General features: G+C 38.9%; 1 protein-coding gene across 3 annotated transcripts; it reads right to left on the bottom strand.

The window, feature by feature from the left end:
* Positions 1–1947: 1947 nt before the first annotated feature.
* Positions 1948–128166, bottom strand: LOC136866601 (GTP-binding protein 10 homolog). 3 transcript variants are annotated; one of them, XR_010859567.2, is made up of 8 exons: positions 127893–128166; positions 115052–115187; positions 85127–85291; positions 74342–74560; positions 36743–36981; positions 25919–26042; positions 3503–4087; positions 1948–3446 (listed from the first exon to the last, which is right to left on the bottom strand). XR_010859567.2 is itself a non-coding variant. In XM_067143713.2 (7 exons), exons 1-7 carry the CDS (start codon positions 127935–127937, stop codon positions 3861–3863), a joined length of 1155 nt encoding a protein of 384 aa, XP_066999814.2. In that variant the 5' UTR covers positions 127938–128166; the 3' UTR covers positions 1948–3860. The 3 variants fall into 3 exon arrangements, 2 of the variants coding, with proteins under 2 accessions (XP_066999814.2, XP_066999815.2); XM_067143713.2 differs by having other exon boundaries at positions 1948–4087; XM_067143714.2 differs by lacking the exon at positions 85127–85291 and having other exon boundaries at positions 1948–4087.
* Between the last annotated feature and the right edge of the window lie 160192 nt (positions 128167–288358).

Consider the following 288358-nt stretch of genomic DNA (forward strand, 5'->3'; position numbering starts at 1 on the left):
AGAACAATTTTATAAAATGACTTGTGATCACAATATTTTGGTGATAAAACCAACACACATACTAAAATGTAGTTTTTTGCCTATTTTTTTTTTTTTTACAATTTGCCTTATGTTGTACTGACACAGAGGGGGGTCTTATGGAGATGGGATAGGAAAGGGCAAGTAGTGAGAAGTAAGTGGCCATGGCCTTAATTAAGGTAGAGCCCCAGGATTTGCCTGGCATGAAAATGGGAAACCACAGAAAACTATCTTCAGGGTTGCGAACAGTGGAGTTAGAACCCCTAACCTCACAGCTAACTTGCATGGTGAATGTAGAGTTTCTACTAGAAAGGAGAAACTAGAGGATATGAATAAACTGCTTAGTAAACATTTTGAAAGTGTCTGTAAACAAAACAGGGCCTTGATTTTCTGCAATATAATGGTAAATAATCACACACTATACTAGTAGATATACCCCTACAAGAAGATTACTGTTAACCTCATGACAACACCGTATAACAATGGTAAACGATCACACATTGTACCAGTACATATAACCCTACAAGAGATTACTGTAAACCTCATGAGGACACTGTATAACAATGGTAAACAATCACACAGTATACCAGTAGATATACCCCTCCAAGAGGATTACTGTAAACCTCATGCGGACACTGTACAACAATGGTAAAGAATCAAACAGTATACCAATAGATGTACCTCTCCGAGAGGATTATTGTAAACCTCATGAGGACACTGTATAACAATGGTAAACAATCACACAGTATACCAATAGATATACCTCTCCAAGAGGATTACTGTAAACCTCATGAGGACACTAACAACGGTAAATAATCAAACAGTACACTGGTAGATATACCCCTCCAAGAGGATTACTGTAAACCTCATGACAACACCGTATAACAATGGTAAACGATCACACATTGTACCAGTACATATAACCCTTCAAGAGATCACTGTAAACCTCATGAGGACACTGTATAACAATGGTAAACAATCACACAGTATACCAGTAGATGCCACCCTCCAAGAGGATTACTGTAAACCTCATGAGGACACTGTATAACAATGGTAAACAATCACACAGTATACCAACAGGTACACCTCTCCAAGAGGATTACTGTAAACCTCATGAGAACTCTGAATAACAATGGTAAACAATCACACAATATTCCAATAGATATATCCCTCCCAGAAGATTACTGTATACCTCATGAGGATACAATGGTAAACAATCACACAGTATACCAATAGATATACCCCTCCGAGAGGATTACTGTAAACCTCATGAGGAGACTGTATAACAAACGTAAACAATCACACAGTATACCAGTAGATGCCGCCCTCCAAGAGGATTACTGTAAACCTCATGAGGACACTGTACAACAATGGTAAACAATCACACATTATACCAATAGATATACCCCTACAAGAAGAATACTGTAAATCTCATGAGGGTACTGTATAACAAAAATAAACAATCTCACAGTATACCAGTAGATATACCCCTCCGAGAGGATGCAACCCTCCAGGAAGGTTACTGTAAACCTCATAAGGACACTGTATATCAATGGTAAACAATCACACACTATACCAATAGATACTCCCCTACAAGAAGAATACTGTAAACCTCATGAGGGCACTGTATAAAAATGTATTGGCTAACTACTTTTTTTATGGTTACGGAGACGCCAAGATGCCAGAATTCAGTCCTGCAATAGTTCTTTTATGTGCCAGTATATCTACCAACATGAGGCCTACGCATCTGAGCTCCTTCAAATACCACAGGATTGAGCCAGGATCAAACCTGCCAAGTTGGAGTCAGAAGGCTAGCGCCTCAAACATCATCATTATCATTATTATAAGCCCAGCTGAGGACATTGTGATTTACACAACTGGTGAGGAAATAACCCACATACTTTACAATGAATGTATGAACTCAGCTAAAAAACCAACAAAGCTTTATTATCTTTACATAAAACAAAATGAAACACACAAAAAATATTTCAAATATTTACAACTAAACACAATTAATTGCTTTTTTTGTGCAGGAAGTTTCAAAGCGACACTTTTCCAACAAGTTTTCTCGGCTTCTGTTTAAACAAAATTCACAATCTGTATAAATTTCACTTAATATACTTAAGTAAATCTAATACAGTAGATTCTCAACTATCCGCTGTGTGAAAAGAATCTTTTTGCAAGTTGCTTTACGTCGCACCGACCCAGGTAGGTTTTATGGCGATGATGGGACAGGAAATTGGTAGGAGTGGGAAGGAAGCGGTCATGGCCTTAATTAAGGTACAGTCCCGGCATTTGCCTGGTGTGAAAATGGGAAACCACGCAAAACCATCTTCAGGGCTGCCGACAGTGGGGTTCGAACCCATTATCTCCCGAATACTGGATACTGGCCGCAATTAAGCGACTGCAGCTATCGAGCTCGGTGTGAAAAGAATTAAGACAAGCTCCAAGTACTGTAATCTTTACTGCTTGACTGTACATCACAGCCTCTCACCTCACAAACAGTTGATGTCAGAGTTCAGCTCAGTTTAATAAGCGAGTGCACAGTTCTATCATTAGTTTCTGTTACAGTAGTGCTGAGGCATATCTGAAAAAACATAAATGTGTAGTGTTAATGGTACAGCAAAAGCTGGAAAGAGTATGTAAACTTGAAGAAGGCAGTTCTACACAGCATGTCTGTGACTTACCGTGTAGGTGAAACGATAATCCAGGATTAAAAAACCACCCAAAGGAAAATAAGTTTTATGACAAACTCATCCAAGGGCTTGTCAAGCAGAGGAGAATGAAAATGTCTACTTACTCCAAAATAGACAAAGCCACGTTGAAATGTTTTCAAGAGAAATCTGCAGAAGGCATGCAAGTATTTGACGTAATATGCACCAAATCTTGGGGACTGACGACACATTTTATAAACAACTATTAGATACTGTATATTGAAGTAGTGATGTAAATATATCTTAAACTTGAGGGTCATCCAAAAATTTGTGTCATAATAGCGTCATGTAACAAAATGTGCGGCAGAAGTGTGACCTAACAAAAAATCCAAAAATTCGTGTCATAATAGCGTCATGTAACAAAATGTGTGGCAGAAGTGTGACCTAACAACCGTGCAGGCAGTGATGTTTTTTTTTTTTTTTTTTTGCTAGCTGCTTTACGTCGCATCGACACAGATAGGTCTTACGGTGACGATGGGATAGGAAAGGCTTAGGAGTGGGAAGGAAGCGGCCGTGGCCTTAATTAAGGTACAGCCCCAGCATTTGCCTGGTGTGAAAATGGGAAACCACAGAAAACCATTTTCAGGGCTGCCGATAGTGGGGTTCGAACCTACTATCTCCCGAATACTGGATACTGGCCGCACTTAAACGACTGCAGCTATCGAGCTCGGTGGCAGTGATGTAAGGTATGGTTGGATGACCAGACAATGTAACCTAGCAACCGTGCAGACTGTGATGTAACGTATGGTTGGATGACCAGACAATGTAACCTAACAATCATGCAGGCTGTGATGTAAGACATGGATGGATGACCAGACAATGTTACCTAGCAACCGTGTAGGCTATGTCTTATGGTGGGTATTACTCCATAGGGAAATTTGTCATCGTTCTTTAATGTAGCAAATTGCTTTGTCAATACCTATTTCAACTTCCTTAGGATTTATCTTCGGTTTCCCTAACCCCAATTAGTGCAGATAATTGAGAGTCTACTGTAATGCTAAAACCCAATGTTTAAAAACGCTCATGTAATAAGTAATTGTATTTACTTATTTTTCTGACAATGACCTAGAAGAAAAAGTCGCATTTTGAAACTAGATCCCGCAATTTGAGGTTATATAGTCTTAGAAATCAAACTACGTCAGGTCCTTTCTGAGCTATTTTTGAATTAATTTGATGGAGAAGTTGAAGCTCTTTATCATCCTTGGACTGTTCAGCTACTATATCTAAAATATGTCGTAATTCACACCTAAGTTTCAAAACACTACTAGGATCATTTTTAGCAGATATGCAAAAAATGTCCCAAAACTCTAATGTTCGAGATGGGCGCAATTCTTCTGAAAAATCATTCACTGCATCTAAAAAGAAAAAGAACCATTACAAACATGCTTTGAACAGCATTAACAAAAAATTCAGTCAAGTTGACAATAAAGCAATTTATTGATTCTAACTGTAACCTTTACTACGGTGGTTACACAAAACAAGTAATAAACACAACAAAGGAGGGAAGTAAGAGCAAATACACACTATCAGAAAACACTGTACACTCAGAGAAACATCACCTGCCTACGCGGATCTCAGCCAACAAAAACATAATACGAAATATCAGTAGGGCCAAATAGTGGATAATAAACCAGGAAAGTGGAAACAGGCAGGACCTACCGAGGGCATGGACATGGCTTAGATTGCAGATTCCGAAATGAATCCATGTGATCCTTAAATTTGAAAAATATTATTTACAAGTGAAATTTTACAAATACATTCCGAACAAAATCCACCAAATTACAACTTACGAACTATAAGCTCCGTGATACACATATCTTAGAAGTTCTTTGATAATGGGCTTCACTACGAGTTTCAAACTTCAAACCAACTATCCAACTAGTTACAAATCCAGTAGTACAATGCAAGTTAGTAGGTTAAAAGCAATTACAATTTACAGTGAAGTGAACGTATTCTCCTAAACTCGTACATCAAGTGGCACTGAACTACCAGAGGCAAACCCCAAGGTAAATGTATTAAATTACAATCTACATATTTAGTGAAATAAGAAATGGGAATGCCTCGAAAACAAACTGGGAACCCCAGCAGAAAAGCTAAGGCGTCGTAAATAATTAATTTGGCGAATCTAGGTTAGGCTAGGGCAGACTCCTATACGAAATAGCAACCGAACATTACGGAAATTTTAACCGGAATGGAAAGTAAGAGTGCTTACCCGAAGGTGCGCCATTCCGGAAACGAGGCGTCGCACACGACGTAGACCAACACAGACTAAAGGCAGATCAGGCCAAGACAAGACCGAATTATCGCGAACACTGCCTCGCTCACTATATATAGGAAAACTCTGGCCTTGGAGTAGCCAATCAGAATGCACGAGTCCGCCCATCCTCTCCTAGGTTCACCAATCACAATTCCTACTCCCGTCGCAAACTTTAACTAACATTCTCGAATACACACGTTCGCGAATCTTCCATTTCCAGAATAGTTAGAAAATTCCTTCTAGAAAACATAACCCACAAAAGGCACACACCCTGTTCAACAATTTTCTAGATACTTCAAAATCAAAATCAAATCAAAATCTCTTTATTTGCAAATGAGGTGTCTACCTCGGTGGCAAATGGTACACTAAAATACATTATTGTCAAGCACTAAATATTAAATTAACAAGAGAAGAAAATTTTCCTATAATACAATATTATACAATTTACGTTAACAATGTTTTCTATTAAACACACAGCTCATCCTTAATAAATTTATATTGTTTACAAAATTCTACTTATAATATCTCCTGTACTACTTACAAATATAGTCAACTGATATACAGTATGTGGAATTACTTAAAATGATACTATACAACTGGTATAAGATTAATATTTACATTGCATTTATTTACTTATTTACTTTTTTTTTTTTACCCGTTCTGGAACCTAAGTAGCATAACGACCTGCTGCGTCTTAACCAGAGCCCCTTTTACCACCACTTTTCAGAGTTCCTGAAGGGCCTTCACAGCTACCGTAGCGGTCCCAGGGCCCTCGAAGTCCCCACTGTACTTCACCCCTACAGGCATTCCCCTACTTTGGCTGTCCAAACTCCTTAGACCAGGGGATGGAATTAATTTATTCACACACATTTTTTAATTTACAATAACCTGCACTGGTCGAATGCCCTCTAACACTTCATTTATTTTCTCTGTTGCTGTTTATTCTCTTCTTGAATATCTGTACAGATTACTTCCAGTAAGTACAGAATTGAAATCTACTATTTACAAATACCTGTGTTACAAATATTACACAGTACAGGTTAGGTCATTACAAATAAAACATTATATCATACTTCACAAATAAAGTCTTCAAAAACACTTTCCACTTCACCTATATTGTTCACCTGTGACACTAACAGCATGCTTAACCCTCAAGCAAGCGTTGTGACACTTGTGGAACATAACTGGTGTTGAGAGGTCTGGGAGACCGCACATGTTTAATGCTGAACAAGGTTTATAATTTCTGAAAAAACATCATTAGATTAACCATTGTGTGTTTAGTTATTATTAATTCTAATCATCTGTCCTAACTTCACAAAGAAATAACTCTATATGGAACTTGATGAACAAAATTTCTGAAACAAGCAAGAGATATGGTAAGGACATCAACACTAATAAAATGAAATTTATGATCATCAGTAAGAACAACATCCGAGGCGTGAATCTGTTCCTCAATGGAGCAAGTATAGAGAGAGTTTCACAGTATCTGTACCTAGGTACCATCATTAGCGAAGCATGGGACAATTCACAAGAGATAAAGTGTCACAATGGAAAAGCGAAGAGTGTTTTCAACTCAATGAGCTCAACCTTCAAGAATCACGACCTTACCATGGATGTGATACAAATTCTTATAATTTTGTTAATTAGCACCTATTCAATACAATAAAAACGTAATAAAAACTTACATATTTATTAAGTTGTTGATATGGTACATGTTTTGCTCCTTTTTCGTGAGCATCATCAGCCAATTATTATTTACTTAAGGTTAAATAAGATCATGAATCTATTCTATTGGATTAAGATTATGCTTGTAAACCTGATTGACAAATCTCATAATATTTTACAAGTCATATAACAAAAAAATTATTTCTTTAAGTTAAAACATACTTGTCTAAAATCTATCTAAGTCTAACATTTTATTGACGAAACTCATCTGGCGAACATCCTTTAAAATTATTTTAGAAAACCTTTTGAGATCTGGCTAATTGTATTGATTCAATATTGCTTGACTTATAGTTCTCAAGAGGCTAGGAGTAACACTAGACAATTACGCAGCAGAAAGAAAAATATAACAACAAGCTCAATTTGGAACATACAAGAACAATTCAAATTCTACATCACATTAGAAAGTGTTTATTCACCAACAAGTTTGTTCATGAATAATATTCTCGTAATGACAACATAAAATTAATGCCAATACATTTTGTATAAATGTTACTCCAGCAACATCGAGAACAAGTTAAATGTTCACAACATAGGCAATTATCAACTGTAGAAAATTGTTAATATAGTTAAAGTCAAGCAATATTGAATCAATACAATTAGCCAAATCTCAAAATGTTTTCTAAAATAATTTTAAAGGATGTTCACCAGATGAGTTTCGTCAATAAAATGTTAGACTTAGGTAGATTTTAGACAAATATGTTTTAACTTAAAGACATAATTTTATTGTTATATGACTTGTAAAATATTATGAGATTTGTCAATCAGGTTTACAAGCATAATCTTAATCCAACAGAATAGATTCATGATCTTATATAACCTTAAGTAAATAATAATTGGCTGATGATGCTCACGAAAAAGGAGCGAAACATGTACCATATCAACAACTTAATAAATATATAAGTTTTTATTACGTTTTTATTGTATTGAATAGGTGGTAATTAACAAAATTATAAGAATTTGTATCACAAGTAGATCTTCAAAAAATGAAATTTATAACCTGCTTACCATGGATGCCAAAATGCGGCTCCTTAAGTGCTATGGGTTTTAAGTTCTCTTTTATGGTGTGAAAACATGGACCCTTACAAAAGCCACCACTGCTAGACTGGAAGCATTTGAACTCTGGCTATACAGAAGAATTTTGAGAATAACATGGACTCAGAAAGTTACAAACGCTGAGGTTCTACAGTGGGCTAACAAGAGACCAGAAGTGTCATAAACTACAATATTTTGGGCACATCATGAGGAATCAGAAAAGATATGTATGAACTGCTTCAACTTATCCCACAAGGAAAAATAGAAGGAAAAAGATCTCCTGGGTGAAGAAAAATTTTCTGGCTCGATAAGCTTAAAACCTGGTTCAACAAAACATCTGCAGAACTGTTCTGAATTGCAATGGATAAAGCCAGAATAGCCAAGTTGATCGCCAACATCCGAGGCAGACAGGCACGCTAAGAAGAAGGCAAAAGCACTTATTAAAAGGTTTTTGTAATATTACGTAGTTAACGTCTACTTCAATCAAGTATGTCAATTTTTTTTTTCAATTTGCTTTACGTCGCACCGACACAGATGGGTCTTATGGTGATGATGGGACAGGAAAGGCCTAGGATTAGGAAGGAAGCAGCCATCGTGACCTTAATTAAGGTACAGTCCAAGCATTTGCCTGGTGTAAAAATGGGGAAACCACGGAAAACCATCTTCAGGGCTGTCGACAGGGGGGTTCAAATTCACTATCTCTCGGATGCAAGCTCACAGCTGTGCGCCCCTAACTGCAGGGTCAACTCGCCCGGTGAAACTTATTTCACAGTCATTCAAGGAAATACTTGTTAAATTAAACTGTATCCTACTCATGACACCAAGGTGAAATGTGTAAATATGTTATTTCCACATTCACCTCAATCAAAAGCTACAATATCATTTAACCTGAAGATCATCTGTAAGTACGAAATTGAGCCATGTTCACTTTGTATGTAATCAGTATCGTCATTGTCAGAATCCTCTACGCCACTGGTGCATTCATCCAACATCGCTAATATTTCATCTCCAAAAGAAGCCCAGCCAATACACAACTTTGATGGTCCTGGTCTAGCCAGCTATAGTTATAACTTCAAAACTATTTTTGTACAACAATAAAGAAAGTATCACCAGAACAGAAAACATAAATAACCGGCGTTGTGAGGTCCAGCGGACCACTCGAGTTATGTAATTAGTACAATAGAGCACATTCCGATGTTATCGCAACAGCTGCCTGAACCTAACTGAATAGTCTGACGGTACTGGGACTGCCAGGGTCATTGCTCAGGCCAAACAAACAAAACTGCAGGAGGTCCCAGGGACCTCACGACGCTTGCACCTTAATAACAACAGAGAGAGCAAAAGTAAAATACAATCAACAAACTTAACAAAACTAAATCTCAAACAGATTACATAACTCACTATACCGTGCAGCAATTAAGGCAGAAATTTCATAGTGTTTAAAATTTTTGAAAATTGAGTCATATGCGCGCACAAATATCTATGTTACATTCCCTATATATTGAGAAATATATATTGGCAATAAAGATGATTGTTGACCGCGGGACATGGCTACGCAAGAGAATGAAACATAGACTTTTGTTCTGTAAACCAACAGGTTTAGAAGTGCACGCGCTCACTCATTCGCAAACAATGGATGCATACAGAGGAGAATAGTGTTATTTTAAAGTTTTAGCCTAATTATAATGATTTGATGCGTACAAATACTATTCCATTAAATATAAAACATACTTGAACTTCTTTCTTTACAGTGGTTAATATTTTCTTAGAAAATAATTACTGTGCTTTTAATTCTGGTACTTCCAACACAATCATTTGCACATCTTTATACAGTAAAACCTCGTTAATTCAAAGTCGTTGGGATTCAAAAATCGAACTTCGAATTACGTGATTTCGAATTAACCGCCAATTCGCAATTCAGAAGTACCAACCCTTGCCGCGTTACAAAATATTCTAAGGCCCGTTACTGCATACAGTTAACCTTGATTCAAATAATGCACTTGGATATCTCACTGGCAAACATAACCTCACGCAACGAAATAAAGAAAGAAAAAAAGCACGATTCAAAGACGAGGAGAAATCTATGCTAGCTCCTATGTAAAAGTGCTTTATTAATTGGATTACTATACTGTAAGCATTTTAGATGCCTTGTATTTACACAGAAAGTACCCGATGCCCTTAAAATCAAACTTTAATATAACTATCCTTGTACGATTTCCCGCCATGGCACTTCTGTCGTACTTCAGAAATGTAAACACTTGCCGCGTCACAAAGTATTATAAGACCCATTAATACATGCAATCACCTCGATTCACAGTTTAAACCTTTCAAATACCATGGAAAAAACATTCCGAAATGTACCCAACAAGGTGCATTTACAGTGTTTAAATAATGCACTTGGATAAATCACTGACAAACATAACCTCACGCAACGAAAGGAAAAAATCACACAATTCAAAGACGAGTATAAATGATGCCGGTTCCCCTGTGCAAATGCATTATTTTCTGGATTTCTGTACTGTTCGCATTTTTAGATGCTTTGTACTGGCATGGAAAGTGCCCGACGCCATTAAAACATTGTGCCTTATCGAACTTTCCTATGACGAGGGGATAAAGTTTCTCGCTTCCATGTGCATTGCAACGCACTACTATGACTCCCACCCCCACACTTGTACGATTCTCCGGCTGGCACTTTCTCCTTTAAAACCATAAGACCGTTTGGGGCTCACATTAAAATAAAACAATGCAGTTTCACCGGCAATGACAATATTGTGCGGTGCCTACGAATTTATTATATGAGCCACGTTTTTTTGTCACCTGTCGGCATCGCCAGTGTTCGCGGATTCTGTTTCTCCGCACACTGCCTGTTGCGTGATATTACGACGTTCCTTAAAAGGTTGAATACAAAAGAATTCTGATTTCATTCAACTTAGCAATCATGAAGCGTACTGTAGACCCACCGAAATGAGTGTAAGTGCAGAAAGCTACCCCTCCACGTTCCGGAACGCGCGTTCTATTATGATAAGTTGAGGATAAATTTCGAGTTGAAATTACTCTGTAACATACCATTGTTTTAAAATGTAAAGGCAGTTTTGAATTAAAAGTCTTAATTTCGGTAATGGGTCCGACATTGTACTTCGAATGACAAATTATGCGTATTTCAAATTAAACAATTTAAATAACATGCAAAACTGTATCTCACGTTTCCGGGAACGAGAGCTTCTTCGAATTAGGTGGGATTTTGAATTAACCGATTTCGAATTATCGAGGTTCTACTGTAATAATTATTATTACATCATCTGGTTACACATTAACAGCAAAATTTGAAAATGTATAACAAATATATTCAAATTGATATACACAGAAAATAATCAATAATACCAACACTGTAAGTTATATTTTTCAACTCACTTGTAGTTTATATTCTGATGTTATTCTGTTTTTTGGTTTACATAAAAACTATGATACTCCTTCAAGTATTTTACCATATCCTGAAGATCCTTCTTTGTTTCCTTTGTAATCGGCAAGACATCTAAATACAACGGAACAAGGTCAAAAATTGAAAAGTCTCGCCAATGATAACATATATTGGTGTCACAACTGAATAATACTGGAATGGTATTATTGTATTGTGCGATTTTCTAACGTATACACCACTAGGCTCATCTTTAGTAAATTTTATCCACACAGCCTCTGAGATTTTTAGTTCCTTATTCTTCATGATACCCCTGGTCAATGGTTCAAAATTTTTGAAGTCAATTCTATCTATCTCTACTATTTCATCGTTTCTTGATATAAAAAGTTTTCTGCTCTGCAAACTGCTTGGTTGAAAGTTTCACATATTTCCAATCAGAAGGAATGTGGACTGTAGAAACCTTTTCCTGTTTTTCAATTAATGCGAAGTCTGTCACATGGTAAGAAGCTGTGTCCCGAACAGAGAAATTTTTGATGAACTTCACCAAAAAATCCTGAGGTAACAAATTTCCTGAATAGTACAAGATGCAGCCAGTTATTATTTTGTCCTACGCATTGATCGGACCACACAGTAAGTTTTCTGCTCTGCAAACTGCTTGGCTGAAAGTTTTCATTGATGTGTTTTAATAAACAAGATACTATTTTTGTTGATCCTCTCTTCCCACTTGTTTCATTCCAGAGATAGAAAGTTACTTCATTTTGTTCCGTGTCATGTATAGCAAAATTGTAGGAAGACAGCTGGCGTTGGTAGTACATGGATGAATGCGTGAGTGTAGGGCAGAACAGAACTTGTTGCAGATCGATACATTTTTTTTTTTTTGCTAGGGGCTTTACGTCGCACCGACACAGATAGGTCTTATGGCGACGATGGGATAGGAAAGGCCTAGGAGTTGGAAGGAAGCGGCCGTGGCCTTAATTAAGGTACAGCCCCAGCATTTGCCTGGTGTGAAAATGGGAAACCACGGAAAACCATTTTCAGGGCTGCCGATAGTGGGATTCGAACCTACTATCTCCCGGATGCAAGCAGATCGATACAAAGCACAGTTACATTTTCATTCCTTTTGGCTATTTCACCATCGCTGTGCATGGCTTTATACGCTTGATCGGCTTTGTAATGGTGCAGCATAGTATCAGTCTGTATTTTTTTCTGCTCTTCTTTTGTTTGAGCAGCGGAGAGCCTATTTTCAGATTCATTTCATAAAAGTTTGATTGACAGTACATAAGGCTTACTTCAGCCTCAAGGTGCATAGATAAAGGCTTTGTACATTTTAGCTAATGTTAAATCAGGTGATAGATACTCTTTCTCAGTTTTGTGTCGAGAATAATGGCAGGCCTGCCTAGGGAAGCTGTTAATATCTTCTGTAACTTTGTTTTTGATTTAATCTTTAACAGAGTGAAGACGATTGAAATGCTTGCCCCTCTGGTCTTTCGGAACACTGACCCCATCTTTCATATTTCTCTGCAGAGTTTGGATAAGTCCGTGCAAAATTGAAAATGTGTGCATAAGGGTAGTTTTACAAACTTGCAGAGAGCCTAATCTATAACGAAATATAGTTCTTTTTCGAGAAGTTACATCTGTTAGTACTTTCCTTCGTCTGTTAGGTTCCTCTAAGTCAAGATATTTCATTAAATAAAGGGTCTGTTCATCATAAGATAATTTATAAAATTTCAGGAAATAGGACAGTTTTAATTTGCAACTCAATTCTTTACACCCAGACCTCCTACATTTACAATCGAAATTATCTGTTGGTTTCTTACGTTCTTCTACATGCTTACCTCTTTTACTGGTGTAAGCTTTCCCAGTGTCCTTTAATTGTTTACGTTTCACATCTTTCCACTGACTGGGGTCACTTTTCCTTTTTCTGCATCTGTTTTCGTGAACTTGTGTACACTGCTTGGGGATAACAGTACATAACGATCACTACTATCGTCTGATTGCATGACTATGATGTCGATGAGAAACTAAATAAACTCAGTAATATAAGACTGAACACACCAGAACAATCTCTGGACTAGAATGTGTTCATTACATTGCATTCAATTTGTGACACTGTCGAGCGCTCGCGCGGGAAACGATGTAACAGAGACTTTTGTTCCATTATTTTTCAAGTGCATTTCTCGTCACAATTTCCGGAATACTATAGCCATCTGTTGAGATATGCTCAAACTACCTGCAAATACAGATCCAGGACATATCATAGATGTTTGTTCTGTGAATATCTCAAATGCCACAAAAATGCAACTTAGACGTTTGTTCGCGCATATGACTCAATTATAGAATGTACTGAAACATATGCTCTGGCTATATAATTAGCCATCTATGTTGATAGGTGGCCGGGAAGATATGTCAGTTCGCAATAAATATTATCAATAACATAAAAGCCGTAAAGATAAAATCAGTCTTTTTAAATTTCATTCTACTTTATTTGCTGACATGACAATTGTTCACTACCATGTGGTTCATCCATTTTACCAAATTATTATCGGCCACTTTCAAATAAATTTGCACTGAACTGACTATCTAATAAGTCTTTCATTCCACCGAAGTCAGACTTGTGCCGAGCGGCAGTGTCACGAAAACCCAGAGGGACAGTTGTTGTCACCTGTATTTAAAACTATTAAACATATCTAAAATTATTCGTTCAGAACACATCATTCTCTGCAATTTTGTAATATCTACTCTGTCCCAGTTTTGTATGAGTTATGAACTGCATATTTGGCAGTATTCTCTTTCCTCATTGTTTTGCAGCCTCACTCAAAGAATTCGGCATCCAATGACTTACATTTTGTCAGGGTTTGTAGCGTTGCTACCATTCAGAGAACCAAGACATTGTAAGAATGAAAGGGAAAACAAAGCAATGGTCAGCAGTCCAATGTATCGACAGCATAAAGAACTGTAACACTCTCTGTTTACCAGAAGAGGTATGGAAGTATTTTTAGGATATGGCAATTCATTCATTATGAAATTGAAGCCTGAGCACTGCCTGGGCTTTGTATATGGTACTAAATAATGGAGTGCAAGTAACAAGCAATGGGAAGAAACAAAAGAAAGTAACACATTATATCATGTATAGAATGATAGGAATATGAACAGGATAAACAAAATTTTTTGCTTGCTATTTGCTTTACGTCACACCGACATATATAGGTCTTATGGCGATGGGATAGGAAAGGACTAGGAATGGGAAGGAAGTGGCCATAGCCTAAATTCTTTGCCTGGTGTGAAAATGGGAAACCATGGAAAACCATCTTCAGGGCTGCCGACAGTGGGGTTTGAACCCACTAACTCCCGATTACTGGATACTGATTGGAACAATAAGTTAATTTATTGAATTCACCACCTAATCAATACAATGTCTTGTCTTGGTTGATTTACTTTGGCATGTTAACTAAAATGGTACATGTTTCGCCTTGAATTTAGGCATCATCAGCCATTATCTTAACCCTAAAATAGAATCAGGCACCTGATTTACAAATACATGAAATAAAACAAATTTTATAAAAAAACCTTGGAGAGACTTAAACTAAAATTAACATATGGTAAGAGACTTGTAATGAAGTTGGTTTTAAGGATATTACAAAGAGTGGGGAAATAAACAATTGGTGAAAAAAGTAGTGATATTGACATTAGAAGGCTTCTATTATAATAAAAATGAACAAAGCAACAGTCTGTTATGAACGAGAGATAGGATTGCTAAAAAAATTATGTTGGCCGACCAGCGGTTACAACGAAAAAGACAATAAAAAACGTATTTAATAAATAATGTAGAATAAAATAATAATGAAATATGGTCAAGTGACCAGCAATTATTTGTTGACAAGAGATAAGTCGAAAGTCGATGGCATATGGTGATGTAGTTCAGTTTGATAAAAAAATACGAAGTTGAAGAACAATGTTTAAATAGGACCTTTATGGACCATCTCAAATTGATGCAATGCTGCAATGATGTTAAGAATGTGGGTTGATTGACATTCTAGTCGAAACGGAAGTGTGACAGTTGAATCTGTAAAAGGAAACCAGAAGCATGTTGTTAATTGAGTGAAAAAATTGTAATGAAATGTTTAAGTGAAAATTGTGTATACTTACCATTAGACGATGGTGAGGGTAATTTGTTATGTTATTAACACATTGAAGACGGCCATATTTGAACGTTCTATCCTCCAGAAATCGCACGATTTTTAACACTTTTAAAAGTTGTTTAACGGTAAGGTAAAGCGATGGTTGTAAAAACCGTTGGAATAATTAGAAAGACCTGACTTTCCTCTTCACAAAAATATGTTTTAATTGTTATAATAGTGCATCTGTTTATTTTTTATATATTTATGAACATGGTATGTTTATTTATTTATTTATTTATTTACGCACGAAGCACAAGATACAGCTACACTGAGCAAATTTCACTTGCACTGTCAACAGACTATTTAACAAACATAAACTTTCGTAATAAAATACAACAAACAACAAAATATAACAAGATCAGGTACACATCCTACTAATAACTGTCTAAATCGAAAACCATGAGAATGTCCATGTTCATAGCCAAGTCGTCGTGGGTCAAGATGGCGGTATAATCCCTTCACATCAACTTATCCTTAAGATACTATTTACACACCTCTCGAATACACTTTTATTTGATGCTATATCAAGCTCTTGTCTCCTATTAATATTGTTAAAGAGTGTTGGGAGGCGGATTAGGAAAGATCGTTGAAGTACTGAGTGCTGAGTGTGGGGAATGAGGAGAAGGTCTTTGGTTCTGGTAGAGCGGGAAGGAACGCGGAGAGAGAAGAGAGAAACAAGATGTTCCGAGCGGTAATGTCCATTTTAGATCTCGTGGAGGAAACTCAGGTCAGCTACCTGTCGCCTGATACAAGCAAAAGATTTTTTTCCTGATGTTGCTATGGATACTAGTCAGGTTAATATTTTGAAATTTTGCAAATATTGAGAACAAATCAACTAAAACATGCTACTGATATATACATAGTCTAGCCTACGAGGTCATTTGGCATGGGTATCATAGTTTACAAGCAGTAATTAGCTTTAGTGTGGAAGGCCTTGAAACAATCCGGCATACACAAACCAATACCACAAATGCTGCAGAACCATCGCGTTTCCCTCCTAATTCTCTTTTCATTATTCTTTTGCCCTTTATCTGAACATACTTTACAGTACCTAGATGCATACTGCTTTCCTGTGGTGGGCAGAATCCTTTCAGCAAAATACCTCCCAGTCAGTCGCGCAGCAGAATTTGTGATATTACTCACGCTGGGTACTGGATTGTCATTGCCTCCCATTTCCACGAACTTATTTGCTAATTCAATCATAAAGCCCTCTAAATGTGCTTTCTTTGGATTTGAACGTGTTTTCTTGTAAATTATGAAGGAATTTACAATAGCCATACAAAAGGTATGGAAAAATACTTTTTTCCACCATTTCACTTGCTTACGTTGGAATGGATAATAACTAAGGAACTGATCCCCATAATCCACTCCAGTTTTATTTTTATTGTAATCTAATACTAGATCACGCTTTTCTTTGTTTATGTTTCCTCCCTTACATTTTACTTGAACACTTGTCATTTTTGCCTCGTGTCTTGACGAAAGACAATAAACATCGGAAGCCGAGTCTTCCATAAGAACATCCAATATGGATTCATCGTCTAAATTTTGTGCACTTGAATTAGACATAATAGCCACAAGAATGACACAAATAAGCCAAGCTCCCGAAACACACTCTGTTCCTGTCCGTACACACGTACTTTCCTGCTCGTTTCACAGCTGAGAGTGAGCGATGACGCAACCACAGGCTATGTCGGAACGCAGCTGTGTTATCAATGCTTTGAAAGAAGAGCTCTTGACTTCAGTTCATAAGTAGTAAACAGTATGCTCACTAGAAGCATCTGACAGTGTCCTGGTGAAATAAGAGCTTGCTGGAAGAGCGCCTTCTCTTCCTAGCCACAGTGAAAACATACGCTCGTAGATTCTCCGAGCGCCGTCAGTAGCAATGAAATCAAGCGCCTGTAGAAACTACGGGCGGTGTCTCCAATGTGTTAACTGAACGTTATTGTCGACTGTCGGCTTCTTACTCCGAGTGTTATAGCTGTATGTTTGAGTTGGAGGTGGAACTGTTTGCAAAGGCGTGACTATGGGCTTATTTGTAGTACATGGATGGGAGCTACTATTGGCGAAGGAGAGAGAGGGGGATGTGTATTGCTGCGCGTATTATAACAGTGAGATGCCGTTGAACGGAGCGATATTACAGTGGGTGTGGCTAAGGGACTATTGGTTGCATTTGAATTAGAGGTAATGGCAGTGAGGGGAAGGGAGGGGAGTGTATTAGTTGTAGAGGAGGTAGGAGAGCTTATTGATTTGAGGTTGAAAATTTTTAAGAATATATTGGTGAGGGGAATTGATTCTTGTAATAGACATAAAGTCTGTTCGCACAAGGGGCTTTTTTTTAAATATCAATTATGTCGTTTAAGTTCTTATATTTCTTGAAATGTTGGTCAAGGAAAATGAATAAATTTTCATACTCAGTCATAAGTTTATTTTTGTTGACTTTTTTGAGGATATGAAGGTCTTGTTCTATTGTAGTAAATTTATGTCCTGTGTCCCTCATGAGGTTGGCCATTGTGGAAAATTTGTTATGTCTTTGAGCATTATAAAGCTCGGCGTATCTGGTGGAGAAGCTGCGGCCAGTTTGGCTAACATAAGAAAAATTACATCTGGAGCATTTTAGTCTGTATATCCCTGATCCAGAGTAACTATTGTCTGTGATGTTAATAGAGTTATGATTAAAGAATAAATTATGATTAGGGTTTTTTGTTGTATAGGCTATTTCTACATCGTGCTCCATTAGTGAATTGGTTATCGGATAAATACCGTGGTTACTGAACGTGAATTTAGCGTATTTTGGTTTAAGTCCGTTTATTTTTCAATTGTATCGCTGAACAGGTTTTTGGCACTTTTCTCAAGACAATGTATAGCCACTGGGCTTTCAGACAGGAATCTAGTATGGTATCTATTTTAATATTATCATATACAATTACGTTATCAAAACCAGAACAGAAGTTGTGCCTTTCATACATAAAGGCATAGGAGAACTGGGATTGCCTATTTATTACTGTTCTGGTCCTAATATAAGACTGGGAATTTTACATTTTTGTGTTAAAATGTCATAAAAACTGCAGTCATTTTATTTGCGCAATGTTACATTTAAAAAATTTGTATCATTTCCCACTAGTACTGACTTGTGCAGCGAGCGCGCTTTCCGGCTAAGTTCAAGGTCACGAATATCCATAATTTCTGACGTTTTCATGATATTTTTGCCTTTTCAATTTGATTGTGATTAGTGACGGGAAGAGTTGAACATAAGCATTTGAGAACTTTCGAGAATCAACACTTCCATTCAAAAACCATATTATCGATTTCAACAAAACCTTTAACCCCTCAGCGCCGACCTCTATACGTGGTATAGACCCATACATGGTTTCGCATTTACGGCTATAACGGCTATAGTTTTGGTGTTATGGATATGCAAATTGTTTTGTTTCCAAGAAGACATTTTTGGTTTTATCAGTGTTCTAAATAAGAACTGAAAATCGTTAAAGTGTAGTTGCTTTTGCAAGGATAAGTATTTGTCAATTACGTCTGAGCACTAATCCCTGCTTTTTTAATAGTCCGTTTGCTTCATTCTTTCCCACAGAAGAAAATAAAGAAATGATGATCTGAGAAGTTTGTCTTTTCGTGTGATGTTCTTTGCTCTCATTTTGTATTAAGAGTGCGGTTTATTTATTATATTTGTCTTTATTTCTCAGCTTGTAGTCTTTTCGTAACTCTCCACGAGTGCTCCGTGTAGGCATCAGTTAGTGCTGCTTTCTGTCATACGACACGGGAAGAAGTTGTGCATGGTATATATATCTCGTTTGAAAGACGATGTATCGACCTTTTAATCTGAAATATGTATCAAGTTAGTTTGATTCATCATAAATGTTATTCCCCTCATTCAGTTTCGTCCTGCCGCTTTCGGTCCCGTTGCAGCTTCATCAGCTTGTGTGACGCACCGCGCTCAATGGCTAGCTCCTGCTGAGAGTAACGTGCTTGAAATATTGTATAATTCAAATGAAAGTTTAGTCAGAAGTAGTAGTGGCAGTATTAGCAGTAGCGATAATGAAATAGATGATGTGGCTGTGGCCGATGCAGTGGTAAATGATGAGAGTGACGATGAGGAGGAACCAGTACTTGGAAATTTCGTGTACGAGACTATAGATACGCATACAGGTCAAAGGGAAGTTTTCAACAGTGAATTATGATTCCTAGATTCTCCAATAATATTTAGACAAGTCACAGGGACAAACATTGAGCAGTTATCTTATCAGTTTCAGCTGATGGAAGGTTTGTTTACGTAGTACAAAATACGCTTCTCGGGCGGGAAACGAAATATTCAAGGCCGGCGTGCATCAAATAATACAGTTCCAAGGTTGCAGGAAATACGTTTTATCAGGAAATTAGCACCCAAGAGTGAGAAATTCAAACCTCAGAGACGTTGTATCGCGTGTTCAAAACACGGTGAAAAGAAGACATCGGTGTACTGCTGCCAGGAGTGTGACTTGGGTCTCTGTCTCGAAGAGTGCTTCGAACTCTATCACAAGGAACTAAATTACTAAGGAAATGTGAAACAATTATGTAATTATCTTCATGTACATAGTTCTACCATAAGGAATACCAAATTTCGTGAATATCGGGCTACTCTTATACTAGTAGTAACGCTTTAAGTGAATCAATGTATTTCAGTCGCGCGTAGTTGAAATCTCATCCGGCCGCGGGGTAGGAAGCTCTTTAAACGGCTGCGACGCTGAGGGGTTAAAAGTCGACTTAGGCCTAATTTATGCAGTACAAGATTTCCAGAAACTGACTATGAACAGTATACCGGTGACCGAATTACAATGGAAGATTAATAAAAGAAGGGATTTTGCGATCATTTTGTATCTTATACGCTTTATTTTATTAGATTAGAGAATTAAAAACTGCTTGTGGCCGATTGCTGTTTGGCTTGGTGTTATTAGATTTTTCAAAGAGTTTGGCTGATCAAAGTTGTTGAACTGAAAGCAGTATTCACGGGAAACTGACGAAGTTTCACTGGTAAAACTGAACGTAAAGTATAGAGATTTTAACTCGCGTACCGCTAATTGATGTTTGAAGCCAGCCCCAGGGTCTAACTTGCCTGCCTCTCATTCAGAGTGCCCTAGTTCGATTCCCGGCCAGGTCAGGCATTTTTACCTGAATCAAGGTCCAAACAGCCTATGTGATTACCTTTAATTGAGGAGCTATCTAATGGTGAGATGGCGACCCGGTCTAGAGAGCCAGGAATTACGGCCTAGAGAATTTGTCACGCTGACCATGTGTCACCTCATAATCTGCAGGCCTTTGGGCTGAGCAGCGGTCACTTGGTAGACGAAGGATCATTGGGGCTTTAGTTTGGTTTGGTTTAGGAGTGTTGGTAAGATTATAATTACACATAGCAGTATTTACAATTAAGAGATGAAAGTATATGATTTTCCACCTGTTCAATACAAATTCAAATGTGATATACATTGAAATGTCACATTTTATTCATAAATATTAGGGACCGGTTTCGGCATATTTATGCCATCATCAGCCTAAAGTTAGATAAACAAGGACACAAGTAAATTACATACATGTCAATACACAAATAAACTTTCTACCATTTTTGCAATTCATAATAGCGTTGATATGTACAAAATTTTGAATATATAAAAACTCTCATATATACATACCTCTTATAAAATTTACGATAAAGGTAAAATTGATCTATTTACAGTTCTGTGATATCTGTTACCTAGTGATGTTTTTTGTTACAATTGTGTGTAAGATAACAAAAGACGTCTTTTAAAATACTTCTGTCTGAACAGCTTATACATCTAATAAAATTTGGGGTATTGACATTCCTATAGTATTAACATTTTTAGACCAATTTAACTTGGCTTACCACCTATATTCCAATGAGGAACTATTTTTAACAAACATTAAATAACAAATAGCTGTTCCCTTTTATAATATAACAATACTGGACACTGTTACTAATTTTATTTACATGAGTATTTTCACATGATAGAACGTCTAAAAATTTTAATACTGTAGGAATGTCAATACCCCAAATTTTATTAGGTGTATAAGCTGTTCAGACAGAAGTATTTTAAAAGACGTCTTTTGTTATCTTGCACACAATTGTAACAAAAAACATCACTAGGTAACAGATATCACAGAACTGTAAATAGATCAATTTTACCTTTATCGTAAATTTTATAAGAGGTATGTATATATGAGAGTTTTTATACATTCAAAATTTTGTACATATCAACGCTATTATGAATTGCAAAAATGGTAGAAAGTTTATTTGTGTATTGACATGTATGTAATTTACTTGTGTCTTGTTTATCTAACTTGAGGCTGATGATGGCATAAATATACCGAAACCGGTCCCTAATATTTATGAAAAAAAATGTGACATTTCAATGTATATCACATTTGAATTTGTATTGAACAAGTGGAAAATCATATACTTTCATCTCTTAATTGTAAATCTTTTTTCAATACGGACCAGTTATGAAGTTTTTAACATTAAATAAGAAAGCCTACCAGACAAAAAACAAAGTTCATCTTTATATGAATTTACGTATCAAGATAGGGAAGTTAGGCAAGGACATAAAATTTATTAAGCAATGTATCACCAATAAATTGACTCCTAATTTTAAAAAAAACAGAAAACGGAACATTCTAGAACATCAGAGAAAGGTACATCTAAGAACCAACAAGCTTTGGCTTCAGAACGAGCTTAAAATTTTACATAAGAAGAAATCATTTCTTAATAATCGCCTATATGAAACCCATCTCGAAGTCACCACAATGCTATCAACAGCACAATGGAACATTTTCCAAGATAACGTTCACAACAGGCTAACCACAATCCTTTCCCAGAAGCAGCACACCTTGGACAATAAATTTCATACCCTTCTCAATAAAGCCAATGCAGACAACAAGCCGCGAGGTTAACATGCAAACCCAACACTTATCCGAATTCCATCCACCATTCATTAATCTGTCCGAAACCAACTTTGACAAAGAAGAAATCGATATCCTATCGAAAGGACCCAAACACAATTGGCCCAACTTTAATGTAGCAAACATAGCCAAAACATTGGCAATAGTGGCAGAAGCAGCTATCAATAAAACGCCCATTGACATCCAAGATGAAACCAGACATGAAACTAAAAAGCAAATAAATAATATTTTCAGTACACCAACACGGCTTATAAATCCCACACAACTTACAGATAGGAAAAAAGATTCTTCAACTCAAGGACAAAATTAAAAACTCAGAAATCATTATCACCAAAGCAGATAAAGGGAACGCTACTGTTGTAATGAATCAAGCAGACTACATCGAAAAGACAAAAGCCTTTTTCACAGATGAATCCTTTATAGTTATTGACAAAGACAATTAAAACAGATACTTAAAAACACAAATTTTTTACTAACAGACAGCGAAAAGAACAAATTGATCAACATGAATCCTGGTTTGCCAACTGTTAAAGCACAGCCCAAAATTCATAAAGATGGAATCCCCATACGCCCCATAGTAAATTTCAGACCGAGCCCACTTTACAAAACAGCTCAATTTATTCAAGAGTTTTTGAGCAAACACTACACTTTCCAGGCAAACAAATCCATTAAAAATACCCTTGAATTAATCCAACGTTTGAACAACTTTAAACTACAACCATACCATACCATGCATTCATTTGACATCACCAACATATACACAAATATTAAACCGGAGAAAGTTATATCAATTATTTCAAGAAATTTACGATCTCATAGCCAGCTCAGCCAACTTGAAATAGCAGATTTCATGTCTTTACTGAAATTGTTAAATAACAACAATTATTTCACGTTCAACAAAGTAATATACAAACAGGACGGACTAGCCATGGGTTCACCGGCATCTGGTATTCTTGCCAATATATACCTGGATTTCCTTGAGTACACTAAAACAGAAAAGGATAAGAAATTCAACAATATAGTCTTTTGGTCCAGATTTGTCGATGATACATTTATCATAATGGATCAATGCAACACCGATGCAATTGCCACCTTAACACACCTTAATGACATTGATACGAATATTAAGTTCACTATAGAATTCGAAACCATTAAGACCCTCAACTTTTTAGATTTAACTATTACCAGATTCCCAACCACCTTTAAATATAAAATCTATAGAAAACCGACGCATACAGCCACAACCATTCATCAAGACTCTTCACATCCCCCTTGCCATAAACGTGCCACCTATAATAGTCTAGTACACCGAGCCTATAATATCCCCATATCCAAAGCAGATCTTAACAAAGAACTTAATACTATACGTAATATTGTACTGCATAATGGTTTTAATCATGGTTTCATAGAAAGTATAATACGTAAATTTAAACACCGATCCAAAACTTGCCTACAGAAAGAAAAAATGAAACCAGTAACATATGCAACTTTTACATTTAACCCGGATATTTACCGTGTAACTAACCTATTCAAAAAGAAGGACGTGTATATCGCCTTTAAAACCGATAACAGAAATCTTGATATATTCCACAACTCCAGCCGTGTCAACTTTCTTAACCCTTTCGACAGGTCAGGCGTATACAGATATCACTGCAACGACTGTTCCAGCAGTTATTTTGGACAAACAGGGAGATCCTTCAAAATTAGGTACAACGAACATATTAATGCCATTAAATACAAAAGATTCTCAGCCATAAGACAGCATACGCACAATTACAAACACAGTTTCTATGGGATTGACAACGATTTAGATATCATCGAAGTTATGAATAAAGGGCTTCTTTTAGACCTTACAGAGCAGTGCTTTATTCATTTGGACCAATATTACAACCCTAATTTTAATCTTAATGAGATATCTGAAAAACTGACTATCTTATTCGTACTTATTTCAATTATTAATAAGCTCAAAATGCCTAAAGATCAGCCATTATATAAAACAGTTTGCAACATGTTAACGTACATGTTAACGTATTACCCCTACCGAAATCCACGCCCTCCCGACCCCTACTCGCCTCTTCCTGCAACCTCTTCCCCTCCACCTACATGACACGCCCCATTCCCCGCTAGTACTTGCGGCTTGTTGCCTCACACATCGCACGCTAGTATCCCACGTTAGTTCCTCTTTAGCCTTCTGCTGGTTATGTGGTGCATGAGGTGAGTTTCTATTTCAAAAACTGTTTATTTCCTATCGTGATCTCTTTACGTTATATTGATATAGTTTTAAATCTTTTTTAGGTCCGTTTTGAACCAAGATCCCTCTAGAATTGCATTTGACCACCTGATGACATAGTGTCTTGTGAGCTCATACTCGTCAAACTACAGCCTCAGCCACTTACATGTTCTTTTTACTTCTGAGATTTAGAAACTTAAAACCATCTTGCAACCTGACAACTAAGCTACCGCTATATTTCAAGCAACATTTATTTGATTCTTAAAGCTGACCAATTTAACTTGGCTTACCACCTATATTCCAATGAGGAACTATTTTTAACAAATATTAAATAACGAACAGCTGTTCCCTTTTATAATATAACAATACTGGACACTGTTACTAATTTTATTTACATGAGTATTTTCACATGATAGAAGTCTAAAAATTTTAATACTGTAGGAATGTCAATACCCCAAATTTTATTAGGTGTATAAGCTGTTCAGACAGAAGTATTTTAAAAGACGTCTTTTGTTATCTTGCACACAATTGTAACAAAAAACATCACTAGGTAACAGATATCACAGAACTGTAAATAAGAGTTTTTATACATTCAAAATTTTGTACATATCAACCCTATTATGAATTGCAAAAATGGTAGAAAGTTTATTTGTGTATTGACATGTATGTAATTTACTTGTGTCCTTGTTTATCTAACTTTAGGCTGATGATGGCATAAATATGCTGAAACCGGTCACTAATATTTATGAATAAAATGTGACATTTCAATGTATATCACATTTGAATTTGTATTGAACAAGTGGAAAATCATATACTTTCATCTCTTAATTGTAAATCGTTTTCAATACGGACCAGTTATGAAGTTTTTAACATTAAACATAGCAGTATTTCGTTTTTGTGATGTTTAACCAAATTGCTTATGGTTTCCATTTGTTCCCAGATTTTCTGTTTTCCCGTGTTGTACTTTTTTTTTTTCCATGGTCACTCCAAAACCGGAGGATCGAGGTTCCACTGTATATAGAAAGACAGGAACATTAAAAAAAAAAAGGAACATGTTATAGGATAAACTTATCAACTGGAATGAACAAATTCTGATGAAGTTGAAAATCAGAAATGAGCTTGTCAGGGGCTGAGAACAGATGGACGTGGAACAACAGAGATTGATGAGGACATGGCCCATCTATTCAAAGATGGCAGTGTATGACGATGTCGAGATTTTCCTTGTCCTTTTGTGGTTCCACGTTTTTCCGTGGCTTCTCTTCTACTGCTACCTCCCCACTACACTGCCCTATCATTGTGTTCATACTATTATGTGTTTTTCTTTTTCATGTTCATGTTCTTACCATTGGTATATTTCTTTGCTGGGGTAGCATATAAGTTTTTACAAACCTTTCAAGTGCTTCAGAGTGTCTCTTATTTCCTGCCATCTCTGCTGGGCTCCCGTAACATCCATCTTGTTCACAGCAAGAACAGCTGGCTTATCCAGTAAGTCCTCACGGTAAAGTTCCACTTCCTATACAAATGAAAATAATAATGTCATTCCCTAACCACTAAACAAAATGGTAGCACAAAAAAGCTTGACAGAGAGAGAATTATTATATGAATCAGTATATCGTCTTCACTCATCTCTAACAACACCCCTCTCTTAATTTTTGTCCATTATCAGGGAAAAACGTTATTGAAAAAAAAACAGAGCAGAATCAGGGGGAAAATATAACCACTCCTTCTGATTGTTGGATTGCCCATCAACTCTTCTGCATAGTTTACTTGAAAGGAAGAAGAGGACATCAAAACTCTGAGATTTGCCAGCAGTATTGTTATTTTATCCGAGTCTGCAGAAGATCTGGAGAAACTGCTGAATGGTATGGAGTACATGATAAAAATATATAAATCCAAAACAAAGGTAAATGTCACTTACGTAACGTGTTTCTGGCCCTCTCCAGCTATATTTTTGAACCAGCATTCGTGCTGTGGAAATTGGTGTAATTCGGAAATTATTTCTGAATTGTCTTCCACTATTATTTCCTGTGTGACTTATGTCACATACTTTATTTTTATATCATCTACGTCCCAAGGGCTAAACTCTTATATTTTAATGTCTTCTTATGTATTTCTTTAACTTGCCACGAAGTATGATTTTTTGTCCCAAGGCGGTGGCGCTACCCTTGAGAACGAGTCTGTCCCTCTCCCTCTCTCTAGCCAATCACGGTGCACGTGCATAATTAGATGGGCTTCTACCTGTTGTAAGCTTTTTCTACCATGAGTATTCACTTGAGCATGATGAAAGCAGGACGTGTTTCGTACCCACTTCCAGATCTCGTTCCGACCTACACGATGGATCCTGGATAACTTAATTCAGCGTGAGGGTTTTCACCCTCGGAAGTTCCTTTCTTTTGACTCAGGAGAACGTCCTCTCATTTTGGATATTGAATTTGGTAACTACTGGACAAGGTCATCTATGTGAGTAATTGATGCTAACGTGTTTCTGCAAGTTTCAAACCAACCAGTAAGTTCCTTCATGATTTCTATCTTATACTGCCTTCTAACTCCGTGAAAGATGATATATGGGAATATATTCTTCTCAGAACTTTTCGTGTGATTCGGACTTTCAAAAGTACCCATCTTTGCATCTCTTAATGTTAGCCAAGGCTATTCACTAAATTGGGTTTCTTGCTTGTATCTAGCTTTTATCTCCCAACAGCTTCTTGGAATATGAGTGTAGTAATTTTAATTATGTTACAACCACATTGAGTAAAATGAGTTATTATTATTATTAAATAACTTTTGGGGGAGGCATAAGTTATATTTCTCTATTGTTTTGAATAGGTGAAGCTGATAAAATTTAATCAACGAATAACCCTATTAGGTGACTTCAAGAAATTACCCTATTGAAAGATTAAATACCATGAGAGATTTCACCTGGGTTCAGTTTTTCTTTTATATGCTAATTTCTGCTTGTCCTTTATTTTGTATAATATTGTAATTTTGGTATTTTAAATCTCGCATTTTCTTTTCTTTTCTCCTCTCTATGGAGCATTCGGGCGTTTTGTGGTTGCTATATGCCGACGGTGTGTTTACGTCGTCACAGCAACAAGTTGTGATGGTAATGCTTTTTGTTTAGTTGTGGATCGAGTTGAATTGGAATGAATGAGTTTTGGTTGGAATGGTCCTGCATCTTGGTGAAGTATCCTCTAGTGATTCTTGCATTTAAGTTACTTAATTTGTCTTTCTTTCCTCACTTTTGCTTGTTTAATCTGTCCTTCGGATGAGTTGCGTCAATTTATTGTTTTGATCCCTGAGACAAGAACTTGATTCCCGTGTGCAAACTCCGTGGTAGTCTGACTCATTGGCTGAATGGTCAGCGTACTGGCCTTCGGTTCAGAGGCTCCCGGGTTCGATTCCCGGCCGGGTCGGGGATTTTAACCTTCATTGGTTAATTCCAGTGGTTCGGGGGCTGGGTGTTTGTGCTATCCCCAACATCCCTGCAACTCACACACCACACATAACACTATCCTCCACCACAATAACACGCAGTTACCTACACATGGCAGATGCCGCCCACCCTCATCGGAGGGTCTGCCTTACAAGGGCTGCACTCGGCTAGAAATACCACACGAAATTAAATTTTAAAAACTCCGTGGTAACGTTAAAAATTAAATAATTGGAAAAGAGGTTCAACCTATTCAATACATAAGAGAAAGAAATGTAGTGATTACATTCTTATTTAATAGTAATTAGAAATGGGACCGGTTTCGACCCTAGTCCAGGTAATAATAATAACAACGTAAACGTTTCCACCTTTTCAATACTAAAATATATTCATAAAATTATAAATTACACGGTACTAGTTTCAACCCATCTAGCCGTAATGGAGCAAAGATCACTTTTGGCGAAATCCTAAGAAAATGTTATTTTAAAGAATAACAAGTGAAATGAGATGTTATTATGGTAATAGTTAATAATACAAGGAATATACATACTAAGAGGTTTTTAACAAAGAATAAAGTATAAATGGGGTGTTGTAAAAATTATAATCATGGAAATCAGTAAGTTCTTGTATTGAAAAGAAATATGGCTTAGGAAGAGGGCTTAAGGTGGGGCTGAAGGGTGCGGGAGAAAGTGTAAATGTCTTGGAAAAGTACCTTTGATTAAATTTAGGATTGAGTTTAGGTTGGCTGCATTATTGTTTCTGAGGAAAGTGATAAATAGATCGAAGAGTATGTTGGGTTTCTCTGAGATTTCATTGAGATTGTGACTGGCATTAAAGTATTGGTCTAGGTGTATGTAGTAATTTTCCATTATGTTCAGTAAAGGGCCCTTGTTTGCTAATACAAGGATGTCCATGTCTTGTTCAATATTGGTGAAATTATGGTTATAATCTTGCATGTGTTGGCCGATGGCTGAAAATCTGTTGTATTTTATTGCGTTAGTGTGCTCGTGGTATCTGATAATGAAGTTTCTCCCGGTTTGCCCGATGTAGGTTTTTTTACAGGTGGTACATTTGATCCTATAAACTCCTGATTTTAAAAAACTGCTGGTCTTGTTGATGTGTGAAGTATTGTATAAAACGTTCATATTCTTATTGTTGGTTTTGAAGGCTATTTTAACGCCTTGTTTCTTAAAGATGTTGGTTAACTTGTAGCTATCATTGTTGAACGTGAAGGTGGAAAATGTTAGAGGTTTGGTTATTTCTTTTTTGAGGGTAGTTTTTGGGCGATGTTTGTGTTTATTGATTATCCTTTCTATAAAATGATTGCTGAAGCCGTTGAATTTTGCGATTCCGCGGATTATGTTGAGTTCGTTTTTTAGATCTTTATTGGAGATAGGTATGCTGAAGGCCCGGTGAACTAGGCTGTTGTATGTGGCTCGTTTGTGGGACTGGGGGTGCACTGAATCTTGGCGAATGGTGGAGGCTGTTTGAGTGGGTTTTCTGAAAATTTTATAACTGAAAGAATCTGAGTTTCTAGTGATGGTTAAATCTAGAAAGTTGATTTTTTGATTTGATTCAGATTCTATTGTGAATTTGATATGAGGATCAATATTGTTGAGTCTTAAGAGGGTGGTGGGTGCGTTAATTGATTTCTCATTCATGATTACAAAGACATCGTCGACATATCTGGCCCAAAAGAGAATGTTTTCGAATTCGTTGTCAATTTTGGTGTATTCGAGGAAGTCCAGGTATATTTCTGCTAAGATACCTGAGGCCGGTGACCCCATTGCCAAACCATTTTGTTGATATATGACATTGTCAAAAGTGAAGAAGTTATTGTCGATGATAAGTTTTAATATTGTGATAAAGTCTTGTATCTCTAGTTTGCTTAAGTGGCTGTTTTTGTTTAAATTGTTTATAATTATCGGAATTAATTTTGATACTTGTATGCTTGGGTATATGTTTACAATATCGAAAGAGTGGATGGAGTGATCAGGTTGCAAATTGAACTTGTTTAGTTTTTCTACTAGCTCAGATGTGTTTTTAATAGACTTCTTGGATAAGAATTGATAATTTTTTCTTAAGAAACATTGGATGAATTGTGATATTTTGTATAAGGGGCTCAGTCTATAGTTGATAATTGGCCGGATGGGAATTCCGGTTTTGTGAATTTTGGGAAGAGCTTTAGCAGTGGGGAGTCCTGGGTTCATATGTATGAGTTTGGATTTTTCCTGTTCGGTAAATAAAAATGAAGTGTTTTTAAGAGTTTGTTTAAGTAGTTTTTGAATTTTTTGGGTGGGGTCTTTTTTGATTATGGAAAATGAGCTGTCTGTGAAAAAGTTTTTTGTTTTTTCAATATATACTTTTTTATCCATGATAACTGTTGCATTGCCTTTGTCAGCTTTGGTTACGATGAGTTCGTTGTCTTTAATTTTCTTCTTGAGGGCGTATATGCGCTTTTGTTCAGCAATTTTTTCTCTATTAATGAGGTTATTTGCGGGGTTGGTTAAATTGGGGAGGATATCAGTCAGTTTCCTTTTAACATCAGTTCTAACCTCATTTTGCGTGTCTTCCGGCATTTTGCTGATGGCTAGCTCTGATTCTGTGATCATAGTAGCGGCTATGTTGAGGCTGTTCAAGTTTGGCCAGTTGTGTTTCGGTCCTTTGGATAAAGTTAAGTGTTCACTTTCACTTAAGGGCGTGTTAGATAGATTTACAACAGCTGGATGAAACTGCGTATGATCGAACGTGTTACTATTGGAGTTTCTAGTTTGTTGGTTATGTAGTTGGCAGTTTTTTAGCCTGTTGAGTTTATTCTCCAAATTTGACTGTTTTTTGGCTAGTTCGTAGAATAATTTGTTCTCTACTTCTTGATAGAATAGTGTCCATTGTGCGTTTGAAAGTAGTTTAGTCGCTGCGAGGTGAGTGTCGTATAATTTCTGATTCAAAAAAGATTTTTTCCTGTACAAGAATTTAATTTCGTCTCTTAACCATATTTTGTTTGTTTTGTTTTGAGTTTTGATGGTTTGAGGTGAAGTCCGATGTTTCTTTTTATTGCTTCTTAGAAAATTAGGTGTCAAGTTAAGTGATATACATTGCTTTAGGAAATCGATGTCTTTGCGTAATTTGGCTATCTTTAATTTTAGGCCTAGATATTGAAAGGCTTTCTGTTTTGCCTGGTAAGCTACATCATTAATGGTTCACCGGGCCTTCAGCATACCTATGTCCAATAAAGATCTAAAAAACGAACTCAACACAATCCGCGGAATCGCAAAATTCAACGGCTTCAGCAATCATTTTATAGAAAGGATAATCAATAAACACAAACATCGCCCAAAATACTACCCTCAAAAAAGAAATAACCAAACCTCTAACATTTTCCACCTTCACGTTCAACAATGATATCTACAAGTTAACCAACATCTTTAAGAAACAAGGCGTTAAAATAGCCTTCAAAACCAACAATAAGAATATGAACGTTTTATACAATACTTCACACATCAACAAGACCAGCAGTTTTTTAAAATCAGGAGTTTATAGGATCAAATGTACCACCTGTAAAAAAACCTACATCGGGCAAACCGGGAGAAACTTCATTATCAGATACCACGAGCACACTAACGCAATAAAATACAACAGATTTTCAGCCATCGGCCAACACATGCAAGATTATAACCATAATTTCACCAATATTGAACAAGACATGGACATCCTTGTATTAGCAAACAAGGGCCCTTTACTGAACATAATGGAAAATTACTACATACACCTAGACCAATACTTTAATGCCAGTCACAATCTCAATGAAATCTCAGAGAAACCCAACATACTCTTCGATCTATTTATCACTTTCCTCAGAAACAATAATGCAGCCAACCTAAACTCAATCCTAAATTTAATCAAAGGTACTTTTCCAAGACAATTACACTTTCTCCCGCACCCTTCAGCCCCACCTTAAGCCCTCTTCCTAAGCCATATTTCATTTCAATACAAGAACTTACTGATTTCCATGATTATAATTTTTACAACACCCCATTTATACTTTATTCTTTGTTAAAAACCTCTTAGTATGTATATTCCTTGTATTATTAACTATTACCATAATAACATCTCATTTCACTTGTTATTCTTTAAAATAACATTTTCTTAGGATTTCGCCAAAAGTGATCTTTGCTCCATTACGGCTGATGATGACCCCTAGATGGGTCGAAACTAGTACCGTGTAATTTATAATTTTATGAATATATTTTAGTATTGAAAAGGTGGAAACGTTTACCTTGTTATTATTATTACTTATATATTATTCTCAGTTCAATACGGACCAAAAACATGAAATTCATAACCATTAACCTAGTCCAGGTCATCGTCAGCCGTTCAAAACATAAAAAAACATGAAAAAACAATGCATATGAAAAAGAAAAAGATTAAGTGAACTCTGGATCGGTATAAGATGAAATATAAATTGAGGTAGAAATTATGAGTCACTTAAAAGAAAACAGTGCGTAATATTATGAATGGTAGTACGGCATACGCAATGATAGGTAAAGTATCACAATGTTTATGAATAGTGGAGAACGGTCAAATGGGTCAGTTTTTACACTCTGTCAGGTACAAAGTCACAACACTATCGAACAACATATGAAGATCCGTAAATATGTTGAAGTCGCAGACAAATAGATTTATAGAAACAAACTGCCAGCTCCCGGTGATCAGCGCGGCACTTTCAAGGTCATGCGCTGTGGTCTTGAACGCCAAAGTAGAATGGAGAATATCCTGAAGATCCAGTATTTGCCTCGGTTGCGGGAAGTTAAGTACGTATATATAGAAATATACAACGCAACTCAGTATAATTATACCGCACCCTTCAGCCCCACCTTAAGCCCTCTTCCTAAGCCATATTTCATTTCAATACAAGAACTTACTGATTTCCATGATTATAATTTTTACAACACCCCATTTATACTTTATTCTTTGTTAAAAACCTCTTAGTATGTATATTCCTTGTATTATTAACTATTACCATAATAACATCTCATTTCACTTGTTATTCTTTAAAATAACATTTTCTTAGGATTTCGCTGGTCCCATTTCTAATTACTATTAAATAAGAATGTAATCACTACATTTCTTTCTCTTATGTATTGAATAGGTTGAACCTCTTTTTCAATTATTTAATTTTTAACGTTAATACTTTCAATACGGAACAATAAAATTTTTATCTTTAAACTCCGTGGTAGTCGTTTACAGTGACAAGGTATAACTAAATTAATTGTATTGATTGAAAAGGTTGATGAAATCTTATCTTAAGGGTAAATTCAAATTAAATTGCAAGAAACATGTTAGGTACTCTGACTATTCAAGCATTTATCGGTAGTTTTAAAGGTAAAGTTATAGTATCATTTAATTTTTCTTTCTTCGTCCGGCTGGGTGTGTTTAAAATCTAGTCCCTATAATTTAATTGATTTTTAATTAGTGATTTGTATTTCCTTTTGAGGACGCTTTCCCCACTAATGATGTTATTTATCTTTATTTTAATTAATTAAATACATATTTAATATTCCCAGTGAACAGCTTGTTTTCTTTAGTAGCATTTCAACAATTTATTACCGTGCCAAAGTTTTATTTAGTCTGTGGATCTCTGGGGTAATTATCTGTACTACTTGAAGTAAGTTTGATTGTTTTTTTTTTTAAATTAGTGGTTATGTTCTGGGTTTTTATGTTTACTTGACTATATTTGACTAGTACCAGCTGATAGTCGGTAAGGCTGGTACAGTAATTGAGTGCAGTCAAACAAAGTCAGGTGATGTAGAAAATATTAGATTAGGAAATGAAGTCTTAAAGGAAGTAGATGACAACTGTTACTTGAGTAGCAGAATAACTACTGACATCAGAAGTAAAGAGGACATAAAATGCAGACTAGCACACCAGCAAGGCAGGCCTTTCTTAACCCAATAGCTTCAAATGTAATGGTCCCCCGTGCTTGCTCAGAAATCAGATTTAAATCGCCCTCAACACGAGTAAGCCACCCGCCGGTCAGAACTACCATGCACTGCTGTGAAATAAATGCCATCAATGGAATAGCAACCACAATTTTCATGCATGATTTTCAGTGAAGCAATCAAAATAATTGCATTCACCAATAATGACGTCAGAATAACGATTTTGTGTGGTAGATCTTGAAACATTCGGGTATATATAGAGGCACTTAACGCTTTTTGGGGTCTCAATACATTTATATTTGCTCCAAGAGGCTTATGAACCTGCGATATCAAAATGCACAGGGCAAAGTAGGCCTTAATTTCATCCTCATTAGTGTCAGACCACTTGTCATCGTCTATTCTTTTTTCCTATCTGGGACCAGTAATTGGTCTGTAGCGTAAAGATTTGTCACTCACGAAATGTTGGAAAACGAGTCTATAAACTCCAAAACGCAGACAAGTCTGATACAGAATTATCTAAATATCTGTCTCTCAGATCTCCTGAGACCCCTGCAGAGCGTGTAAATTGATGAAAAATTGGTTGGTTATCACTATTACTAATCCACAGCCAGTCACTATGGTTTGCTTTTGCACGCAGGGATTTAGGTATGATTTCAGTCAATTTCACTCAAAATTTCTTCTTCAATATTATTATCATCACCATCACTGTTCTCCGAATCACTGTCTAAAACACTTTCAATTAACTCAGCAATAGCATTGCCGACTACGCACAGAGCCATGACTGACACACCTAATGAAATGTTTGTGCGTTCAGTGGCTACAATTAGGCAATAAATTATGGTACAAGTTCTTCGAAGCATAGCTCTAAATAAACCACATTCCCGTTCTGTTCACAGAAGTTTGCAAAAGGGAAACCCTTGCAGGGGTGATCAAAATATACGACTCGGTGCGGCGCATGAACATCTCGTAATTTGAGTTGAAGGCCTAGCCAATGCTCGCATGAACGTCATGTCAAATGAGTGGGTTTAGAAAAGAAATTTGCTTCGAACATTGATGTAGGAATGAGAAAAGTTTTTGAACACTTTCGTCTGAAGCGTGGCATTGTATGGAAGTGAAAGATGGACAGTAACTAATACAGAAAGAAAGAAAATAGAACCTTTTGAAATACTGTGTTACAGAAGAATGCTGAATGTAAGATGGCTAGATCAAATAACAAAATGATGAGATAATGAGCTGAATTGGTGAGAGGAGAACGATTTGGTGAAATTAGCTGAAAGAAAAGACAGAATGATAGGACACACAAGACACCCAGAACTTGTTCGGTTAGCTTTTGAAAGAAGTGTAGGTGGTAGGAGTAGACCAAGGCATGAATATGGCAAATAGTAGATCTAAGATGTAGTAGTTATGTAGAAATGAAAAGGATAGCACAGGACAGGGTGGCACGAAGAGCTGCACCAAACCAGTCTATGGACTTCAGACCCAAGCAACAACAACTCGCTACACCTTTAATAAAGGTCCAAGATATTAGAATGTAGCCTTTCAGCACAGTCTGCCATTAAAACTCTGCCAGCTATAAGGGCCACTTACTAGGCATGCTGATGGAAAAGTATTGGGAGAAAGGCAAGAATCTGGTCATTGTATTAATGGATATAGAAAAGGCCTATGATAGTGTTATTAGAGATAAGATCTGAGAGTGCCTGAGGAAAAGAAAGGACTGGTAAGGAAAATTCAGATGTTGTACAAAGACTGTACTAGCTGAGTACAAATTGGGGAAGGTTGATCATCATGGTTTGAGACCAGGAGTGGAGTTCAGCAAGGAAGTGCACTGTCCCCACTACTGTTCATCACTGTTAGGACAATATCATGAAGAACGTCAAGGTAAAGTTAGGTGAACTGAATGCAGTGGGCTTTGCTTATGATATCATGATTTGGGGTGAAACAGAAGAGGAAGTACAGACCAGACTCAATGTATGGAAATCCCAGTTCCAGTAACATAACCTCTACATCAGCAAGACCAAGACAGTGGTGATGGCAGTCAACAGAGAAGGGCGTCCAGCAAGAGTAAAACTAGGAGACCACCAGCTAGAGTGTGTGGATAGTTTTCCTTACCTTGGAAGTGTAATCTCCAGTGATAATTTGGCCAGAAAGGAAATTACAAACAGAGTGCAAAAGGGATCAGAATTCTACCAACAAGTAAGAACACTTTTATGGGATGACATGATTCCAAAACCGGCCAAACTGATGATGTTTAACAGCTATTTCATACCAATATTGACCTATGGTATTGAAGCGTGCACCCTCACAAAAAGAGATTCATCAAGACTGCAAGCATCAGAGATGAAATTTCTTAGATCCACCATTAAGAAGACCAAGATGTACAAGTTGAGAAATGAGGAGGCGAGGAAAGAAGCGAGAATAAAAACATCCCTATTAGACCGAAATGGCACATCCAGACTACGGTGGTATGGGCATGTGATGAGGATGGAGCCTACAAGAACAGCCAGAATAAGTTTGGAAAGACAGATGGATGGGAAAAAACCTGCAGGAAGACCTAAAACCTGATGGATGGACATGATCAAGGTTGATCTAGTTGCCAGAGGATGGACAGTGGATGATGTTCTCCATGACAAGTTGTATATGGACAGGAAGAAGTGGAAGAGACTCATAAACGGTACCCGGGAAACTGGAACTGTACAATGATGATGATGATGATGATTATGATGACTAGGCCACTCAGCCATTCCCCATGGTTCAATAACTAGGACATGACTATAGTAACCCCCAATCAGCTTACAACGTATCAAATATCAACTTGAAAAATCATCCAAAACATGCTTTGCTTACTTTGTTGAGAAGAAGAACAGTCTCCACACAGGAACGATGCTTGTGCTTAGGGCTGAGCTGGAAGCCTTCAATATCAACCACAAACAATAGCAACTTTGTTCTTTCAACATGCTTCATAAAACTGTGGCCCAGTCCAATGTTAGCATGAGCACCCTCTATCAGACCAGGCAGGTCAGCCATTGTAATCTGCCGATAATCTGGATATTCCAGGACTCCAATGTTAGGTTTGATTGTAGTAACTGAAAAAATATACACAACACCTCAAAAAGAATAAGAATCAGATTTTAGTGTACATCATCATTTGTTCATTACCAGTTTATAGTATCAAGCATAACCTACCAAGTAAAATTCTATAAAAATGGGTAGATACCAGTTTAAGTCTCAAGTATATCTGTGGAAGGCAAAAAAGCCAGGATGTATGCAGTTCATCATGCTGATAGATATATCTGTGTACCTATGTCATAATGGCAAATATGCAACAACAACTTCGCTGACAAACTTATTTTTCTTTAAAAAAAGTACAAAACATGAGATGTCAAGGTTTTTTATTTAAGTTAGGTGTGGAAGATAAGTGCAAAATGATTCTTGGCTATATGCTACTGCATACAGTACAGGGTGTATATGTTGTTGATATTGTCCTGTTTGTATTAAATTATGTATGTAGACATTAGTTCTTAATTACTGATTCTGCCATTTGTCATGTTTGCATCATATACTAAATGAAATAAATGAAGTGATTCAAATTTTATTAACTCTTGCCTGGCATGGATATGTTTCAATTTTTTTTTTTCTTTTCTTTTCTTTTTACGATACTTGACCATCCGTCTCAAAAATTGACCACTTCAGTTCTACACATATCACATGTCTTTGTCAGTCGAAATTACTATATATGAAGTAACTGGAAATTCTAAATGGATTATTAACCCTCTTAGTGCCGACTCCCTTACTGCCGTGGTTGCTAAGAATGCCAGAGAGAAAATGCCTATTATGCAGCACCGAAGATAAAAGCATATCCTATCTTCACTTTTCAAGATATCTCATTGTAGTTTATATTTTCTTGTAGCTAAGTGATACCTTAGTGATTATATTAACATCACGAAAATAATTCATATTTCCGAGCAAAAAATTAAGTGTGTTCATGCAATTTTTGAAAAATTTTAAAATTCAAATTTGGATCTCAGTACATCCTAGTATTTGGATCGTAATCACCTAAATTTGGTATTCCTGTGCACACTGATGCATTGTTTACTAGTTTGTAAAATATCAGTATTTTAAGAATATTAGTTCTTGTAAAAATGGATTCAAATACTGGCTTGGTCTAGCATCAGGAGGAGGTGCACGTTTAGGGCCGGGCGTTTCAAGGAATGCAGGAGAGGGATAAAATTGCATGTCGTGATCGGACTGAATTTTACGGAAATCGGGAATCTGGTCATCATCGTCAGTACTGTCTCCGTCAATTCCATCATTATTCCCGTCACTATCATTACCGTCTTTATCCGAAATTTCATGCATCACTGTCACACGAGTAAGTCGGATAACAACCACAATCGTCATTGTTTGAAACGTTACCGGCATTATTATTACTCTCAGTATCATCTGAATCGTCACCTGACTCGATATAATCAGAATCAACACTCAATTAATCAATATATTTTACCAAATCGTCATCAATTTAAAACATAATACGAGAACTAGTCGCCATTATTACGAACACATGGTCTACAGGTACGCGCCAAACAGCTGAAATAGAAAAAATCATAACATCAGCACAACATGTCGCACAGAGATTCTGGTGGTAGATTTAGAAACTATGTAGTATCTACTACAGGGTGATGCTGACTGGAGCTGCCATCTGTCAGATATGTGCAAACTATTACGACTTACATAGACAGCTGCAACACGGAGCGCGATCGCGCTCGTGGCACTTTTCGCTAGGCTACACAGGAGCGCGATCGCACTCCCCGGCAGTCTAAGAGTTAATATATCTTATGAATAAAAGTTACACCTTCCCGTTTTTTTTCTTTTTTTTTCTAGTGGCTTTACGTTGTACCGACACAATAGGTCTTATACGATGGGTTAGGAAAGGCCTGGGAGTTGGAAGGAAGTGGCCTTGGCCTTAAGTAAGGTACAGCCCCAGCATTTGCCTGGTGTGAAAATGGGAAACCACGGAAAACCATCTTCAGGTCTGCCGACCCACTATCTCCCAGATGCAAACTCACAGCCACGCACCTCCAACCGCACAGCCAACTCGCCCGGTTTTTCCAGGTTTTATACGGCCTTTGAATGGAATCAAAACAGGTATTGTAGTGTTTCCTTACAAATCGCACTGAGTGCAGTTGCAGCTAGCAGTTATACTTTGATATCTATGGATCTACATACTCTTGAGAAAGCATACAATTGTCCAAAATGAATCACTATCAATAGTGCCATAGGCCCTCATTCCATATGAGCACTGCGAAGAGGTTTTGAATTTAATTCAGGCTTTTGGCATGGATTCTAGGGATCAGATATTCCATAACACACCCCCTCCCCCTATGCTGCTGATCTACATTCTGATGGTAAAAATATTTTCAACAAACAGGATTCTAACTGTCTAACCACAGTATCAGACCATAAGGAATTGACGTGTAAACGATCATGGCCACTATGTTGACTTCTCTATGTTGTCTTTATCGACAGTCAAAAAGCCCAGAATGGTAAAAAAATAATTTATTCCTTTCACTGAAAGATAGTATTTTTCATTGAATACTTCACGTAAGATGGTTATCATTGTATTGTTCTTGTAACCCATAACTGGTAGATACCAGTTTGAGTCTCAAGTATATCTGCAGAAGGCAAAGAAGCCAGGATGTGCGCAGTTCAACATCATGCCAATAGATACACCTGTGTACCAACGTCATAATGGCAAATATGCAACAACAACTTTGCTGACAAACATATTTTTCTTTTAAAAGAGTACAGAAGTCATGGTCATGAGTGGTTCATTGTATTTTTCCTGTAAAGAAAACACAACAATCTATAACTGGTGCCAATTTCAGCAGTTGAAACCTTCTTGTGAATGACAGGCAAAACTACGGGTTTTATATATAGGGATTTTTCTGTGTAATCAATGCACGTTCTTTATCCCCATTTTTTTAACAAACATCTATGATGAGGAAAAAATTAGATACATGCATCATCTCGAATGCCAAACATTCAGTAGCACCAATAACGATACAGCAAACGATGTATCAATGGGCTCGCTACAAACAAGTCTAAGTCAGCTGTGTAACTTGCTTAACAAAACACATACAATGTACTGTACGGTTACAATAGATATGGTGACTTAAAACTGTAAATAAAGTTCATCAACAGTAATTGATAAAACAAAACATTGCTAACATTTTATTGCTACTATTCACATACAGAATTTTCTATCAGTTTCAACATCGCTGTCACCATTCATCACAGACTGACAAACACATTAAAAAAAAAAGAATTGTGATTAGAATTTTCACACAATCTTGTTTTAAACCTTGAACTGGAACACAACTACTCTGTCCTTCATTTCTCATCATTGTAAATGAAATTACTACATACACTGCAAATACTGCACATTGTCATTCCCATTACGCATGCTATCGAAATAATGGCTATCCTTCGCAAAACGTGTACTGTGTCGTCAGCACCACTGAGTCTGCATCCACTGATCTCTGTTTACTAGTTTTAATGCATACAGTAGAACCTCGATGCATCGTTCCCAGAATTGTAATTTTCCCATATGCATCGTTCAATTTATTTAATCCCAAAAATGTCCCATATAAACCAATGTTAAATTCCCCGCATCTATGAACCATTATTTTTTCGCATCGATCATAAAAAAATTACTAGTCCTCAGCCACAATTTTCCCGCATGGATCGTTTATGAGAAAAATATACGCAAACGTTCGTTTGAATTTAAAGCGGCATGGAATAGAGGCAATCAGTTACGCAAGAATGTACGAGCTACGAGCGATTAGGTGTTTCTAAGCTTGAGCAAGTTTCTCGGCTGGAGCAAGGTTCATGTAGGCTGGACTGCAGTGCGCAGATTATTTACGCACAAACACGCTATATAGGCTTAACCACGCCTATGAGCTTCCTGATGCCAAGGCTTCTGCTCGAAGCACCGAGCCATCAAGATGCTGTTTCATTTCATTCTGAGTGGTCCTGTGCGTATCTTGGTTGTGTGTGGCGATTACAATTTTATCTTTCATTCATAATTACATTGTTTTCTCATTTTAGTTCCTGTGTATTATTGTTATTCATGACATGTCCCGCCCCGTGAAAAAAGTAAAAACTCTGGAAGAACGACGGAAAATTATAGAAGAAGTTGAATCAAATCCGTTCGAAAAACGAGTAGATACAGCTTCACAATTAAGTATTTATTTATTTTCCACCTAGTCGATACAATGATTGCTTAAGGCAATTTTTAATGGTCAAAAGTGGTACATGTTTCGTATATTATCAACATCTTCAGCCACATAACACTGTTTAGATGAAAAATATATAAAATTGACAAAGTAATGCTTTGGAGGAAGTGTCCTTAAAATTAACATAAGATTGACAACATTAAAACAAACAAATAACTCAAGAGAAAATATATAAATTATTTCTACAATAGAAAGCAGTCGTCAAGGAAACACTTGTACAATATTCTATAGAGAATATGTCCTAATGAATATTCTTTTCTTAATAATTCATGAAAAAAGGTCAATTTATAAATAAAATAAAAAAATACAATTTATAAGTAATTATCAAAATGAAGAAATCCAGAAATCACAGTGTGGCTCTTATTATTAATGCAGATGAAAATATAACTAATTCCTAGTTGTCAAATCTTATTAGGCCTGCTTTCGTTTGGAACAGTAACTCCTGCCATTCTTTCACAGTTTTGCGTCGAGTGTAATATTGATGATGCGTTCTTCCTTGCTCTTGAACTTGAGGAGGCGGAGGAGCGGGGGATATAGGCGTGTCAAGAACTTCCTTGCTGTCACGTATAGCTTCAACTGAGGAGGAATAAGTTGTAGGGCTATCTGTAGGTGGAGAAATTCCAATTCTTTTTTTGTGATCTTTCTCAAGCATTTTCAAATATACCAGAATTTGATAATATAATGGATTCTTATATTCTACAGCCTCATTAAGGTTATCATTTTTCTTTACAAGTTGGTCTAGATGAATGTATAGATCTTCATAAGTGTTCATTAAGCTGCCTTTTTTAACTTTTTTATGATGGTCAGGTCTTGTTCTATGTTGGTAAAATTATGTGGCTGAAGATGTTGATAATATACGAAACATGTACCACTTTTGACCATTAAAAATTGCCTTAAGCAATCATTGTATCGACTAGGTGGAAAATAAATAAATACTTAATTGTGAATCTATTGAAGTGCGATACGGACCATGAAGCTGATTTTATGTAATAGATACAGCTTAACGTCTTGAGTTAGTGCCTACAACTTTACACTCCATATTTGCTAAGAAGAATGAGATAAGAGAGCAAATTGATAATTGTGCCAGTAAAAAAAAAAAAGGAAGAGAATCTACATGTAGGATGCTAAAGAGTTTATTGTGTCCCCTATTCAACACATTTAATTTTTTTATTAATTTAGGAATTTATTACCATTCCCATTTGAGACATGTTTCGCCCTTCTTCGAGGGCATCATCAGTCATAGTACCACCTCAAGCCATAAATCAGGTACCTGATTAGTAATTAAAACGGATATGCTAAGATACAAACTAAACATATTACAATGGAAAAAACAAATATACAAAGCAATGTTCAGTGATAATACAGATAAACAATATATGTTTATAGACACAGTAATCGGCACCAAAGCGTAAAATCACAGGGTATTTTAGCAGTGTCCAGCAGTGGTGGTCCGAAGAATAATTGACGCTAATCTATAGAAAATCATAGGAAAGTATAAAGTTTTTACATATATTTACATGAAAGCAGTTTGGGGAGATAGGGTATAAAGTGTCTGGCGTCAATGTTCATAACACTAATTACTGCCGTTGGTTGAACGAACACAGTTTGACAGGGTAATTATACAGTAATTTTACAATATTCCATTGAACAGATGGGAAATTACAGGCTTATAATACATATTTACAAAAGAGCAGCCTGAGGAGAAAAGATACAAAATATCTGGCACCAAGTGCGTCTCATTGTTTCAGCCATTGGTTGACGATTGCAGCATTAACACTATACAGTAATATGCAAAGTGGTCTAACCTCAGTTCATAACCGTTGGGGGCTGGGAATAATATTCCACCGTTTTTTCAAGAATGTCAAATGAGGTTCTATAGGTGTAGTCATATTGGAAGTTGTCTGGTTGAAGTCCCGGGTTCAGAATATGGCTACATAAACACGGTGAATTTGGTTGGCATGGAAGGTAACTCTTTGGGTGTCATGACGCTTAGGTATAAATTTAGTGTACTCAAAACGGAAGGTCATTGAGTATGCGGTGCATTGTGATGGCGGTTATTTGTTGATAATTGTATTTTCAGGGAATATGTTGCCGGGTCATAATCTTTCACCTTTTGAGTTCTGTTAACTTCATGATAACTTTGAATACTATGTGAAAATATCAGTGTGAGAATGCTGGTGAGACTAAACTGATATTATGCCGTAAATTAAAACATGAAGGACATCGGGATGAAGTTTTTGTTTTGTGATGCTGGCCTAGCGAAATAGAATGGAGCTGCTTATGGTATAATCCGCGGTGGAGGGATTAAATGTAAAAATACACTACTACAGAGTCGGAGCGTCATAGCCAGGACAAGATATCTTCTTTACAGTTTGTGAAGTGGAGCCGTAATGGCACGCCATATTGGTGTCGGTGCGTGCTGGATTCTAGTGTGTAGTTCAAAGTTGTGTTGGATGGAGTGGAAGTTATCTGTAATCGAGATATTATTAAATTGGATTGTAAAGAAAAGATCTAGGTAAGTAAAGAAGAGTAAATGTTAGTGTTACATACCCGATGTGTCGCTGAGAAGCTACTTTTTGGTGAGTGTTGACTGACTATGAAAGAGCCTCAGCCGGTATTCTGTGCATGTGTTTGTGCGTTTGGCGACAGGGCATGGGGAGCTTTGGTACCCGGCAACATACTCCCTGAAAATACAATTATCAACAAATAACCGCCGTCACAATGCACCGCATACTCAATGACCTTTCGTTTTGACTACACTAAATTTATACCTAAGCATCACGACACCCAAAGAGTTTCCTTCCATGCCAACCAAATTCACCGTGCCTTTGGAGCCATATTCTGAACTCGGGACTCCAACCAGACAACTTCCAATACGACTACGCCTATAGAACCTCATTTGACATTCTTGAAAAAACGGAGGAATATTATTCCTAGCCCCCAATGGTTATGAACTGAGGTTAAACCACTCTGCATATTACTGTATAGTGTTAATGCTGCAATCGTCAACCAACGGCTGAAACAATGAGACGCACTTGGTGCCAGATATTTTGTATTTTTTCTCCCCAAGCTGCTCTTTTGTAAATATGTATTATAAGCCTGTAATTTCCCATCTGTTCAATGGAATATTGTAAAATTACTGTATAATTACCCTGTCAAACTGTGATCGTTCAACCAACGGCAGTAATTAGTGTTATGAACATTGACGCCAGACACTTTGACGCTGCTGGACACTGTTAAAATACCCTGTGAATTTACGCTTTGGTGCCGACTACTGTGTCTATAAAAATATGTTGTTTATCTGTATTATCACTGAACATTGCTTTGTATTTTTTTTTCCATTGTAATATGTTTAGTTTGTATCTTAGCATTTACATTTTAATTACTACTCAGGTACCTGATTTATGGCTTGAGGTGGTACTATGACTGATGATGCCCCCAAAGAAGGGCGAAACATGTCTCAAATGGAAATGGTAATAAATTACTAAATTTAAAAAAATTTAAATGTATTGAATAGGCGACACAATAAACCCTTTAGCATCCTACATATAGTATCTTCAATATGGATAACAATGATACTTATCATTTGCAATGCCAAAGCCAACCAGGCTACAGTGAAAACCAACAAGTACCTAAACCTCAAGGTAAAAATCAGCAAAATTTCCAAAGATATTAATTTCCTTAAAGAATGTGTTAAACTAAATTTAGTACCTAAATTTTTGAAACCACTACAAAGGAAAAACATTCCATCTCAAAATTCAACAACCGCCCAAAACAAAGTGAATAACATCTGGTTGAAAGACGAGATTTAACAACTACACAGGAAAAATTCATTCTTGAATTTACAGTTGTATCGAACACACTTAACCCTTGCACAACATTTATCCCCACTCGAATGGCAATCATTCCTAAGACATACCGACAACAAGTTAACTATTGTACTGGAAAGGAAACAAAGAACATTAAACCTCAAACTAGCCCATCTGAAGGGAACTAAACCAAGCACATCAAACCACAATAAGAACATTAAGTTTGCATCCATTATTTCAAACAACACCCCTACTACTGTTAATTTGTCTGATACCACTTTCTCTGACAATGAAATGAGCCTCCTAAACAGAGGCCTAAAACATAATTGGCCTAACCCCAATATGATCGATGACCTAACCACCACTATCGCAGAAGTAGAATCCAACCTCAATAAACAAATTACCATAGAAAAACAAAACGATGTCAGATACGAAATAAAAAAGAAACTACCCTCCCTGGTTAAAGGGATTAAAATCAACAAAAACACTATCCTCTCAAAACAAATCTATGATTTAAAGACCAAAATAAACACCAATAACGTTATAGTGACAAAAGCCGACAAAGGTAATACAACTGTACTCATTAACAAACAGGACTACATAAAAAAAACTGAAGAATTATTTTCCGACATAACCTACACCATCATCAACAAAGAGCCTATACCAAAAGTACAACGCAGTTTAAAAACCCTTCTCAAAAATTCAACTCTCCTCCTAAATGATCATGAAATCTTCAAACTAATCAATATGAGTCCAACGTTACCCACAGCCAAATCCTTACCTAAAAACCCACAAAAAAAGACATCCCCATCCGACCAATTATTAACAGTAGAAACAGTCCAACATACAAAGCTTCAAGATTTCTGCACTACTTTCTCAAAAAATATTACAAATTCAACAACAAAAACCCCATTATGAACTAAACTGACCTTTGTGAAACCTTAAATAAATTTACACTGCTACCAAACCACATTCTATGTTCCTTTTATATCACTAACATGTATCCGAACATCCCAGTTCTTGAAACCATCAGCATCATAATAAACAACCTCTCCAAACACAGTGGACGAAGCAAAATTGAAATCGAAGAATTTATTAAAATATTAACTTTTGTTTTGAACAATAATTACTTCACGTTCAACAACAAGATATACCACCAAAAAGGCTTAGCTATGGGAGACCCTATTTCTGGAATTCTAGCGAACATCTACATGGACAATTTAGAACACAATGAAATAATAAATTCCATTAAAGGTACTCATCTTTGGCTGTGGACTAAGCAAAATTGAAATCGAAGAATTTATTAAAATATTAACTTTTGTTTTGAACAATAATTACTTCACGTTCAACAACAAGATATACCACCAAAAAGGCTTAGCTATGGGAGACCCTATTTCTGGAATTCTAGCGAACATCTACATGGACAATTTAGAACACAATGAAATAATAAATTCCATTAAAGGTACTCATCTTTGGCTCTGCTATGTTGATGACACTTTAGTCATCATCAACAAACAGTGCAATAGCAGCGACAACATCCTCACATTTTTAAACACTTTGGACAACAATATAAAATTCACAAAGGAAGATGAGAAAAACAGATCTATTCACTTTTTTAGACATCAACATCACACAAATGGACAACACATTTGATTTTCAGATATACAGAAAACCCTCCATCACTCCGCTAACAATAAACAATAATTTTTTGCACCCCAACTCTCATAAACAAGCCTCTTAATACAGTTTAATTTATAGAGCTTTAAAAATTCCCCTTTCACCTAACAATTTTAAAAAAGAACTTAATTAAATAAAAGAAATAGCCAAATTCAATGGCTTCAACACCAACACGATCAACAGGATCATCAACAAAGTAAAACTAAAATTAACAACACAGCTTTCCCCAATAAACCCAAATACGCAACTTTCACATATACCAATCCAGTTATCCACCAGATAGCCAACCCCCTGAAAAAACATGAGGTCAACATCGCATTCAAAACACAGAATACAAACCAGAACATAATTTGCAACCAAAACTCTGTCAACCTAAGAAATAATCGCTACGCAGGCTCAGGTATTTACAAACTCACCTGGTCACAATGCAATTGCTTGTATAATGGACAAACTGGCCAAAGCTTCCAAACCCGATATTTAGAACACTATAATGTCCAAAGACATAACAAAATTTTCTGCAAAGAGTACCCACATGAGAGACAATGGCCACCACTTCACTACAATAGAACAAGATTTTAAAATCCTAAAAAGAGTTGAGAAAGGCAAACTAATGACTGAATTTGAGAACCTATACGTCTTTCTAGACCAACACTTCAATAAACAAAAAAACCTCAACGAGATAATAATAATAACAATAACAATAATAATAATAATAATAATAATAATAATAATAATAATAATAATAATACAAAAAATTACTTTTCAAGGCAACAACTTTTCTGAAATCTTTAATACCACATCACCTAACTCTCCCCGCACCTTGACAGGCACCCCCCTCCCCTCTTTCCACCAATTCACCCACACACAATGACAGCAAGCCCATGCCTCCACCCACCCAAGCACTTCCCCCTCCACTACGACCCCATAGATACAATACGAGAAATAAAAACCACAAGACCATCAAAAACACAACAACATCCAACATAAATAAATAACATCTCAACTGCATTAGGGGGAAAAAAAAAAGACATCAACACTATCCACATAATTTTCGTGTCCATACACTCCCCCGCCCACCACCACCACCCCCCTTTCTCTTTTTTCAACTCAACACATTATCAACCAACACTCCCAACACATTACCAGCTGACCCCTTCACCCTAACCCCCCCCCCCCCCCAATGCCGCAACTCTTCTCTGCGCATGATCCTCACCCAGCTCCTCCCTACCAAAGCTCCTCACGCCCCGTCGCCAAACGCACAAACACATGCACAGAATACCGGCTGAGGCTCTTTCATAGTCAGTCAACACTCACCAAAAAGTAGCTTCGCAGCGACACATCGGGTATGTAACACTAACATTTACTCTTCTTTACTTACCTAGATTTTTTCTTTACAAACCAATTTAATAATAACATCTCGATTACAGATAACTTCCACTCCATCCAACACAACTTTGAAATACACACTAGAATCCAGCACGCACCGGCACCAATATGGCGTGCCATTACGGCTCCACTTCACAAACTGTAAAGAAGATATCTTGTCCTGGCTATGACGCTCCGACTCTGTAGTAGTGTATTTTTACATTTAATCCCTCCACCGCGGATTATACCATAAGCAGCTCCATTCTATTTCACTAGGCCAGCATCACAAAACAAAAACTTCATCCCGATGTCCTTCATGTTTTAATTTACGGCATAATATCAGTTTAGTCTCACCAGCATTCTCACACTGATATTTTCACATAGTATTCAAAGTTATCATGAAGTTAACAGAACTCAAAAGGTGAAAGATTATGACCCGGCAACATATTCCCTGAAAATACAATTATCAACAAATAACCGCCATCACAATGCACCACATACTCAATGACCTTCCGTTTTGACTACACTAAATTTATACCTAAGCGTCACGACACCCAAAGAGTTTCCTTCCATGCCAACCAAATTCACCGTGCTTATGGAGCCATATTCTGAACCCGGGACTTCAACCAGACAACTTCCAATATGACTACACCTATAGAACCTCATTTGACATTCTTGAAAAAACGGTGGAATATTATTCCCAGCCCCCAACGGTTATGAACTGAGGTTAGACCACTCTGCATATTACTGTACAGTGTTAATGCTGCAATCGTCAACCAACGGCTGAAGCAATGAGACGCACTTGGTGCCAGATATTTTGTATCTTTTCTCCTCAGGCTGCTCTTTTGTAAATATGTATTATAAGCCTGTAATTTCCCATCTGTTCAATGGAATATTGTAAAATTACTGTATAATTACCCTGTCAAACTGTGTTCGTTCAACCAACGGCAGTAATTAGTGTTATGAACATTGACGCCAGACACTTTATACCCTTTCTCCCCAAACTGCTTTCATGTAAATATATGTAAAAACTTTATACTTTCCTATGATTTTCTATAGATTAGCGTCAATTATTCTTCGGACCACCACTGCTGGACACTGCTAAAATACCCTGTGATTTTACGCTTTGGTGCCGACTACTGTGTCTATAAACATATATTGTTTATCTGTATTATCACTGAACATTGCTTTGTATATTTGTTTTTTCCACTGTAATTGTTACCGTGTTTTAGCGGTAGGTAGAGGTGAAAGAAGGTGCGGGCGTGAACAGGTCTCAAACTACGGAATCAAAGTTAATGTAAAATTTAACAAGGTTATATTTTCTTTTTAAAATGAAGAAATAACAAGCATTGCAGGTACAAAGTAGCAAGTCAACAAAATGTAGGTACAATATTTACTGGATTTGGGCTCAGCGCCCTTACTTCACAATTCGTGGGCAATCAGCCCAACCTTACTTCAAAATAAGTTTTACCAGAGGGGCAGAAAACCCCATTCATGTTCAGGAGCACTTGCTCCAAATTACACAGAAAAGCCTCCTCGAGGCATACAACACTCAATTTTCGAAAAAGAGCCACTCGCTCTCAACTTTAAGCCTCTCAAAGGCCACACCAAACTCCACCTTCAAGTTGTCAGTTGTCCCCTCAGGACATAGACACAGGGGTAACATACCCAACCTACTGAGGTCAATTAAATGGAAAAGGGGTAATTACAATGACCTCTAAAGAAACAATTTGAGAGGAGGCGATCTGCACTCCTAATGTATTTGTTTCAAAACCTAATTTGGCTCTAGGCCACTGATGCAAGGGCTAATCCCATACTACGGAGGTGACTTTAGAAAAGAAACAAATTTACATAATGTTAAGGAAGAATAGGTTGAGAAAATAAGTTCACCTCAAAACAATATGAGTGGGAGCTCGAGAGGGTTAAGCACTCTCTATCCCAATATGTAGTTTAAAAGATAGAATAGATACAAGTTTCTTTACATTTTAAGGAAGGTTACATAATGGAAAAACTTCGGACCCGCCCCGAGAGTTAAACTGCTGAGCTAGCAAAGAAGGAAGTTATTAATTGGCCATTACCTTGTTGTTGGCCGCTGCCGAAGAAAGAGGCGCTTCCCGCCCCCTGCTATGTACTTTACACACTGAAAGATGGAACAGAAGTGACCCGGAGACCCTAAAATCAGCAGTTTATACACTCTCGCGGAAGGTTCGAGGCGTTAGGGGAATGAGAACACCCTCCCACAAACTCTTTATTGGGTAGGATACAGCAACATATTCAAGTTGGGGGAAGATACATCCGATTGGTCAGAAATTAATAAAAGAAATTCGGGATTGGCAAAATACAAAACAAGGGGAAAGATAGGGGTATACAGCCAACTTAAACAATAACAGAAAGAAATTTAACAAGAAACAAACTTTAGAAATAAAAATTTCTCCAAAAAATAGTTCTTTCACTCCGCACTAGGGTGCACTATTGTTGATCTTCAGTAGTGTCCTCTAGAAGAGAAAGTTCACACTTCTTACTCCAAGCAAAACAAAAATACGTCGAAAATGACACAGTTCAAAAACTCTAAAATTTCCAGGTAGTGACATCTTCTGAGAAACTAGAAAATTAATACCGTAGATAAAGTTCAGACTTCCTCCAGCAGAGGAGTTTCAACTGGCGCACATTTTGAATTAGCGGCGTGGAGGTGTACCGCCCGGTACAGACCTCCCCCCCCCAAAAGTTCCTCCAGGGGTGACACATGAAATCTGTTTGAAACAAGGTCCAAGTTATGATGTGGATATGAAGATTGATTGCAGAAGCATTTATAAGATTTTCTTAATTTGGTTTGATTCAGTTTCAAAAAATTTTGTAGTAACAGCGGAAGTACTGTTTTAATGTTTGTAGAAGGTTGAATTGAGAAGGAAAACTTTAGTTTTAAAGTTGAGGAAAAATTTTCTAAGTCCACCAGATTTTGTTGTTGAATTCCCAAGTGTAGTCATTGCTTATAGTAACTGTCCAAGTAGTTGATGTTGATTAAGTTGGATGGCCAGACCGGCCGTTGCAGCTTGCGTCCAAAGGAGGCCGCTCGGACCCCACAAGTACCCTGAGATACCGCTCGCCCGCACTATGAGGGGAGCAGTGGTGTTGAAGCACGCCGTGCCCGCGGTGAACATATACAGGCTGCGGGCAAGTAGCAGGTCGTGCGCCGCACATCAGCCTTGGCCGGGTGGAGAGCTCCGGCTCGCCGTGCACATGTCATCCTCGCTGGGGTCGAGGGGGCCCTTCCTCTAGCCCAGTCGCGGCACGGCGCCGCACGGCTGCGGGGACACTGAAACATTAAAACTAGGCGGCAGAATTTGTTGGACCATCATCTTTTTTTAAGGCACAGGCTTGGTGGAGAGGTTGAGGGGCCAGCGGCGTGCAGATATCCATGGCATTTAATATAAGCAAGCCACAGTGTGTATAGCAGGAGACGGGAGCGTGGTAATGGCCGTGGTACGGACAGAATGGCAGTTTAACGGTGCGGGGAGGGTTTACAAAAATACTTACATATGAAACAAAATATTATAGAAGGGGCAGAAAGCCTACAAAGTGAAAACTCAAAAAAAAATATAACCATCATATTCCTTTCACGATTATATGAAGCAAGTTAACACAGAAATTACACCGGTTTCATCTGGGACAGGTGAACCCTAAATATCCTCTCAGTGGCTGGATTGCTTAATAACAACGTAACCGGCGTAAGAAAATCGAGAATGATACAAGGCCCATGAAATCTGGGGGCAAGCTTGCCCGCGGGAACAAAGTTCTTGACCATAACTTGGTCACCTACCTTCAAAGGGGTGGGTCTCCGTCCACGATCATACCTTTCCCTAACCTTTTCATGAGACACTTTAAGATTGGCTTTAGCCTTCTTCCAAAGATCTTTAATGTTGTCCGGATCTATTGTCTCAGGTAGAATGTCACTCAGAGACCAGAGGTTAGAGAGCGGCGTGTTGGGAACGAACTTAAACATCAAAGAAGCTGGAGTAAACTTATGAGATTCATGAACCGCCGAATTCAAAGCAAAAGCTAACCAATGCAGGGACGTGTCCCACCTGGAATGATCTTCATGATGATAGGCAATAAGCGCGGACCTGAGATTACGGTTAACCCGTTCAGCCAGAGATGGTTGAGGGTAATAAGCAGAAGTAGTTACATGAGAGATGGACAAGTCAAAACAGAATTTACGAAAAAGATTTGATGTAAAAGCCTTAGCATTATCAGATACAATATATTGACACGGACCAAAAGAAGCAAATATAGAATTTAGACAAGTAATGGTGGACTGAGCAGTAGCCAGCTTAGTCGGAAATAACCAGGAAAATCTTGTGAAACCATCTACGCATATAAAGATGAACTTGTTGGCATTTCCCTTTGACTGGGGGAAGGGTCCTACATAATCAATATACAGGCGTTCCATGGGGCGCGACGCTTGATGCGAAGACAGAAGGCCTACCTTGGTGGACATGGTTGGTTTACTGAGCAAACAAGATTTACAAGCTTTTACTAGTTCACGGATTTCACCGTCCATACCCTTCCAGATGAACCTTTCACGAATCTTTTCACGAGTTTTAAACATTCCAAGATGCCCCCCTAATGGGGTCTCATGATAATATTTGAAGATCATAGGCACAAGAACAGCTGGAACGACAACCTTCATCATCTTATCATGCCTCGAAGGGCAACATAGAACCCCATTCCTCAGAACATAAGGGACAACATGTTCCCCAGAAGAAAGGGTTTCCATTATCGGAGCCAGCGTCGGATCTTCACGTTGGTATTTCTCGATATCCCTAAAGAGCATGGGAGCATCTGTTAAGATGGCATTAACATCAGATAGCATGGACTCGGGAGGAGATGAACTATCGACCGGTTCATGGTTCTCAACGTCGTTGGAAAACATACGGCTGAGTCCATCAGCAACAACATTTTCGGTCCCTCGGATATGCCAGACGTCGAATTGGAAGGCAGAAATACGGATGGCCCAACGGGCTATACGACCAGTACGACGCGGCCTACCTAAAACCCAGCTTAAGGCTTGATTATCTGTCTCCAAGTCGAATTTGACATGTTCCAGATAGAGACGGAACTTTTCTAAGGCAAATAAAACTGCCAAACCTTCGAGCTCATAGATGGAATACTTGGCTTCTTGAGCTGATAGAGTCCTAGATGCATAGGCGATGGGTCGCCTCCCTAGTTCAGTCTCTTGAAGAAGAACTGCAGCTACTGCTGACGACGACGCGTCGGTTTGGACGATGAATTTCTTTGAGAAATCAGGCATAGCAAGGACAGGGGCATTACAGAGAGCTAATTTAAGATCTTCAAAAGCGGCTTGTTGAGAAGGTCCCCACTCGAATTTGATGCCTTTCCTACGAAGAAGGTTCAAGGGCGCCGCTCTATTAGCGAAGTTAGGAATAAACTTCCTGAAGAAATTCACCATACCAATGAACCTGGCGATACCTTTAATGTCCTTGGGAGGTTTAAAATCACGGATGGCCTGTGTTCTAGAATGATCGACTGCTACACCATCAGGTGACACAATATGCCCTAGGAATGACATAGAGGGCTTAGCAAAGGCAACCTTGGACAACTTGACGGTTAACCCAGCCTTACGAAGGCGATCGAGAACTTCTCGCAGATGATCTAGATGTTCTTCAAAAGTCTCTGAAAATACGACGACATCATCCAAGTAGTGATATAAGTACTCAAATTTGATGTCGGAGAAGACCCTATCTAGTAGCCTAGTGAGTACAGCTGCTCCCGTGGGGAGTCCGAAGGGCACGCGGTTGTATTCGTATAAATTCCAGTCCATGGCAAACGCTGTGAGATGTTTAGACTCTTCCGCTAGGGGAATTTGATTATAAGCCTGATTCAGGTCCAAGATAGTAAAGAACTTGGCCTTACGAAACCATGAAAAACAAGAATGAAGGTCAGGAAGGGGCACGGATTGCAACACCACCTTCCGATTGAGAGCCCTATAATCAATGACAGGCCTGAAGCCTCCTTGGGGTTTCGGGACTAGAAAAATAGGCGACGAATACGCCGACTTAGAGGGCCTAATAATACCGTCCTTCAACATCTGATCGATGATTTCTTTCAGAGCCTTCATTTTAGGTGGAGATAGCCTATATGGTGGGAAACGGACAGGAATCGAATCCGTGACCTCAATTTTGTATTCAATAAGGTCAGTAACACCAAGAGTATCAGAGAACACTTCTGGAAACGACTGACACAACTTACGAATACTATCAGCCTGCTCCTCAGGTAGATGTCTAAGGTCTAACAACATCTCATCCGGGGTAGGCGAAATAGATGAACATGATACAGAATTACACTTTAACAAGGGAATTTTACAATTGGACGCAAATTTGAATGTGCACGACCTACTCTGGAGATCGAGCACAAGACCAGTGTGAGAAATGAAGTCCGCTCCCAGTATGATGGGGCAAGACAAGTGCTTAGCCACAAACAGTTTGGTTTTCCATGTAAATTTAAAAATACGAATTTTGACCTGTACAGAACCTAGAATTTCTAATGGAGATGAATTAGCCGAAACATATTGAACAGTAGATGAGCCATAGTCAGGTAATTTACAAACAGACTTCAATTTTGAATACCATTGGTCCGAAATAATTGAACAAACACTGCCTGAATCTAATAGAGCGGTTATAGGCTCGTTATTTAACTCAATCTTAAGAAAAGGAACAGGTGCGGGGGTATCCGCCGCAATCCTAAGACATTCTTTGGGGCATTCGAAAGATGGATTTGCAAATTGAACGTTCCCTGAATTCACGACCTTTTTACCAGGGGCTGAGCCTCGGGAAGAGGGATTAGTCGACTCAGCCGAAGCCACTAGTCATTTTTTATTATTGGCATTGGTGGAGTTTGCACCAGAGGTTGAGCAGGAGGGGGTGCTATTTGAATTGGGACAATTCTTGGCGATATGTGAGAAAGCCCCACATTTAAAGCAGCCTTGTGATGAACCAGCTCCATTCCTTGTCCCACTCGACTTGAGCAATGGGCACTTGTTCCGAAGATGGTCGGGCGACCCGCAAGCATAGCATTTACGAGGTGTGACTGGTCGGCGAGGAGGAGGCCGAGGATTACCAAAAGAAGGCGGGGGTTCTTTCGCGACACGCAAGGAATCGGCGTATCTAACTCCTTCCGCAGAGACGGCCAAGGCTTCAAGTTCAGAGAAGGTTTGCGGACACGCCGCGAAACACAAATATGACCTATAGGATGGTGAAATTCCTTCTACAATAGCCTGTACAATCTGATCTTCAGGAAAATGAAGGGCAAACACCCTAGTGTAGAATTTAATATCTTGTATGAAATCAGCCAAGTTCTCATCCAAGCGCTGTACACGATAATAGTACTTCTGAATCAGAGATGACCTCGCGCGAGCAGGAATAAAATTTGCAAGCAAGTGTGCGTGAAAATCTTCAATAGATGACTGTTCAGCTATTGCTCTTACTATTTTGTCAGAGAGAATACCAATTGCATAGGGATAGATAATTTGCAAAATCTGACAAGGGGAAAGAGAAAACACAAGGGCATGATCCTGAAATTCAACTAAAAATCTTAAAAAGGAAATTACTTCACTGGTGGTATTAACGGAAAATTTAGAGATACCTCTGAGCAACACTGCCAATGGATGAGGCAGACTGCTGAACCCGGGTGACATAGTAGGTAAAGGTTTCAGTGGCAAGGAAGTTAATTCAGAACGTATATTATTCAACGATGCACGGCGTTCAGACTTGTTATCCAATGGGGCAGAGATAGTTTGAGCAGCAACGGTTATCCTATTGGCTTCTCCCTTAGGAGGCACTTCCTCGCTACCTACATTCATCGTGGTGGGTTGATCAATTTTGGGAGGAACTTCCCCAGTTAACAATTGAGTGACCTTGCTAGATAATTCAGAAATACTTTCAAGCAACGTACTAGCCTCCTTCCTCTGAACGTCATTCAACTTTAGAGACAACAGATCGTTAACTCTATTTGAAAAGTGATATAGCCTGGCTTGCACACGCTTAATTTGATTAGGAGAAGGATCATTTTCATCAAAAAAACTAACTACAGATGCTAGCCCAGTAGTATTCTCGGTGATCGTGGAAAGAGAGTCGTCAATTTCTTTCTCTCCCAAATTGGGGATGGAAATGGGCAAATCAAGGGACTCTCTAAGCTTATTGGTGTCTACCGCAACCGTGCCTCCAGATTGCACATTTCTAATAGTTAATTCGTAGATTAACTCCTCCTTGCGCAAATAGCTAAGATGGAGAACATCGCGAGGGCCGGGCATGATGACAGAACAATTTTGAAAAAATCAGAAAATTCCAGCAACTGAGAAAATTGTTAGAGTTCGGAACACAACAATGTTTAGCCGTCAAAAGGGGCTAAATTGAGACCCATTCAACCACGCTCTGCTACCACTTGTTACCGTGTTTTAGCAGTAGGTAGAGGTGAAAGAAGGTGCGGGCGTGAACGGGTCTCAAACTACGGAATCAAAGTTAATGTAAAATTTAACAAGGTTATATTTTCTTTTTAAAATGAAGAAATAACAAGCATTGCAGGTACAAAGTAGCAAGTCAACAAAATGTAGGTACAATATTTACTGGATTTGGGCTCAGCGCCCTTACTTCACAATTCGTGGGCAATCAGCCCAACCTTACTTCAAAATAAGTTTTACCAGAGGGGCAGAAAACCCCATTCGTGTTCAGGAGCACTTGCTCCAAATTACACAGAAAAGCCTCCTCGAGGCATACAACACTCAATTTTCGAAAAAGAGCCACTCGCTCTCAACTTTAAGCCTCTCAAAGGCCACACCAAACTCCACCTTCAAGTTGTCAGTTGTCCTCTCAGGACATAGACACAGGGGTAACATACCCAACCTACTGAGGTCAATTAAATGGAAAAGGGGTAATTACAATGACCTCTAAAGAAACAATTTGAGAGGAGGCGATCTGCACTCCTAATGTATTTGTTTCAAAACCTAATTTGGCTCTAGGCCACTGATGCAAGGGCTAATCCCATACTACGGAGGTGACTTTAGAAAAGAAACAAATTTACATAATGTTAAGGAAGAATAGGTTGAGAAAATAAGTTCACCTCAAAACAATATGAGTGGGAGCTCGAGAGGGTTAAGCACTCTCTATCCCAATATGTAGTTTAAAAGATAGAATAGATACAAGTTTCTTTACATTTTAAGGAAGGTTACATAATGGAAAAACTTCGGACCCGCCCCGAGAGTTAAACTGCTGAGCTAGCAAAGAAGGAAGTTATTAATTGGCCATTACCTTGTTGTTGGCCGCTGCCGAAGAAAGAGGCGCTTCCCGCCCCCTGCTATGTACTTTACACACTGAAAGATGGAACAGAAGTGACCCGGAGACCCTAAAATCAGCAGTTTATACACTCTCGCGGAAGGTTCGAGGCGTTAGGGGAATGAGAACACCCTCCCACAAACTCTTTATTGGGTAGGATACAGCAACATATTCAAGTTGGGGGAAGATACATCCGATTGGTCAGAAATTAATAAAAGAAATTCGGGATTGGCAAAATACAAAACAAGGGGAAAGATAGGGGTATACAGCCAACTTAAACAATAACAGAAAGAAATTTAACAAGAAACAAACTTTTGAAATAAAAATTTCTCCAAAAAATAGTTCTTTCACTCCGCACTAGGGTGCACTATTGTTGATCTTCAGTAGTGTCCTCTAGAAGAGAAAGTTCACACTTCTTACTCCAAGCAAAACAAAAATACGTCGAAAATGACACAGTTCAAAAACTCTAAAATTTCCAGGTAGTGACATCTTCTGAGAAACTAGAAAATTAATACCGTAGATAAAGTTCAGACTTCCTCCAGCAGAGGAGTTTCAACTGGCGCACATTTTGAATTAGCGGCGTGGAGGTGTACCGCCCGGTACAGTAATATGTTTAGTTTGTATCTTAGCATATCCGTTTTAATTACTAATCAGGTACCTGATTTATGGCTTGAGGTGGTACTATGACTGATGATGCCCTCAAAGAAGGGCGAAACATGTCTCAAATGGAAATAGTAATAAATTTCTAAATTTTTAAAAATGTAAATGTATTGAATAGGCGACACAATAAACCCTTTAGCATCCCACATATAGTATCTTCAATACGGATAACAATGATATTTATCACTTGCAAAGAGAATCTACATTCACTCAGCTAGGGAATATCCTTTTCACTTGAAGCAAGGACTTCCAATATCCCTATAGATGGAACCATATTATGGGAGAAAGCCAAGAAGATAGCTGCATTATTGAAAATTGATCATTTTACCATATCAAATGGATTGATCGCTCGATTTAAAGTGCAACATGGACTAGTCTTCAAGAAGGTTTCCAGAGAAAATGCTTCTGTGGACATGGAAGCTAAGAAGCTGTATATTGAGAGACTACCTTCGCTACTGGAGGGGTACGAGCCGCGTGACGTATATAACGCGGGCAACCGGAATTTTTTAGTGTCCTTCGGGATGGAACACTGGCGCTGAAGGGTGAATCTTGCCATGGAGCTAAAAGTTCAAAGGAACAATTAACCGTTCTGTGTGTGAACAGTGATGACAGTGAGAAGAGAGTGCCAGTCATAGTGGGAAAGTCATTAAAACCACGTTGTTTTAAGAACACAAAAAACTACCCGTGATATAACATGCACACACAAAAGATTGGATGACCACTGAAATTTTTTCACAATTTTTACGGTCATTTGATGCCTACATAGGTGCACAAGGAAGAAAAGTCATGCTCTGTGTGGATAATTGTGTCGCTCATCCCCAGAACATGTCATTTCTTCATAATGTGAAAGTTGTGTAATTCCCAGCATGTTGCAGCCTCTTGATCTTATGGTAATAAAATGCTTCAAGCAACTATACTGTAAGCGCCTAGTGCAAACTGCTGTGTGCTTGTTTGATGCCGACAAAGAAATGAGCAAGAAAACCTATTTACTACAAGCAATTCAATTCACAGTAGCAGCTTGGCGGCAGTTTCCCAACCAACTGTCATAAACTGTTTCCATAAAGGTACTTTCAGCTGTCAGCTATGCACAGCAGAAATAGACTCTGCTGAAACTCTCTGTGCTAATGGTGAAGATAGCCATGCGTCTTGGTGGGTGTGCTATTTACCAACTGATTAGCCCAACTTAGCACATGGGGGCGACACGCTGGCAACTAGGAATGAGTTAGCTGGAAAATTTATAATGTCCAATAACGGACCAACTATATTGGTATTATAAATTTATTCACTCAGAACAAATATTTCAGGATCTATTTGGGATTCAACATCTTTATCATCAGAAGATAGTGATGACAATGATGCCTTTAATGAAGAATGGGAACAATTAAAGGGTGAAAGTGAGACTGTCCACTTTGAATTTGAAGACTAAGAGCTGATCGATTATCATGTAGCGACATGTGGAGTGGAAACAATTGATGAGCTGTGTAATGATGGTGGGGAGGAGAGGAGTAAAGAAGTGGAAAAAGACGATTGTGACCCCCAAGTCGACCGAGTTTCACCAAAGCGCATGCCAGCTTAGCATGATATCGGTGATCGTGAAGAAGATAACATTATGCAAGTAGAGAACGCTTTGTTTAGTCTGAAACGCAAAGGTTTGATGAAACAAAAACCAATTCATTACTTTTTTACTAAAAGGAGCAAATAATAAAATGACAGACAGATGAAATTACACCATTTTAAAAATATTTATAACAAGATTGATACGCATTAAAATTAGCATCCTGTAACATTAATTACTCGAAGCAATATCAATTATTACCTGTCACCTGTGCTGATATTATATTCTTGGGCCTATTTGAGAGAAATAAATGAAATTAAAATATTGTGCCTACACAAATGAATGTACACAACCTAGCCAATCTTACATACATACATACATACATACATACATACATACATACATACATACATACATACATACATACATACATACATACATAATTATTATAGACTGCTATGCCTTTCAGCGTTCAGTCTGCAAGCCTCTGAGAATTTACTAAACGTCACCACAATCCTCGATTTACAACTAGTGTTTTGGCCTCATTTAGTTCTATACTTCTTATCTTTAAATCGTTAGAAACCAAGTCTAATCATCATCATCGTCTTGGTCTCCCTCTACTTCTCTTACCCTCCATAGCAAGAGTCCATTATTCTCCTAGGTAACCTATCCTCCTCCATTCGCCTCACATGACCCCACCACCAAAGCCGGTTTATGCGTACAGCTTCATCCATCAAGTTCATTCCTAAATTAGCCTTTATCTCCTCATTCTGAGAACCCTCCTGCCATTGTTCCCACCTGTTTGTACCAGCAATCGTTCTTGCTACTTTCATGTCTGTTACTTCTAACTTATGAATACGATATCCTGAGTCCACCCAGCTTTCGCTCCCGTACAGCAAAGTTGGTCTGAAAACACACCGATGTAAAGATAGTTTTGTCTGGTAACTGACTTCCTTCTTACAGAATACTGCTGATCGCAACTGCGAGCTCACTGCATTAGCTTTACTACACCTTGATTCAATCTCACTTACTATATTACCATCCTGGGAGAACACGCTACCTAAATACTTGAAATTATCGATCTGTTCTAGCTTTGTATCACCATTCTGACATTCAATTGGGAACATGCATCATTTTCAAAAATATTTTTTTTGAAAAGTACACCAATGAAATAGTACGTAAACGTATTACATTGTGGTATGTTGCCTTGTTTTCTATCGTTTAAAAAATATTTAATAGTGCCTTTCCGCAAGGCGAGTGAAACGGCCTCTGACGTAAGCGGCGCGCTGTGACGTCACGATCCAGTACCGCATGGAGCTCTACCAGCCGTTGTGCATCAGCCGTTGCTAAAAGCCGATTGTTTATTATTCATGATCGCGTATAACTTCAAAATGACAGAAGAAAGGTTCAAAACAGCACAATCAGACAATCTATCATGTGTAAATGTCATCATTCATGAAAAATAGTGACTTTTGTGGCCGCAGAAATTCGCGGATAACAAGCAAGTCTGTAAGTGGCGTCTTTTATATACGTGCAATGTACTGTAACCCATAGTATTAGGATAACAACGAACCTGGATAGATATCACAACACTTTCAACATTTCCTTCTAGACTGATTCCCCTATTAAAGAATAACATTACATTTTCGGGCTTTCAGCATTAGTAAAGTAAGAAATCGGATTTCAGCACTAACATAAACATATAGGTAGCATTATAGTACTAGTCCGCTTCAGTGGTGTAGTGGTTAATGTGTGCCACTCCCGGAGGCCCGGTTTCGATTCCCGGCTCTGCCATGAAAGTTGAAAACAAATAATACGAGGGCTGGAACGGGGTCTACTCAGCCTCGGGAGGTCAACTGAGTAGAAGGTTTTCGAATCCCACCTCAGCCATCCTCGAAGTGGTTTTTTGTATTTTCCTACTTCTCCTCCAGGCACCTAAGGCCACGGCCATTTCCTTCCCTCTTCCTTGTCTATCCCTTCCGATCCTCCCATCTCCAACAAGGCCCCTGTTGAGCATAACAGGTGAGGCCGCCTGGGTGAGGTAATGGCCCTCCTCACCAGTTGCATCACCATACTCAAAGTCTCACGTTCCAGGACACTGCCCTTGAAGTGGTAGAGGTGAAATCGCTCGCTGAGTCCAAGAGAAAGCCAACCCTGAAGGATAAACTGATTAAGAAAGAAAGAAAGAAAGAAAGAAGGAAAGAAAGTAAGATCATAGTACTATAGGGCTATAATCTATCATTCCCCAAAAAATATATATTTATGGTTGGGACAACTGGCCTACCCACTTCCGGGGCCCATGAAAGAGAATGAAATATCTTTGTGGAGGGAAAAAGTTAAACATGATAAAGATAAATATGATTTCATCTAGTTTTCACAAGTTGGGCTGAGTGGTTCAGACTGTTGAGGTGCTGGCCTTCTGACCCCAACTTGGCAGGTTTGATCCTGGTTCAGTCCGGTGGTAGTTGAAGGTGCTCAAACACGTCAGCCTCGTGTCGGTAGATTTACTGGCATGTAAAATAACTCCTGCAGGACTAAATTCCTGCACATCGGCGTCTCCGAAAATCGTAGAAGTAGTTAGCGAGGCGTGAAGCCAGTAACATTAATTACATTTGGCTTTTAACAAGCTGAGCATATCAGGAAAGAAAAGTGTCCTGGTGACATTTTAGTCGCTCAATACAGGAATGTCTTTGGGTGCTGTGACTTTTACTTTTTTCTTTTTCTTCTTCTTTTTTTTGCTGTTTGCTTTACGTCACACCGTCACATATAGGTCTTATGGCGACGATGGGACAGGAAAGGCCTAGGAATGGGAACAAAGCGGCCGTGGCCTTAGGTACAGCCTCAGCATTTCTCTGGTGTGAAAATGGGAAACCACGGAAAACCATTTTCAGGGCTGCCGGCAGTGGGGTTCAAAACCCACTATCTCCCGGATGCGAGCTCACAGCTGCGCGCTCCTAACCGCACGGCCAACTCGCGCGGTATTTTTACCCTTCGGTTTATTGACTTGGCTTGTATAACCTAAAACTTAGGCTAAGTTGGATAATATTTTAAACACCTACATCACTATTTTCACCTGTGTGCAATTATGTTATTTATTTCATTAATATTATGATTATTATAATTGAGCATTGTTAACTTATAAGACCCCAACAGACAAGCATTGGTTTTGTGTAGAGTTATACATTTGTTAAATTCACGTTGTTTCCTTTCATGATGTACACGCCTATTCTTTGTTACATTATAGAGTATTTAGATATAGCCTAAATTTCTTTACCAATTAAGCTCTTCAATAAAGACATAAATAACTGTCCCATGCCAAGATATATTGGTAGAATTAGAGCTGTAAAAATGGTTCATAACCCCTTTGATTTACTATCTTGACATGGATCATCCAAAACATAGGTTAGGTTCGGAGAATCCTTCAATAATCAGCATTATTTAATGAGCTGTTTATTACTTTCATATTCCAAGATGTAATTGAAGCATTTAAATAAAGCATCATACATTAAAAAATAAAGTTTTACCACTAGAACAGCTGACATGGAAAAGTGATTTGAAAATTCAAACAAATTCATCTTACGTTAAAATCTTCAAAAAAATAAACTGTAGACTTTTCCGATATATCACCAGCATTTCTCCAGCTCGCCAAAATCCATTTCTCCCAAGTTTTAGCGTCTTTGGAACGTTTATAAACAATTTGTTTGGTATGGTATGCGATGTGCTATTGCACATCGGAACTCTACACCATTTATAAGTTTTCTGCCTCATTGTCTGCGCAGGATTCATTTTAAGTCTAAAATATACCACTCAGATTATTATCCAATGTATAGACCTCGAATTTAACCATACCAGACACTAACATAAAGTAGAAATACGCTAAGTGTATCCTGCTTCTCACAGCACACTATGTGTTATTTCCCCTGCTAATTCAGTCAACCTGTACGATGACGTCAGGCCAATGAGATCACGTACTTGCGTGACGTGACATTAACGTAGATTTTTATCATGTTTGGAGTTATTATTTGTACATTCTGATCACATTTTTGAATTCTGCATGCAATTTTGAATCAGATTAGCATATTTTTAATTAAAACCCCGGATCATGCATGTTCCCTATTCTGTTGAATTTCTTACATACTGACATCAATTTAGTCTTCGAGAGGCTAATATTCATACCACACTCAATGCACCTATTTTCAAGTTCCAAGATATTAGACTGCAGGCTTTCGGCACAGTCTGCCATTAAGACCAAGTCGTCAGCATAGGCCAAACTGCTTATTACATTTCCACCTAACTGAATCCCTCCCTGCCATTTTATACCTTTCAGCAGATAATCCATGTAAACTACAAACAGCAAAGGTGAAAGATTACAGCCTTGTCTAACCCCTGTAAGTACCCTGAACCAAGAACTCATTCTACCATCAATTCTCACTGAATTGTCAACATAAATTCCTTTGACTGATTTTAATAATCTACCTTTAATTCCATAGTCCTCCAGTATAGTGAACATCTTTTCCCTTGGTACCCTGTCATATGCTTTCTCTAGATCTACGAAACATAAACACAACTGCCTATTCCTCTCATAGCATTTTTCAATTACCTGGCGCATACTGAAAATCTGATCCTGACAGCCTCTCTGTGGTCTGAAACCACACTGGTTTTCATCCAACTTCCTCTCAATCTTACAGTGTTCTATTAAATAACTAGACCAGTAATAGTGTTGATATTGTTGCCAAGAAAACAAGATCAAATGTTGAAAGTTTTGTTCTGAATTAAATAACAACATTCCAAAAATTTCAAGAATTTTTTCCGTCATTGTTTTCCAATATAAATACCGAATGAACATTTGTTTTTAAATTAACAACTGACAATTATTGTAAGTCTATTCTAAAATTTGACAAAATATTACAATCACCACTGTTAAAAAAAAGCCTTTGATTTGGTGCATCCCTTCATTCTACCCAAGATAACAAATGTTGCCCCCGGTTCTCTCTACAATGCGCGGATTATGGTTCATCAGCTGGGAGCCGACTTCATGTTCATGATTATGATTTAAATGCCCATGATTAAATGATCTTTTTTTCACAAATTGATTGAACAATTCATGGATGGTGAATTGAGAATGTAGACCATCTTTCTAACCGAGTCGTATGTGCAGTAAAGAACAAAACAACCAAGCAAGTTGGTCATGCGTTGAGAGTCGCACAGCTGTGAGCTTGCCTTCGGGAGGTACTGTAGTGGGTTCGATTTCCACCGTTGGCAACCCTAAAGATGATCTTCCATGGTTTCCCATTTTCACAGCAGGAATATGCTGGGACAAGGCCAATACCTTTCTAATCCTAGCCCATTCCCATCCTTCCGTCGCCGAAAACCATCCGAAGTTTTAGTGCGACGACGTTAAACAAGTAGGAAAAAATAAAAGAACAAAACAAAGTCTACAAATTTTATATTTCAATTCTAAATAATGGAAAAATACACATTCTTTGAAATCATTCATATTTTGCTTAAAATGCAGGTTATCGCCGTAACATCCACTTATATTAGTAATTTGCAATAAGGAAACTGACCTTAATGGTTTTCAATTATTACGCGATGTAAAGAAAAGTGAAAAGAAATGCCGTAAAAATTTTGCATATTATATCCAATCGCGTATATTGTGGTTGCAATATTTTGATGCCTCTATGAGGTTTACATAAAGAAAAAGAAAAATGTCAAAATACAGTAACTGTATTTTATTATTTTGCTTTCCCCCAAATTTTTATGTTGCCCACATTTATCGTTTTACCGCATCCATAATAATTTTCTCTCTCCACGTTGAGAAATGATGCATCGAGGTTTTACTCTATTGCTATCCATGGAATTTCAAACATCACTAAGACTATTTTTGTTGAAAATGAGCGACGTAAAGTCCCTAGCAAAAAAAAAAAATGTTGAAAATGAAATGTGCCCAACAAGCAGGGAATTTCTTTTTCCAAACAGTTCAGGAAAAGAGTGAGAGAGTTCAAGAGTGGTCATACATTTCACCAATGAATCTAAACTAAAGCAATTCTTCATGAATGTTCTGAAGGAAATTAAACTGAAATCTCCACACAGAATGACAGAATGTCCTCACAGCTGGTGCACACAACAGAAGTGCCTGTGTCAGAAACATTCTGCAATTCTTGAATGAGTTAGTTGATTTTAACACTAGTGTGAACCACAAAAGAAGAGTGACTTCAACCATGGATATATCGTCAAGGACCAGTGTTGCCAACTCATGAACACAAAAAGTAGCTAAATTATATTACAAATATACCGAAAGTGGTTAAAATTGCAGGCCTAAACAGCTTAAAGAAAGGCTAATTGAGCTCACCTAATTACCGCACTTTCTCGCATAATTAACGCATCACAATATTTTTGGGTCCAAAGTGGAGAAAAAGAAATGTTCATGTACTTGACATTTCTTCGAACATCCATCACGCAGCTCCGGATGCATTTCGAAATAAAGATGTCAGCTACCCAAGTAGCAGCCTTCCTATTGTGAAACCGGGCACTCCAAATACTGGGCAACGTGCTGTTATCAGCCAGTAGGAAATACTACTGCACTAGTTCAGTGAGAGAATCAACACAGAAGTGACTAGTGACGCTCTATTTGTCTGTACAAATGTAATTTACGAGTGTTTGGGGATGTACGATTTCTTTTTTTTCTTTTTTTTTGCTAGCTGTTTTACGTCGCACCGACACAGATAGGTCTTACGGCGACGATGGGGCAGGAAAGGGCTAGGAGTAGGAAGGAAGCGGCAGTGGCCTTAATTAAGGTACAGCCCCAGCATTTGCCTGGTGTGAAAATGGGAAACCACGAAAACCATTTTCAGGGCTGCCGACAGTGGGGTTCGAACCCACTATCTCCCGAATACTGGATACTGGCCGCACTTAAGCGAATGCAGCTATCGAGCTCGGTACATGCGATTTCTGTCCACACTGAGTACTTATTCGAGTGATACTGAAGCATATAAACTCGTGGTGATCAGTTACACCAAAACATCCGGGAATATGGCAGCGGCCACAAGTATTCAGTGTCCGAATGAATGTCCACTACCGCGGTAACAGAGAAGTGCACTTGAAGCAACCAAAAACGGCAAGTTTCTATAAGTAGAGGAGGATCTGCTTAAATATATGATTTGATGTAACTAATCTCATTTTGTTCCGTATTGAAGATACAATAAGTAAAATTCTTTCAAGAATAAAATTACTGTGTCCACCTATTCAATACAATTATATTTTGTAGTGATTAAATCCTACATGAATTATTATTATTATTATTATTATTATTATTATTATGATTATTATTATTATTATTATTTACTACCTGCGACTGTCTGGCCGAGGGTTGGGCGGCCGACACCAAACCCGACAAACTAGGGGAAGACCAACAGCTACGGGTGGAGGAGTTTTCCCCTAGAAGGTTTGATGAGACCCTTGTGTAGGAAATGACACATAAATTCATCAGCTGCTGCCTTGCAGTGAGGTAGGGGACTGCCAAAGGCTAAGGGAGAATATCCCTGACAAAAAATCCCCAGCAGTGTTAGGCTTAGCAAGTCAACTGAAGGGTTATATCGATTGCTTTCAACTACAAAACGAGCCTCGGAACGCAAAGAAAATACCGGATACACACGTCTTCTCAAACATCTGCAACGTATGATGACCGTAAGGCTGATGTTCAAGTACGATGTTCTGAGAAGAAGCCCAAAAGAAAGAGTCCTAAACACAGAATTGGAACATTAAATATCCTGACCCTGACTGGCAGAAGCGAGGAGCTGATAGATATGATGGAAAGGAGGAACCTCTGTATTCTTGGCCTGAGTGAGGCAAAGTGGAAGGGAAGAGGAACAAAAAAGCTAAGAAAAGGATACAAACTACATTGGAATGGAAATAAAACAGAAGCCAAAAATGGTGTAGGTTTTATATTAAGAGAGGACATTGATGTCATCAGTGAGGTAATATATGTTATCGAAAGAATTATTAAGTTGAACATCTCTCTTAACAAGAGTGTGCTGACAGTAGTCCAGGTGTGCCCCACAGACTGGCTGTAACGAAGAGGAAAAAGAACAATTCCGAACTGATTTAGAAGAAGCTATAGAAAGAGAGGAAAATATCATAATAATGGGAGATCTAAATGCTCAAGTTGGATCAGACAGGCGTGGATATGAAAATGTACTAGGTCCACATGGTTATGGAGACAGGAACCCAGAAGGAGAAAGTCTTCTAGATCTATGTGTAAGGAATGGCTTGAGAATAAACAACAGTTGGTTTCAGAAGCAGCTAAGTCATAAACTAACAAGATACAGTTGGAATGGAGATACTAAAACTCTGATAGATTATTTTATATCTGACAATGAAGCAGGAAAGACAATATGTGATGTCAGAGTTATACCAAGTGAAAGCCTGGACAGTGACCACAGACTTCTCCTCGCAACAATAAAGCACATTGAAATTTATAGACCTCAGAAATACAGGAAACCAAAAATTAAGACATGGGAGCTAAAGAAGACAGAGAAACAAGTTGAACACACAAAAAAAGTGACCAATAAATTACCATCAGATGCATTACAAGAAGGCAACATCGAGTGGACTAGATTCAAAGAAAGCATTGTCGGAGCTGCATTAGAAGTTTGTGGTAAAACTAATAGCAAAATGAAGGGAAAAGAAACTCCTTGGTGGAACGATCGGGTGAAGATTGCTGTGAAAGTGAAAAATGAAACCAGGAAAGCCAGAGACAAAGAAATGCAAAAAGGAAGTCAAAGGAACGAATCTAGAGTAAACGAACTGCAGCAGAAATACAGAGATCAGAAGTTACAAGTAAAGAAAATTGTGGCCGAAGAAAAACAGAAAGCTTGGACTGATTTCACAGATAAACTAGAGCAAGACAGCAAAGCTAATTCTAAACTACTTTAACGAACAATACGAAATATAAGAAGAGACAATGAATACATAACAGCAATAGAGGAACCAGATGGTAACATAGTTAGGGAGGAGACAGAAATAAGGAAGATCATGAAATACTATTTTGATAATTTATACAACAGTACTGGGAAAGACTCCAATGATGTAACCACGCAGGTCAGTTTAAGCTGCAATGATGAGCCTGACCAAGAGAGTCCGCCAACATGGAAGGAAGTAGAGACGGCCCTTAATAGTATGCCCAAAGAAAGATCTACAGGATTTGATGAAGTCAGTGCAGATATGATCAAAGCAACTGGTGCAATAGGAATACAGTGGCTTCATAGAGTAATTAATGCAATATGGAAGGATAGGAAAGTCCCAGATGATTGGAAAAAGGGAATAATAATACCTCTCTTCAAAAAAGGAAGCCGGAAGAAATGTAGCAATTATAGAGGGATCACTTTATTGTCTCATGGTTTGAAAATATTTGAGAAAATACTTGAAAAAATGCTAAGGAAAATAATAGAACCACAACTACAGGAAGAACAATATGGATTCAGAAAACACCGATCAACTACCGATCTCATATTTGCACTTAGAATACTGTTAGAAAAGCATTGGGAGAAGGGCAAAGACTTAACACTAGTGTTTTTGGATCTCGAAAAAGCATTTGATAGTGTTCCAAGGAAGACTATATGGGAATGTTTAAGAAAGAAGAATGTACCCAAAGGGCTTATCCAGAAAGTTAAAATGCTTTACGAAGACTGCTGCAGTTGCGTACAGATAGGAAACGGTAATTCTGATTGGTTCCAAACCACTAAAGGAGTGCAACAAGGCAGTACCCTTTCACCATTACTTTTTATCACTGTCATGGATGAAGTCATGAAAGAAATTAAGCAGAAGAACAATATGGACATCAATGCATTTGCATTTGCAGATGATGTAGTAATTTGGGGAAATACAGAGAAGGAAGTCCAAGAGAGACTGAACACCTGGAATGAACATTTGAAAGCACACGGATTAATAATAAATAAATCAAAAACTGTTACTATGTCTGTCAACAGGCAGAAGAAGAAAGGAAAAATAATGCTGGAAGGTACACAACTGGAAACAGTAGACCAATATAAATATCTTGGGTGCATCATTTCAAGTGATAACAGAATACAGCATGAGATTAACAACCGCATTCAAAAATCAGCTCAGTTTTACCATCAAGTTCGGAACCTCCTCTGGAACGAACAAGTTCCCTTAAGATCAAAGCAGATTCTATTCCAATCATACTTCACCCCCATAATAACATATGGCCTAGAAACCTGCACAACAACCCAACAAGTGGACAGCAAACTACAAGCCGCAGAAATTAAGTTCCTACGAACTATGGTACAGAAGACAAAAAGGGACAGGGTAAGGAATGAGAGAATAAGGGAGCAAGCTGGTGTGCACCCATCCCTGAATGAAAAAATGACAAGGGCCCGTTTGAAATGGTTTGGCCATGTCAAATGAATGGACGATGGAAGGACAGCAAAACAATGGCTACACAAAGTCGTGGCCAGAAAACGACCGGTAGGAAGACCTAGGAAGAGGTGGCTGGACCAAGTGAAAGAGGACATAGGAACAAGAGGAATCAGCTGGGATGTAGTCTTGAGAGAAGAGTGGTACATGGACAGGCAGAAGTGGAGAGTGCTCGAAAATCACACCCGGGCAACTGGAGTGGAAAACTTATGATGATGATTATTATTATTATTGTAGGATTTAATCACTACAAAATATAATTGTATTGAATAGGTTGTCACAGTAATTTTATTCTTGAAAGAATTTTACTTATATGATTTCATTACGCAATGTTGGATATGCCGTTTTTCACGAAATGCTGCATTTTAAAGGATGAGAAGTAGCTGTTGCGCATGGAATCAGTATCTCGGATTTGAAGGTTCGTCGCCGCTGGGTGAATAATTTTATAAAGAGAAATGGACGAAGAACAACATTATGCCAAAAAAGGCTGAATAATTTCAAACAAAAAGCAATTGATTTTCATCGCTTTGTGATTGAGAAGCGTAAAGTGAAGAAATATTTGATTGCCCAAATAGGAACCACAGGTCAGACACCAATGAGTTTCCATATGCCACAAAGTCAAGCAATCAATAAGAAAGGGACATCGAGTGTTATCATACGCGCTATCAGAAGTGAAAAACAACGATGTACTGCAATGCTTGCTGTAAAAGCTGATGGCAGAAAGCTTGCACCTTTTGTTGTTCTAAAATGGAAAACATAAAATTTCCATAAGGGATCCATGTTCCTATCCAAGAAAAAGGGTGGATGGACATGTCACTCGTACAAGATTGGATACGAATGGTTTGGGGAAATCTAGCAGGGTCCCTCCTTCGATGCCCGGCCCTTCTTGTGTTGGAGAGTTTTACTTTTTTTTTTTGCCGATATGTCATAATTATGACTTGTGAATTGTACTTTCATTAGTTCATGTTTTTATTTTACTTCTTGTCATATTGTCAGCTTGTAATGGGAAGAATATTTTCCAGTGTTGGTACTTCAAACCCACATGTCCAACTTGCCTGATGTACCCAATTTGACTTTTCAGAAAAAATCTCACGCTGGAATTTTACGTCAAATGACGATAACCGCAGATGAGTTGAATCAATTGTGTTTATAATATATTTGATGTATCTTTTAAATGTAAATGAATAGTAAATAATTTTTAAATATCTGAATTCCTTGAATAATATACACACCCAAAGTTTTCGGCTGTATTTTTCATCAAAGAATTGCTTTAATTATGTGAGAAAATATGCTATTAAAAAAACATGTTCTCCTCATCGTGTTCTTTGTCCCCAACAGCACTATTAGAAGAAGCTGAAGATACAGTAGCAGTATCAGAAGCACCCGCTGCTGTGGTGCCAGTTATTTAAAGCATACTTGTGGAGAATTTGTATGAATGGCAGCAGCTATTGGTTCTTCTCAGGGCAAAATGTACAAGCAGAATGTCATCTAATGTTTGTGTCATTGTTCTGTTTCTTGATTTTAATTTTACACAACAAATCCACATGATCATTTAGAAATGGTAGTCATAATATAGAAAATGCCACGGATATAAGTTCTTGATAGGTATTTTTTTCACTATCATCTAGCTCAAAGCAGAAACCACATTTGCAGAGCTATGACCAGTGGTCACTTGCAAGTAAAACACAAAGTTCTACCTCACGTACGGCTAATGAGCTTGTACTGTGGAAGTCTATTGTTCGCTGACGCAAAAAGGTGAAGTGATCGGCTGCTCTTTTATGGTTATCGCAATGTGCATGTGATCTTAAATCAAACAACTTGATTTCATTTCACACTTACAATATTTAAAAAATCCATAATACCTACCCAACTTGTAGAAATCAAAAATAGGAAGATTTTTAAATTCTTGGATTTCATCATGCACTGCGGTCTCAATGAAAAAAGGACACGATAAAAGGCATACATATTTACAGTTACAATGTGACTTGAGCATTAAATTTAAAATCTGAAACTAAGAAAACATAAAAACGGTTAGAAAAAAACATTCTCATTTATGACACACACATATGAATAATAATATTTACATCACACCGACATACGGAATAAAATGCATAATAGTTTCCTTTATTAGACTGTAAAATGGACGAAAATTAAATTTTGTAGGTACCTCTGAACACTTGGAGATAACATGTATGTTTTGTGGCTATAGCGTGAAGAGAAAATGCCAGAAACTGTCACCGACACAACTCACTGAAATATGTAAAACCACCACATACAAAACAGACCAATATGTCTCATACATTATTACAACTTCGACAGGGAATAAAACACAAAACTGCAAGATAAAACACGTGGCTTACACCTCCAACGAAACTACGCACAGAACAATGTTAAACAGTGCGCGAACCACACAATACCAAACTCATTATTTCGTCCCGATTAATTAATGGAGTTGGTGGCCTCTCTCGCTTGTAGGACGATTGGCATCCCGAATTCCCAGCTGTAATAAGCCAAACACACTGCTGTAATGAGAGGGAAACATGATACACAAAGGCGGATGGGCTATACACTCGCCAAATAAAGCAACAAAACAATATGCTTGAAAATGAAGTATTTAATGTTAAAAATTTCATTTTTGGTTCGTATTGAATCAAGATTTACATTAAGAAATATGGGTAAGTTGTCCCACCTATTCAATACTACAAAGTTGTGAAGTTATTAATACATCACATATCTATTTGATTGCCGAAACCGGTCCCAATAATGAGATCAAATAAATATGTGACGTATTAATAACTGCACAACTTTGTAGTATTGAATAGGTGGAACCACTTACCCACATTTCTTAATGTGAAAATGAAGTTGCGTAAATTACACAAGCACATAAGAATTTATCCTAGGGGAAGAGTATTGACCGTATTGGAGGTTACATTGTTCAAAAATACGAAGGAATAAAATTAAATCGGAAAATTGGAAGATGAGTTAAAAAACAGAAAGTTTCAGAGTAAATTGGAAGGGTTGGCAGGTATGATCCACGAATCGTAAAGAAAAGTATTAAAATGGGAGAAAACCAAAACGGCTCACATAACAGAAATTTATAGGTAAAAAAATGTAGCTAATAGCAGAACTCCAAATTTTGTAGTAATTCACTTTTCAAAATAGCTAGAACTAGCTACAAAATGGCTAAATTGGAACAATGTCAAGGAGTCAATCTATGCTCCTGAAGCAACTGTCAAATGACACAGTTAAAGACCTGTACAAAGTGTTGCAATGCAGATTTCGATATATAGCCACTCTGCCAGCAGTGTTTATCATTGCATCAAATAGCACTACCGCCTAGATGGATCTTGGCCTACCAAGTGGTTATTGCTCAGCCCAAAGGCCTGCATTTTGTGAAGAGATGTGTGGTCAGTGAGGCAAATCCTGCCAACTGTTATTTTTGGTTGTCTAGACCAGTGCACCTATCATATGGTTAGTTCCTTAATTATTCCCATGTAGGCTGAGTGGACCTTGACCAAGTCCTCAGATTCTGGTAAAAATCCCTAACCTAGCTGGGAAATGAACCTAGGGCCTCCAAGTAAAAGGCAAGCTCACTACACTTAGACTCTGGGTCCGGCAAAACTGATAGTTATGGTACCAAAAATCACCACACTTACAAAATTGCAGGCCAATGCCTGGGTACGTCAACCTTGGTTATGATTTAGCCGTGGTAAAATGGATAGCATATTATGGTTAAGTAGAATTTCTGTTGCATCAAGCACCATTTTGAAATTTTTAACATTTTACCACAATTAAAAGTTTACCAGTCGTGAGCCAGGCCTACGTACTCTACATAACCTTACCAGTAAGCTGTATATTGCGTGCATCCCAAGTGCTGTGATCTTATCGTTAAAATAGATTTTGCACCACATCACGTATATCTACAGTATCTTGAGGATGTTGGAGAGAAAGAGACTCCTTGTTTCAAAACAGGTTTCGGTTGGAGAAGCAGACTCTGATGTCCTTGTTACAATTAATAGGTGACCAACTTAAGTTCCCTGCACATACAAATAATCCTGTTTAGCCAAGAAATCATCTAAGTCAATGATGAGCATTTGAGTTTCAAATGCACTAAAATTTGGCGCTCTCATTCACCCATCCTTCCATATCAGTTGATACTGATAATTTTAACTAATCTAACATAATATTAGAAATAATGGGCTGTAATTATTACAAGTGCCTCACCATAAGTTAAAATACTGAAATATTATCAATTGAGAATCAAGGAATAGTGGCTTTGTTCTATCCCTAATGGTATGACTACTTACATGGATAGGATGCAATCTTCGGTTGAGCATGCGATATCGCTTTGAGAAGAGTAGATTTACCAGCATTTGGAAATCCCACCAATCCAATATCAGCAATAAGTTTTAGATCCAGAATGATGGAATGAGACTGTCCTCTCAAACCTAAAAACTGGGTGCTCGGACAGCCTCCTGCTCCACCTCGGGCAACTAGCACACGCTTACCATCTACGTTCAAATCACCTGAAATGATATTAAACATCAATGAGTACGAAGTTCTCAGGTGATAACAGTGATTCACTAAATTAATGTGAACAATTTTTAGAATAATATGTGATGGAAATGATGTAGAACTAAGGATGAATTCAAATTTGTGTCTATCTAAAAATATAATGCTAGAAATGAGTACCAGTGGAATTCCTCAAAAGGGTAAAAGCTGGTGAAGTCAGAAGAACTTAACAAGCAAAAAAATACACACACACACACACACACACACACACACACACACACACACACACACACACACAAGGGTTGGGGCAAAAGTCGTGGCATCTACTTTTTTTTTTCTTGAAGATACCAGTCCGGTTGTAAAATGTGACAAAAGGACAAGGTGTTAACTATATGTGTGGACAATGAATAGCACTGAAATATCGTAACACACTAATTTATTACGGTAGTATACAGGGCAATATGGCCTTCCCAGTGCAAAGGAATGACAACACAGTACACATAATGTTGACATGACAAACCTGGGCCTAAAGACCCTCAAAGTAGTCCCCTGCTACTGACACCACACGCTGCCAACGATTTGGGAGGCGCTGAATACCATCTACCTCAGCATTTGCTGCACCATGTGCGAATCGGGTCACCTGCTGGCGCACAGCATTAGCAATGTCCTCTTGTGTTGCAGACCACCTACATCGTAGTGGTTCCTTAATCTTTCGAATGAGATCAAAGTCACAGGACGAAATGTCGGAAGAGTACAGTGGGTGCTCCAATTCTTCCCATCCGCAACGTTGCAGTAGCTGCCCCACACACTCTGCTTTATGTGGTTTTGCATTGTCGTGCAGGATTATTGCACTGTCCACAAGATCCGGACGTTTCTCCCGAACACCACGTTGTACTTGTCGCACCAGGAAATCCCTGTAGTACCGTGCGGTCACTGTTCTGCCATGTGGAACAAAGTGGCAAACAATGACATCCCTGACATCATACGTGACGATCATCATCAATTTGACTGGGGAAGGATTCTGACGGACCTTCTGCCTCCTTGGTGATCCAGCATGTCGCCACTCCGCGGACTGACATTTCGGTTCTGGTTTGTATGCCCTGGCCCAAAATTCATCGATGGCGATTATTTGTGACAAGAATTGATCGCCGTCCTGTTGCCAGTGTGCAAGGTGGTCGGAGCATAATGCATAGTGCACCCACCTTTGAACTTCCGTCAGTGCACGCGGTACCCACCGCAATTCGGTTTTGCGTAGTTGCAGCTCATTACGCAATATCCTGTGAACGGTGTGTTTCTCTATACCACTCGCCCTCTCCAACTCCAGTAGCGTCCATCGTCTGTCTTCATCCAGGAGCTGCTCGATGATTCCACATACCACATCGGTCCGCACACTGACAGGTCATCCCGAACGTTGCTCTTCACTGGTTGACACACGTCCTTGCTGAAACTTTCCTGCCCACTGTGCTACTGTACGGTATGGTAGGGCATTATTCTCAAAGGCTTTCACTAATTCACTGTGACATTCCATCGCATTTCTCCCTCGGAGAACGACTATTTTGATGTATTATTATTTATAAGTTTCATATTCCGTATTGATTGGATTCAATGTAATATACAAGAAAAATGTTCCACCGATCAATACATTTATTGTGAATGAATTATTGCACTAGTACCGGTTTCGACCTATCTTGGCCATCATCATGATCAACATTGTACTGAACAGGTGGACCACTACAATTACATGATGATTTAATTGTAGTGGTCCACCTGTTCAGTACAATGTTGAACATGATGATGGCCAAGATAGGTCGAAACCGGTACTAGTGCAATAATTCATTCACAATAAATATATTGATCGGTGGAACATTTTTCTTGTCTATTACATATTTTGATGTAAGCGCGCTGCTCAACACGGGTTACTTCCATCTCACACGACACTCATCAACTGACTGATTTCACAACCCTCTCTGTGCTCCTACCAGCTATCACAGAGCCATCTGTTGTTCTGCATACACACTATGCCTGCAGAACTTCCACACGACACATATACGTTTGTGATCCGTTCACATATCTACAAGAAAAAAATTAGTTGCCATGACTTTTGCCCCAATCCTCGTATTGTGGAACTTTTAATGTATCAACACTAAACCTTTCCATTAATCATGTTTATTTGTCCACATATTTTACTTTGAGAATTTTAGGGTCTTCATTTTTTATATATACTAGATGAAGATGACCACCCAAAAAAGGGGGGTTGAAACATGCCCTAGTTTTACTGTATAAGCATACACACCATTTCATTTTAAGAGGCATATATCAACATTGTACTGAACAGGTGGACCACTACAATTAAATTCTTCTAAATAATTTTATCAAAAACTGCTAAGTCAGGACGGAACCAAGTATTATGAGATATGTCATTTGAAACATAAGGCTCGAGTTTGAAGTACGGGACATGGTGATGAAACACATTGCTAGTGATAACCAAAACGCAGCAAACAGAAGGGATCACTGAAGCGGCAGTTATCCGTAGGAATATCGCTCACACAAGCGAAGAAGGCAAAAGAAGATAAACATTCATGTATGATCAATATAACTGAGGTGTTCCCAAGTACTGGGATTAGCGATGAGAAGTTAGGCAAACCCAAGATGTGAAAGTGGTTATACAAGTACATGAAATGTAGTGGAGACTTGCCGATTGCATTTGGCAGCATTCCTACTGTAGGGGGAATAACATGAGCAAGAGCTGAAGATGAGAATTCAAGATTTTAAAAAATTGTTCTTCACAACAAAACTACGGACAAGTCAGGGAACTGTGTTTTTAATGAATTGTTTCATTTTTGGGAAGGGAGAAACAGCCAGGGTGTGTGTGTGTGTGTGTGTGTGCGGAGCTCGATATAGCCACGGGCATCAGATCGTTACAAAATGTTGTGGATACCCTGAACAAGTACAAATAATAATGAATTGTTTCATTTTGGGAAGGGAGAAACAGCCAGGGTGTGTGTGAGGAGCTCGATACAGCCACGGGCATCAGATCGTTACAAAATGTTGTGGATACTCTAAACGAGTATAACATTCAATTTGACAAAGTTTTGGGCAGCTACTTATGTTGGACCATGTGCGAGTAACTTAAGGGCGCTTGTTGATGCTTTTAAATACCTAGGAAGTAAGCTAACTGGGAAAGGAAACATTAAGGAAGAAATTTTGGAGAGAATAGGAAACTGCTCAAAATTTTATTACTGTGTCTCAGACATAATTAGAAATTGGAAATTACCTACCACAGCAAAAATCATGATATATAAATCATATTATTTGCCAACACTGATCTATGGATCAGAATGTTGGACCTGGACAAAAAAATATATCTAAGTAGATAACAGGCGAAACAGATGCGCTTTCTGCAAGGGATCTTGGATAAAACAAGGAGGGACATGATAAGAAATTAAACAATATGAAACACACTACAGATCAACCCCCTTAAAAGAAACTATGGCGAGAAATAGGCTGAAATTGTTTGGCTACGTCAAAAGAATGGGACAAGATATATTACGAAGAAGAGCTCTGGAATGGACAGAATCTCAAAGAAGACCAATTGGAAAACAACGAACAAGATGGAGGGATCAGGTGGAGGATGACGTAAATCGGAGAGGACTACAATAGGAGACAGTGCTGAACAATAGACTCTGGGAAAAAAGAGAAGATTGGAAGAGGCTCTGTGAATGACCTGCATAAGCAGAAATGTATCAGGAAGAAGTAGCAGAAGAAGAAGTTGGTGACAGCCTTGGTCATGTGCTACAAACTTAATCTTGCAGACAAGGACATAAGCAAGCCTGCCTCTTGAACACACTCCCTTCCTCTCTGCACGCACGTACGTTCCCGCTCATTTCACAGCTGAGCATGAACGATTATGCAGGAATGTGGCTGTGTTATCAATGCCTTGAATGACAAGCTCTTGACTATAACCGTACATTTTATGCTTATAGAAGCATCCAACAGTATTTTGGTGAAGTCACAGCTCGCTGAAATGGCGGCTACAATTTTCAGCTACAGTGAAAAAATGTGCCCGTAGATTTTTTTTTTTTTTTTTTTTTGCTAGTGGCTTTACGTCGCACCAACAGAGATATGTCTTATGGTGACGATGCGACAAGAAAGGGCTAGGACTGGGAAGGAAGCGGCCGTGGCCTTAATTAAGGAACAGCCCCAGCATTTACCTGGTGTGAAAATGGGAAACCACGGAAAACCATCTTCAGGGCTGCCAACAGTGGGGTTCGAACCTACTATCTCCCGAATACTGGATACTGGCCACACTTAAGCGACTGCAGCTATCGAGCTCGGTCCCGTAGATTCTCCAAGCTCCGTCAGCAATGAAATAACGCACCTGTAGTTTCTATGGGCGTCAGCAGTTCACAGAGCCAAAGCTATGAACATTCTAAAGAAAACAGCAGAGAAGGGTTTGACGAAACTAAGTCAGTTGATAGCAGGTGACCCGTGAAACGATGTTTTTAAAGCCCTTGGAAATCTGTTTGCCCTGTAAAATTTATGCAACAAGATCCTAACTCTAGAAGATGTAGAGAAGAACTGAGAAAACTGTCACATACAGTTCCTGTCTGCATCTTTCTTCCAGAAAATGGTAAAAGAAGAAAAGTCCCAGTTGGATACCTCTCCATTGAACATTTGCAGTGTTTTGGGTTCTTGAAAGAGGACTACAACAAATTTACGACGACTGTTCTAAAGCTGCATGGTACCCCACGTCAAATGTGAATGCCGAGCGCTCCATTTCACATTTTGTTTTGGTGGTGAGCGACTTTAAGAAATGGCTGAAACAAAAGAATGCAGAAATTTTCACGATGATTGCATTTTCCTACTTTCTATCTAGTTGATTTGATACAGCTTTTGGTTACCTCTTTCTGACCAGCTTGTGACAAGATATTCCAAGCAATATGGCTACAACTGAATTGTATACATTTCTATGTAGATATGAGTACATAAAGCATTTAAAGATTAATCAGTAAATGTTCCTTATTTTCATCTGCAATGGGTATGCAATCGGTTAACAAGTAATAACACGGCCATGTTTCCTACAACAATAAAAAAATAAACTTTACAAAAAAATAAAACCACTTTCCTGCATCTCTAACAATTACCGTACTTCCCGGCATAATCGTCGCACTTTTTATACCAAAATTTTCAAAAAAATAGTAGGGTGCGACCATTATACGAAGAATTTTTAATACCAGTATTTGTATTACTCAAAATATTTATTTGTAACTAAATTGTATTTGATACAAATTTAAGATGCATGTAATACCCGCGTTTATACAACAAAATAATTAAAATAGTCTAAAACAAAATTCATAATTATTCGCAACAATTCGGCGAATGTTTTTCCAACCTGAAAATAAAAATGAACGTATTAAGTTAATTGTCATTAATTTGAGTATTAAAGTTAAAATATTACACCTGCATAAAATTATCGCTTTGTTGTGAAATATGGACTTACCGGTACACAATTTATTCCGAATCTTCTGTGTTGCTATCGCAGGTTTCAGTATCTGATGCATCGTCCTCACCGCTGTTAATACCAGTATCAGATTCTTCGTCTCTCTGCCACACTGCGTCATCTTCGGATCTAGTGCATTCAAAATCCCAGTCCTTTTGAAGCTCTTGGAGACATGTTCAGGTGGTATAAGATTCCAACTCTTCATCACCCACGAGCATAACAACTCCAAGGGTGGACGCCTGATATTTCCAGCGGGCGTCAATTGCTGATCGCCGCTCATCATCCACTCGTTGTAAAATCGACGTAAGTGATCTTTAAAGGGTTTATTAATACATACGTCTAGTGGCTGCAAAGCAGATGTAAGGCCACCAGGAATGACTATCTGTCGTGTCTTATTTTTACTAAGAAGTTGCTTCACTTCGTTCACGAGGTGACCTCGGAAACTATCTAAAACAAGCAGAGCTGGTTGTTTTAGTAGTGCACCGGGTCTTCTATCCCACACAGTTTTAACCCAGTCCAGCATGAGTTCTATGTTCATCCAACCCTTTGGTTGCACTCGTACTTGAATTCCATGGGGAAACTGTATATTCTTAGGCATCGTTTTCCTCTTGAAAATGATGTAAGGCTGCAACTTTCTTCCGTCAGCTGTAATGGTTAGCATTGCCGTGCATCGCAACTTCTCACTACTGCTGGTTTTCATTAATACAATCCGTGATCCTTTTAGCGCAACAGTGCTGTTGCGAGGCATATCAAAAAAGATTGGAGTCTGATCGGCATTACTGATTTGAGAAAGCAAGTACGAAGTTTCCTTGCGCAAACGTATGACAATCTTGATTTATGAATTTCATTTTCCGTATTGACATTTACCAATCTAGGACCGGTTTCGACCTATGACCTATGAAGGGTTGAAACCGGTCCTAGATTGTAATGCTTTACAAGAAAATAAATGTATTGATTAGGTGGAATTTTTCTTTCCTTTTATGACGAACGTATGACAAATCGGTGAAAATTTACAAACTTGTCTGTGTAATCAGCAGGCAACTTTTAGCTTCGTGTTGTTCTCCTTCGCACTGACAGATTGTGTCATCGCATAAACCCCTTAATCCACCCACGACTCGCCTTAAACTGAGTTATGTTGTGTTTGCGCGCTACCTCCCGTCCCTTAATTTGTAACATTTCATATGATACACCGCAGCCATTGCTACGTATTTCATTGATGTACATAAACACTTCTTCGTCAATTATAGGAAACTTCCCTGTTTTAGGACGTCTAAACGTGCATCTAGAAGGGTTTGTGCTTTTTAGCTTTTTTTTAATTTCGGCCAATCACGCACCAACTTTTCACTCACTGAAAATTTTCTTTCTGCAGCTCTGTTCCCATGCTGTTCAGTGAAGGCAATTACGCTTAGCTTGAAGCCCGCAGAATAGTTTCTATGTTTACCCGTAATCGCTTATAAATGCTTCACACGTTAATATTTTGCAATATAAATGACTTTCCGTGATTGTTCACTATTAAAACAAATTATTTCTACAAACACCCCAAACACAAATTAAAAACTTAAATTCTCACGCACACATGTCTACAGTAATCACGTCAATCACAAACAAATAAGTGCATCTGTGATCTGTCCATTCCAGAGTAGCCAATACTGTTAAGCAGCACGGAAGCAGGCAGCAATTTGTTATCAGTTGAGCTCGTTGGTTGCGACACACTAGTGCGCTTGTGTAAAGCTCGCAAATCGGAGCACAGACATCTTCATACATCGCTCTAGCTAGCGCGATGTAGATCTACTGTAGTTGACCGTGTTCCGAGATGTCAGTAACAAACATTAATTTTTTCAATTTCTTTTAAACATACAGTAATTAGGTTAATATTTCTTCCCAGTTATTGATGATTTTACATTACATTACTGACCAGTTTATAAAATAAAACTTTAATACCATTGGATAATAATTATCTTGACTGCTTGGGTAAAAGTTTTCATCCCATGCCTGGACACTTATGACGTAGTAGTAAGATAAGAGTCTAGTGATGTCAACTGAGACATCGTAAATAATTTGGCTGACCGTGAGCTGAATAATTCTGTGGAAATTTGCGTTATCGTCTTGGATTTCACTTTGTGCGCAGTAACGCAGGAGCCGGCCCCATGGTGTACGGGTAGCGTGCCTGCCTCTTACACGGAGGCCCCGGGTTCAATTCACGGCCAGGTCAGGGAATCAGAGAATTTTACCTGTATCTGAGGGCTGGTTCGAGGTCCATTCAACCTACGTGATTACAAATGAGGAGCTATCTGACGGTGAGATGGCGGCCCCGGTCTAGAGAGCCAAGAATAACGGCTGTGAGGATTCATCGTGCTGACCACACGACACCTAGTAACCTGCAGGCCTTCGGGCTGAACAGTGGTCGCTTGCTAGGCCAAGGTCCTTCGCGACTGTTGCGCCGGGGGGCGGGTGGTTGTAATAACGCAGAATTCTATCAGACCTCTTTTCTACTAGAAGACAAGTGTGTGTTGGTACCGGTATTTCCTGGCGACGTTGCCGATAAACGATAACTAGGGCCCGGATTTATATGCACTAAAAACCCTGAAAATATGCATGCAAATATGCACTAAAAAGTTACAATATATGCACGGAAAATAAGGAAATATGCTCTTAAAAACATGCAATTTTATTAACTTACCTATTTACAGGTATCATTTATTGCAAAAAGAAGCATCACAATAGGTAACTAGTAGTCTTTCAATGTTTTCTGGAGACAAACTATGTCTGCTGTCCGTCAAAATGAGTTTATAGGCTGAAAATGATCGTTCTACATCAACTGACGTAATTGGACAGTACTTATACATGGGCACCAACGTTTCGGAGCATACATCTGGCAAGGATACCCTAGTTCCACTCAAGTATTGACTAATTAACTTAATCTTCTTCAGGTCCTGGGTTCGAATTCAACACATTTTCTAACTTGCATTTAATCTTCTCTCCAATTTCGCCTAGAGCGTAATTCAACGAAGATGCAGCTTTTTCAACGAGATCAAGTGATTCATGGAGGGGAGTACCAGAAGATTCTAAGCTCTCAATGGCTTTTGGAAGTTTAGAAAAATGTGCATGAATGAAATTCACATCTTGATAAACAGTAGCGGTTTCAAACACACCTTTTGCATCACGGACACACGCAATATGTTCATCTTCAAGTTTTGTAACCACTTCTTTCACTCCATTAAAATGTTCCTGATAAAATGATACTGCAGATAACCATGTCCCCCACCTAGTCAGGACAGGTTCAGGTGGCAAAGGAACTTCAGGTAGAGCTGGACACGAGCTGGTGCTTTCAGAAACAGTTTCTTCCCACATCCAATTAAATTGTTAACAGCTGGAAACTGCGCGTATTTCTTCTGCAATGCGGTGTAATCCGTGCGCTAAACAGGTTACGTGTATGAGTTTTGGATAAAATACTTGGAGGGCCTTTGCTGCTTTCAACATATACGAAGCTGCATCTGTGAGCAGTACAAGCACTTTACAACAATTAGTCTCAATTTCAGATGGCCACAATAGTCGCAGAGAATCATTTACAAATCTTGCTATTGTGCTATGGTTGGTTTTCTCTAGTACTTTGTAAGCAAGAAGATGTGGCTTACCGGGTTCGTCTGGATGTAATTTACCAACCACGAAATTTGCTATGTAACGGCCACACGAATCCGTTGTCTCATCCACCGATATCCAGACACAGTTCCTTCCGATATCAGATCGGATCAATTCCAGGGTAGATTCATATAGCGGAGGTAGGTAATTTTTCCTAAGAGTTGATTCATCTGGGTTTTTTACACAATATTTCTCGAGAAATGATCGCAGAACTGGATTGTTTAATTTATTCCATGGAATGTTGCTGCATACGAAAGCCCTACAAAGATCATTTGAAAATGTATTAAGACTACAGGACTTGGGCTTTACCTGCGTAAGAAGTAGTTGTTGTGGTGTGCTGTTCTTCTCCTCCTTTGCTTTAATATGTACAGTTGTTTTTGAATGCTGTTCAAGCTGAAATTTCTTTTCACATTTCACTTCCTTTGAGCAAACTTGACAGTACACGATGACACCATCTGTTGAATAGTCCCTATTACCCGACACCCACTGATTTAGTAAATCTCTTCTGCTGCTCTTTTCCTTAGGCATTTTTTAAAACTAACACTTTTAGAAATGAGATGCAGGGCATTAAAATGGAACGTACCTAGTGAACTGAAGATACTTCTGTCCTGACCAAGTGCCCAGCGGAAGTCCAACCTGCCTACCCACACCTAAGCTATCTGTTGCCATTGTCAATTGTGAAAGTAAAGTGCCGTTACATAGACAGTCGAAAATACCAACTAGCGAGGGATGCACATAAAATAGGCAACTAGCTAGGGATGTACAAAACAGATTTATTTTAGTAGTTCTTGTAATTATCCTTAAATTCAGACATTATATACCGGAATATGCTGTTACGTCTAGAATATGCACTAACCCTCAAAATATGTCAAAATATGCAATTGCATATGCATTTTTAAAAAATCCGGGCCTTAGCGATAACTTACAGCCTTACGTATTTCAAATGAGAACTCATAATATGTAGGTGGTGAATAAATTGTACACTGTCTCGTGACCACGTTGTCTAACTGCCAATAGCCTACCGGTAAGCCATGCGTCGTACATATACCATATTATTTATTTATACGTTGTGCAACATCTCACAAATGCGACTGTGTTGTCAAATTGCCCATAAACATATTGAAATTGCGCATTCATGTGCAACTTGCATTGCAGTTCTACTTACCTTTTAACAAGATTGGTGAACAAAATTTGGACGTGTGACGATAATGCGATTAAATTTTTAAAGTCCGATTTTTGTATTGAAAATAAAGGATGCGTCGATTACGCAGTGGCGATGATTATGCCGGGAAATACGGTAGTAATGAAATAAAACAACTGAAAGGAGAGCAGTGTGGAGAATTGCTGGAAAGCAACAATGAGATTGAAAACACAAGCTTAAATTTATAAAATAGTTTTTTTCTTACGCCAAGAAGTAAAAACATAAAGAGAGCTCTCTCACCCAAACGTCTTCCATATTCATCATACACTATCACTCCAACAGGGACTGGAATCACCTGATCGGTTCCCATCATGCCTAGTATTTTTCTTTGTTGACTATTTTCTCCAACACCAGCGGAGACACGTTTTGTTGGATGCATTTTCATCACTTTAGTTAAAGACAAACCTAATAAAAGAAAAAAATGATCATGCAATATTATTCATTCAATAAAGATGGAAGCAAAATCAACCAATGGAAATATCCTACATAACACAAAGAATGCACCAACCTGGCTGTGCCTGCCCAGCAATTATAGACATTTTAGAACCAAAGTTTAAGTTGAACCCTCCTGATCAGTTTTCATTATCTACTGATGACATATGCCAACATAGCAACAAATGAAACAATCCCCTATCATTTTCTATTCCTTCTTTCTAACCACAAGAGACATATAAAAGTATATACAGTATAGGAAAATAGAAGCATGAAACCGAGCAAGTGGCGTTGCGGTTGGGGTCACACAGTTACGAGCTTGCATTCGTGAGAGTGCGTTCGACCACTACTATCGGTAGCTTTGAAGATGGTTTTCCGTCGTTTCCCCATTTGCACACCAGACAAATGTTGGGGTTATACCTTAATTAATTAGGCCCATGCCTGCTTCCTTCCCATTCCTTGCCCTCTCCTATCCCATCATCGCCATAAGACCTTTCTGTGTCGGTGCGACGTAAAGCAGATTTAAAGATAAAAATTTCATAATGTTCCGTATTGAAATGTATCACAATTAAATTGAAATAATAAATAAGGTAGTTCAACCTATTCAGTACAAATAAATACGAAATGTAGTGTTACATTTCTATTTAATTATAAGAGGAATCGGTACCGGTTTTGACCCCAATCCGGGTCAACATCAGCCGAATATACGCAAAAAACAATGCATAGGTAAGAAAGAAAGAAAATAAAAGATCAAGTCCCCACAAAAAACAGTTGAAAAGGCAATGTAAAACAACGCGGATAGGCACTGGAAAATTCAGAAGAAGTAGAAGGTAGGACACTTAAAAGAAGCAAGGCACAATCTTCTGAGCAGCAACATAGCACACATAAAGTTCAACATCGTCTCATAATGTTTACAAGAAGCAGAGAACAGTTAGATGAGTCAGCTTGCATACACTATTAGGCACGAAGTCATAACACAACCCAACAAATAAGAAGATCCAAAATCGTGCATAAGCCGAAGAAGAGTAGCTCAATTGAAGTAAATTGGCAGCTCCCGAAGATCAGCGCGACGTATTCAACGTCAAGCACTGTGCTCTCAAACGCCGACGGAACTCGATGAATAGATTAATGATCCAGTACTTGCTTCGGTCGCGGAAATGTACATATACATATACATGTAATACAATTCAATATAATTGGAATATGTAATTAGATCTTGTAGATTTTTTAGAACAGTTGACGCAAAAAACAATTGTGAAGAGAAAAATGTTAAAAAGCATAATACCGGAAACAAATGAAAAACGTATATGCACAGTGCGCTATTTCTTGAAGGTAAAAATTCAGGTCGTAATTGAAGTATTCGAAGTCAGCGCGAGGCATGAGTTTAAATTTGAATGTGAAGACGCAATATGTAGGTGGCACTATAGTATATTAGTATACAGTTCAATTCGGTAAGTAGTAGTTTTTTGTTTTGTTTTTAAGGAGAGGTGAAAAGAAACAGAGAATAAGTTAATAAAGGAAGAGGATTAGTAGATAAAAGAAGATTAAAAGGATTTGAAGTTAAAAGATGATGGGAAAGGATAAGAGAGGGAACTAAAGGAGGGGTAGTTCAGGGTGGGTTAGGAGGGTGGGTTATTGGAGGTAGAAAATGTGGATAGGAACTTTGTAAGGCATGGAAAATTGAATTCGGGTTTAGAAATTTAGAATTTTTTGAGAAGAAGAATTAGGAAGTCAAATAGGATATTGGGTTTTTCAGAAATATCGTTTAAATTGAAATTAGGGTTGAAGTATTGGTCAAAATGAAAAAAAAACAATCTTCAGTAGTGTTTAAGAGGGGTCCTTTGTTAATGATTTTAAGTATTTTTATGTCTTTTTCAATATTGGTGAAATTATGCTTGGAGTCTTGTATGTGTTGTCCTATAGCGGAGAATCTGTTGTATTTAATGGCGTTGATATGTTCGGAGTATCTGATGTTGAAGTTGTGGCCAGTTTGTCTGATGTACAAGGAGCTGCAGTTGTTACATTTGAATCTGTATACTCCAGATTTAGAAAAAGCATTAGATTTATTTAGTGATTTAGAGTTGTGTAAGATATCAAGATTTCTGTTATTGGTTCTAAAAGAAATTTTCATGTTGTGTTTTTTAAGAACATTAGTTATTTTATAAGCATCTTGAGTGAAAGTGAAAAATGCAGTAGGTTTGGTTTTGTCTTTTGATAACGTAGTTTTAGGACGGTGTTTGAATTTGTTGATGATACGGTTTATGAAAGAGTTGTTAAAGCCATTAAATGTAGTGATATTACGGATGGTGTTCAATTCGTTATTTAATTATTTTTTTAGACATAGGGGTGTTGAAGGCACGAAAAATAAGGCTGTTATAAGTAACTGCTGCTCAGAAGATTGTGCCTTGCTTCCCTTAATTGACTTACCTTCTACTTCTTCTGAATTTTACAGTGCCTATCCCCATTGTATTACATTGCCTTTTCAACTGTTTTGTGGGGACTTGATCTTTTATTTTCTTTCTTTCTTACCTATGCATTGTTTTTTGCGTTTTATTCGGCTGATGATGACCTGGATTGGGGTCAAAACCGGTACCAATTCCACTTATAATTGAATAGGAATGTAACACTACATTTCGTATTTATTTGTATTGAATAGGTTGAACTACCTTATTTATTATTTCAATTTAATTGTGATACATTTCAATATGGAACATTATGAAATTTTTATCTTTAAATGCACAAGCTAACCAAGCTAAACATAAAGCCTTCTATTACATGGGCCTAAAGATCAAGATTGCTAAATTAGGAAAAGATATCGACTTCCTTAAACAATGCATTTCCTATAACCTTACCCCTAAATTTCTTCAAAGTTGTGTCAGAAAAAGCCATTCTTCTCACACGTTAAAATCCCGAAGAATAACCAACAAAATTTGGTTGAAAAACGAAATTTGTTTCTTATACAAGAAAAAATCATTTTTAAATAACAGATTATATGAAACACACCTAGAAATTGCTAATCTTCTCCCAAGTGTGCAATGGAACCTCTTCCTAACTCAAGTTGATAATAAACTATTTCGTGAATTGTCAATTAAGCAACAAACTCTTGAGAAAAAACTCAACATTCTAATGAACAACTCTTCTTCACATACATATCATATTAAGAACATTAACACACCATCCAAAACCATTGAACAATTCCATCCTCCCATTGTCAATTTATCTAAAACAACTCTGAGTGTTGATGAAAACTTAATTCTTTCTAAGGGCCTCAAACACAATTGGCCCAACCTCAATACTTTCAATGAAGCCACCAATTTAATAACTGAATCTGAAATAGCCATTAACAAAATGCCAACAGAAGAACAAGATGAAATCAGATATGAAGTGAAAAGAAAACTTGAAAAAATCTTCATTAATGATAACAAAAACACTTCCGTAAATCGTAACAATAATAATATTGCCCCGTTCCCGCGTCCAGGTAAGGACGCACAAGATCCAGGCTAGCTCAAATATGATTATAACTGTCACTGTTCATCGTTTATGGGCTATGGGTTTCGAATGAGAGAAAAAGAACACCAATTTATACTCATGGAAATACCTAGGACGTCTCCTACTCGTATTCCTAGCTAGTATCCACCTGTAGGTTATGAACTTACCAAGATATTAATACTTACAACTAGGCAATTACTCTAAAAGTCATTAAAAGAAAGGTTGACTTTTCCCATGCTTCATTTATTATAAATTAAATCCAATCAAGAGTAAAAGATTGTCATATTCTCTCTTTGAGATAAAAAGTAATGAACGCTGATCTATACATATATCTTGAAGTTCATTTTTGGTAACATTAAATTAAAGACGTTGGGTAGAAATAAAATATCAAGGTAGGATGACTAAAAAAAGAAACAAATATGACCTTAAAAGATCTTAATTGAAAAACACTAGTCTGAAAATCTAATTGAAAAGAAAAGAACCTAAGTTAAATAAAGGTATTAGATGCATCTAATAAAAATGAATGAAAAATTACATCGTAACATACAAGGTACACTATCGTAGATTGAGAGTTTTTATTGAAAATGTAGGACGCAGTTTCATATTTGGCAATGAATCAATTAAGAATTGGAATCACATTTTTCCATAAGTAAATTCTTGAAAACTTAATCTGAATATACTATTTTCTTTAATCTCATTTTCGTTAATTCATGGGAATACATTAGCTTTTCTTGATTCTAACTATTTGTGTCCAAATACACAACCAAATTAACCTGGGAAAATATCTTCAGAATATTTAAAACATTTGACATATATCGCATTTTCAAAACATGTTCATGTTTCTTGGCACATCTTCTTGCATAAGCATCGACAACTCCCTTTAAGTCAATGTATTCTCTTAAAATATTATGATCAAACATCATATCCAAAAAATTATGCAAATTATTCTCTTAATTCGAGATTATTAATTAATTCAAGTGTATATCTATGTCATAACATTGTGCTATTAAATGTATCTAACCATCATTCCATCAAAATATATGGTAATTGGGTGGTCTACCTTATGAGAAGACTTCACTTTCAACTAACAACTCTTATTTGAGAAGTTAAGTCACCAGTGATATCGGGTAATGCATTGGAATAAACTTCAAAGCTTCCCTAACATGTGAGAAAATTCTTACAATTAGAAGAAATACACGGATGTAGGCTAATTTAATTTCATCCTCCTCATCATGAATCATTTCGTGATCTTTAATAAAATATCAACATACAGACGGCATTGAGACCATATCCTATTCTACTCATGGCTTACTCATGGATAAATGGTCGACTGAAGACAGATTATATTCATTAACTATCTCAAAAATACGTAACTTGAAATATTATTTTCCTTAACAACACAACTATGACCATACTCACGAAGAACAATAACTATCACCAACATTAATTATCATAACCTCATATCAGTATTCACATTAAAGAACCATCACTTCACATTTCATATCAATATCACATTTCACTTCACCGTATATGCATTACCTCATTCCAACTCGACGTATATCTCACTGTCATCATGGACCGTGAACTTTACTACTCTGTCATAGTTTCAATCTTTTCATAATTCCAAAAGATATTACCACATCCTTCTATATAGTAAGCATTTCCTACATACGATCTCATTTCTACTATTACTCGGTGTCATAAGTTCTCACATATGTCTAACATTTAACTCAACGTCGTATGAAATTCACCAATAGATTAAAAATTAACCTCCTCTCATATTACATTGACAGCATTACGAATGGATGCTTTATTATCACCGGTTGACTACACCCTACATATGGATTTGACGTTTATGTTTGATGAATACCTAACATCCTTTAACCTAACTTTGGTAACCGTCTTCTCGTATATAATTATCACACTGACACTAACTAGAATAGCACTTTAATAAAACGAACAAATAAATTCTTACTTGTATATTTGACTTAAAGAAAACTTATCTTTGCTTTGCATTTCCCGTAGTCGTCTCATGTCCGGGTGGATGGACATGCGGGCACAGCTCCTTGCATTTCCCTTAGGTGTTTGGCAACGTCTAGGACTGTCTCATCTGGTTACTAGTCTTCATGGGCCGGCAACGTCATCCTGCTGCTTTCATCTGGGCAGCCTCGCCTTCATTTTCTTAGTGCATCATGGTAGTAGCTCGAGCAATCGGAACAGAATAAGACGTCAATTTAGTCAATGTCGTCATCTTATGGCTATACTTTCTTACTATTTGCATGTGATAAATAAAGACTGCTCTCAGAAGAGTTGATCTCAGAAATATTCTAACAGTTTGGAGTAAAGGTGAATATTCCACTCAAATTGTGAAGATTGTGCGTCTCTATATTTTTCTTTTTCTCTCTCTTCTTGCCGATGTTACGGTTCTTTAGCCACTCTGAATTGGTGGTATCGGCTAACACGTAGTCTTAGGTGTGTAACGTGATGTATCACTGTGGAATCTTTTTATATTTTAAAAAGCAGCGATTTAATTTCGTGGTGCAAAATAATTTGTAGCGCTAATACTGCAGAGAATAGCTGTGAACGAAGACTTCTCTCTGTCTTAGAAATAGAATTCCGGTGTAATGATATTTTCTTCCTCTTGCGATCGACTATGACGTTCTTCTTCTAAGCCAAATTGAATGAATGTTAAATTTTTCTTCTAATAATAACTCTTAACAATCTTCATACGTCATTCTTTTATCACCGCTTTCTATGTTTCTTTTTCGCCTAGCGCTTGATGAAAACATTACTACTTCAGCTTATAGTAGTATCTGACGTTTTAATATTGATGTTCTGATAACTTAGACTCCATTTTTGTTCCGACTGGATCTTGTTGAGAAAAGTGAAATGGCACAATATTAATAATTTAATTAGTGACAATAAACTCATTTTAGATCTTAAAAAGAAAAACAATGACCATAATCTCATCATTATCAAATCTGATAAAGGCAACACCACTGTCATAATGGAAAAAACTGACTACATAGCTAAAACTAAAGATTTCTTCAATGACTCTTCTTTTTCTAGAGTAAAAAAAACCCAACCACTGAAATCCAACGCGTGCTCAAACAAACCTTAAAAAACACCTCCTTTCTCCTCACAGATCAAGAAAAAACTAAATTAATAAACATGAACCCAGACCTACGCACTGCCAAAGCCCTTCCAAAAATTCATAAAACTAACATTCCCATCCGGCCAATAATCAATTACAGACCCAGTCCCTTATATAATACTTCTAAATTCATCCAAACATTTTTACTAAAAAATTATCTATTTTTATCCAACAAATCTATCAAAAACACTTCTGATTTAATCGAAAAATTAAAGAACTTTGACATCCAACCAAATTTTTCTCTCCATTCTTTTGACATCGTAAGCATGTATCCTAGTATTCCAATTTCCAAACTATTCCCCATAATAAACAACAACTTAAACAAATTCAGTAATCTGAGTAAACTAGAAATTCAAGACTTCATGTCAATCTTAAAATTGGTTCTCAACAATAATTATTTCACCTTTGATAACACCATTTACCAACAAGAGGTTTAGCTATGGGCTCACCAGCTTCAGGCATTCTAGCTGAAATACACCTCGATTTCTTAGAAAACACAAACATTAATAATAATAATAATAATAATAATAATAATAATAATAATAATAATAATAATAATAATAATAATAATAATAATAATAATTTCTCTAATATCCTCTTTTGGGCCAGATATGTTGATGACACATTAGTAATCTTAAATGAAGAATCAACCAACGCAGCCTCTACACTTCTTCTTCTCAACAACATTGACTCTAACATTAAATTCACCCTTGAATCAGAACACAACAAAACTCTTAATTTTCTAGACTGAACTATAACTATAGTCCTCTCCGTGTAAGGACGTACCCTAAGGGTGCAACCTTACCCTTTCTCCCCTGTAATATTAAGATATTGATTTATGGTTACTTTTCTTGCTGTTGGGTCTTTTTCAGTGTCGGTAACCATACAGTTTAGGGACCCTACTTGCCGATACGACGTCTTACATTTACCGTTAATCTGGCACGTTGGCAACGTTCAATCACTGCTCTAGCGTGAATTGCGTGTTGCCACCGCATTGCCGTTAAAGTCACTAGTGATACATTTGCGAGAATATTTAAAGCATATTTTCTTTTTCTGTGTGATTGTAAATCTATTTGGCTAATACCAGGTAAGTAGGATTGTGGCATGTTCGGATAATGCATTTAATAACATAGTTTGTGTGAAAAGTGCTCAAATACGTCAGTCTCATGTCTAGATCTACCGGTACATGAAATAACTCTTGCGGGACGAAATTTTGGCAGTAGAACTTATAACATTATTATTTTCATATCCGCAGTGAACTTGAAAGCTGACCTAAATTCCGTTCACGGAGCTTGGCACATTAGTATTCCTATATGTTTCCTGATAAGCTTGAAGATATAACCAGCCTGCAGGCTGAAAATATACCCGATAATCTCTCTCCTTACTGGTTACCGGTATTGAAGAGAGAAGGAAATATTCGCGCAAAAGAAAGGGAAGTCATTGGATGTCTGGAACTTTCGAAAATCACACTGCAAAGACTTATTAAATAAATTGCATCGTTTAACACGCCCCTCTTTTCAAGAATATGATTATAGTACGCCTACTGTATATCAAAATAAAGACAGATAATTTAAGTGAGAAAGTGTGTTTATTTCCTTAATTCCTCATTGAGGAGATATTCATAATTATCTTGATTTATTTCATCTTATCTTTTATCATTTACTAGGGTAGGGAAACATTCATTATCGGTGTTTACATTGAGGTTAGTTTGTTATGGTTATGTCTGATGATTTTAATATGTAACCAGGCAGGTTGGCAGCAGTGATCAGCCATTACAAAAAAGAGAAAAGAAGAGCATCGGGCGGCGATATTTACTTTCTGGGGTATTTCCTTACGTGGCAATTACTTTAGACATCCTTCTTCTTTAACTTACAAAATTTTCAGAAAACCAACCCAAACAGCAACCACAATACGGCAAGATTCTTCACACCCTCAAGCACATAAACGTGCTACTTATAACAGCATTATTTTTCGTGCCTTCAACACCCCTATGTCTAAAAAAAATATTAAATAACGAATTGAACACCATCCGTAATATCGCTACATTTAATGGCTTTAACAACTCTTTCATAAACCGTATCATCAACAAATTCAAACACCGTCCTAAAACTACGTTATCAAAAGACAAAACCAAACCCACTGCATTTTCCACTTTCACTTTCACTCAAGATGCTTATAAAATAACTAATGTTCTTAAAAAACACAACATGAAAATTTCTTTTAGAACCAATAACAGAAATCTTGATATCTTACACAACTCTAAATCACTAAATAAATCTAATGCTTTTTCTAAATCTGGAGTATACAGATTCAAATGTAACAATTGCAGCTCCTTGTACATCGGACAAACTGGCCGCAACTTCAACATCAGATACTCCGAACATATCAACACCATTAAATACAACAGATTCTCCGCTATAGGACAACACATACAAGACTCCAAGCATAATTTCACCAATATTGAAAAAGACATAAAAATACTTAAAATCATTAACAAAGGCCCCTAAACACTACTGAAAATTGTTTTTTTCACTTTGACCAATACTTCAACCCTAATTTCAATTTAAACGACATTTCTGAAAAACCCAATATCCTATTTGACTTCCTAATTCTTCTTCTCAAAAAATTCTAAATTTCTAAACCCGAATTCAATTTTCCATGCCTTACAAAGTTCCTATCCACATTTTCTACCTCCAATAACCCACCCTCCTAACCCACCCTGAACTACCCCTCCTTTAGTTCCCTCTCTTATCCTTTCCCATCATCTTTTAACTTCAAATCCTTTTATTCTTCTTTTATCTACTAATCCTCTTCCTTTATTAACTTATTCTCTGTTTCTTTTCACCTCTCCTTAAAAAAACAAACAAAAAAACTACTACTTACCGAATTGAACTGTATACTAATATACTATAGTGCCACCTACATATTGCGTCTTCACATTCAAATTTATACTCATGCCTCGCGCTGACTTTGAATACTTCAATTACGACCTGTATTTTTACCTTCAAGAAATAGCGCACTGTGCATATACGTTTTACATTTGTTTTCGGTATTACGCTTTTTAACATTTTTCTCTTCACAATTGTTTTTTGCGTCAACTGTTCTAAAAAATCTACAAGATCTAATTACATATTCCAATTATATTGAATTGTATTGTATTACTTGTATATGTATATGTACATTTCCGCGACCGAAGCAAGTACTGGATCATTAATCTATTCATCGAGTTCCGTCGGCGTTTGAGAGCACAGTGCTTGACGTTGAATACGTCGCGCTGATCTTCGGGAGTTGCCAATTTACTTCAATTGAGCTACTCGTCTTCGGCTTATGCACGATTTTGGATCTTATTTGTTGGATTGCGTTATGACTTCGCGCCTAATAGTGTATGAAAGCTGACTCATCTAACTGTTCTCTGCTTCTTGTAAACATTATGAGACGATGTTGAACTTTACGTGTGCTATGTTGCTGCTCAGAAGATTGTGCCTTGCTTCTTTTAAGTGTCCTACCTTCTACTTCTTCTGAATTTTCCAGTGCCTATCCGCGTTGTTTTACATTGCCTTTTCTACTGTTTTTTGTGGGGACTTGATCTTTTATTTTCTTTCTTTCTTACCTATGCATTGTTTTTTGCGTTTTATTCGGCTGATGATGACCCGGATTGGAGTCGAAACCGGTACCGATTCCACTTATAATTTAATAGGAATGTAACACTACATTTCGTATTTATTTGTATTGAATAGGTTGAACTACCTTATTTATTATTTCAATGTAATTGTAAAGCAGACTGTCAAAAAAAAAAAAACTTGAAAAGGAACACAATAAGGTAAACATAATGGCAGGTCAGCACTGGAAGAGGGAGTAATGGGAAGAAGGGACAAATTCATCGACGAACTCCACATCTTTATACACTTTTTCATATACGAAGTTCAATAGAACATAAAAAGGGATTTTTATTCCTGAACTTCAACAATTGGTTGGACTGGCCCTGTGCTTCTGCTATGCTTCAGCAGGACTTTTAGGAGTGAGGAGAGCGTGCTATTAGATAGTTCCCGCCATTTCGTCAGTAACGCTCAGGATGTCGCAACAATAGTGCACTCCTCCACTGTGCTGCGCATAATTATATACTTTCTTGCTCATGAAGGAGTTACTATGGCAGAAATTTGCCAGAGATTGACTGCTCAGTTCGGTGATCAAACATTATCAAGGACACATGTGTTTGCCTGGCATAAGAAGTTCAAGGAAGGACGAGAATGTGTGGAAAATCAACAATACGATCACCATTCTCGGACCAGCATTACAGACGAAAACATTTGTGCAATTAAAGACATTATTGACGACAATCGACGGGCATATGAGGGACGCACAATCAATGCTGTTTACTACTCCGAGCTGTTGAACAAGGCGAGGTTTGCATATTGCCGCAAAAGACGAGACCAACCGATTCGACAGGTCATCCTCCTTTTTGCATAAATCCAATTTCATGTTTTTGCCTGTACTGAACTTACTACTAATAGTTATAAATTCTTGTTTTTATATCCACCTTATTCAATACATAAAAGTGTGTGTTGTCTCTAAAAGGACATTTACTACAATACAAACATTAAATAGGACATGTTTTGCTCGTTGCGTCGAGCACCTTCAGCCATTTTGTACGATTATCTCAAGTTTGAGCTATTACAGTATATTAAACCTTATTTTACAATTACCGGTATTTGTTAATTAAAATGTTATTACACAATAAAATATCATTACTATATAAAAAGTAAACAGGAGGAAGTAACAATTAAAATGGGTCTATAATAGACTAGATCAGGGGTTTCCAAAAGGCGGCCCGCGAGAACACTGTAAGAAATAATGTGATGAAAAGTCATAAAAATATTTAATTGCTCGTTCAAAAAAGTATTAATTTTTATACACCTTATAGACCCAAGTCAAAACTAATTATTCTTTAATACTAGTTCCCCTTTTCAAGTATTCACTTGTTCTCAATAGAACATTTTTAATTTTAAAACATTTAAAATCCAAATTTCAAGTAATAATGTTGTTATTTTTGCATCCCACTGACTAAGTTTGATGGTTTTCAGAGACGCCGAGCTGTCAAAATTTTGTCCTGCAGGAGTTCTTTTACGCGCCAGTAAATCTACCGACACGAGGCTGACGTATTTGTGCACCCTAAAATACCACCGGACTGAGCCAGAATCGAACCGGCCAAGCTGGGGTCAGAAGGCCGTTTGAGCCACTCAGCCCGGCTCCAAATTTCACTCTTTTATGCAATTTTAAAATAATGCTTTAAGCAATTAAAATGATCAAACCCTCATTTCAACTGAACTAAGCATATTATTTCACAATGGTGCTTCTGTAGTATTTTTAGAATTTTACAAAAATTGGCCTATTCAAGTGCGGCCCGCGAACATGACTAAGGTTTCCAAAATGGCCCTCGAGCCCTTACAAATTAGAAACCCCTGGACTAGATGTTAATCACAGGAAGTTGATGTCCAAGTCATAGTAATGTGTCAATTAAGTTCTTGTTTTTTTCTAACATTGCTGGTGTTCAGTTATTTCTAAAGTATAATGTTCATCATCGTCCTAAACCATCTCCAGTTTCCCAGGTGTGGTATATGAGCCTCCTCCATCTCATCCTGTCCTTGTACCATTCCTCCTCCACCAACTTGTCCCAATCATTACCTCTCAGCAGTACATAGTTCTTAACTAAATCTATCCGTTTCCTTCGTGACCTTCCCACGGGTCATCTTCCTTTTACTTTTCTGTCAAATTCCTTCCTTGCAGTTCTGTTCACTGGCATTCTCTTCATGTGACCAAACAACTTCAGTCTTGATATCTGAATCGTATTGAGTAGAGAATCATCTATTCCTACTTTTTCTCTAATTTTCTCATTCCTAATCTTGTCTTTCCTGGTTTTCTGGATCATAGTGCCTAAGAATTTCATTTCAGTTTCCTGAAGTTTGGAATTATCTCTATTGGTCAGTGTTGTGGTTTCGAGACTGTATGTAAGAATTGGTGTATAATAGGACTTGTACAATGTCATTTTTGTTTTCATGGGTATTTTGCTCATCCCACAGGAGGTGTCTTACCTGGTGGTAAAATTGTGTTGCCTTATTGATTCGATTGTTCACCTCATGTTTGTTAGGTTGTCATTTGATATAACGCTACCCAAGTATTTGAAAACTGGAACGCTGTCCAGTTGGGCTTCATTTAACATGACTACTGGTTCTGCTCCTTCCCCATACACTTTCATCACCACCGTCTGGTCTTGCTGATGTTTAAACCATATTTCTTAAACTCCTCATTCCAGTTTTGCATTCTCTCTCCCAATTCCTCTTCTGAGTCACTCCAGATTGCAACATCATCTGCAAATGTGAAGGCTTTGATATCTCCATGTTCTTTCCTTTTAATAGATTTAATGACTACATCCATTACAATAATAAATAGAAGTGGTGACAATGAGCTGCCCTGTTGCACTTCTGTCTTTGTTTCAAACCAGTCCGACAAACCACATCCTACTTGAATACAGCTTCTATTCCCACTGTACAACATTTTCATATGAAGATTAGAAGATTAAACTTGCAATATATTCTCGCTAAATGAGAATTACACCATTATTAAAAGATGGATGAAGATCCTCGACGCAACGAGCGAAACGTCCCACTTATTGTTTGTATTGTAGTTGTGCTGTATGTTTTAGGCAATTCCCCCACCCCCTTTGGGCTTTGTTGGCTGCCTGGTTGCGCCATTAAGATTGACGTTTGTTTTTTCCATTTTTTATTCTTATTATTATTATTAGCTATGTTTGGCCTTTTACGAGTTATTATTTATAGATGTGTCTCTAACTAGCCCCTTCTTTCAACATATTTCTAAAGGTTGATTTTCTCCCTTCGTCCTTCCACCGCGCTACTATGGCAATGTGCCTTCCCCTCTTTACCAGCCAATTGAGCTGGCTTTCCTCCCCTCTATTCCCGTCTGCCGCACGCTCCCTTGGCGAGCTACGGACAGGGGCCAGGGACTTGCCTGATAGCCAGCGGCCGGAGATATTCTCGGTGCCTTGAGTGACAGCGGCTGGTCCGCTTGGGTTTTCGAACCCTGCCTTGTTCACGGTGTGGAGGTAAGCCCTACTAACTAGATAAAACTGAAGTTTTAGCGCAGGGTAGGACGAAGGGAGGATCTCACTACTGAGTGTGTAAAACGTTCAGGCATATGACACGTTTGTAATCCAGTGCCTTTTTATGTAATTGTATACATATAGCCATTTTGGAAATTAGCTGCCACCTCCATCGTCAATGCTTTAAGATGAATCGAAGCTCGTTTTCTCTGGTATTGTATGCACTGGGTATATGGAGGGCAGCTTTGGAATGTTGAACTTGTTTTAACACGTTCACTGCGTATTAGCAGAGCGTGACATACCCGTCAACCTGAACAAAATATTTGTGTGGGACTCTTTAAAAGTTGTAATTATCGAAGTTTTGTACGTTGGTAGGACGAGTTCTATCGAACTCGTGGACTTATCCCACTCACGCGTCTGGTGCGTGAACCACATGGTAGTTGAAATCGAGAAGTAATACTGGTCACCAGACGGATTACGTGCCACGTGTGTTTGTAGATTACTCAGCATTATTTACCACGGATAGCAAACAAAATCATAAAGTATGTTACACACATAAATATATTCATATTTACGCTTCTCTATTCCAGAATTTGACAAACAAAAATGAAACACTTTGGCTAAATGGGTGGGTCTCGTAACACTGAAGGACCCACACTGTCGGCCATCTGCAAAAAAATATAAATAAAATGATAACATAAGCATCACGATGCAGTCAAAAATGATTACTGCACGTTATTTCAAGTTACTTACAAATATGACGCAGGAATAAAGGACAATTATAAGTTTTGTTCATGTTATACACATATATTATGCAAGAATAAATGACAAATACATGTTCAGTTCTTTTACTGAACATATTGCAGTAATGGAATTTACCGTATTTATTTCAAAAGCGTAATCACTCGTAATTCTCTTGAAGTAATAATAAACAGAAAATGCAGTGTCTTGCCTCCCACTGAAGTGGTCTTGCTGCTCAAGGATACCATAAATGAATGATGACATATGACGACAACTCTGGAAACGGAATACGCACGCGCAAATATGACTACGGATGAATCTGCTAGTAGACTGGACTTACATGATGTGCGGGATGACAATCAGAGCCTTTCTTACCATGCGGGAAACCTGTGATTCACATTTCCTAGCAACCGTCCCACGACGCGCTAGGCGCGTGCTCCACACGTGCTTATAAAGTAGCATCACGTGCCCAGCGCATGATCCGCAATGAACGTGTTAATGTCCTGGTTGAGGTGTTATATTAAACCTTTGGGACTTAATGTCCAGTATTTATGTACTCCTTTCACAGCCTGAGGCTGTATTGAGATTTAAATTATATTGTTCTATATTAAGGGAAAACCCACTGAGGGGTTTTGCTTTAGTCATAAATGCGATTTTCTGAAAGCAATGTTATCTTGAAACAGGCCCGGGGCCGTACGCTTTTCCTTCTTTCCTTCTTCTGGGGGAATGTTTGTAAACCTAGGCAGGGTACAGAGTGGTAGCAGAGCGTGGCTGAATGGGCCTGGTTTCAATTTGAGTATTATTCCGTTTATCTTTGAGTGTACTCTTGGAATTCTTTCGACCTGTGAGTCTAACAGTGTTAGAACATTATGGTGGCTCGAGACGTTCCTTGTCCAGGGTCTTTGCGAAAGGAAGAGTTATTGTATTAACTGCTCATTAGGAACTTGGAGTCAAAAGGAACTGTGAAAAGAGATGAGAATTTATTAAGGTCGAACCTTGATAAACCTATTACTGTGCCTGTTTATACTGATAGCGAGGTCGGTGGGGCGACATCCTTGATCCGGACAAACTTAACAGAGATTATCTCAGTCATGGATTTTTTGGAAACTGATATTGCTTCAGTTCATCAGAAAAGAGGGTTCAAGGTCGTCTGAACCACTATTTACATAGGATCAAAGATTTGCGCTCCTTAGAACTTAAGGATGACCTTAAGGGTCAGGTTGAGGCATTGCAATCGGAAACCTCCACATTATTAGAGAAGGTTGATTCATGGTTGATGAGGTTGTCAGCTAAACCTAAGAATATTTGCCTTTCCGTTACTGCAGCTGAAGATGAGTCGAATAAGGCAGTTGACGAAGTTGAGTTAAATGGGCAGTCGGCCCCTTTGTCTATGCCTCCATTAACAAATCGTGACGGCCTTTGATGCAAGGATCAGCAGTCTACTTCGGTGCTCTATAATGCGGGGTTTTCTTGTCTTCCTCACCCCTTGAATCTTGTGTTGAAAAAGGCTTCTTGTTATTCGGTCAGCTCGGCGAGCAAGGTTGTATTGTTCCTTTGATTTTTGGTCGAATTCCAGGACCATGCCTTGGTCTTCGGAATGTCGAACGTACAGGTCCTCCAAATTATTTACCCCTATGCCACCAGTGTGTTAGCTGATAAAATCGTTGATACCATAGCAGCCCAAACTTCTTTGCACGAGTTCCATGCGAACTTGTTGACATATTTTAACCCGGCAAGTGCTCTTAATTCTTTAATTCAGAAACATTATTTTAGAGTGCAGCGTTTAGGTGAGAGCTTGTCTGGTTTTATTTCGGATATAAAATTTTATGCTCGGGTGTTCGCACTTGGTTACTCTGAGGAGCAAATGGTGTCTACGATCATTGAGGGCATCTCCCCTAATTATCGGTCTTATCTGTGCTTTGCTACTTGCCCTCGTACATTTATCGAACTTGAGGCTGTGGTGGTATCTGCAGGGAGTTCGGCATGCTGACTCTCTCCGCGAGTCAAATGTACCTTTGTCAGACCAACATACTCAGCCACCCTCGACTGGGAAACCTGCTCTTGTTAGGAAGTGTTACGCCTGTGGGGCAACTGATCATTTGCGTAATCGATGTCCTTCTCATACTTCCACCAATTCCTCGCCTAGTGCCGGTGGTAGTGAAAGGAATAATACGGGGTTCTCGGGAGTCGTGTGCTTTCAATGTGGATTAAGAGGACATATGGCGAGGCGGTGCCCTAATCGTTCCGCAGAGTTCTGACTAGGCCAGGAGTCAGTTTCCATTCGAGCCGACCCTTCATCCCTTGTTGTTGAGGGACGTGATTCCCATCTTCCCCTTCAGTCAGGGTTTGATTGCCCGCCCGAGTGCTTGAAAATATGGGGTGATGCTAAGGGTTTCGCTCCTTTTATTTCGATTGAGTTAAATAATGAACCTGCCCAAGCACTCTTGGACTCGGGAAGTGTCTTTTCTCTCCTGAGTGAATCTTGGGTTATTTCACACAAGGCCATTTGTAAAATTGCCAATATTCAGCCTGTATCCTTTTCGTGTATTTCGGCCAACCTGTCTAAACTTGAAGTAATTGGTTTAACCAAATGTAAGATATGCATTTCCAATTTTACGTGGAAGTATTGCTTTTATGTGGCCAAGGATTTATCGTGTGCTGTGGTTCTTGGGGCTAATTTTTTTGCTTATGCTGGACTTGTGTTAGACATGCAAAATAGCCATTGCTGGTTCAAGTTTGCTGAACAGGAAAAAATCAGTTTGTCTTTGCATAATTCTGCTTTAGCTTCATGTGTCGCGCCCCCTCAAGGCGAAATGGTCTCCGACCTTAGCCATTTGCTGGAGGACAAGGCGCAGTGCATTAGGGAGATATGTAGTGCGTTTCCTGATGTTTTTACTGAAAAATTGGGAGTTACTAACATACTTGAGTATAAGATCAAAGTCACTGATTCCGTCCCTGTGAGGATTCTGCCTTATCGGCTTTCGCCCCCAAAATGCAGGCGTTGAAGCAAATTATTAACAAAATGCTGGCTGACGGAATCATACGTCCTTCTACTTCGTCATACTCCTCTCCCGTTTTTCTAGTACCCAACCGCAAGGTGCCTTTTGCCCTGTTCTTGACTACAGGGTGTTAAATAAGAAGATCGTATTACAATCGGTTCCTCTCCCAGATCTGCATTCGTGTTTTGCATGGTTCAAACGGAAGTATTTTACTGTCTTGGATTTGAACCAAGCTTACTATCAAATCCCCTTGGCCAAAGAATCTCATCACTTAACTGCATTCGCGACCGATTGGAACCTGTACGAATTTTGCCGTGTGCCCTTTGGCTTTTCTATGGGGGCTGCCGTGTTGACTAGGCTCCTTGATCACTTGTTTTCGGACATCAAGTTCAGCTATTTGTACCATTATTTAGATGATGTGGTCGTGTACTTCGAAACCTTTGAAGATCATCTTCAGCATCTCAAGGAAGTCTTGACTCGGTTGCGTCAAGCTGGGTTGACGGTTAAGCTCTCTAAGGTCTCTTTCGCTAGGCCTCAGATGTCCTTTCTGGGTCATATCGTTTCCCCTAGCGGGGTCTCGGTTGACCAATCTCGCACCCAGGCTATTCGCCAGTTCCGGCCCCCGACGGATGTTAAAGGCGTCGGTCGATTTGTGGGGATGATAAATTTCTTTCGCAAGTTCATCCCAAACTTCGCTAATCGTGCTGCCCCGCTCAACTCACTTTGTTGTAAAGGAGTTAAGTTTGAATGGGGGTCTTCGCAACAGGTGGCCTTTGAGGACTTTAAAATGCCAGATTTTAGCAAGCCTTTTGTAGTTCAAACCGACGCCTCCTCGTCCGCTGTTGCGGCGATTTGTTACAGGATTCGGAATTGGGAAGGCGCCCCATTGCGTACGCCTCTAGGATGCTGTCCCAGCTCGAGTCGAAGTATTCGGTTTATGAGCTTGAGGGTTTAGCAGTTTTATTTGCCCTAGAGAAGTTTAGGATGTATTTGGAACATGTTAAGTTCCTGCTCGAAACCGATAATCAGGCGCTTAGCTGGATCCTTGGTAAGCCTACAAGGACCGGTCGCTTAGCCAGGTGGGCTATTCACATTTCTGCCTTCCAATTCGATGTCCACCATATCCGAGGGAAGGAAAATGTCATCGCCGATTCCTTAAGTCAAATGTTCTCTGACCACGACATTGTTTCTTCTGATTCCCCAGGGTCGGAACCCGTGCTCCCGTTACCTCTCTCCGGTGGTATCTTATCGGACACCCCTTTGTTGTTCAACCAGATCGCTAAAATTCATGGTGAGGATTCAACCAGATCGCTAAAATTCATGGTGAGGATCCGATGTTGGGCCCCATTATTCAGGATCTCAAAACCGGGCAGAATATCGCCCCCTACGTCCTGAGAAACGATGTTCTGTGTTGTCCTTCCCGGTCCGATAAGAAAATGAAAGTGGTTATCCCCTCGGTCTTGGTTTCGGTGATTTTTAAATATTATCACAAGAGTCCTTTAGGTGGTCATCTAGGAGTGTTCAAGACTAAGGAGAAGATTCGGGAGAATTTCATCTGGAAAGGCCTAGATGGGGAAGTTCGCGAGATGGTTAAGGCCTGTAAGGTCTGTGGCCTTAGCAAGCCTACTGTGAATTCGACAATGGGTCTCTAGCCGTCCCACCAAGCCACTCGCCCCATGGAGATGTATATCGATTACGTGGGACCCCTCCCCCGGTCAAAGGGCGAGGGCAATAGGTTTATTCTGGTCTGTGTGGACGGGTTTACCCGTTTTTCTTGGTTTTTCCCCACCAGACTTGCTACCGCCGAAACTATTATAAGATGCCTTAAGTCCATCTTTTCATCCTTTGCGCCGTGTCAAATTTTGGTGTCCGACAATGCCAGGGCATTTACTTTGAATTTGTTTAGAAGGTTTTGTTTCAATCTTTCGATTTCCCATGTCACGACTTCCCCATATTACCCTCAGCCTTCGTATGCTGAAAGGGTCAATCACAACCTTCGTTCGGTCCATCAGGATGTCATAGTCTATCAGCTTCATTTCCGTATTGATTGGTACTCTGATATAAAGAAAGTCTAAAATCTCCACCTTATCAATACATTAGTTTATTTACTCTAAATTAGTAAATTGGTCAATATCGGTTTCAATCCCTCGGGGATCATCTTCAGTTGACACACAAAAAAGAATTTATAAAAACATCACATATGAAAGGTTACATTTGGTGACTATTTCAATTAAATCAAGTGTTGAAAGTTATGTTATTAAAGTACTAGTGGGTACATCTTAGTTTTTTGAAGTGCTATTGTATGAGGTATATTGGCTCACTGTGTCTAAGCTTTTGTACATATAATGGGTTCTACACTTATTCACATCTGGTATTGATAATATTACATTCAATATGATTGTTCATATGATTAAAACATTAACAAATATCTTACTAAAATGGTAAAAAATATACATCATTTGTTTAAAAAGTACTTGTTGTTAGAGTCTTTTTGATCATACTACACTTGTATTACAAAATATGGAATAAGATTTTTCACTCATACACATTAGTGATAATGAGTCCATTATAGAGTCTTAAAAGTATTTTGTTGTAAAGGTATATCACAGCTTATTGGTTGTTGTGATGTCAATAAGACGTAATTTCACTTTGTATTAATGTTTGAGGTATTCCACTTTTTTTTTTTTTTTAATCCATTGGAGTAAACATAGGAAACGCTTAATTAAAGGGTTAATTAAAAATATATCCTTCATTACTAGAAATACTAGTACGGTATGTGATACCTTATTAAAATGGATCCTTCATTTCTAAAGTATTGATATGTGATACCTCATGTGTTTGTTTTATCATGTATAAAGTGGGGTTTACATTTCTAAACAGTAGTACTGTAGGTTGTTACCATCTATAATACATATGTAATATTACGATCTGACATAGCAGCCAACTGAAAATGTTTAAAGTATAATCTAATAGAATGGGACCAATTCCTTCTTTTTACTGTTTGTTTTTCACTTTCAACTGGTGGAGTGCATAACATATGCGTATTGTGTTAGATCTATATTATTGTTGAATTTGTTGCAATTTGTAAACTGCTGCTTTTGGTGAAGTATCTTAGTCTATGGATGTCAATAGGAAATTGTTAGTGTGTCGTTGCTGGTTGAATGGTGACTGTTGCAAAATGAAGCTCGTTCGAGGTGCCGTGCGTCTTGATGGAATTTAAATTTGCACTTTATGGTAATGGCATAAAGGCTTCTATGTGTTGTAGATTAATTATCTGCAAGCAGAAATAGTAGGTGTGTAAGTTGGTGTATAATAAAGGTATAGAAGGTAAGTTATGTGTTACTTACGTTGAATGTTGAGACTGTGCACTTTGCGTGGCTGCCTGTCGATATCTGTTGCGTGTTATCCTCGGACTGTAGTTAGTGGCGGCGGAGGGGAGGTTTGGAGGGATGGGTGGAACGTTTGTGATGGAAGCGGGGTTGGAGGAGGGGAGATCTTTGAGCGGTTCATTTGTATGTGTAGGTTGTTGTTTGTTGATTCTTTTTAAATAATGATCTTTTAGGAGGGGAATGACTGTGTTGAAAAGAACATTATTTTCGTCAGTATTTTCATTTAAGTTGAAGTTTGGGTTTGTGTATTGGTCTAGGTTTATGTAGAATTCTTCTAGTATACTGAGCAAGGGGCTTTTTGGGTTGGTGTTGAGAATTTGCATGTCATTATTGATACTTGTAAATTTATGTTCTTGATCGTTAATGTGTTGTCCCATTGCTGAAAAGTGTCTATGCTTGACAGCATTTACGTGTTCATTGTATCGTATTGAAAAACTTCTCCCGGTAAGTCCTACATAGCTGGCTCTGCAGTCATTACATTTCAGGCGGTAGACTCCTGAATGGTTGTATTTATTTATGTTGTTGACTGATTTGGAGTTATATAATATGTTGGTATTGTTACGTGTGGTTTTGTAAGCTATTTTTAAGCCTTGTTTTTTAAAGATGTTCGTTATAGAGTGTATATGGTTGTTGTTGTTGTAGGTAAAAGTTGCGTAATCTTTTTTGTCTTTGATGGTTCTAGTTAATTTAGTTTTTGATTGGTTTTTTATTTTGCTGATGATCTGGTTTATCATTTCTCTTTTATATCCGTTCTGTTTGGCTATTTCGTGAATTAGGTTCAATTCTTTGTTTAGATCTTTTTTCGTCAGTGGAATGTTGTATGCTCTGTATATCATGCTATAGTATGCGGCTTTCTTGTGAGTATGTGGGTGGGTGGAATCTATTTTTATTGTGTTCGATGTGTGAGTAGGTTTCCTGTATATGCTGTATGTTAAATGGTTGTTGTGTCTGGTTATGGATCTATCTAAGTAGTTTATAGTGTTGTTGTTTTCAGTTTCCATTGTGAATTTTATGTGAGGATCTATTTCATTTAGTTGTTCTAGGATTATATTTTCATTACTACTATCATCACCGAAACTGAAAATGCCATAAACAAAATACCTCAAGAAAAGCAAAATGAAATCAGATATGAAATAAAAAAAACACTACCACAATATATTAACAAAATCAATCAAAAAATCAACCAACAAGACACCATAAACCACAAACAAATCAAAGAACTTAAAAATAAAACCAAACAAAACAACTTAATAGTAACTAAAGCAGACAAAGGAAACACAACAGTTATCATAAATAAAGATGAATATATAACAAAAACAAAAACTTGCTTCCAAGATGAAACTTTCCAAATCAAGGCCAAAGATCCTACTAATAGCATTCAAAAGAATTTTAAAACTATAATAAAAAACACTAACTTCCTTTTAAATGAACAAGAAACCACAAAATTGATCACAATGAACCCAGGAATACCTACTGCCAAAGCATACCCTAAAATCCATAAAGACAACAGACCCATAATAAACTATAGACCAAGCCCCACCTATAAACTATCACAATTCATTCAAAAATTTCTCAAAAAACATTATGTTTTCCAGGCAAAGAAAACTATAAAAAACTCAATAGAATTTTGTAACATCACCAAAAATATAAAAATATAACATTACCATAAAATAGCTACATATGACATAACAAACATGTATCCTAACATACCTACACAAAAAGCAATAACAATCATCGAATCCAATCTCAATAACCATAGCAAAGTGAGCAAGTTAGAAATAACTTAGATGAATTTATAAAACTATTACACTTTGCCATCAACAACAATTACTTTAAATTCCATGATACCATATACCACCAAAAAGGATTACCCATGGGATCACCAATATCAGGTATGATAGCTGAAATATATATAGATCACCTCGAACATCAAGAAATCCAAAAATTGAATAACATTCTTTTTTGGTGTAGATTTGTTGACGATGTATTCATTATAATAGACAACAGGCATACCAATGAAAATATAATCCTAGAACAACTAAATGAAATAGATCCTCACATAAAATTCACAATGGAAACTGAAAACAACAACACTATAAACTACTTAGATATATCCATAACCAGACATAACAACCATTTAACATACAGCATATACAGGAAACCTACCCACACATCGAACACAATAAAAATAGATTCCACCCATCCACATACTCACAAGAAAGCTGCATACTATAGCATGATATACAGAGCATACAACATTCCACTCACGAAAAAAGATCTAAACAAAGAATTGAACCTAATTCACGAAATAGCCAAACAGAACGGATATAAAAGAGAAATGATAAACCAGATCATCAGCAAAATAAAAAACCAATCAAAAACTAAATTAACTAGAACCATCAAAGACAAAAAAGATTACGCAACTTTTACCTACAACAACAACCATATACACTCTATAACGAACATCTTTAAAAAACAAGGCTTAAAAATAGCTTACAAAACCACACGTAACAATACCAACATATTATATAACTCCAAATCAGTCAACAACATAAATAAATACAACCATTCAGGAGTCTACCGCCTGAAATGTAATGACTGCAGAGCCAGCTATGTAGGACTTACCGGGAGAAGTTTTTCAATACGATACAATGAACACGTAAATGCTGTCAAGCATAGACACTTTTCAGCAATGGGACAACACATTAACGATCAAGAACATAAATTTACAAGTATCAATAACGACATGCAAATTCTCAACACCAACCCAAAAAGCCCCTTGCTCAGTACACTAGAAGAATTCTACATAAACCTAGACCAATACACAAACCCAAACTTCAACTTAAATGAAAATACTGACGAAAATAATGTTCTTTTCAACACAGTCATTCCCCTCCTAAAAGATCATTATTTAAAAAGAATCAACAAACAACAACCTACACATACAAATGAACCGCTCAAAGATCTCCCCTCCTCCAACCCCGCTTCCGTCACAAACGTTCCACCCAACCCTCCAAACCTCCCCTCCGCCGCCACTAACTACAGTCCCAGGATAACACGCAACAGATCTTGATAGGCAGCCACGCAAAGCACACAGTCTCAACATTCAACGTAAGTAACACAACATATAACTTACCTTCTACACCTTTATTATACACCAACTTACACACCTACTATTTCTGCTTGCAGATAATTAATCTACAACACACAGAAGCCTTCATGCCATTACCATAAAGTGCAAATTTAAATTCCATCAAGACGCACGGCACCTCGAACGAGCTTCATTTTGCAACAGTCACCATTCAACCAGCAACGACACACTAACAATTTCCTATTGACATCCATAGACTAAGATACTTCACCAAAAGCAGCAGTTTACAAATTGCAACAAATTCAACAATAATATAGATCTAACACAATATGCATATGTTATGCACTCCACCCGTTGAAAGTGAAAAACAAACAGTAAAAAGAAGGAATTGGTCCCATTCTATTAGATTATACTTTAAACATTTTCAGTTGGCTGCTATGTCAGATCGTAATATTACATATGTATTATAGATGGTAACAACCTACAGTACTACTGTTTAGAAATGTAAACCCCACTTTATACATGATAAAACAAACACATGAGGTATCACATATCAATACTTTAGAAATGAAGGATCCATTTTAATAAGGTATCACATACCGTACTAGTATTTTTAGTAATGAAGGATATATTTTTAATTAACCCTTTAATTAAGCTTTTCCTATGTTTACTCCAATGGACTTTAAAAAAAAAGTGGAATACCTCAAACATTAATACAAAGTGAAATTACATCTTATTGACATCACAACAACCAATAAGCTGTGATATACCTTTACAACAAAATACTTTTAAGACTCTATAATGGACTCATTATCACTAATGTGTATGAGTGAAAAATCTTATTCCATATTTTGTAATACAAGTGTAGTATGATCAAAAAGACTCTAACAACAAGTACTTTTTAAACAAATGATGTATATTTTTTACCATTTTAATAAGATATTTGTTAATGTTTTAATCATATGAATCAATCATATTGAATGTAATATTATCAATACCAGATGTGAATAAGTGTAGAACCCATTATATGTACAAAAGCTTAGACACAGTGAGCCAATATACCTCATAGAATAGCACTTCAAAAAACTAAGATGTACCCACTAGTACTTTAATGACATAACTTTCAACACTTGATTTAATTGAAATAGTCACCAAATGTAACCTTTCATATGTGATGTTTTTATAAATTCTTTTTTGTGTGTCAACTGAAGATGATCCCCGAGGGATTGAAACCGGTATTGACCAATTTACTAATTTAGAGTAAATAAACTAATGTATTGATAAGGTGGAGATTTTAGACTTTCTTTATACCATCAGGATGTGTCGAGATGGGATACCTCATTTCCTTGCCTTGCCTTCAACTCCGCGGTCCATGAAGCTCACAAATTTTCTCCAGTTTCCCTGATGTTTTCCTTCGTGCCAAATTCTCCTATTTCCAACTTATGGAATATTAATGAGTTGCTCCCCGAGAAGATTGATCCTCCTAACATTAGGGAAATTTGGAAGAAAGCCAAACATAACCTTAAGGTGTCATACAAGCAGAAGCGTGCCCGCTACGATCAAGGCAGCCGGCCTACCGACTTGGTTGTCGGTGACAAGGTGTTTATTAAAAACTTTGTGCCATCTGGGAAATTACTTCCCCGTTTCCGAGGCCCCTGTACTATTCTCGATTTCCTCAACTCCGTCACCTCTTGCTGGTCAGTGACCTGGAGACCGAGAGAGTTTTGAGAGTGCACCTGTCCCAGGTTAAGCCCACGCTTTTCATGTTTCTGTTATTTATTGCTTCTTGATTTTCTTCCACCTCCGTGGGTTTTCCTATTCTTAATGGGTAATTTAATTATCTTGGCAATTTTGCTCTTCTTAATTGTTGTTTTATCTGGAGTTCCCTCCCACCTCCTTTTCCTGACCCCCACACCGTTGGTTGTGCCGCCGCCACACCTCGACTGATGTTCCGCCTCATTGCCTACCTAACTACTTGCCTCGACGTGCTCGAGCTTTCTGCTTTGTGTTTGCAGTGTCGGGAAGATCGTCGCCCCAAGCTGAGGCCGTGTGTCAGCGGCAGATTCTTGCAAAGTGCAGCATGTATCGCCTTGCCCTAAGTTACGGGGTTGGAACTTTCCCATCTATCACCATTGTTGGGTGATGTGCTGGGCCACCTACTCCTAGGCCTTACCATCTTGCGGACTTGTTGCCAATGCTGGCCAGTCTGGTCCAATTGTGTATTTTGGGACTCATCAGCTCTGTCATTTGTCATCGTGTCATCCCAGAAAAACATATCATCTCTTCATATTTCTCCTCTCATCTCCACAAGGATGGGCTCGTCGAAAACAAATGATGAAAATTGTATATCAAGATGTATATCTGTGTTAAACTCTTGTATGTTTCTTCAAAAGGAAAGAAAAAAAAAAAAGATGCCCCTTCTTGTGAAGGGTTTCCCAAACTAACCCTCCCCCCATGGAAAGGGTCTTGGGAGGGGAGATCTGTGCCGTATGTTTTAGGCAATTCCCCCGTCCCCTTTGAGCTTTGTTGGCTGCCTGGTTGCGCCTTTAAGATTGACGTTTGTTTTTTCCATTTTTTATTATTATTATTAGCTATGTTTGGCCTTTTACGGGTTATTATTTATAGATGTGTCTCTAACTAGCACCTTCTTTTAACGTATTTCTAAAAGTTGATTTTCTCCCTTCATCCTTCCACCGCGCTACTATGGCAACGTGCCTTCCTCTCTTTACCAGCCAATTGAGCTGACTTTCCTCCCCTCCCCTCCCCTCTGCCGCACACTCCCTTGGCGAGCTACGGACAGGGGTCAGGGACTTGCCTGATAGCCAGCGGCCGGAGATATTCTCGGTGCCTTGAGTGACAGCGGCTGGTCCGCTTGGGTTTTCGAACCCTGCCTTGTCCACGGTGTGGAGGTAAGCCCTACTAACTAGATAAAACTGAATTTTTAGCGCGGGTAGGACGAAGAGAGGATCTCACTATTGGGTGTGTAAAACGTTCAGGCATATGACACGATTGTAATCCAGTGCCTTTTTATGTAATTGTATATGTGTACGCACTTTGGAAATTAGCTGCCGCCTCCATTGTCAATGGTTTAAGATGAATCGAAGCTAGTTTTCTCTGGTATTGTATGCACTGGGTCTTGTATATGGAGGGCAGCTTTGGAATGTTGAACTTGTTTTAATGTCCTGGTTGAGGTGTTATTAAACCTTTGGGACTTAATGTCCAGTATTTATGTACTTCCTTCACAGCCTGAGGCTGTATTGAGATTTAAATTGTTTTGTTCTATATTAAGGGAAAACCCACCGAGGGGTTTTGCTTTAGTAATAAATGTGGTTTTCTGAAAGCAATGTTATCTTGAAACAGGCCCGGGGCCATACGCTTTTCCTTCTTTCCTTCTTCTGTGGGAATGTTTGTAAACCTACGCGGGGTACAGTAGTAAATGTCCTTTTAGAGACAATACACATTTTTATCTATTGAAGAAGGTGGATATAAAAACAAGAATTTGTAACTATTAGATCATCCTCCTCCACAACAATGCGCGGCCCCATGCTACAGCTCTAACTGTCTCCAAGCTATAGGAAATGCACTGGACTATACTGGATCATCCTACTTACAGCCCAGACTTATCGCCCTGCGATTTCCATTTGTCCGGACCGCTTAAAGAAGCTCTAGGAGGGCAACGATTTGAAGATGACGAGAGTGTGGAAGACTTCATGTGCAACTGGCTGGTGACACGACCCTGTTCTTCTTATGACGAGGACATCAAAAAGCTGCCCATACGCTGGGACAAATGCATTTCCAAAGCCAGAAACTATGTGGAAAAATAAATTGCAATTGCCTTGTTTTTCAATAAATGAAATTAAACTTTTAAAAATCCAGTTTATATTTGATCCCCCCTAGTTGATGGACTCTCACTTTATCAATCCAGTTATTTTACATCTCTATGCTTTTAGCCCTCTGTTGTGCTCCTTCTCTCCTTTTGTCCTGTGTCTTTTATCACCTGCATTCATCTTTATCCTGTCTGCCTCCGAAGCGTAACAGTTAGTGTTATTAGCTGCTGTCCTCGAGGGCCCGGGTTCGATTCCTGGTTCTCCAAGAAATTTAAGAATGGCGGGAGGGCTGGTATGGGGTTGAAATGGCACATGCAGCTCACCTCCATTGGAGGTGTACCTAGGGATGGAGACATGAGTTTACTTCATCTTTCTTTCTATACTTGCCTCCATGAAAATTGAAAGTTTTGCCAAGATGGTGCCTCAAATTATTTAGTATATAGTTTTTAGTGTTGGGACTGTCTGAGGACATTTTCAGCTTGCCAGGTGCAGGTATTTCTACTTTTATTTGTCTGCACCGTCTAACCTAGTGATTAAAAATTGTATTCCATGACCTCTCCTACCCTACCAGCCAACACTGTGATAGAGAAAATCTTTTCCTCCAAACGGCACTCAAACCAGCTAACCATGGTGTCAGACCATATGGACTTGACACCTTAATGATCACGGTCGATGGGCACGCTTTGTCTGAAAACAGAAATAAAAGTTCATTGCTGATCTCAAAAAATGCAGTTTTTTCTGAAAAGGATGTGACTACAGCAGAGTCCCACAAATTTGATCTAATGTGGAAAGAGTGCCAAGTGCCCTGGCCACTCATAACACACAAATATCACCGAAAAAATTCTTCAAAGTATGGCAAGGAGCCAAAACTTAATGAAAAATTCTACCCCCTTAAGTCAACTTTTTCTGCAGCTCATGAAGAATTCTCCTTTCCAGTATTTCGATGTACTCATCACTTTTATCGAGTCAATGACTGGTACTTAAGTTCCCATACCAAAACCACATCTGCACAGGCTGTTTTATACTCTGTTGCAAATATGCTGAATTTGCTGGCCTATTATATGCTATTATATACGCACATACCATTTTCATCAGCGAAAAGGACTTTATATCAGTGTTCTATTGTCCAGTCTTGATGACTATGTGCCCTGCACTTTTGTCCTGTCAGGTGTTCCTTTGAAGGTTTCTGAGCTTCCCTTCTTAGGTCGACCGTTAGTCACATGCACATTCACTCCTGCTACCCAATTCGCGAGCCAAGTCCACAGTAATGAGCCTGTACTAATTTGCTGCTTTTGAGGAGAAACTGATCAACAGTTCACATAGTTTTCCTCTTTCTGCCACAGTTTCTCTTCCTCTTGGGTAAAAGTGAACCGGTTTGTTTGTGCTACTGAATCATTCCAATTACGGCATTTACACCAACACAAAATTTAGTAGCTATCTCTCTTCGTGTCAAAGAAGTATTCTGCGATAATACAACAATCATACACACTGTTTGGGAGTCGTATCCAACACAGACAGATATGACAATTCTCATATGATAACCTCAAAATTCTTCACAAGTACAACACATGCAAACAAATGCACTTTAATTTTAAATCAATAGCCATACAGAGCAATTACTACTCAATCAATGAACAAACACCACACAGAAAGCATGGGATCTAAGAATAAGCAATAACAATGATGCCAACCATTGGGAAATTTATATTTAAAAAAAGAAACCTTGTTCCTATTAATTCAGATGGGACTGTGTTGATAGCTGATTACTGAAGACACTAGAATACATCTCCATTAATTGTTATAGTTAAATATAATCTGTCTGTACAGCATGGAGATGAACGGTGAACATGTTATATGGATAAGGTGGAGAAGCTTAAAAGAAACTTGAGAAAGCTGAAAGATTTCAAAATTTATGGATACTATCCTTACCTTCTTTAGCCTCAACGTAAATATCTCCTCCTTTTCCTCCAATCCCACCGTATCTTGGCAATCCATTTCCACCAGCTCCCCCTCGAACATGAAGGCGAAGGGAATCAATAAAGCCTCGCCGGAACTTCCGAGGAGCCTTTGAGTTAAAATACACAAATTTTATTCTTAATATTGAAAGGAAAACATTAAAAGGAAATACAAGACTGGATGGCAAGCATTTTACCATTATTAAACAAACATTATTCAATAGTCAAATATAAATTATATTCGTATTCATAGTAAAAAGCTATAAAATGATCACAAAATATATTTTTAAATTTATTTATTTATTTATTTATTTATTCATTCATTTAGTGTATGGCTAGCATCACATCATGAAATGATTTCCAACAATGGAAGAGTGAGTATCCAGAGAACTTGTAACTAAACTAAGCAGAACTAGAGCACCTTCCTATCCAGTACCACCCAAGAACACCTTTGCAAGGCACAGAGAACAATGCTCTTTTGTTCACAGCAGCTGTGTCACCTGCTCAGACAATGTTCAGGTAAATCCTGGTGGAGCAGCTGGTTGGCGCATTAAGCAACAAAGCACAATAGTGCATTCTATGTTTGGGAATAGAAAAATCTGAATTAATTTCTTGCCCACGCAGAACACCGACCTCCTAAAACGTGGCAGTGACAAGACCACTGGTCTGGCCAGACAACATTCACACGACAAGAAAAAGGTGCAGACCACGATGCGGCATACAAATCTCAAGTTAGTATCCCCTGGGAGCAGAACCCCTATCACCATTCTTTTAAGAGTTTTTATTGTGGGATAGTTGAATAATGAATGTTATTGGCTTTACAACCCACTAACTACTTTTACAATTTTCAGAGATGGCGAGATGCTAGACTTTAGTCCCATAGGAGTTCTTTTACGTGCCCGTAAATCTATCAACATGAGGCTGACTTATTTGAACACCTTCAAATATCACTGGATTGCTAGGGGCTTTACGTCGCACCGACACAGATAGGTCTTATGGCGACGATGGGATAGGAAAGGCCTGGAGTTGGAAGGAAGCGGCCGTGGCCTTAATTAAGGTACAGCCCCAGCATTTGCCTGGTGTGAAAATGGGAAACCACGGAAAACCATCTTCAGGGCATCACTGGATTGAGCCAGGATCGAACATGCCAAGTTGGGGTCAGAAGGCCAGCCATCTTCAGTTGCCCGGGTGTGGTGTACAAGCCCATTCCATCTTTGTCTATGCATGAACCACTGTTCTCTCATAATCTTCTCCCAAACTTCTCTCTCCTTGACATCTTTCTTTACTAGATCAGTCCATTTTCCTCTAGGTCTGTCCACAGTCGTCTTTTTTTTTTTTTTTACTTTTACTTCTCTTTCATATTCCTTTTTTGTAGTGCTGTTTGCACTCTTCCTTTTTACATGCTTATAAATATCATATTTTGTCCCATATTGGCTCAATACAACTAAGGTCTGTTTGCACTCATCCTTTTTACATGCTTATAAATCTCATATTTTGTCCCGTATTGGCTCAACACAACTAAGGTTATGTTACAAGGAGATTCCCACCTTCCAATACTTGTCAGTTTCTTATAGCTAGTTTATTATTTACATAACATAATCCAGCTTAATCTCTGAGTATAATAATAAAACATGTTTCATTCCAATTATGGAGCATCTTCAGCTAAAAGATTTAACAATTGACATGACAAATAAAACACTTGTGATGATTATGATAATGATGATAAGATAAAATGTCTGTTCATGTTTGGTTAATGTTTGTGGGTTACTATAGTCACGTCCTAGTTCGTGAACCATGGGCAATGGCTGAGTGGCCTAGTAAATGGACCTGAGAGTTGGGATACCAGTTGCTATGGAACAGGAGTGGGAATCTCGGACATATTCTGAGTCATGGCCCTCCTTGTGCTCAGGCGGCTAGAACTATACAATTCACCGGTGGTCCATAACCCGTTAGAGGAGAGATCCTCACTTGGACTATGTGCAAGTAGGGTAGCATCCTGCTTCATGAATTTACCGACCTCAGAACATTTTAAGCAAGCCTCGGACCTATGGGAGTAATGAAATCCCACTCCCATTTGACAGGTGAGGGACTTCTTGGAAACAACTTGGCGAACGAAATGGAATTCGATGGGGAGCTATCAATATTAATAGGGCTTTTGGAAGAAAGAAAGTAGAACTGGCTGAGTCAGCAAAGAGGATGCATCTGGATGTGCTAGGAGTAAGTGATATTCGGGTAAGGGGAGATAATGAGGAAGAGATAGGAGAGTATAAAGTGTACTTGACGGGTGTTAGAAAGGGAAGGGCAGAGTCTGGGGTAGGGCTCTTTATTAGGAATACCATTGCACGCAACATAGTTTCTGTTAGGCACGTAAATGAGCGAATGATGTGGGTAGATTTGTCAGTTGGAGGAATTAGGACAAGAATTGTGTCCGTGTATTCACCCTGTGAGGGTGCAGATGAGGATGAAGTTGACAAGTTTTATGAAGCATTGAGTGACATCGTGGTCAGGGTCAGCGGCAAGGATAGAATAGTGCTAATGGGCGATTTCAATGCGAGAGTTGGGAATAGAACTGAAGGATATGAAAGGGTGATTGGTAAATGTGGGGAAGATATGGAAGGTAATGGGAATGGGAAGCATTTGCTGGACTTCTGTGCTAGTAGGCCTATGGGTTTCACTGTTACGAATACATTCTTCAAGCATAAGGCTATTCACCACTACGCATGGGAAGCTAGGGGTACCAGATCCATAATAGACTATATCTTAACAGACTTTGAATTCAGGAAATCTGTTAGGAATGTACGAGTTTTTCACGGATTTTTCGATGATACAGACCACTGTCTGATCTGTAGTGAACTAAGTATCTCTAGGCCTAGGGTAGAGAAAGTGAAATCTGTCTGCAAACGAATAAGGGTAGAAAATCTCCAGGACAAGGAAATTAGACAGAAGTACATGGATATGATTAGTGAGAAGTTTCGAACAGTAGACAGAACGCAGGTTCAGGATATAGAAAGTGAATGGAAGGCATACAGGGATGCTGTAATAGAAACAGCATGGGAATGCCTAGGAACAACTGGTGTAAAGATGGGAAAAGGCAAACATCTTGGTGGAATTATGAAGTGAGAGCAGCTTGTAAACGTAAAAAGAAGGCTTATCAGAAATGGCTCCAAACAAGGGCTGAGGCAGACAGGGATTTGTACGTAGATGAAAGAAACAGAGCAAAACAAATAGTTGTTGAATCCAAAAAGAAGTCATGGGAAGATTTTGGTAATAACCTGGAAATAGGTCAAGCAGCAGGGAAACCTTTCTGGACAGTAATAAAGAATCTTAGGAAGGGAGGAAAAAAAGAAATGAACAGTGTTTTGAGTAATTCAGGTGAACTCATAATAGATCCCAGGGAATCACTGGAGAGGTGGAGGGAATATTTTGAACATCTTCTCAATGTAAAAGGAAATCATCCTGGTGGTGTTGCAAACAGCCAAGCTCATGGGGAGGAGGAAAATGATGATGGTGAAATTATGCTTGAGGAAGTGGAAAGGGTGGTAAAAAAAACTCCATTGTCATACGGCAGCAGGAATAGATGAAATTAGACCTGAAATGGTGAAGTATAGTGGGAAGGCAGGGATGAAATGGCTTCATAGAGTAGTAAAATTAGCGTGGAGTGTTGGTACCTTCAGAATGGACAAAAGCAGTAATTGCAGCTATCTATAAGCAAGGGAACAGGAAGGATTGCAACAACTATCGAGGTATCTCATTGATTAGTATACCAGGCAAAGTATTCACTGGCATCTTGGAAGGGAGGGTGCGATCAGTAGTTGAGAGGAAGTTGGATGAAAACCAGTGTGGTTTCAGACCACAGAGAGGCTGTCAGGATCAGATTTTCAGTATGTGCCAGGTAATTGAAAAATGCTACGAGAGGAATAGGCAGTTGTGTTTATGTTTCGTAGATCTAAAGAAAGAATATGACGGGGTACCGAGGGAAAAGATGTTCACTATACTGGGGGACTATGGAATTAAAGGTAGATTATTAAAAACAATCAAAGGCATTTATGTTGACAATTGGGCTTCAGTAAGAATTGATGGTAGAATGAGTTCTTGGTTCAGGGTACTTACAGGGGTTAGACAAGGCTGTATTCTTTCACCTTTGCTGTTCGTAGTGTACATGGATTATCTGCTGAAAGGTATAAAATGGCAGGGAGGGATTCAGTTAGGTGGAAATGTAATAAGCAGTTTGGCCTATGCTGACGACTTGGTCTTAATGGCAGACTGTGCTGAAAGCCTCCAGTCTAATATCTTGGAACTTGAAAATAGGTGCAATGAGTATGGTATGAAAATTAGCCTCTCGAAGACTAAAATGATATCAGTAGGTAAGAAATTGAACAGAACTGAATGTCAGATTGGTGATACAAAGCTAGATCAGGACGATAATTTCAAGTATTTAGGTTGTGTGTTCTCCCAGGATGGTAATAAAGTAAGTGAGATTGAATAAAGGTGTAGTAAAGCTAATGCAGTGAGCTCGCAGTTGCGATCAGCAGTATTCTGTAAGAAGGAAGTCAGCTCCCAGACGAAACTATCTTTACATCGGTCTATTTTCAGACCAACTTTGCTTTATGGGAGCGAAAGCAGGGTGGACTCAGGATATCTTATTCATAAGTTACAAGTAACAGACATGAAAGTAGCAAGAATGATTGCTGGTACAAACAGGTGTGAACAATGGCAGGAGGGTACTCAGAATGAGGAGATAAAGGCTAATTTAGGAATGAACTTGATGGATGAAGCTGTATGCATAAACCGGCTTCGGTGGTGGGGTCACGTGAAGCGAATGGAGGAGGATAGGTTACCTAGGAGAATAATGGACTCCGCTATGGAGGGTAAGAGAAGTAGAGGGAGACCAAGATGACGATGGTTGGTTTCTGACGATTTAAAGATAAGAGGTATAGAACTAAATGAGGCCACAACACTAGTTGCAAACCGAGGATTGTGGCGACGTTTAGTAAATTCTCAGAGGATTGCAGACTGAACGCTGAAAGGCATAACAGTCTATAATGATAATGTATGTATGTATGTATGTATGTATGTATGGTTAAAAATTTCAAAGTCAATGTCCAAGGTAACGAATAAAATTGACATAAGGGGTCTTCTTTTAAGGCTGGAGAAGTATATGCTTGTTGAATTTTGAAAGTAAAATTAAGAATATAAAATATTTTCTTAAAATATGATTTTCGGGGTAACTATTGAAAACAACCGTAGTTGAATTTAAAGTTTGACTGTTGAAATAAGTCTCATAGTTGGTTGTGTTATGATTTGCGTCCTCCCTGATGCCATGTCATCAGATCTATTTCAACAGTCAAACTTTAAATTCAACTTCCCCTGTAAATCATATTTTAAGAAAATCTTTTATATTCTTAATTTTACCTTCAAGATTCAACAAGCATATACTTCTTCAGCCTTAAAGGAAGACCTCTTACATTGATTTTATTTGTTACCTTGGACATTGACTTGTTGGAAATTTTTAACCCAACATGAACGAACATTTTATGTTATCATCATTATCATAATCATCACAAGTGCTTTGTCTTGTCAATTTTTGTTAAATCTTTTAGCTGAAGATGTTCCATAATTGGAATGAAACATGTTCTATTTGTTATTATACTCAGAGATTAAGCTGGATTATGTTATGTAAATAATAAACTGACAAGTATTGGAAGGTGGGAATCTCCTCGTAAAATAACCTTGGTTCCTTTTTACATGGCCAAACCACTTAAGTCTTGCCTTCTGGATCCTTTGTAATAGGGAGTCTCCTATTTGCACCTCCTCTTTGACATTTTTTGTTCCTAATCTTGTCCTTCTTGGTCTTCTGTACCATGATGCATAGGAACTTCATTTCTGCAGCTTGGAGTTTTGAGTTGTCTTGTCTCAACATGGTAGTTTCCAGGCTATATGTAAGGATGGATTAAAATAGGATTTACATCATGTCATTATGGCTTTCAATGGTACTTGTTTATCGCACAGCAGTTGTGTTACATGGTGATAAAATTGAGTTGCCTTGTTAATTCAACTGTCCACCTCATATTATGCAAAGCTGTCTTTTTATACTATACTACCCAAGTACTTACAACTTTGGAACACAGTCTAATTTGCTATCATTTAATCTGATTTGTGGTTCATCATCTCCCTTCTGTATCCTCATCACCACCGTCTTAGCCTTGCTGATATCTGAATCATGTCTCTTAAACACCTGACTCTATTTCTGCAGCCTTTCCTTCACATCATTTTCGGTTTCACCCCAGATCACACCGCAATAGATAACGATGATAAATTTGCTAACATACAATTTTGGGCCAGGTACGTATATAATAATAATAATAATAATAATAATAATAATAATAATCGTATGGCCTCAGCTGCCGTTTTGCAGACATTTCGATTTGACGCCATCTGGCTGTCTGCTCGTCAATTTCGACGTTCCGGTTTACTCTGTCTGCCATCTAGCGGACCTAGAATAAACCGGATCTCTCTTGGGCGTCTATGGCTGAGATTGAATTAATTTTGTCGGGTAAATACCAAATGTATCACCAGAGATCTTTTACATGCCGACATCGTACGACATGGAGTGTCGAATGGACTTTTTTCCGCCCTTCAAAAATCCGACTACCTCTGCCGGGTTCGAACCCGCTATCTTGGGATCCGGAGGCCGACACTCTACCACGGATCCACAGAGGCAGCTAGGTACGTATATGATACGTTCATAATTCTTGATGAACACAGCACTGGCGCAACTTCTACACTTAACAACCTTAATATTATAGATCCACACATTAAATTTACATCAGGATCTGAAAACAATAGAGCAATTAACTTTTTAGTTTTCACGATAAACAGACTTCCTTCTTCCTTTACTTACAGTATTATAGAAAACCTACCCAAACTGAAACTACAATAAGACAAGATTCCTTACACCCTCACACAAAAAAGCGCCGAATACAACAGTTCAGTGGATCGCGCTTTCAAGTTTCCCATGTCCAAAGCTAATTTAAACAAAGAGTTTAACACCATCCGCTCGACTGCTAAATTTAACGGCTCAAAGAAGAGGTCATTGAACGTATAATTAATAAGTTCAGATACCGCCCAAAAGCCACCATACTTAGAGATAAACCCAGTTCTAGAATATTTTCAACGTTCACTTTTAACAAAAACATACATAACATCACTAAAATTTTTAAGAAACAGAATGTCAATATCTCCTTCCAAACTAATAACAGAAGTTAAAATTGAATAACAGAAGTACAGAGATTTTACATAACTCCACTTCAATAAATAGATGCAATCCTTTTTTCTAAATCAGGAGTCTACAGGCAGTGTTGTAATGACTGTAATTGTTCATACGTAAGACAAACTGGACACAGCTTCAAGATTAGATACATGGAGCACGTCAACGCTATAAGGTACAACAGATTTTCCGCTGTGGGCCAACATATCCATGGTCTAAAACACACTTTTTCTGGTATAGATTGGGATATTGAGATACTGGAGTTTTTAAGTAAAGGTCCATTGCTTGACACTGCTGAATACTGTTACATACATCTGGACCAATATTTTAATTCAAATTTAAATTTGAACGATATTTTCGAAAAACTAAAAATACTGTTCGAATTCCTTATCGTTTTTTTTTAAAACATTTAAGTTCCCAATAATACCTCAGTCTTTATCTCATTATGCGCTTCCCTCACAATGTCATCCAGATTCCCCTTACTCAATTGCCCCTCAACCCCATGCCTCAGCCCCTCATCCCTCTCCCCATCTTCCTCGGCTCACGATATGTCCTTGACTCAAGCTTGCCACAACGCTCAGTTCCTTCCGCACATTAGATCATTCAACAGCGGTACAGGTACTGTAGTGAACTGGAAAATGTTGTTCGTTTAACATCTTAAGGACCTCACAGACATGTTACAACATTAAGCCAGTGGAAATAGACACACACAACTGTTCATAGCTTTATTTTTAAGATTGTTTTTGTCTTTCACAGAATCAGTACTTATATTCAGAACAAAGCACAAGGAGTTCTTAGAGAACAATTTACTTTTATCCAAGATCAAGTTGTGACTAAAAGTCAACCCAGGACTCCCAAGTTCTCAACTTGGAAGATGTTCAGTTCACATTGTGTTACATTCGACTCTCAAGAACTTGAAGTATATAGGAAAATATTTAATATTTATTTCTACCTATTCAATACAATACAAGATGTTGGCATTTAAGTTAAAACATTTTTCAAATGTGAGACATGTTTCGCCTCTTGTTGTGAGGCATCTTCAGTCACTAATCAAAACCTTATTATTTTTGTCAGACAATATTTCCAAACATTTTACAGTTATTATGTTCATGAAATAACTAAAAATCTTATATAATGATAAAATCATGTGTAGTTCACTTGATGAATAGGATGTCATTAGATGGTACACAGTAGTACAGATGATGGCTTGAAGCCTTAGTCACTATTAGATTTTAAATACATAGTGGAAGGCATATAAAATCATTTCATTGAAAATATACAATACATTTAAATGATATTAAAATAGTAGATTCTTAGATGATATACTTAAAAATTGAGGTATCATATAATTATAAGTGAAAGTTGATGGCTTAAAGTGGTATGTTCCGAGCTGTCAGCGGAGAGTTGGCGTTGAATGACATTAGTAGACGAATAAGTTTGAATGGCGTTTATAAAAGTAGGAAAGATCACAATATGAAGATAAAGTTGGAATTCAAGAGGACAAACTGGGGCAAATATTCATTTATAGGAAGAGGAGTTAGGGATTGGAATAACTTACCAAGGGAGATGTTCAATAAATTTCCAATTTCTTTGAAATCATTTGGGAAAAGGCTAGGAAAGCAACAGATAGGGAATCTGCCACCTGGGCGACTGCCCTAAATGCAGATCAGTATTGATTGATTGATTTTTTTTTTTTTGCTAGTGGTTTATTTACGTCGCACCAACACAGACAGGTTTTATGGCAATGATGGGATAGAATAGGGCTAGGAGTTGGAAAGAATCAGCCGTGGCCTTAGTTAAGGTACAGCCCCAGTATTTGCCTGGTGTGAAAATGGGAAACCATGGAAAACCATCTTCTGGGCTGCTGACTTTTTGTAACTTGTATTTTATATTGTGTATGCATATGTAATTTTTGTATGATTGCCCGTTTCCATGATCGGCTGAAGATGACACACATCAGCGTCAAAACTAGTACTGAATAAATAATATGTTGCAACTTAATCTGAACAACAAATTGTATTGTATTGAATAGGTGGACCATTAAGTTCTCTTCAAAGCTTTGTTATCCAGATCACCATGTCGTATGTAAAGATGAAAACTTGTAAGTCCTTCTTCTCCTTCTTTTTTAGTGCCTTTATTATAGCATCCATCACAGTGATAAGGAGGAGGGGTGACAAAGCACTGCCTCTCCATACTCCTCTCTTCATTTCAAATCATTTGGACAGACTGCATCCCACTTGCACACAACTGGTTTTATCATACAGCACCTTCACTTCTGCAATAAGACTATCACAAACCCCCCCTCCCAGCTCCTTAGGCATTCCCAGGTACACTCCCTTGGTACGCTATTATAAGTCTTTCCACTGTCTAGGAATAGTAAGAAAAAGTTGTTTCCCTTTCTCCCAGAACATACATGAAATGAAATGAAATGGTGTATGGCTTTTAGTGCCAGGAGTGTCCGAGGACAAGTTCGGCTCGCCAAATGCAGGTCCTTTGATTTGACTCCCGTAGGCGACCTGCGTGTCGTGATGAGGATGAAATGATGATGAAGACAACACATACACCCAGCCCCCTTGCCAGCGAAATTAACCAATTAAGGTTAAAATTCCCGACCCTGCCGGGAATCGAACCCAGGACCCCTGTGACCAAAGGCCAGCACGCTAACCATTTATCCATGGAGCCGGACAGAACATACATAACTATCTATAATGATTATGCCATGATGCCATATTGAAGGACTGAGTCAATGGCAGTATTCTTTCATCTGCCTACTTTCCAAAATGTCACAGTTTTATTATATTTTACTATGGAAGTAAAGTAACTATTTAGTGCTGGACATATCTGAACACTATGTGGATGACCTGGCGTTCAGCACCACAATCACAGCTAGGTAAGGATATCATACCCCATCTATACACTGAGGCTGCGCATATTCTACACTTTTTCCGTATTCTGTTAAGACAGACAAATTTAGCAGTGTTCGTCAAAACCTGATGACCTAGTTGAGATACAGGGCAACTTAACTTACTCTAGAGTATCATTAGTCTTCCATACTTTTGACCATCAGTCTATTACACTGAAATCAAATGGTTATGGAAATCGCTGAAAACAAATGTTAAGCAAGAGGGACAAGAGAGTGATTCTTGATTTATCAGTTTCATTTTCCGTATTGATAGTTATCGTATGTTATAGACAAGAAAGTTTCCACCTTTTCAATACAATACAATGAGAGTGATTGATTATTTATATACTTCTGAGCAACTGTTTATCCAGAAGCAGCGCAACTCTGGATTCAAAAAGCCTGAGGAAGTCAAGTAAATTTTCCTTCATGAAATCACACAGGTATGAGAATTTGGGGATACAATCCGAGGATACCCTTCCCAATGTCAATGATGCAATAGTGTTACTATGGCTAGGAAGGTAGCAAGCAGTGTGGGAGGTGCTGTTGTCCCCACTCCGCCACCCAGGCAACCTATAGTGCACGTAGGGAGTATCGCAACTTGTTGGCAACCCTAACAGGGTTACGTGCAACTGGACGCTCAGGTGGAGGATGTCAATATTGTAATAACTATAATCACTAAGATGAAAGAGAGAACTGGCATAAGCAATGTCAGAATCATCTATGGGCCCAATAGTCACCATGCTTCCAAGGTGAGAGCTCTTGGAAGAAAGCTAATGAAAGACATCTGGCTAGCGACAAGACCATTGGTCTGAATGGTTAGATCTCGCTAGTGACAGACCACTGATCTGCGTTGGTCAGGTCTGGCTAGTGACAAGACCACTGGTCCGCACTGGTTAGATCTGGCTAGTAACATGACAACTGGTCTCCACTGGTTAGGTCTGGCTAGCAACAAGACTCTTGGGCTGGGGAGAAATGACAAGGGGCGAAGCAGCCCAAAGGGCTGAAGTATCCCCTGTGACAGTACTGGTTGGTGACAAGACCAAAGATTAGTGACAAGGCCACCAGACAGTTATGTCGCGGATGCTGCGACAGCATCCAGCACACACTATCACACTTCATTTTCAAACTTCGCAGTTTCAATATTTTCAAAGAATATGGTAGCAGTGGACCACGCATGTCAATTTTAATTTTTCTACATACCAGAAGTAAGAATACTTCTAGCGCAGGGCGGCGGATTCTTGACAAGCAAACGGATCAAGGATTTCTCCTCCTATCTGCTTTACGTATCGTTCCACATCATTTCTTCACGACTTTCACTTTCCTAAAATTGTGAACTAGCTCATAAAGTGCAACCAGACATCCTAGGCCTCACAAACATGATATCGTCCAATTCAAAGGACAAGATTTGACCTAAGGGTATGCATGCCCCCTCCTCATTTGTTCCTCTATATTTCAGATAAAACTCTCAGATGGTGGATGCCAGTCATAGTTGTGATTAATTTAATGCATTCATCAATAATATGATGGAAACTTCAAGTAAAATGTCAAATCATTGGCCTCATTTCTGAATATATGCCGAGTGAAGCCAGGGGAAAGGGGTTACACTTCGTTTTAAACGTGTGTATTCATTTATCATTACTGGTCTCTCTACAGCATATTTGCCGAGCGAACAGAGCCGCAAGGGTTCTAGGTTTTATTAGGTTATGTATTAATTATCACCATTCTCTCAACCTCCGGAGAGACCTGGTGAAGGTCTTTTTCTAGTAGATGGCCTATTAGGCGACCTGCATGTCTCAAGCAAGCCCCAATACTTTCGCCGGCTTAGTGAAGTTAACAATAATATTTATCGCATGTAATATTAGTGAAGTTAGTCGCTAAGCCACGAATGTTGTGGCCTGTCAACCAGTGTTGGTTTTAAGAGCAATGTCATAATTGTGTATACTCCTGCGTTAATGTTGGTGAAAAAATTTGGGTTCGGAGTATGGTTTAGTCGTTTACTGGTCAGTGTGTAGCCTGGCGCAAATGCGTTCTTGCATCTAGTAGTATTGCTGTGAGAGTGAAGCGAGTATGTGGACGTGGCCCACCCATCCAGTGGGTGACCACGCCCGACGTTACTTAATTCTCTACAACAGCTATGATTTAGTTCCAGTGCTGTGGTTGAGTAGAAGGCTAAGATGTTATTAGTGAGGAGGAAGCTTAACAGGCGTCTTGGCGGGAGGGGCAATGGTGGCTGGTTAGGACTTGTTTTAGTATGCGATGGGTTGAACTGTGGCTGGCCTATTCTAGATAGTGAGGAGGCTTAGTAGTATGAGTAGGTTATTGGGATCCTGGGTTAGGTTGGGTGAGGTCTGTAAAGGTGAGGGCCCTACCCAGCCCCCGAGCCAATGAAATTAACCAATTAAGTTTAAAATCCCCGACCCGGTCGGGAATCGAACCCGGGACCCTCTGAACCGAAGGCCAGTATGCTGACCATATCATCGTGGGTCGGGGTAGATAGCAGTGGTACCCAACGATCGGGAGTTCCACTTATTTTGTAAATAGCACCATTTTTGTCCAATAAGAATTAGAACAACTAGTAACGCAGGTATACCACTGCTCTAACCTTTTAAACCATTCCTAACCTATTCGACTATGTTGAAAACTAACCTTTCTCTCAGCTATACACAACACAATCCTTGTCAGGAAGACCATCTTCTTAAAATAATCTTAAGGCATGCTGACTCTACTAAATAGAAATGTAGAGCACATGGTTAATTTTTTGTTCACATGAAACAACAACTCCCTCGCACATGGAATAAAACTTAGACATAACATTTAACATGTAAACTTCTTTCTTTTTTTTTTTCTTATTCTTCCTCTCCTTCTTGTAGTCTCCGTGGAAGGACGTACCCTAAAGGTGCAACCACGCAACCTTACCCTTTCGCCCCTGTAATATTAAGGTATTCTTTTCTTTCTTGATATTTGGTTAATATTAAGGTATTGATTTATAGTTACTTTTCTTGCTGTTGGGTCTTTTTCAGTGTCGGTAACCATACAGTTTAGGGACCCTACTTGCCGATAAACGTCTTATATTTACCGTTAATCTGGCACGTTGGCAACGTTTGAATTAGGTATTACCACTGTATTACTGTTAAAATCACTAGTCATACATTTGCGAGAATATTTAAAGCACATTTTCTTTTTCTGTGGGATTGTAAATCTATTTGGCTAATACCAGGTAAGTAGAATTGTAGCATGTTCGGATAATGCATTTAATAACATTGTTTGTGTGAAAAGATGAACACATCATTTTACTAATTACGTTCCCATAGGGCACTGCCGTCTCGATCCTCTTATACTGCCTGCTCTATGCCACTAGTTTAACACAGGAAGGCGCGACTACCAATATTTCTCCAAGTCGCCGTAAGAGTGCAGTAGTAGACGCACAATATTCGCTGTCAGTGTGGTGTAGCACTGTGTTATTGGTGCATGAATGTGTGTGAAAACTTGAATTATTTCGTACAATGAGTAAACGTATGTGGTCACTTCCGTTCGTACAAGATATATTTTGTATAGAACTGTGAAATGAATTAATCATGCTATGCTTATAGATATTTAAAAAGTGATTTTAAGGTTGTTTCTTTCCGTTTGTGCAAGGTTTATTTTTGTAGAAATGGAACTTTGGATTCTTTCCCCGAAATATTCAACTGCTGTGTACTATTTTGCCAATCTCGGCAAGGTGGTTCGCAGCCAGAAAAGATACGACTCCATGAAATACCACCTAGAAGGGAATTAAGAGAAAAGCATCTGTCGGCTTTATCTAGGCAAGAACCTAATAAAGGAAGTAATTGGATATCCTCAGATTACTCTCGCATCTGCGCCTTTACACTTTATTACAGAAGCTGATGGAGCCTCCGCGGCTCAGGCGGCAGCACGCCGGCCTCTCACCGCTGGGTTCTGTGGTTCAAATCCCGGTCACTCCATGTGAGATTTGTGCTGAACAAAGCGGAGACGGGATAGGTTTTTCTCCGGATACTGCGGTTTTCCCTGTCATATTTCATTCCAGCAACACTCTCCAATATCATTTCATTTCATCTGGCATTCATTAATCATTGCCCCGGAGGAGTGCGACAGGCTTCGGCAGCCGGCACAAATCCTATCCTCGCTGCTAGATGGGGGCTTGATTCATTCCATTCCTGACCCGGTCGAATGACTGGAAACAGGCTGCGGATTTTTTTTCAGAAGGTGATTAAAGCCGTGGAGGATAGTGGATTCCTTGTGATAAGAATTGTGACGGACAATCACAAAACAAACGTCTTCATGTTTAGACATTTTGGACAACTTCAGATATCCAGACGATATTCCAATCAAACTAAAAACAGGAAATCACATCCTAATTTGCGGGTATTAGGTTCGTGCTGTTGAAGAGAGAGGATGGAGTGTGACATTTGTGTCAGCAACATCACACTGCCGAGAGCTTCGACACTGCTAAATGGCTGATTATGCATCAGGACAGAGGAGTTCGATACCAAAACCTTGTTTTGTTGCTCTGGTGAAACATCTGCAGGAGTTCGTTTAAGCTGCTGTGCCCTATTGTCGAAGTTCTTCAAACGTACGAGCGTTATACGAAGAATTGCGACGTCTTCCCTCTCAGAATACCGGGCGAGTTGGCCGTGCGGTTAGAAGTCCACAGCTGTGAGCTTGCGTACGGGAGATGATGGGTTCGAACCCGCACTTTCGGCAGCCCTGAAGATGGGTTTCCGTGGTTTCCCATTTTCACACGCCGTCTCCTTCCCATTCCTAGGCCTTTCCTATCCCATCGTCGCCATAAGACCTATCTACGTTGGTGCGATATAAAACAAATAGCAAGAAAAAATCCTTTCAGAATGTGTTTTGTTACAGTGTGAGGTCAAAGAACATCAGCAAACTGTTAGTGATATTATACTAATCAAGTTCGTAAGACCTCTATTATTTGATATTTCGTTGGCAAGAACACAAAAAGTACGGTTCCACTCCAAGCCTTCGTCCGGGAAAATCCTTAAATTGTGCATGAACAGGTAATATTGCCGATATTTAATATTACTGATGTAATTTACGAGCTTAAGTGAACATATGACCATACTGCATAGTGTTTTGTAGGCTATCGTCATTAGAATAAGTTTAGAACATTGTGCGTCTATGTCTGCCATCTAGCGGAGATATTTTGTCGCAGCGTAGTCGCAAAAAGGCTCGCATAGAGCAGGCAGTATACGAGGATCGAGACGGCTGTGCCATAGGGTTATCCTATGCAAACTTTTGCCGCTAGATGGCATGAGTGTAGGGGAGAGTGTTGTACCTTGGAACAGTTTTGACATTTAATTTTTTAATTTTCTTTTGGTTGTATTTCATGAATCCTACTTATTATTCCCCATTAATATAGGTCTTTCCACCTATTTTAATGCAGTTTGCACTGTGCTCAGTGTCAGAGTTAAGTTCTTAAAAAACATTTTGTTGAACTCTGCAACATGTTCCAAGGTACAACATAGTCATGTACCTTGGAACAACTTTAACCGTTATGACAGAATTACGGAATATTACAAAAATATTATATTTTTACAAGAAATGATTATGTTATTCATCTGTACATACATACATAATATTACAGGTCACTGGACACAGTATTATTCTCTCATTACAAGTTAATAAAAATGACTCTTCACAATTTGATGAAAATGACTATTAATAAGAAAATAAAAAGAATCAGATTAAACTAGTTCTGTTATCAGTTTCGCTTCATATTATAGCAACAGCACAATCAAATACAGGTTTGTTTCAGTGAACATTGTACCTGGAAGTTATGAAATCTATTTCAAAGTGAATCTGTTTCTTTTGTTGCTGGGTGCCACCAGAGACATTTGGCTGAGGCAATTTCATTATGACATCAAAGATGAAGTTTTCAGTGTTACCCTGTCTCTTTAAAAACTGAATTTTATACTCGGAACAACATTTCTCATATTCATGTGTTTTACCAACATAATGTAAGAGAGACTTTTTTGTTTGAAACTGAATCAGAACAAATTTTCCTGGAAGACATGGATGATCAAAGTGTAGGCTTAATGCAAAGTCATCCTCTTGCTGCTCTTCCAGCAGATCAGCTGCATAATCTGCTTCATAACCACTAGACACAAAATCAGGTTCCTCTGAATTGAGAATATTCCTTTCAGTCCTTTTCTTTGAAGTCGAAGTTTTAGATTCATTATTTTATTTCATAGTGGACAAGTTAGGTTGGCGATCATATTTGTCAAGAGTAGCTGTTCGGATTGTTGACTTTCCTTTCCTTCTTCCCCTGGTGCTCCCTGGTTTCCTCTCTTCAGCTGTGGGGAAGGGCCTAATAATTTGATGTGATATGAGAGGACGTCCGTTTTGATCAAGAGAAGATCAAGATCTGTAGAGCGCTTCAGATTTTTGGGTCTAGATCTATTAATATTGAGTTGGATTCAGGTGAATACAGAATAAGAAAAAGATGCTGTTTCAAAATAGCATCTAAAAGAACACAGTGTACCTTGTAATGTACCTTGGAACATGTTCCAATGTACAATAGGTGTGCGTGTTCCAAGGTACATGATGTAACCATTTCAGAAAAAAACATGAATTTCTTTTTATAGGTTAGGTAGAACAATAATGTAACCTGTCTAGAAGTTAGTCCATTTACATACTAACTTAGTGTAAATATTGAAGGAATCTCTTTTACATGTGAGAACTACTAACATGCCAATTTGAAATCACTTTAAAAATACTTTCAATTACCAAAATGCTTTACACTTAAATAACTTGGAACTGAAACCACAATGGATGCCACCAGAAAAACTGTGCTGCCCAGGGTGGCAAAGTAATGAACTCAACTCAACTGATCTAAAGAATGTTTACTAACATCAAAGATAATGCAACTGTTCCAAGGTACAAACGTTCCAAGGTACAACACTCTCCCCTACTACTATTTGGCTAATACCAGGTAAGTAGAATTGTAGCATGTTCGGATAATGCATTTAATAACATTGTTTGTGTGAAAAGATGAACACATCATTTTACTAATTACGTTCCCATAGGGTTATCCTATGCAAACTTTTGCCGCTAGATGGCATGAGTGTACTACTATATGGCTAATACCAAGTAAGTAGAATTGTGGCATGTTCGGATAATGCATTTAATCAATTAATAACATTGTTTGTGTGAAAAGATGAACACATCATTTTACTAATTACGTTCCCATAGGGTTATCCTATGCAAACTTTTGCCGCTAGATGGCATGGGTGTACTACTCGGACTAGAATGAGATTGTATTTCAATACGTCATGTAGTATGTGATTAGGCCTAGGTTATGCGTAGTAAAGTTATGAATGAGAATATGGATGATGCCAATAGTGCCATATTTAATATTTATCCGAACATAGATAAAATGAATATGAGCACTTTAAAAGAAGAGTTGAGGAAGCGAGAAGAAAGAGTTGGTGGTAGAGGCGGCAAACTATCGACAGTTATGGCCATCGATATTTTCCGATGTTATGAGCTCTACTATCGATAGTAATCGATAGTTTGTGCGGCCCCGCGGTGTAGGGGGCAACGCGTCCGCCTGTCACCCGGTGGCCCGGGTTCGATTCCCGGCTGGGTCAGGGGTGTTTAATTGTAAATGATTAATATCCCTGGCCCGGGAACTGGGTGTTTGTGTCGTCCTTAACGTTCGTTTCCTCACATTCAACACTCTACACTTCCTCCATTCCAATTACACGCAGGTTCATATCACATGGTGCAAGTAGGGGCAAAAGATCTCTATATGTCGACGCCCCGAACAAACAGCATTTTAAAAAAATCGATAGTTTTCAAAGAGTGGAACGAATCATACTGTTATGCCTGAAAATAGAACATTTATTGGGCACAATCTACAACAAAAAAATAACAAAGCACAACAATTTCATGCTATGTAATTTCTGAAATTCAAATCGGAATCACTCATAAATCTCTTCAGTGGCACGTCTCAGACATTCTCGGGCTGCATGCGCTTGCCCATAATGTGACCGCCCGAGAAATTCTTGTTCAGTTGCAGTGTTCATTTTGCGATCGCCCGACATTTTCTTGGGTATTGTAATATATTTGGAAAAATGTTTTACAGCATTCTCAACAGCTGGCAGGAGAGTTGTCAGTTTTTTTCATTAAGTCTTTGACCTAAAATGTACCTTATCTTTTCTCGTCAACATACAATCTCTGACAACTTATAAAACTCATTTTCTGTTCCGTATTGGCACCAACTCAACTAAGGTTATGTTGAATTGGTATTCCAAAATGCTAAATAGTCTTTCTGCCGGCACTGAAGTCGCAGGTACATAGACACTTAAATACACACCTTTGAACTGGAACAAACTCCTCACCAGTTAACTGCAAACAGCGGTACAATTTCTGTTAGGGTATAAAATAAGCTAATGAGGGGAAAAAAACCCTATCGTTGACTATCGATAGTAGGCAACTGATTATTGATATCAGACGATAGTGGTCGCTATCGACAACTATCGATAGCACTATCGATAGTTTTTTGCCTCTAGTTGGTAGTAATAAACAAGAGCTTTGTCAAAGGTAGGATAGAGATGTTTTACACGCTGTCTGTGCGCAAGTATTTTAAATAATAAATACAGGGATATAATCAGTACCGTACACACTGGTACTATAATTATCTATGAATGTTTGTTCTTTCTAGATTGCGGGCTTATATGAAAATGGGAATACATCGGACAACGGAGACACCAACAGAAGATAGGATTACCAGTAGGCCTATATTTCCAAGTGACATGAACTTTAAAGATTTATCAATCTCCTTTCTGCCTCATGTGAAATTATCACATATTCACTTGATGGACTACTTCGTTTTCAGAAAATCCGAAATCGATGGAGCTCCAGTGAAGAATTACAAGTCGTTATGTGTTGCCGGATATAATTTATTTAATGAAAAGTTCATTAAAATCATTAAGTGTGTGTTTGAGAGTGATAGGGTATTTGTACTGTCTTCTGTGAGATCACAATTCACCAAAAACAAAGAGTACACTGTTAAGTTGATACTAGATCGCTGTGGTTCTGGCATTCTAGCAGCAAGTTGTGAGTGTGTAGCAGGTATTGGACCCAAAGCCTGTTGTAAGCATACTGTTGCCCTTTGTTATGCCCTTGAATATTTCAGCAAAACTGGTTTGATAAAATGTTCAGAAACACCAACTGACGTTTTACAAACATTTCACCAGCCTGCACGGAAAAGGAAAGTACATGGAAGTCCCGTAAAAATGACAAATCTGCCCATAGCAACAGATTCACGGTTATGTTTTGATCCAAGACCAGCCTCACTCAGAACAAGGAGGGTTATGAATCATATGTGAGACATTTAATTTAAAATTCAGGAATGAAACTGTCTTATTTGTCATCACTTCCCAAATCAAATGTTAACATCTTGTCTGTTGCACATGATCATTTTTATGGAACAGACACAAACTCAAATCATTTATCTGAGTTAGTGTATGTCTCTGAGGATGCCAAAAAAGATATAGAAAGGGAAACAAGAGGGCAATTCAGATGTGCACTATGGTACAAGGAAAGGAAGTACAGGCTAACTGCAAGTTATTTTGGTAGAATATGCCACACTAAAGATGCCAAAACTTTGGCCCATACAATAATTGCAAGTAGTCAATACCAAAATAAATTTATGAAGTGGGGTTTGGATAAGGAATGTCTGGCAAGGAGGAGGTATGAAGAAATTACAGATCATAGTGTATCCAAATGTGGGTTGATTATTCATCGCACCAAAAACTATCTAGCAGCAAGTTGTGATGGACTCATTGGGAATGACAGAGTGCTGAAACTGAAAATTGTGCCAAGCCATGAATATGACAAAGTGTCTGCCAGTATTGCACCTTATTTAATTGAGAACAAAGATGGCATACATTTAAAGCAGTCACACAACTATTATTTTCAAGTGCAAGGACAGTTGTTTATCACTGATAGACAGTTCTGTTATTTTTGCTGTCTACACAGCTGTTGATATGGTATTCATAAACATTGAGAGGAATGAGGAGTTTATTCAAGAAATGCTACCACAGCTTGAGAAATTTTACTATGAGTACTTTATTCCAGCTTTAATGGATAACTAGGTCAATGAGCCTTCGGTATAAATGAACAAGAAATGAACAATTATATCATGCTTCCAGCAATTGCTCACTTGTAACATAATATAGTCTACCTACCATGTTTTGCTTTAGTAGGCTTCAATTTATTGTAAATAAATACATAATAGCTATCACATGATTGATCTCCTGAAATTGCACAACATGTAACATACAAAAATAATCCTACCTGACAGAGGATCTTTGCTTATGTGAAGCTTTGTAGAATTTTGTATATTTTCCCTAAGCCTATAGCCCTTTCAATGTGTATTCTTTTGGAAGCAATTCTCCTTGTCATGGTATTTTCCATGGTGAACTGCCTTTTCCCTTTCAAGAAGGGTGGAATATTTACACTTACTCCCTTTGAGCAAAGTAGGTCTTGAATTTGAAATCCTCGGTCAACCATTACTGAGTCACCTTCTTCCAACAAGTCAATAATATTAGATTTTATGAACAACTGCCTGTCTGAAAATGATCCACCATACGCATCTGATATAAAACACACAAATCCTAATGGGTTTATTCCAATCAGTACCTTCACAGTGTTACAGTTTTTGTACTAGAAAATGTTTCCTGTTGGGCACTAGAACTCTTAGGCTTCATTATTGGAATTTCAGTACAGTCTAAAATTGCTCTTGTGTTAGGATATTGCTTCTTAAATTCCATAGGGGAGTTTTCCCTCACAGGATTCTGATCAACCCAAATATTTAATTCTTTGAACTGGCAATATGTAAAATTTATCCATACAGAAAAGATTAGCTCTGCTGTTGTTACATTTAAACCAAAATCATATGTAAGTTCCTTATCTGTTTTGGCCATTCTCAATTTCATCATTGTTAAAAAGAAACAGTATTCTGGTGAAACTGGAAATACCTGCAGACTAAATCTACCCCTTCCCAGGACTTGAAACACTAAATAAAAATGATCTCTATTGTCAAAACCTGTGAAGAGTTGCACTGCACCAGATAGTGTTAGAAGTCTTTCAATATCAAGTACACCCTCACTGTCTTTGGTTTGGCATGCAACATCCCTAAATAAGTTACTGGTACCGCTTGATAATGGAAGGTTCGTATTTTCATTAACACTAGATGACTGACATTCTTCAAATGCTGTTATAGGTAAGTCATTGGTGTCCAGAAGCACAGCTGTGTCTTGCCTTGTCATCAAGATCATCCTCCTTCTTTCCTCTGTTACGTGCCCTAACCTCTCTCATCTTTACATCCGAGCCGGTGTCAGGAGACCAGGGAAATATAGATGGCACTGCATGTAATATCAACCGCGACCTTTCACCTACAAAATCAAAATATTCATAGTTATTCGAACGATAATATAATTGCAAGTGGCATGTACCTCTCTGCTGTACCTCTACACACACTTCAAAACAAAAAATCAAAATCAAAATCTCTTTATTTGCAAATGAGGTGTTTACCTCGGTGGCAAATGGTACACTAAAATACACTATTGTCAAGCACTAAATATTAAATTAACAAGAGAATAAAATTTTCCTATAATATAATATTATATAATTTACGCTAACAATTTTTTCTATTAAATACACAGCTCATCCTTAATAAATTTATATTGTTTACAAAATTCTACTTATAATATCTCCTGTACTACTTACAAATATAGTCATCTGATATACAGTATGTGGAATTACTTCAAATGATACTGTACAACTGGTATAAGATTAAAATTTACATTGCATTTATTTACTTTTCCTTTTCTTTGCCCATTCTGGAACCTAAGTAGCATAACGACCTGCTGCGTCTTAACCAGAGCCCCTTTTACCACCACTTTTCAGAGTTCCTGAAGGGCCTTCACAGCTACCGTAGCGGTCCCAGGGCCCTCGAAGTCCTCACTGTACTTCACCCCTACAGGCAGTCCCCTACTTAGGCTGTCCAAACACCTTAGACCAGGGGATGGAATTAATTTATTCACACACATTCTTTATTTACATTAACCTGCACTGGTCGAATGCCCTCTAACATTTCATTTATTTTCTCTGTTGCTGTTTATTCTCTTCTTGAGTATCTGTACAGATTTTGGAAAAGGATCAAACACTACCCCTGGTAAACTGTTCCACTCATTCACACCCTTCCCAATGAATGAAAATTTACCCCAATCGCTTCTGCTAAAATTCCTTCTAATTTTATATTTGTGGTCAGTCCTGCCGATATAATTATTTTCCAACTGAAGCCTCTCACGGATATCTCCCCATGCTGCTTCTCCTGTATAGGCTCTATATAATCCTATAAGTCTAGTTTTCTCCCTTATCTTACTTAAAGTTTCCCACCCTAGTTTCTTTAACATTTCTGACACACTACTCTTTCTCCTGAAATCCCCTGTTACAAATCTAGCTGCTTTCCTCTGCACACTATCTATTTCTTTTATTAGGTATTCTTGGTGAGGATCCCAAACACTGTTTGCATATTCCAACAATGGACGAACCATACTTAAGTAACTTTTCTCTTTTAATTCTTTGTTGCATCCCTTAAGTAGCCTCATTATGACATGTAACGATCTGTATGCTTTCCCAACAATGTCATCCACCGTGACCCTTCCAGTGCAAATTACTTTCAAATCTTACACTCAAGTATTTGCACTTGCCATCTTTTGGGATAACTACCCCATCCAAAGTATATTCAAATTCAGTTTTAAAACTCCTGTTTGTAAATGTTGTAACAGTTGATTTGCCTCCATTAACCTTCATATTATTCTCTTCAACCCATTGTTGGATACTCTCAAGGTCCCTTTGTAATTCTGAACAATCCTCAATGGTATTTATTTCCCTATAAACAATTATGTCATCTGCATACAATCTTATTTTTGATGTTATATTGTTCCCTAAATCATTTACGTATACTAAGAAAAGTAACGGACCGATTATACTACCCTGTGCAATTCCCTTCCAAACTTTCTCTTCCTGCGATACGTTAATTCCTACTTTGACTTTCTGAACCCTTGAATTTAGAAATGTTTTTACTCAACGTGTAACCCTTACGTCCAATCCTATTCCCTCCAATTTCTTTAATAATATTCCATGTTCCACTCTATCAAAGGCTTTGGAAAGATCTATGGCTATGCAATCTAACTGGCCTCCTGAATCCAATTGATCTGATATGTCCTGCTGAAATCCCACCAGTTGTGCCTCACAAGAAAATTTCTTTCTAAATCCATACTGGCTCCTCATGAACCAGTTTTTATCATCACATACCCCTCTGATGTACTTTGACATTAAACTCTCCAGTATTTTATAAACTATACTGGTCAGGCTGATTGGTCTGTAGTTCTCTGGTTTCCTTTTATCACCCTTTCCTTTATAAATTGGTATTATTATAGATTCCTTCCATTCCTTTGGCATTACACTATTATTTATGACATAGTCAAAGAGAAATCTTAAATAAGGCACTATGTACCACCCCATTGTCTTTATCACCTCCCCAGCAATTTGATCACTTCCTGCTGCTTTTCCTTGCTGAAGCAGTTGGATTTCTCTGAAAATATCTTCATTTGTGAACGAGAAGCTTCTTGTTTCCCTCTGTGTCTATCCCTCTGTAACTTCTGTTTCGGTTTCCAACTCCTGACAATCATCTACTGAATCTCTGAATTCCCTATTAAATGGATTTTCTTTCTCAGTATCTGTTAAATAGTGTTCACCCCCTTCTCCCACCATTGTAGGAATTTGGATTCCTTTTCCTTTTCGATTCCTGATATATGAATACAGCCTTTTCCATTTCCCTTTGTGGTCATTACGCTCTTGAAGAATGCCATTCATATAATTCTCTTTTGCTTCCTTTTTCACTCTATTCAGTTCCCTCATTAGCTGTTTTCTACTTTCTCTACTCTCCCTACCTTCTTTGATTTTCCTGTTTACTATTCTACATTTTCTTTTTAATTTTCTTATTTCCCTTGTATAATAAACAGGGTCTGAGGTCATTTTACCCTTCTTAACAGGTACAAATCTCTTCTCTCCTTCCCAAACGATTCCTTTGAATTTAGCCCAACGTGTATCCACGTTACTCCCTTCACTTATCCAACAACTGAATTGTGATTTAAGGTAAGTCCCAAATTCATCAACTTTAGTTTTTCTGTACAATTTCTTGTCTTGTGTGACCCTCTTATTAAGCCTTTTTGGTACCAGTCCTACATCCATTATTACAGCCTTATGGTCACCTATTCCTTCAATTACCTCAGTTTTATCAACAATTTCCCATGGTTTAACCAAGAATACATCTAGTAAGTTATTGAGACGAGTCGGGTCTTGTACTACTTGTGTAAATCCTCCCTCCCAAATGAACTTATTTGCCAGTTTCTGTTCATGGGCTTCACTTGCAGCTCCATTCCATTCAACCTCAGGCAAGTTTAGATCTCCCCCAATTATTACCACATCATTATTATTGTTTTTATGAGTATAATCTATTATTTTCTCAAATATTTCCATGTCTCTTTCCTCTCTTCCAGGCCTGTATGTTCCTATAATTCCCACCTCCTTCATATTATCACAAATTAATTTTATCCCTAATATTTCATCCCTTTCATCGGTAAACCATTCATGTGAACAATATGTTTCCTTCACCAGAATAAACACCCCCTTCCCTTTTTATCTCCTCGGTCTCTACGATAGACTGTGTACCCTTCTGGAAATACTTCTCTTTTACCCACCCCTTCTCTCAACCACGATTCCACTCCTATCACCATATCAGTCTCATAAGATTCCATCAATGTACCGAATTTTAATTGTTTATTTACTACACTCTGACTGTTTACCAAGTTAACACATATAATGTTAAATAGACTATAGGCGTACTAGTAATCATTTATATACTTATCTACGTACCTAATCACGTCGTTCTATAATCATCGTTCCTAAAATGTGCTGAACAGACTCTATCATTCTTCGTAATCTGGCTCAGTTTAAGATTCTTCCTTCTGATTGAATGTATCCTCTGTTTTCTAAATTTCACATCTTTCGGAAACTGATGGAATGAAAATGGCATGCCTCGGTTTTTGCACAATGGCACATAACAGTAAACCGGCATTTTTATTGAATCTCAGGATATACCACAATAGTACTTATGAGTCAATTAAATGACAGCGATATTCTAACCTTTAAGCCCTGAAACATATGAAGGTGGAATGGCGTAGTCCGAGTACTACACGCGCGCTACCTATTGGTACTAGTTCAGGATAACCCTATTTCGTCCCATACTTCTGTCCAGAATTCGAATGGGAATGTTTAAGAAGGAAGAAAAATCTGCAAAACTCCTCCGAAAAGGAAAGCAACGTTACGCCCTTTACAAAAATCAGTTCAGAGATTGCTACGAGGTATTGAAAAAGGAAGACGACGAGTTATCACTCGTAGTGATATGGACCTTATGACAAGTGTATCACAATTAATTGGTGGTAAATGTTCATTTAAATTTTAATTTTGTTTCTATGATAAGATTCTGACAGTGAGAATCAGTTGAAATGGAAAATATTTCGTTATGAACCTAACCTAACCTAAACATGTCTTGTCTCGACGTCGGTACGGTTTACAGACCCAGCTTTCGTGTATTCTTATTGACTTACGGCATATGTGTATGTAATATATTTGCTCATGTGTATTCTTACAACGTGGTTTCATTTCAGATTTCTAATCTGTTTACTAGGTAATATCTGCCACATGGGTGACTGTCCTAAATGCAGATCAGTGATTGATTGATTGAATGATTGATTGATTGATTGATTGATTGATTGATTGATTGATTGATTGATTGATTGATTGATTGATTGATTGATTGATTGATTGATTGATTGATTGATTGATTGATTGATTCAAATCGACTGGCTTTATGTAGGAAGGGGCATTTTAACTTACAGCTTCAATCTGCATTTAGGGCATGGCAGATTCCCTATCTGTTGTTTCACTGCATTCTATCATTGGTTCTTGAATTTGGCTTCACCACTGTTAAGGGGTCTGTTGGTTATGAAAAAGACCTGTAGTTATTCACTTTAGGCCAACGATTAACTTTACAGGTGCACTTCAAATATAATTTCTCCAGTGTGTGTTCATGTAATATTACTGGATATTGGTATCAGCAAATTACTTGTACTATAGGCCTATTTATTAGGTTCATTCTGTATTGACAATCTCCACCTGAATCAGTGCATAACTGACTATTGCACACCTTCTAAGCTTCCTATTTCTTAGTGCTTGATATAGGTTTGGTATTTGTAGCAGTTACATTTCTTCTAAAGTATTAAATTTTAGTGTTTATAGTAATATAATTAATACAAGTGATCATGGACTTCTAGTCTAGATATACCATATTGACTATCAATATACTAGATATAGTAATGTATGATAAATTTTAGCATAGAGTAGTGTAAGTAGCAATTCATTAACTTCATCATCAGGTGACTGTTGCATTGCAATTGCTTTCACTTAAAATCAGACATCTTTTTCAATCATTTAACAAAAATAACAATTTTTGTCTGTTAAAATCCCTGTAGAAAGTGGTTTCATATTTTTAGGGAAAAGATGAAATAACTTCGTGCTAAAACTCAAAATTCTTACAGGTGCTGATTTGATATTTGCCACAGATTTGAAGAGAAGTCAAGATTATCATGGTGCTATGAACAGTGAGAAATCTCACATGTGGGTGGAAACTCAATCATAGGATTAAGAAATATAGGACCCTGTGTATTGTGATGGATAATGTAGCATATCACTGTAAGCTTGTGGAGCATCAACCGACAACAACATGGAGGAAGGATCAATTAGTGGTAATTATAATAGATTGAATATTTTCTACTGCCCTGTCAGGTCAGGGTCACCCTGCTACCGAATGTGACAGTAGACGGTACTACTACCTGCGACTGTCTGGCCGAGGGTCAGGCGGCCAGTACCAAACCTGGCAAACTAGGGGAAAACCAACGGCTACGGGCGGATGAGCTCTCCCTTAGTAGGTTTGATGAAGCCTTTGTGTAGGAAATGACACATAAATTCATCAAGTTCGGGGCACTCTCTTGCCCTTGGGGTGGAAAATTTCCCCTAAAGGCGGATGAACCATATTTGGTCAACGGCATAGAAAGTCCTCAACGGCGGACGAGGCGTAAGGACAGGAAGCCCCTTCTCGGCTGGAATGGCGGACGAAGGCTGCAGTGACTAGGAACCCTTCAATCGTCTTGCATCGGCTTGCCATTGAAAACAGTTCTTAAGTCATCAAGTACAGTGCGTTTGTTGAAGTGCACCAACACTCTCACTCTAAAGGAATCTCACGCACAGCAGTCTTCCAACAACAGATTGAACTTTCTAAAAGTCCTGCGGCGATCAGGATGTTGCGACGGGGGCAGGATTGTGATGTCTGGAAGCCTCTAGTGATAACTTGGCATGTAGGCGGTAGATGTGTGATCGGTCGTCTTGCTTAGGATTGTGGCTGTAAAGCAATTCGGTTGCTGCATCTATGACTGAGCAGTCCTATTTAGGGTCCACTCTGCTCACCTCACATGGGGAAGGGGCTAGAAAAGGTGCCCTAAACATAGTCAGCCACTTCTAGTACCGATTGGATAGCCGCGTCCAATGGTATCACCTCAATGCGGTCGAACAAGAAAGAAATTATATTTTGCTACATGGAACGTAAGAACACTTAATGATGACCCTTCAAATGAGAAACCCGAAAGGAGAACAGCCCTTGTGGGTAGAGAGTTACGAAGATACAATATCGATATAGCAGCACTCCAGGAGACCCGTCTTGCTGAAGAAGGTCAGTTGAATGAAAACGGAGCAGCATACACTTTCTTCTGGAAGGGTAAACCTACCAGTGAACACCGAACACATGGAGTAGGCTTTTCTATCAAGTATAAGTTTCTCAGAGACCTGCAGGAGCTTCCAACTGGATGAAATGAACGCATCATGACTTTAAGACTTCGATTAAATGGCGACCAGCATGCCACAGTAATTTGCGCATATACCCCCACATTAGACTCTGATGATGACATCAAAGAAACATTCTATTCAGATCTGGATGACATCCTATCAAACATTAATCGACTAGATAAAATCATATTGCTTGGTGATTTTAATGCCAGAGTGGGAAAGAACCATAAAGTATGGAATGGTGTCATTGGCAAGGAGGGAGTTGGCAGTGAAAACTCCAATGGTATTAGACTCCTCTCAAAATGTGCTGAGCATGGGTTGATAATCACCAACACCATCTTTCGCCAAAGGGATCGCTTCAAAACATCATGGCAGCATCCTAGATCGAAACACTGGCACCTCATTGACGATGTGATTGTCCGCAAGCAAGATCTACGCGATGTTCTCATCACCAAAGCAATGACGGGAGCTGATGACTATTGGACAGATCACCGACTTATTAGATCAGTGATGCTTTGTCACTGTCCACCCAGTGGAGGAAACAACGGAAGAGCTTCAGACATACTTTTGACACCGAGAAGTTTGGCAATGCAGAAATTACTTCAAAATACAGAGAGCTCCTTCATCGGACTTTGCCGAAGGAATATCAACCTGATGTAACGCAATACTGGGAGAGTCTGAAGACCACTATTCAAGATGCTTGCAAAGAAACAGTACGATATAAGACCAGAAAACATCAGGACTGGTTTGATGAAAATGATGAAGAAATTGAAGCATTGATCTCAGAGAAGAGAAAAGCCTTGCAAGCATGGTGAAGGGACATGAACTCCCACTCTAAGAAACAAGCCGTAAATATTGCCAAAGCAAATGTCCAAAGAAAAACCCGTGAGCTCAAGAATGCATAGTGGACAGCAAAGGCAAAAGAGTTGGAATATCTAGCAGATAAAGATTCACGACAGTTCTTCCAAGCGACAAAAGCAGTTCATGGTCCCACCACCTTTGGGAGGAATCCTCTTTGGTCCAGCGATAAGAGTATACTTTTAAAAGATCAGCACTCCATCATGAATAGGTGGAAAGAGCATTTTGAAGACCTCTTGAACCAGGATTCGATTATCAATGAACAGGTGTATGATATATTAAAAAAAGCTCCCATCAATGATGAACTTGGCTCTCCACCAACATTAGATGAAGTTAAGCATGCTGTCAATCAAGCAAAGCGTCACAAAGCCTCTGGTCCTGATGGCATACCAGTGGAAGTTCTCAAAGAAGGTGGTGAGGAACTAGTAGGACACGTACATGAACTGATTGTCACAATTTGGAGCACAGAAGGAATGCCTCCTGATTCCAGAGACAGTCTGTTAGTTCCCATATTTAAGAAAGGGGATCGAACAAACTGCAGTAACTATCGGGGAATATCCTTACTGTCTTGCCTGGGAAAGCTTATTGCTCGAAACTTGCCAAATCGTATTGTACCCCTGGTGGAGAAAATACTTCCAGAGAGTCAGTGTGGCTTCAGGCCTTCTAGAGGAACCACAGATATGATATTCACAGCTCGTCAACTCCAGGAAAAATGTAGAGAACAAAATAGACCTCTTTATATTGCCTTTATTGGTCTTACTAAGGCACTTGACTCTGTGAACCAAGAAGCTTTGTGGAACATTTTAGCTCTATATGGCTTTCCGCAGAAATTTATTGCCATCTTGAAATTGCTCTACACTGATATGATATCAGCTGTCATTGGCAACGGCTCTATCGGAGAGCCATTCCATATCAATACCGGTGTTAAGCAATGCTGTGTGATAGCCCCCACTTTGTTTCCTTGTATATTGCCACTGTCATGGAACTTGTCAGAGATGATCTCCCTCCAGGAATTCATATAACTTACAGGATGGATGGTAAACTTTTTAATTTGAGCCGTTTAAAGGCAGGAACTCGGACGTCGTCTGCAGGATTAGTTGAGTTACAGTACGCTGACGATAATGCTGTCGTAGCTCAGACACAAGAAGAGCTTGTGAGAATCCTGAATGCTTTCTCTGCTGCGTACAACAAGATCGGGCTCAAACTGAATACCAGCAAAACACAGATACTATACCAACCAGCCCCTGGGGAACGTCAAAGAGATATCATTGTCACAATTGATGGAGTGAGCCTTCAAGTTGTAAACACCTTCCCATACCTTGGCAGCACCCTCTCATCAAGCGCAAATATAGATTCAGAAATCCAAAACAGAATTAACCGTGCAGGGGCATCCTTTGCTAAGATCTCGAGTTTTTGACAATCACGATGTCAATATCACAACAAAGATTCTTGTGTACAATTCTGTTGTAGTTACAACCTTACTCTACGGATCTGAATCCTGGACATGCTACAGTCGACACCTTAAGAAGCTGGAACAGTATCATCAACGTTGCTTGAGGAGAATACTGCAAATAACTTGGCAAGACAGGCGCACAAATATCAGCGTTGTTGAAGAGGCACACACCACCAGTATAGAATTGATGGTTTTAAGACGCCAGCTACGATGGACAGGCCACGTAGTTCGCATGCCCAATAATCGCATTCCCAAACAAGTGTTTTACTCTGAGCTATCAGTAGGTAAACGCTGTGTAGGCGGTCAGAGGGAGCGATTTAAAGATGTAATCAAGGCTAACTTGAAGAGATGTAACATTGACGTTGATAACTGGGAGAGCTTAGCGCTTGACCGTTCATCCTGGAGATCACTAGTCCATTACGCCACACTGTCTTTTGAAGAAAACCGCCGACGTACAGCGAATGACAAGAGGCAACGTAGGAAAGAAAAAGAAGTGCTGAGAAGACATAGAAAGAACATGACTGCTCCACCTGGGACTACCTGTCATCACTGTGGCAAATAGTGTAACTCCCGCATTGGACTGTATAGTCACCTCCGAACACATAGATGAAGAGACATCCTACCTGGAAGACAAACCTACTCGATTACGAGTGTTTGCTATCATCATTTTCTACCACTGAATTATATTTAATGTTGTTACAGAATTTTATTTTTATTTTTCCTTTAATTTATAGTCATGGTGAGGCAGAATCGGGGTGGCTCCACCACAAAACTCAACAAAAGATGAGCTGCAAAAGATGTGGCATGTGAATCAAAGTCACTTAAAGAGGTACAGTAGTATCTAAACATAACTTTAGTTAGGCTAATGTTGTTTACATTCATGTATGCATAACAATATTTCTCTTTTTTTTAACCAGGTATATTTTTGATGAGACTCTGCACAATGAAGGCCATGCTATGAATCAGAGTAGGAAGAAGAAGAAAGCTGAGGAGTTAGCTGTACCGCTGTAAGAGCTATTCCATGAGATTAAGGGTTTTCAAACTTTGCTGGGAAATAATATATTTCTAATTGCCCTGTCATTTCGGATATAACAGCGTTACATTTGAAAATAGTAGGGAAGGAGGACAAGATATATTCAAACTTTGAAAGACACTGAGTATTCTAGGTATCTGGTCCTGTCTATGTGCTCTGATCAAAAATTATCACGTTATTATGCATGTGTCTAGTTTTTCTGTACAACTTGCTTTACGTCACACCAACACAACTAGGTTTTATGGTATGATGTGACAGGAAAGGGCTATGAGTGGGAAGGAAGTGGCCGTGCCTTAATTAAGGTACAGCCCCAGTATTTTCCTGGTATGAAAATGGGAAACCACGGAAAGCCACTTTCAGGGCTGCCGACATTGGGGTTCGAACCCACTATCTAGCAAATAGTGGATACTGGCCACACTTAAGCAACTGCAGCTATCGAGCTCGGTGCATCTAGAATGGTGGTGCTTGGATCGGCCGATAGATAAATTTACAACTACACCATCAATACCGCGTAACTAACTCGTTCCTTACCAACCTCAGTGCTCTTCTCGAATCGAATCTGCATTTAGGGCAGTCGCCCAGGTGGCAGATTCCCTATCCGTAGTCCAATTGCACCCTTTTTTTCCCAGTAGTTTCCCATGATCCACCCTATAAAATGCTTCACGCAGGTCATTCGCAATACAGTCCATTTGACCTCCTGAATTCAAGATATCTGCTATATCTTGCTGGAATCCTACAACTTGAGCTTCAGTGGAATAATCTTTCCTACACCCGAACTGCCTTCTATCGAACCAGTTATTAATTTCGCAAACATGTCTAATATAATCAGAAAGAATGCCTTCCCAAAGCTTACATGCAACACATGTCAAACTTACTGGCCTGTAATTTTCAGCTTTATGTCTATCACCCTTACCTTTATACACAGGGGCTACTATAACAACTCTCCATTCATTTGGTATAGCTTCTTCATGCAAACAATGATCAAATATGTACTTCAGATATGGTACTATACCCCAACCCCTTGTCTTTAGTATATCTCCCAAAACCTTATCAATTCCAGCTGCTTTTCTAGTTTTCAACTTTTGTATCTTACTGTAAATGTCATTGTTATCATATGTAAATGTTAATACTTATTTAGTATTAGTCACCTCCTCTAAACCAATAGAGTCTAGTCAAAAAACACCATTATAAAAATATACAGCATCCATGACACATTTTACATGTATAAAATACACTGTGGTATTAAATTGAGATCTGTCGTTAATGGACTAAGTTGAAAAATCTTAATATTGTATGTAGGGTGAGATTCAGAGGAGTACTCTCTGAAGAATTTGATATCAACACTGGTGTCAAACAAGGAGATGGATTATCACCAATGTTGTTCAACATAGCTCTGGATGAAGTCATCAGACAGTGGAGAACAATGAATGAGACAATGGGAATACCAAAGACGCATGTTGGGGACAAAAAGGACAATAGGGCCCAAGTAGATTGTCTAGCCTTTGCAGACGACATAGTTATAGTAAGTGAGACAGAAGAAGATGCAAAGACACAACTCAACAACTTTAGCAATATAGCCGGAAGGGTAGGACTGAGGATCGCCTACAACAAGACAAAGACATTGAATACCACTGAGGATTGGACAACACCGGAAGGCACCGTGCAAAAGGTGGACAAATTCAAGTACCTAGGAGAATTTATAACAGGAAGGAATAGGAGCAATGAAGGAATAACAGAGAGGATAAAGAAGATGCGATCAGCCTTCTGTATGACCAGAGATATATACAATAAAAAGAATATATCTACAGACGCAAAGATCAGACATTACAAGGCAACGGTGAGAAATGCTGTATTATATGCTGCTGAGACAATAGCACTAGGAAGAAATGGTGCGGAACAACTAGAGAAGGAAGAGAGAAAAATATTGAGGAAAATACTAGGCCCTAAGAGAGGAGGTGAGAGATGGATGAGGAGACCCAGGGAAGAACTATACCGGAACATGAGGACAATCTCAGAAGAAATCAGACTGAAAAGAGCACGGTTTGCGGGACATGTAATCAGGATGAATATGGATAGAATGACGAAAAGAGTATGGGAAACAACAGCGAGGACACGAGGAAAGACAGGAACCAAGTGGGTAGTTGAACTCCGGAAAGATTGGTCAGAATTGGGGATCAAGTTGGAAAAGGAAAATTGGAAAAGCAAGTACATACCGACTAATATGCCAGAGATCAACGATAGGGATGGATACAGGGAAAGGACTGAGAGTCACCAGTGGAGTAGACAAGAGAAGAGGATACTGAATATCTCGGAAGAAGAGCGGGAGAGAAGAAGAGAAAGGATGAAGAGGTTCTGGGAGGAGAAGAAGAAAATGCAATCCATGAAGGAGCTGTCCGTGGTCCTACAGAGGCCATAACGCAAGAAGAAGAAGAAGAAGAAGAAGAAGTTTTTGTTTTAAAATACAATACAATTATTAATCAATTACCTGAAAACAAGTCATAAAAAATATGTTCAGCACTTTTGCTGAAGGCTGCGGTTCCTATTAGATTGGACTAATTTCGAGGGGGAACATTTCTTCAAAGTTTTTCAAGCTGAATGTTGGGCTTGTTTTCATAAAGACATTAAAATGACAGAGTATCATTGTTATTCTAGCATCAGCCTGGTCAGCCTGTGTGCCATCCAACTGTATGGTGAAAGAAAGATGTACCATGATTGTTATCATAATTTAATGCTATTCTGAAAGGAATAAATTTTATTTGATTCCCTCCCGATAATCCGCTGAATGTTCCTATCATCTGCATGAACCATGACTTGCCGATACATTTCAAGCAATATATCTGCAATGAAAGCAAAAGTATGCATTCTAAAACTTAGTATAACAGAGTAAAGATCCTCTTGTATTGTCGTTCCAACCTTTACTATAACATTCAATGAAATATTGTTAGAGGAATTTTAGCAGATGTAAGAAATACAACCCTTGTTTTTGTAGGTGAGCTACTAAACTTAAAAACTGGATGAAGGGGTAGATAATAGCTTCCACCTTCATTCCCTGACCTTAACCATTTGTCCCATGGCCTCTTACTCGTTCTGCAACCAAGTTTCAATAATGAAAATAAATGTTCTGCGCCTATTAATAACTCAGTGTCACCTGGCTGGAAGAACTTGGGGTCTGCAAATTTCAAATCAGTGAGCAAGTTCCAGTGTTCAGTCTGAATGTAGAGCTAACCACTCGACCCCACCAAGTGCCAAAGTTATGGATAGCGGAAGCCTTTACCTTTCACCCTTCCAATGGCCTTCATGGCTTGTACGGAGATGACTTTACTTACTCCATGGCTCTACGGTCCTTTAAAGACCTTGGCCTCCATGACCACAGCTCTCCAGTCGTCCCGATCTTCATCATCCCTACGCCACCTCCTGACTCCAGCGGTCCTCAGATCAGTCTCCACATCCTCCAGCCATCTCACCCGGGGCCGACCTCTACTTCTGCCCCCAGGGTGCCCTGTCAGTGCCTTCCATGGAAGTCTTCCCTCCTCCATCCGTTGCACATGCCCCAGCCATCCAATTTATTCTCATTTTGACTGAGGTCACTAAGTCCAGCTCCGTATAAAATAATCTTATTTTTCATTTGTTCTGATTCTCCATGAATCTCCCTCCTTCACCAATCCAAATATCTTCCTCAGTACTTTCCTTTCCCACACATTTAATCTCCTCTCTGTGGCCTCACTCAATACCCATGCCTCAATCCCATACATAAGTACTGGTTTAATTATGGTTTTGTAGAGAGTCAGTTTGAACATTTTTACTTCTCAGAAGAGGGTACAGTGCTCTGTAGGATCTGTCGGCAGCCTTAATACGATTTACAATATCTGTCTCAACTTTATTTTCTGATGTTATTACTGAGCCTAGATATACTGCTTCAAAGATGTAATCATCCACTTGGAGTTTTTTCGGTGTTCCTTCCACTTCTCTTTGTTACCATATAGGCTATTTAGATTTAGCCTCACTTATCCCTAAACACAAAGATCCAGTCGCAACTTTCAGCTCCCTTAAGACAGTGTAAGTACCTCGTTACTCCTAGCAGTTATCACCACACCATCTGCATAAGCCAAAACTTGGATCAGTCTATTGTAAATATTACCACCTGGATTAGTAGTTATTGATCTTGCAGCTTTCTCCAGTACTATATTAAATAATACTGGTGATAAGGGATCTCCTTGCCTTAGGCCTTCATCGGTTCTGAAAGATCTTGACAGACTTCCCTGTACTTTTACCAGACTTCTGCTCTTCTCCAGGGCCATCTGAGTCAATTTTATTAACTTCTATGGGAATTTAAAATACTTCATTGTTTCCAGTAATTTCGATCTTTTAGGCTTGTTTAAAATATATAAAAAGATGTCCTAGTCGAACGCTGTATTTGTATGTCTTTTCCAGAGTCATTCTCGTGGTGAAAATATGGTCCGTCGTCGATCTTCCAGGTCTGAAACCAGCTTGGAACTCCCCTATAATTCTTTCTGCTCTACTACTAACTCTCTTTTGTTATGGCTGTAGAGAGGATTCCGTACACTGTACTTAGTAAGGATATACCTCGATAATGCTTGCATTGCATGCGTGACTCCTTCTTATGTATAGGGCATACATATATTTGCTAGTGTCCAGTCCTCTGGCATTTTACCTGTTTCCCATACTTTTTTAATTATCTCATGTATTCTCCTCACCAACACTTTTCCAGTTTTACCATTTCTGCAGTTATGAGGTCATTCCCTGGGGGTGTACTGTACTTCAATTGTTTTATAATTTCACTTATTTCTTCAACCGATGGTGATCCCACATCGTCTTCATCCTCATCTCCATTCTCATCGTTCCTCTCTTCCCCCTCACACTCATCTCTCTCTGAAGTTTCAATTCTACCTGATACTTATTTTTGTTCCTTTATTGGTCTGACAGAAAGTAATGTTTCGAAATGTTTTGCCCATCTTTCCAGAATTCGTTGTTTCCCAACAATCAGTCTATCAGTCTCATTCTTAAGCATATCCACTCTAGGTTGATATCCCTTCTTCTAGGCGCGCGGCTGTGAGCTTGCATCCGGGAGATAGTAGGTTCGAATCCCACTATCGGCAGCCCTGAAAATGGTTTTCCGTGGTTTCCCATTTTCACACCAGGCAAATTCTGGGGCTGTACCTTAATTAAGGCCACGGCCGCTTCCTTCCAACTCCTAGGCTTTTCCTATCCCATCGTCGCCATAAGACCTATCTGTGTCGGTGTGACGTAAAGCCCCCTAGCAAAAAAAAAGATATCCCTTCTTTACTTGTCCAACCCCATGGAATAATTTTCTACCCAGTTTGTTTTCAAATATTTTTTGCACTTCATCCGATCTCTCCCTTCTATTATTTCCTTGTTCCTTATCAATATCTTAGTTATTCACAGTTTCTCTTTAAAAACTGCCATATAATTTTGAGTGGGTCTCTGTAGCATTCTTTGTCGGTCCAGATTTCTCTCTTCTACGAACCTTACCCACTTCTTCGTCATACCATTTATTTCTATTCTGTTTTCTTTTCTCTCCAAGTACTTCCTGCGCTGTTGTATTTATTGCTAGCTTGGGTTCTTCTCACATTTTAATTGATGTCCACATTCCCGTTTCTGCCCATCTGTAGTTTTCTTTGCATCTGGTTTCTACACTCTTCCTCCTTCTCATCCCTTAACAGCTCTACATTATAGACCTTCCTCTGCTCAGCTCTGTCCCTGGGTTTAATTGCCTGTCTTTCTTGGAACTTGATCCTCACTAGTATGTGATCTGAATCACTGTCTGCACCACGCATGCTTCTCACATCCATAATATTGGAGGCATGTCGTGCATCTATCAGCACATGGTCTTACTGGTTCTTTGTCAAATTCAAACCATCCGGTGATATCCATGTCTCTTTATGGATCTCCTTATGGGGAAAACATGTGCTCTTAATCACCAGCTCCTTGCTAAAGTCAAAATCAATCAAATTCCATCCGTTCTCATTGGATTCTTGGTTTTTACTGTGATATCCTGCCACAGGGTGGTTTTCTTTCTCTTTGCCTACTTTGGCATTGTAATCCCCTAGGACAACTTAACATCATACTTGGTCAACTTGTCATATGCTTGCTCCATTTTTTCATAGAACTGTTCTTTCTCTTCCCCTTCGGCATCCTCTGTTGGGGCATGCACACTAATTAGTGATATGTTGGCAGATCTCCTTTTCAATCTTAACCGTCATAGTCTGAGGCTTATTGCTTCATATTCAGTCGTATTATGACTGATCGATTTCTTGACCATAAACCCTGTTCCTATTCTATTTTCTCCCTGCCCACTATTGAACAAAATGTAGTGCTGTAGATCTGCCACCTCGATTGTCTTCCATCTTATCTCCTGTAATGCTGCCACATCTATGTTATATTTAAGTAATTCCTCCTCAAATTTTCTACTAGCCCCAGCCAGAAAGATACTTCTCACATTCCATGTTCCGATATATCGATATCGTTGTCATTTAGCACGCTTTGGTCGACGTAAGTTTAGAACCGTCCGGTTATCTCTATTTGGCTTCTGAACAATATGTAGTTTTGTGGTGGTGAAGCTGTGAGCTCCACGCACCAACCCCCAACCTGGAGGATCAGGGTATCACTCTTAGCCTGGATCATCACCTTAGACCTGTCCGGCTTGTGTGGCTCTACCATGAGCATGTGCTCCCGCCGGCGTAGCTCTAAGGATCATTTGAACATGCAAGCCTCCAAAACACCCGGCAAAATGTATTTTGCCTTTGTCAAGGTGGTGATACCATCGGGAGGAAGGAGATGACTTTGCTTTTTAAATACCAGTACTCGTGTTTATTATTGTTTGTTTTTTCATTCCCTCTGCTTTGTAAGTGACCATGGAATGGCTCGTGATGTGTAAATTACCATATATTGCCTTTTTACTGCATACTTTTGTTGTTATGATTACTACATATCCCTTAATACTTAATAAACTAACATTAAATATAGTAAATTATGCTTATTTCATTGCATATTGCTATGACAACATGACTTTTTTATGATGTAGATACAGTATAAACGTATTTTTCCCAAATAGATTTGTTACACACCCCCATGGATGAGGGACGCAGGCGAAGAATACACCCACGGTATCCCCTGTTAGTTGTAAGAGGTGACTAAAAGGATTGACGAAGGGATGATTGTATTAGAACCATGAAACTACTTGTGATTAGTACCATCACGTGGGGAACACCATGGGTCGCCTTTACTTGCGAGTAGTACCACTATGTTAGGTACACAATAGGTTTGTGATTAGTAGCAACATAAGGTGAGAGTATGGGTTTTCCAGTACCCGCGATTAGTATCATTGTGAGAAACACCACGTGTCTAGGCGTTGCCTGTGATTAGTGCTACTATATCAGCGGCACCATGGGAGGAACACCATGGGAATACCGGCGCCCGTGATTAGTTCACTTAGGTGAGAAACACCATGGGTTTGCGTTGCCTATGAGTGGCGCCATTATGTGAGAAACACCACAGGTCTTTGTTACCTGTACAAAGTAGAATACTTGTGAGTAGTACCATAATGTGTTGAACACCGTGAGTCTACACTATTTCTGATTAGTACCGCACCATGACAAATACCATGGTTCTACTTTACTAGCGGTAAGTACCATTATGAGGGGCTGTTCACCTGAATTTTGGACTCCTTTAGACAACACGCATCCTCGATTCAGGATTGTGCTTTAGAAGCAGTCCCTTGGTCAGTAATACTATTGTTTATGATAGTTTCTAAACTGGATCCACTGATTGTTTTAAATTCAAATCCATCCATTCTTAATCACCATCCTATTTTTTATTCTGGTCAATGGATGATTTTGAACTTTTAAATTGTCATTACAATGTGTCTCATTTTGTACCATTAGGGGCCGTTGACCTAGACGTTAGGCCCTTTAAACAACAAGCATAATCATCATCATCAGATTTTACTAAGATACATAATGTTCTTACATATATGTATAATTGAAGAACTGAAGATCCATATACAGGTAAGCGGGTCGCCTTGTTGTAGAAGTTGAAACTGTGTAATTTCGGAGAGAGCAAGCCCATGTGGTACGTCTATTACGCGTCATAAGGAAGTGAGTGAACTGGCTGTGCAGTTCGATGACATTTGCTGTGAGCTTGCTTTCAGGAGATGGTTGATTCAAGCCCCACAGTCGGCAGGTCTGAACTTATAATGCCAATTTAAATGGTTCGTTATTGGACATTATACATTTTCCAGCTAACTCATTCCTGGTTGCCAGCGTTTCGCCCCCCGTGAGGTAGGTTGGGCTTGTGGCGGCCTCTAGTATTAATATATGTGTATAAACTCATATATGTTTTATAAACTCCTTGAACTTTGTTTATGTTTCGAAGACTTTTAGATATTGATGTTCTGTGCTTCTAATATTATCTTTATTCTCTGCTTATTACTCATGTTTTACGTTCGTCCCCACGATACTTGGAGTTTTAATTAAACACATAAATACACCAACCCTTTTCTATTATTAATTTAAGTACATAACCATCATCAATTACTACATTGGTGACCCCGACGTGATATTAAAATACGGCGCGGAACACATTTTGTGGTTAGTCAAGTGTGAAAATGACCGATGCCAGCAACGAAACAAATCCACGGCCAACAACAATATGGAAGGAAGCGGATATTGCTCGCATTTCAGTGAAGATTCCGCCCATCTGGAAGAAAAACATAAAGGTATGGTTTCTTCAAGTTGAAACACAGTTTACTATGTTGGGTATCACTAACGAAACCACGAAATTTAATCATGTTATTGCGTCATTAGAAGTGGCAAACGAAATAATAGAAAGCTTGAAGAATATTAATCCATTTTCACGGGAAAGTAGAAGTTACGCGAATTTGAGGAATTACTATCATCTCAACTGCAGTAAATAGAATAACAGCAGCTTGAAAATTCCTTTTGTGTGTGTTTATGTGAGTGCATCATGAACGATCCTCCTGACACGGGTCAGGTAATTAACGCTGCCTTACAAGCATGCTACAGCAACTCTCCATCGATGATTCCAGACTTTACTTTAAATGCTAAAATTCCTCCGAATCCACATCAACTTCTGTCGACTCAACAACCTGTCAACACCTACTCAACAGAGATGCAAGGAGCATCTGCCGCATTACTTCAAAGAGGTCAGGTACCAGTATCCATTGCATCAGCACAACCAGCCAACAAATCAGGTAATTCTGACTCTGAATTTTTAAGTGAATTCAATCCCCAGTGCAAAAAAATGCGTCCTAGTGGAAGTGAACCCCGTCCTACTGAGGAGTCTGACATGATCCTTGATGTCACAAACAGTTCCGGTTCAACTCATACCACGAATAGTTCTAATGGTGCAGATGTGGGAGAAATAAATACTTTATCCTCATCTGTAAATCAGCCCAACACTAATCAAAGAGTTATATATCGCAATAGTAGCGAAAATAGAAACAATCCCAATGATCATGGCCCTTTCGTTGTTATCGTTGAAAGTGTAAACAAAGACGTAGGTAGTCTCCATCCAATGGCGCTTGGTAGGCTTTTATTTAACGAGCAGGTCGTTAGCCGTCAAAACATCCTGGACATAAAACCCATAGGGCGAAACAGACTTCGAGTTGAAACCACTTCAGGAGCAGTGGCGAATCAACTAGTGGAAACAGTTTTTTTTCGTAAACAAAAACTAGAAGCTTACATTCCGTCTAGTGTTATTCAAAGACAAGGTTTAATTAAAAATGTCGACCCCTCACTTAGTGAAGATGAAATATTACGGGAGATACAAACCCCGTTACCAGTTGTTCGTGTAAAGCGCTTCAGTAAGGTTATTCGCGGGGAGAGAAGGCCTATCCCAGTTTGTCTGTTAACTTTTCGGGCACAACAACTGCCAGCATATATCCACTTACTCGGAACTAGGTGCCCAGTGCAATCATTTGTGATGTCTGTGCGATTATGTGAACGATGCCTCAGATTCAATCACTCTAGCCTGCAATGCCGAAGTGCTCAACGCTGTAGCCGTTGCTCAGGGCCTCACGATATTAGTCAGTGTTCAGATTTAATTACTCCCTGTTGTATTCACTGCAAAGGAGCTCATCTCTCCACTGATAAAAACTGCACAGAATATAAAAAGTGGATTTCTGTTCGGGAACTTATGGCATTTAACAATATCTCTCAAGTGGCTGCGCTTGATATTTATAACAACAGAGCGTACGCGGACTCAGCGGCACGCCCACCAGTTAATTATCAAAATCAGGTGGAATTTCCCCCGTTACCTAATATTTCTGCAACCTCTAACATGTCAACAGCAAGAAACTTTCCAAAACAACATGAGCCCTTGACACCAAGTGTTACAGCAGAGCCACCAATGAAGGAAGATACCCCATGGAATATCACACAACAGATCTCTCCCCATTCAACATTTAACCAACAACTCGACCATCCACTCGCCTCTCAGCGTAAAATTTCAGTTCCTGTAAACTCGTCAAGACGTCCGGTACAACCTTTCAAACCCCATTTCCCACCAATTTCTCAACTGGCCTATATTCCTCCACATTTACCTGTTACTCCGATTACTCACAATCCCTACCCTCCCCAACCCCATCGCGTAACATCAAATCCTGCTCAAAACAACGAACAACTCATTGAGCATATATTCAATATTATTATGCTCATCGTAGGTCAGCTCCAATCTTCAGCATCCAGCAACATTCATCCAACAACAATCCGCGACATGATTACCAATATTTTCGCCTCTGAAAATGGCCTTTAAAATCTTACAGTGGAACGGCTGGTCGGTGATCTCGAACAGAGGTGTTCTACAGCGTGAGATTCAAAGCCAAAATGCATCCATAATCGCACTATCTGGGACATGGCTACTTACTTTACTGATCCAACTATTTTCGTCTCAACCATCTGACTCTCTACAACCCATGGCGATCAAGTATATACTGCGAAGGATTTTCCAAGCTCATAATGGCATTTAAAATTCTTCAATGGAATGCACGATCGGCTATTTCAAACAAAGAGAGTCTAGATAATACACTTCACAATATAAACACTCACGTTGTTGTCCTGTCAGAAACATGGTTCAAACCTCAAAGATATATACATTTTCGCAATTATACCATTTTAAGGGAAGACCGTGATGATGGATATGGTGGCGTTGCTATTCTGGTACACACGACATTATCTTACAGACAGCTAACTATCCAACGTAGTGTACCATCGCCATTTCAACTGATTGCCGCTAGTATACAACTACCTTCTAGAACTCTTACGATAGCATCTGGATATTGCCCACCGAGAACAGCAGTCACCTTGGATATTTGGCAAGAAATCATGTCGCAACTTCCTCCCCCACAGATCATCTGTGGGGACTTCAACGCTCACTCCACAGCATGGGGTTGTCCAACCACCGATCGCTACGGCAATGATATAGTCAATATGGTCGAACATTATAATTTAGTCATCCTGAATGATCATTCCCCTACATTGCTTCTTTCACCGAATCGGCAGAAATCGGCAGTTGACCTCACTATTGCCAGCCCCTCTTTATCCTTGTCCACCAACTGGTCCGTCCTTACTGATTCTGGGGGTTCCAACCACTTTCCCATTTTGATCACAATAGAGACTTCTCCTCCACCTCATCAGCAGAAAGTGTCAACAGGAAAATGGAACTGCTCTAAAGAAAATTGGCCAGTATTTACAGCCAATATGGATGAAGAGATATTACGCCTTCCACTGCAAAATCCTAGTGGTGTCAGCTACAACCTCTATATCTCCGCTATGGAGAAAGTTGCATCCGATTCGATTCCCCTGAAGAAAGTTGGATCTATACACACGGGAAAACCAGCTGTCTGGTGGACCCCAGACTGCTCTCGAGCTGTTGCACGACGACGGACAGCGCTTCGGCAATACCGGGAACAACCCACTTTTGAGAGGTACCAGCAATGTCTGCACACTACAGCTCAAGTAAGGAGATTTTTGAAAGAAAGGAAAAGACACAGCTGGAAGGAATTCTGTGCATCATTAGATAGGAATGCCAACATCTCCGACGTCTGGAACAAAATCAAAGCCTTCCGCCACAAAGATCATAGTCCACGATCCCATACGATCTCACCAGCCTGTATAGAGGGATTCTTTGACAAAATAGCTCCACCGTTTGTTGATTCTCAACCCCTTCAGTTCAACACGAACCCGAGTACTCATTTTTATGCTCTCCCTTCACATTGGCTGAGCTGCAAAATCCAATAAAACAGTCCTCCAGTACTGCACCAGGTTTTGATAATATTTGTTACCCGATGCTGGCCCATTTATCAATCCATGCTCTACAGTGGCTGCTTCGGATCGTAAACGAAATATGGACTCAAGGAGAATTTCCATTATCCTGGCTAACACAGATTGTGATACCCATCTTCAAATTCGGAAAGGAACCAGAGGATCCGAACGCTTACCGTCCTATCGCCTTGTCTTCATGTATACTGAAAACCCTCGAGCGTATGATTAAACTTCGACTCGAATGTTGGTTAGAATTTCACAATCTTCTACCACGAACTCAGAATGGTTTTCGAAAAGGAAGAAGTACCTATGATAGTCATGCACTGCTCACTACGGACATATATAAGACATTTGCTTCGAACAGTTATATGCTTGCCCTTTTTCTGGATATTTCTGCTGCATACGACAATGTTGATATCTCAAGATTATTATCTAAATGGACCTCGGCCTTCCTCATCCGCTCATCAAGGGCATTTACAATCTTCTACACACCAGATGGATATATGTGCGTTATCATGACAAACTACTTGGCCCACGGAAAGCCTCACAAGGTCTGCCTCAAGGTGCTGTGCTTAGTCCTCTGCTCTACACCATTTACACCAGTGATCTAGAGACCATATTTTCACCCAGGATTAAAATATTACAATATGCTGACGATGTGTGTGTATATACTAGTGCAAGCTCTCTCCAGACTGTAGAAGCCCACATGGCTTTAGCTGTATATCAATTAGACCATTGGCTCCTTGAAAATAATTTATCCCTATCGCCTTCCAAGTCTCAAGTAGTGATATTTACGCGAAAATACCTGAGAGTCCTACCCTTAACCTTGAACTTGGGTCCATACAACATCAGAGTCAAACCTCAGGCAAGGTTTTTAGGTCTCACATATGACACTCGACTGACATGGTCGCCACATATATCTGAGCTTACACCAAAACTGGAAAGATCTATGAATATTCTTCGTGCTCTCACCCGAACATGGTGGGGGACTGATCCCTGTGTTCTCCTTCTCCTATATCGCAGTTTGATCCGATCCAAAATGGATTATGGGAGTATGTTTTATCATAACGGAAGCAAAATCGCTATGCGCAAGCTGGACAGAATACAATATAGCTGTGTCAGAACCTGCATTGGAGCAATGGCTTCGACCCCAACAAATGCGTTGTTACTAGAGTGCGTCGAACCTCCTCTTGCTGTACGTCGACAATATTTAGCAGACAAATTTGTATTATCCAGGATGTACAACAATGAACCACCAATCTGCAGCAGTCTGGATGATTTAGAAACAGTTATGAGAGAACACGGACACCGAAAATGGATGAAAAATATATGCCTTCTGAATAGTCTTCAGTTTCTACGCCCCATACTTCCATCGTCAACACCCCACAAGTCTTGCCTTGCTTTTGAGATTCCGTACTCCTACTTATTGTTTTCTGTTCCAATACATCTTTTTACAACAGACTTACTTCCTCTAACCACAGTTCAGTCTTGCTTTGTGGAATATACTCAAAGACAGTGGCCCAATGCTCTTCAAATCTTCACTGATGGCTCAAAAATACCCTCACCACCTGCAGTGGGATGCGCTTTTTACTGTCCCGCAACTGAAGAATCTCGTTTATTCACTTTACCAAATGACTGGTCTATTTTTACAGCAGAAGCTGTCGCTATTTCCGAAGCTCTAGCATACAGTTTAAGAGTTAAACCTTCTGCAGTTCTTATAATTACTGACTCTCTCAGTGTCTTGAAGACTTTACAGTCACCTGCTACATACAAACTAACGGTTCATCAAATTCAGATCATTCAGAGAATTCGACAACTTACTCGTCTCAATATTGCTGTACACTTTCTTTGGATACCTAGTCATAAAGGTATCAAACACAACGAGTATGTTTACCGGCTCGCTAGAGCAGCAACGCATTTGGGCGAACGGCTAGATTCACCAGTGTCTATTCGAGACTACGTGCCACGTATCAAGCAGCGTTCCTGGACGCAAATTGAAGAAGAATGGTATATTACAAAAGGGCAACGGGGAAAACAATACGCTGCAGTCCAACCATACCCTCCTCACTCACCTTGGTTCTCCAAATGGAATGCGTGTCGCCGATATATCACTTCTCTTATTCGCATGAGGTTCAACCACGGCAGTTTTGCAAATCATCTCTATCGGATAGGAGTCCTAAACTCGCCCTACTGTTCCTGTGATCGCCAAGCAATCGCTGACCTCAACCACATCTTCTTCTCGTGCCATCTTTATAATGTACAGCAGGAAAAATTAATAACAACTTTACTTTCATTGAACTTCCAAACTACCACTCAACATCCAGTGCATTTTATCATCCCAACAATAATGCAATCGCCATATTCTTAAAAGACACCGATTTAAGATTATAAAGTTTGATGTGATACTACTTCAGAAAAACTACGTAAACATACTACAGTTGCAGTGTCCCAATTTGTTCTTTTTTACTCTTCGTATGTGTGTGCGCGCATTCTGTACGGGCTCGGAACGTAATACCATTATAATACTATGGAAGATTCATAGGTGTATATGTATTCTAAGTGTATATTTAATGTATATGCTTTGTTATGTAATGTATATCTAGCTGGCTGTTTGGTCTGGCACCTAAAGCCAATAAATTAATTAAAAAACATAAAGGTATGGTTTCTTCAAGTTGAAACACAGTTTACTATGTTGGGTATCACTAACGAAACCACGAAATTTAATCATGTTATTGCGTCATTAGAAGTGGATATTGTAGAATTAATTTCCGACTTTTTTTATCTCGACCACTATCTACCACTCCGTTCACAGAGCTTAAAGCAAGACTAATTCAGGAATTTGAAGAGTCAGAGAATAGGAAGGTGACGAAATTATTAACAGAATTAGAATTATGTGATAAGAAGCCAACTCAGCTCTTGCGTGAGATGCGAACTTTAGCCGGTACGCAAGTCAGGACGATTTCTTGAAAACCATATTTATGCAGCGGCTTCCTGTTACCGCACGTTCTATATTAGCTACGAGTGAAGATGATCTGGACACCATATCCACTATGGCTGACAAAATTGTTGAAATTTCACAACCGGGGTTAAATGTTTCTGCTCAAACCGCGCATGCACCATCCACCATTGCAGTCGATAAAATAAATGATGATGTCAGTAACGATCGTATCTCAAGACTAGAAATGCAGATCGCTGAATTAACACTGAAAATTAATGAATTGAAAACGTTGTCACTTTCTTCAAGAAGTAGCTCACGATCATCTCGTTCCTCACTAAGAAGGTCCTAATGGAGCACTATGTTGGTATCACTTTAAATATCGCAGCAGGGCAAAGAAATGTCAGAGCCCATGCTCATATCAGCCACTTTCCGCTCAGAATTCCAACATGCAGTCAAACTAAAACGCTCCACACTAACGGCGGCAGGTGATCGGAGTCATTTTTCACGCCGCCTATTTCTCACAGACAGAATTAGCTTAAGTCGTTTCCTGGTCGATACCGGAGCTGATATTTCTGTGATTCCGCCTTCGGATAGTGGTCGCCCAAAAAAGACAGATTGTAAACTTTATGCAGCAAACGGCACTGGTATTAACATTTACGGAGAGCGTCTACTAGTACTCAGTTTGGGCTTACGGCGCAATTTCACATGGAATTTCGTAGTTGCAGATGTGCAATCACCGATTATCGGAGCCGACTTCATTCACCATTATAACCTTATAGTCGATCTAAAAAACAGGCGTATCATTGACCCATTAACGTCGGCAGAGACACCTGGCACATTGATTAAAGTCTCGGGCATAGAAACAGTTTATATGTAATGCCACCAGATCAAAAACATGCTGACATTCTAAAGAAATTTCCCAACTTGCTCCATGAAAACGTCCATTTCGACATACCAGATACCTCTGTTTTTCATACCATTGTCACAGAAGGACATCCTGTAGCAGCAAAGGCACGACGACTACCACCAGATAAACTCAAAGCAGCTAAAGCAGAGTTCCAACAAATGATCGATATGAAAATCTGCCAGCCATCAAAGAGCGCCTGGGCAAGTCCTCTTCACTTAGTTCCCAAGAAAGACGAATCCTGGAGACCTTGCGGAGACTATCATGCTCTCAACAAAATCACCAAGCCTAACAGATATCCTATTCCTAACCTTCAAGATTTTAACAGCCAACTACATGGAAAACGAATATTTTCAAAAATAGATCTGATCAGAGCTTATCATCACATCCCTGTCCGACTCGTTGGCTGAACGGTCAGCGTACTGGCCTTCGGTTCAGAGGGTCCCGGGTTCGATTCCCGGCCGGGTCGGGGATTTTAACCTTCATTGGTTAATTCCAATGGCCCGGGGCTGGGTGTTTGTACTGTCCCCAACATCCCTGCAACTCACACACCACACACAACCCTATCCTCCACCACAATAACACGCAGTTTCCTACACATGGCAGATGACGCCCACCCTCATCGGAGGGTCTGTCTCACAAGGGCTGCACTCGGCTAGAAATAGCCGCACGAAATTATTATTATCACACCCCTGTACATCCGGACGATGTACCTAAGACAGCAGTGATAACTCCATTTGGTTTGTTCGAATTTTTGCGCACCCCATTTGGACTCCGTGATGCGGCTCAAACTTTTCAAAGATATATCGACAGTATACTCAGAGACCTCGATTTCGTGTACTGTTATATAGATAACATCCTAGTGGCATCACAAGATGAACAAGAGCACAAGACACACCTTCAAATGCTTTTCGGACGACTCAGTAAGTTCAACATCAGAATCAATCTGAACAAATGCTTTTTCAGTTCAACAGAAGTACCTTTCCTGGGATATGTGATATCTGCAGAAGGAATCAGACTACTACCAGAGCGAGTACAAACCATTATTGACTATCCGCTACCCACAACAGTAAAAGAACTGCGCCGGTTTCTTGGCCTTATTATTTTTTACCGAAGAGCACTACCAAATTCAGCCAGTAAACAAGCAGAGCTTTTGAACCTTCTCCACGGGACTAAGAAAAATGACAACAGAAAAATTAATTGGACAGAAAACCTTCGACAAGCCTTTAATGACCTAAAAAATAGCTTGGCCGATTCAGCACTTCTAGCTCATCCATCTTCAAATTTACCACTAATTTTAATGGCAGATGCCTCAGATTATGCTATTGGTGCATCATTGCAACAAATCAAAGACAATAATCTGCAACCATTAGCATTCTTCTCTAAGAAACTGACAAATGCAGAGAGGAATTACTCTACCTACGATAGAGAACTCCTCGCGGCCTACTCAGCTGTGAAGCACTTTCAGTACATGCTTGAAGGACGTGATTTTCCGATTTACACCGACCACAAGCCACTCACTTTCATGTTCAAGCAACGTTCAGACAAAGCTTCTCAACGTCAGATCCGACACATTAGTTTCATCGGACTGTTCACCACAGACATACGATACACTACTGGGAAGGAGAACATCGCAGCTGATGTTTGTTCACGAATTGCTTCAATCACTATACAGTACCTCCAACTGTTACCATGGAAGAAATAGCAGAAAGCCAACAATGTGACGAAGAACTTCCACTCATTAAGAATACGTCACTTGCACTTCGAACAATAATGTTGCCCAAAGGTAAAGAACTCGTTTGCGACATGACTGAAGATATGATTCGCCCATATGTACCTCAACAACTACGACAAGAAATTTTCAACTCGCTACACAATCTAGCTCACCCTGCTGTTCAAGCAACCATTAATTTAGTAAAAAAGCACTTCATTTGGCCATCACTAAGAAAGGACGTAAAGACCTGGACATCAGCATGTATTTCTTGCCAATGAAGTAAAGTCTGGAGACACACTAACAGTGCAGTGGGACATTATCCTCCAACGGCAGCAAGATTCAGTCACTTTAACGTGGACATAGTTGGACCACTACCTCCATCACAAGGATACCGCTATTTACTAACAATTATTGATCGTTTCTCGCGATGGCGAGAAGCAGTTCCATTAGCTGACATCACAGCAGAAGCAGTTTCATTTGCCATAGTCTCAACATGGATATCTCGTTTTGGCGTACGTCATATCATAACTACTGACCGCGGAAGGCAGTTTGAATGTCAACTTTTCAAATGCCTCACAAGCACACTGGGCATCGTCCACATTAAAACGACAGCATATCATCCGGCAGCAAATGGAAAAATTGAACGCTGGCAGTGTCAATTAAAATCTGCTTTGAAGGCACAGATGTCTGATGATTGGGTTTCGAAGCTTCCTCTGGTCTTGTTAGGACTTCGTTCCTACATAATTCCACAAGTCAACACCTCGCCAGTGGAAATGACTTACGGTTCAACATTTAGGTTACCAGGAGCATTTCTCAACGAACAGAACTTAGTAACTGACATCCCAACCTTCGTTTTCAAATTGAAGGAACAGTTGAGGAACCTAATACCAGTCCCAACAGAACATCACGACCGCAAAAATATCTTTATTCACTCACGGCTGATGACGAGCAAGTTCGTTTTCATTCGACATGATGCGGTCAGAACATCTCTTCAACCACCATATGACGGGCCATATCCAGTCCTGTCTCGCAGTGACAAACACTTCGAGGTGGAGATGCCAACAGGGAAACAAATTACTAGCATTGACAGATTGAAACCTGCCTTCCTTCTGACAGACCAATCATCGGACAACAAGGAATACACATCTGGAGAAACCACTGTGGACATTCCGTCGAGTTCCATTCCAAATACTGTCAACCTTCAGATGAAGACAGGCAGCACTCAATCCAATACACCCGCACCACGGATCACCAGATCAGGTCGAAGGGTCACCTTCCCTCGAAAATACATGGACGCTGTCACTGCGGAGGGAGTGTGTGGCGGCCTCTAGTATTAATATATGTGTATAAACCCATATATGTTTTATAAACTCCTTGAACTTTGTTTATGTTTCGAAGACTTTTATATATTGATGTTATGTGCTTCTAATATTATCTTTATTCTCTCTGCTTATTATTCATGTTTTACGTTCGTCCCCACGATACTTGGAGTGTTAATTAAACACATAAATACACCATCCCTTTTCTATTATTAATTTAAGTACATAACCATCATCAATTACTATAGGCTCATCAGTTGGTACGTAGCACACCTACCAAGATGCTGGCTAGTGCATACCATGGAGGCCACTGCGTAGGCTACTTGTGGTTTTTTCTTGTGGTTCCCTAGTTTTCATTTCAGGATAATGATGTGCTTGTACCTTTATTAAGGCAACAACCGCTAATTTTTATTTTAAGTCCTAGCCCTGTTTCCTATCCCATTCTTGCCTTACAACCTGTTTTCATGTGATTTAAGCCAATATATATGTAAAAATCTGGTAATGTTATTTGACTCATTAGCGTCCCTGTACCTTTCCTGGGTGTCCTTAATGTTGTAAGCTTGAGATACACCAAGTTGCAAGCTGAAAATATGTTTCAAATGTCCCCATCCCCTACTGCTTATTGAAGAAAGAAGACAGCATCCAAGCAAAAGGAAGGGCACCGGGCTGAGTGGCTCAGACGGCTGAGGCACTGGCCTTCTGACCTTAACTTGGCAGGTTCGATCCTTGCTCGGTCCGGTGGTATTTGAAGGTATTCAAATACATCAGTCTCATGTCCATAGATTTACTGGCACGTAAAAGTACTCCTGCAGGTCAAAATTCTGCCGCCTTGGCGCCTCCGAAAACCGTAAAAGTACTTAGTGGGACGTAAAGCTATCAGCATTATTATTAAAAGGAAGGACAGATATGTCATATGCGGTAAGTCCTTGAACTGATAGAAATTCCAATGTATTACACAATCTAAATTCTTTCTGCCTTACCCTTCCCCCCTCCCCGTCCCTTTAAACATACATTTTTAGTAATGTGTACATCAGAATAAATGCAGGAAATGTTTAAAATGAATTTAAACGAGTGAAGGAGAGAATGTATGACTAGCTCAGGTTGGTGGGTTCGACTCCGGCGGTATCTGAAAGTGCTCAAATATGCCAGTCTCATGTCTAGATCTACCGGTACATAAAATAACTTTGTTGCGCTTAGTCTCTACTGTATTTGGTCGTTGCAACGTTGGTTTAACTCCGTACCCAATAACCACACCGTTTGGTAATGCAATTGTTTGCGTTGATTTAATATCCGTAGGTTGACAATCTTGGGAAGTGCAAGTCTTGGAAGTTGGTTTTCGTGGATAAGGATGAATCAGTGGAGTATGCTTTTTTCAAGAAGGTGAATTGACGCTGATGAAAATTGCTTTTTCACAGTTGTGTGTTCAACGTGCGACTGTACAGTTCGTGTTGAGTATTACTCGTGTGCGGCGTTTGGTTATTAGTGTTCTCGAGTGTGTGTAGTGAGGGGATAGTACGCCATGGCTGCCTCCACTGGGGGTTATATGCCACTTACAGCCGATCAATTAATCGTGGAGAAAGAAGTTGCGGTACCAATGGATAAGGAATCCATAAATAGTGAATCTTGCAATTCAGTGCAGTTACCACAACCCAACTCAACTACAAGTGATCAACAAGGCCAAACTCCTTTAAACAAGAATCGTTCATCTGAGCAACAGCAGGAGCAACGAAACGAGACACAACCATCGAATTCTATACCTGAGTATTATAACAAATTTCATTATGGCCCTTTTATAGTATTCGTAGAATCGACCGCGGACAAGAACATAGGACAGTTACATCCTATGGCGCTTGGGCGACTCATTTATGAGCAAGATTTAAATGTTAAATCGATTCAAAAAAGGCAAAAATAGGATTCAAGTTACTTTCCATTCAGCTACTCAAGCTAATGCGTTCTTACGCAATCCAATATTGGAATCGTTAAAAATCAAGGCATATAGGCCTCTCCCTTCGTCAAATGTTCTCCGTGTAGGTATAATACGAGGTGTAGATAAGAAACTTTCTCCACAATTTGGAAACTCCATTACCTGTTAAGGCAGTCCAACGTCTTAATCGAAAGGTTGTACAGAATGACAAAACAGAGTATCTACCCACTGGATCGGTAAAGCTCATTTTTCGTGCACAATCTCTCCCACAACAAGTGGCGTTATATAAAGTGTCTTTGGATGTCGAACCATTTATCTTTTCCCTATTCGTTGTAGAAAATATCAGAGATATGTATACACAGAGAAACAATGTCAGGCGAAAAATCACAGATGTGGTAAATGCTCTCAGTTGCATGCCACCAACCAGTGTACGGAACATTTTACCCAGTGTGCTTATTGTAAAAGGGAGCATTTAACAGGATCTTATGAATGTCCGGAACAACGATACCAAGTTAAAGTAAAAAAAATAATGAGTACTGAACACATTTCCTTTACTGAGGCAAAAGCCAAAGTAGCTCTTCACGTTTATTATCCAGATCAATACCCTACACAGTTCCCTCCATCATCACAGGAAAATAGGTCTCCTCCTTCAGAAAATCCGCGTAAACGGAAGTTCACGCAGGTAGTAATGCAGTCTCAGCCTCCTACACCTGAGCCAGGATATGATAGAAAAGGTTATTTATTTATCATTCGTAATGAGCACATCCCTTCAGAAAGGATTTCTTCTAATCCAAGTACGTCAGCAGCAAATGGGACAGTGCAACCTACGACCCCTTCCTCCCAACATCGAGTTCAGAGAGATATGTCGACCCCGCAGACCACATTATTCGCCCAAACGAAGGAACATCTTCAAAAAGAAATTCAGCGCATCATCTTAATGTTAATTCAAATCTTGGGGAATGAGCCGCAACTCAGTCCTGTTATTTATAAACTGAGGGATCATATAGCTGATATTTTAACTGTTTATGATCAACATTCTTCAATGGAATGTTAGGAGTGCAATGCCTAAATGGCACGAATTGCAGTTGCTAATTAAAGAATCCCAGGCTAATTTCATAATGTTACAAGAAACTTGGTTTACTTCGTATTCTCGTTTTCAGATACCGGGTTATCAAATACTAAGACATGATGGTGATGGTTACGATGGCATGGCTATATGTATTCAGAATTCACTAAGTTACACTCCTCTAGCAATTAATAATTTAATACCTCAAACTTATGTTATAGGACTCGTTTATAATAATCTTTAATTTATCAATTTATATTGTCCTCCACACATATATATTACAAAAAGTCAATGGTCGCATTTTTTCTCGCAATTTCACCAAGTCGGATATGTTTTCGTTTTTGGCGACTTCAATTGTCACCATACTGATTCGGGAGGCTCAGCGGATACGTCAAAAGGATCTAACTTGCTATTAATGTCCAATCAACATAATTTTACAATTTTAATGACAGGCCTCCCACTCGTCTCTCTCCCCCAGGTTCCTTTCCAAGTGCAGTTGATTTAACGCTTTGTCGTACACACATGGTCCCATCCACCACATGGCATACCTTTGCTGATACCCATACTAGTGATCATTTTCATATTCTTATCACTTATGGTCTTAGTAAATCTGTTAACTCAATGCAAAAAAAGGATCACGTTAGTAATATACGCTCCTACAAAAATTTTAATACTCAGACATATCGCGAATACGTCACACATATATTACAGCGTGAACGCGGTAACACGATAACATTTTCCTACCCTCCTCACCTTTTTGACTCAATACCTAAATACTTATCACCCCTGTAAACCGATCAAGACAACTAATCCTCTACCATCTCAATCAATAAAACGGTGGGATTAGAAATGTCATGAACTAATTTATTGGCGTAAAATATTATTCCAACATTATCGTCGGTCTATGACTCAAGATAATTATTTGCAATTAAAAAATCACTGCTAAAACCAAACTCATTTTAACACTAAAAAGCGCAATGCTCGTAAAATGTTTCTATATTCATTGACGTCACATATCCCTCCCTCTCAATTATGGAATTCAATAAGTATGATAACATGAACTTTTCAGCATCAGTCCCAGTAATCGTTTTCCCTGACCGTGCTGATCACCCCTGATTATACGCTACCCCATTTTATTTCACCGGTAGCACCAGCACATCGTCATTTCTCCATATTAATGCAACCTATAACCTTCCACGAACTTCAAACGGTAATATCAACGACAAATAGTTCCTCGCCTGGACCGGATGCCATAACATATAATATGATCAGACTACTTCCTTCACAGGCTCAACTCCTCCTCCTCCGGTATTTTAATGATATTCTATATTCAGTTCACATCCCCGTGCAATGGAACGTTTTTGTAAAACCTATATTAAAACCTCAAAAACTCCCTGATGTTCCAGAACATTTCTGTGGTATTGTTTTAAGTTCGCGTATTCGTAAAACATTTTGTAAAATTATACTTAAACGATTAATATAGGTATTAGATTATTATAATCTTTTCCCTAAGTACCAACTTGCCTTTATAAAAGGGCGTAGTACACAAGATCCAATTACTATATTCATCCTTGATATTTTGTTAGCCCGGTGGAGAGAGCAATCTACCATAGCTATATTCCTAGATATAAAAGGTTCTTATGACTCTGTTTTTTCTACATATATTATGGGAAAAATTATCTATGACCGGCTTTCCCTTTAACTTCATCTCCATTTTGCATCAATTATTTACTAATCGTATAATTATTCTAAAATCTGCACAGCACCAATTTCCTAATCGCCAGACGTCTCATCTATTACCCCAGGGTTCAATGTTAAGTGGAGTATTATTTGCATTATATATGCGATAATTAAAATCCATAATAACTCCTTTAGCGCGAGTTTTGTCCTTTGCAGATGATTTTATGATTTATTTTTCTCGTACCAACATAGATGATTGCAGGAAAAGGATCTCACAAAGCTTTTCAGTGGTTAATTACTCACGGTTTACAACTTTCGATTCCAAAGTGTGCAGCTATGATTTTTACTTCTAAACGTGTTTTCGATAAACGTCCAATAAGTTTTGACCGATATAGCATTCCATTTACTAATCAGCATACCTATTTAGGTATCTGTCTTGATTGCAATCTTATTGGCATTATCATATCCAGGCTTTACACCGAAAAGCGGAGGTTTACCTTAAAATTCTTCACATCGTCACTAGGCGAAACTGGGGAGCTGACCCATCCTCTGCATTACTACTGTATCGAGCTACCATACGTGCTTATTTGGATTATAGTGCGTATATAATTGATCTAGCACCAAAAAATACTCTATCAAAATTGGATATAATACAGCATACTGCATTAAGATCTAGTATTGGTGCCCTTAAAACCACTCATACCAATGCGTTTTTAGTTGAGACTAGTGAGCCTCCTCTCAATATTCGTCGTTTAATGTTTCCAAAAATATATTATGAAACACTTTGCCCGAACGAATTCACTTATTATACCCAAAATGCAACTTTTGTACGAATATTATCAACAACGTCCCCCTAAAGATGACAGATATCCAGCGATATACAGTATATGGCGTACTCTGAATTGCAGCATATTCAAGACTCAGTTCTCAGAGCACCTCATTTAGTTATGCACTCATACTCCCACGAAACCCTTAATTTTAAGCCTCAGATTATTATTCATTCTTCTTCCCTATCACCCCACTCTTCACAGAGTACAGAAGTAATCCTGTCAAAAGTAAAGAAACTTAAAGTATCACCGAATTCACACGACGTAAATATTTTTACAGATGGAGCAAAATCCCAGCATGGCGTAGGGGCTGCATTCTTTGACTCCAATACGCGCGAAAGTTTTCAATATCATTTACCTAACACTATAACTATTTTCACGGCTGAACTTTATGCAATTCACCAAGCTCTATCATACATACAATGTTACGAATTTTCGAAAGTCAGTATTTTTAGAGACTCTCAAAGTGTTCTTCACGCTTTGCATACACCCCCGCAGTCTTATAATAGTTATTTATATGAAGTCAAACAAATGCTGTATCATCTCGAGCAATCAGGAGCATGTATTATTTTAATCTGGATAAAAGGGCATACAGATAACCCAGGTAATGATCAAGCTGACCTAGCTGCTAAAGAAGCAAGTCAATCTAATTCTGATCCCCTACAAATCAAAGTTCCGATTACAGATTCTTTTCCCCTTTTCAAAAATGAAGCTCGTCAATCTTGGCAAACCATGTGGCACCACTCGTCAAGTATCAAAGGAAAATACTACTATCAAGTGCAGCCCTATATTCCTACAAAACCATGGTATTTAAATGGATCTTACACTCGACGTCATATAATTAATATCATACGCTTGCCTTTTAACCACGCATTAACTCCCGATTATAAGTATAGATTTCACATCTCTAACCTCCCAAACTGTATATGTGGACAGCCAAACGGAGATAGCAATCATATATTTTTTTCAATGTCCGCAATATGCGTATAGTCAACGTCTTTTAATTAAGCAATTAATAAAATTTAACATACCTCTGCCAACAAACATTCAATCCTTATTATTTGAACCTTCACCACGTATTATTTCACTAGTAAACCAATGTCTTGCCCATATCAAATTAAGGTTGTAAACAAATGGTATTCCATTGTTTTTTCGCAACTTGCACGGGAATTGCACTTCTACATTCTTTTGGTGTTAAATACAATGGCGAGATAACTTGGCGTTACCAACAATATTACAAATCCACGTGTGATTAAAAACCCCTGAGTGAGAGATGCGTGTGTGTATCAAGTCTCATTTACCATTTAAGAGAAGATAAAAAGTGCGTATAGTGACTGGGTAACAGTACGACTCAAACCCAAAGAAACCTATCAAGAAGAAGAAGGAGAGGAGTATGCTTGTGCTGGTAAAGGATGATTAAAGAATTAATTTAACCCTATATGAAGTTGTTATAAAAGGTTTAGTTTCACCTATTTGTGATATCAATGATAGATATGGATGTTCTTCTATAATCGGTGAGCTGAGGTTTGTACTGTTGTTTATCATGTGCAGGTTAAAGGAATAGCCAGGTTATGTATTGTAAGTGTGAGAATGTTAGTGACATTTGTGGGCAAATAAATGAGTGACCTATAAGACGATTTTACATTCATCAAGGAAATTAGTGAGCATATTAACTAATGGCTCCGTAGGAGTATCAATGAGACAAGCGATACTTGTTGGTAGAGGAACGTTATGATTATTTAGTGCTTGGAAAAACGTTTTTCGTTGGTTATAATAGTTACAACATTGGAATACTATGTGATGAATCGTGCCACTAGCTTGCTGACAGGAGCAAATATCTGTGTCACTGATATGAAATCGGTACTTATATTCAGGTGTAAGCGCATGATTGAATCTTAAGCGGATTAGTGTAGTTATATGTCTCCAAGAGTAAGTTCCCCTAGTGAACCAGGGCGTTCTTTGCAGTTCCGGTTGTAGTTGATAATAAGCTTTACCCTTCGTTTTTGCGGAATTTTTCCAGAGAGAAGACCATTTTTGAAGTACGTTCTGTTTGATAGTAGGGTAATAATTCGTGTGTGGAATGGCGAGGTGATAGGGAAGACCTTGACCTCCGGCTGCTGTTTTAGCTAAGCGATCAACCTGAATATTACCGGGTATGCTGCAATGACTTGGTATCCAAATTAAAATTATATCGTGATGATTTAAGGAAAGGTTGATTAACAACTTACGGATGTTCCATGATGAACCAGGAAGGCATAGGCCCTGGCACATATAAGCTATACATTTTATTTTTCTAGCATAAAATTCAGTTCCGATGCATGAATAGCTGTGTGAGGGAATGTTCTCCTACCTACTACACTCCACGAGGGAGAACGCAAGTCAAGCAAGGTCAAGTGCCGTCACCGCCGCCCGCAGCTTACTTCCCCTTCGGAAGTTTCTCGGCTATTTTTATGAACTTTTTAATACCTGGACCGATTAACACGAGACCAACGCTAAATTGTAGCTAATGTTCTGAAAGTAAAATCCTGAAAATTTGAAGTCAATCCGTCAAGTGGTTTCCGAAATATGATAATTTAAAATTTGGGAGGAATACTCGCCCCTTCATCACCTGATTTTGAGCGCTGCTCGCCAGACCTGTATATAGAGGCCACTGGGCCAAGGTCATAACCAGTCCCGTGTACAGAGTGTGTGTGTGTGCACAGTGTGTGCAGAAAGTATGCTCCGTTGCTATTCGCGAGGACATAATCGTGGCCGTACTCGAACGTTGTTGAAATAGTAAAAGAACGTCGTACCGTACGTAAAGTTTACGCCGCGCCGCGACGATGGTAAGATTCTAGACGTTTCTCAAGGTGAATTATAGTAATATAATACTTGTAGATTTATCAAAAAGTGAAGCTATAATTTGAAGTGAGTACTGAAGTGTCCAATATTTTACGGACTAGTACACGTCATCGTGACCTTTACTAATTTCACATATTTCTAAAACTGTGATAATATCCTAAAATCATTACGTGTGGTAAACTGAAATCATAATTTAAGACCACTTCAATCAGCCTAAGACATATTTCTCTTACGATAATATATCAGTGAACTATGTGTAACTTTATCTACTCAACATTCGTCTCATAACAGGGCAAGACTTAATTATTTTCCTTGTGCACTTTCTCGATCTTTCGATCACCACTGTGAGAAACCAGTGAACATTAAGGACTTTTTACAATAATATTGGGTGATATGAATAAACCGGAGACGTACCTCTAGTCTCATAAATATTAAGACATGTCTCAAATGTATATGAATAAAAAAGCGATGTCTCAGCAGTGACCTTTGCTCCTTGAGACACAGCTCGTTAGCGGATTCTCTCGGAGACACATCTCCAAATGTATATGAATAAACTGGAGTTTAGTCTCTGTCTACGCTGTGCTTCGAATCATTTCGGTTGTACAGTGTGCAAGTTATTTACTTGGTGGTCGTGAGTAGTTTGTTCGTGCTTTGTGTCTTGTGAAGTTAGCGTGTGATGGCTGCCGCCAGTGATGGGAGGTCCCTTCTGGATATCTCCAAGTTACCAGTTGAAAAGGAGACTGAGGTGGAAATGGACGATATTTCTCTAAATAGTCAATCTAATAATCAAAGTTCTCAAGATCCAATACCTAACAAACAAACCACTCAGAATACTTAAAAATCAACATCTCCGGTTAGTTCGGAAGAATACACTCGAGAACATTCTGGACCTTACATTGTTCCAGTAGAATCTGTAAAGGACAAAAATGTTGGAGAACTGCATCCTATGACCTTAGGTCGTTTATTTTATGATCAAAATTTACCAGTAAAATCCATTATACGTAAAGGCAGAAATCGTCTCCAGGTTCAATTCGAGCATGCTGCCCAAGCAAATAAATTTTTGAGTCACCCGTTATTAGAATCTATTTGTGCCCGGGCATATATACCAAGCACAATCATATTCCGTGTTGGTATCATAAGAGGGGTTGATAAAAATTTGACTGAGGAATCTATCCTCCAACATCTCAAATCTGACTACATTGTTAAATCTGTCCAGAGATTAAAACGTAAAGCTGTTGTTAATGAGGCTATCGAATACCTTCCTACTGGATCAGTAAAAGTAGTTTTTGGATCCCAGCAGTTGCCACGATATGTATCTCTATACAGTGTCTTTCTGGAGGTGGAACCGTTTATCTTTAATCCCATAATTTGTAAAAAATGCCAGCGATACGGCCATACAGTCCGACAGTGTCGTTCGCAAACGTTCCGATGCGGCAAATGCACCTTGTCGCACGCTACGGATAAGTGTACAGAGCAGTATACCAAATGTGCTCATTATAATGGGGACCATCCCACAGGACATGAGTCATGCCCTGAGCACAAACACCAACAGCTTATTAAGAAAATAATGAGCACCGAGCATGTATCTTTTCTTGAGGCCAAGTCCAAGATTTCACCACCTAGCTACTGCCCTGCGCAACACCCCCAACAATTTCCCCCCCTTGCTGCTGAACATTCCCCTCCTCCTATTGAAAATCCGCGAAAACGAAAGTTTACTCAGATTATTACTCAATCAACCAGACCGCAACCCGCTCAGGGGTATGATCGAGCTGCACACATGGCTATCCTTCGGGATACCCCTAATTCACTTAATGTGCCTGTGAACATTAATGCCCCCGTTTCACAGCCGCAATTCCTGACTCCTTTAGCAAATGTCATTTCCCCCTTCCATCTTCTGACCAGCCACAACGTCCCGTTTATCGCCAAAAAGACGACCTACAGCAGCACATCCATAGAATTCTTATCCTACTACTGCAAGCGGTAGGTGGTCACCCTTCTATACAGCATGTTGTTTACCAATCACGTGACCGACTAAGTGATATTTTTTTCTTTATATGATCAATATCGTCCAATGGAATGCTAGGAGTGTCCATCATAAGAAGAGTGACACTCAGTTAATTATTAATGAAACTCATGCACATGTTCTTGCGTTACAGGAAACATGGTTTTCCGAACAAACACATTTTCTAATTCCAGGATACGATCTAGTCCGCCATGATGGCCCGGGGTATGGAGGGGCGGCCTTTCTAATTCATTCTACGATCTCATATCAATCATTACCTATACAGTATTACATTCCACATACTTTTATTGTCGCAATTTCTTATCGGCAACTACACCTTATTAACCTTTATTGCCCCCCTGATATTTATATTTCGAGTTCGAGTTGGTCTCGCTTTTTCCAACAATTTCATCATTTAACACATATTATCTTCTTCGGGGACTTCAATCTGCACCATACAGCATGGGGTGGCACTAGTGATACCCCACGAGGCTCATATCTCCTCACAGCTTCACAACAGCATGACCTAACCCTCCTCAATGATGGCTCCCCCACTCGTCTCACTGTACCTGGATCCACACCTAGTGCGGTTGATTTAATATTCTGTCGCTCAATCTTGACCCCTATAATTACGTGGTCAAGACTCTCCGATACATACACCAGCAACCATTATCCTATATGGATTACGTATGGGGTTGGTAGACCCCTACAATCCCAGGCCACTTTACTATCAGCCAGCCACTCGTCTCACACGATCATTTGATGAACATACATATATATCTTATCTGCAATATCATCTACGTCATAGCTCAGAGCACATCAACACGTACTCTTCCTTTGTGTCACTTCTCCATCAGTATCTTGATATCTATCATCCTCCCAAACCATTAGCCTCTTTTACCCCTCGCCCGTTGCAATATATCCATTGGTGGGAAAATGAATGTCACCAACTAATATTAACCCGCAAGGCTTTATTCCGCACATATCGCCGTTCTCTAACGCGAGATAATTATTTACGTTTGAAGAATCATATTGCCAAAACGAAACTTATCTTTAATCAGATAAGACGTGCTGCGTGGAAGTCGTTCATCTCCTCTCTCAATTCCCATATGTCAGCTCTGCATTTATGGAACGCTATTCGTATGTTGTCGCGTGCCTCTCAACATCAAGTACATCGAATCATCCCACGTGATATCATCAATAAGTTCCTGCATTCTCTGACCCCTGACTATGTGGAACCTTATTTTGAACTTCCCCCATATAATGTTCACTCACAGTACTCCACTCTTCTACAACCCATACAATTAAGCGAAATATCAGCTGTCCTTCATTCCGCCTCTAAATCCACCCCAGGTCCGGATTATATTTCATATAATATGCTCCGGCTCATACCCTTGAGAGCAGAAAATGCACTGCTAAATTCTTATAATGATATTCTACTGAATACGCATATTCCACCGCATTGGAATGAATTTTTCTGATACCAATCCTCAAACCACAAAAATCACCAACAGATCCAAATAATTATCGTGGTATTGTACTTGGATCTTGTATTCGTAAGACATTCTTAAAAGTGTTATTACAAAGGCTGTTATGGACTATTGAGTATTATCAGTTAATTCCTAAGTATCAATATGCCTTCCTTAAAGGAAAAAGCACCCAAGATCCTGTTAATATTTTTACTATTGACCTGCTCCTAGCCAAACATCGAAAGCAAAGTACTCTTTCTATATTTTTGGATATCAAAAGTGCATATGACTCGGTTTTACTCCACCGTCTTTGGGAAAAATTAGCTGCGAAAGGCATACCTCCAACCTTTATTGTTATTCTGCAAAAATTATATACATATCACTCATTAAATATTAAATCTTCGTATCATCATGTACCTAGCCGCTATGCTTGTAATGGTTTGCCTCAGGGTGATATATTAAGCGGAATTGTATTTGCCCTTTAGATCAGTGAGTTGGAACATCTCATTTCACAATATGCCCGAGTACTTATTTATGCAGATGATGTAGTTCTTTACACATCGCAAGACAACATTGATATTGCACGACAGCTGATGAGCCAGGTCATGAGTCAAGTGCATATATGGTTTCAAGATAATGGCCTTCAAATATCCATCGAAAAATGTGCGGCAATGATATTTACTCATAAACGTTCTTATGATCGCTCTCCCTTTACTTTTGAGAGATATAGTATCCCTCATACTACTCATCACAAATACCTCGACATAATCTTTGATCAAAAATTCACCTGGCAACGACATATTACATCGATTCGTCAAAAAGTTGATGGATTTTAAAAATTCTTAAAACTGTAGTTCGTCGTAACTGGGGCGCCGACCCCAATATTGCTCTTTCCTTATACAAAGCATCTATACGCTCCATTTTTGATTATTCAGCTCATATAATAGACATCGCTTCAGTTACCTCTCTTATTCCACTCAATACCCTTCAATTTCAAGCTTTACGTCTTTGTATTGGAGCACTTAAGACTACTCCAACCAACGCATTGTTAGTGGAAATGAGTGAAGTCCCACTTGTGATAAGGCATTTACTACTCGCACAAAAGTATCTGATTAAAAGGCTTGCTTTTCCATCTTCTCCTTTAATTCCAAAGTTACAGCTATTATAAGAATACTAACAACAATGTCCGCCTAGATCGGGACGCGTTCCAGCTATATATACTGCATATATCAATATAAACAGATCCTGCACTTCGATTCTCAGGACGCCTTCCGTACCCATGTATTCTACTCCATTTGCAAGCTTACACTACACACCCACAATTATTTTTTCTCATACATCTTTATTAACAAGATCGTCAGCTATCGGTGATTGCTCCTACCCCATGTCAAAAAATGCGCATATCTCCCTCTGTTATCGGTGTAGACTTTTACACAGTTGGGGCAAAACACCCTCAAGGAGTCGGTGCTGCGTTTGTTATTAGAGACTCCAGCACAATTGAACGTTTTCATCTTCCGACTACTTTCTCTATCTTTTCTGCAGAGCTATTTGCCATCCAACAGGCATTAATTTACATACAACACATTCCTTGCCAAAAGCTACCATTTATACCGACGCTAAAAGTGTATTACAGGCATTATCATCAGTTACTCCCTCCTTAAATTTATATTAATTGAAACAGGAACGCCCGTACTTCAATTGTTCGGAGAGCGTGGATGACGTCAAGGCGTGTACGGCCCATGCTTAGAGAGTATGAGAGAAGAGTAGTGCAATACATTTATGATTAATGGAGAACTTGCTGTTTATTCAAGAGATAAGCAAAGGAATCATATCACCTTTTACAGATGTATTGTGAGATTGCCCTTGAAGGTGCGGAGGAGACGTTATTCTGCGGCGTCGGCGTCGTCCTTCGTCGCCGGTGTCGGCGTCGTTCCGCGTCGTTTGTGTTGTCTCAGCACTGGACGTTGACGACGACTCGAACCTGAGGCAGATCGTGCAGCGTGAAACAGTTGTTAAGGAGCGGAGAAGTGAAGAACTCCCGCACAGAATGCCAAGGGGATCTGGTGCGACATTTTTCTACCGCACCGCGAATTAAGGCGAAGCAGTTTTGAATAGTTTCCCCAGTAATAGTGTTGGACGCACTTTTGAAGATGAAATCAAAGTCACAGTAGACACTATCGTACTTGAAATAAACAATGAAAGCGATCTGGAACCTTCCGAGATGCAATGATTAAACACTTCGCTCAATCTCAAAAAAATAAATTCCTTGGATACAGTCTTTGCACTGTATACATAAGTACAGCACGCACATTCTCGTTGAAATAAACTAGAGCTTCGTCGAAAATATAAAAAAAAATAGTTTAAGACAGTCCAAGTCCTGTTACGTCGTAATTTTTCAGAGACAAGTTCATCACTGAGGCGCAATTTTTGACAGTTTCATGAGGGGATTTGACATAGTCTTCGAATGAAGTGAAGGTTGGCACAGTTTATGCTAGGAAATATGAACACTTTTCACGCGGAGCTATAGACACAGTCTTTGAGGGAGAAAAAAAGTAGGCACTGTTCTTTATAAAATAACGTAACACTATTCGTAAAAGAACTGCTCAGTCGCTAGGACACAATTTTACGAGGTAGCTTAACACGGTAGAGGAAACAACTACAGCACAGTTTCAAACGTACAGTCTCTTTAAATTCACAGTCCACAAACGAAATACAAATGCACAGCTCTACAGACTGATAGAAACGAAATTAAGCAAAGTCCAAGTCCACGGAGAAGGCTTTCAACACTAACACTCTCGAACGCAAGTACCCATCCGGACAGAGTGACGAACCGTATAGCGAAGTGCTTGCTTGCATACACACACTGAGTGACACACGCACTCACCGCATACTGCACACTCTTTACTCAAGGCTAGCGACTGCCTTTTGTTGCCGAAGTGCCTTGGTAACGCGAGCTTGCATGTTGTCTCCCACAATACCTGCGCGTTCGGCGCTCGTTTCGAATGCATACAGCCGGGTGTTAGTGAGATCCTCTCAAGAAATGAATGAACGTGAATGCTCGCAGGGCATTCCCGTTTCAATATATATACTGTCAAATCCCTACTTTATCAACTTGAACAAAATGGCATATATATTACACTTGTATGGATACCGGGACATTCCAATATTCTTGGTAATGATCTAGCTGGTACTGCTGCTAAAGAAGCTAGCCGTCTCCCAACGCCCCCTCTCACAGTAGCTATACCACCTCTTGACTTCTATCCCAGTCTCAAGGACACTGCCTACAGCTCCTGGCAAGATGACTGGAATCAATCTGCGCGTTATAGAGGCACGTATTATTATCAACTCCAACCACAAATTACCACAAAAACCTGGTTTGCCAGGTGTGCATACACACGTCGACATATCACTAACATAATTAGATTACGTTTCAATCATTCCCTTACGCCGCAATACAAGTTTCGTTTTCATTTAGTTAATCAGCCTAACTGTGTATGTGGTGAATTAGAAGGGGATAGTAACCATCTATTTTTTCAATGTCCTGTCTATTCTGCACCCCGGCGTAAGCTACTCACTAGCCTCACACGAATGAAAACTCATTTTCCTACAAGTCTCACTTGTCTATTAATTGATCTCTCACCTGATATCATTGCAGTTCTTAATCAATTTGTTGACGATGCTCAATTGATCCTATAATCATTCCACGCTCATGGTCCTTTAATTACATATTTCACTAGTATATACATTTATTCACTCATTTTCATTTGATCTTTTTTTTTGGCTCCCGTTATACTTCACTTTCGTTGCCACTGTTTTTCTTTTTTCGCTACCATCCACAACTACAGTCTTTTTTTACTCATGTTCCCCGTGCTCCAGACATTATCATACGTAATTCCGGTACATTCGTCATTCATCAACTAAATCAGAACATTGCGCATTACTCTTTTTAGGTTAGTACTCTCATCTCTCCACTAAATTCTCTGGTATATACCCCAACTCCCCCATATTCCTTCAATTAATACTCCTATTAGCTTTAACTTTTTTCTTCCTCCCTACTACGCTTTTCCTAAGTGTTTGTTTATCCCAATTGTAGGCCCGGTGTTGTTTTGAGTAGTAGATAAGTCGCCAAGACGGGCCACTTCGGCGTGAAGATTAGAACCTTTGTGTCCCTGTGCTTTTTTCTGTGTCACGCTCCCTTCTTTTCCCCTCCTCACCTGCTTCAAAATATTACGTTCCATACGGGTATTAACATGACATTTCCGCAGTTCGATCATATTTACAGATGCTCAATATATTTTGATTTCTCCACGAGTATATCTCTATCCTTAGACGTTCTGTTATGGTTTCCATCTTTGAATTCAGTGCAAGTTTTGATTGTATGTGAACAGTGATCCCTTAGACTGCTATCAAAGACATTAGTTTTCAACCCTCTATAACATGTGCAAAATGCACTGATCCTATGTGTTTTAGGCTCTATCTGGCGTGTGATCTCTTTTTAATACGCATAGTGGCTGGATGACAGTTAAAAAGTCCATAAGTATCAAGAAGAAGAAGAAGAAGAACAGTTTAGTCTCTCTGAATGTAGACTGATCTCAGAATTTCTTGAGACTACCCAGAAGGTGACTCAAGGCGATAGAATCAGGCTGAAAACGTGATGGCGGAGTTTATGATGATTTTACAATGGAGAAGAAAAATTTATAAAGCACGAAGAGATTCTCTCGAACATGATTATAAAGATCTCTACCGTTTCCGGAAAGAAAATGTGGAATGGTTAGTACAACATTTTCTGGAGCCAATACACGAGACATTCATATAACTATAATGATAAAGATGATGACGATGATAGCCATTAGTCCGTGTGGTTAGGAGCGCGCAGGTGTGAGTTCGCATCCGGGAGACAGTGGGTTCGAATCCCACTGCCGGGAGCCCCAAATATGGTTTTTCGTGTTTTCCCATTTTCACACCAGGCAAATGCTGGGACTGTACCTTAATTAAGGCTACGGCCGCTTCCATCCCACTCCTAAACCAATCCCATCGTCGGCATAAGACCTATCTGTGTCGGTGCGACGTAAAACAAATTGTAGAAAAAGTACATTATATGCAGAAACACCCCTAGCTATGCACAGGTATGATCAATAAACTCTTCATATTCGTGAAGAATGAAGTACGAAGCGTGTTTAAAAAGTGTTTGAGTGACTTGCAATGACCACAGAAAATTATGCATTTGAATGTGGATCCTAAATGTGATTATAAATACAATGTAACTTCTTACACAATATCTTGAAGAAAACTTACAAGAAAAGAATCCTTAAATCAGTCGTTCTCAAGCTGGGATACAAGTATACCAAGTGTACGAGCCACTACTTTTATGTAAGCCTAGAAAGAATTGAAATAATAACTGTAGTGATTGTTGAATATTGATTAATACGAAAGGTATAGTTTGCAGAATAGGCTCCCAAGTGAAACACAACTGAAGAAGAAGAAAAGGCTGTCAAGAACTATTCTAAATGAAAAAAATATCGGTGGGTGTTCCATTTCGGTTGTACTTGTTTGTTCTGCTCTTTTCTCCCTTTCATGTAAAAGATTTTCCATTTGCAGTTGCAAAATGTGTTTTTGCACTGAAACGAGTTCTTCTGTTTTTTCGAGAACACATTGTCGCTTTTCAGCCTTTTTCGCTTGTAAATTTTACACTTTGATCTGTTTCAAAAAAAGCACTCTTTGTAGCTCTCCGATTGTTAATTCACTCGTCAGCTGACAGATACCAGAGCCAGTGTGCGAGACTCATCTCAAGCGGAAGGAGACAAGTCTCGTTAGAGAGAAACAAACTTTATTCATATACATGACGAGTTCTGTCTCGCAAGTGACTTCCGTCTCAATCCTCCTTCGAGACTTGTCTCTGAGTTACATCTCATTTTTATTCATATCACCCATTAAATAGTACATACTAGTGTGGTGTAAATACAACCATAAAATCACCTTAATTTTGTGATTAATATTTGTTCAGAGACTGTGATAGAGACTGTTACAAATCACGTTTTCAAGAGCTTATGGACTGTGTTCATTACTTTACAATCGTATTCAGACATAATTAGTGACGATTATGAACTGTGTCACATCTCAAACCCATGAACTGTGTGTATAAGAACTGTGTTTTCTGCAGCATGGACTGTGAATGTTAATTCAACATCATAAAATCAGTGTAAGAATAGAACTGTGCATTACGACGGTGTGTAGTATTAATATCTATGATATTTGTGAATTCAATAGTGCCAATTGAACTTTCCGTGTTCCGACATTACCTCCAAGAACAACGGAAATCTTGGCAAAAGTACTACGAGATCCTGCTACATCAAACGTCGCTTCCAACGAGGGATTTACATGGTTTCTTCAGTTATGGTACCCATGGAGGGACGTCGACGTGGGAAATAGACGTGGTATCTTCACAGAAGACCGCCGGTGCTGAGTTCGAGCCTTCGTCAACACTCCGCGGAATGTTCCAGACACCAAGTAACCAACTCCAACATTTGTGAGCAGATCTTCTCGTATTCTGAGTGAGTAATCACAACTGACTGACTTTTACAAAGCGCTTAATTCAGTACAGTGCTCTTACAAGTGCTTTGTGTGGATATCAATTCATAATTTTATTGCATTTAAAAGAAGTTCATATTTTGCTATAAATTCATTTTCAAAGTTATTCATTAATTTAATTCACATTACCTAGATGAACTTTAAGATTTTCAACTGCTTTACTAATTTCCTTTTTTTTGATTCTACGAACTGAGAGACATTCAGCAAGAGACCAAAGATTTTATTCATTTATCAAATTTCCCATGACAAGTGTGGGTTCGTTTTTGTGATTTAAAAATTAGAAAGACTGTAAGTCAGCACCATAAATAATGAACTCATCCCAGGTGCAAAGTGATAATTTGTTTTTACATTTAAATTAGAACTGTAGGTTGTTCATGTTCTACGGAGGAATAATTATTATTTTCATATTCTCAAGCAGAGAGACGTCAAGAAGATCACAACATAAATATTTTATTTTTCATTTTTGGCAAATATTAGCTACAAATTCGAGTTGCAATTGGAATTGCAGGGTGTATATCTGTGGAGATTGTTAATAAATTTTACAAAAAAAGTATTACCATCTATTATTCGCCCTGCGATACTATCCGTCTCTGTACCTGCTCCAAAAAACATCGAACACTACCTGAGATCCTTCCCATACTCAAACCCCACAATCATTTCCCGGTACAATATATACCAACTAGTAGATTCCTGCGGGGTTTTGATACTTTGGAGGACACTTAATGATTCGGTACAGATGATGGCATTGGGAATATTATATTGCCGTAAACATAAAAGATTTCGTCGAATAACAAAGGTTTCAGCAGTGTATATGGAAGCGTTAGTAAAGTAAATTGCTGGGGGATGTAATAGGCAGCTCCAGTTCCCTCTGAAGTCTTAGATCCGTCTGTAAAACAATTTGTGTATTGTTTATGTGGACTGAGAAATGCTTGTAAAGTTTTATTAACTAGAGTGGGATTATTCTTCAGATTACCCGGAAGGTGTTCGAAAGTAGTAGTAATGAAGGAAGGGTGGTATGTTGATAAGTTGTATTCGTGAGAGTATGCCGGTAATGATCTTGACTGTAAAACATTATTCCTTAAGGGAAAGAATACTTCATATGCCAGTAGAAGCGCCGGTATGTTGCTGGCTTTCAATTTTTGACAGATTTGGTACTCATTTAAAAGCTGCAGTTTAGGCAATATGGCATGACGATTCAGAGCTATCTTTTTAAGTAAATATTTAGACGCTAGATATTCCCGTCGCATAGCCAAGGGTAGTTCTGCTGCTTCAACCAGTAAGGCATTGGTGGGTGTTGTTCGTAATGCACCTAATATCATTCGTAGAGAGGTGAATTGTAACGTGTCTAATCTTTTTTAGGTTGGTCGTTGAAGCCGTATCGAAGAAATGGCAACCATAATCTATCCTTGCCCGGATTGAATATTTATATAAAAGCAGTAACGTGGCCGGATCCGATCCCCAGTTTCTACGAGTTAAGGACTTAAGGATTTGGATTGTATTTTCAATTTTATACTTCAGTCGGGCAAAATGTGTCTTCCAATTTAACTTGTTGTCTATAAAAATTCCCAAATATTCCGTATAGGGTTGAATAGCAATATGGTGTTTGGCATATAGTAGTGCAGATTTCTCATATGTTCGTTTATGGGTAAATATAACCGCGGCACTTTCGGAGTGCGTGATCTCTAAACCGTGGTGTTCTATCCACGTATGTATATGGGAGAGGGCTTGGGAGATGGAGTGACGACATTAGTCGACGTGATTTTGTGTGGTATAGATCAGTATGTCGTCTGCAAATTGCAATAGATGTGCATGAGGAGTTACTACTCGTTCCAAATCACTTGTATATAAAGTAAAAAGTATGCCGCTTAATATACCCCCCTGCGGAGCCTTTCCTGCACAAGAGTTAAGTCTGTAATTCTTCAAATTTAATGTCCGATTCAGTAAAAGGTTTTTAAATATATGAATAAGGGATAGTGGGAAGTTTAACTTGTGTAATTTTTGAAACAAAATGTGAAGATCAACATTATCGTAAGCTCCTTTGACATCGAGAAAAACCGCTATAGTATCTTGCTTTCGGCACAGTGCTAATAAGAGGTCCGTTAGAAAAATATTTAAGGTGTATGTGGTACTTCGTCCTTTTATGAAAGCAAATTGACATTTCGGTAAATCATTATAATACTCTAGATGTTATATTAATCTGCGGAGAACGATGCGTTAAAAAGTTTCACGTAGACAGGACCCTAATATTATACCTCTGTAATTTTGAGGTTGTAAGGGATCCGTGCCTGGTTTATGTATGGGAATGATGACAAAATTATTCCAGTCTGATGGTATTAAGGTATCTGTTAACATTTTATTATACCGGTTAAGAATGATGGATTTAGCCTTAATTGGTAGGGAGCTGAGCATCTTGTAAGTTATAAAATCTGGTCCTGGGGATGTAGATTTTTATGTACGGCGACTACTAATTCCTGATGTGTATTAGGATTCATCAAAGTTTGATATTTATTAGATGGATGTGAACAACTTAAGAGGTATTCAGCCTGAACAAAATCGGGTGTTAAGATTGCAGTAGAATTGATATAATTGAGGAGGAGATAAAGCGATAGGTTGGGGTGTGCGCCGAGAGTTACTAAGAGAGTGAATTTTGGCCCATATGATCTTGCTGGATGTAGTACTGTTAATACTCTCTACGAAGGTTTTCCATGCGGTTCGACGTTTATTGTTAAATAAACATGTAATTTTTGCACAGATTCGTTTATATTGCATATAATTAGTAAAAGTGTAATGTTTTCGTAAATTTTTCATCAGGTTTCTCCGTCGTCTAATCCAGACCTCACATTCTTGATCCCACCAACGAATGTTGAGCGTCGGTTGAGGTTTTGTAAATGATTGGATGATAGATGTCGAGATACGATTTTATACAGAGCAAAAGCGAATCATATTCCGCGGATGTCGTTTTAAAGGTATGACTGAAATAATCCTGAATAAATTGCAAAATGAGATCGTATTCCATATTATTCAGATTGCGTATAGGTATCTGAGGAAGCGTGTGAGTTGAAAGAGGCTTGTGATTATACCATGTAACGAGAATGGGAAAATGATCACTACCATGAAGATCCTTAATAGTTTGCCAAGATAACTTATGCGCTATATCCGTGGTACATATAGTAAGATCCACCGCACTCGGAGCATTTGTAGGGGCTGTTAGCCTGGTGGGTGATCCATCATTAAGTATGGTGAGGTTGACTTGAAAAGAAGAGGTTAAGATATGAGTTCCTTTGGAGCTATTGCTCTTGCTTCCCCAGGTTATGTGATGAGAATTGTAGTTACCAAATATAATATTTTGCTTCGCAGCGGTAAATTGGTTTTTAAAAAATTGGACCAATTATGGTAGGAACCATGTATATCGGGAGGACAGTCAAAGTTAGAAAAGATAAAACCTTTTATTTATATGCGCTGAAAGTAAGTGCCTGCTGTTCCGATTGTAGAAGATGATAGGGTATGCAATTCTTAATTAAAATTGCAATTCCATCATATCCTGGACCATCTAATCGTTCGGTAGTATATCCCTTGATGCTAAAGTTAATATAATTTGGAATCCATGTTTCTTGTAAGAAGATAATATCTGGTTGAAATTCGTTAATGAGTAAGATTAACTCATGTCGCTTGTTTACCACACTCCTACAGTTCCATTGCAGTATCTGCATGCTTAGTATCCAAAATGGGGAGGATTTTATCAAGTATCAACTTTAATAAGTGTCTCCATTGTACATTTGGACCCATTAGTTCCATCAGATTAACAAAGACGTCCTGGTTCTCTTTACTTAAATCTTTAACAGGGGTTACTTGTGATGTGGAAGGGGTTATTCCCTGATCGTTTTCGATAGCCAGATTAGTAGGGACCGCCGGTGTAATAGTATGGGTGGTCGGAGTTTGAGTAGCTGGTGATTTTTCCGTTAGGGGGATTTCGTATTATATTGAGATAGGTCTCCCTATCATAAACCGGACGTGGGGGTGGACGAGTTTCCCTATGTACATAGATAGTGATTTTGCGTTTACGCGGGTTGAAATTACCAGGTTTGGTTACCAGAGTTTCAGCTAAGGACGGAAAACGATGGGGTAGTATGGTAGGATGATAGGTAACGGGCTGCAGTCTATTTTTGGCTTCTTCAAAGGAAACGTTTTCAGAACACATATGCTTCTTAATAGCCGTCTGTTGTTTGTGTACAGCACATCGAGAGGATCCTACCTGGTGATTCTGATCACAGTGTAGGCATTTGACAAGCGTTTGTTGACAATCTTTCGTGACATGGTTATTGCTGCATCGGCCACAACGAGGAGTTTTCGCCCGACAATTGGGAACTGTATGTCCGTAACGTTGACAATATTCGCAAATAATAGGATTAAAGATGAAAACCTGAACGTTCAAAATGACGCTAAAATTAGAAATCCGCTGAGGGAGAGCCTGAGTTTCAAAAGTGATCTTCACAGTTCCAGTCGGAACATACTCGAATGAATCAGCGTTAGATTTCCTTCGTTTAAGGCGCTGGACACCTACAACCTGCACAGGTGAATCTATAAATTTCTTAATTTCATCTTCAGTTAACGACAAATCCACTCCCCTTACTAAACCGACCCTGTAGACATTGGAGGAAGGTATATAAGCTTTCAGGTTTTTCTCACTGAGAATGGGGTGTTGCATAACATGATTAGCAGCGTCAGCTGTGAAATACGTTAATTGGATCCGATTTTCCCCTTTTCTATGAATAGCTTTGATACCCGGAATTTTCCGCTCATAAAAGAGCCTACCCAATGCCATTGGGTGTAAGTTGCCCACGTTTTTGGTGTCATTTGATTCAACAAACACAAGATAGGGGCCCATATGTTTGCCAGGGTATCTTCTCGCTGGTACAATTTTACTTCTGGGAACTATTCTGTTCATCCCCAATTGGTGGGTTGTCAGACTGTTGAATGGCTTAGCTTGGTGTTTGTGTTGGGTTAGGAGGTCTATCCTCAAGAGAATCCATGGAGTCATCTTCCCCATTATCTGAATTGAGATTAATTGAATCAGCCATATCAACTGGACCATCTACCAATAAATCGCCACCCTCCAGAAAGTTCGGACTACGGTTAGTTCTCCTCCCCCACTGCCAAATGCCATATATATATATATATATATATATATATATATATATATATATATATATATATATATATATAAAATAAGAGTTTTGTCTGTACATTGCTCAGAATTTTAAAAGAATTGTATTTCTGTATCAGTCATGTCCACTGTAACCAGGAAATGCACTTTTTACTTTTCCGTAATTTCTGTCTGTCTGTATGTATGTACACGCATCACGAGAAAACGGCTGAAGAGAATTTAATGAAAATCGGTATGTAAAGTCGGGGTATGAACCATTACAATCTAGGCTATAAATCATTTTATTAACTCTGAGTGAAATGGTAGTTTAGTGGAAGGCCTAAAATTTATTTCTCAAATGTTTACATTATTAGTGGCCCTATCGATAATTAATACGTAACGAAAGTTATATAGAATTAATTTTCCGATCATTTATGTCTTATATACATTTTTACCGTACCGGCTATGACAACATAGATATTCATGAATTTGTATTTTTGTTGCTAAGTCCATATCAACGCCGAGCCACGAGAGAATGGGTTAACAGAATTTAATAAAAATCGGTATAGGCCTATATAGTCGGGGAATAAGAAACTACAGTCTAGGCTATAAACAATTTTATTCATCCTGAATGAAATTGTAGTTTAGGGGAAGACGCCTAAAATTTAATTTTTAAATACCTGTGTTATTGGTTCTATCGAAAATTACTACATAACAAAAGTTATAGGGAGTACAATTTCCGATCATTTGTATTTTATTCTGTTTTACCGTACTGACTATGATAAGAGTGGTATTTCAGAGCCGGAAGAAAAGTAAATACGAAGGCCTACAATATCGAAAGCTCTTAAAATTTATCAACAATAACATAACATTGACCATTGTTTGTAGTGATGCTCTTATACTTCCACTCAACTCCGATAGATGGGATTATTGCTGTGTACTAAGTATAACAGCCTGCCTGAATATTGGCGGGAAATGGCTGGGGAGTTAGAAAACTTTCTTCTTTAGCATGCCATTCCTCTGGTTCATACATTTTCTGATACTGCTGGTACGTAACATACTGGGCCCACTTAAGGCAGAGGTCACTTAGTAGCAGTAGTAGTAGTAGTGGTAATGGTAGTATGACCTGGTCTAGAATTACAGTTTAGACCTATTCCAAATTATAGCATCACAATTCACTAACCAAAAATTCAACCCGGAAAAGAGCCGTTTCTTAAGAAGAGTTTCTTCCTCTTCACTTTTAATAAATTCTACATTCATTTTATTCCAAAATATCAGTGAAGAGGGGTTTCTGCTCTGGCTTGGAGGAAAAATTTGCCTCCAAGGGCCGGTTCTACCATCTGCTGGTAAAGTGGCTGGCAGTTGCCCGGGAGGTAAACTACCTGGGGGTGTAAATCAGCTGGTACTTTGCCTTGCGTGCAACTACCTCCGCGCACGTCCTGGGTAGCTACCCGGAGCTAGACACCGATATACGGAGTTGGCTAGACTGATCTTCAGCGACTTCCGCCTTTCGAGTGTGGTGCTATCTATTGTCAGATGTATGAAGCTCATTTCGATTGTTTTATTTTCCTGTGTTTGCAGTTGTTGATTATCATCAAAAAGCCTAACAAGGGGAGTCTTAAGAGTTATGAATAACGATTTCTGTCAAGCTTTCGCGATTTTAATCTATGAGCTTCAAAATCAATACCTAATTGGGATTAAAATCCTGAGATTACATTTTCTTACGCCAGTTATAACCTGTCATGTAAGGCAGCGTTTTTGGAAAGTATTCTCGTAGTAGATTGGTCGAGTCGCTCGCTCCGTAATAGAAGGTGTGCAGGTTTTCATAGTCTTTTTTAATTTACATTAACATATTTATTTTCGTTCCCTGCCGTTGTTCTTATATCTTTTTACGCGCTTTCATATACTGGTACATCTTCCTTACGGACTTATTGCCTTTGAGCATTCTATCTGCAGGCTTCTGTGATTTGATGAAGTATCTCCACGATGCTCTATTTGCAACTAGCTCTATGACCTCGTTTAGTTCCAATGGCTTCCATTTATTGATAATGCATTTCATTCTAATGTTTAACTTTATGAAGATAAAGTTGGAAGGTATTGTTAACAAATCTGGGTCAATATCCATCATAGGAAGAGGAATTCGGGAATTGAATAGTTTCCAGTTCCTTCGAAATCATTTACAAGAAGACTATGTAAACGACTGATAGGGAATCTGTTACCTGGGCGACAGTCCTATATGCTATATTAACCGTAACCTCACTTTCAATAAGTAGCACGCATACAAGCATTTTCCTAATAGGCATAATATTGTGATTAAACATTTCAATGAAATATATTATTAACAAAAGAACGTATGTAAAGAGCACTGCAGATTAATGCAACGCTAATAATGAAAATAAAAAAGGTCCCTCATAAAGATGACTCGAACCTACAAACCTCATATTATAGACTGAGTGCGATAGCCATTTCGCTACGAGGAAGCTTGGAATAATTGGGATACATAGGGTAAATTGTCTATGGTGTCTGAAAACTGAAAACGTAGAAAATTAAATCCCATCTGAAATTATTTCCAAATATGTTTTGATTTTATATCCTTTTAGAGTTTCTTTGCGAAAGCTTGACGTATAAACTGTGTTCCCTACACTACCAATGCGAGAGGCTGGTGTGACCGTCGCAACTCAAAGGAAGCATTAATGTTCAAAATCCTGCAATACAATATCGATCACTGTTACAGTATAATACTTTTTTCAGTATACTAAGCTAATTTGAGTTGTATGTCACCAGAAATACAGCTAATAATGTTCAGTTCTCAAAACTTGCCCGGCAGGTAAAGTCTTATCGGGCTCTCGAAGTGGCCGATAAATTACGCGCCGGGTAACGACGATTTATACTGCCGATAGCGCTACCTGGGAGTGGTCGAACGGAAACATCCTTTTACGCGGAGGGCAAGTTACGCGATACGTTACCAGTAGGTGGTAGAACCGGCCCCAAGTCAGATAGATTTTTCCGCCGCCAGTGTAGTGAATTGAGATTTTCCGACTCATCGGGCACTCTTACGAAACAGATTAGTAAAAAGACATAGTTTTTGCTCTGGGACTCTGCACTATTCGACTTCCCCCGCCAAGAAAAGACGAAGAGTGTTCACAGATCACGACTGTCTGTGGCTTGGTTATTCCAGCTCTGGAACTTTGAACTGTCGGTTCGGCAGCGTTCGTTAAAAGTGAGAAAATGTGTGGTTTTAGGTTTGATCGACTATTTCATATGAAAGCATTGCTTTCAATCGCGCCATTCCTACTGACGTCATTGTAATGACCTATGTTCATTTCAGTTGGGAAAACCACTACGACAGTCTTTCTGAGGATGTAAAAGGGCAGGTGGAGTGTGAGCGTCTGATATTATAATGAAAACTCCCCAACCTCATTGTGACTGATAGTAGGCAAGTGGGCCTACATTTACAATGAAAATGCCCTAACCCAGTTTTCATATGAGAAAAGACGTTTGGTGAATTCCCCGTCGCGTTTCTAGGGTAACGGAGCTATGCAATTTAATACAATCTTGCTCACAACGTGTACTCTACCTAACTTAGACTTCTGTACACAAGGTAGAATTCCGTAGCGAAGCACGGGTCCATCAGCTAGTAGTGAATAGATCACATAAAAAACACAATAGCACTCAGAATATAGCACTAGATATTTAATACTAAGTCACTATGCTACCAAGGCAGCAACTTGCACACGCTAAGATGAATAACATTTGTCTTCGCTGTGAACGACCGCACTCAGTGAGAGATCGAACACGACTGATCACATGTAAACAAATACTCAGCCAAATCCAATGCAGCCAACTAGCAGTGTTGCCAACTTATATTTTTCAAGATCCGCTAAATACGACTAAAAATTCCGCTAAGATTCCACCAAGAAATCCGATCTCAGTGAGCAATAATAATAATGATTTTAATCACAATCAATCAATCAATACTGATCTGCATTTAGGGCAGTTGCCCAGGTGGCAGATTCCCTATCTGTTGCCTTCCTAGCCTTTTCCTAAATGATTTCAAAGAAATTGGAAATTTATTGAATGCCTCCCTTGGTAAGTTATTCCAATCCCTAACTCCCCTTCCTATAAATGAATATTTGCCCCAGTTTGTCCTCTTGAATTCCAACTTTATCTTCATATTGTGATCTTTCCTACTTTTATAAACGCCACTCAAACTTATTCGTCTACTAATGTCATTCCACGCCATCTCTCCGCTGACAGCTCGGAACATACCACTTAGTCGAGTAGCTCTTCTTCTTTCCCTCAATTCTTCCTAACCCAAACTTTGCAACATTTTTGTAGCGCAACTCTTTTGTCGGAAATCAACCAGAACAAACCGAGCTGCTTTTCTTTGGATTTTTCCAGTTCTTGAATCAGGTAATCCTGGTGAGGGTCCCATACTCTAGTTGGGGGTCTTACCAGAGACTTATGTGCACTCTCCTTTACATCCTTACTACAACCGCTAAACACCCTCATAACCATGTGCAGAGATCTGTACCCTTTATTTACAATCCCATTTATGTGATTACCCCAATGAAGATCTTTCCGTATATTAACACTTAGATACTTACAATGATCCCCAAAAGGAACTTCCACCCCATCAACGCAGTAATTAAAACTGAGAGGACTTTTCCTATTTGTGAATCTCACAACCTGACATTTAACCCCGTTTATCAACATACAATTGCCTGCTGTCCATCTCACAACATTTTCGAGGTCACGTTGCAGTTGCTCAAAATCTTGTAACTTATTTATTACTCTATAGAGAATAACATCATCCGCAAAAAGACTTGCCTCTGATTCCACTCCTTTACTCATATCATTCATATATATAAGAAAATATAAAGGTCCGATAATAATGCCTTGAGGAATTCCCCTCTTAATTATTACAGGGCAAGATAAAGCTTCAACTACTCTAATTCTCTGAGATCTATTTTCTAGAAATATAGCAACCCATTCAGTCACTCTTTTGTCTAGTCCAATTGCACTCATTTTTGCCAGTAGTCTCCCATGATCCACCCTATCAAATGCTTTAGACAGGTCAATCGCGAAACAGTCATTTGACCTCCAGAATCCAAGATATCTGCTATATTTTGCTGGAATCCTACAAGTTGAGCTTCAGTGGAATAACCTTTCCTAAAACCGAACTGCCTTCTATCGAACCAGTTATTAATTTCACAAACATGTCTGATATAATCAGAAAGAATGCCTTCCCAAAGCTTACATACAATGCATGTCAAACTTACTGGCCTGTAATTTTCAGCTTTATGTCTATCACTCTTTCCTTTATACACAGGGGCTACAATAGCAACTTTCCATTCATTTGGTATAGCTCCTCCGACCAAACAATAATCAAATAAGTACTTCAGATATGGTACTATATCCCAACCCATTGTCTTTAGTATTTCCCCAGAAATCTGATCAATTCCAGCCGCTTTTCTAGTTTTCAACTTTTGTACCTTAGTGTAAATGTCATTGTTATCAAATGTAAATTTTATTACTTCTCTGGCCTTGGTCTCCTCCTCTGTCTCGACATTATCCTTGTAACCAACAATCTTTACATACTACTGACTGAATACTTCTGCCTTTTGAAGATCTTCACATACACACTCCCCTTGTTCATAAATTATTCCTGGAATGTCCTTCTTGGAACCTTTTTCTGCCTTAAAATACCTAAACATACTCTTCCATTTTTCACTAAAATTCGTATGACTGCCAATTATGCTTGCCATCATGTTATCCTTAGCTGCCTTCTTTGCTAGATTCAATTTTCTAGTAAGTTCCTTCAGTTTCTCGTTACTTCCACAGCCATTTCTAACTCTATTTCTTTCCAGTCTGCACCTCCTTCTTAGTCTCTTTATTTCTCTATTATAATAAGGTGGGTCTTTACCATTCCTTACCACCCTTAAAGGTACAAACCTGTTTTCGCATTCCTCAACAATTTCTTTAAACCCATTCCAGAATCTGTTTACATTTTTATTTACCGTTTTCCACCGATCATAGTTACTTTTTAGAAACGGCCTCATGCCTGCTTTATCAGCCATATGATACTGCCTAATAGTCCTACTTTTAAGACCTTCCTTTCTATCACATTTATTTTTAACTACGACAAAAACAGCTTCATGATCACTAATACCATCTATTACTTCAGTTTCCCTATACAGCTCATCTGGTTTTATCAGCACCACATCCAGGATATTTTTCCCTCTGGTTGGTTCCATCACTTTCTGAATCAGCTGTCCTTCCCATATTAACTTATTTGCCATTTATTGGTCATGCTTCCTGTCGTTCGCATTTCCTTCCCTATTGACATCTGGCAAATTCAGATCTCCCGCTACAATCACATTTCTTTCCATGTCGTTTCCCACATAGCGGACTAACCTATCAAATAATTCCGAATCCGCGTCAGTGCTACCCTTTCCCGATCTGTACACTCCAAATATATCAAGTTGCCTATTATCTTTAGAAATAAGCCTTACACCTAGAATTTCATGTGTCTCATCTTTAACTTTTTCGTAGCTTACAAATTCTTCTTTCTCCAGAATGAACACTCCCCCTCCCACCCTTCCTATCCTATCTCTACGATACACACTCCAGTGCCGTGAGAAAATTTCTGCATCCATTATATCATTTCTCAGCCATGATTCAACTCCTATTACAATATCTGGTAAATATATATCTATTAAACTACTTAATTCTATTCCTTTCTTTACAATACTTCTACAGTTCAACACTAACAATTTTATGTCATCCCTACTTGATTTCCAGTTACCTGTTCCCTTATCACCGCTCTCTAGGCTATCCCGTTTCCCTGAATGTACCTCCCTATTACCCTTCCAAACAAATTTCCTAACTTATACGTACCACTGCGGTTTAAATGAAGGCCATCTGAGCGCAGATCCCTATCTCCTACCCACCCATTAGGATCTAGAAATTTCACTCCCAGTTTCCCACATACCCACTTCATAGTCTCATTTAAATCCCCAATCACCCTCCAGTCAGTATCCCTTCTACACAGTATTCCACAGCAAAATAGAGAAAATTACCGACACAATCAGAAAAAGACGGGCACGATTTTACGGTCATCTGAAAAGAACGGACGGAAGAAAGTTAACTAAAGAAATCTTTCAAGTTTTTGATTCAAACCCCAAAACCACAATTCCCTGGCTTAGAAATACCAAAGAAGACCTGCAAATGCTACATATCTCAGCTGAAGACGCCCTTAACAGAGATCTCTTCCGCAAGAAAATATTGACGAACGGGCTAAACCGAGACGAGCAGCCGAAGAGAAGACACGGTGCCCCTTGGACAGAGGAGCGTAAGCAGGCCCACTCGCAAAAAATGAGGGAAATTTGGGCTCTAAAGAAGGCCAAGTTCAGTGTCGAATGCAACAAGACCTAACGTGGTCCTTTTTGGCCCCAGCGAATTATATATATATAATAATAAAATTAAATGTGCTGCACTCACCTGATCTGTGAGTTTCACTGGGAATGATGAGATGAATATTTTCAAAAAACACAATTGGCCGTCCTCATTCAAATCAAAGATTTCAAAGGTGGATTCGTCTGATGCTGTGCTGGTGCTAGGACGTGGATCGTCTGTGCTGCGGTATGCTACTCTTGTTCCGATCTGGCGAAGTACGTCTGTGAGTAAATCGTAGTCGTTGCAATACCAGGAACTCTGGTCCAAGCTTAAGTCCTCGCACTTCGAACTTGAATTCCGCGCTGCGCTCCGAATCTTGAGCGAGCAACAGCATGCCGTCCGTATGTGACGTGGAGAGAGTGACGTCACAGCCACCCCTCCTTGTGGCTGAAAGATTGCATCAGCCAGAGATCATTCGAAATATTCTACGCTTAGTAACTTTTCTCAGAAGAATAATTACATCATGGGAATAATATCATCGCGTTGCTCGATTTTTATCTCTAGTTTTACCAAGTTTTGTGTGAATCCAACGTAAACCAAGGGAGATATTCACTGTATTACAATTGCCGTTATATCCAAGATTATATAAGGGGGGCCATTTCTCAAGGCAAAACCCTTTCCTGACTAGGATTGTGTTGTGTATAGCTGAGAGAAATGTTAGTTTTCAACATAGTCGTATAGGTTAGGAATGGTTTAGAAGGTTAGAGCAGTGGTATACCAGGAAATTGCCCCTGACCGCGGACGGTAGCACAGCAGTGGAGGGGGACGCCCCCTGACGTTCGGAGGCTGCTATCCAGGCCCAGCCTGTCAACGTGTCTGTCGAGCTGCAGATCTCGATGTGCGCCGCTTAGGACAGGGAACGCAGCCGAGTGTTAGCACCGACCGATGCCACCGCCGCCAGCCAGGAGGAGGGAGAAGACGGCAACGATGTGGGGCCACCCGCTACCCCGAGATCACCAGGCCGGGAGGAGGGCCACCAGGACGAGGCCTCTTCCCCTGCCGAGAAGAAAACCACGAGAAGGAGACGCCGCTCCAGGACCAGGAGAAAGAAGAAGAAGACCATGCAGGCCCATCAGGAGAAGGCCACCCAGCCGCAAACCAGGACCGCCCCCAGGACAGCAGTCGACCGAGGAACCAATCAGAAGAGAACCTCAGCTGTAGCGGCAATCAGGTGAGAGTGGAACCTCCCCCTCAACAGCTATTGCAGTGTTTCCGCTGTCTGAGGTAGGGCCACCGTCAGGTCAGCTGTGGGCTCCAAGTGAGGTGCAACTGCTATAGTGTTGAACATCATTACACGACCTGCGCTACACTTATGGAGGCGCCGGTGTGCGCCAACTGCGCGGGGGGCCACCCGGCCTTCCATCGCAGTTGCCCTGTATACAGGGCCATGGTGCGGGCAAAGAGGAAGGAGGCTCGGCGCCATGTTCCGCATCCATCCAGCAGGTCTCCGCCTCGGCTGGCTGGCCTCATTCTCCGGGATCGGAGACTGGGTACTAGGAACCCCAAGGGAGTCGCGCGGTGCGACAGGCCCTAGTGGCTATTGCCGCATGGCTCGGCAACCGGCAAGGCCCGCACTAGTCACAGCAGTGTCAAGAAAGACTGATCCCCTGAATAACTGGACTGGCGTGGAATAGGCTTGTGACTTGTGCATGATACCTATTCCCAAATAACGCAATTACCTGGACCTCTCCAGAACTACATCCTTGCATGTGTTATCTTCAAAATGTCAAGTTGTACCTGTAGGAATCTTTCTATTTCAGCCTATCTGGTTTTGCCCTAACCCTTTATACTCGATTACACCGCTATTTATACCCATCACCACATCTGCCCTGGTAACATGCTGAGCATGGGAACAGGCAAATACTCCAGTAGTATCACACTGCCACTCCTCCCTGCTATCTTTCCCTTCTTAGAACTAATAGAATGTCGGAGGCGATGTAGAATAGAGTCGATTGCCACGAGGGGGAGCGGGCATCGGGATCCCCCCGCCGAAAAAATAAGAAAACAAGGCAAAACACAGTGTCTTCTGTACCATGGTCGAACCCGGTCGGTCGGCTCGTGGGGATCGCGATGTTACGCTAAGTTATAGTCTTATTTCGTCGAGTTCGACTTTAACTCCGTAATGTCAAGTGCGGACTTATAAATTTTCTTCAACTCGTGAGTGATAGAATTCTGCTATAACTAAGAGCGATATACAGTAAATTGTGCTCCGTCAAACTCAATATTTTTCAAGTGATCGATTATTATGAATGAATGTCTAAGACTTGCGATTATTTTTCCAAGTGCTCATAATTCAAAATTAACGTTGTGAACGATGATAGGATTTCGAACCGTGTTTACTTCTTACCAAGTGATTGAAATATTTCGAGAATTCACATTGACGTAACTGTGCTTTAAACTTAGGATTTCTTGAGTAACAAGTAGTTGGCAGGGCTGAGTGGCTCAGACGGTTAAGGCGCTGGCCTTCTGACCCCAACTTGGTAGGTTCGATCCTGGCTCAGTCCGGTGGTATTTGAAGGTGCTCAAATACGTCAGCCTCGTGTCAGTAGATTTACTGGCACGTAAAAGAACTCCTGCGGGACTAAATTCCGGCACCTCGGCATCTCCGAAAACCGTAAAAGAGTAGTTAGTGGGACGTAAAACAAATAACATTATTATTATTATTATTATTATTATTATTATTATTATTATTATTATTATTATTATTATTATTATTATTACAAGTAGTTGGATACAGAATTAAATTAAAATTTGTGACTACGTCACTAGACTTACAATTTCCGTGTGTAGATGATTCTCTAAAACCGTGTAAATATTCTTGTAGATGATAGACTGTAGACTGTGTAGGTGTGTTAGCAAAAAGGATAATGAAGTGGGCAGAGGGGGAATCGATTCTGGAGAGGCTGCAAGCAGGTTTTAGAGAAAGGATGAGGACAACAGATAATATTTTATAGTGAAAACAATAATAGATAAGTATGTAAAAAAAAAAGGAGGAAAAGTATACATTACTACTATTGATTTGGAGAAAGCATTTGATTCTGTGAGCAGAGGGGCGGTCGTGGCCAAGATGAGATGGATAGGGGTGTCCCAGAAGATGATAACAGCGGTTGAAAATATATATGCAGAAGTAAGGTGCGCAATAAAAACTAAGGAGGGCGTAGTATTTGGAGAAATATTCTCTAATGTAGGATTAAAACAGGGTTGTAAATTGTCACCAGTACTGTTTCTACTCTTTATAAATGATATCTTTCAATCGAAAGGCTTCGAGGCAGGGGTTTATCCAAGTCTTGAGAACCGGGATATTCCGGGCCTCATTTTTGCTGACGACATCCTTCTGCTCACTTTGACACCCAATAGTATGCAAGGTAGTATAAATGTGGTGGTAAATTACTGTCAAGAACGGAACTTAAAAATCAATGTACAGAAAACCAAGGTAATGGTGTGTAAAAAAGGACATAAATTATCAAAGAATGAAAAATGGTGGATGGGCGAAACGAGGTTAGAAGTTGTCAATAAAGTAGAATACTTGGGTATGATTTTAAGTGGAAACGGAAAGTGGTCAGAGCAAATAAAAAGATCAAAGCTAAAAGGCATGAGTGCACTGTCAGCCATTAGCATACTGGAGAAGAAGATGCCCAACACAGACTACAGAGTGCATAAAAATGTTTTTAATGCAGTAGTTAAATCTAGAGTGTTGTACGGAGCGGAAATTTGGGGAGTTGAAGAAAGGGTTGACTCACTTGATACAATTACCAGTAGATTTGGGAAAATAATTATGGGTCTACCCAGCTGTACAGCTAATTGTGGAGTGAGAATGATGTGCAAAGATATAAGTCTGAGAGTGGACATTATTAAAAGGATAATAAAGTATTGATTGAGAATGAAGTTGCGAGAAGGGGGCGAAATTTTACAGATAACATATCAACACCAAATGAAACATCAAAACAAAGGATACTGGGTGGATGGTGTACGGAATATTTTAGAAACGACTGGAATGGGATGTTACTGGGAAAAAGAATGTATAGAGAAGTGGAAAATATGTAAAAAAATAGTTCTAAGAATTAAGGATATTGAAAAACAAGACATTGATGCACAATGTAGAAGTAAGAGGTCATTAGAAGAATTTTGTAATATATATGGGAGAATGAGAATAAATGTAGAGTTTATAACAAAAAAGAGAATGAGGGGTATAATATGGTGGTTAATGGGGATACATAAAAATAAAGCATATAGAAGGAAGAGGGATGAAAATAAATGTTTAATATGCTCTGAAGAGATGGGATGGGCACACCTTATAAAAGATTGCCCTATGACAAAGGAAATACGAGGAAAATTCATAGACGATGAGGATGTAAAGAAAATTGAGAACGAAAATCAGTTGTATACAATTGTAAAGTTATTGAACAGAGAATGGATGCACCCGGATAGAATTGCAAAATTATTTAACATTATTAGGGGAAGGTGGAGCAGGAAATTGAAGGAAGGAAAGGATGTGATACATGTCAGCCAGGAACCGAATTGTGCCTAAGGTAACCTAGACAATATAACTCCGTTGAAGTCTAGAGCCATTAGGTACATAGGCTTAAGGGATAGCATGGAACTACCTCGTTACAGTAGTTCTACTAGTTTTATGTATTGTCGAGTAATAATTTCCGTTTTCTCTTTTTCCTTAACAGCCTGCAAAGGCAATATTAGCTTTGATAATCTGAAAAGATATCACTATAAATAGATGTTTTGGTTTTTTTCCTGCCATAATACTATATATGAATGGAAGTCCAACATTCAGTTTATAGTATTCTTTCTCTGTTCAATTTCTATGCACCTGCTTTATATGAACATTCATCGCATGTACCAATTATTAACACTATTCACAATAGTTATTTAAGTTACTCCTTCTAATTTTGTATACGGCATGTATCACAAATTATGAAATTATGAAACGATTACAATAAATAATACCCTCTCCCTAATCTATGATTTTCGAGATTAAGGGAGACGGGTATCTTGAATCTTGAATCTTGTAGACTGTGTATTTGAAATACGCATTTTTCAACTTTGTGAATATTCGAACTAAGGACTGTTGATAAATAAAGTTAATACCATTTTATATTTCATTAACATGCGTGAACATGATTGACTCCACGAGAGGAGAGTGCATATAAGTCTCTGGTAAGACCCCAACTAGAGTATGGTTCAAGTGTATGGGACCCTCACCAGGATTACCTGATTCAAGAACTGGAAAAAATCCAAAGAAAAGCAGCTCGATTTGTTCTGAGTGATTTCCGACAAAAGAGTAGCGTTACAAACATGTTGCAATGTTTGGGTTGGGAAGAATTGAGAGAAAGAAGAAGGGCTGCTCGACTAAGTGGTATGTTCCGAGCTGTCAGCGGAGAGATGGCGTTGAATGATATTAGTAGACGAATAAGTTTGAATGACGTTTATAAAAGTAGGAAATATCACAGTATGTAGATAAAGTTGGAATTCAAGAGGACAAACTGGGGCAAATATTCATTTATAGGAAGGGGAGTTAGGGATTGGAATAACTTACCAAGGGAGATGTTCAATAAATTTCCAATTTCTTTGAAATCATTTAGGAAAAGGCTAGGAAAGCAACAGATAGGGAATCTGCCACCTGGGCGACTGCCCTAAATGCAGATCAGTATTGATTGATTGATTGAGAAAGGTTTTATTTCAATCCAAGTGATTATATTTAAATTGTGTTAAGACTTAGAAATATTTTGTGTGAAATAACTTTAGATTATGCCAAGTATCACAACTTTAAGTGGCTATTTATTAGGCTGGTCACACTGACATTCGACGACACGAAGTTTCAAGTGGCTATTCATTTTAATAGGTCGAATACATTGACATTCGACGACACAGAATTTCAAGTTTGTTTAATATCCAGGTGTTAAAATTGAATTTCGTGTTCGATTTAATTGACGTTCGGCCACATAGAATTCATTTCAAGTGATTGACGATGTGGTAATTCTTATGTGTTATAAAACTTCTTGAAAACATTACTATATATCTTTCTCGCCTGCGCAGAAGCCGATTTCCATATTAACACGTCCAAGGCATAAGTGTGTGCTTTCACGTTCATCATTTACGTGACCTGGTTCGACGCCCTTACTTCTACCTCGTATACATCATCTAGAAATTTTACATCTTCAAGAAGGTCCAGAATTTCCACTGAGTGAGGAATTGTGGTTCCATGGTGCAGAGAAGAGACCCATGGGAACACGAGAGGAGCTGCCGGTGTTCAAGGACATCACCAGTCTTAGGACGAGGAAAGAACACTTCCCAGTATTTCTTCTGTACAGAGGGGATATGCAATTTGAACATTTGTTAATAAATTCAGTCCTTTCGGAATTAGACTTTATGTTGACAAACCTCTCTCCGTAAGCATTCCAGTTTAGTAGCGTATATGCCCTGCGTTGAACCTTATTCTCTGCTAGCCCTTGTACGGCATTTACTGTCACAGTTTGCGTGTATTTATACATACACGATACACAACTTCACATTGGAATATACACTTAATAAACAAAATACATACCCCCATGGCACTACAGCCCTGACGGGTATTGGCCTATCAAGCAACCGCTGCTCAGCCCGAAGGTCTGCAGATTACGAGGTGTCGTGTGGTCAGCACGTCGAATCCCCTTGGCCGTTATTCTTGGCTTTCTAGACCGTAGCCGCTATCTCACAGACAGATAGCTCATCAGTTCTAATCACTCAGGCTGAGTGGACCTCGAACCAGCCCTCAGACCCAGGTAAAAGTCGCTGCAATGGCCATCGACCCCGGGGCCTCCAGGTAAGAGGCAGGCACTCTACCCCTACGAAAAGAGGCCGACTAAATAAAATATATTCACTTTAAAAGATAATCAATCACAAATGCTTCTGCATTTAGGGCACCCACCCAGGTGTCAGATTCCCTATGAGTTGTTTCTTTAGTCTTTTATGAAATGATTTCAAAGAAGTTGAAAATGTATCGAACATCTCCCATTTTCTTCGGCTTCATTCTTTCCTTCTCACTGCTATAACCCACTTTTTAAGTATTTCAGGACGTTTCCACAGAAGTCTGCACCTGAAGTTATAAATTCTGTAACAATATCATTCTGGTCATAACCTATAAAACGTAACGTACGACATTCAATATGCCAAAATATCATGTAAGATATCTCCATAAACATAGAATACTTAATGATAAGCGCCAACCCGGAAGAAAATAGTACTTATCGTTTTAAAATACCATATTTATAGCTTTGCAGCGAGATACTGCAGACTGCGTACCTGTGGAAATGAAGCATTTATGAATTCACATCTGCTTTCTTCTGCTGCCTGTTAGCGCAACAGTATGCTACACAAGAAATAGGGACATAGCCCTAGTGTAGGCACTCCACTCACTCCGCTTGCTGCACACGGAGACTCGGCGGCCGGTGATGCTCTTTTATTTTTAGTTGATGGGATTGTCGATAGGAGCGTCTGCCAGCGATCTGGGAACTGTTGCTAATAGTTGAGGAAATGTCCAGTGGACTGTTCTTGCGAAATTTGTTATAGGTTACAACCACTAAATTACTTTTCCTCTGCCGTGAGGGCAGTATGCGCCGCGCCGATATTTAAGAGCCTCTCGAAGGGAGCGGGGCCAATGTTCTCATGACAGAGCTTGACTTGGATTTGCAATGATAGGTTACAGCTACTAAATTACATTTTTTTGCCGTGCGGGCAGTGTGCGCCGCGGCGATAGTAAAGAGCCTCTCGAAGGGAGTGTGGCCCCCAGTGGGGGCCACTGTTCTCATGACAGAGCTTGTCCTGGATTTTAAAAGATAGATTACAGGTACTAATTTACATATTTTTCTTGGCGTGTTTCTTGTTGTGTTTTTATTCTGCGCGGGTTGGTAACACAAGCAGCGAGTTAGGAATTATGGGAATGACGTCATGTCGGCCAATGGCCGTGCTCGTAATAGGCCGGCTAGTAGTCGATGGCGCGTGAAAACTTTCGTTGTGTTATAAAAAGTAAACATACCTTTTCGGGAGGGCTGGGTGAGTCCCTGGCACGGGTAATGTGCACATCTCTCTTCTAAAAGGACTTTAAGGTGCAATTCATGTATATATATATATATATATATATATTTCTTCGCGAAGTTGTGTGTTATATACTGGAGTGCCTACACTAGAGTACTACCGAAATAGGCATCTTAATTGTATCACAAATTTGACATACAGTCAGATATTACCAAAAGAGTCCATCATAAACAACACATCAGCTAACTTCCAGGCTCTGTATCTTGTCAACTTTGCGGTATACGAGGGAGCGTGAATTGCCAAGGAACAGGAAACAGTTTGTTGCGACAGCTACCACTACAGTCAGCATTCCAGTATTACCTATAGTTCAATGGACCCGATGTGTCCTTGTATAACCTCATTCCAAAATTCTACCGCATTGCTTGTATTTTGCCACGTCACCGTTGTTAATTTTGTCCATTGAAAGTCAATTTTGGTTATGTCACAATTAGGCAGTTCCATTTCCTCAGCTAACGGTATGATGGGTTCTTTTACAACACGTAGGCATTTGGTGGTGAGAGTAATGATACTTCCTGAAGAATGTTTACATTTTGTGGCAGACGACGTTGCAATTCAGATGCTAGACATAACAGAAAATTCCCGCATTTTCCCCGAAGATTATCTTCCGCATCCGAGGTTAACATATTATTATTATTATTATTATTATTATTATTATTATTATTATTATTATTATTATTATTATTATTATTATTATTATTATTATTATTATTATTATTATATTATGTTTTCAAGTGCTGAGTACTGTGCACCTGTCTGGTTGAACAGTCTTCATACAAAGCTTGTTGTCACCCAGCTTAATAGCATCATATCTGGCGCAATCACATCTACTCCAGTTCATTGGTTTCCACTGCTAACTAGTGTAATGCCACCTGATCTGCACCGATCTAATGCCCTTATGAAGGAATTACAAAAGATCTCGAAAAATTCTAGTCTGCCCGTGCATTGTGACCTGCCACTTTTTTATCTTAATAGACTAAAATCACGCCATCCAATTCTACGTGATGCTGCTGACATGGATGCTAAGGATTTTAAATCTCTTGATGAGTGGAAAGGTAGATGGGAAACAGCAACAGATGTGCGACTGCACACCTTCTTCTCAGGTCCCAGACTTCAAAGCAGAACACACCTACCACGCAAGAGCTGGACTGCCGTGAATAGAATCAGTACAGGATATTGTACTAGCGAAAAAATACTGAGCTGGCGCAGGGGCTTATGCGCAAGATGCCGGCTATACACGGTCTCTTATGGGACTAACTCTGGGGAGCTGGCGCAGGGCTACTGCGCAAGATGGCCGCCACGAGCAATCCACCTCTAGCCACGCGCTATGTCCTTTGACACCTTCAGATATTAGGATGTCATCTTATGGAATACTGTTGAAGGAGCTACTAAAAGGGGCACCTGACTTGAGAGAGCATGGGATAGGAAACTCAGGGACTTTAGCTGAGTCTAGGCATGATGTGTTCTAAGCTGTTGTCTATTTATTCGCATAATTAGCAACATGTCTTAACACCTAGTCATGATGTCTTGTTCCAAGAAGTGGATGTTCTTGCCCGTATAAAGCAATATCGCCCAAGAATTATCAGGGAGGCAGTTGAAATAGTAGACACCCAGATAATTTAGGTAATTTCAACAGCGATACAGTGTACAACATCAGTGAACCATGGCTACCTATTATCAGAACCATTAGAGAATAATGCTTTACTGTTGCCATTCATTGTCTCTAGCATGGGCCTAAAATGGCGTCCCTTTTACATCTTAGGGCACCATTTTAAGTTCCTTGTTGCTTTCACCTAGCAACCTCATTTCTCTGTTGTCTCCTGATGAAGAAAGGCAACGTTCCTTTAGAAACGCGTAGAGTGTGTTTATAATTAATTACACGGCATAAGTCCAAAATATACTTCATGAATAGTTACACGGGCTGTGAAAGTCTAAATGATAATATTAGAAACCTCTATGGGGAGGATATTTTTCGATCGATGTCTAAATTTAGTAGATTACGACGCAAGAAGGTGTGTCTTATTTCTTCTCTCACTTTTCTCCTAAGATGCCGGGACCATGATATACCACCAAATTTTGTTATGTTGAAGCATTCTTTAAAAACACCAAAAGTTATGAGAATCTATCGTCGTACAAGCAAGGCGTTATTGATAGAGAGGTTACAGCACACTCGTAAGGAGTTGGATTCAATCTCGAGGTATTTGTTACAGGTGCATCTACGCCTCTCGAACTTCGTAAATGAGGAATTATGGAAGGTCTTTGATCTTATTACTGTTGTGCAAGCCAACAGCATACTAGATCAGGTTAGGGCATGGCATATTTCCAAATATGAAAGGTTATGTTCAGCTGCAGAAACCAAATGCCATTTGACATGATTCGAAAAAAGTTGTCGTAAATTTGTCCAGTATGCCTTTGAATGAAACCCAACATGCAGTTCTCGCCAAATGTCTCAACTTTGCTGTAGCGCCTAGAAGAATTCCAATTGATGAACTTATTACATCTATAGAATCCTCGGTATATAACCTCACACTTGAAGAGGCTGAGGAAGTTAGACAAGAATGTTCCAGAGTTCTCAAGATAGCTAATCCACATAAGTCCATCATAAAACAAGGCGAAATCCGGGCGCTAAAAGATCTAAAGGACAATTCTGATATAGTCATTCTCCCCGCTGACAAGGGTAACGCGACAGTGGTGATGGATGAGGATGATTATGACAAGAAGATCTTGTCTTTGTTAGCTGGTCCTATATACAGGATTAATAGTCGTGATCCCACAACTCGCTACTCAAAAGCGAATTGGCCAAAATTCCTCTATTCCAGAAGATACAGCGAAGAGTCTCCTTCCAGGGGATGCTATTCCTCCAAAAATACATAGCCAGGTGATATCTTGATGGGTCTCAACGTGGTGTCTCTGTTTACAGGAGTACCTTTTGATGCTGTTCTGTCTCTAATTAATGACATTTTTACTGAAGAGATCGCAACGCTTTTCTATCACGGCATGACCTCCTCCTACTTTCTATGGAATGAGAAAGATTATGAACAGACGGATGGTGTGGTCAAGGAAGTCCTCTCTCTCCTGTTGGGGCTTATTTCTTCATGGGAAACTTAGAAGGGAAAGCTTTGTCGTCGGCACCTTGGAAACCGAAGATCTGGTGGCGATATGTGGATGATACGTTCGTCATGTGGACAGAAGGTGAAGACAATCTTGGTCACTTTCTGGATCACCTTAATCGCCAGCACCCTTCAATTTGTTTCACCATGGAAATGGAATCTGATGGCAAAATACAATTTTTAGATGTTCTCGTCACCAAGAAAGAGGTTGGATCTTTAGGACACAGCGTTTACCATAAGCCTACACACACCAATAGATATCTCCACGCAGATTCTCACCATCACCCTGCCAAGAAACATGGTATCCTTACAACTCTGACTACCAGGTCAGGAGGATTCGTGAAGTGTCAGCTCTACAAGAGGAAATTAACACCTTGAGAACCACCTTTGAGAGGAACGGTTACAGCAGAGCTTTGATCTCAATGGTTCTGAAATCGACGCACAATCGGAAGTCTGTTAAGGTAAAAGATGTGAAAGGAACTGCGTATCTATCTTACATACATAACACGACGGATCGTATTGCTAAAATCTTACGCAGGTACCATGTACGAACTGTTTTTAGAACATTAATTAAGATTAGGCATCTCCTGCGGCCAATTAAGGATAGTTTGCCTAAATTGCAACAACCTGGTATCTACAGAGTTCCCTGTACTTGTGGCAAGGTGTATATTGGGCAGACTTCGAGAACAGTATGTACTCGCATCAAAGAACATACCAGATGTATCAGACTCAACCAACCTGATAAATCAGCTGTAGCTGATCATACCTTAACACCTGGTCATGGTGTTTTGTTCCAAGAAGTGAATGTTCTTGACCTATAAAGCAATATCGTCCAGGAATCATCAGGGAGGCGGCTGAAATACGTAAACACCCAGATAATTTCAACTGCGCTACAGGTTACAACCTCAGTTAATCATGGCTTCCTATTATCAGAGCCAATACAGAATGATGCTTTACTGTTGCCATTTATTGTCTCTAGCATGGGCCTAAAATGGCGACCATTTTACATCTTAGAGCACCATTTTAAGTTCCTTGTTGCTTTCTCCTAGCAACCTCATTTCTTTGTTGTCTCCTGATGAAGATAGGCAACGTTCCTTTTGAAACGCGTAGACTGTGTTTATAATTAATTACACGGCATTATATATTTCTCGTGCTATCATTCTCAAATCCCCCTACCCCCCGTTTCCAGGAAGACTAGTTTCGCATGGAGTCCCGCAGGGTGATATACTAAGCGGTATCCTCTTTGCGCTTTATATGCGAGATTTAGAACGTATAATTACAAAAAAACGCCCGAGTTTTAGCTTACGCCGACGACTATGTTTTATACGTATCACATGATAGTGTTGATGTGTGTAGGAGTGTGTTCTTCATGAGGTTGCTCTCTGGTTACATGAACATGGCTTTTCACTCTCACCTTCCAAATGTACTGCAATGCTTTTTACCCACACTCGCGCACCTAACCGTTCTCCTCTCCTTCTTGATCGTCTTACCATCCCCTTTGTCAATCAGCATCCCTACCTTGGAGTCATATTAGATCACAAATTATCGTGGACTCCTCATGTGGTTTCGCTTCAACGTAAAACTGATCGTTTTATTGCTATATTACGTACGGTCACCCGTCGAAGTTGGGGCGCTGACCCCGTTACAGCTATTCTCCTTTACAGAGCAACTATTCGATCCTTACTAGATTACTGCGCTCTTTTTATTGACACCGCTTCTGCTACTGCCCTTGCACGTTTAAATACAATACAATACCGCGCGCTTCGTGTCTGTTTAGGAGCACTTAAAACTACGCCAACCAATGCCTTATTAATAGAAGCCAGTGAACTGCCTTTAAAGATTCGGCGACAGACCTTAGCTGCTAAATATGTCCTCAAACATTTTACTGTCACCCGGTCTCAGCTTATCCCCAAGCTACGACTTTTAGATTCTTATTATTCTTCACAACCTCCCCGTGGAAATCGTGTCCCTGCTTTATATACCGCCTTTTGTTCTCTTATCTCGAGAGAAGTTGAACTCCTCCGTTTACCCACATTGTCCTTATACTCTATCCCGTATGATAGTCAGTCCTTTTGTCCTCAAGTAATTATATCTTCTTCGGAATCATTTTCTTGTCTAACACATTCTACTCCTCTTTCCCCTCTTGCAACTAAACGTATTCGACTTTCCCTCCACTTAAGAGAAGTTAGTATTTATACCGACGGGTCAAAATCAGTACACGGCGTTGGAGCAGCCTTTTATATCCCCCAACCGTATATTCTCTCTGAGTTTTCCCTCCCTTCTGCCTTTTCTGTTTTTACCGCCGAATTGTTTGCCTTTCGACAAGCCCTCATTACCATCGGGTCACATGCGTATGATAAGGTTACGATTTTCACGGATGCACAAAATGTTCTGCATGCCTTATGCTCGCCTCTTTCTTCCCCTAATTGGTATTTAATAGCGTCAAGTATCTCTTATATGTTCTTACCCGTTCTGGCGTATACGTAACTCTGGTTTGGGTTCCCAGTCACTCTGGTATCATCGGGAATGAGACTGCTGATCAGGCAGCTAAACGACCATCACAACAATCTCCCCCTCTTTCTCTAGCAATGCATCCTTCTGATCTCATACATGACGTGCGGGCTATATCTTATCAACAATGGCAGTCTGATTGGAATGAATCGTCACGAGAAAAGGGACATTTTTATCATCTATTAAAACCTGTTATTCCTCACAAACCGTAGTATCATTATGGCACGTACTCTCGGCGCCACATCACATCTATTATTCGTCTACGTTTTAATCATGCTCTTACTCCCCAAGTTAAAAATCGATTTCATCTTTCTCCCCCATCTTCCTGTGTTTGTGGCTTGCCTGATACTCACAGTAATCACCTCCTGCTACAATGTCCTGCTTTTGGTGTTCCCCGCCAGCGCATCCTATCCTCTTTACTTAACATGAACATCCCTTTCCCCACAAGTGTTTCGTGTTTACTATCCTCTCTAACTCCTACTCTTGTTAACAGCATAAATCAGTTTCTTGATGACGCACATATTGTATTATAATCCTTTAAAAGCCTCTTTGTTCTCACTCTTCCATTGCAAAATGTTTGTCATATTTTTGGTGGGATATAAATCACGTTAACCTGTGTCTTATATGAGGTCATCTTTTTTTGTGTGAGTCCTATTTTTTTTATCAGTTATACCTTTAACGTTTCATTACGAGTGATATATGTGCCAGTGTTGATGCTATTAATCTGGTTTCGTGACTGGACGATAACAAATGAGTCGAACCACACCATTCTAGAAGAAGAAGAAAAATTACACGGCATAAGCCCAAAATATACTTCATGAATAGTTACACAGGCTTGAAAGTCTAAATGATAATATATAATCGATAAGGGTGTTTACATATAGTTGCAAAGTAAAAAACGGTTAGAAACCAAGTGTTAACCAATAGAGGTCACACATCGCCGCGAGTTTAAAAATAGAAGAGACAAACATTTTATCGGTAGAGAATAAATAGAAATTTCCTGAGAGTAATAACAGACTCGCTGTTGATAACCACAGGTAGTTCACTTAATAGTAGAATTGTCGGGCTGATGTAATTCCAGGCTGGGGCAGGGATTTTATTAGATACAAGGCTCCTTGTCTGTATGATAGCATACTGACCTTAGGTTTACAAGGCCTTAGGTTCGATTCCCGGCGAGTCGCGATTTTAACTGCGAATGATTAAGCTTACTGGCTTGAGACCTAAGTGTTTTCGTCGTAATAAACATCTCTTCATGTACATAAACAATTTTTGGCTGGGTCATGCATTTAACTGCGCATTATTACGTTTTCTGGCGTGGGGACTAAGTGTTATCGTCGTGTTGATCCAAATATATAGAGAAAAATTTCAAGAAGAAGGAGAAGAAAAAGGAGAAGAAGAAACAGAAATAACATATCTTGTATTCTACATTCCGTGTTTGAAACCTTGAAGCCTTAGGTCATAAATTACAAGTTGTGAGCCCCTGAGGCAACCCTCTAGTTCCCCTGCAGTAGCTCTGTAGAGTTAGGCTTATCCCAGACTCAGCTATAGACCCCTTTGTGCCAACAGATGCAGAGTTGTGTTCAAAGTCGAAGAGTCGTAGTCTGTTCGGGTCAGGTATTTAATTCATGTCAATTGTAACGGCATGCATCTCTGTGGCAGCTTGTGCTGCTTACATAGCGTAACGAGATACACCGTCAGCAGATACCTAAAGCCTCGTGGCTATGAGTAGAAGATTGTTCTCAAGTCAGAAGAGTAAAAATCTACTACATAGCTAAACCCTCGATTCCCTATTCAAAGAAAGTTTAACGACTATAATTAATGCCAGGCTCAGCTTGAGATACTCTAGCCACTAATACCACGCTCGGAAGTTAAGAGCCCCGCTTCTTACAAAGGTATTCCATCACCTTCCTACCTATGTTACATCACTCCATCGAGAGTCGCCAGTTAGGAAGCGCATCCGGTTAGGTGGATAGAACCTCGAATTAGAGCAATACGTGAAAAAAACCTAGCACAGCCGGATTAGTGCCATAAGAGCCCATGTATACGCATGCTTCTACTTACTTGTGTTAGGCCACTCACTTTTATCTCTCCTAACCGACCTTCCTTCGTTAACTCTTGTTCTTTTCCGACCCAACGCTATTAGGTTTACGAGGGCTAAGGAGTCTTTAATTTTCACGCCTTTCGTAGCCCTTGCCTTTCTTTGGCTGATACCTTGCGCGGTCGCTCAACTCCCCAAGACCTATGGTCGCTTTTCAGCGTTACGCCTCAATAAATAAGGAATATGCATCAAGTCCTACACCATCTTTCTAGTACCATGTCAAGTCCTCGGAGGTTAATGCGTGGTTAGAGCAACGTTATGCCCGCAGGGGCATCGAAGGTGAAGTGTAGGTAGGGATTTTGTTCTGCATTTGGGAATTCTTCTAATACGCGAAATCCTGGAGAGCCAAATTCCGGCACCACATTATTTTTTACGTATTATATTGGGTTTACAGTATGAAGATAGGTTGGGAACTTGTACAAAAATTAACTTTGCATTCCATGTGTCAGCAAATACATCCAAAGCTAGTCACTTTGCAAGTGCAGTTATTTTTGCTCATATGCGCATGCTAGGATCTCGGTTTTTAGAACTTCAAAGATACTTCCCAATATTACGCCCCCTATGAATAAAGCATTTGTATTACACCTTACACCATATCCCTAGTCCTATGTGTAGCCATCAGCTTTCACCAATCTCAGCATCAAAGTCCTTGGATCATGTCTCATCTGGTCTAGTTAGGTTGAGCGTAGGATCGAATCTCAAACTTGAGACCGTAACGCCCTTGTAAATTTAAGCCTGGCGTCGAATGCATGGGTTAACCTAGCACTCTTGACCATAATCACGTCGGTAGTTAGGTCTTGAGAGGTTAACGCGTGGGCCAGACGGGGCGAGGTACTGGTCACCTTCTTCAGTTGTATACCCCGACCCAGAGTCTGTAGTTCCAGGACACTGTCCTTGAGGCTGTAGAGGTTGGATCCCCCGCTGAATCCGATCCAAAAAACCGACTCTGGAGGGTAAACAGGTAAAGAAGGAGAAGATGAAATTAGGGAATGCCTCTATAAGCTTCTGAGTATGCTTATTTACCCCTCTGCCTAGCACAGCTCTCCCCTGAGTTAGCCCTCACTTTTAGTCAACTCGACTGGCAATATACCATTGATGCAATTCTACCCCTCCACCCCTCCTCATAATATGAGTATGTCAGTGGAGGGTAGTCATCATAGTAGCAAGATTTGTAGTAATGTCACCGCTAACAAACTTTGACCTGTAGCTGAAGACTCCGGGTTCTCTCAAGTCAGGTGTCTTGCGTCATAACACACTGTCGCATTCCTTTACAACACCAGATCGGAAAATATAGCTTAGCTCGCGAAGTCTTTTTATTTCTACTGAGATGTACATGTCTCCACATTTACTGTAGTCGGTACACCTTCATCGTACACATATTTCAATCAGGGTGAGGATATTTGAATTGCACATAAGCACTTAATTTTTGAGTTTATGTCAAACCCCACATTGGAATCCTTGGGAGTGGCATTTACTCTGGTCAACCACACCTCAGGCGAAAGCCTCCCCTACAAGAGTTAGCCAAGGAGGTTAGATATACGACAGCTTAGCACACAACATGCTTAGACTCAGCTAAAAACCCTGAGTTTGCCAATGCAGACGCAACAAAAGCACAGGTTGCTCGGTTCCTACCTAAGGCAAGGGTTCCCCTGAAGAAACTTTACTCTGATCGATCCCACCACCTCGGAATAAAGTGTCCTACAAGTGTTGGCCAGTGAGGTTAGATAGACAACAGCTTAGAACACATCATGCCTAGACTCAGCTCGATAGCTGCAGTCGCTTAAGTGCGGCCAATATCCAGTATTCGGGAGATAGTACGTTCGAGCCCCACTGTCGGCAGCCCTGAAAATGGTTTTCCGTGGTTTCCCATTTTCACACTAGGCAAATGCTGGGGCTGTACCTTAATTAAGGCCACGCCGCTTCCTTCCCACTCCCACCCCTTTTCTGTCCCATCGTCGCCGAAAGTCCTATCTGTGTCGGTGCGACGTAAAACAACTAGCAAGAAGGAAGAAAGACTCAGCTTAAGACGCTGAGTTTGCTAACCCATGCTTCCTCAAGGTAGGTGCCCCTTTTAGTAGCCTCTTTCAACAGTATTCCATAGGATGATGGCATCTTATTATCTGAAGGTGTCAGAGGACGTAGCGCGTGGCTAGAGGTAAATATCGCGTGGCGGCCATCTTGCGCAGAAGCCCTGCGCCAGCTCCCTGAAGTTAGACCCATAAGAGCCCGTGCATAGTCGCCATCTTGCGCATTAGCCCCTGCGCCAGCTCCTGCTTTTCTTCCCTATTCATGCTCATGCAGAGCCGCTCTCCATAAGTGGAGAACGCTACCTAATGCAGACTGCGACTGCGGAGCTCCACACAAGACTATTCACCATATCGTCAAGGAATGCAAGATTCGATCCTACCACAGTGATGGTAAGCCCAGGTGCTGTACGTTGAATTAAAAATCTAGACATTCAATTGTGAAGCACAAATTATTTTGTTTCTCATCTGTAAATATATATTACCTACTAATAATGTTTGTATAAGGCATACGCTAAATAAATAAATAAATAAATAAATAAATAAATAAATAAATAAATAAATAAATAAATAAATAAATAAATAAATAAATAAATAAATAAATATAATTTTTCAGTTCTGTCAACAAACTTTCTACTTCGTGTCCAAGGTAAATTCTACGTACATTCTGATGTCGTACGTCAACTGTCAGTTAATCTCCCTTATATGCTAGTACTACAGTATTATTTTCGTCAGCCCCGTAATCAAACCAGATAATTCGACAGTTAACAAGGATCTGCCAAGTTCGATTGAAATGATTGATTTTCATGCTGACATTCCGCTAGATAACGTTTCAGGAAAATCAAGTAAACTTTGCTTGTAACATCACAGTGCACATTTTACAGTAGTTCAGCCGTATAGCATTTGTCAGTCAAGCTAACTATTTCAAATTGTTTCTGTAACTCCACCCATTGAGAAAGAATTTGACTGACTGCCACCTCAATCGACACCCATCTCGTGTTAGCCTTATGAATAATCTTAAGGGGATCAGCTTCTTCATTGATCGTATTGTACAAACGTTTGTACGACAGCGGGCGTGATGATGATTTGGTAAACCAGAAGTACGTGTCTGACAGTAGGAATTCTACATTTCTTGGTAAAGGCTCAACTGCAGCCGTAGATACGGCCAACTGCACAGAGAGACACATGTGATCCAAACAAGATGACACCCTTCTTCTTTCAGTTTTTAATGCATGCCGTTATTGAAGCCTACTATAACTGATGTATTGTCGGTTCAAATTCCTCATATTTTATGGTTATCTAATCCTAAATCCGAGAGCATACACTTAAGCCCTGCTACAATTGTCATAGCGTTACTCTGTACAAGTTCTACCATACCCAGGAAAGTGGAAACGATGAGGCTTTGTGTTTTCGAGATATAAGCTATACACACGTCGAGCAGTTTTGACACACTTATGTCAGTGGATTCATCTAGAAAAACACTGAAATGATTGTTACCAATGCCAGTTTTCAGTTCGTCTTTAAAGTGAGGGAAAAGGATATTCTTTATAATACCACCTCACTTTGTTCGGTGTGAACGCGAACTCCACGCGTGTTCAACTCCCATAAAATACTTTTTTGTGAGGTCAGAAAGGTGATCCACAGATCTTATCCCGCAGTGATTTAAACCAAATAAGGATAGTGCTGCTTCAGCAGCCGCGCATACCTTACTGTGTCCGATAACGTTAAATTATAACTTCATTTGTCGCTCGGATGAAAAAGGATGGAATGGAGAAGCAATTCCGACAGTTTAGGCTTCATAGTGCACTGGCAGTACTTGCACCGATCATTAGAGCTACCGCAATCAGCAGGCACCTCATTTAGCCACTCTTTTAGTGATTCGTGGTTTAGCCATTCTTTCCTAAACTTCTGCGTATACTTTTTTCGTTCTGTTTAGACATGGTAATGAAACATAGTACAACAGTAATAAAAGTATTCAAGTATTAAAGATAAGTATTCAAGATTCAAGATAAACTACACTCCGAACATTTCCTAATGCACTAATAATTACAGAAGACACTGCGTGAATCCCCTACCGCAAGGCCCACACGCAGAACAGGCCAGTTCATCAGACGGTCTTCCTTCTTAGCATTAATATAAATGCTACACCCTCACAGTTTCTTTATCTGTCGTCATTCGACAACTAAGAGAGAAGTAGTCCGGCCCCGCGGTGTAGGAGGCAACCCGTCCGACTGTCACCCGGCGGCCACGGGTTCAATTCCCGGCAGGATCAGGGGTTTTTAATTGTAATTATTAATATTCCTGGCCTGGGGAGTGTGTGTTTGTGACGCCCTTAATGTTCCTTTCCTCACATACAACATTCCACACTACGGCAATTCATGGTTCGACGCCCCGAATAACCATTTCTTTTAAAAAAGAAAGAAGTACCGGTACCATTAGTAGTGGAGCAGTGTGCGTCCCACGGCGAGCCAATCAGAAGCCGCGGAGCGGGCCACGTGACTGCTGACGTCATAGCGCGGGAAATTTGAATTTTGGCGTGAAATTTTAATTTTAGCAGGAAATTTGAATTTTGGCGGGAGATTTTAATTTTGGCGCGAAATTTGAATTTGTAAACAAAGCCACATGCCTTTTTGAGAGCCACATGTTTTTGACAGCTGTCATCCGCCATCTTGCATCGCTAAGCTCAGTGCAGCCATCTTGACGGTACTAAACCTCTTGGCTACCAACTTTGGCATGTGGTAGCGGGCAATTTGAGATTCCACGTGCTTTTTGACAGCTGTCATCCGCACTCTTTAAAGAACAACGCATCGCTAAGCTAAGTGCTGGCATCTTAACGGAGCAAAATCCTCATGGATGCCACCTTAGGCAGGTGGGCGCGCGAAATTTGAAATTCCACTGCTCTTATCTTAGGCTAAGTAAATGGTTATGCTTTATTGACTTCGGGCAGTGAGAGATGTGTTCTCTCACTCTCTCTCCCTAGAGGTCCATCGCTGTAGCGATGTCTTCTCTGCAAAAAAGATTGCCCTGGGGGGGCCAGGCACGGCCACCTCTTACGAGCCAAGCAAGGACACATTGTCTTATACTTGTATTTATACCTACGTTAAGAGGGTGGGAGAGAATGTTTATATCAACATGTGCGCGCGCACCTCCTGCTATCTACTGCTCATCGATCTGTGCACACATGCGATCGTTGCACGCTATGTCGGTGGTGACGGGCAATTTGAAAAAATCTGCAGAGAGTTGTGGAATTTCATTCAGGCTTTCAGAAATGGTATACTACCACTACCACCTCTACCTTACCGGCTAACATCCTGATGTTTCGACCAGCGAGACTCGAACCGGCTAACCTCGGTGTTAGACCGTTAACTCCCCAATCCGATGGATCAACAGCGTTATATGCCCTATGAGCACTGCGAAGAGGTTTGATATTTAATGCAGACACCTCAGAGGACTCTTAACATGAAAGCAGCAACCCTCGGGCCTCTGAGTTGTGTCCTGGCTGACGACGACGCAAAGATATAATTACTAGAAACTAAGTCTTCCAGGTAACAGAAACAAACATAAGAATCTGTTTTACGGCCGGATGCCCTTCCTGATACAAAATTCTAAGGACGTTAAGTCACCTGGATTTTGAATCGCAGTATCCATCGTGTGTGGGCGACCAAGGTAATGAATATTTTGCTGTGCCACTTCCGTTGACGCAGTAGCAGATGGCGAACAAAGTAGTGTGCATTTTTCCTGAGATAACATGTCACTTCCACACAAGCAGGAGCAGTAGTGTTCTCATTTGCCTTTATAACTTCCAGCAGACTACATGTAAAAATGATTATTTAATCTTTTTCCTTCCCTTTTTTCATGTAAGTATCTTCGGAAATTCATATATCTGTGTGTGTGTAAGTGCCGTCTCACAACGTTCTTGTCCGTGTGTGTTTCGAAAAGAGGAGTGTGTGTATGCGTATATCAGTGTTCTGCTCGATAACCAGTGTTGAGACGTATTTGCAATTACGGAGCGTGTTAGCTGTGCGGTATGTGTGTTTCCGTATATTCTGATTTTTTTATTTTGTAAATTATCGTTTACCGAGCGAGATAGCTACACGGTATGTGTTTCTACGGTTTTTGGTGCATTCATAAGTAAATGATAGAAGGTAAATCATTTGAAGTTGTACGTTTGATATATTCATATTATCGTTTGCCGAGCAAGTTGGCTGCGCAGTATGGTTTTTCCTGTAGTTTTTTTATTTTCGCACAAGACAAATGATAGAAGGCAAATCATTTGAAGTTGCACGTTTGATGTATTCATATTATCGTTTACCGAGCGAGTTGACTATGCAGTATGGTTTTTGTTCTATACTTTTTGATTTTCGCACAAGACAAATGATAGAAGGCAAATCATTTGGAGTTGTACGTTTGATATATTCATATTATCGTTTACCGAGTGAGTTGGCTACGCAGTATGGTTTTTGTTTTGTACTTTTAGATTTTCGCACAAGACAAATAATAGAATGCAAACCATTTGAAGTTGTACGTTTGATATATTAATATTATCGTTTACCGAGCGAGTTGGTTACGCAGTATGGTTTTTGTTCTGTACTTTTTGATTTTCGCAAGCCTGTACGCTAGCAGCTGCTATCTTGCGCAATTAGCGTTGGTAAATGCATCTTGTCGTAAAAGTAAGGACAGTCCCTTCAAGATAGTAGATCCGAGGTTAGGTTCGCTCTCTTAGGCGTCGGGAATGCACTGAAGTTTTGTTGTTTAAAGATGACAGCTGACGGAATATTTTAAATTGCCGCTACCACGTGCCTAACGCGGTAGCCATTTAGATTTTGCCACCTGGCAGCATGATGTTCTTGTTTAAAAATGGAGCGCTGTCAAAGAAGCACGTGGCTCCGTACTAAGATAGCAGTAGGCCATGTGCACGTCGTGAGATGGCCGTTGACAGCTGTCAAAAAGCACGTGGCTTTACAGAGCACGTGCCTAAAGTAGTGCGAAAAATATTGCAGCACAACGTTGTCTTGTTAAAAGACGGCAGCTGTCACCTTGACAGCTGTCAAAAAGCACGTGGAATTTTTCAAATTGCCCGCCACTAGATGCCTTACGTGGCAACCATGAGGTTTAGTGCCATCAAGATATCAGCACTGAGATTAGCTATGCGTTCTTGTTTACTGTCAAGAAAAGCACGTGGCTTTGTTCCGTCAAAAAGCATGTGGAATTTTTAAATTGCCCTCCACTACGTGTCTAAGTTGGTAGCCATAAGGTTTAGCCCCGTTAAGATGGATGTCAGCTCTGAACTTAGTGATTATGTCCTGTTTAAAGATGACAGCTGTCAAAAAATGTGGAAATTTAAATTGCCCGCTACTAATTGCATACAAGGTTTAGTGTCGTAAAGATGGCAGCACGATGCTATGTTGATTAAAGATGCTGCTGACAGCTATCAAAAACACTTGGCTTCGTTTGCAAACAAGAGCACGTGGAATATTTCAAATTGTCCACCACCTCCGACAGAGCGTGCAACGATCGCATGTGTGCGCAGATCGATGAGCAGTAGATAGCAGGAGGTGCGCGCGTATATGTTGATCTAAGCATTCTCTCCCACACACTTAACGTAGGTATAAACGTGAGTGTAAGACAATGTGTCATTGCTTGCCTCGTAAGGGGCGGCCATGCCCTGGCTCCCAGGGCAATCTTTTTTGTAGAGGAGACATTGCTACTGTGGTGGACCTCTAGGGAGAGAGAGAGAGAGAGAGAGCACGCCTCTCACTCAACCGTCGCTTATTTTTTGTAAGGGGAGATAGGGGGAAAAGTACCAATTCTTTAAACCCCCCTGTACTCCCCCGAAGTCAATAAAGCATAACCATTTACTTAAGTTAGCCTAAGATAAGAGCCGTGGAATTTGAGACATGATAATATAGCACGTCCGTAAAAAACGATATTTCCCTTATTGATAAGAACTTGTATCAGCTTTAGATTGATTGACTTAAATATTTCCAAGGTTGTACTCCAGAGGGCAGCACGCTCAGTTGTGAAGACGGAGGGTTATTCTTTCCGGCGAGTCTGTAACTTTATCCCTTTGACTCGAATGTTTGTTGTGGTTATGAGAGAGGAATATAAAATGGACACCCCGCAGATCGTAGTGGCTTATTTTAGCTACAGATGGGTATTTAGTCGATTTAAACTCAGCCTATACAGCCATCCTTCTTTTTAATTTGACGGCTGACATTGCAGGTATGGTGATACTTGTATTTATATTGATCCCATGATTATCTCGTGGTTTTCTTGTGCCTTTAATCGTAGCTGACTGACATGCATCTTTCTGCTCTGCGGCGTGAATGGACCGCGTGTTTGTTGATGTTATTGTGATGGTGTGACATGGGTAACTGGGTCTCTGATCAGTTCTATTTATGTGCACTGCATTCTAATGAATTTTGCCCTCAAATGAATGTATGCCCTGCGTGTCGACGCGGAGATCCATTCATGTCGTACGGAGTGCGTATGCTGGTGGAGCTATGCTTGACCAATGGATACCTATTATCCTGCTGATGAAACATTTGCGTCGTGCACGTTACTCTGACATATGTGAGACCTTTGTTTGTGACCATGAGGGTCATACTGCATGAGTTTGTGACCAGCTTATTGAATGGAGCTACTGCTCGCATTGTTGCCCGATACCGGCAATATCTGAATGTTTGGGTGTGTGTTCGTGAGTGTGGGGAGTAAACAGATGACGTATAGGTCAGTTTAATTTTTCCTTTTGATCCTGTTTCCGTACCTTGTGTTTGTTTTCTGGGTACGGTGTCAATTATGTTGCCTTGGTCCCTGTTTGACCGTTTGCTCGCGCGCGAGGCCGCCATGTTTGTTTATTTAAATTCATGTGATGCGCGTGCCTGTGATATTCTTTGGATTTGACATTTGTTCTTTGGTCCAGTGATGTTTTTTCCCTCGGCCATAACGATACCTGCATTCCTTTAATATATCTGCTCTGTGTTTCTTCTCCGGGATGCTTAGGGATGTTATCTTTTTATGGCTATTGTTGTCGCGATGATGATGGTGTTTGATGGACGCGTATGTAAAACAAGGTAATTAATCTCGTGGAAACAACAACCAAACAAATCCGTGTGGATTGTTTTCAAGTTAGCTAATTATGTAGCGAAATTATAATTGAGACGGTGAGCACGTCGTAAATTAAATATTAATTTGGGTGTTTGAGAAATGCTGTGCTCACGGATTTATGTTTTATTTCGACTGAACCAAATGAACACAAGAATGTATCCTTCTTATGTTTTCTATTGGTGGCTTCATTTTCTTTTTCTTTGAAATCATGTGTTAATAAACCCTCATTTAAAATGTATTTGAACTTTATTGCTAGTAGTTAGTTTCATCCCTGTTGTGCATTGTTAATGAGGGACGTTTCCAGTTCAGGGCTGTGTCTTGGCCGTTCCTAGTCCGGGTCCACGCCTCGAATCTCCAGATGTGCGTATTGTATTATGTAGTGCGTTATCGATAAGGGAGTGATGAGCTTCAAATTTCAAATTTCGCGCGTCCACGTGCCTAAGGTGGCTTCCATGAGGATTTTACTCCGCCAAGATGCCAGCACTGAGGTTAGCAATGCGTTGTTTATAGGTGGTGGATGATAGCTGTCAAAATGCACGTGGAATTTCAAATTGCTCACCACCACATGCCACGGCTCTTATCTTAGGCTAACCTGAGTAAATGGTTATGCTTCATTGACTTCGGGGGAGTATAGGGGGGTTTAAAGAGGTAGTCCTCTTTCCCCTATCTCCCCTTACCAAAACTAAGGGACGGGTGAGTGAGAGACGTGCTCTCTCTCTCTCTCCCTAGAGGTCCACCACCGTAGCGATATCTCCTCTACAAAAAATATGGTAGCCATGATGTTTAGTGCCGTCAAGATGGCGAATGACAGCTGTCAAAAAGCATGTGGCTGTCAAAAAGCACGTGGCTTTGCATACAAATTCAAATTTCGCACCAAAATTCAAATTTCCCGTCAAAATTTAAATAAATTTCCCAAATAATTCAAATATCCCGTGCTATGACGTCAGCAGTCACGTGACCCGCTCCGTGGCCTCTAATTTGCCCGCCGTGCAACGCACACTGCTCCACTACTACCACTTCACCAAGCATTACAATTTTATGATACAATGATCTCATAATATCAACATGTTTTTGTCACGTGACTGCCAGCTTCTGATAAAAAATATGGAATAGCTCAGAGATAGAGACGAGTAGAATTTTTTAATAGACGTAAATGGATAAAACGCTTAATTCCGCTGTAATAATAATAATAATAATAATAATAATAATAATAATAATAATAATAATTTCGTGTGGCTATTTCTAGCCCAGTGCAGCCCTTGTAAGGCAGACCCTCCGATGGGGGTGGGCGGCATCTGCCATATGTAGGTAACTGCGTGTTATTGTGGTGGAGGATAGTGTTATGTGTGGTATGTGAGTTGCAGTGATGTTGAGGACAGCACAAACGCCCAGCCCCCAGCAACTGGAATTAACCAATTAATATTAAAATCCCCGACCCGGCTGGGAATCGAACCCGGGAACCTCTGAACCTAAGGCCAGTACGCTGACCATTCAGGCAACGAGTCGGACTTAAATCCGCTGTAATAAATCTAGAAGCCCACCAAAAAGTCCAGCGTCCGCTAAATGATATGTTTCTCCGCCAACATCAAATACAAATAACATCTTTTAGGTATTGAACCATATTATAAACGCAACTTATATTAAAAATATCACTTCATAATTGAGATAATTTTGTACTATATACTACCTATAACCTCAAAGTATAGTTGGAAGAGTTCGTGCTCATGATAAAAAAGCTGAAACTAAAATAATTGTACAAATATACACCATATTTTATACTCTGGTCCATATATATACACAAGCAGGCCTGTTCAAAATTAGACTATAAGTGCCATCTCCATAATACTTAAGGAACAATTTGCTATGATACCGTATGCCAGCTGTAAAAAAAATGTAAACAAACAACTAGTACATTAGGATGAAATGCCTAATCCTCTTGTAGATTTTGAACACAAATATAAAAAAGTAATATACCTTAAACCATATTATGAGCACAATTTACGTAGAAATATCACTTATTAACTGACATAATTCTGTACTATATTTTAAGTGCCTATCTAGTGTATAATCTCCAAGTACAGGTGAGACAGTTTCTGATCATAATAAAACACCTAAAAGTAAGATAATTGCACAAATATACACTACATTTTATAATCTTGTCTCTATGTACACACATATAGGCCTGTACTTAACATCAGATTAACAACGGCTAGATCAGTTACGTACAAATCGGAAAATTTAAACTACCGTAATGCAATAATTCAATTGAATAATTTACATTTCCCCTGTGGGTGGGGAACGCAGATGAAAAATAAACACATGGTATACCCTGCCTGTCGAAAGAGCCGACTAAAAGGGGCGACGAATGTATGATGATATTAGAACTATGTGATTACTTGTGGTTAGTACCATTATGTGCGGAACACAATGAATTGAAGATACTTACGACTAGTACCACCTTTGCAACCATAGGTCAGAATTGGTACGTCATAAGCCTTGATATGGTGTGTATCAGACAGTAGTGAAAAAACTTGTAGTTGAAGTTTCAAAATTATTGTCAGGTTTTAGATTTGTACTGACATTGCATCGCAGCACTCGTTCAGCAGTTTTACACAATTTCACAACTTCTTCAGAAGTACAAAACAGCCCACCCCTACCTCTAACCTTGACCATCATACAAAGTACAGCTTCCTGGGGAACGATTTATTATGGAGAGACGCTCTTCACATCTGACACTTTTACTGGCTTTTTTTACAGTCCAACCAGCAATATATTCCACAACATTTTCAGAATATTCTGGCAGTATGCATGGTCATTAACCACACCAAAAGTTACATTAAAGCTGTTAGGATCATGATCTGGAGCTACATTTAAAACAGATGTCTCATCTAGAATGCAGTTTCCAGAAAAGCATGGTGTTACTTGTGTTAAGAGACATATCCTGTATGCAGACTTGAACTGTAAAGTAGTAAGATTGTTAAAATTACCTCCACGGTTCCTGATAGATGCAAAGAATAATTCTATATTATCCTGGCTGATCTTTCTTGTTAACAGAAAATCTAATTTAGGGTTTTCTGTCCTGATAAGTTCATCTGAAATACCTCTGATGCACATTAAATCCAAAATGAAGCCCAAATTACCCACATACCTTCGAGATTTTAAAAGTAGTGTTCTAATAACATCATAAAATGATTTCCAGTAGTTAACTGCATCATTTATAAAACACTGAACTGGTAATTCATTCTGGTTTCTTAATGGGTTCTTTTTGTACTTGCCAATAGAATGACATGAATTTAAAACATCAAATATATCATTTATTCTTTCCACAGATATTGCTGTTGATTCTACATCAGCAAATTCTTTGGGGCCCAAGTTACGTAGAAACCTGAAAGCATATGCAACTGGCTGATTCAAGGTTTGCCCAGTCAGTACTTCTCCAACTCTTATGTCATGTAAATGAAAATACTCTGTAATTTATATTTGTATCTCTGCAACTTTCATGTTATGTAAATATAAATACTCTGTATCTATTCCTGTACCTCTACAACCTTTATGTTATGCAAATGTAAATACAGTCAGAAATAATTATCTGTAATCCTCATATTGATGATGAACATATTTTATATATTGTATGTGTTTATATGTTCAACCATTTAGTAATAATCTTATATACACAAACTATATTTTGATATGTAAGTGACCGCCAGTATGTAATGTCCTGTACAATTCCTATGTATGAGCCTGCAGGCTCGTTTGAATTAACTGAAATGAATGAATGAATGAATGAATGAATGAATGAATGAATGAATGAATGAATGAATGAATGAATGAATTTCACTTTCATTTTCTGTTCCTCACATTGTATGTGCTGTTTTGATATTTTGTTTGCAACATGCAGTCCATCCTTATCTTGAATTTTGTGGAGCTATTCAAAATAAGACCAGTCTATTAGTGGCTCATTATGAAGTAATGTCCTCTTTTCAGCAAGTAAATTTCGAATTAATTTCAGCATGTGGGCTGCATCAAAAAACAGTAGACACTAGATGAATTGCATAGGTGTGGGAAAAGCCTGTGATGGGTGCATTGTTTTGATCAAATTTTATACCTAATTTTTAGCAAACTAATATTTGAGGCTAGGCCATCGCATCTCAATCCAATACTGTATCATGAAGTTTTCTCGAGTACTGTAGCACTAAATTTACTTTAAACTGGCTAGATAACTTTTAACTAAACAGTAACCAACTGGTATCTTCCATGAAACATTGATGGCAGTGACCATAAAAACCAGTGCTTGTGTTGCCATTGGGACATCATAACCTTCAAGTGATCCATGGCCTAAATCACTATAGCCCACAGCTTGAGTTCCAACAAAATCAATTCGTTGATTGACTGCCATTTCACCAAAATCAGACATTAATATAAATTATCTTTGTTAGCAGCCTTCTCTTTAATCATGTCTCCATTTACATTAGATGTGCATTTTCTGATTGTACTTGGGTTCGGAAGATAAAAATAATTTCTAATACAATAGTATGCTTTTGATGAGTAAAACTGTAAAGTGAGAGAGAATTTCTTAACATCATCTCCATATAATTTTTTCTCCTTTCCCTGCAAGAGATTTGCAATGAAGTCCCCATAAACGTCTCTAATTTATTATGGGCTCTCCTACAGTGCACATCCTCTTGGACAACCCTCTCATAGTTTGCACATATGACATTCTTTGTTATTGCTGTTGTTTTACTTTTTGTTTGGCTATTTTTAGTTTCATTTGCATTAAATGACACTTGGACTCCAAATGTTCAACAGTACAACTGTGATCACTTTTAACTGAATTAAATGTGTGTATATGATTATTATTTTCTTCTGACTCTGGAGACACACCATCAGTACTACAGTTTAGATTCTTTTTCACTGGTGACCTCCTTGTGTTAGGTGATATTTTCCTTACATGTGAAGGGAAGTCAAACTTTGAAGGTACAGCGTTATCCTTCATGTATTTTCTACTTTTAGCATACCTGAAAAACATAAATAGACTTAAAGTAATGTTGATTATATGCTGTATTTTTCTAAGCTTTGATGCCAGTTAGAGCAATAATGAAAGAAAAATGTCATGGCACTCCAATTTTATCCTTGTTGGAATATGTTTGCTGGTTGCCCTTATCATAGTAGCGGGCAAGGTGGCGGGCAATATGCAACTAGCTGTGTGTGGTTTTTGCATAAAATCAATTACTGCCGAGGACGACCACATAATCTGTGACGGTAAGTGTCATAGAAAACATCACAGAGCGTGTATTAAATTAAATAAACGAGAATTCAAGACACTAATTGAGGACAAATCAAAGAAGTGGTACTGCGGCAAGTGTGATAGTGTGAATGGCGATCTGGCTGCAGAGCCGAGTGACCATAAGCTTGAGGATATGGAATCTGTAGTTAGGGACATCCACAAAAGGCTATGTAAACTAGAAGGAATCGAAGCTGAACAAGCGGAAATTAGAAAGTCGGTAACCTTCTGTGCTGAGAGTTTCGACGATATTAAGCGTCAGATGCACAAAATATATGATGACTTTTAAAACTCCATGACAGAAGTAGCGGCATTGAAGTCTAAGGTTGTTGTCCTCGAAACGGAAGAGACAAGAGCAGATGAAGAGTCTCTAAGCTTAGAGAGGAAAATCAAGACCTCCAACAATACGTCCGGAGGAACAACGTAGAAATTCATGGACTGCCTCAGCTTGGTGACAAGAATCCAGTCGCACTTGTGAAAGCACTTGGCAATGCGCTGGGTGTCGAAGTGACCGACGGTGATATTGATGCGTGTCATCGTCTACCCCAAAAGAAGCAGGAACTCCCTCCTCCTCACCTTGTAAAATTTTGTAGCCGGTTAGAGAAGGATCAGCTGCTCGCAGCAAGGAAGAATAAATCAACACTTAGCTCTAAAGATTTAGGTATCCAAGCAACTAACCGAGCTGTATATATCAATGCACATCTGACATCGGGGAATAAATATCTCCACAAGATGGCCAGGGATCTACGGCAATATGGATATAAATATATTTGGACAAGGGACTGCAAAATCTACGTAAGAAGGACTGAAAACCATCGATCAGTGCGAATTAGGAGCATTGATGATATTAGAAACTTGCAGAGCGGAGACACAAGTGTAACGGCACAGCCAAGAAATCATACCAACACTCTTAATGGAAGTAACTGAGTGTTACAACAAATATTCCATTTTTCCATTAGGCTATTATGAAATTCAATTTTCTAATTAAAACAACTAACAATTTATGCCTATTTTTGGGTGACACGAATATTGATATCTTAACTAGTGACCAACTAAAAAGAAAATACATGAACCTGCTTTCTTGCTATGATTTAAAGCAATGTAATAATATATATCCAACACGAATATGTGATACCACAAGCACTTTAATAGATCATGTGTCTATAAATAATTCTGGAATATATTATTATTTATCAAATGTTGGTAGCTATATAAGTGTCCATAATATATTAATATTTGATATTCTTTTGCCAAATTCTAAATCTCCTATCACAATCGCTTGAAATGAAAAGGCTGAAAGCAACTAATGTAGACCGAAAAGATGATAGACCTGAAAGTAGTAATATCACTGATCATAACACAAAAGTCATAAACAACACTACTAGTAGGATAGACAAAATATACAATTCCTTTATTGACCAACTACCGCTTAGTACACAAAGACAGAAAGCACAAAGGTAACGAACACAAAGAACTGGTAGCTCGCCATGGATATCGTCTGAACTTCTCAGCCTTATTAAGCGACGTGACATTTTACATGCGAAACTTAAAAATCCCACCCTAAAGAATAACATCAATCTCAATCAGGAATATCGCAGGTGTAGAAACAATGTAACAAATCTAAAAATGAGCTTAAAAACTCTGAAATAGAATTCATAACAAGAACCCAAAGGAAACATGGAAAATAATCATTGAAATCATACATAACAAGAAAACAACAAAAGGCGAAAATTGTACATCTCTAGAAATTGATAACAAGATAATTACAGACAGTCAGGAAATATCTGAATCATTAAATTTATTTTTTCGAATATTGCTAAAACCCTGGCTTCAGCAATCACTCCCCAGAGCACTGAAACACGTGGGGTTCCTAGTTACTTGAACTCATTTTACCTATATCCAACTGATGAAACAGACGTAAGATCTATAATATCAAATCTAAAAAACAAGAGTAGTTGTGAGCAAGATGGTATAACTGCCAACTTTCTAAAAGAATTCCAGGATTCTTTAAGCGGGATGCTAACAGAGATCATTAATGAATCCTTGGCATCTGGTACATTACCTAGTGAGCTAAAAGTAGCTAAAATAGTTCCTGTCTTCAAGGGTGGGGATGGGAGGAATCCTAGTAACTATAGGCCTATCAGCATTCTCTCCATAATCTCCAAAATATTAGAATCTATTGTTATAAAGAGACTTCTCACTTTTTAAACAAAAATAATTTATTTTACCTTGCACAATATGCCTTTCGTGAGAACTCTAACACTGAAATAGCAACCGTAGATCACATAAATCTGCTGCAAGAGTCAATAGATTTTAATAATTTTGCTGGTGGGTTGTTTATAGACCTAAAAAAGGCCTTTGATACAGTGGACCATGAAAGACTGTTAGCTAAATTAGAGCAGAAGTTCGCGGTGTTGCTTTGAAGTGGTTTGATAATTATCTGTCTAATAGAAAACAGTATCTAGTGCTGAATTGCTGTAGGAGCTCAGCAATTAGAGTAACCCATGGCGTTCCACAGGGTTCGGTATTAGGGCGGATACTCTTTCTAGTCTACATCAACGACATTGCAACTTGCCGTTTGAAAGGACGTATCACACAATATGCCGACGACACAAACTTGTTCTATACTGGTTGCAATATAGACTCCATTGTTAAAGATATGCAGGAAGACCTCAATACTCTGTGCTTTTGATTTCAAGCAAATAAATTAACTATTAATGTGCAAAAGACTAATTATATGATAATGACAAAACAAGGTCAGAATGAAATCCCACATAGTAAAATATATATGCAGAATACTGAAATAAAACTAGTTAGTACTGTCAAATATCTTGTGTTAGTGATTGATAGGGACTTGAACTGGACAGACCATGTTGAATACATTACTAAAAAGGTCACATCTGTTGCAGGAATTTTAAAGAAACTCAGTTATCTTATCCCACAACATCTTCTAAAACAGATCTACTACTCTTTAATTCATAGTCACCTACAATATTTGAATGTAATCTGGATGCGCTGTAAGAAGTCCGACTTGAATGAGCTAATGGTAGTACAAAATAGAGCTGTTAAAAATATACATAATCTTCCCTACTTAACGCCAATAAAATATCTATACCTAAGTGCTAAAATACCACCCCTAAGCATGAGTACAAAATTCAATACAGCTGTACTCATGTATAAAATAAAACATAAATTTATACACAACAACACTACATATACTCTGAATTCTGACAACCATCCATATAGTACTAGGCACGCAAATGACTTTGCCTTATACAATGTTCGCTCTTATAAATATGGTATAAACAACTTGAAGTTCTCTGCGATCCAGTTATTTAATAACATCCCTGTGGAGGTAAAAGCAGCACCAACTTTGGCAAAATTCAAACAAAAAGTCAAGCATTATTTTTGGGAAGGTACATTGCTGTTTAAATCAAAATATCAGTTGTCATTTAAGTCATTCTCCCAAACAATCTTGCAAACTGTCCGGAATTATTTTTGTACCTCTGCAACTTTTGTGTTATGTAAATACTCTGTAATCTGTTCTTGTACCTCTGCAACTCTGTGTTATGTATATGTACTGTAAATACTCTGTAATCTATTCTTGTACGTCTGCAACTTTTATGTTATTTAATTGTAAATAATAATCTGAAATCTATTCTTGTACTTCTGCAACTATTATGTTATGTAAATGAAAATACTCTGTAATCTATTCTTGTACCTTTGCAACTTTCATGTTATGTAAATGTAAATACAGCCAGAAATAATTCCCTGTAATCCTCATATTGATGATGTACTGCACCCTTACGGGTCTTGGCCCCGTCGATTAGCACTGGGAGCACTCTGCACTCAGGGTCTTAACAGGTTCTTCTTGTTGTGGGGCTATTTCAGAGAATCGCAGGACTTTGTGTGTGCCGCAGCTAGCTAATGTGTTCAGATGAATACGTGTCGCGTCTGTAGTAGAAAATCGAATTTGGAATCCTATCGGGCTACCTAGTTTCTGAATCTCTGCATTGTGGTTTTCAATCCGTCGCTGTTCTTTTTGTATTATCTATTTTTATAATTTGTACCATGCATATAACGACCGTGACTTTGTTCTGGGTTCCAATTACACATATTTCCATATGACCTTGAGGTTTGAATTAAGCTTACAGGTAAGGTTGCTTACGTCTATTTTATAATGAAAGGATGGAAATATTCTGGATTAGATTTTGTTTATTGATTTAAGTGATCCTACCTAAGACGAAACCAAAGCGTGACCCTAATTTTAGATGTTTTGATGTAATTCAATTAATTTGGACCTATTTCAACACAATGCAGTGATCTTGAATGAATTAATCCTCAATTTCCAAGAGCTATTCGAAATTACGAACACATGTTTACATTTAATGATTAATATACCTGAACCTTGAAATTAATAATTATTTTCGAGATCTCATTTTTAACCTGTTCTGTTTGCATGTATCACCTATCTGATCATACTCTTTGTTTACTTTCATTGTTTTGGGTACCCGTTTTCGTTTTACGTTCATACAATATTTACATTACGAGAAGTTTAATTTTACTTTCGTCAAGAAGTCCAGCTAATAATAAGGCTTTTTTATGTGATACCTATCCTAACTGAAATCAATAATCATCATTATCCTAACTAGCTTATGCCGTCCTGATGAGGTTCGTCTCAGCGCAACAATATTTACAGGCCCAACCTCGCACATACCTTTGAGGATCGTATTAACTTAATACTACTGCATAAAATGAATAATAAGAAAAAACACATGTGGGAACAAGAAATATGTACATTCAAATGTCAACAAAGCATCACATGATATCTCTACTACTTAAACTTAGCTACTATGTCCATGAAGTAAAACACCTAACCTAACCGATATCATGGCATGTGTCCTCGTAGTTATGTGCGTGACAAGCTTTCTACACGCCGCAAGCGTATCGCGATCATACCAACTGAAAATCCTAATAACCGAACGTAAATCCTGAATATGGCATCCGAAGTGTCGTGGTAATCGATTGAACAACCGTGGCCGACATCGCACCATCTTAGCCTACACTTACACATGAACATTACAATCTTAGCATTCACTCATGTACGAATATTAAAATTTTAACATTCACTTACACATGGGTATTACAATCCCTGCATTAGCATGTACATGAACATCACAATTCCATTTGCATGATCTAACTTCACAGTAACATAACACAGTTAAATAGCACGTTCTGCGTAACGAATTTAGGATGAATTTTCACTATCACATCTCAGCATATTGTATAATTCTCATGGCACAGCACTTTTCACTATTTTAATCACTAAACCTCACGTGAGCTCGCCCACGCATCAATAGCATATCACGATATCACCTTACACTATATTATTTATCAACACCATTACTATCACCCACGCATCAATAGCATATCACGATATCACCTTACACTATATTATTTATCAACACCATAACTATCACCATCGCAGGCACTTAATACACTTGGCACTCACATCATCATCATTATTATTATAATATTTATTTCACGTCGATTCACATCAGTATCTGCAGTCATAACTTCGTTATATTTGTATCACTTACCTGCAGAGCATCTTCATTGATACCTCGATATGTCCTTCAGCCGTATGTTGCCGGCACATAAGAGATACTCGGAATATTACGGAATTTGATATAATATGTAAATTTTATTGATATGAATTCCAGTCATATATGGTAAAGTAAGGAAACGCAAGATAGCTGAGACCGGAAGTCGATGGAGACATCAAGTCGCTGGATATTGCCCAGTACTTCCTCGGGACCGTGAGAATGGCTTAGCGTCACCAAGCGTTGGCACAGCTCGGCACGTGTGCAAGATGCTGACCAAGCGAAATATTCAGCCAGTGAGAGCGTGAGGATATGGCAAACATGGAGTTTACATAACGCGAAGTCATAATCCCAGGTTGACCAACGTGTACAGTTGCTTGATATAAATTCTGTTATTTGGCGGATTTCCACAGGTCTATAAGTGAAATATAATCAGGAATACGGTATAAAAATTATAGGAAGAGATTTGATATAATCTGAACTGTGTTTTATTGATATGTTATAATTGATATTGTGTCATTATAAATGGCAAGCATTCTGATTGGTAGTTTGTCTAGACAAGCGGGAATCCCATAGTTTCAACGGCGTTACCTACGCTTCCTTAGCACCCCAAGCTCTGGAGAGCGTCACTCTGTTCGGATAGTTTGGAGAGTGTATAAGTGCGACTCTGATCGGGCAGTTTGGACGTGTAGAAGTGTAACTCTGATCGTGGATACTGACGTGAGGTGGACGTTGTTCGGTATGCTCCGAGAATTGTACTGAAAAGTTGCCACGTGAATATATCATTAACAGAGTATGGTTAATAAGACCAATAAACAGTGTTTCAGTCGAGCAGTGGAATAAAGTAACTGATGCTGAGTTAATTGCAGATTATATTATCGCAAAGTTCACTACCAAAATATAGACGGTGATAATTAGCCGCAGTGTAGAAAGTGCAGGAGAGACGTTCCATTATCTCATATTTTCGTGTCGGTCGCATTTCGCGAGGAACTCTCGGTTCGTACCGCGTGCCGCTCTCAAAAACTGTGTACATAAACCATCAAATGTAAAATTTATAGTGTATTTATATGTCAGTGTGTTTGGTTGTGTTTGTAGCCACAATAAGGGTTGTTCGGCACGTGCAGAATGGAGCGGTGAAGAGATATTCATCCAAAGCCTTATGTGTTGCAGTGTTCAATACCTTTTAGCAAGAAGATGACTTCACCTATGGAAGAAGGAAGTGTATTTCTACGTGTTGAAGCAGTGAACAACATGGAGTAGACACCCAGTAAGGTAGAGGTGTGAGCTGCTGCCATGTATCCAGAGAGTCGTCCAAGATAAGGCGTATGTGTTAATTATGGAATGTTATATGGGTTATGTTAAAATACTAGTGCAGTTTAGAATACGGATTTTATTTAACGTAAAGTAAGCCTAACGGCATGTGTTTGTTTCACTTCTATATTGTTGTATATACGGATAAAAGAGAAATGCATGTTCTCTTTCTTTTTATTTTTATTTATGTCTAGATAGTTGGGATAATGAATGAATTGTTAGGATTGGTTGTTGTTCATTCATGCATGATAATTTAGTTTAGTTTTATTCCGATTGTTGCTTGTATATTAGTGCTAGGAGGATTAGATTGACAAGTTCATCCAATTTTCAATGTTAACCACTTGCTGCGTTATTTTATTTTGGTCATTTAGAGAGACAGTAACAGTTTATTGCATGACGCATGGTATTTCAGAAGCTGTAGGTAAGGAGCTGCATAACGTCGTTGAAAGAATAGGATCTTCGAATTTAGGTTGGAATCTGTTTTTGCCCAATGATTTGCACAGGAAACGAACCGGGTCTCATAATGTAAAAGGCTGATGTGATTTGTGAGAGATATTAGAAGTTAATAATGCATGCGGAGTTAGAAAGTGATTATGCAGGCCAATTGCATGCCTGATAAGTGAAAGAATTATGTGCAGTGGATATGCACCTGCTATTGTCTTCTGAGAGAATATTAATTATCAGAATTGACAGAACTGATTCCAGAACAATGAGACTGATGTGTGTTAAATTGTCGAAGCATGCTAGGAAGGTATACGATTGTACGTGACTTTCCGGGTAGCCAGCGAATGAAGTTATCTCATTGCAAGCTGATATATTGGCCGTGTTCTCCTTAGACGGCGTGAATGAGATGGTATTTCCGTGTTACAATCTTGGCGTACCGAATCCAAGCCTTGGTACAGTGTTGAGTTCCAACATTTCCTTTCAGCTCACAGCACACCAGAAAATACATGACGGATGATCGCGCTGTTGAGTGCGCAAATGCAGCAGAAGAAGGCAATGTTGCCCATTGCTTTCCACATGACTATTGATGGATAATTATATGTTTTCCCTTACAGGATTGTGTTTTATGATGTTTCATGTTGTTTGAATATGTTGTCGTGTTGTTTAATGGGGAACAGCCCGAGTGCTGAGTATATTGATGGTCAACCTAGTTCTCACTAGATCCTTTGTGGTGAACCTCGATTCACATAGAATCTGTGTAGTATGTAAGATTTTCTCTTTATCCGATGTAGATAGATGTAAAGTTTTGCTTATTTTTGTTCGTTGTAAATATAGCGTAGGGGAAAGCCACTAGTATTTTTCATAATTCATATCATGTCCCATTGCGTCTTAGTTTTTCTTTTCATCGTAACTTTCTTTTATATTGTAATTTTCCTTTTACGTTTAATCTCGCGACGATTCTAAATTAAATTATAAACCTGTATCGATGTGATTATTTGCAAGTGTGACTCCATCTGAAATAAATACGTATCAGTATATGCGTACATTTATGTTACCATATAAAAGGGGTGGCCACTAACCTTACTTCTGGGAGCCACAAATTTAGGACACAAAAATTGGGAGCATGTTTAGAAAATGGTTATTAAAGTAAAGACGCGTTTTTCATTTTGTAACAAATGAAGGAACATTTTATTTTCTACTCTACACAGAACATCATTTTTAGGTACACATCAAGGAATGAGATTTTACTTTTGTGAAGTGATTTTCTTGAGTGCTCATTTTCGCTGTTTGTTTTTTGAAATCTGGCTGATAATTGGTAAGCACAGTTCGCACAACTTCACTTAAATGTACATCAGTTCGTTCAGATCGATATGTAGATTTAATGAATTTAATCGTTAAGTACAGTGATTCACACACATAAGTAGTCCCAAAAATTAAGATTAGTTTTTTGGCACACTGTTTTGTTAGTGTGTATTTTTCTCCTGGAACATTCTTCCAAAATTCTATGGTAGAAATGCCACTGTGTTTGAGTCCTTTTAGTCCCTCGTCCTCTTGCAGTTCTTGTAGCTCCAACTCTACAGCTGTTGTATCCTTTGTGTTTGGTGATGAAACAGGACTGCCATCGCCCACAACATCAACAGAAAAAGGATTTTCCAGAAATGAAAATGAAGGTTTAAGTGATCTCAAATCATTAAATCTGCCATTGATTTCTTCAGCAAGGCCAGACATTTTACTCATGTAATCTTCAGTTTCCACCTGAACGTCAGGAAGGCTTTCAGTAATTTTCTTCAAACATTTGAAGTGAGAAAATGTTTTAGTCTGAAGGTCTTTTCCAAAAAGCTTCAACTTGCTATGAAAGCTAAATACAGTCTGGGCCAGTTAAGAAATATCTTTACAAGGAAGATATTGCTTTGAGCGGGAGAGTGTGTCAGTGAGCCACTGTCGTGACGTGAAGCCAGGCGCGTTCACGTATAGGCAGTAGCGAGTGTCTATACTTCCCTGTGTGCTGTTGTGTGTTGTTTCAGTACAGTATCTACACTCGCTACTGCCTATACGTGAACGCGCCTGGCTTTACCTCACGACACTGGCTCACAGACACACACTCCCCGCTCAAATCACTATCTTCCTTGTAAAGATATGTTTAGCGTTTTAAAATGCTGGACTACATCAGTAAAAATGCCAAATCTAACAACCACTGGGGGTCATTAAGTTCAGGGAATGATTTTCCTTCCATAAACTGTTTGATTGGATCAAGTAATTAAAAAATCTGTCAAGAACATTGCTTACTGATAGCCATCTTATAAAGCAGTACCAAGATACATCACCAGGAAGCTCATCATTGTTCATATCTTCTATAAAAGATTTTAACTGTCGGTGTGTTTTGGCACATGAGCGAATACAGTTCACAATTTGTAGAACTACCTGCATAATATGCGGGTACTGAAAATATTTTGCTGCTAAATGTTCTCTGTGAATAATACAACGTAGAAATCAGGAAATGATGTGTCAGCATTTAAAAGTCCAATAAGCCCTTGTTTCATGCAAGTCATAGATGGTGCACCATCGGTAGCAATGCTAACAATATTACTGATGGGCACTGAGTTTTTCTGTAAAACACTATCCAGGGATTCTTTAATGTCACAACCACGAGTAGTATCCTTCAGAGTAACCAGGTGTAAAAGTTCTTACACCATCTGCAAATCCTTTGACTCATACATCACAAATATAGCTAGTTATGGTTTTTATCTTTGATATCAGTAGACTTGTCCGGAGCCAGACTTACTACTGAGCACTCGCTTAGATTTTTTGTAAATTAGTTAAAATATCCGCACTAATAACAGAAACTCGCCTCTCTACTGTGTGTCTAGCAGCGGGCATTTCGTTGATCAGTTTCTGCAGTTTCTTATTTTCGTGTTCTAAAACAGAAATAACTTGTGCCATGTTCTTCTTAATAAACTCCCGCTCTATGTAAGGTTTTTTGCTTTTGAAATATTAAAAGCCAAGATGAAGCCAGCTTCGGTTGACAAATCTGCTTCCTTGGTAAAAATTGACATAACCCTATTCTGACCATGACGTTTTTCCTTTTGTGATTTCAGTTTGGTTTTCCTTTACTGAGAGCAAATAGGAAAATCTTTGTTGAAACCGCTGTGGTTAGTGGCACGATGGCGTTTTAGATTACTGGTCTTGAACTGTGACAGAGTTATTTGACACAAAAGACACATTGGCTTACCGTTTCTTTCTACATAAACTAATTCTTCCTCCCACTCGGTATTAAAATCTCGATTCTTCTCTTCATATTTACGCTTCTTACACAACATCGCAATTGTTCGGACACCAAGACACAACTGTTCTGAAACAGCACACAACTGCACACAGAAATGTATCCACACTCGCTACTGCCTATACTTGAACGCGACTGGCTTCACCTCACGACACTGGCTCACTGATACACTCTCCCACTCAAAGCACTATCAAATGGAAGGCGCCGGAACTATCTTCACCTCCCATGTCTTACCACTGACCTACAGCGCTCATAACGTTAAGCCGCACATCACCGCTACTGACTGCCCCCACCCGCGAGATGTCGTTAGATTCCATTTATTATATCATTTAATTTTACTCTAAGGTTGGTGTCAAGAGCCGCACAAGACTGCCTCAAGAGCCGCACGCGGCTCGCGAGCCTCGTTGTGGCCATCCCTGCCATATAACATGAAAAATGGTCAATAAGAAGAAGATTATTTCTGAACGTATGCAGGTATTCAATGTTGTGCTTGATACTTCATTTCACTTTTGTTTACTTGATCAATTTACGTTGTTAATGTCCAGTTATTTTCTTTAATTTTGAGATTTTTGTAATGATTTTTTATTATTTGATTTTCGAGTAGTATGATTCGGGGATATTTATGAATAAACTCATCCTACCCCATATTATTGTTTATCATTAGAGTTATACCTCCATTTTCCTGTCATTTACTTATATTTAAGTGTAGAACTTCGACTTTTAGCCTGACCTAATTGACGACCAACCCACTCTCTGCCCAACCCTGAGTTAGTCGGATGTTGATACAGGAAAGTAGGCATCGTCCTAGAGGGTATTTACCCCTGGGTACGGTACACCCTTGCTTCATGACCATTCTCGTATTTATAGTAAACCTGCTGCAATTATCATTCGAAGAACAACGTATCCTTGAATTTACAACGTTCGCTGTATCATACTTATACTAAATCACGTATCCATTTACCTGTATTACCTGTGTTAACTTCACAATAAATATACTCAGATTCGATGCTAACGCATGTTACATATGCATACACAAGCTCGTACCTTTCAGTAATCACGATACCACAACATAATATAAACAATGTCGAAGTCGCCTACTGACATAACTAGTCGTTTGCTCATATGATATCATAGAATTTCGAATATCGTGTCGCCAAACCCGTATATGAATTACTACAGGCCAAATAACATAATATTACGTCGCTCATTGTGCAACTACTATTACGTCTTGACGAACTAATTCAGAACATTACTGTAAATACACTACTATCTACAATGAGGATACTATTAAGTAAAATAGAATGCAAATAAATGCTGCTTGAAATAAGATGCAAAAAAGACATTATTATTGAGAAGAATGGGAAATTACTGACTTGGATGGCCAGGATATTGGAAAGCACATGGCCTAGGTTATCCTTCCTCGTAACCACGCCATCATCTCAGCTGGACGTGCTTGCATTCTTTTAACTCTCCATGCCCTCCTGTGTATTTGTATTTCCTGGAAATCTTTCTGATATTGTTATTTTACTTTCGTGCAGATCACACCTGAAAAAGGCTAACATTAGATTATTCAATACACACACAATCGCAATTGAACCCACAATGCATATACTTCCAATCTTACGTAGATGTTTGCGATATACCGACAATTTCTATTATGTATCGCGTCGCTTTCCTTGTAATGGCTTTGCCTTGTACGACTCTAAGTATTTCGTTGTTATTTCACACTATTTGCATTCATTTACTGCGTACATATAACCTAATAACTTCTTTTCATATTCAATTTACATTCACTAATAGTATGTTCATTTAGCAACAACTTTTCTTAAGCTTCCATGTATCAATTTCACACTACCATTACATCGACACAAACAATGAACAATGACCAGCCTTTGTTTTGTGCCTTTTCGTTTTCTAAATCAAGACATGGAATAACAGAATTACACACTAGATGTGGAAGTTTATCTTAAGTACCTAGTTCATCTAACGATACCTAGGCGTCGCCACCGTCCTTATTCATTCATTCATTCATTCATTTATTTCAATTAATTCCAACGAGCCTGCAGGCTCATACATAGGAATTGTACAGGACATTACATACTGGCGGGCACTTACACATCAAAATATAGTTTGTGTATATAAGATAATCAGTAAATGGTTGAACACATAAACACATACAATATATAAAATATGTACATCATCAATATGAGGATTACAGAGAATTATTTCTGACTGTATTTACATTTACGTAACATGAAAGTTGCAAAGGTACAAGAATGAATTATGGAGTATTTTCATTTACATAAGAGTTGCTGAAGCACAAGAATAGATTTCAGATTATTTACAATTACATAACACAAAAGTTGCAGACGTACAGGAATTGATTACAGAGTATTTACAGTATATATACATAACACAGAGTTGCAGAGGTACAATAACAGATTACAGAGTATTTACATTTACATAACATAAAAGTTGTAGGGGTACAAGAATAGTTCCGGACAGTTTGCAAGATTGTTTGGGAGAATGCCTTAAATGACATCTGATATTTTGATTTAAACAGCACTGTACCTTTCCCAAAAATAATGCTTGACTCTTTGTTTGAATTTTGCCAAAGTTGGTGCTGTTTTTATCTCCACAGGGATGTTATTAAATAACTGGATCGCAGAGAACTTCAAGCTGTTTATACCATATTTATAAGAGCAAACATTGTATAAGGCAAAGTCATTTGCATGCCTAGTACTATATGGATGGTTGTCAGAATTCAGAGTATATGTAGTGTTGTGTTGTATAAATTTATGTTTTATTTTATACATGAGTACAGCTGTATTGAATTCTGCACTCATGCTTAGGGGTGGTATTTTAGCACTTAGGTATAGATATTTTATTGGAGTTAAGTAGGGAAGATTAAGTATATTTCTAACAGCTCTATTTTGTACTACCATTAGCTCATTCAAGTCGGACTTCTTACAGCGCATCCAGATTACATTCAAATATTGTAGGTGACTATGAATTAAAGAGTAGTAGATGTGTTTTAGAAGATGTTGTGGGATAAAATAACTAAGTTTCTTTAAAATTCCTGCAACAGGTGTGATCTTTTTAGTAATGTATTCAACATGGTCTGTCCAGTTCAAGTTCCTATCAATCACCAACCCAAGATATTTGACAGTTCTAACTAGTTTTATTTCAGTATTCTGCATATATATTTTACTATGTGGGATTTCATTCTGACCTTGTTTTGTCATTATCATATAATTAGTCTTTTGCACATTAATAGTTAATTTATTTGCTTGAAACCAAAAGCACAGAGTATTGAGGTCTTCCTGCATATCCTTAACAATGGAGTCTATATTACTACCAGTATAGAACAAGTTTGTGTCGTCGGCATACAGTGTGATACGTCCTTTCAAGCGGCAAGTTGCAATATCATTGATGTAGACTAGGAAGAGAATCGGCCCTAATACTGAACCCTGTGGAACGCCATGGGTTACCCTAATTGCTGAGCTCCTACAGTTATTCAGCACTACATACTATTTTCTATCGGACAGATTATCAAACCACTTCAATGCAACACCACAAACTCCTGCTCTCTCTAATTTATCTAACAGTCTTTCATGGTCTATTGTATCAAAGGCCTTCTTTAGATCTATAAACAACCCACCAGCAAAACTATTAAAATCTATTGACTCTTGCAGCAGATTTATGAGATCTACGGTTGCTATTTCAGTGTTAGAGTTCTCACGAAAGCCATATTGTGCAATGTAAAATAAATTATTTTTGTTTAAAAAGTGAGAAGTCTCTTTATAACAATAGTTTCTAATATTTTGGAGATTATGGAAAGAATACAGATAGGCCTATAGTTACTAGGATTCCTCCCGTCCCCACCCTTGAAGACAGGAACTACTTTAGCTACTTTTAGCTCACTAGGTAATGTACCAGATGCCAAGGATTCATTAATGATATCTGTTAGCATCCCACTTAAAGAATCCTGGAATTCTTTTAGAAAGTTGGCAGTTATACCATCCTGCCCACAGCTACTCTTGTTTTTTAGATTTGATATTATAGATCTTACTTCTGTTTCATCAGTTGGATATAGGTAAAATGAGTCCAAGTAACTAGGAACTGCAAGTGTTTCAGTGCTCTGGGGAGGGATTGCTGAAGCCAGGGTTTTAGCAATATTTGTAAAATATAAATTTAATGATTCACATATTTCCAGACTGTCTGTAATTATCTTGTTATCTATTTCTAGAGATGTACAATTATCGCCTTTTGTTGTATTTCTGTTATGTATGATTTCATTGATTATTTTCCACGTTTCCTTTGGGTTCTTGTTATGAATTCTAAATTTTTCAGAGTAATATTTGTTTTTTAAGCTCCTTTTTAGATTTGTCACATTATTTCTACACCTGCGATATTCCTGATTGAGATTGATGTTATTCTTTAGGGTGGGATTTTTAAGTTTTGCATGTAAAATGTCACGTCGCTTAATAAGACTGAGAAGTTCAGAAGATATCCATGGCAAGCTACCAGTTCTTTGTGTTCGATGACTTTGTGCTTTCTGTTTTTGTGTGTGTTATGTTAAGTGATATTACTACTTTCAGGTCTATCATTATTTTGGTCTACATTAGTTGCTTTCAGCCTTTTCAGTTCAAGCGATTGTGATGGAGATTTAGAATTTGGCAAAAGAATATCAAATATTTATATATTATGGTCACTTATATAGCTACCAACATTTGATAAATAATAATATATTCCAGAATTATTTATAGACACATGATCTATTAAAGTGCTTGTGGTATCACATATTCGTGTTGGATATACATTATTGCATTGCTTGAAATCATAGCAAGAAAGCAGGTTCATGTATTTTCTTTTTAGTTGGTCACTGGTTAAGATATCAATATTCGTGTCACCCAAAAATAGGCATAAATTGTTAGTTGTTTTACTTAGAAAATTTTCGAGGGATGCTAGAAATGGTATGGCATTATTCCTATTTGGGTTATATCTTGCAATTAAATCAATACTTTTATATTTACTACTACTAAATTTATCCCTATAAATTTCAACCCATATCAAGCTATGATCAAGTTCACAATTCATTTTCACATTTGCTTTCCAACAGTGTGAAATGTAAATACCTAAGCCACCTCCAGCTTCGCCGTCTCTGTGTGAAAAGATGCTTCTATAATTTGGTATATTATAGTATTTCGCCTCCTCACTTTTTACCCAAGTTTCTGTCACAACCAATATATCTACCTGGCCTATAATGTGCAACAGAATTTCTATTTCCTCAAGTTTGTTTCGGATACTCCTGCTGTTTAGGTACAAGCACCTAACCGCAGTGTAAGATTTTGACGGGCCAGTAGAGCTGTTTCCGTCCAGGTGAGAAGCAACTGTATATGAACTGATGTTCTGTAAAACAAAATTATTTATGGAATCGTATTGTATTTCATAACAGCCTAATGGAAAAATGGAATATTTGTTGTAACACTTAGGTACTGCCATTAACGAGTGTTGGTATGATATCTTGGCTGTGCCGTTACACTTGTGTCTTCGCTCTGTAACTTTCTAATATCATCAATGCTCCTAATTAAAAACTATCGATGTTTTACATTGTATAACATTACCCTTGTACAGGACGAATAGAAGTACATAATGTGACGACTTCTGCTGTTTGGTATGTTCCTACACTACGCGGCGCTGGTGTAGGTAAACAGGGATCAGCTGTCCCTGAACATGTGATTCTAAATGAGATCCGATGTGACTTAATTCAGAATTTATCGTTTAAATAAATTATTTAAACCGTGTGTTTATTATTGTTATATTTCAGGAATGTGCATTCTCTTTACTGACCCATGACTGCGTTTATGTGCGATCTGTGTTTCGTGCAAATTAAGATTATAGTGTTCCTTGTTTTGAAAGTAATATGTGACAAATTCGTAGGAAATATTTTACATTTAGTAATGATTTAATGACATTACTTCTGAAATTGGTTCGTCATTGTCTTAACGAATATGTCAAACGGGTATGTGTGTATAGAGCTATTTCATTAATTCACCACAAAATCAAACTCAGTTGCAATTATCAGCTATAACCGTAAAAAACACATGTTCGACTGTTAGTGTACATGCTGCGTAATATGGAGACATTAAAACTCTGCAGGCACCCACATGATGTTACGTACCTGTATGTCATACATATGTAATTCCTACATAACTACATAAGTTAAATTTAATATTAACAAGCTCAAATTAATGAATCTTATCAGCACTTCACCCCATCAGTCAATTAACTGGACACCTTGGACATTTTCCGGGTATGTTTTGCGGTCGTACAACCTTGCATTTCTTTCCGTGCTTCTTTTGCTCGGAAATGAAATCGGCATCGTATGTAATGAAAAATTAATTTTGGTACCAAGTCCTGAGCATGTTCAGTGCAGCACCCAAGTCTATAAGAAACAGTAATTGAAGGTAAACTATCCAGGCATTCTTGAAATATTTCACCCCATATGCTTCTTGTACACAAATATTTCTCACAACAACTACATGAGAAAACATCAATAATAATTCACTCGATTGATAAATAAGATAGTTGGATGCGTTAAAATATTCTTCTAGACTTGTTTGGTCCTCCTATGTATTGTTTTGCATAGAACCAATACATGCTGTACAGCTTATCATTTCACTTGCATGTTTAACAATATACCCACAGAACTGATGAATGACATTAATTTTTGAACTGGTGAAAGGAGCTATTTGTTCATCTTCCCAACTTGATAATGGTGGACTGAGCTAGTTGGCCGTGCGGTTAGGGGCACGCGGCTGTGAGCTTGCATCCGGGAGATAGTGGGTTCGAATCCCACTGTCGGCAGCCCTGAAGATGTTTTTCGGTTGTTTCCGATTTTCACACCAGGCAAATTCCGGGGCTGTACGTTAATTAAGGCCAAGGCTTGTTTCTTCCAACTCCTAGGCCTTTCCTATCCTATTGTTGCTATTGTTGTGTCCATGCGACGTAAAGCAACTAGCAAAAAAAAAGATAATTGTTGCTGATCAAAGGTAAGCGTGCTGTAATTTTTTTCCTGAGCTGTACTTGTGATTTTGGCATTCTCTTTGACAACCAGCTTTTGCCATGGTTCTAATCTGACTGACAAATTATGTTAAGGGTACTATCACTTTAAGGCAGATGTTGACGTGGGATAGCCTTCGACCACTTTGAGAACAGAGTGGGACCTCTTGGGGGTGAAACAGAAATGACGCTTATCATTCGAATGATTATTGTAACCCGAATTACAACCCGGGAGATTGCAAGTTGTAGGTATATTCACATGCGGTAGTAAATTGAAGCACATGTCAAAGTAAACGTCCTACTTCTCAAATGCATAATCTTTTTCACTTTACAGTTCCTGAAAAGTTAATGCCAGCTATTTTGCACTTATACAACTGGAGAATGTATAAAACTACTGAAAATGACCACAAACTGTTTACACACTTCTACAGTAAGCCGACGAAAAGCGCGCGTACTTGGCCCTTTTATCGACAGCAGCGCTGCAGGTGGCGGAGAACATGTATAACGTGTCTGTTAACATGTGATTCAGAGGGTGTCGTCACACTATTCATTTCTATTCGTCCTGCCCTTGTATGTACGATCTTTGGTTTCGTATTATTTTATATATTTTATATTTAACTTAATTTTAAAATTATTTACATGTATTTACACTACTTTCCGCTCAAAGATGAAAGCAAAGTCTCTCTCTTCACAATCACTTCTCAGCGTATTCAACGTATGTAGTTGAGTTCATTCATTCATTCATTTATTTCAATTAATTCCAACGAGCCTGCAGGCTCATACATAGGAATTGTACAGGACATTACATACTGGCGGGCACTTACACATCAAAATATAGTTTGTGTATATAAGATAATTAGTAAATGGTTGAACATTTAAACACATACAACATATAAAATATGTACATCATCAATATGAGGATTACAGAGAATTATTTCTGACTGTATTTACATTTACGTAACATGAAAGTTGCAAAACTACAAGAATGGATTATGGAATATTTTCATTTACATAAGAGTTGCTGAAGTACAAGAATAGATTTCAGATTATTTACAATTACATAACACAAAAGTTGCAGACGTACAGGAATTGATTACAGAGTATTTATAGTATATATACATAACACAGAGTTGCAGAGGTACAAGAACAGATTACAGAGTATTTACATTTACATAACATAAAAGTTGTAGAGGTACAAGAATAGTTCCGGACAGTTTGCAAGATTGTTTGGGAGAATGCCTTAAATGACATCTGGTATTTTGATTTAAACAGCACTGTACCTTTCCCAAAAATAATGCTTGACTCTTTGTTTGAATTTTGCCAAAGTTGGTGCTGTTTTTATCTCCACAGGGATGTTATTAAATAACTGGATCGCAGAGAACTTCAAGCTGTTTATACCATATTTATAAGAGCAAACATTGTATAAGGCAAAGTCATTTGCATGCCTAGTACTATATGGATGGTTGTCAGAATTCAGAGTATATGTAGTGTTGTGTTGTATAAATTTATGTTTTATTTTATACATGAGTACAGCTGTATTGAATTCTGCACTCATGCTTAGGGGTGGTATTTTAGCACTTAGGTATAGATATTTTATTGGTGTTAAGTAGGGAAGATTAAGTATATTTCTAACAGCTCTATTTTGTACTACCATTAGCTCATTCAAGTCGGACTTCTTACAGTGCATCCAGATTACATTCAAATATTGTAGGTGATTATGAATTAAAGAGTAGTAGATGTGTTTTAGAAGATGTTGTGGGACAAGATAACTAAGTTTCTTTAAAATTCCTGCAACAGGTGTGATCTTTTTAGTAATGTATTCAACATGGTCTGTCCAGTTCTCGCCTAGACTGTTCCGGCGCTATGTTTCCGGACCTCGTGCTCGCTGTTTTCACTCGCTCTATGGCGCATGTTCCACATGGAAACGGCACAGTACATACAATATATGTATATATATATATTGTATGTGTTTATATGCTCAACCATTTACTGATAATCTGATATACACAAACTATATTTTGATGTGTAAGTGCCCGCCAGTTTGTAATGTCCTGTACAATTCCTATGTATGAGCCTGCAGGCTCGTTGGAATTAATTGAAATAAATGAATGAATGAAATGGATGAATGAAATGAATGAATAATATATTGAAGTGGCCACTGTGGTGGTTCAGTGGCTTAATTGCCTCCTTAGGTTGAAGTTGCTGTCAAACCCAGTTACCAGGTTCAGGATTTTATCATAGGTTCTCCCCTGCCCCTCTTTGACGAATGTCTGGCAAGTAATAGGTAAACTGTTTCACCATTAAGTCATTCATTTCATAATACGGCTAAAGCTAAAGTGACATGCGGCTAGGCCAGACTCGAAGTGTCAAGATCTCTTGCCTGCTACTGTCATGGCGACAGTAGTTCACTGAGATTCAGTCAGGGTCGCTGTAACGGGTATCTTTAGCAATCTGTCCGCCGGTTTCACCAAGCTTCATCCTAATATGCTTGACATCTGTCAAAAATGACGACCCGTTTCTTTTTCGACGCTTCGTAAAACCTTTTATATTTCATCACCACTAGTGAGCTGGAATAGATGCTCCGTTTATTTTGACACTCTCTCTCATTTCGAAACAACATTATATCGCGATATATCAAGTACTGAGCCGTGTTTGAAAATAGACTTGGTTTGTAATTTAATTTTCTGTTATAAGAGTGGTCTAAAATGGAAGATAATAATGATAATAATAATAATAATAATAATAATAATAATAATAATAATAATAATAATACTTCTGCAAAGGAGAGAGACCCAAATTCTTTGAAGATGAGAAGAGTTTGTTCGTGAGTCCTGTTGCTGAAAGGAAAGAGACAATCGAAAACAAGAAAAGTGATGGCATAACGTTGCGTGATAAAGAGACAGCATGGAAAGAACTTGCAAATGGTTTTAATTCTCATGAATTTGTTTATAAAAGGCCAGTGAAACAATTGAAAATATTTTATGATAACTTCAAAAGAAGGGCTAAGCAAAAAATATGCCAGGATAAGGTGAATATGTTTAAAACTGGAGGTGGAGTTGCTGTAAACCCTTCATTAGGCCAAACATCATCACAATTCCTAGAAATAATCAGGGACGAAGTAAAGCCTCTTCCCAACAAGAACTTGGATAGCGATTCTGCATACATAGGCCTAACCGCATTCAGTAGCAACACTATTGAACCATGTACTGGTGACGTTTGAAGAAGAACCAAGTACAGAGATCCTTATCCCTACCAGTGAAGAAAGCGTCCCAAATACAATCCATGACTTTCCACCATCAACTAGCGGTAGCAAGATATCGTGCGCATCAAGAAAGCGTCCTTCTCTTAAGAAGACAAAGAAATCAGAAGCATTGAAAACTCGTGAAAAAGTTATTGAACTGTCAGAAGCAAGAAGGGGTCTTTGCGAGCAAGAATTAGATATATTGCAATTAAGGCACAACGAAGAAATAGCCTTAACACACACGAAAACATAAATTGAATAAATTAAGCAAGAAAATGAAAAACTGAGAAGTGCAGTTCTACAGGCAAAATTTTTCCTTTTATTTGAAGAAACAATAGACTAAATTTAATGCTGTACCAAGGTTCCTTTGGAAATATAGTAAAAACCTATGTAACGTCTTTTAATTAATATTTCACACTTCTACGAATTTGTTAACCTATAAAATTAAGTAACATTAACCTATGACCTATTAGTCACATTAAATAATGCCTCTTGTGTGCTGTAGAAAACAATAAAGTGTGTGCTTGTTTATATAATATTAGTGATACAGAACTCGTGAAATTTAAATTTATTCCACTTTTAAAGCAGTGTCTTAATTGAAATACTTTTCAACGATTCTGTTCCGATCAACAACTGAAGAGCCATCTTGATCAACTAAGCCAGGTAGGTCTACACTAATTTCCTCGAAGATTAAATAATTCATATTAAGTCGTCTTTTTTATTCTATGTAGTGATGGAGTACTTCATCTTCCGGGGGTCATCTTCCTTTGTTTGCATAGCAATATTATGTAGCACAGCGGTAGCTCCTGTACTATGACAGACAAAGATGTTGATACTGTTGTTTTTAAACCCAGTGGTAAGGCCGGAAATCTCCTTTTCCATACTCCATATTGTCGTTCAACAGTGGTTCTTGTCTTATTATGGGCTCTGTTGAAGTTTTCCTCTCCTTGATTACGTGCATTTAAGAATGGAGTAAGAAGAAAATGTGTAAGTGGATATCCATTATCCCCTAGGAGATGTCCGTGTTGGATTCTTCCCATCTCAAATTTCATTATTATTTCAGAATTATCAAAAATAAAACTGTCATGAACCGATCCAGGCCATCTAGCTACAATTTTCCTTATTAGTAACTTAGCATCACAAATAGAGTGTACATTATTTGAGAAATAGGATTTTCTGTTGCGGAAAACTTCTGCATTACGTCCCCAGGAGACATTGTAGGTATATGTGTACAGTCGATGGCACCTATTACTCCATGGAAGTTGCTTATCATATAAAAATCGCGAATAACTGAACGAGCTTCATCACCTTCTGGAAAATATACACAGGAGTCTCTAGGAACTAATTGCTTCAGAAACTATTCACATCTGCTAGAACCAATTGAAAAGAACCAGCAGCATAAAAACGTAGAGTTAAAAGTACTTGTTGTATGGGTGTTAACGGACGGTTTCTACTAGTAGGATATTACAGTCTATTTTCAATTTGTTCTAAAAGTGTCAGTACTACTCTTTTGGAAAGTCTGTACCTAGTTACAAAATTGAAGTCATCCATTGAGAAGAAATGATCATTACGGTCAGGAATTGCACGTTCAGGTCCCAGATTTTCCAATAATTCTATATACAGTAATTCAGCATCAAAGTTGTCTCCCACATTCATGATCTTTTAAATAACTTTCTGTGACATGCTTTAACACTTCTTGTAAAATGTCGAAACGCTTAAAACACTTTAAAAGGGATCTGTAATTTCCAACTACTACTGAACACTGCAGTGTTTACAACACAGAGACACCATTTTAAAAAAATCGTCATTTTTGAAGATCGAAAATCGGCGCGTCAAAATTGATGGTGCGTTTGACGATCGTCAAAGTAAACAGACATTTAAGAAATGAAAAAATGGACGATAAAGGAATCGTCAAAATCAAACAGCCGTCAAATTCATAAACGAAGCTTAGTGAAACCGACATATATCTTCAACTAGCTGATGTACCCATGCTTCGCTATTGGATTCTCAGAGATAATGTATTTGTGGTTTTCCTAACTGAAGTCAACATACGTCATTACAAAAACGTCATTAGGAATGTAGCGATTAAAAGCAATGCTTTCACATAAAATAATCGATAAAATGAAAAACCGCACATTTTCTCACTTTTAACGAACAGAACTACTGTACCGATGTATGAGTCCAAAGTTCCAGAGCTGGAATGACCAGGCCGCAGACTGCCGTGAACACTCCTCTGCCATTATTCATTTAAATATGCACACTGCTCATTTCAGTCAGCGCCTCAGAGTAGGGATTGAATAGCTCGAATGCTATGATAAACCAGTGTGTTACGTACCACTAGTATCAGAAAATTTATGAACCAGAGGAATGGCATGCTAAAGAAGAGCTACTCCCCAGCTACTTCCCGCTACTAGCACTTTCCTATCCCATCGTCGCCATAAGACCTATCAGTGTCGGTGTGACGTAGAGCAAATTAAAAAAGAACACGGTACGCAGCAGTAATCCTCTCTATCGGAGATGAGTGGCAACAGAAGACACAAAGCACATCACAACAAACAATGGTCAATGTAATGTTATTGTTGGTACAGTTAGTGATCTTTCTAAATTGTAGGCCTCCACATTTAGTTTTCTTTCGACTCTCTGATATTAGAGCCTCTTATAAAATTATTTATAGTGTAGACTGTAGTTCCTTATTCTCTGACATTACATACCGTTTTTAATTGAATAATGTTCACCCATTTTCTCGTGACTCGGCGCTGATATGTACTTAGTAACAAAAATTCAAATTCATTAATATCTCTGCCATTATAGCCGGTGCGGTAACAATTTATAAGACGTAAATGATCGGAAATTTAATACTATATAACTTCAGTTATATAGTAACTAGTTTTATGGTAACTTTAGTTATATAGTATTTATCAGTACGACCACTAATAACTATTTGAGAATTAAATTGCAGGCCTTCCCCTAAACTACTACTTCACTCAGCGTGAATGAAATTATTTATTGCCTAGATTATATCGACTTATTCCCTGACATTGCATACCGATTTTCATTAAGATAGGACCACTAATAACAGAAATATTTGAGAATTCCATTTTAGGCTTTCCCTAAACTAGCTTTTTCCTCAGCATGAAAACAATTATTTATGGCCTAGATTGTATTGACTTATTCCCCGACATTGCATCCCGATTTTTATTAAATTCTCTTCAGCAGTTTACTCATGATGCGTGTGCAGACAGACAGACAGACAGACAGACAGACAGACAGACAGACAGACAGACAGACAGACAGACATTACGGAAAATTAAAAAGTCCATTTTCTGGTTACTGTGGACACGACTGTTACAGAAAAACCACCCTTTTTAAATTCTGAGCAATGTACAGACGAAACTCTTATTTTATATATATAGATGTCGTTGGATAAAATTCCGCTTACTAGCGAAAGTTGACGAAGCAGTGTGGCCAGTAAAAATGTGACGACTTGTGCTGGTTGATATGTTCCTTCACTACGCGGCGCTGGTAATAGATAGACAGGGATAAGGTCTATACCACTGCCTGCTCGATCTACATCCGATGGCTGCTTACACTGCCTGCTCATTACAACATTTTAACATGGCACTAAATGAAACACTCCGTTTACAAATACCCACAGCAGGTGGCAGCACCAACCGGCTCCTGAACTGACGGAATGAAATAGCGAGAAATAGGGTAGGAGTAGTACTGTATTTGTTTACAGTGAAAATTGTGTACTGCTGCGTGCCTTTCTGCAAATCAAAGAAAGGGAAACCAGAATACCGTGGTATTTAATTCCATGGCACGGGCTTTTTCAGGAGATCCTGTTGAAGCCATGTTTAGTTCTATAAGATGGGAGAAGGGTGCAATGACATGACTGACTCCCGGGCTATTCAGAATTCCATAAAGAGAATTCTGAAATCCGGTATTTTAATGTCCACCGATGGTGCTAACGTTATCCACAAGCAAAATTCAAAAGTTTCTACCTCAGTATCCTCTCCCGGACTTGACGAAACAGAACCAGTGATGCCCGCTGAGTATGTACTTGATTTACTGGAAGATGTCCGGCTCCATGGCTAAATGGTTAGCGTGATCGCCTTTGGTCACAGGGGTCCCGGGTTCGATTCCCGGCAGGGTCGGGAATTTTAACCTTAATTGGTTAATTTCGCTGACACGGGGGCTGGGTGTATGTGTCGTCTTCATCATCATTTCATCCTCATCACCTGTGGGTGTCAAATCAAAAGATCTGCATCTGGCGAGCCGAACATGTCCTCGGACATCCCCGGCACTAAAAGCCATACGCCATTTCATTTCACTGGAAGATGTTCGTCAGCCCCCTGAGTCAGTGTATGTCATTTTGGAAACTGCTTTCGGTGCATTAGTGTGTGGTTATTTAGTGCGTCTAATCGAAGAAAAAACATTGCAGCCCCTGCTTGAGTAACGTTTCCACCTCAGTTAATGCGTCCCCATTGATGAACTTAATCAGACAGTCTGATAGAGGAGGCCTGCGCTGTCCCCAGCAACGATTTATTGGCCTAATTATGGGGCTACAGAAATTTGTTGAGGCAGCTCTACCGTACTTCAAGAAATCTGCAAGTCTGCTCCAGACTATAAAAGACTATGTTCTACCTGTTTGTGCCACTGTAAAATTTTAAAGTGTTTTAGTAACAATAAGCACCAGGAACTTGTGTCAGAAACGGTGGTGACCAAATTCGTAAAACCTCTACTTAGTAATGTACTGTACCGGTTACGACCTGTACATGCGTAATTTTGATAGTTAATTGCATTTAATCATCTCGCGTAATCTTCCGAGCAAGCTTGGTTTGTTTACATTCGGTGGAACGAGCGAGCGAGTCGAGGACAGCTATGTGTGTGTGTGACGTGGCGGCAGGGGCAAGATAGATCACCCGCCTGACACGCCAAGTGTAGCTGGCCTGACCCGGTATATTCTGGATTCAAGCGTCGCACCTTCACGAACATTCGATTAAGAAAATTTTAAAACTCCTCTTATAATTATGTTAGCGACTTGAGTGACATGTCATTTTGAAGAGAATCATATAAACGTCGCAAAGCGTGAATCTCAAGTAAATCCGTCGAGGGATTCATGGGATAACCAGCTTCAAGGGATCACGCTATATGATGACGTAGAAGCCCCCAAACCGAATATAAGGAGCGCTCACTTTAGCCTGATCAGTCAGTCACAGCTGAGTATTCACCCTGGGTCTACACGCTGCCGTAGTCGTCAGAAGCTATCTTCGAGTAGTGACAGTCTTCATGCGGAATTTAAACCATCACGGCCATATGGGACTTATCAGTTGTGCGCGCGTGAACTCTAAAATTATTCAAAGTCTTTATGAACATGGACTTGTAATATCTGTGAGTGTTAAGGAACAAATTATTCTAAGTCTTTATAAACAGTGACTTGTAATTTTCGCCAGTGATGAACTTTAAAATTATTCAAAACCTTTATGAACATGGACTTGTAATATCTGTGAGTGTTACGGAACAAATCATTCTAAGTCTTTATGAACAGTGACTTGCAATTTCTACCAGTGGTGAACTATGAAATTATTCAAAGTCTTTATGAACCTTGACTTGTAATTTTTGCGAGTGTTAAGGAACAATTTATTTAAAGTCCTTACAGCCAGTCACTTGTAATTTTCGCCAGTGATGAACTCTAAAATTATTCAAAGTCTGTATGGACATTGACTTGTGATTTTCGCTAGTGATTATTCAAAGTCTTTACAGACATTGACTTGTAATTTTCGCCGGTGATGAACTCTAAAATTATTCAAAGTCTTTGTGGACATTGACTTGCAATTTCTGCCAGTGATGAACTCCAAAATTATTCAAAGTCTTTATGAACATGGACTTGTCATTTTCGCGAGTGTTAAGGAACGAATTCTTTTCAGTCTTTATGGACAGTGACTTGTAATTTCGCCAGTGGTGACAAACCAATTATTCAAGGTCTTTATGAACTTTGACTTGTAAATTCTGCGAGTGACGAAGAACTCATTTTCGAAGTCTTTGTGGGCATTGAGTCTATCAGCCACATTGGACTTAGGTGATGAGTGATTACCTGCAACATCGTCAGACACCATCGGAGATCATCCAGAACATCGGAAGTTCGAGACTTACTCATACACGGCCAATCTGGGTGTTCCGGCCTCACCTTAACGAAGTATTTGGCATCTTCGGGAACGTGTTCCAGCCTGTTCGGCCCGGTGAGCTGGAGACCCGGACCATTAAAAGGATGATGTTGAAGACAACCCCTATCTACAATGAGGTGATGTGCAATTTGATATGCATTTCATGAATAAAATCTTATTCAATCTGATTAAAATTTTTCTTGTAGATAGGACCCTGCCTCCTGTACCAAACCCTAGCTAGTGTCCATCCAGTTTCGCCCTGAGAACTATTTCATGCTTACGTTAAAATTAAATCTTAAAGTCGGGCTCTTTTACTGGTACATTACAGTGTTGCCAACTCAGCAGATTTTCCGCTTTTTTGACAGCTGTCATCTTGACGGACCCTAACCTAACTTTGAAGGACAATAAAGCATCGCTAACCTCACTGTTGCCATCTTTACGGCGCTAAAGCTCAAGGCTGCCACCTTCTGCATGTCGTAGCGGGGAATTCAAAATCCAAAAACAGAACATCGCTAACCTCACTGCTGCCTACTTGAAAAGTTGTGTTCCAAACACTAAAAACAAATAAGCAGATACTGGTTTCTGTTAGAAAAACGCAACTCATAGCACCTCGGGGATTTTATTAGGTAATTCTGATAAGACGTGACCCCTAGGTTCCATTCCGTGTTCTGAACACAAAACCATTTACCAATAAATATTAATTTGTTACACTTAACAAAGTAGAAGCGTTCTTGCTGATAGCGATCGATGAGGGCGTTAAAAATGTGCCTACTTCAGCTAACTCCTTCTTGGGTGAGGGCGTGGTAAGGTAGTAGAGGAGCACTTTTGCCCCTTAGCCCATTAGACCTTTAGTCTATTAGCCCTTTAGCCTATTAGCCTTTAGCTCTACAAGGAATGTGCGGTAGGGAGGATGGAGAGCCCTTTCATCCTTTTTGCCCTTCTGATAAGACGTAACCCCTGGGTTCCATTCCCTATCACGATTATTTTTCGGTTCAGTATTTTGTAGAGTAACCCTCGCCTGCTCAAGCTACATGCTTGTAACACATGCGAACAGATTGAAACAATAATATGTTTCCGAACCAATATTTTATGTTACATGTTTTTGCGATAACTTGTTCAACTGCTAGGGACTTAAATGTAAGCGGTGTATTTCTTATAGCACTAAGCGTTCTGTTTAATTTTACTTTCCGCATGAGCTGCATGCTTGTAACCCATGCCAACAGATCGAAACAATAGGTTTCCGAACTGAAATTTCACGTTACATGTTTATGCGATAACTTGTTCGACTGCTTTTCGCACAAGACAAATGATAGAAGGCAAATAATTTGATGTTGTACTCTTGCTATATCGTTTACCGAGCGAGTTGGTTACGCAATATGTGCACTGCCTTATGCATAAGATCGCGTTGTATGTTCAATTTTAGTGTTCTGAACACATCAATCAATGTTCTAATCACATGTTGAAGTTAACGGCATCGAGTACAGTGTTCGATTCTAGTCTTGTTATGTTTCAATCTAATCTTCTTAGAACAAAGTCATCCCCTAATATGTTCTAAACACATATTGTATCGAGTACAGCGTTCTATTCTAGTCTTGATCACTTATTTAGTGTTCTGAACACATCAATCAATGTTCTGATCACATGTTGAAGTTAACGACATCGAGCACAGTGTTCGATTCTAGTCTTGTTATGTTTAAATCTAATCTTCTTAGAACAAAGGCATTCCCTGATATGTTCTAAACACATGTTGTATCGAGTACAGTGTTCTATTCTAGTCTTGATCACTTATTTAGTGATCTGAACACATCAATCAATGTTCTGATCACATGTTGAAGTTAACGACATCGAGTACAGTGTTCGCTTCTAGTCTTGTTATGTTTCAATCACTTCTTTTGTAATATGATCTTCAGGTATCCCCTGACATGTTCTAAACACATGTTGTATCGAGTACAGTGTTCTATTCTACTCTTGATTACTTATTTAGTGTTCTGAACACAACAAGCAATGTTCTAAACACATGTTGTATCGAGTACAGCGTTTGATTCTAGTCTTGTTATTTTTCTTTTGTCATCTGCAAGTCTAAACATGCATAATGATGTTATCGCTGCACACTCTTGCCTTCGCGATGCAGGTTTAAACTTGTTCGACAGAGCAATTCCTTGACAGCTTATGTATAACCGCTAGTGTTTAAAGATGACCGCTGATAGCTGTCAAAAAAGCACGAAGAATTTTTAATTACCCACCACCACATTTCAAAAGTATGAGATTTAGTGCTGTAAATATAGCAGCACGATGCTCTGTTGATTAACGATGAGAGCTGTCACAATTTGCCTGCTAGCACATTTCAAAGGTAGGTAGCTAAACATAGCAGCACGGTGCTCTGTTGATTAAAGATGGCCGCTGTAAGAAAAGCATGTGGAATTTTTCAAATTACCCGCTACCACGTACGTAAGGTAGTAGCTAAAGATGGCAGCACGGTGCTCTGTTAATTAAAGATAGCAGCTTGTCAAAAAACACATAGAATTTTCAAATTTCCCTCCACCGCATGCATAAAAGCAACTACCATCTTTCGCAGTAGCCTCTAAGCTAGCTTTCTTCATAAGAGTAGCCGCCATCTTGTGCGATCACCCCTAGGCTGTCCCATAAAGAGCTATGTATAGTCACCATTTTGTATCCGCCATCTTGCGTAAGCATCCCTAGGGAGTCTCAAGCCATCTTGCGCAAGCACCCTTAAGCTGTCTCATAAGAAGCTATGTATAGCCGCCATCTTGTAGAATTAGATAGCCGTCAATGTCAAAGGGCCTAAGTAGGAATCGAACCGTTGAACTCATCATTAGACGATGTTTTTCTTATGCTATCATGTTCCTGATACTGCGAACCTACGTATTAGGCGGAAAATTTTTGTCCGTTTTGCTCTACGATACACCGTTTTCGAGATATTTAACATTTTGCATTTAAGCCTCAAATTTAATTAATCGAACCGGCACGGCACGTTATACTCTCTACCATAGCTAGACCTGATCATGTCACAAAAACTTGCTTAAATACAAGCTAAAACAGAGCAAATGCAAAAGGGCATAAGTAGGAACCGAACCGTTGATCTCATCATTAGACAATGTTTTTCTTATGCTATCATGTTCCTCATACTGCGAGCCTAGCTATTAGGCAGAAAAATTTTGTCCGTTTTGCTCTACGATGCACCGTTTCCGAGATATTTAACATTTTGCATTTAGCCCCAAATTTAATGAATCGGACTAGCACGACACGTTAGCCTCTAAGCTAGCTTTCTTGATAAGAGCAGCAGCTATCTTGCGCAAGCACCCGTAAGGTGTCTCATAAGGGGTCTTGTATAGCCGCCATCTTGTGTCAGCCATCTTGCGCAAGCATCCTTAGGGCGTCTCAAGCCATCTAGTGCAAGCACCCTTAAGCCGTCTCATAAGAACAGTCGCTATCTTGAGCAAGCATCCCAGGGCGTCTCATAAGGAGCCATGTACAGCCGCCATCTTGCGCAAGCATCCCAAGGGAGTCTCATAAGAACCTATGGATAGCAGCCATCTTGCGTAAGCACCCTTAAGGAGTCATGTATAGCCGCCATCTTGTGCAATTAGCGTCGAGAGATGGATGCTGTAGAATTTTTTTAATTATCCGCCACCGTATTTCAAAGGTAGTAGGTAAAGAGTGCAGTACTGAGGTTTCCGATGCAAGATGGCGGATGACAGCTGATGGAATTGACCGCAAGATAGCAGCACGGTGCTCTGTATATTAAAGATTGCTGCTGTCAAAGAGCATTTTTCAAATTATCCGCCACCACATTTCAAAGGTATGTACCTAAAGAGTGCAGCAAGGTGCTCTCTTGATTAAAGATGGTGGATGACAGCTGTCAAAAAATCACGTAGCATTGTTTCCAAACAAGAGAATGTGGAATTTTTCAAATTGCCGCCACCACATTTCAAAGGTATGTAGCTAAAGAGGGCAGCACGGTGCTCTCTTGATTAAAGATGGCGGATGAGAGCTGTCAAAAAAGCACGTGAGTTTCTTTCTAAACAAGAGAATGTGGAATTTTTCAAATTGCCGCCACCACATTTCAAAGGTAAGTAGCTAAAGAGTGCAGCACGGTGCTCTCTTGATTAAAGATAGTGGATGACAGCTGTCAAAAAAGCACGTGAGTTTGTTTTCAAACTAGAGCACTTGGAATTTGCCACCAACACATTTCAAAGGTTAGTAGCTAAAGAGTGCAGCACTGTGCTCTCTTGATTAAAAATGGCTGATGACAGCTAACGGAACTTTTCAAATTGCCCGCTACTACTTGCTTAAGGTATTAGCCATAAAGAGGGCAGCACGGTGTTCTGTTGATTAGAGATGGCGTATGACAGCTGACGAAATTGCCTGCAAGAGGGCAGCACGGTGCTCTCTTGATTAAAGATGGCGGATGACAGCTGTCAAAAACGCACGTGGATTTGTTTACCGATTCATATCTCGCGATAGTAAGGTTAAGTCGGCAGCACTGAGGTTTAGGCTCGTCAAGATGGCAGCACTGAGGTTAGAGATGCGTTGTTGTCTGTCTAAAAGCACGTGGCTGTTCAAAAAAGCACGTGGATTTGTTTACCCATTCAAAACTCGCGCTAGTGAGGTTAAGTTGGTAGCACTGAGATGTAGGCCCGTTAAGATGACAGCAGTGAGGTTAGCGATGCGTTGGTGTCGAGAATAGCTGTCAAAAAGCACGTGGCTTTGTTTACAAATTCAAATATCGCGCTAGTAAGGTTAAGTTGACGGCACTAGAAGAGGCCTCTGGCTGCGGAGGAGCGGGCCCCTGGGAAGGCCTCCCGTACGGCGGCGGAGGAGGACGCCCCTGGGAGCCCTGTGGAGGCGGCAGCGGCAGAACTGTCCAATATACCTACTTACCACAAATAAGGCCACGGTCGTTTCATCCCCTCTCCTAGCTCTTCCCTATCCCATCGTCGACATGACCTATCTGTGTAAGTGCGACGTAAAGCGAATTGTGATCAAATGTATTACATTATAGCAGTAAACTTGTGTCGTTATCCCGTGGCGGTGCGGCTCTTTCTTTTTTCAGGCACACACGCAAGAGACGTGAGTTGCGTGTACCATTTCGACCACATTCCATTCTTAAATTTCCCGCAGTACCGGGAATTGAACCCGGACTCCGAGGACGGCAGGTAATTACATAAACCGTTACACTACGAAGGCAGTTCTCTAATATGAGGGTTTATTCCTGTTACCAGAATTGTAGCCTAAATTGCTGGATTTAATATTTATTATAATAGGCCTAATCTTGTGTTAGGCCTTAGTCTATATCTAATTATTTAATTTTAACCGTTCACACATCTTTGATCATTATTAGACACGGGAATTTGCCTATTTGCCTATTTGCCTATTTTATTCCTGTGTTCAGAAACGTAGGCTTTTGAGATATAAATCCATTTTAGGGGCTTTTAAGCTAGATTTCGTTGGTTTTATTGTGCCTGTAAATGCCTATTTCAGGGGTTTGTGCCTATTTGGAGTTGTGAGATGGACAGTATTCAATGGTATGATGATAAACGGGAATAAAAGTCAGGTTGTGAGTTTCTCAAATAGGAAAAGTCCTCTCAGTTTTAATTACTGCGTTGATGGAGTGAAAATTCCTTTTGGGGATCACTGAAAGTCCCTAGGTATTAATATAAGGAAAGATCTTCATTGGGGTAATCACATAAATATGATTGTAAATAAAGGGTACAGATCTCTGCACATGGTTATGAGGGTATTTAGGGGTTGTAGTAAGCAGGGGCGAATGCTGGTCATTAAAGTCAGGCTTGCTCTTCTATTCGTGAAAGTTGGTGGGGTGGGACATGCATAGTTCTGCATGAATAAAATTTATAAACCCAATAATCGCTAAATCACATCAACATTTTAATCATCGGTTACATGAACATGCATTCGAACTGGTTACGTGACACCTTCAAGAATGGCCAAAAGAATAAAAATCAGACACATTATATAATTATTAACAAATCATGACAAGCCAGTGATTATATAATTTAAACAAGTAAACGTCAAACTATGCACACAGAAAAATTGCAACTATTTATTAGATCTTCCTACTTGAAAACAAACTCTACTCTGCGGCTTCTCTTTACAAAACCATCAATAACTTCATCATAGAAAGAGGACTGTAATCTAATTTTTGCAAGCAATCTTTTTTCAATCGACAACGTAGCTAATGATGATAGCCTCTCCTGACTTTGAGTCGACCTGCAATATGTATTAATGCGTCTCAGTGTTGAAAAACAACGTTCTGCAGAGGATGTAGTAGCAGGAATTGTTGCTACAAGTTTGATGAGCTTGAAAATTTCTGGCATACCCATGTACAATTTATTAATATGCATAAACTGCATTAAGTCTGAAACACTTTTCTCTTTAAAATCAGAAGATGAATACATCACACTTAATTCGGTTTTTAAGCGAACAATGTCGAAAAATGACCCATAGGTCTTTTCTAGGGCAGTAACATCACTGTCTGGAAACCTATTTCTGTGCTTCTCAAACAAATCACAATCCAACAGCGAGAAGAACACTAATTTCTTTATGCATTTAAAACGCTCTCCTATTTGGACAAGTACATTGTCAATAATTTCATTGAATAGACGTTTGTATTTTGATTTTTCTGGTTCATCACTAATTCTTCGATTTTTAGAGCACGGCTGTCCTCCATAAACATCAATTTCAGTATCAACATGTCCATACAAACTATCAAAATCTTCATCTCTCATAGACTGGATATTTAAAAAGTGCTCCTCAACCTTCTTGCCACAGTACTGAATATCCTGACTTTTTGTTTGTAAAATACTGAACACAGTATCGGAGAATGAAAAAATCTGGGAGAACACTGCCAGCAGACATCTAGTGTTGAACTTAAGTAAGAAGAACAAAAATCCTTGTGCTCTGAAGTATCCTGTACATGTTGAAAGAATTTCACCAGCGTATCATAATATTCCTTCACAGTATTAATAAGACGTGAACCAAAATTCCATCTCGTTGGTGCTACTGTTGGCAACTTCTTCTGAACAAAATCTCGAAGAGCAGCTGTTCTCTTTGTAGACTTTGAAAAAAAAAAAGCAAGTCCTGACATTGTTTGGAAGAAAATTGTACATTCTTTGATTTTTGAAGCAGACTGCTGTAGTGTTAAATTCAATAGGTGGCTATAACAATGCACAAATGTCGCATATGGATACTGGTCTTGAAGTAGTTTATTAAGCCCATTCACATGACCGGCTAAGACAGCAGCACCGTCATACGTTTGAGCCACAATCTTTTCCTCACAACTGAACTCTTTTAAAACAGTACGAACATGATTTAAGAGGGCTCCAGCAGTGCGATCATTACTAACGTCAGCATCTACAAAACGGAGTAAAGTGGAGAGTTGTGACTTATTAATGACTAGCAAGATACCCGTGCTTCGCTACGGTATTATACTGAAATTTATAATTAAATGCTTAACGTTTTATACACAATCCGCCGAAATTCGTGATCTGACTCGTTTTCTGAGAGATGACAGCGAAGTTCCTCCCATTTTAAAACCTTTCTTTCCAGCAATCGATTTCGTACTTCCCGGGCTAGGTCCAGGTATTCAACCCGTCAGTTGGGTCCCTAAATCTTTGCCATCTTTTCCTGTAAGTATTTCTAATATGGATCAAATGTGACAATGTGACCAGCACCATTGTTACGCGTAGGCAAGTGCGCAGGATTTCTGGCGATACGAATGACATACTTCCGTGCATTATTGACCTTAATAGAGATGTGACCAATTGCACGGTCAGTATCATTCCTATCGTTTATTTCAAATGTGTTAAAGTTTTCATTTTTTATGCCAGGATAATCTACTAAACTAACTTTAAGTTCTCCAAAGGAAAAGATGGCTCTTGAAGACGAACCCAGGAAAGATTAAATACAGTATGATCGGTTTATTATCAGAATAAGTACATAATGAACAGTAAAACCAATTGGTCTCAACTAATTTTTCACCTCACCACCGTTAAGTGGATTTACCCCCACCCCAACCCCCAAAGAATAAAGAAGGCGTGTTTCTTTATGTTTAAAGGAGATTCCAAATACCAGTGTTCAAGTCTGTTACCTTCAGTTTTGCGATATGGCTATCGACATAAAAATAATTCACATTTTCACTTCCTTTCACCCCCCCCCCCCCCCGCCCGAAGTGAATTTTCCGGCAAAAAGTACTTGTTTCTTTAATAGTAAAGGGTCTTCTAAATATCAATTATCACGACTCTAACATCTTCAGTTTTTGAGATATGTGTCCTCATAAAAGGAATTCAACTCCTTTTCTCCCCCGCCTCCCAAGATGATCCCCCCCCCAAAGCGCGTTTTTCTTTGTATTTAAAAGAGATACAAATACCAATTTTCACGTCTGTAACAACTTTAGTTTTTATTAGATGTACGTATCAACATACAATTAATTCAATTAATTTGTCAATTCTTTCACTTCCGCCCCCCTTCATTGGATTATCCGAGAATACTGTACATCTTTCTTTATTTTTAAATCAGATTCCAAATACCAGTGTTCACGTCTGCAAAATCTTTCCTTTTTGAGATAATAGTATTTTCGTACAAATATTTCAACTATGTTTTCAATTTCCCTCCCCCCTCCCCTTACAGTGGATTTCCGAATACAAACACTAAGTATTTCTACGTATTTTAAAGGAGATTTCGAATACCAAATTTCACGTCTGTAGCATGTTCAGTTTTTAAGATATCAGTATCCTAATTAAAATAATTCAACCCCTTTTTCATTCACTTTTACCTCCCACCCCCAACCCACCCAAGTGTTTTTTCAAAAAACAAAAAAATACACGTTGCTTTTGTTTGCAATAGAGATAAAATTATCATTTTTCACTTCTGTAACATATTTCTTTTTGAGATATACTGTAGAAATGCTGATTTTAAAATTTCACGCCCGATTTAGTTCCCCTTAAGTGGAGTTTCCAAAAACAAATCACCTATGTTTCTTTACTTTTACAGGAGATTCCAAATACCAATTTTTACGTCTGTAGTATTTTACGTTTCTGAGATACACTGTAGTTATAATCTTTCTAAAAATTCACCCGAATTTGTCACTCCCGTTTAACCCCCATTAACTGGATTTTCCAAAAACAAAATATACGTGTTTCTTTGTTTCTAAATGAGATCCCAAATACCAATTTTCAGGTGTGTAATATCTTCCGTTTCTGAGATTAGGTATCCTCATTAAAGGCATTCAACCGCTTCTTCACCCTTTTTCAGCCCTCCTATTGGGATTTTCTGAAAGCAAATAATACTTGTTTCCGTATTTTTAAAGGAGATTCTAAATACCAACTTTTACCTCTGTAAACTTTTAAAGTTTTGAGATTTAGATACACTCATGTTTTAAATCACCCCTATTTTCAACACCCATTAATTGGATTTTCCACACACAAAAAATACGCGTTTATTTATTTTTATAGGAGATCCCAAATACAAATTTTCAGGTCTGTAATGTCTTAGGTTTCTGAGATATAAGTATCCTAATTAAAGGCATTCAACCACTTTTTCACCCCTGTTCACCCCTTTTCACCCCCTCCTATTGGGGTTTTCCGAAAACAAAAATACGTGTTTCTTTATATTTAAGGGAGAGTTTAAGTACCAATTTTTGCATCTGTAAACTTTTAAAGTTTTGAGATATAGATACACTCATTTTAAAAATTCAACCCCCTTTTCACCCTCCATTATTTGGATTTTCCAAAATCAAAAATACTTGTTTCTTTATTTTTATAGGAGATTCCAAATACAAATTTTCAGGTCTGTAATATCTTCAGTTTCTGAGATATAAGTATCCTGATGAAAAGCATTCAACCCCCTTTTCACCCCCTTCTATTGGGTTTTTCCGAAAACAAAAAAATACGTGTTTCTTTATTTTTAGAGGATATTCTAAATACCAATTTTTAGACCTGTAAACTTTAAAAGTTTTGAGATATAGATACACCCATTTCAAAAAGTCATCCCTCTTTTCACCCGCTTAGCGACGAAATATCCAAAAATCCTCCCTTAGCGAGCACCTACATTGTTATATAAATGTATCCTCAAAATTTCATTTCTTTATGTCCAGTAGTTTTGGCTCGGCGATGATGAATCAGTCAGTCAGTCAGTCAGTCAGTCAGTCCGTCAGGACAAGTTATTTTATATATATAGATATCGGACATTTCGTCCAACATTATTGCCACAAAATTTGCTTGTTTGAGCTCCTCCTTTATTCGTCTCACAATTACTGAACTTATTTCTGCTATTAAATCATTTTGGATTGCAGACGATGAACCTCTAAAAATGGTGGAGTCTTTCAGATGAGCTGCCAGAAGGGGATCATATTCACTTATAATGTGTAGAAGTTCGATGTAATTCCCTCTGTTTACGGAAGTTGCAGACTCGTCATGTCCGCGAAATGGTAGTTCCTTTTTTGTTAAAAATCACACTGCATCGATCAGTCGTTTAAGTATGTCACGATTTTTCTTTACCTTTTCATTATGAAGTTGGTCACTGATGCGTTTCTGTTCATCCAGCTGGTGGTCGATCCTTGTACGCCCAAGGCTATTTAACTGCAAGAAACACTTCATATGGTTTGCAGATTTCTCATGTCTTGTAATGGGCAGTGTCAGGGTGTTCAAATTGTCAAAGCCACTTTTACATCATACACCGTTATCAGCAGAAAATAGTAAACACGGCCAGCAAAACAGTCTATGCAGTTTCTTGGACCCTGTCAATCAGTGCGTATTATATTGAGATACAGAGAACGAACGTACATATTCTCTATTTTTCTTCCTGTGCTGTGTCTTTAAATCTGGCAGCGCCGGACAGGGCCTGCCATTCCTAATAATGTCTGTTTTCTCTTGGATAGTCCTCCGAGAAAATTGATTTGATAACAAGCTGTCAATAATGCACGGTTCGGAACCCATTGCAGCACGTCAAATAATTCAGAATAGATGATCAGGAACTTACAGTACACTACTCACTGACACAACACACTAGCTCTGTAGCTCTCAGACCAGAGTTTCCAAACTACACATTACAAACGTAACAGCTTGCAACCGGTCTTGGAGAGAAGAAACCTGCGCGCGCATACATTTCTCGCTGTGTCGACAGCTCCGCTGAAGCTCTTAAGACACGAGCAAGCCTTGCTGGACTCGCCAAGATATATGCAACATGCGATTTGTATAATGCAGATCTATTACAGATACGGTACATATTGCGCAGCAAGCGTAGCATGCTCGGAGAAATCGCCGCTGGTAGTAAAGATGTAAAGGAGAGAGCATATTTGTCTCTAGAGAGACCTCAACTACAGTATGGTTCCAGTATATGGAACCCTCACCAGGATTACTTGATTCAGGAACTGGAAAAAATACAAAGAAAAGCACCTCGATTTGTTCTGGGCGATTTCCGACAAAAGAGTAGCGTTGCAAAAATGTTGCAAAGTTTGGGCTGGGAAGACTTGGGAGAAAGGAGGCGAGCTGCTCGACTACGTGGTATGTTCCGAGCTATCAGTGGAGAGATAGCGTGGGAGGACATCAGTAGACGAATAAGTTTGAGTGGCGTCTTTAAAAGTAGGAAAGATCACAATATGAAGATAAAGTTGGAATTCAAGAGGACAAATCGGGGCAAATATTTGTTTATAGGAAGGGGAGTTAGGGATTGTAATAACTTACCAAGGAAGATGTTCAATAACTTTCCAATTTCTTTGCAATCATTTAAGAAAAGGCTAGGAAAACAACAGGTAGGGAATCTGCCACCTTGGCGACTGCCCTAAATGCAGATCAGTAGTGATTGAACTAAATGCCTATTTTTTATGCCATTTGAATCTGTTTTAAGGAAGCCGATTTTCTTCCAGTGCATTATATATTGTAACTGATGTGCTCGACAGTATTATCTTCTCATTTCTCAACATTTGTTTACCCCACGAACAAAAATGGGTATTCTCGGAAGTCACCAGAAATAGTTCTTGGGAAATTTCCGTCAGGAGAAACAAGGAACAATTTGACGTTGAACCCTTCAACCCCTCCAATCTTTTAAGACATATGTGAGAACGAATCCACGTCGAACTAATTTGTACAACCCATATCCCGTATACCTCCTTCTCGATGTGAACTGTTGAACGTGTAGGCCTACGCATTATCTTCAGAACATGTTGTGATTTATTGCGAAGGAGTGTGTATGTGGCAATGCCCAAAGAAAAATTCACCGTGCGAGTTGGCTGTGCATTTAGGGGGGGGGGGGAGGGCAACTGTGAGCTTGCATCCGGGAGATAGTGGGTTCGAGCCTCACTCTCGGCAGCCCTGAAGATGGTTTTCTGTGGTTTTCCATTTTCACACCAGGCTGTAACTTCGTTCGCTTCCTTCACACTCCAAGGACTTCCCATTTCCATCGTCACCATAAGACCTATCTGTGTCGGCGTGATGTAAAGAAATTGCAATTGTAAAGAAAAATAGTCGTCATACTGGTTGAAGCGGTGGATCACAGGGGGTCCCAATTTCACTGCCAAGCTGGCTATAAGGGTTAAGTTGATTTGTTCCTTTTATCTTTTTTGTGACTGCACTACAATCGCATTTTTTGTTGCATTTATAGGCCTATTAATTTACGTATTGTGGAAAGTTGTTTTGTTGCAATGCTGTATTAGTCATGAACTTTCAGATCAAATGTGAAAAGATACCATAGGCCTATAGATCAACATAGAAATACTGCGATGAATTTGACACGAGTACAGAAAGCGTTGTCATCGCAGGTTTTCTACCAGTCCACTGTGAACAGCAACCTACAACAATTTTCTATAGACCTGTGCACTGCAATGGTGGGAGCTAATATCCCCCTGCGTACACTGGAGCGTCTTAAAACTTCAACAGGCTGCCGGGAGCAATCACCCAGTTGGAGAAGAGTGGCCTTCCCCTGGTGGAGTCATTTAGGGTTCTGGAAAAAGTCAGGAGAAGTTATGACCGAACCTCTGGGAAGGTTGCCGCTGTCAGGAAATAGTTCCTTCGGAGTCCTGCAGCAAAATCCATGATGGAAAGCCACGGTAAAAGTAGCCAGGGTGCTACGAGGTGAGGTAGATGAAGCAGTTGAACTAAAACCAGATGAAGTGGCTTCATTGAAGTTTTGTCCAATCACTTGCCGTGATGTTGAGAGATCTTTCTCTTACAATTACAGTAGTATAAAACATTCTGCCAAACAGGAGAACAAGATTGTTACCGGAAAACATTGAAAAGTTACTTGTTGTAAATTCCTTTTATAGTAATTGAGTGAGTTATTAAATTATAAATATTTTTATGCCTATTTGTTGCCTATTTTACATGTTGGTGCCTATTTTCATGTCAATTTTTGCTCATTTAAGAGCCTATATGCCTGCCTAGTTTAACTGTTTTTAGTGCCTATAATTCTCACCTCTAATCATTATATTACTTTTTTCATGCTTAGGTACACTAAATAAGTCCTACTGGCTGAAAAATTGATGATAATTTTGCCATATAGTCTGACCTTAATGCCATTGCAACTGCTCACAATATATGAAAACTGAGTGCTTATAGATGACAAAATATTAAAAATGAGCATTATTGCACAATTCGCAGGTTATGGTAAAACTATTAAATACATGTAATCAATGACCAAAAGCTAATTTTAACAGTTTTTCTCCTTAAATCCATTTTTAAACCCGAAACTCGCCTGTATCCAACACGGAAATACTGTGGGGAACGCCCAAACTTGGTCCCAATATGGCGGCTACTTGTGCGTGTCGGTAGATGCAGAGTGGGTCTTGGCCCTTAAGAGGCCGCGGATGGCCCGTGATCCAACAGTTCTGCACTCTGACCGGCCAACTGAGCAGAGGAGGGATGGTCACGGCTCTACCGAGGCTCTACGCCTCTGCATTCGTGAGAAGAGACAGGGCTGAAATTCACGGCTGGCCCCGATCGTCGGCTGTTCTGAGAATGGTTTTCCGTGGTTTTCCATTCTCATGCACTAAGGCGAATACCGGGACAGTTCCTAGTATAGACCACGGCCACCACCACCCTCACGTTCTCCGAACATCTCCTTCACCGTAACAAATCTCCCGGCCTGAGAGGCGGCGTCACCGTCTAAGAGACCTGGCTACCCGCTCGGGAGAGTAATTAAACATGTTTAGTAGTAGTAGAAGTATACTTGTGCGTGTCCTGCCTGTGAATATAGACCTTGGACAGGAATCAGCTTTCTCTGAGCATATGCTTCTAAATGGGAATTGATGTGATTTAATTCGGAATTTATAGTTTAAATTATGAGGCCGTGTATTCATTACTGTGGTACTTCAAGACTGTTCATTGTGTTTACTGACTGATGACTGTCTTTATGTGCTATATATGTTTGATACAAATTAAGATATAGTGTTTCATGTTTTGAAATTAATCTGGGAAAAGTACGTAAGGAGTATTTTACAGTTAATAATGAAATAAGGACGTTATTTCAGAAATTGATTCGTCGGTAACGCAATCAATATCTCAAACATTTGTGCTTAGTTGCGGTAAGCGTTCTTTCAGTAATTCACCACGAAAATGACTGCATATCAAACTCTGCAGCAATTATCAGTTATAACGTTAAATAATGTCAACTTCTTAGTGTACATGCTGCGAAATATTTATTTATTTATTTATTTATTTATTTATTTATTTATTTATTTATTTATTTATTTATTTATTTATTTATTTATTTATTTATTTATTTATTTATTTGTTTATTTATTTATTTATTCATTTATTTATTTATTTGTGTTTTTGAAAGTACACAGGCGGTAAGCCCAATAGAGTACCTTCTTAACACAACAGTACTTATAATGCTTACAAGTAAGTAAAGATAAATACATCATAATAATGCTGAAGATAATAAAGACAAGGAAGAAGAATGAATGGAAAACACATATGCAGAGAAGATGACAATCCAAGTACAACAATGATTTTATCTACACTATGAAAAATACAGGAATTGAAACAATGATATAAATAAAGTAGTAAGTGACCATAATAATAAATACGTTAAAGAGCACCTATTTGTTTTATTTGTTTTATAATACAGATACCGCAAAAACTTGTTTTGAACAACTTCAATGGTATGTATTTGTTCTTTAGAAAAAACGTCCCAAATTACAGATGTATATTCTAATTTATTCCTAACAAGGCTAGTAAATAACTGAATAACAATCGATGATTAGTAAATAATTTAGAACTCCTTATTATAAACCCGAGCATTCGGTTGGCATCGTTCGTTATTTTTGTAATATGGGTGTTGAATGTTAATTTTTCATCAAATATTATTCCTAAGTCTCTTATTGCCGAAATTGTTCCTAGTTTGGTATCTTTTATATAGTACGACGCAATCGTACCTTTCTTTTTCCTGGTAAAAGTTACTGATTTACATTTCTTAACATTAAGAGACATATGATTCATATCGCACCATTGTACAACACGATCAATGTCCTGTTGTAACTCATCCTCATCCTTTTTGTTATGTATAACTTTAACTAGTTTTACATCTTCAGCAAAAACCAAACAACTGGCATGACGAAGATTATTCGACAAGTCGTTAATCAAAATTAAAAATAGAAGGGGACCCAAATTAGATCCTTGAGGAACACCGGAGTAACTTATGAAGTTGTCTGATATTTCGCCTTTAAAAGACACAAACTGACGTCAATCTTTCAGGTATGTACATAACATTCGAAGTAGCGGTTTCGAGAACCCAAACTGGTGCATTTTATGGACTAGAATTTTATGATCTACCTTGTCGAAAGCTTTTTCGAAGTCTGTATAGACAACATCCGTTCTTCCATTGTTATTCAATACATCATACAGTGTCTGAGTAAATCCTACAAGATTTGTAATAACAGATCTATTAGGAAAAAATCCATGCTGAAAATCTGAAATACCTGCCTTAAATTGATTATAATCTTAAAATATAGTATATGTTCGTATACTTTTGCAAAGCCATCAATAATGGAAACAGGGCGGTAGTTAGATATATTTTCATGAACGCCTGCCTTCGGAACTGGTGTATTTTTTATATTTTCCACCTTTCAGGGAAGCAAGAATTTTTAATGAAAGGTTGAAAATGAAGTTCGGCTGTGGAGCCAGCATTTCTGCACATCCTTTAATTATATAAGGTGGGATGTTATCTGGACCGCTTGCCTTTTTAGGTTTTAGTTTTCCATTAACGACTCTTTTTACCTCCTCTTCTGATATAGAAGTATTATTGAGCGCATCCATAGTTGGTAATACAGGAATCTCATCCAAGTCCATGTTATCGATATTATAATTAAAGTCCGGGATGGTATACACCGATGAGAAATATTGCGCAAATCCTTGCGCAACATTTCCAGCTTCATACCTGTTGTCGTTATAGAAATAAGCATTATCACCTATTCGCGTTTCTCTTTTACTACTAGTAAACGTCCAGAAATTATTAATATTGTGTTTTATTCCATTTTCTAAGTTGTGAAAATATATTTTATATGCAATGTTTATTTTAGACTTTAGTTCACTTCTAAGCTGCCTAAATCGATCGTCATGATATTTTGAAAACTTTCTCTACCTGGCACATTTAATTTTTTGCTTTAGAGTTTGGATAATATCGTGTGTAAACCATACGGGATATTTGAATTTTTGAATGAGATTCCTCTTGGAAACATTTGTAGAGTGAGGTGTAAGAGAAATCCACTGCAAGGTCAACGTTATCAAAGGAATACAACGGGTTCTAGTCAAAGTCACGCACTTCATAGTAAAGTTTCATAAAATCTGCATTTTTGAAGTCATAATATTCCCGGCTCAGCTTAATCATGAATCATGAATCTTACTAGTAACATCCTCTGGAGATTCTTATTTCTCTTTTTAATATAAATTCCTGCTGATTATCAGCACTAATCTTGTGTTATCACCAGCAGTAGGGCATACAGAGCCAATGCGAGAGGAGCCCAATATGGAAGGAACATCTGGTTTAGTAGTTTGGCGTTGATATGGACACCTTTTTACTGGGATGTGTCAGGATGAATATAATGGAAGATTTGGAAAATGTGTGGGGGAGTGCTGTGGGATCCAGTTTGCGTCTCTGTCTTGAAATTTCCACTTTTTCACAATTAATAATGAAACTTATAATTTAGGATAAATTCGGCAGTAAAATGCAGATCACGGACACGACTTTTATCACTCAAAGACAGAACTTGTCATGGAGTAGCCTTCGACCACTTGGAGAACAGATTGGGATCATTGTAACGCAAAGTGAACACCAGATCATTTGCGCGTATAAAACTACCGAAAAATACCAGAAACTGTTTACACACTTCCGCTTTAAGCCGACAAAAAGCGCACCTACTTGGCCTTTATATCGACAGCGGCGCTCTAGGCGGCGGAGAACATGTACACCGTGCCTGTTAACGTGTGATTGTATTGTATTGTATTGTATTTCGTCCAACTGATCATACAGTGATATGGGACACGTCAATAATCATATTTACAGTAATAAAGGATATCACAGTAATATACATGCCATGATAAATAAAGAGAAATATACAATGTGGTAAAGAGGCACAGATTAGAAAAAAAGTGTAACATAAGTTAATTTACTAGAGCTAAGTATTCTTCAATAGAATAAAAACAATGGTTAGAAAAAAATTTGAATAATTCTTTCTTAAATTTTGAACATGGTTTTATCTGCTTAATGTAGTCTGGTAATTTATTAAATAAATGTACTCCTGCATAACTCAAACTTGACTCATATAGCTTAGTTTTGTGCGGTTCTATGTGCAGACTGTGTCTATTTCTAGTATTATACCTATGTACATCATAGGGAGTCATCATACTATACATTTCTCCTCGTCATGATATACTGTAATTGGTCCTGACTGGACACTTCCGTATTCTCCCGTACTAAACTGAGAGACATGTTGACAGTAGTGCACCTGGCGGCCCGACCTCAAACATCAGGAGACAAAATTGTAACTACAAAAAAGTCATGTTAAAATTGATAGAAATAATGAAACTCAATAATGATTTCGTTTTGTACAAATCCTAGCCTGAATGTTAAGCGTTGTGACCTTGGGTGAGAAGATCCAGAATTCGATTCCCGGATGGTTCGGGAATTGAAATCGCATCTAATTAATTCTTCTGGCTCAGATACTGGGATTTGTGTTTGTTCCAACACGTTTCACTTTATATTTAGACAACACACTACACTTCCAACCACCAAAGAAGCATGCAGTAGTGATTTCGACCTCGAAATTTTAGGTGAGTAAATGTTATTTAGTTGCCTAAAATAGACTCTCAAATAGGTTCTAAAATATTTTTAGGCAGCTTCAATTTTACGTATTTTAATAGGCATCAATTAAAACAATGTTCATTTTGCTAATTGATTATAACTCATTAGGGGGATATGTAAAACAAGTTTCTCATCTCTTTATTGCAAACGTCACAGAATATAATTTTACCATCCGATGTGAAATGGGGAAACTCTTGTAACCACATTTTAATTAAAGATAACTTGGAACCTGACACTTTCGGCTAATTTATAGTGTATAGTGCACTACCTCACTCAGTTTGAAGGCCATCTCGCTAGTTGCACTGGCAATATGTGTCTTGCGATATCTCGCGAATTCGCAGGTCTTCTCTATAGAGCAGTGTAACTTGTGAAAACGACGAGTGCAGACGTGCTGAGCTGAGTGTGCTGGTAGTGCGATGAAGGTGCGTTGGATGGGGGTGCTAGAGAGATGTTAAGAGTGTCGGGAAGATGATTGGCGTTGAACAATACAGGGCAGTTATAGGAAGATGGCAGGGGAGAATGAAGAAAGAAGAAGCGAAAAGTGGAGGCAGGATGATGGATCTGGGTATGAAGGGTGAGATGATACCGGCAGCAGCTGTGATTTTAATAATGCTATGTATCGGGGGAGTGGAACTGAACCCAGTGTAAGCATGAGCTGGGAAGACGTGGAAGTAATCACGAAGGTGGTAAAAGAGGTTGTAGAATAAGTTTGTACGATTGAGTAACTTAAAAATATGATCCAAAAGCAGTCGAAGTAGCTCAAAAAATTGTTACAGGAAAAAGCAGACGATACAACAACCAAGGTGAGAAACAACGGGGAAGGAATTGCATAATTAAGGGAGAAAGTCAGAAGTTTAGAACAGGAGGTGTCTGTGGCCAACGGCCAGGAAAGGATGAAGAAATGTTTCTTCTTATATGGGTGCAGGTAGAAAAGGTAGACACGAAGATAGATACTATATATAAAGTTGTGGATGTTATACAAAATAAAATGAAATTTAATTTTAGTGAGGTAGAAGCGTAGGTAGAGCGAAGGGTAACAGACCAATAAAAGTCCAACTCTTATCTACCGTAATGTCGGAGATAATATTAAGCAACTGGAGAAATCTACAAGGGAAAAAATTGGATTAGGAGAGATCTGGGAAGAGAAGGTAGCGAGAATCTGAGAATACTGAAGAGGCATCAGAGGAGAGCAAGATCGCAGGGATTGAAGGCGCATCTAAGTGGACAACAGTTGTCTGTGTCCAACGGAAAATGGAGGAAATTCTGGGCCATGGCAGATCTGAAAGCGATGGAAGAGAAGCTCAACAATGAAGAGGACATAGGTTAAAAGCAGGATGGATGACAGGTACCGATCGAGAGGAGCACATGTTAGGGTAAAACCGAAACTAATGAAGATACATGTGCGCATGGTTGCATGGGGCTAAGCCAAAGGGATCAGGAGGTGGAGGTGGCAACTGATGGCCGAGAAAAATATATTGCAGAGTCCAGGCGAGAGGGGGGTAATAAATAAGGAAGTGGGTCGGGAGATGAGAGGGAGGGAAAGGCAATATGCTGAAGGGGATACGTAGGAGCTTAAATGATTTGTGGGGGAAGAAAATAAGGGTACAGAGGAAAAAGATAGGAAAAATAGCCAGAAATTGTCAAATGATGAAGGGAAGGAGATAGGAGAAGATAGGGCAATGGTGACGAGAAGTAAAAATAAAGAACGTCTAAATTCCAAAAAGTCAGTGTTTAAGAAGCGTTTCTCGTGGACAGTCGAGATTTTCTTCTGGGGATGCAGAGCACAGTTCTCCGCGAAACGTTAAGAATTTCACCTATTTTCTTGACGTGGCAAAAGGCCAAAAGCCTATACAGAATCCTGTCTATAACGGGCCGTGGAAGCATCAATGGCAACATTAACAACCTCTATGGGGAGGATACTTTTAAGAAGGCTTCAAAATTCAACAAATTAAGGAGAAAGAAGTCTATTCTTCTTTCTTCTTTGTGCTTTCTACTGAGATGCAGGGACCATAACATCTTTCCCAACTGTGCGAAGCTGAAGCACACGGTAAATACACCGAAGGTCAGGAGAATATATCAACGCGCTAGCAAGGCTCTTTGTGATCGAGAGAATGCATTGCGCTCGTAAGGAATTGGACTCAGTCTCCCGAGAGTTGTTTCGTTTACACCTGCCGTTAAGCAACACTCTCTCGCAGGAATTGTGGTTGACTTTCAATCGCATTACTGCTATACAGGCTGATCGAAAATTCAACCAGATGTCATTCAGACAGAAATCGAAGTTCCTCCTACTAGCTCAGAAACAGGCGGTTTCTCGCACGAACCCGTATGTTAGTAAAACTGTCGTCAATCTTTCAAGAAATCTTTAGACGAGAACCAAACGGCAGTTCTAGCTAGGGTTCTTAATTTCGCTGTCGCTCCCTCTAAAATTCCCACTGAGGAGTTAATTATTTCCGTTGAGGCAGCCATCCACAAACTACCTACGGAAGAGGCTGAGGAGTTACGACAGAAATATATGAGGCTCATAAGGTCAGCTGTTGTACCCGCGCCCAATTTAACAAGAGGCGAAAGGAGAGCTCTGAAGGAACTTGGAGATGATTCTGAACTGTCCATTCTCTCAGCTAATAAGGGTAATGTGACAGTGGTTATGGACACAGACGAGTATAAGAATAATATCTCGGCTATATTGTCAGAGCCTGTTTACAGACTGGGCCCACGTGACCCCACCACTCGTGTGTCCAATGCCACCGTGAAGCTCTTAAGGCAATCTTCAGTTCCAAAAGAGGAGGCTAAACATCTGTCCCTGGGGGATGGAGCGCCACCTAGATTATGTGGACTACCTAAGATCCATAAAAAATGATCCCCTCATACGTATTGTTAGTGCGATAGGTTCTCCTACGTATGCTCTGGCTAAATACCGAAGAAAATTGCTTCCGCCACACATAGGACGTACTGAATCATATGTCAAGGACTCTCGTTATTTCGTCAACAAGCTGTCAACCATAACCCTTCACCTAATGCAATTTTGGTGAGTTACGATGTGGAGTCCTTATTCACTAAAGTACCGACTGACTCAGTCATCTCTCATCGAACACCTGTTCCCTGAGGACATTACTAACTATTTTACCACTGCATGACTTCCAGCTATTTCTTGTGAGGTGGGAATATTTACGAACAGACGGACGGAGTGGCTATGGTAAGTCCAATTTCTCCCGTAGTAGCTAATTTCTTTATGGAGCATTTTGAGGAGGAGGCTATTGCTTCGGTGCTCGTCAAACCTTTGATATGGGGAGGTATGTTGATGATGCATTTCTGGTGTGAACAGAAGGTCCTAAGGAAATTCATCTATTTCTAAACCTCCTAAATCAGCAATAACCTTCAATTAAACTCACTATGGGGATGGAGTTGGACGGATGGCTTCGTTTCTTGGATCTTCTAGTAAGAAAGGACCCGGACGGCTCCTTAGGACATACAGTCTATCGTAAGCCTACTCACACAAATCGCTATCTTCAAACAGATTCTCACCACCATCTAGCACAAAAACAAGGCATTCTCACGACACTCGCCAAGAGGGCGAGACGAATTTGTGAGTCATCACATATAAAGGTGGAGCTGGACACGCTCAAAGTCACGCAGATTCATAGAGCCTTGCATCCCAGAGAAACGACCAAGCAAATATCACAGAAGGAAGAAGTGAAGGGAACTGCCTACTTGCCATACATTCACAACTCCACTGATCGAATTGCCAAGGTCCTCCGCAAACAAAATATAAGAACCGTGTTTGGAACCGCCACTAAAATTGCTCACAGTCTGAGTAAAACCAAGGACAAATTGTCCCCACGTTTACATCCTGGGGTATACGAAAGACTCTGTACTTGCGTTAAGGTATACATCGGCCAAACATGCCAGTCCATTGGTACCCGTATCAAGGAACATGAACGTAATATTCGTCTCAACCAGCCAGACAAATCGGCAATAGCTGAGCACGCTCTATCGTCGGGTCATCTCTCCAAGATGCTCGAGCTCTTACCCACACTAAACACTACAGGTCCAGGAGTACGGTATACGGGAAGCTGTGAAAATAAGTAGAAGTTTGAACAATTTCAACAGGGACACTGGCTATCAATATTAATACCTGGTTGCCAGCCATTAAAGATTTACGTAGGTAGGTCCTTTCTCTGTCCTTTCGCTATTGTTATTTCGTCTCGGTGTTTTCCAAATTCGTATGTTCCTCATCGCCAGATGTTTCATTCCAGGCTTGTGTCAATGTCATACACCTATCAATGTAATATGTTACGTACGCAAGTTATGTGACTCTCTTAGACTGATTCTGATGGTTCGGTCTGCTTCCGCTTCGAATCTTAGCGCTGTGCCACGTCCGGAGAGCCATCTGTTGACGAATGAATGCACCATTTCCACTTCTATTATAACGTCTAAATTTCAAAAAGTCATTGTTTTCAGTCGAGATTTTCTCCTGATGGCTCAGAGCACAGTTCTCTGCAAAAGTAAAGAATTTCACCTTATTTTCTTGACTCGGCATAAGCCCAAAAGCCTATACAGTATCATATCTAAATATGAAGAATGTAACGGTGAAGATAGAGAGGGCAAGAGATAACTAGACTTGAAGATTGGATTTGTAAATATTGAAGGCTTACTAATTAAAATAAGTAATACTGAGGTAATAAAGGTGGTTGAAAGTTTGGTTATTGTCGATCTATTGGAGACTTGGATACCAATATGATAAGAGATAATCTGGGGTGCGTTTAATGCCAAATGTAAGTAAAAAACCAAAGTGATAAAGGGCAAGCGCCAGGAGGAATAGTGGTACTGATTAAAGAAGAGATCGGCAATTTAGTAGAAGTTATTGAGAATCAAATGGGGGAAGTGGTTTGGTTGAGACTGAATATAGGGAGGGAGAAGGGAAGAGAGAGAAAGGTGTGTATGGCATATGCTTACTGCCACTCCAAGGGATCTCCATATGCTAATGAAAAGGTCTTTGAGGAGCCACTTTTAGAAATCATTGTCATAAAGGGGAAGTATGAGGAGGACGGAGTATTACTACTTGGTGATTGGAATGCTACAATAGTTGAACGAAGCCCAATGCTTAGCAAGGAAGATGAGACAGACATGGCGGTAGAAAGAAAAAGTAAGAATACGGAAATGAACAACTATGGAGGAAGGCTCCTGGAATTTTTTGAGGCAGGTAAATTCTATATTCTAAATGGTTTCTGGGAAAGGGACAGAGCAGGTAAATATATGGAGTTTATGCCATTTAACATGGTTAATTGTAACCTATCATTTTTTAAAATATTAATCTTTTTTATGTTCCCTCAAAATTGTTATTGTGTATTATTCTGTGTCTTATGGCAAATCTAGGGTGTCCTGGATCAGACTAAATAAATAAATAAATAAATAAATAAATAAATAAATAAATAAATAAATAAATAAATACAGCACAGAGGGAATTGTGAATGACTTAGTGATGTGTACGGAAGATATGTTAAGAAAAACCGTAAGGATAGAGATCGGAGACTGGATCGAATCTCACCATGCGCCGGTAGGGGTGTGGCTATAAAGAAGCGAGGGAGGAAAGGGAGGGGGACAAAAATAGGGCTGTAGAGCGGTGTAAGAGATATATTAAATATAAATGGGCAGAAATTTCGCAAAGAGAATTTGAGGACCTTGTGAAGAAAGAGAATTAATCAGGAAAATAATATCGACAAAGCCTTGGACCTAATTGAATATCCTATAAAGTGGGTGGCAAGGCTAGAGCAAGGACGGAAAAGAAATACCAGTAGAGGGGTGGATGGTAAATAAGGAATGCAAGGTACTGAGGTGTGCAGTAATGAAGGCCCTGAAAAAATATAGATTAAGTGGTGGTAAGGAGGAAAGAGAATCTTTCTGCAGGTTAAGGAAGGAGTATAAAAGGAAAATCGCAAATAATAAGAAGGCATTGTCAATGGAGCAAACGGAGTTAATTATTAAATAATGCAGGTTAAATCATGAGGAGATAGTATGGGAAAAAATGACCAGAATCAATAAAGGAAGGAAAACGGTGGCCCAAGCTAAGATTGATTATGGCCAGTGGGTGATATACTTCAAAGGTTTATTAGTGGGAAAGGACAGCTTGAAGTTGTGGCAGAAGATAAGGAGTGTAAGGAGAAATCTGGAAGTTAGTATATATGAAATCGACAAAGATATCGCCATAGAGAAAGCCCAGGATGTGATAGGCAAACACAAGAGTAGATGGGAGGAAATTGGTAAATATAGACAGATGAGGGAGGGAATAGCAAAATTGTTTAATAGGATATTCAATGGTGGTAAAATACCCAAAGATTGGGAAGGAGGGATCATTTGCCCAATATACAAAAAGAAAGGAAACAGAAATTTGCCGGGCAACTACCGAGGAATATCGCTACTTGACTCACTGAGTAAAATTTATACAGGGTTTCTGGCATATAGGCTTACGATATGGGCCGAAGAAAATTCAATAATATCAATGCTACAGGGAGTTTTTCGAAAAAGAAGAATGACTACTGATAACATCTTGACTGTGAAGATGATAACAAATAAATACGTAAGTAGGGAAAAAGATGCGTGTACTTGGCGGCCATAGATGTTGAAAAAGCGTTTGATACGGTAAACAGAGATGCACTGTTTGAAAAACTAGGCAGGTTGTGCGTTTCTAGGAAGATGATATTGTCGATAAAGGCGATATACCAAAAGGTATATTGTTGTATTAATCTAGAAGGAAATCTAATCCATGAGCCTATAGAGTGTAAGATCGGGTTGAATCAAGGATGCAAATTTTCGCCGCTGTTGTTTCAGCTTTTCATTAATGATATCTTGGAAGGGCACCGGGGAGCAAAGTGGGCAGTACCGGAAGTACCCCAGGATTTGCAGACGACGCCATCCTAATGGCCCTAACAGGAGGGGTTACGAAAAAGTTTGAAGGAGTTGTCGGAGTTTGCAGGGAAGTGGACTTTAAAAATTAACGGCAATAAGTAGAAAGTGATAACTATACAAAAGAGAAGGAGGAAAACAAGGAAAATAATTGGATACTAGAGGGGCAGAGATTAGAAGAAGTAGATAAAATAGAGTACTTAGGAGTGCTGTTAAATAGAAGAGGAGGGTGGAAATATCATATTAAGATGGCAAAATGGAGAGGTGTAGCAGCACTATCTACGGTTAAAATATTAGTGGCAAAATTTACGGAGATAAATTATAAGATTTTGAGAGCAGAGCATTATATGGAGCGGAATCATGTGGACTAGATAGAAAAAGGACACATTAAACCAAATTATTTGTAAATTTAGCAAGGTTATTATGGGTCTGCCTCAGTGTACAGCGAATGTGGGGGAGCTAGAATTATGCGGAAAATTTATGGAAATAGAGTGCGTCAGAGTAGTTTTGAACTTTTGGATGAGTCTGAAAAGGGAGAAGATAGCAGAGTGGTACAGGAGGTATACACACAGCAAGAAAAATATATTTATACAGAGAGTTGGTTGGGAAAAATTAAAAACTTTATTGGCAGTGTAGGAATGGGTTATATCTGGTTAGAGACATGGAAAGGGAAAGGATGTAACAGTCAGAGAGCTCTGATAGCTAGAATCAAGGATATACAAAGGCAAATATTCATTCATTCATTCATTCATTCATTCATTCATTCATTTATTTCAATTAATTCCAACGAGCCTGTAGGCTCATACATAGAAATTGTACAGGACATTACATACTAGCGGGCACTTACACATCAAAATATAGTTTCTGTATATGAGATTATTAGTAAATGGTTGAGCATATAAACACATACAATGTATAAAATATGAATATCATCAATATGAGGATTACAGAGAATTATTTCTGGCTGTATTTACATTTACATAACATGAAAGTTGCAAAGGTACAAGAATAGATTACAGAGTATTTTCATTTACATAACATAAGAGTTGCAGAAGTACAAGAATAGATTTCAGATTATTTACAATTACATAACATGAAAGTTGCAGACGTACAAGAATTGATTACAGAGTATTTACAGTAGATATGCATAACACAGAGTTGCAGGAGTACAAGAACAGATTACAGGGTATTTACATAACATAAAAGTTGCAGAGGTACAAGAATAATTCCGGACAGTCTGCAAGATTGTTTGGGAGAATGATTTAAATGACAACTGATATTTTGATTTAAACAGGACTGTACCTTTCCCCAAAATAATTCTTGACTCTTTGTTTGAATTTTGCCAAAGTTGGTGCTGCTTTTACCTCCACATAGATGTTATTAGATAACTGGATCGCAGAGAACTTCAAGCTGTTTATACCATATTTATAAGAGCGAACATTGTATAAGGCAAAGTCATTTGTGTGCCTAGTACTATATGGATGGTTGTCAGAATTCAGAGTATATGTAGTGTTGTGGCGTATAAATTTATGTTTTATTTTATACATGAGTATAGCTGTACTGAATTCTGTACTCATGCTTAGGGGTGGTATTTTAGCACTTAGGTATAGATATTTTATTGGCGTTAAGGAGGGAAGATTAAGTATATTTCTAACAGCTCTATTTTGTACTACTATTAGCTCATTCAAGTCAGACTTCTTACAGCGCATCCAGATTACATTCAAATATTGTAGGTGACTATGAATTAAATAGTAGTAGATCTGTTTTAGAAGATGTTGTGGAGTAAGATAACTAAGTTTCTTTAAAATTACTGCAGCAGGTGTGATCTTTTTAGTAATGTATTCAACATGGTCTGTCCAGTTCAAGTTCCTATCAGTCACCAACCCAAGATATTTGACAGTACTAACTAGTTTTATTTCAGTATTCTGCATATATATTTTACTGTGTGGGATTTCATGCTGACCTTGTTTTGTCATTTTCATATAATTAGTCTTTTGCACATTAATAGTTAATTTATTTGCTTGAAACCAAAAGCACAGAGTATTGAGGTCTTCCTGCATATCTTTAACAATGGAGTCTATGTTGCAACCAGTACAGAACAAGTTTGTGTCGTCGGCATACAGTGTGATACGTCCTTTCAAACGGCAAGTTGCAATGTCGTTGACGTAGACAGAAAGAGTATCGGCCCTAATACCGACCCCTGTGGAACGCCATGGGTTACCCTAATTGCTGAGCCCCTACAGTTATTCAGCACTACATACTGTTTTCTATTAGACAGATAATTATCAAACAACTTCAAAGCAACACCACGAACTCCTGCTCTCTCTAATTTAGCTAACAGTCTTTCATGGTTGACTGTATCAAAGGCCTTCTTTAGGTCTATATCCAACCCACCAGCAAAATTATTAAAATCTATTGACTCTTGCAGCAGATTTATGAGATCTACGGTTGCTATGTCAGTGTTAGAGTTTTAACGAAAGCCATATTGTGCATTGTAAAAGAAAATATTTTTGTTTAAAAAGTAAGAAGTTTCTTTTTAACAATAGTTTCTAATATTTTGGAGATTATGGAGAGAATGCTGATAGGCCTATAGTTACTAGGATTCCTCCCATCCCCACCCTTGAAGACAGGAACTACTTTAGCTACTTTTAGCTCACTAGGTAATGTACCAGATGCCAAGGATTCATTAATGATCTCTGTTAGCATCCCGCTTAAAGAATCCTGCAATTCTTTTAGGAAGTTGGCAGTTATACCATCCTGGCCACAGCTACTCTTGTTTTTTAGATTTGATATTATAGATCTTACTTCTGTTTCATCAGTTGGATATAGGTAAAATGAGTTCAAGTAACTAGGAACCCCACGTGTTTCAGTGCTCTGGGGAGTGATTGCTGAAGCAAGGGTTTTAGCAATATTTGAAAAAAATAAATTTAATGATTCGCATATTTCCTGACTGTCTGTAATTATCGTGTTATCTATTTCTAGAGATGTACAATTTTCGCTTTTTGTCGTTTTTCTGTTATGTATGATTTTATTGATTATTTTCCATGTTTCCTTTGGGTTCTTGTTATGAATTCTAAATTTTTCAGAGTAATATTTGTTTTTTAAACTCCTTTTTAGATTTGTTACATTGTTTCTATACCTGCGATATTCCTGATTGAGATTGAGATTGCTAGAAGAATGTAGGAAAAGAGATTCTCTGAGTTTATTTTATGAGGAAGTCCAAGTCTCCAACATTAGCATAAGATTTGGAGATAGGAAGTGGAGAAGGGATTTAATTTCGTGGCGCTTGGGGTTACACAAGAATAAGGGCTGGATCAGGAGGAAAGATAATTCACTATGCATTCTCTGCGGGAGCAGGACGGATGACCTGCACTTAATAGGGGAGTGTGGGGAAACAGAGAAGCTGAGGAAAAAGCTCCTAAGTGATAAGCAGCAGGAAATGTGTAAAATCGGTGATAAACCCAAAGTTATTGCATGGATCGCGAAAGAATGGAACAGTAAGGGTAATTTGAATATATTCCTAAGTGTTGTGTAGATACTATGTGAAAAAAGTGAGTGTAGCATGTGGTGATGAGGTAAGAAATGATTAAGCGCTGAAGTGGAAAGGGGGTTCAAACAGTAATGAGGATGGTCTTGCGACAGCAGAAAAGGCAGTTCACTCAGCGTAAACTGTGTTGTTGACAGCGTTGGATGGTAGTGGTATAGTGTAATACCAGACTATCCAACGCATGCAGTAAAGTTTTGGGTCAATGCCAGGTGTCACTTGCAGATGCCGATTGCCTTAGTTTAAGTTATTTTGTTACGTAACCTGTTGACAGGTCACGTCTTATTTGCCTACAATGCCAATTGTCATAATTAATAATTTATATTTACACTGAAGAAAATGGAAATTGCAACACCCAGAAGGATTGGTGCTACATTGTTGCAGTTGAACATGCAGAACGAGTGTTCAGTTGTGATTCGATGATTACACTTTCAGGTCCCCCTGACCGCACGTTTGGACAACTATCAGTATAGGATGTGTCCACCATGGGCTGCAATACATTGATGAATTCGTCGAGGCAATGGTGTCAATAAGGCCCTGGATCGCTTCCTGAGGAATTTTGGCCCATGCTTGCTGCACTGCACGGGTCAGTTGTTCCAGAGTTGTGGGTGGCTGAGGACTGTTGGCCAGTTGTCGACCCATTATGTCCCACACATGCTCAATAGGACTGAGGTCCGGGGATCTGGCGGGCCATTGTAAGGTTGTGATGTCGTGGAGAGCTCCTCTGGAGATGCGTGCAGTGTGAACCGGGGCTTTGTCCTGCTGAAACATCCCATTAACAATGTTCGCCATCATAGGGACAACCACTGGATTGAGTACCTTATCAACGTACTGTCGAGCAGTCATAGTGCCCTCAACAAGCACTAATTGTGATTTCACATTAAAACCAATAGCTCCCCAGACCATAATGCTTGGTGTTGGCACTGTGTGCCTCTCGACAATAAGATCTGGGCGGCCCCTCTCCCCGGTACGTCGGCGCACACGATTCCGGCGATCACTGCGGGCAAGACAGAAACGCGAATCATCATTAAAGACGACCCTATGCCATTCGTCGACCTACGTCAATCTTTCTCGACACCAGGCCAGCCTTACTCGTCGTTGTTGTGGGGTCAATGGAATACCTTCTGGACGGACACGGGCTCGTAAGCCAGCTGCACGCAGGCGATTACCAACTGTTTGTTGTGTAACGTGGCGTGCCATAGCTGCTCGAATTTGCGCTGCAGTTGCATGGGGTTCCATCCGGGCCATCCGAATGATGCGGCGATCATCTCTCACAGTTGTCTGTCGCGCTGGGCCTGTGCCATGTCTACGAGTTTGGGTACCTTCATTTGACCATTGCTGCCATACACGTTGTACCGTAGATGCCTGTCGGCCAACACGTGCAGCGACAGTCCTTAGCGATAATCCAGCCTCACACAGCCCAATTATCCGAGCTCTCTCAAACGGCGACAGTTGTTCATAGCGTGCTTTTCTCTGTCGTCGAGGCATGTTTGACGGGGAACACTTCACTGCACAGACTGCAGGTCAACTACGCTACACCAGAGTCAGTATACTGGAGTTGATTCCTCCGCGACCAATCACGTGGGGAGACCTGTAGCAACAATCCAATGGGTCTGAAACTTTGATCGTTTACATATCTACATGGCTTCGTTCCATATCTTGAAAATCAACACTAACGACCAATGCTTTCATGGTGTTGCAATTTACATTTTCTTAAGTGTAGTTGTGTTCAAGACCAAGTCACGATCACACGGTTTTGACTCATACATTCTGCATACACTCTCTAGAGTTTTGGAGTCAAAAAGGGAGGAACACTCTGTAAAGACTCTTTGTAAATAAATAAAATTCCCTATAGAGAGCCCTATGCAAAGTGGGGTCAAATTGAGAGCTGATTTACAGTATTACAATCAATTTTTAAAACCAGCTTATCATGGGTTTACAAACAATATCATTTATATCAGTTTTTGACATTTCTCACTGCCCTATGTGATTGTTTCCGCTCTATTCGCTGTTAATATCCATTGAGCCGTACGGTTATAATTTTGGTTACTGACTGCTCGGATTTGTATTTTCTTGCTTAGTCTCAAGAAAATCCCCTCTGCGCCGTCTTTAAACGTTTCTGTACAGCCAGGGTTTCCTGTTCCTGTCGTAAGAAGCGACTAAAAGGAGCTCTTAACTTGGGAACGTGCGTTGGCGACCACGGGGTCCTTAGCTTTGTCCTGGTATTTCTTCACACTTACTTGTGCCAAGCTCCTTACTTTTATCTATCATATCCGACTACCCTTGGTCAACTTTTGTTCTTTTCTGACCCCGACGATATCATACGATTCGGTCTTTTTATCCTGAGAATTCTTTTCTGTGGTTTTCCAGGCAAATGTCAGGATAATTCCTATCCACAACCGATTCCTTCCACCTCCTTACCACATTATTGTCCGGCTCAGGGCTGAATGGTTAGCGTCCTGGCCTTTGGTCACAGGGGTCCCGGGTTCGATTCCCGGAGGGTCGGGAATTTTAACGATAATTAGTTAATTCCGTTGGCATGGGGCTTCCTGTATGTGTTGTCTTCATCATTTCATCCTCATCACGACGCTAGGTCACCTATGGGGGTCAAATCAAATGAACTGCATCTGGCGAGCCGAACTAAAAGCCGTACGTCATTTCATTTTTAACACATTATGAATTTCATCTTCATTAGCTCAATGAGGTTGGCATCAGGAAGGGCATCCGACCATAAAACATGCCATAAGAAATAGACGTCTTTCTTCTTCTTTCTTAATCGGTTTGCCCTCCAGGGTTCGTTTTGCTATCGGACTCAGCTAGGATCCCACCTGTACCGTCTCAAGGGTCGTGTCCCAGAGTGTGAGACATTGGGCCGAGTGATAAAACTGTGGAGGAGGTCTAGTACCTCGCCCAGGTGGCCTCACCTGCTATGCGGAACAGGGGCCTTGTGGGCGAATGGGAAGATTGGAAGGGGCAGACAAGGAAGAGGGATGGGAGAGGCCGTGGCCTTAAGTTAGGTATCATCCCGCCATTTGTCTGAAAGAGAATTGAGAAACCACGGAAAACCACTTCGAGGATGGCTGAGGTGGGAGTCGAACCCGCCTCTACTCAGTTGACCTCCCGAGGCTGAGTGTACCCCGTTTCAGCCCTCGTACCACTTTTCAAATTTCGTGGCAGAGCCTGGAATCGAAAGCGGTCCTCCAGGGTTGCATCTAATCACGCTAACCACTACACCACAGAGGCGGACAGGGATAGATGCACATAAAATTATAGTGTAAAATAATGGCCTCCATTTTTAAGCAGATGACATACGGTGAAACTTCGTTTCACGCTGCACGCTCGCGGTATAGCTGTGATGTTACCTTTCCACTTAACCCGTAGATTTTTAAATGGTCATCAATCATCAATGTCTAAAGGCAATGCCTTGTCGATTCAACCATTGTCTTCTGTCTTCAGCTTGTCGTTTCATCTCACAGTAGGAACTATATCCAACGTTTTAAATCAATACTTTAAGGAATTGTTTCCTAGGTCGACCTCTTCACTTCTTTCCAAAGATCTTTCCTTCTAGTATATTGATCACAAAGGTATTATGACGCACTGTGTGTCTAATGAAGTTAGGTGCTCTTCTCTGTATTGTTATCATCAACTGTTTCTTCTCCTGTAATTCTCGCATTCTGTAATTCTTTGGTACCGGTACTTTTTCAATCCAACTGACTTTTACATTCGCCTCCAGGTGAGGCCTGTTTCATAAAACTAACTAATAATATTACCTAATAATATGAGAGCTCATAAAACAAATTACTAGTTAACCAAATTCTGTTTCACAAAGATGCATGCATGACTAACAAAATGGTTTCACTAATAATATTAGTTCATTAGTCAGCTGATATAGTTTAAGGTTAGAATCGATTTGTTGCATGTTCTTAGTTTGGTTTTGTTCCTTGCAGTAGGCTAGCGCTTGACCCACACATACTGTGCTTTTGTGCTTGACTATAACCGGCTATTCAGTGCGATTCAGTACGTACATGCTCCATTGACTTCATTGAAATTTTGTCCATAAAATGGGTACCCTGGGATCAATAGCGGGAATAAACTGTTACACATTAGTCAATATAAATTAGCTTAACTGTAAGTCCTAACTTTCGTCTCTTTTTCTCCTTTTTAATAGGTACTGTCAAGAAGAGGGTACTCGTCCAGGATCCCCAGGAAAGTAAAGAAACTGAATTCCTAAAAAAACGGAAGCTGGAGCTGGAAGTGTCGGAGAAGGAAAATGTATTAAATATTGAACATTCGCCCCTCACAAGTGGCGTTTAGGAACGTTTAGAAACAGAAGATGAAAAGGAACTTTCTGTACCAAATAATGAATATTTTATTGTAAAGGATGATGGTAAATTTGTTGTAGTTCAGCCTCAGATGTAAAAGATGCAAATAAAAATTATCAAAAGCACAAAATTACCGTGCTGGTTGTTCATATGATTTGTCATTTATTCATCAATTTTGTCTGTTCACACGAAGTGGTCGTAAAGAATTGCAGGTTTTCTTGAGCTTGGACTGGAACCTCCTCACCCTCCTGAATATTCTCTTCCTCCAAATGATCCTCTTCCATTTCAGGAGCCAAGTAGTTATCTAGATGTCTTGACAGGTTACAAAGTACTACACAAGCATTGATAACTTTACGAGCAAAGGTGGGATTTAATGGCATACCAATGCTAAGGACAGGAAATTTTTCTTAAAGGAGTCCTATTGCACACTCTATAACCCTCCTTGTTTTTTATGTGCTTTCAAAAATCTTTGTTGAGATCTGCGCCAGCTAGCCCAAACAAACCCAGCTAACCGTCAGTACCACTGCACAACCCATAGCTAATGACCCCGTGCAAGTGAAAAAAAATCAGGAAGCGACACACCACTACACACCCAGAACAAAGATAAACATAGAAACAAATTAAACTTACTTGCAGGTGGTAGGAAAGGACAAAAAACCAGTGGATCCAGGTAAGTTTTCAGCCTGCCAGTGTGTCAAATAGTTTTGAGCAGAAACAAGACGAATTCTTTTCAAGAAAAAAATTAATTCATGGTCTCAAAGGGGAAAATTAAAAAGAGAAAAAGAAATTAGAGATCATCCTCGTAAGATTTGCTTGATAGGCTTAAAATAATTAAATTTAGATAAAACCAAGTTAAAACCTAATTAAAATCAAGTTAAAATCAAATTAACATCAAGTTAAAACCAAATTAAATCCAGGATAAACACAAACTAATCCCAAGTTAAAACTAAATTAAAACCGCCGGCCGACAAGAAATGAATTTTGTTGTTACATTAGCAACTAATCTCAAAAAATTATTTTCGTAACAGAGGGAAATTATTCATTTAAAATTGGTAAGACACTCTTGTTAGTAAATTAATTTATAATAGTTCTCAGATACTTCACCACACTTTCAGAGATGTTTTCCCCCTTTCTCAATTT

This window comes from Anabrus simplex, chromosome 3, assembly GCF_040414725.1.
Source record: "Anabrus simplex isolate iqAnaSimp1 chromosome 3, ASM4041472v1, whole genome shotgun sequence".
NCBI lineage: Eukaryota > Metazoa > Arthropoda > Insecta > Orthoptera > Tettigoniidae > Anabrus > Anabrus simplex.

Excerpts from the sequence above, each read along its gene's own strand:
- LOC136866601 (XM_067143713.2), bottom strand. The coding sequence starts at position 127,937 with ATGGTCTTCCTGACAAGGATTGTGTTGTGTATAGCTGAGAGAAAG. Across the intron at positions 115,188-127,892 it reads TGTGTATAGCTGAGAGAAAG|GCTCCTCGGAAGTTCCGGCG; the intron begins GTTAGTTTTCAA and ends TTTAACTCAAAG. Across the intron at positions 85,292-115,051 it reads TTACGTTGAGGCTAAAGAAG|GTTTGTCTTTAACTAAAGTG; the intron begins GTAAGGATAGTA and ends TTCTTTTATTAG.